Raw genomic sequence first — 288,358 nt, forward strand, 5'->3', positions numbered from 1 at the left:
CAAAAGAAAGAAACAACTTGCCCCAGAAAGGACGTTTCCTGCTTCCAAAGGTTTTGTATGAAAAGACAACCGAGAGGTCCTGTTGTTACACAGAGCAGCAATACCCATACTCTATGTGGGCTGGCTGCAGGAAGATAATACCAAAGTTTCTATTTATACCTAATTTTTAGATTCTTCTACTGTGTTTTTGCTTAATTGTAAAGTACGTGCATTTACTATACACATTATTATCTCCATAATAGAGTGCAGACTCAATTTTATTGATGCGAGTATTTTATCAAAAAAGTTTGGGGACCACTGTTCCAGAGTCCTTCGAAGTCCTTAAAAGAAAAGTGATTTAAATTTAACTGTATTTAAAGCCACAGAACACGTCTAAAACGCGAGCAGTACAGGAATTTTTATACAGAGTGCCTGGAGAAATTGTTTTCTTACGGGCCTTAAGTTGTAGACAACCCGAGGGGTTGCCTTTGTAGTTGTTAATACGAACTGGAAAAAAAAAAAAAAAAAAAAAAAAAAAACTAAAAAATTCTCAAACGACGTCTGCTGGTTCGGGCCGCCGCTGGCACAGCTCTGCTTCTTGCGTCTAGATGTTCAGATAACAAGCACAGTCCAGCTGGTTGGATTGCTCGGCGCCTAATCCACAGGGGCCGCGAGGTCCAGGGTCTGAGACGCGCAGTCACAGCTCTCGCACTCACCAAACTCCGCCCGGAGACAGAAAGACCGTTCTGGCTGGTCAGAGCTGGGCACGGGGGCGCCCACCCAAGAGCCTAGAATTCCTCCAGGCAGACGTAACCGGCGTGGGGCTAGCGTCACGTGCCCAACGTGTGCCGATTTCGCGCCTGCGCGCTGCTATCCTTTTGCGCTCTGCGACAGGGCAAACTTGCCTCCTCGCTAGATCGTCACTTCCGACGGACGCTTGGCGTCATTGGGATCGTCATTTCCTGCCAGTACCGGTGTGGACGGTGCGGGTCGTGGCCGCCGGTTCTCGGTTCTCCCCCTCCCCTACTTTCCTCCCTCCTTCCCTCTCCCTCCCTTGGCGGCTGTCGGTCGCCCGTCGCAGACTCCCTGACCCATCCCCAACCCTTTCCTGACCTCGGTCCTACCCGATTGGCCTCTTTTTCCTGTTTTTCGGCCCAGCCCCAGCCGCCAGTGTCAGGGCGGGGGCCTTGAGCTAGAGGCTGCGACTTAGGAAAGAAAAGACAAGACGACCCTCGGCTCCGCAGCGGGATCGCTCGGTTTGCCGCCGCCATGGCAATGAGGCAGACGCCGCTCACCTGCTCTGGCCACACGCGGCCTGTGGTTGATTTGGCCTTCAGTGGCATCACGCCCTATGGCTATTTCTTAATCAGCGCTTGCAAAGGTGAGCTGGGCCCCTGGATCCGGGTCCCTGAAGGCGAGGACTGGGCCGGAAGGTAGAGTGGCGGGTACTCCCCGTGCGGAAGTCTTTGAGATCGGGGCCAACAGGGGTCTGATGGGGAAAACGGTGTATTAGGGAATTCTGCAGCTGAGCCAAGGGAGGCTTTTCTGATTGTCTGACGAGGCTAAGTATTGCCCCCAACTTAAGCCTCTCATTTTACTTTTGTTGCTGTGTCTGGAGAAGCGGGACTGTACCCTTGCCTAGACGCCCCAGCCATCATATACTGTAAATAATCTTTCAAGGATATGGGGAATGGAGAAAATAGGCCAGGCGAAGTAATATCTTATTTTACAGACGTCATTGCCTTTATTTTACTGGACATTCTTTTGTGGTATTAACCCCATTTTTTCAGTTGGAAACCGAGGTTCAGGTTAAGAAGTTTGTCCAAAATAAGACTCAAATCTCGGTTATTTTGATGCAGATCAGTATTCTTCCCACCGAATTACGAATGCTTCAATGAGAATGTCTGGCTCAGCTCTTCAGTTAATTTATTTCTGGACGTTTTTTAGTGACCCCAGTGGATGAGAACAGTTAAACAACAAAAGCAGTTTAACACTTTGTTATTTAACACGATCACCTTATGTTTGAGTCTTAGATTTTAAGTGATTTGAACTTCTAAATCACACGTCTTTTTAAATGTGTTTTAGACGGGAAACCTATGCTCCGCCAGGGAGATACAGGAGACTGGATTGGAACATTTTTGGGTCATAAGGGTGCTGTTTGGGGCGCAACATTGAATAAGGATGCCACTAAAGCAGCTACAGCAGCTGCAGATTTCACTGCGTAAGTATAGCCAAATCGGCCAGTTTGGAAGATCTCCAGGGATTGTGTTGTGAAGTCCTCAGAACTTCAACCTCAGCCTCATAAAATTCTGCCCCAATGCCTACCATATAGAGTACATGATGTTTGACCTCGCTAAAATTCTACTCTGGTCCTTCTTGCTTTTGTTCCTCTTCCGTGGTTCTCATCAATTTTCAGAGACTTTAAATGACTTAATCTGTATGTCTGGATTGGGACCGAGGAATCTGCATTATTGACAAGCAGTCTACATAATGAATCTTGGAGGTCATGCTTAAAAATGCTCAACATGTGCTTCCTGAGTGGTATCACACTCTTCTGTGATGCCCTAGCGCTGATGGCCTAGATTTTAGCCCTCTCTCACTCCAGTTTTGTTAACTGGCTTTACCCATATTTAAAACTCCTAAACTCAATTACTCTTCATTTTCTAAGTTTTTTAAGGTTGAAATTTAAATATTCTTGATTTTTTTCCCTTATGTCTACATTGATTCTACCAGCAGAGTGTCTCCTATGATGTTTTTTATGTCTCTACCACTAGTACCTTTCTTGTCTTTTCATCTTCAATAGTCTTCCTAAAAACAAATTTCATGTCACTTCTCTAATGATCTTCCTGGCCTCCCTCTGCAGTTTCAGTGGTTCATGACCTCGAGTGAACCCAAAAATAACCTGAGAAGCTTTAAAATACTCAGATGCATGTGTCTGACAAATCTGATTTAATTGGCCTGGGGATGGAATCCCCAACATCATTTTTTCTTTCCTAAAGTTCTTTTAGTTGGTTCTGATGTTAAGCCTTAGAATCACTGGCCTAGGGGGTGCCTGGGTGGCTCAGTTGGTTAAGCAGCTTCCTTTGGCTTGGATCATGATCCCATTGTCCTGGGATCAAGCCCCAGGTCAGGCTTCCTGCTCAGTGGGGAGCCTGCTTCTCCCTCTCCCTCCGCCTGCCACTTGCCTGCTTGTGTGCACATGCTTGCACGCTCTCTCTCTGTCAAATAAATAAAACCTTAAAAAAAAAATCACTAGCCTAAAGGTTAAATTTCAGTTGTTGGCCAGTTTAAAATTTGGCCTCATCCTAGTTTATCAGTGTCATCTGAATCTGCACACCAAATGCTCTACAGTCTAGTTATACTAAACTTACTGTTGCCAGAATACACCTTAACTATTTCAGTTTTTGGCTTTTGCATGTTAGAGTGACTTGCAGTGACCCAGTTTCCCCTTCAGGGCACTTTCATATTTTACATAATCTTGGTATTCTAGTTCCTAATTCTGTTTATGACTTAGTAGACCCTTAAATGTTGAAACTGATGAAGGCAATGTCAAGAGCTGTTGTAAATGATAGTAAACCTTGTTAGACTCAAGTCTGGAAAGTAAACGTAGTCTTGTTTTTCTTTCTTCTTTTTCTTTCTTTTCTTTCTTTCACAGAATTCCAGATTAGGAGCAATTGTAAATGTGTTGCTTCTTTGTTTTAAGCAAATCAAGTATACGAAGTTTATTAAAAAAAATGAAGGCAGATTGATTGTGATGATGGATATGTGGCTCTATGCATTTGTTGAAACATGTAGATTTCTGTAGCACAAAATGAATTTTACTATATATAAAATTAAAAAATAAGTCACAATTTTTTAAATAAGGAGAGGGAGATGTAGTGCTTACCTGGGATTAAATTTGAGATGATAAGAGATCTGTAAGAAAAGTTTTAAGTGTGAGCAGCCTGAACTTTTTTCTGTGCCTTCAGTGAATAGATTTCTTAGTATGTCTTTATGCATAGTCATTGTAAGGCTTTGTCCTGTGCCCTGTTGTGATTGTATGTAATACTGATGAAATAAGGAGCTGCTTGAATTTATATAAATCCTTTAATGTCAGTAGCTTCGGGTCAAATATTGCTTTAGATGTCAGCATGTTACTTGTAATGTGGCATTCTCCTTTGTTAATTTGGCAAAAGTGATTCTCAGATGGAAGGCATATGGTGAAAGGGTTCATTCCTTGTGCTCACACTTTACTTGTGTTCAAACTTCTAGCACTTTTATAATAATTTATGTGTTCTTTCTTTTTGAGGTCAGGTTCTATTTTTTATATTCTCTGGCTTATTTTATACCTTATGTTTGTTGAGCAAATAACTAGAGGAAGTTTTCTAAACTACAGGGCAAAGAACGGGTGAATGATAGATCTTAATTTTGCTTCTGGAACACTTGCATCTGATACCCATGAGTTTAGCTTTTTTTCCCCCCTTCATCGCCTCCAAAGTTTATTTTTTGCTCAGTCTAGTAGGAACATTATCATTGGGAATGAATGTCATTGATTCTATAACAAAGGTAGAAATCGGGATTTTTCAACTCTAGATTTCAGAGGTTTTGGTAGGTTGATTTTATTTATTTACTTATTTATTTATTTGGTAGGTAGGTTTTAAAAATGAATTGATCATTATTGAAACTAGGTCCCAATCTGCTGTGATAAGTTAGTAGTTAATAAAGTGGTATTTAAAATTAAATATAATTAAGTTTTAAATGTAGCAAGATGTTAGACACTATAAACAGCATTAAAAAAAGACAAGCTTTTCAATTGCAATTCTGAAAGGATACATTTTTGTTAACCTTAATTCTGGGCCCTGTCAGTGTTAATTACTTGAGCAGAATGCTCTGTCACCTCCTGCCTCATGGTCTTGCCCTGATTTTTAAGAGACTTGTGCAAAAGCTTGTTGGGAAAGATGCCTGTGTCTGTAAAATCTGTGAAGACTTTTGGTTTGTATGTTTGATCAAGTGATAATACCAGTCCTTGGGAAGATAAAGAAGTAGACAGAAATTACTGCATGTGATAACGGCCTCTGAAATGGAGAGTGAAAAAGGCGTGGAAAAATACGGCACTTTAAATACTTAATATATCGAGTCTTGGAAAGAGTAGTTAGCATTGTATCTTACTGCCAGAGGAACAGTTATCTTTATTTAGGTCACTTACAGAACATTAATAACCCAAGTCCCACATTCCAGGACATGACTCTGGGTAGGTATTCAGTGTTGTTTTTATACTTAACATTTCAAGTCTCAGTGTCAACATTTATAAGTAGCCCTGTGTGAGCGTGAGCCCTGTATCCTGATTCTGTACTCGAATCCTATGACCTTGGGAATTCATTTAACCTCTTTCTCAGTGTCATCATCTGTAAAAATAAGAATATAAGTAGTACTTATCAAAAAAAAAAAAGAAATAGTACTTTTATGTCAGTTGTGAATATTAAATGAATTAAAATATTTCTAATATTTAGAACATTGCCTAAAATCTAATGAGTAAGTGTTATGTGTGTAAGGTAAGGATGATAGCTATCATTCCCACTAGACCAAATTCGTATTTGTTGTTTTGGAACTTCTGTGGCTAAGGCCATGAAACGTTCTGGTTTTGTGCAAGGAAGGTTGAGTAGATTTAAATATTAAGAGGAAATGCTTTTGGTCCCCCCCCCCACCCCCCCACCCCCATTTCCTGCTTTATCATGGTGAAAAGATGTAAGCATTCACTTTGGTTAGACCTGAGTTGATGTGCTAGCTATGCTTTGTGTTTCTAGTTTGGTCATGGGTTGCTTCTTAAAACTTTGGCTTTGGTATCTTAAAATGGGTGTAAGACCACATGGTTATTGAGAGGATTTGAAAGATATTTCTCCACTTACATCCTTGGAGTCTAGCATAGCATCTTTGCATAGTAACTGCTCAGTAAATAGTAGCTGAGTCTTAACTTCTCACTTGTTCAGTGTCTCTCTTTTAGGAGTGGAAGTGTTACATATATTCTCTTATAATGATTTGTATAGAGCTTGCTGTTACGGACCTTGAACCAGCTAAGGAATAGCTTCCTCGACTTACCTGATTAATTGTAGTTGGTATAAATAATTTTTAGGAAGTTCTTTCCCCTCCCCCATTCTTATGTTTCCCAGAAAATTCATGAATGTTATGTTTATGTAGAAGTGAATTTTGCTCTTATGGAACAAATATATTCAGAGCTGGTCTGTGGGTCAGTTGGGAATGCTATCTTGAGGTAAATTCAGGCAGTTGAGGCAGGTGATGAGTAGTACACTATTGTATGAAACTCCCTGCTCTCATTATCTTTAAATTCTTGAAGCTAATATAAGCTTTATTTCCCATGGTCCTCTTCTTAGCATCTCCACTTTCCTCTCATTAAAATCATCTAGAGGGAGTGCCAAAAGTAGAGATTATTGTGCTCTGTTCCAGAGGATAATTAAATAGATCTGGAGTTGGGCCCTGAAGTCTGTAGGTAACCAAACTGTATGATCACTTTTCTTTCTTTTAAAAGACAATAGAAAGATCCATTTTTCTCTGAATAAGGCTGTCGATAAATTGAAGGTGGTGTTTTTGATGACTTAGTCAACATGTTACAATAGCTAGGCAATGTTTTTCACCCAGAAAAGCTTAATTTTTTGTTAATCTTTTAAAAAAGTTAAGCAGCCCCTCTTTTGAGACTTGAGATAAGTCTGTTCTCAGGATATGAAAAGTATTGAACAGATAGCATTAATCATTACATGCATGAAGCCGGATATAAGATGGGTCAGTAGTTTAGGAAGGTGACAAGTACTTCATGGGTTGTGCAGAAGATAAATGCTGTGGGGTTACCTGAGGAAAGGATACTGTTAATGATGCCTCACTGTCCTGATTTGAGCCCTGCAGCCAGTTAGGCAATATCAGTTTCATGCCCGGAGATTGAAAACATTTAGGTTATTCCAGAATATCTTTTGGGCTGTAAGCCCTTTTTAGGATTCTTAAGTGTTTAAGTGTGAATAATGTATGTCAAAGTTAGTATAAGTGATTGGAGCATGCTGTGTCAGAGAGTGTTATCTTCAGCTGTAGTGCTTCTAAATAGGAGGGAAAAGGCTATAGATCTTTTGGGCCCTCCTGGATGATACTACTTTGATCGTGTGCTCCCCCACCCCTGTTTATTATTCCCTTTATCTTAAAAAATAAATGCCAGTTATATTAAAATTAAAATCTTCATGGAGTATAGCTTGTTCACTCTTAACAGTTCTATTCCCAGTAAGTGAAGTTTTCTTGTTTATTTTTCAGTGACCTCTTCTGTTATAAAATGAACATTTTTTTTCTTCTTTAGTCTTTTTTATTGGGAGAACCCCTTACAGTATTTTTCTAATGTATTATTTAATCATTATCCCGTGATGTAATGCATACATATGTATGTGTATAGACACACATAGATTTTGGGTTGAGGGGGTCAGAAAAATAGTTGAAAGGTTAAAAATCCTGTGTTAGCATTATATAATCAAAAGCTGATATTTTGGGGTTAAGTTAATTGGATTAGAATTTGAGAATTTTAAGAGTCAACTTTGAGGAAGAGATGGGGAGAGTATTTTTTTCTTTACTGCCTTGACTTAAAATTTTATGTAACCTGTATCAGGGCCTTTCATTCTCCTATAAATTCTTTTTAGGATTTTTTTGTTTTTCATTTTTTTTCTTTTCTTTTGCATGTACGTGAGAATAGAGAATAGGGAAACAAATTGGAAAGATGAAATTTAAAATTGGTTAAAATGTTTTACAGTCTTGGGGTGCCTGGGTGGCTCAGTCGGTTAAGCCTCTGCCCTCGGCTCAGGTCATGATCCCAGGGTCTTGGGATCGAACCCCACATCGGGCTCTCTGCTCAGCAGGGAGCTGCTTCCCCCTCTCGCTCTGCCTGCCCCTGTGTCTACTTGTGATCTCTCTCTCTGCCAAATAAATAAATAAAAATCTTTAAAAAAAATGTTTTACAGTTTTGCTAAAAGGATATTATGGCTGTAGGCTAAAAGTAAGGATGGGCTGGTTCATGGTTCCATTGTCAAAATAAGATTTGTTATATGGCTTCTACAGGTAAATTTCCTTTAGAATCATTGAAATATTTAATCAAATGTATCTTAACACTGAGGGATGTTAGAGATAATGGGAGACTTAGTCATTTGTATAACATTTCGCATACCTAACTTTAGTTGATTATCAAAATTGCCATTATATTTATCTTTTAATTTTACATTTTACTTTCAGCAAAGTGTGGGATGCTGTCTCAGGAGATGAATTGATGACCCTGGCTCATAAACACATTGTCAAGACTGTGGATTTTACACAGGTATCAGAAAATAGAATTTATTTTAGAGAGTTAAATTGCTGTTATTATAGGACGTAATAATGGTTGTGTATTTGATTGGTTTGTATATTTGGTGGGGGATAGAAGGTGTATGGTGGTTTCTATATGATTTAATTGCAGATTAAGCTGTACAAATTAATTTATTTGGTTACTCCTAAGATACCATGGAACTCTTGGATCACTTCTCCATAAGTAGCAACAAGCATCTAAAATTTGTAGATAATGTTTCCTTACTACTTTCAGAAGAGAGAGGATATATTTGAGATCATCAAAGATGTGTTACTTAGAAGGAAGGGGATCAGGGCAGGAGCAGGGCAGATGGAGAAAATTCTTGTGGTAGGTGGGTAATACATTCGAACTGTAGAGCTTAAAAGGTTTGGCAGTTGTAAGAAAGATAAATGTTCTCTAGTATTCTCTCAGAAGTAATTGGCATTTATTGCATCTCTTTGTGATGTCTGCAAACTTTATTTGGATTTTAGTTGGTGTTGAAGTTTCAAAGAGATAATAGCTATTAAAATGGCTTACTCTGTTAACAGTTGGCTTGTGTGTGTTTTCAGGATAGTAATTACTTGTTAACCGGGGGACAGGATAAACTGTTACGCATATATGATTTGAACAAGCCTGAAGCAGGTAAATGTAATTTATATGTGTTATATTATATTTTCTTTTAATTTCATTAAGTTTTCTTGATTAAAGGAATCCTGTTCAGTACTCAAATTTGAAATTAAAGATAGTCACAAAGAAAAATGAAAATTTATTATCCATTATTAATCACTGTTAATATCTTTTAATTTTTGGTTCATAGTCTTCCAGTCTTTTTTTCTGTGCAGTTATCTTTTTCTAATGTTACTACATTGTGCTTGTATCATTTTCTTAAAAATGCAAAATTTATCTTCCTAAGTTTTTATCATTTAAGTTTAAAAAGGTGCATGACAGTGTTACTACTTTTTGGCAAGAAGGAATGGTTGTAGAAGGTGAGAAGGGTGAGAATTTTAGTGTGTGCGTATTTTGTTCAGATTTTTGAACCATATGAATATATTAGCTAATCAGAAGAATTTTTAAAATTTAAAAAAATTACGGTTTTTTCATGTCTTTAAATATTCTGTCAAGTGGATTAACCAGTCTCTTACTGTGGCCCGCTTGGGCTGTTTACAAATTTTAAATATAACAGCCTTATAGTTGCAGATATTTCCACGATTATTTCTGTAGAATAACTACATAGAAATAGAATTGTTGGGACAAAAAGGAGGTGTACTTGGAAAACATTGGTAGGTATTACCAAAGTGTAATACCAAAGTATAAAAATAAATATCTGTACCTAACCTGTTCTGGCAAACACTGGTTACTAACTTTGTCTTTTCCAATTTAATAGGAGAAAAATGATTCTGTGATGTTAATGTGAACTTGAAAAAAATTATTCATGAGATTAAAATACTGTTCACTACTGTTTTAGTGTGTTCTTTGTGAGTAATAGTCTGTTTATGCCCTTTGCCAATTTATCTGTTGTGATGTTCATCATCTTCTGATTTTAAGATTCTTTATTATATTCTAATTTGTTGTTTGCTTTTAAATTTTGTTAGTAAGTTTTTGGTGGTGAAATTTATTTCCTTTATCAATTCTGTTATTGCACAGAAGTTGGAAAAGTTGCCTTTTCTTTCCTGGTCCAGATATTCATCTCTTCTGTGGTATCTTAATGCTTTTCTAGCCACATAACATATAATACATATTTCAAAAGCTACCAGATTATGATGAGCAGGATTTTGTCTTTTTTATTTTGTGTTCTTACATTTTGTATCATGGGTATTATTTATTCATGAATCTGAACTTCAGAAGTGTGTAGGAAAGTCAAAGCTATATTAGATATTAAGCAGTTATTCTCAAGATAGGCTCTTTCCTAAAAGCATTTCTGAGATGAGCAAACGGACTACATTTATAGATGATTCTTCATTGGCACCTGGAGCTATTTCTCTTCATTCTCTTTGATAACTTTATGCCAAAACATAACAAAGTCCTCGGACATCAATCAGTGTGTCTTTCTGACTCAGAAAGGCAGTTCAGGCCTTGGGCGGACATTTTTCATTTTTTGCCTTTTTCAGCTACTTTCTGAAAGTGGCTCATCCACTGTGCTGGCGATGGAAATAATGGCAATTAACTGCTTTTACTGTATGTCAGACTCCAGGTTAGAACCCTTCGATGTGTATTCTCATTTGATCCTCATACTCAAACTATGAGGTGTAGTAACTATTGTCATCCCATTTTACAGATGAAGAAATGAAAGGGTTAAGTAACCTTTGCTTCAGCAGATTAAGTAACTTGCCCAAAATCAAAGTAGTTGTTGAATGGCTTTGCCTCCAGCATCTGCTTTTGCCCAAAGATAACACTGAATGGTGGTTCTTTTTTTTTTTTTTTTTTTTCCTATCCTTTGAAGGGAAAGTCTCCAGCAGAGACAAGTTCCTGTTTTGTTTGTTTTAATTCTTTGCTTTCAATGTAGAAATATTCTTGGGAATTACTGCATTGCATTTTATTCTTGTTTTCTCCTCTCAGCCTCTACTTCCCTCTTTTTTCCTGTTTCTACCAACAGTGGCTTAGACAAGGGTCCCAGTGTTAGTGATAATGTCGGATTAGCTTCTTTTATTTCATTGTGCTACCATAATGCTTTTGAAAGCAGAAATAGAGCCTGGAGGGAGTGATGTATTTACTCCCAGATACATATAGCAGCATTGTTCTTGGGTTCTTTGTCATGCAGATAAATTTTTGTTCCAGTGTAGAAAAACTTACTGTATTCTTTGGAAACAGGTTTTTATTGTGTTAAGCTTTGAAAAGTTACAGTTTAAAGTGTGCTTTTCTTTTTACATGTTTAGTTGTTCCAGTATTGGTCAGTTTAAAAAAAAACAAATATTAACACATGTATTTTAAATTTTTCATTTTAAGAACCTAAGGAAATCAGCGGTCACACCTCTGGTATTAAAAAAGCTTTGTGGTGCAGTGAGGATAAACAGATTCTTTCAGCTGATGATAAAACTGTCCGGTAAGTAATTTTTCTTTAGTAATTTAAAGTTGAAAAATATTTGATCTTAGTGCTTATATTTTAAATATTTCTCATAACTGTATGTAGGAAGAATTATCTCTAAACATTGAAACTTAAGCTGCACATAGGTTGCATTTTTCAGACGCTGAACATTTACTGTTGAAAACCTGGAGCAGAATCCACAAGACAATTAAAATTACATCTTTATAAGCCTGTGCTCTTAACCTGATTCAGTGAACAAGCTGGCTACAGAGAGGTCCATTAAATTCTCGAAATTGTATACACAATTCTTTATGCTGACACCTGATAATTTTTCCTGTGGGCATATATATAGCCATCATCAGATTCACAGAGTGTAAGAACTGTTACTTAGAGTGATGCTAAAATTGGTAAGATTAGGACTTACATGTCTTATAGTATAGTTTTTTAAGGAAGGTGTATTTAAGTATTAAAGTTGACTTCACCACTAGGATACCAAGTAATTTAATATTGTATAGGAACTGCAAATTTCTCTGTATCATCTATAACGTATAGTTGGAATAGAGGAGATTTTATTACAACTGTGATTATTCTTCATTGCTTAATCTATAGATGTAATTAGGAATTAAGCTTTTTTCTTGAGTGAGTAAATACCACCATATTTTCCTCTTCCTTTTTTGCAGCCTTTGGGATCATGCTACCATGACAGAAGTGAAATCTCTAAATTTTAATATGTCTGTTAGCAGTATGGAATATATTCCTGAGGGAGAGATCTTGGTAATAACTTACGGACGATCTATTGCTTTTCATAGTGCAGTAAGGTATGTCCAAGAAATACCTTTTTTGTTTTTTTGGTTTTTTTGTAACTTAAAAATAGGAAAGTACATGTGAAAGGTATTTAACTCTTTAACAAGGCAAATCTTGGCCTATACTATATAATATGGGGAAAATGTTTCCATACCATTAATAATGTGTATTTTAAGAATTTGATATGCTGAGAAATTAATCCAGTTAATTTCCAATATTTAGGGGATGTTACTGGTAAATTTAGAAACTTTAAAATTTTCTCATTTTAAATTATATTTTTCTTAAAAGGATCCCTAGACTGGTGTTATAATTAATGTTCATCACTGTATAAAGCCACAGTGATCTTGATTCTCTTCTTAATTTTCCCTTTATAATTTCAGAGAAATAGTGACTTTTTTCTTCTATTCCGAAGTTTGTGTAGACCTAATGATGTTTTTTAAAAGCAGGTTTAATTTGGTTTGTGACTATAAATGTAGTTAAATGCCTTTGTTGAAAATTTGGAAAAGATAATTCAAAAAAATTTACCCACTATTCTTCAACCATAGATGCCAGAATGTTAATGGTAGTTGTATTTTCCTTTAGTCTTTTTTTCTTTGTTGCACATGTGTAACATTATATGTGTGTATTTGTATGGGTATTTTTTTTTCCATTTATTAGGGACTTTGAGTGTAATTTTGATTTTTTTTTTTAAACTATCCTTAGCTATTAAAAGTTGTTTGAAAATATTTTTGCTTGGCATATTGCATTATCGGTTTTACTAAATTATGTATCAAATTCTCTGAAAAGAGCTGATGTCCAAACTCATTGATGTTCATGTGAAGCTGTTTGTATGCATTGATTTTTATTATATAGCTATAGTTTCAGATTTGGTTATTCTTTCAAAAGTTCAATTGTAAAAACAGAATCATCTTTAGCAGTTTTATATTTTTGTGGTATTGATGGTTTTGTTATAGAAGCTTATAAATTCTTAGCAATCGAGAATAATGTATAAATAATCCATTATGTTACTTACTATAAAACATTTTCTGTTCTTAAAGGTAACATGTGGTTGTCATGGAAAAATCAAACAATACAGAATTAAATTTCTTAAAATGCAAAAATCTGAATATATTAGCCAAATTGTTGTTAATTAGCCAGCACAGTCATTTCCAGGAAAGCACTCACTGCACAAAGTATCTTTGTATTCCTGAAATGAACTCCACTTGGGCATAGTATCCTTCTGGACTTTATTTGCTAATATTATTTAGAGGTTTTTTTTTGTTTGTTTTGTTTTTGTTTCTGTTTTTGTTTTTTAAACATCACTATTTATGTTTGACTAGATGAAGATACAATTATTCTTGGGTTTCAGAAATTAGGAAGAGTTTAAAAGTAACTGACTATTTCCTGGTATTATTTATGTAGTATTCAAAATTTATAAGTATTATTTAAATTATTTTCCAGTTTGGACCCAATTAAGTCCTTTGAAGCTCCTGCAACCATCAATTCTGCATCTCTTCACCCTGAGAAAGAATTTCTTGTTGCAGGTGGTGAAGACTTTAAACTTTATAAGTATGATTATAATAGTGGAGAAGAATTAGGTGAGTTCTCTTTTTCCTTCTTTAAAATGATACGGGTTACATTTATCAAATGCTGGGTTTCAGTAATTAACACCTAGCAAATTTTTCAGCTAACTAAAGCTTGCTATTTCTAGGTGAAAAAAGGAGAGGATTTTTTTCCACTTTCAGTAGACTGACTTATAGAGCTGTAAACAAAGTATAAAGTATGCCAGACCCTCAATGCCAGACCCTTGTCCTTTTAATGTAAGTTCATTGTATTCTGATAGTCTGTACAATGGTACAGTATATTTATTGGCGGTAGGAGGAGGCATTCTTACATCAAAATCTCGTTGAACAGCTATAAGGGTATTTGTTCCTTCTGAAATGTAGTGCTGGTATGTAGCCCATCTACCTGGCTCCCCCTTTTGCCAATATAAGAATCTCTAAGCTCTGTAGAGAATAGTGTGGACATGTATGTAATAGTGGTATATATGTAACAGCTATGGTATATTACAGGGACACCTTAGGCATCTGAATTGGAGGGGATTTTTGTTTGGATTTTTTTGGAATCTGACTTTTGTTTCCACTTTCATAATAGTCCTTCATAAAGGGAGGGGAAGTGCATGTAAGATGAATTTGAAGTGAATGTACATCCTAATTTTACATTTATCTGACTAGGTATGTCATAATCATGGTTCTTGGTATCTACTTTTACCCTTCACAAAATTTTCTTTTTGAACTATTATATTTAGTTTTTATAATTTCTTTTTCTGTAAGCTGCTGCTTTGTCTAGCTGTCCTGGTTTGCCACCCAATGAAATTTAGCTTGTTAGAATTATATACAAAAAACCAAAAGGCAACCTTATGTTTTGTTTCTTTGGGAAACTAATGGATTTGGGTTGGAGAAGTGGAAGTTTGGTGAATGGACCATATAGAATCTATTATAATGGCTTATGGTTCATCCTTTGTTGTTTGAATATGTGACTTTTAAATGAGAGATCTGTTTTATTATCTTTATTTAATGTCAGTTTTCAAAGTTTCAGAATGTTTTGGCCATGTTTTTTTATCCTTTTTGAAAAAGAAGTAAATTATTTGCCTGAGCTCTATGGTCACAGTGAACACTATACCAAACCTCTCATTCTTTGTATTCTCATGAAAATTTGTACTCTTGTGATAATACTCTCTTGATATGCACTGGTTGGACAGAGGTGCAGAAAGATGAGGGTCCTTGAGTTGAATGGACCTGAAAACAGAATAGAAGCAAGCATTGGTCTTATAAATAGTAAAGACTTGGAAAACTACAAAGGTGTTGAGGCATTAGAAAATAGAAGAGGAAAATTTATAAATAAAGATATGACTTAAACAGAACAACACTATGACTAATCTGTACATTTTCTCATTTGATTCCCCAGACTAAAATATTTAAGGCATTGATCTTGTATCTTCATGTTCTATGTGACAGAATGACTAGTAGACTCTAGATAGTCTGGTAGGAAATTAAGAGGCAGAGTGTGTAAAAGAGCTCCATCTGGTGGCTCTCTGTGGTCATAATAAAAATTGGTTCCCTGGTAAATAGGCCTTGATTTTAGGATGTGGAAATTGGGATTGAACTGACAGACTTTAGATCTGCTTCCTGTAGAATTTACTCCCTTCCTTCACCCTTTTTGGGACATGAAACCTCTTCTTTTTTTTTTTTTTTAAGAGGGACAGTATGACATCGTAATATGTGCTGGAATTGGAAGAGGGTAATTTTACAGAGAAATGTTATGTACCACTTTGTGATAAGAATCACTTTATTTTTAATGAAGTTTAGTTCTTTGAGTTTGCACTTAAGAATTTCACATTTTCCAGATAATACAGACAGTATTTTCCTTAGTGTATCAATCAATACTTAACCAACATTTAAGTATTAAATTATATAATTGCCCTTCTCTTTTTCAGAATCCTACAAAGGACACTTTGGTCCTATTCACTGTGTGAGATTTAGTCCTGACGGAGAACTCTATGCCAGTGGTTCTGAAGATGGAACATTGAGACTATGGCAAACTGTGGTAGGAAAAACATACGGCCTTTGGAAATGTGTACTTCCTGGTAAGAATTTGTATTCAAAGTTATCAAGTTAAGAGGGTACCTGGCTGGTTCAGTTGATGGAGCATGTGACTTTTGATCTCATGGTCGTGAGTTCAAGCCTAATGTTGGCAGAGTTTACTTTAAAAAAAAAAAAAAAGATGACAAAGTATCAAGTTAAGCTTCATAATTTTATGTCATTTTTCATCATTAATTTTATTTCTATGTTTCTGTCCTGTATAGATTTTAATTTAGATTACATAATAACGGTTTAAACAGAGAAGCCCGTAATTATAAATTGGCTACTGTGTTACTTTGTTTGGTTAAATTTTTTTGTTGTGTTTTCTGTTCTTTGTGTGTATGTGTATTTTCTATTTCTGAATTTTTTATACTAGATCATTTGATGAATGATGACCTATTTCAAAATTTGCTGGAGGACAATATAAAGAATTTCTGATTAAATGTATTTAATCTGTGGTATTACTCACTGATCTTACTAATAAGGTGTACATGTTTTTAATAAAAATACTTATTGATCCCAAAGTAGTTTGGTATGAACTTAAAAGTGAACTTTGAGGAAAGACATACTCTTTTAGAATTGCAGTTATTAAAAAAGAGGAGGTTCCTATTAGGTTTGGTAGCTCATTGCTTAGAATAGTGTTGGTGTACTCTTCTTACTAATTAAATACTGGAAGTTACTGATAATATTGTAATTGACGTAATCATGGTTGCTTTTCATTTCATAGAAGAAGATAGTGGTGAGCTGGCAAAGCCAAAGATCAGTTTTCCAGAGACAACAGAAGAGGAGCTAGGTAAATACCAATGAATTACCTTTTGTAGAGTCCTGGGGGGTTTAAAATTGAAGTGTTAGGTGAGTTTTACTTGTTGACAAAGGAAATTTATTAAACATGAACATACTTAAACAATGGGAAGTTAATATATGTATATTTTTATATACATGTTTATAAAATAAATAAGTATCCACTGCATAGTAGCGGTCGAGATGTAGTGTGGATCTGTGGTTACCGTTATAGTACTTGGAGTCTAACTTAAGGAGGCAGTTGCTAAAATAAAAAAGCAAATTGTTACAGTTATATTTGTTATTTAACATTTATTAAGCACTTACTGTGTACCAAGTATTGTTTCCCAGATCTAGAATTACAGATTGTAAGATACATCGATCATATAATATTGTTTGAAACTTGAATAAATAAAGGAGGGGGCCAAATCTTTCAAGATATGACTTCAATTCAGTGTTTATTAGATAGTTGGAATCACTGAAAGCTTAGCCCAGAAGAGGGGGCCCTGGAAAGTTATGGTGTAAAAGAGTTTGGTGGGTGAAATAGATGAACTATTTTTTCATTGCACTTTCAGTGGCATGAGTCTAGTCCTGAATGGTACGTGCCCTCGTTCTCTCTTTCCCCTCACCAGCACACTGAAAAAATCTTTTTATTCCTTCATTACACAGAAATGTGGTTAACACAGAAATTTGCACAGAAATTTTCTTTATTAAGTTGACTAATGCAGTCGTTGTTGTTGTTATTTTTTCATTACAGAAGAAATTGCTTCAGAGAATTCAGATTCCATCTATAGTTCAACTCCTGAAGTAAAGGCCTGAGCATTGGGCATGTGCCACATGTACAAGTTATGGACTAAAACAAACAAGCAGAGAAAAGCATCAGCCTCCCAGAGTTACTCTCTGCTTACGGCAAACATGAGCAGTAAATAATGGGGAATATGAATTAGCTCCAGTGCTGGAACTAACTTGGTGTTACCTGTACGTGAAAAGGCAAGAGTATCAGATGAAGGCAGGTGGAATTAGGCTCTTGTGGTATGATGATGGCCTATTGTCTTTTTAATGAATATGTGCGAGCCAACATCCAATTTCTCTTATTACAGTTAGAGTTCTTGTAGCTGTTTATGTTATTATGGAGAAGAAAAATATATTGGCCTATTTTTCTGACTTTTCCCTTAAAGCAGAAAGCCTTTTTTTTTTTTTTTTTTTTGCTTTAGTTGTAAAGAAGAGGGAACACATGATAAAGTAATTGGTTTGATTTCTCTTTCATTGTACACTGCTTCTGAACATCTAATTGTTTTAGTTGTCTAAATAAAATGCCTCTAAAACAAAACAATGTTTGTTTCCTGGGAAAAATACAGATTTGAGTTTATAAATGGAAATTGTCAGAAAAGGTTTTTTTTCATCATAACTATATCAAAAGACAATATGGTTAAACGATCTTTAGTAAACATATTGTTTCCTAATTTCGAAATTCAGTTACTTGTACTGGATTTTTAAAATTTCCATCTTTTTCGCTGGGTTTGCACTTAACCTTCCTCCAACATTGGACAGAAATGCTTGACCTTCTTAAAAAATTTTTCAGAGTAATGACTTATTTAAGTGACACATGCCTAGTTATAAGAAAAAAAATAAGGTGAGTCAGAATTGGCCGAAAGCAGGAAAATCACTTAAAATCACACCATCCCCCAAATCTGTTAAAATTCAGTGAGCATTAATAGCACTTTTGTGTATCTGTATGTCTGTATGCAGTTAGAAAATATTTTATAAAACTGGGATAATTGTAGATCTGCAATGTTTATTTTACTTTATCTTTCAAGTGCAGATGGTGTTCAAAAAACCTTTTTACCAACCTTCTAATAAAGTGGGTCAACTGGGTTTAGACTTGTACTTGTTTTTTAACACATGAGGAGTATATTAAACTAGTAATGGAAATACTTTAGACCAATGAATAACATCTCTGTCAAATTGCTTTTTGTCTCCTTACTCATCTGTGAATGACCCTTGATAACTTTTCTTAAAAGAAGTAACCAAGCAAACAATAAGTTTCCTCTGTCTTCAAAGCCAGCAGCTTAGTATCTTCAAATCTTGGACTCTCATGACACCCTCCTTCACTTAAAAGGACATGTGTGACTACATTGGACTTACCTGGACAATTTCCCCAGTTCAAGATTCTTAATGACATCTGCAAACTTTTTTTGCCATATAAGATCATATTTGTAGGAATTAGGACATGGACAATCTTTTCGTGTGTGCGTGTGGGACATGGACATCTTTTGGAAGCCATTAGTCTGCCTATCACTACTATGTAATAGCAGAATTTTCTAGTAGAATTAACTTTAGCAAAAAGGTCAAGCACATATCTACTTAAGTTGCACTTGTCAAGTCTCCACCGTTCTTTATGTTTCTAACCTAATCAGTTTTCTGTTCTTGTTTTACTAAACCTTCAGCAGCATTTAATAGTCTGCTGACTTGTTTTTAAAGATTTTATTTATTTGAGAGAGAGAGCGAGAGCGAGAGCGCAGGCGTTACTTCTCAGTTGTAGTATCATCCAGAGGTTTCACCCAAGAAACACTGGGATTGAGTGTGGTCAGTAAATTGTCTTGAGAATTTTTCCAATCAGTAAATAAAATTCAATGCATTCTTTTTAATGGCTATAAAATAGTATGGTAAATATGTGCCATGATTTATAATTTAATGTTACATTTTTAGTAGTTCAACTTCGTGGAATTATTAATTGAGCAGCCTTTTCTTCTTCGAGACTAAGGGCAGAGGGGTGGGGCACATAGATGTAATTTTCCAAGAGGAGCAACAACAAAATGGGAATTGAAAATCCAGACTAAGGGAGAATATTTCTTTAGTAGCTACCTATGTTTTACATCAGGATTAATATTTTGAAACAAAAAGTGATTCCTGTTGGGTTGCCATATAAGTTAGTGTTGACTCTTATACTCGGGGGATTCTTAAGGAAAAAAAATTACTGGAGCAAGACCATTCTCAGGTGGTTTAGCTCTTCTTTCTTTACAAGAATACATGCACAATTGCCAGTGGGTAGAGTGCCACCTAGACCAGTTGAGAATCAACAGAGTTCCTGAAGGCACAAAGGAGGCATTTAACAAATTCACCTGTGGAAACAAGGCCAGAGCCTCTAAATGATAGCTAATGAGTAGTAATAATACTTTACAGGTTGAGTCACTTTATAGAATAAGAGAATAGAACATCAAAATATCTCCAATAACCCAATGAAGGTAAGATATTACCCATTTTATATACAGAGAACCTGACTTTCAGAGGTTAAATGGCTGGTCTAATGAGTTTGGCTTCAACAAGATAGTGTTAACAGCACTTGTATGGTCTGTAGGGTTATATTGCCTGGGTTTTATAGCATTTTTTTTAAGATTTTATTTATTTATTTGACAGAGAGATCACAAGTAGGCAGAGAGGCAGGCAGAGAGAGAGAGGAGGAAGCAGGCTCCCAGCCGAGCAGCGAGCCCGATGCGGGGCTCGATCCCAGGACCCTGAGACCATGACCCAAGCCGAAAGCAGAGGCTTTAACCCACTGAGCCACCCAGGCGCTCCTTGCCTGGGTTTTAAACCACCCTCTAGAACTTAAACTAATTTCTCTTTGAAACACTGATAATTAGTGTAAGAACTTAAGAACTTAACTCGTAGGAAGCACTTAGTATTATATATTTATTCTATCAATGATTCTCTAACTTTGGGATTTTGGGACCAATCAAAGAAAAAAAGCAATAGATCAGGGTAAGATAGAATGGTTTGCTTCTGATCTTGGCAAGTGAGGTTGTTAACATTTCTTTTTTTCCTACAACCACAGTCTTCATAAGAGAAGATTTTTAAAAAATCCAAGTTGGTAGTGAAAGAGCTAGTCTCAGAATAAAGAACTGTTACTTAAATTGAATAAATTTAGCTTCTATAAAAGACTCAATATAATTCTTTTTCTCTTATTTCACTGTGAGGTAGGAGTTAGATACTCTCTAAGTGTCCTTCCAGTTCTGAAATACGTCAATTCTGACATTCATACTTTTGCCTAGTTCTACACCTTCCCTCTTTTGACTTAGAAAAACTGGTTATAATCCATAGTCCAAGTCAGTATTTACCTAAGGAATCTGTACATGCTTTTAGAAGTCATAGGCCAATGGAATTGGTCTAGATAAAACTGTTACCACTGTAAGAAAAATAGCCCAGCTAGAAATATGCAATTGTTCATCTAACAAATATACACCTGTGACTACTATGGGGCAATGACTCCACCAGACCCTAGGCCTATCAAGAGCCAAACACAAAGGTTCCATGCCCTTTGGAAGTTAACAGTTGAATTACTCCTCTAACTCCCAGGTCTTGCAGTTTCTTGAGGCTTCAAGATAAATGTGATATATTCTTAGAGCTTGAATTTTAACTGAAGGAATGGGGATGGGAAGGCAAGTAATCTATCTGGCAATTTAAAAGTTATATTAAAATAACAACATTTGCATGGATTAGAAAAATAATACTTAGTACTTGAAAGGATTTTACTCTTGTAAGAACAAGTTTGGGCCATAACTCCAGACTGGCATGCATAGTTTACTCTTCTCTGCCCTTAGGTTGATGATTCCTTACATTTAGGTTACATTAACATCATGCGAAGGAACTCGTTAAAAATACGGATTCCAGGATCCTAGAGATTCCAATTCAGTAGGGCCCTGGTAAGCCTAGAATCTGCATTAGAAAAAACTCTAGGGAGGTTCCAGTGTAGCAGTGGTAGTCTACAGATCTTTCTTTGAGAAGCCTTGCCTTAGGGATACTTCAAAAGTTTCAGAACGCAGTAAGTTTAAAAGGGAATTTCACAAAATGAAACTTGCCTTCTCCATTAAATTTTTTTCCATGGGGTTCGTGGCTGGCTCAGTTGGTAGAGCATGTGACTCTTCATCTCAGGGTTGTGAGTTCAAGCCCCATGTTGGGCAGAGCTTACTTCAAATAAGTCAAACAACAACAACGACAACAAACCCCTCACCTTTTGCATTCTATCCCTACTATCCTGAATCCTGACAATTGAACTTATTTTCAAACTACAGAGATTAATTCCAGATTAGTAATAGCAACAGGTCAATTTTAGAAAAAGTCCTTGAGAGATTTTTGTCAGATACATTGTTAAAATGCCTGTTGTAGGAGGCTGCCCCGATTCTGGTGTTTGAACTAAGTTAGGATTTCACCGCTTTTATTTGTTTTAGTAAGTTTACATTACATGTGAATATATAAGAAATGGCTTATAATTTGGCTTAGAGTTGTATCTGCCCCTAAAAGCAAAACTTACTGTCTTTGTATCTTTTAGGGACGTCAGTGCTTTCTAGCTGAAGACCACAGGAACCATCCTATAGTTGGATACATTGGGTTTATTTGATTTACTGAATTTATTGGGATGTGGAAGGACACTCACCATGTGGAAATGTGAGGTCTCTCAGTAAGACAGTGTTTGAAATGACAGGATTTGAGCTCGTGTTACATGATCTGGAGAAGGTTCAAGGAAGCAGAACATTACTCTGGGTTGGATGCCGGCAGGAAGTGATAATTCCATGACAGGGCATCTTAATTCTTATTTAAAATGCAAGAATTATAGGGTTATGTTAAAGCTGATGGATAAAGACGTGACAGTTACATTAGCCAGGATAGGAACTGTTTTTGTCATTTTTGTGGTTTGGACAGGTTCATGTTTTTTTGGAGTACGCATGGTCTTATTTTTGCTGATTGATCATGGTTACGGTGACCTTGGATGATGTTGATATTCTGTGAAGTTGTTGATGTTCTACTTGGGAGCACCGTTCTAGCTGCAAGGGCTCCAGTCTGCCAAGGTCTGTTTTTCACTTTTTCCAGGTTAAAATAAAAATAAAGGAAAAATGCTATTATAAGAATGAGTAGAATCTGGACACATTCAGAATACTGAGCAATAGCTGTGCCTTGAGAAAGCAGAGAGGCAACTCAGTGTAAGGGAGTAAGACTGGGATTACTTTTCCTATTTAGCCCCATAGTTGTTGTGTGAACCTGATAATAACAGTAACAACTTCCATTTGTTGAGCATCTACTACATGTAATAATGTTTCTTAGGGGCTTTACACACATTCAACAGCTTTGCAAGGCATATGGATTTTGATCTCCCCATTTTACAGACAAGTAGTAACATTCCTAGAACCACCTATTTATTAAGTGGAATTGCTGGTACGTGAAGGGATTTGAACCTTTTGGAACCTACTCAGTTTCCACTATACCAGGATGCCTCTTTATTCAGAACCTTGGTGTCTGCCGGTGTAGCAATAGAGACATAATGCATACTTGGCAGGATTGTTCTGAGACTCAAATGCTACCATGTATCTAAAAACACCTAGCACAGTGACTGGCTCCTGGTGAACTAGCCACAACCAAGTTTTCCTTCTCCCAACAAAGTGGAGGTGCCTCTGATTGTGAGTAGAGATGAGTCGACTAGTAGTCTATGTTGAGTGACTCTAGACAATTTTAACCTCCTGGTTACAGAAAAGTTAGGCTGAAAAAAAATGTTAGTATCACAGATTCAGAAGTTGTGAAGGTCTTCTGAAATTGTGAAGGTCAAGAAATTGTGAGGGTCATTTCTTAGAGATTAGGAAAATGAAGCTTAGAAAGGGAATTGTGCCCAGTGTCCCACTTAATTACTATCAGTGCTATGCCGTGAAACCTGACTTCTCGCGCCTAGGTGTCCCCATCCCGCTCCCGCTGCCAGGCAACGGAACTGCTGCTCCTGTCTAGGGTGGAAGTCAGAGTGAGCTCTGGGCCCTTGTTTGCTCGCTGGCCGCCCTTACACTGCTGTCCTTCAGGTACGGGGCTGCAGAGCTCTGCACTTGGACAGTAACTGGGAGGGATCCTCTCCTCTCTCGTTATTTAATCTCACACTATAAAGTTTCTACACGTATTTATTCAGTGCATTTAGCACCTCAAACATTTTAAAACGGGTTTTGGTAGCATTATTTCGGGAGCCAGTGCTCGAGTCCCACAGCTGGGGGCGGAGGGTAGGAGAGGGGCGGCAGGACCTCTCCGCAGAGCCGCGAACCGAGGCCGCACCCGGAGACCGAGGTCGGACGTGGGGACTGAGGTCCACGGCCCTGCCCCCAGAGGGAGCGGGGCGGGGCGAGCGCAGCGACGCCGAGAGGCGGGCGGGAAGCAGGAAGGGCTGGACGCGGGTTGCTGGGCGGAGAGGAGCCGGCGACTGCTGCAGCGGCCCGCACCATGTCCGCGCGCAACCGGGGCACGGAGCTGGGTAAGGGCCCCGCGGGTCGTCCCCGCCCGTCTCCCTCGCCTCCCGCCGCCGCCGTCCGCCGCTCGCGGGGCTCGCCGCCGCCCGGTGCCCTGGGGTTGGCTGCCGGGGGTGCTCGCCCTGGCGGGAAGCGGCGGCGTCAGGTCGGTCCGCCCCCACCCCGAGCAAAGGCCAGTCGGCCGACTTGGGAACTCTTGTGCACATTGGCACCCAGGCCTTGTGTGGTGAGCGGAAGACATAGGAAAGGATTCGACTTCTCATTTTCCAGCTTAAGTCATTCACCTTCTAGCTCCCTGGTTGCACAGAACAAACTCCAAAAACAAAACCCCCAAACCCTCGAACCCCCAAACAAACAAAAAACCCCAATCCAAATAAAACAAGATAAAAACCTTCTTTACCCGCTCAATGGAACCCCTGTGCGATTTAATGCTGGATTTCCGTAGATAATCTTACCACAGCCGTACCCCTAAAACGTCGGTGCTGGTGGAAAAGTTGTCAGATCGCTGTGCTGTATAACTCACTGTAAATTGTGTATGATTTTAGAAGTACAGAGATTTGTGAAAGCGCCTGGATTATTTCATCATTTTTCATTTTACTGGTATTATCAAATATGACTGGCAAGAAAAATTTAGTTCTGATTTCCTAAAATGTAAAAACTCTGTAATTCAAACATGAGACCCATAATCAGAGCCAGAGGTTAAGGCTCTCTGTTTAAGTATTACAGCTGGAATATCTGTATCCTGGATCTTCATTTTAGCTGTGTGACTTTGGGTAAATTACTTGATCACTCTGTGCTTAAATTTCTTAATCTGTAAAATGGTTGTACTTCTAAGGTCGATTTGGAGATCAAATGAAAGGATTTAAAGTGTTTGGTACTTTGTGGGTAACTAGGAAGAGTTAATAATAGTATGGGTATAGAATTCTGGTTTTAGGCCTGATTTTCAGAAAATCAGTTATGATTCTATGTAATACATACAAGGCACTTTTTTTCCTTTGAAAGTGACTATCCTGATGAAATCGTCTACACTTAAGAGGTAGTCCAGAACTTTTGTTAAATGGTAACCATGTGTCTTTATAAATACACTTGATTTCTTCACCAAATTGATTCTCCTTTAGTCATTGCCCTTTAGCAGATTATGTTTTAAATTCTAGTTGTATCCCTGAAATGTGGACTTTGGTAATAAATGAGTATTCCCTAGATTAGGAGGTCCAGAAAGTGAATGGGGTACAGGAATTGAGTATAGGTCTTACCTTGGTATTTTCAGGGATGTGGCTCTCTAACTTTGTACAGATTGAGGACACTCCACTCTTTTTTCCAAAACTTAAACATTTGTTTATTGTTTTTCAAGAAATACAATTGAAGCGATTTTTACTTTCTTTTTAAATTTTTTATTATTTATTTATTTATTAAAAAGATTTTATTTATTTATTTGACAGAGATCACAAGTAGGCAGAGAGGCAGGCAGAGAGAGAGGGAGAAGCAGGCTCCCTGCCGAGCAGAGAGCCCAATGCAGGGTTGGATCCCAGGACCCTGAGATCATGACCTGAGCTGAAGGCAGAGACTTCAACCCACTGAGCCACCCAGGCGCCCCCATTTTTACTTTATTTTTTTAATTAGCATAATCGACACATGACATTTTGCTTTCTTTATTAGAATTAGCATCACATCCCTACATTTGTTAAAGTAACAGTAAAGATAAAAAACAATTGCTATATAGAATAATAGTAAATTTGATTTTTATGCAGCTATTTAAAGGATCATAGTTTTGTTTTATTCTCTTTGTTTAAATAAAATCAGATAAATTTCAAGGATTTTTTCCTTCTCTGATATTAATCATTAATCCAGACAGAGGTTTAGCCTAAAATGTAAAATAAGTTATTTGAATTATTTATGTACTGGGGAAAAATCATTCAGTATTAATTTATGCAGTATATTAACTGATGCCTTTTATAATTTTCTAATTAAAAGTCTTTTTGAGTAAACATGGTCACTGCTTTTTTAAAGAAATTAACTTGTATTCCCTTGTTACAAAAGGAATTCACGTTTATTGTAAAAATGTTAGAAAATACAATTAGCACAAAAAGACTAAAATTATTACTAATCCAGTCAGTTATTTATATTTTAGTGTATATAGTTCTAGTTATTAGACTTTTTAAAAATAAATAGGCTCATTTGAGACTGAACCTCACCCTCATGATAAGACCCTTTAGGGAAAACATTCTTTTATCATGGCATTTTGATATGGGAAAGAAAGAACAAATCCTCTAACTTTAATGTTAATTTTTATGTCCGTGTTTAGTGATCAGTGCTGTCTGCTTAAGGTGTTTTATACTTAAAACATTCTTTTCTGATTTTCTCCACCTCAAGCATAAAGCTAAAAAACCTTTTTCATTGGGCAGTGTTTGCCTTAAGTGGATAAGTGACAGCTGTATCCTCATAAAAGCTTAATCAGTTTGGAGTCTAAAGGGGGGAAAGCCCCCTAAATCTGGGCCTGGTATTGAGTAGCCTATGGCTCTCGCCAAGCTACTTGATTTGTTTCCAAGTAGGTCAGTGGTTGTCAAAGTTTGCTTCCTGGACTAGCAGCGTTGACAGTGTATGAGAGCATATTAGAAATGTAAATTCTCAGGCCTTGTTGAGATCTTAATGAATCGGAAGCTCTGGGGTGGGGTTGGGCCTTCTGAGTATTGATCAGTCCTCTGGGGGGTTCTGAAGCACACCCAAGTTTGAGAACCACTAGCTTAATGATCTCATGGTGCTATGGAACGCTTCCTGCCCTATGTATTCTATTAAAATGGACCTATGTTCTTTATCTTCCTAGGCACCTCCAGAGTTTTGCCTAAAATGTAGCTACAGCACAGGCAGTGATCTTTCTTTTTGCTCACTGACGTGTCTCAGGCACCTAGAATAGTGTCTACCACACCAGAGGCCCTCAAACATGTCTGTTGAATGAACAAATGAATTTAGAACTACTCCTTGGTTAGGAGAACTGGGGCATCCACCTAGACCTTCTGTGTAGACAGGTGCTGGTGGATGAACACCTTCCTCTTTTCTGAATATTATTAAAATTTAAATTTGTTACTTTTGTGTCAAGAGGCTTATGAAGGATGTTGACTATGTGGCTTCCTTTCAAATGTGATTTTCTTTGGAGGCATCTGGAGAATGGGGCTATTGTATTAGGTGACTTCTAAGGATCTCCCTACTCAGTATCTGTATCTGTAAGCTCTTGTGTACAGAAAGAAAAATTTCAAAGTTCTCTGAAAAACAATAACAAAAAAAGTAATTGCAAGCTGAATTTTAGTTTGGAGGGATAGAGACAATTCTCTGGCTTTCCTGTATAGCATTAAGAAGAGGTGGGTTTAGGCATATGTCCTCAATTGGAATGATCAGGGACCATGATTCCTGAGGAATATGAAGATTATTTTACTCTGGGGAGGTACTCTCTGTAGTGCAGGTCAGAACAAACAGAAAGAGTAGCTTATTTGTTTAAAACACAAATAAAGGAGATTAGCCTTGGCTAGTTGCCAAACCATGATGGATTTTGTATTTTATGAAGCACATTTATTCATTCAAAAAGTAGCTATTGAGTACCCGTTGTGCCCCGGGTAGTATTACCTTGGACACAAAATGGACAAGGATAGTTCCTGCTTTCACAGACCTGGGTCTGATTCAGGAGCTGGGCATCACGCCAGAGCTACAATTAAAATGATTGCAAATGTGATAAGCAGTTATTTTTCATTTATTTTTGTCTGTCTAAGAAATCAGATAGATATGCCTAAACTGTACCTTAAATGGGTTGTGATAACCAAATGTTCTGTCTTCTTACATTATAACTTTTATTTTCCCTTGAGGAACTTAGATAAGAACCAAGAATATAGGGAGCTCATTTTTGCCCCTCCTGCTAAAGCATAACTTTGATGTAGAATGTAGATTTTGGTAATAGTGATTTTTTCCACTGCAAAGTTATCTTTAAACAATTCTTAAAAAAATATTTGGAATGAAATTTTAAATCTTAAAGTTAGGCCAAGCACAGGGTGCTTGAGAATAATTCTTTAATACCGGCCATGTGCCAGACACTGTGCCTAGATGCTAGGTACAAAGATAGTAGTTAACATAGAGTTCCAGCTATGTGCCCGGGCCTTGTGTTGAATACATTTTTTTGTTATCTCAATTACTCTTCACAACGGCCCTGTGAAGATTCTATTATGATGCCCTTTTTACAGATGGGCAAACTGAGGCACAGAGGGTTTTTTTTTTTTTTTTTTTTTTTTTTTTTTTTGAGGCACAGAGGGGTTTAAGTAACTTGCCAAAAACCAGTTAGGCAGAGCTTAGGCAGTGCTGATGCAGCAGAGCCAGAATTCAAACCTAGGTGGTTTGGTGCTGACACTGCCTGCTTCACCACCACAGGTGGTCTCTGGGTGCTAGTTGGGGGCACTCAATCTGTAATACAAGAGAAGGCAAGTCAACAGCTGGTGACTCTCTTAGGTTTTGCCTGTGTCTTTTCTTACAATAAGCCACATTTTTTTTTTTAACCTTTTTCTTTCTTTCTTCTTTTTTTCCTTTTTTTTTTAAAAAGTAAACTCTGTGCCCATTGTGGGGCTTGAACTCATGATGCCAAGATGAAGACTCAAGTGCTGTACAACTGAGCCCACCAGGTGCCCGCCCCCCCCCCCCCCCCCCGCCAGTAATCCACATCTTAACCACTGTGATTTGTGTCAGAGAAGATGAAGTTTATCTTCAGAGAGAATGGAAATATCCAGTCTTTGGCATGTTAGGAGAGTAGTTTTACATGTTACTGAGTAAGAAATTTTCTGGAATGACATGTTAAAACCATCCTTTCTCTGGGAACTTTTTTTTTTTTTTTTAAGATTTATTTATTCATTTGAGAGAGAGAGCAAGAGAGAGAGAGCAAGGGAGGGGGCAGAGGGAGAGAATCTCAGATTCCCCACTGACCAGGGAGCCCAGGGTAGGGCTTGATCCCACGACCCATGATATAATGACATGAGCTGAAACCAAGATTTGGATGCTCAACCAACCTTGCCACCCAGGTGCTCCTGGGAATTCTTTATGTAGATATGCTGATGTGCCTCAGGGCATCATGGGGTGAGGACCTGGGAGTAATTGCCAAGTGATCAGAGTAAAGGGGTTTTAGGTTTTTTTATTTCTTTTTCTTGTCTCTGTATTTTTTATAAAAACTCCAGCTCTCTTTAGGCTTACCTTGGCTTGCTGGGTTTAAGAACCAATCCTGTCTCTTGATGTTATCTTAAGATTAAAAAAAATAAGAAGGAAAGAAGATAAATACTAAGAATTTGGAGCACCTGGGTGGCTCAGTCGGTTAAGCATCTGACTTCAGCTCCAGTCATGATCCCAGGGTCCTGGGACCCAGTCCCACTTCTGGCTTCCTGCTCAGCGAGGAGTCTGCTTCTCCCTTTCCCTCTGCTGCTCCCCTTGCTTATGCTTGCTTGCTCTCTCTCTCTCTGTGAAATTAATACAATCTTTAAAAAAAAAAATACTGAAAATTTGTAACTATTTTATTTTGTTGATTTGAGATGAATTTTATTCATTTTGTTTTTTGGATTTCTAAGACCTCTGTAGTTTCCTGAGAACTGAAATCTCTTTAATTGTAAACAAGGCAAACAGTTTAAGGCATCTATAGATTTTAGGGGAGAAATGACATAAATCACCCTTGAAGAATTCCATTTAGCTAGTTAGTGAGACAGAAGGATGTTAAAATCTGTCTTTGAGTTGCAAAAGTCAATCCCTGCTTAAAAACAGTAGGGTAGCATATTCTTTATTAGATGGCATGTGAAAATTTGGCTGTAGCTCAGGTTAAGTAAGAACGGAATTTAAAAATTTATAGATTTCTGCAGAGAGTTGCCCAAGTGGAGTTAACTTGTGATTTTTTTAACATTAAAATTGAATTGTACAATATTTTAAGTTAGTGTGAATTTTATATCTGAATCCAGTTACTTTTTCTCCTTAATACTTAACGTATGTATATATTTTTTAGGTTTAATGGGGTAATTTTCCAAAGATTTTCCCTTTTAATTCTGGTAATCCTTTGTGGAAAAGTATTAATTATCTCATTGATGAGAAAACTAAAGCATTGAGAGCATAAGTAAGTTGTTTAATGTTTCATAGTAAGAGTTGAGGTCAGGATTCAAATCCAGAACTTCTGGTTGAAAGTTCTCTGTACCATAGCTACATGTGTGTGTGGGGGGGGGTCACCTGTACGCATGCATGTGCATGTATGCATGTGTGCTTATGCACATGTTCACAATATTCTAGGTGCTAGGAAAGAAAGGTAACATGAAAGTAATTATTTTTATGTAATTACGATATTGGTAATGATGAATTTATTATCCCATTAAATATGGAATATAAACCAGAATAACAAAAAATATATATATATTTTTTTGCTATACTTTTTTCTTTTAACTTTAAAACAGCCTCAAACTTTTAGGAAAGTTGTAAGGATAGTAGAAAGATCTTTTTCCTCTGAACCATTTGAGAAAAATGGCCAACTGACATGATGTGTCACTACTTCTGGATGTTTGAATATTTCATCAAGGATCTGTTTCTCAATGGCTACAACGGCATCGCAGCCATTAAAATGAGAACTTTGGGGCGCCTGGGTGGCTCAGTGGGTTAAAGCCTCTGCTTTCGGCTCTGGTCATGATCCCAGGGTCCTGGGATCGAGCCCTGCCCACATCAGGCTCTCTGCTCAGCAGGGAGCCTGCTTCCTCCTTTCTCTCTGCCTGCCTCTCTGCCTGCTTGTGATCTCTGTCTGTCAGATAAATAAATAAAATCTTTAAAAATAAATAAATAAATAAATATAATGAGAACATTAACATTGATGTATTATTACCATCCAGTCCGTGAATTTCATTCAAGTGTAGCCAGTTGTTCAAATAATGTACTTTAATAAAAAAAAAAAATCCAGCTCAGAATCACATGTTGCCTTCGTCCTATGTCTTTAGTCTTCTTCAGTAAGGAATCATTAGTCTTTGATTGACTTGCGGGGTCTTCACACTTTTGCAATCTATAGGCCAGTTGCTTTGTAGAATGTTCCTCGGTTTCTGTCTGCATTGTTTTTTCGTGGTTAGATGTAGGTTATGCATTTTTGGTAGGAATATCACAGAACAGATCTGTGTTCTTCTTGTTGCATCCTCTTAGGTAAGCACACGATTTTGATTTGTCTCATGGATGACGCTCATTTTGATCACTCAGTTAAGGTGGTATCTGCGAGCCTTCCCACAGTAAAGTTAGTTTTTAATCTTTGTGATTAGTATGTATTTTGTGGGGGTGTACTTTTTTTTGTTGTTGTTCTTTTTTAACAAATGGAGGGCTTCAATTTATAACCCCGAGATCAAGACCTTAGCTTAAATCAAGAGTTAACTTGCTGAGCCACCCAGGCTCCCCTGTGGGGTGATGCTTTGCAACTATTTAAATATCCTGTCTCTGCAAACTTCCAATTTGTTTATGTTTGCTTGTTTATATTAGTATGTATTTGAGGTTTCGTATCTTCCCAATGGGTCATAATTATTACTATTATTACTTAATATTCAGATCATTTCCGATTTTGGTAATGGGAGCCCCTTTAGCCTGGCTTCTCTCTCTTTTTGACATGACCGTTACTTTTTTTTTTTTTTTTAAGATTTTATTTATTTATTTGACAGAGAGAGAGATCACAGTAGGCAGAGAGGCAGGCAGAGAGAGAGGGGGAAGCAGGCTCCCTGCTGAGCAGAGAGCCCTATGTGGGACTTGATCCCAGGATCCTGAGATCATGACCTGAGCCAAAGGCAGAGGTTTAACCCACTGAGCCACCCAGTCGCCCTATGACCATTACTTTTAAGTACTTTCTCATTTTCCAGCTTCGCATCCAGGCTTATTTTATACTTTCCCTGCCCTAGCCCCAGAGCCAGCCATTTCTCCAAGGAGTGTTTCTTCTGATGGATAATGGTATTTAGAAGCCAAGATCTGGGCAGTTGGTCTGCTCATGGTAAATGGAGTGTCTCTGTTCCCAAGCCTCCCACTTGGCAGAGCTAGATAATGTATGTACTACACACACACACACACACACACATTTACTCTATATTTATTGAATTATCATCTATCTATATCTCTCTCTATAATAAAAACCTTGCTTATCCTCCCCCTACCCTGCCCTCTCCAGACAATGGTCAGAAAGGGAAGGGGGGACCAGAATACATTTTTAAAATTTATTTATTTATTTAAAAATTAATCTTATATATTATACATTTCTACAGTTTTTTAAAAAAACAAAATATGTGAAGTGCCTGCTGTTCATGGCACTTGTTTCGGGATGCTTATAGTAATGGCTGGGATTTCAAAGTAAGAATTACCTGTTCTCTGCTCTCCCTGGAGCTCCCAATCAACTAAGGGAGATAGTCCTGTAAATCATTACGGAGAAGTAGTCAGTTTGCAGAGATACAGAGAAATTCACAGACAGTTTAGGGGAGGGGATATTTTTGACAGGGCGTCGTTTCTGCAGAGGTATTGAGTAAAACCAGTATGGTGTGTTTCGTTAACTGTAGGAGCCCAATTTTTAGATTTCTAGTGTAATCTTCTCATTCTCTTATAAGGGCTAAGAGTAATATTTTAGTGAAGAAAGAAGACAATCCTTCCTCTTCTGTGTATGAAATACATACACAGTCAATATAACGATTATGTATATTTTTAGATTTTAAATTGGGCATCCTTTTATGAACGCTTTTTTACCTTATGAGTCTTCTACTGTTTGTGAGTGTTGATGAGGCTGTCTTTTATTATTCTGATGCTGTTCTGATAAATGGGAAAAAAAACTATAAAGTAATAATCAGGGTTGGTCGTGTAATTAAATAATCGAAAGTCCTCCATGGTGCCTCTTAAGTTAAAATAATTTTTTTTAAGCATCTAAGCCCTGCGGATTTTAATTGTTAGGAAGGAAGATGAACTTCAGGCGCTCACTTAAAATGGGATGCCTCTGCCAGGAAAGAAAGACTAGTAAATAGGACAGCAGATAGAGCCCTTGAGGATGTGATTTAAACATGTCACTCGAAATTGTTTAAGTGGAGAGCTCTGCCCTTTTAAAACACTGTCTGTCACTTGAGGATTGGGTCACCTTGAAATGTGTTAGTCTTTGAGTTAAAGACATAAAAAGGCACTTTGAAATTTTTCAGTTAACTTTGGTGCGTGTTGTGTGTGTGTCTAACGGCTGTGCCTCTCGTCAGCTTGCCTCAGCTGTAAGTCAGTCCCCTGGAAACCAAAGTGGTTGCAAGAGAAGGATAAATGTTTCATCTCAGCTCCAGCAAACTCTACAGAATTTTTAAAATGTTGAGACACTGGCTGCAACTTCTGACTTTCTTTGTATAGTCAGGTCTTCCTCCCCTAAAGCAAAGTCTGAGATAAGAGTAGCTTCTGGTAATTACTTCCTGAAAGACTGCCACTTAACTGGTGCTTTGGTTCTTTTGGAATGTGGTTAATGATGTCAAGATTGCGGTCTTTGGAGTCTGGTAAGAATATCGGAATTAACTACTCTTGTAATCCAGATTTGGATAAGCTTTTCAACTGAACACCTATTGGACACACTCCTGTCCCCATGGCCACAGGGTAGGAGTGTGTGTGTGTGTGTGTGTGTGTGTGTGTGTGTGTGTGTGTGTGTGAAGTTTCGTTCAGATTTAATATTTGACACTAAACTAGGTGTCCAGAGTACTCAAGGTATGCAGACCCCTCATCTCAGATGTTGAGATCCTTGAATGAACATTTCTGAGCCCCTCAGTAGCTTTAAGAATCCATAGCAGCGGGAGAAGCCCAGGAATCTGCATTTTCCCAAGCTCCCCAGAGGGTTCCTGTGAACACTTCAGAACCCTTAAGGAAATTGTAGAGTAACCCAGATTAATTACAGAGTCAGAGAATCTTCAATTACTCTAAATTATTTTTAACAAATCCTCTGTCACTTTTTTACATTTAATTACTTTATCATATTTTTGATATTTGGCTAGCAACATTTCTGTAAGCAAGTTTGAGCAGAAATTAGCCTATTATTTTTTGATTGCAGGAAGTAAAGAAATGAGCATGAAGGCATCTTGGAACAATCAAGGGGGTTAGGCAGGTACATGGTTGCACCTAACTGAAAGTGCATTGTGTCTGAAAAGGAGCATATTTTATTCAAATAATGCCAATGACTAATGGGAAATATAAGTGCTTTTCATGGTGATTTTGGAAATTGACCTGAGTGTATCTTCTCTGTGTTCTCAGGCACTGGAGCAGACAGACCTAAACATTTCTCATTACCTGGAGATGCAAGGTGATCTACCAGGAAGAGTGATTTAGTTAATTTTTTGGTGGAAAAAAAAGAAAATATTGATGTTTCCTTGGAGATTATTAATTAAGTTTGTGTTGTGAATTCGGTGGGAGGGTAGGTTGTGACAATTCTCGTTATATTTATATTTGGCCAAGTAGCTCAAGCTCTGTACGTTTTGATGTGTTGAGGGAGATTTTTTTCTCTTTACTGTATGGGGAGAAATTTCAGTGCTTCTGATAGTTTTCCGAAGAAGAAACAAGAAACATATCTTAGTCTTCTATCCTAATAAGCAGAGTTTTTTCCTTTTTTTTTTTTTTTTAAAGTAAGCTCCACACCCAGCATGCACCCCATGCTATGCTTGAACTCAGGACCCTGAGATCAAGACCTGAGCTGAGATCAAGAGTTGGATGCTTAACCGACTGTGCCACCCAGGCGCCCCATATTGCTTTTTCTTTATTTCCCAACTTTTGACTCTTCAGGATACAATTATTATTATAATTCAAATTCTTTTATTCAGCAGGTGTATACACATACACACATATATATGTACATATATATGTATATATATAGAGAGAGAGAGAGTACCTACTGTATACTCTGTACTTTCCATGTCTTTGTGAAAGGCACAAGAGCAGTAGAAATTAGGAATCCCTGCCCTTGAGAAACTTCCCTTAATCAAACTACAGTCACTGGGGAAGCTCACTGCTATACCCATAGCAACTTTGCTCGTCATCACCGTATGCAGCTGCCCTGTTTCAAATGATGAACCAGTCAAGATTGGCTTATTAACCTTTAGACTATCATTTTAAAATACTGTGGGAAATCTATTCACATAGGCAAAGATCTGATCCAGATTTCTGTGAGTGAATACACCTCCATAGATCTGGCTTCAGGAAGAAAAAAAATCTGTTTCAATCTATAGATGGATACTGTGTTTGATTGGTTGTGGTATTCCCTTGGTAATTACATAATATAGAGAAACGGTGGAGGGGGGGGCATAGTGATTAGCATGAAGTGTCTAGGCAACAGGCATCGATGCCAACAGTGCTCCTGAAACAAAGTTGTTTTTGTACATGACTGTGGTTACTTTTACAGACCAAATTGAAATTTGGTATCCTGTGGGATGAATGGTGGGAATCTACTTGGCCATGTATGCCTCACTGAATGCATTTTGGTTTATTTGGGAAGAATGTAGGATCAGGACTTCAGCATTTTTCCTACCTCTGCATCTGGTCCTGGGATCTCGGGCAGGGGATGTCAGTGTACTGGCTTACATGATGGAGGCTCCTCGGTTGTACCTCTGTCCAGCTCTGGTGGGGGATGTTGATAATGGGGGTAGGCTGTGCATGTATGAGGCAGAGGGAGATGGGCAGTCTGTGTACCTTCTGCTCAATTTTGCTGTGAACCTAAACTTCCCTAACAAATGGAGCACTGGGTGTGGTGCACAAACGATGTATCTTGGAACACTGAAAAAATAAAGTTTAAATTTAAAAAAAAATGAAGTCTGTTTAAAAAATTAAACAAAAAATCAGAAACATCTCTGAGAATCCTTCCAGTTCTGAACTTTTGAATCTTCTGGTCATTACTTAGAATGACTATTCTGTGGAATCATAGGTCTATGATGTTCTCTGTGCTTGGAATTCATACGTTTTTATTCTTCCCTTGGCCATCACAGTCCTCTCTGGCTTTTGAGGCTCTAAGTTCTAGTGATTGTTTTACATTCCCCTTTCCCCCCTTCTCTGATGATTGAACATGATTGAATACATATTTTCTTTCTCTCTAGATGTTTCATGAGTGTACGTCTTGACTTCATAAATCTTTATGTAGGCAGAGCCTTTTATTTTGTATTTATTCCTCTGCATGGCAGAATATTGATTATAGTCTCACTGTATCTTCCATAAAAAATATCTTGTGGATTCACCCCTTTTTCCTCTCTTTTATTCCTATGCTCGGCTTGTTCTGTGACATATCTAAATCACAGTGGTGGCCTCGTAGCTGATTTCTCCACGTTTGGTCTGTCTTATCGGCCCCAGGAAAAATCTATATTCGGCTCAACTTTTTTTTGTTTGTTCACACAGAACAAATTACATTTATCTTCTTAGATTTTCTATTTTGATTATTTGGTTTCTTTGAGATGTACTTCCATTTCATGAGAAGTATATACCCCTACTCAATCAAATTAACATAACCTCTATCTTTAGTCAAAGGAAATACTTGAGTTAGTGGGGACAGCAAAATAGTGCTCTCAGGAAGTAGTGAATGGGTTTAGCTAGAGAGGACATCTCACAAGACTGAAAATAGAAATGTCTGTTAAATTTCGTTAAGATTATATGTCGAATAGTTGAAATTAAGTAAATGTGTTCCTGACTCTACTGATTGTATGTAAAGCATTCTAGAAGTAAGTTGGGTATAAAATCATAGAGACCTGTGTTTGAATCTTAGCCTTAACGTGTCCTGAGTGACCTTGGACAAGTGATTTCATCTCTGAATGTCAGTTTCCCCATCTGTCAAATGGAACTAATGCCTGCGTGGCAGAGTTAGTATCATATTCAATGAGAAATACTATTGGATAACCCTTAACTTGATAAGTGACTGATAGATGGTAGCCATTATTCCAGTAATCTTCCTAAAATACTGTTTGTTTGTTTTTTAAGATTTTATTAATTTATTTGACAGAGAGAGAGAGAGAGAGAGAGAGAGAGAGACAGTGAGAGAGGGAACACAAGCAGTGAGAGAGGGAGAGGGAGAAATAGGCTTACCACAGAGCAGGGAGCCCAGTGCAGGATTCTGTCCCAGGACCCTGGGATCATGACCTGAGCCAAAGGCAGATACTCAATGACTGAGCCACCCAGGCAGCCCTAAAATACTGTGTTCATTATTTTATCTTCCCTCCGAAGAGTCTTTGTTTCCTCTATTGGACTGTTCTTCACCATCTGCTGAGGTCCTCTGCCTTCTCTTCCGGTACCTACTGATTTCCATCTTGTGTTTATATGTTGTCATGATACTTTATTAATAAGCCATTTGAGGGTAGGATCTGTGTTTGTTAGGTCTCTGTATCCTTCCTTGCACTTAGAACAGTACTTTTCATGATGTAAGTAATTTGTTTTTAATCAGCATTTATTAAATGGAATGAATGAAGAAGCATTGTCGCATTCTAGGAACTTACTGTGGTTTTTTATCGTCTGGTGTGCAAATTCCAATGCTTCTGTTCTTTCTTTGAGGATCCTGGGTCATTTGGCCTGTTCCTCTTACCTCTACCCGCCTCTGCCCAGGTCAAGCCCGATCCTCTGCCCCCTTCTATGGAAACTTACTCCTCTTGTTTGATAGCTATTAACCCTTAATTATTTTGATTTTTTTTCTCTATAAGTTCTCTTCTCACCATTTTTACACATTTTCATTAACACCAAGGACAATGACTACTATATAAGATGCATACCTATCCGTGAACTTTGGAGAATGGATCACTGTGGAGTATTTAACATGTTTAAAACTTATGTCACCTGGGACGAGATTTATGTAAAATTAAGTATCTTTAAAAGATGTTTTGGTCTACTTACAAAGGCAATACACAGTCACTATACAAGTTTTTGAAAATTCTTAAATATAAAGAAGGAAATAAAAATTCCCCAGACTTATCCCATGGAGCACTAGAACTCTGAAGGTTTAGTTCCTGTCTGATGGAGAGTACACTGAGTAGAATTTAAGAGTTTTGGGGGGCTTGGAGGATCATCGTTGCAAGCATGTAACTCCTTGTGAGTTCTCAGATTGTAAGTACTCAGTAAATACTAACTTCTAGTATAAAAGGCATAAATGGACTCATGAGGCTTTTAGAGCTACTTTCCTCTCATTAGGTGGTGAGGCTGCTTTGCTTTTTTGGTTCACTGAGTGCATTTTTAATAAACTTTTAAATTTCTCTTCTGTGATCACTCTTCTGTAGAGGTTCCTACCTTCTGATTTGTTTGCTATTTCTAATGTGCTTGAGACAAGAGCCTCAGGGTTACTAGAAATGTGAATAAATAAACTAAGAGCAGGAGGGTTCTGGAGGAGGTTCTAGTAGCCTTCTGCAGTTGGGGTTCTACATGAGAATTGAGCCTTACTGCCCTAAGGCATCCATTATATCATCACGAATTAAGTTCTCTCTGGTGCATCCAGAAGGGTATTCTCCATGGGGCAGAATGAGAAAATAGTCATTCAGATCATTTTTTTAATTCTCTGATCCAGATGAGGAGCCTTGTCTGGGAAATGCTGCTGGGCTCTCCTAACGAGTCGTGTGCACGAACACCATCTGCGGATGCTGTGAAATCCCTATTCATGGATCAGAGCCCTTTCCTTTCCTTGCTCTTTGATTCCTGGCAACATGCCGGAAAGGTAAATTTGAAGCCTGCCTGCTTTTCTTTCTAAGCAGTGGTTTACTGTTATCTCATGTCACCAGTTCTATATTGGGCTCCTGGAGGATTCTTAATAAATATATATTGATGGACCAATTGATTCTTTTTAACCTTTTAATTATGAAGGTTTTCAAACATTCACAGAAGTGGAGAGATTAGGGTAATGAACTCATATACCTGTCCCCCAGTTACAACAGAAATCAATGTTGCCACATGTGCTCTACTAGCCCTCCTTTTTTGCTGTAGTAACTTAAACTCAAAATGACATCATGCCATTTTGCCCCTACAACTTTGATGTATATCTCTAGAAAAACACTCTGTTGTTGTAGAACTACATTTTGGACTATATGCTGGACATGCCATGGGCAAGCAATGAGAACGGGAAAAGGCCAGGGGCGTAGATCCACCTGTTTGGATCATTAATCCCTGAGTAACTGAGAGTCAGCTGGTGTCGGGGATACTCCTTATGAAGCAGGGGACATTTTGCCTCTGGGTGCACAAGCCTCTTGTTGCACACCTTACACACCTCTGAGGGGTCTACTTTCAGGGTACCCTTCTCCTTGTTCAAACACTGGGAGAACAGAAAATACACTTCCCACTCATGTTTGAGAGACTGATGGCGTCAAGAGCTACATGTTCCTGGGAAAGCTAGCTTTAATAAGTACCAAGGAGTGATACTTTAATTGTGTAATTTGACATATTTACCCTTAGGGAATATTGGGTAATGGGGGGGGGCCTTCTGGCTATACCTGAAATCCCACCGTTTTCTCTTCTGGCCACTCTGTGTTTTGTCCAGTCGACCTCAAGTCAAGTCTCTCAGCCTTCTCCAGCTCTTAAATTCTGCCTGCAGACAGGAGTAGCCTTCTCTGTGAAAACAGGACAAGACCCAGCTTCCCTAGAGAGCTGACACAGTTGCATGACTTCCATGGCTGCTTCGGGTCCCCCCGGCCCCGAGGAGCTGGCTGCGGGAAGTCCAGGGTACCTGGGGTGCACCTCCAGGGGGAAATGCTTCCAGATGAACGTGGCCGCCATGTTTTTATCCTGGAGCTCACTCAGACCAACTTCGGAGTTGGCACATCTAATGACTTTGTGTAAGGAGGGGCGGTGGGGCTTAAAGTTTCTGATGACTTGTCACAGAGCATCTGAAAGCACCGGGAAAATCAGCCACCTTGTCAAAACCTGTGCCATGAAAGAACTTGCTGAGGAAACACTGCAGAAGGAGATGAGGTGCTGGGGGAAGCCGTGTTTTGAATCAGCACCCAGCAGGTGGTGAATACCACTCAGATTCAGTTTGAAACAAATATTCCCAGGCAGTGTTGGCAATCACTGTGCTCCATAATGTAGCGGGGGTTTGTTTGTTTGTTTTGGAAGACAATATCAACTCGAGCCCTGTCTGCTTACAGGCAGGGTATTTAGCACATGTTAGATGCCTGCTGCTTAAGGGGTACACCTACATGCCAAGCTCCTTCTGCGTGTGTTTAAATATATTTTTGAACACAGATAAAGGCATTACCAGAGAGCATGAGACGGTGGTAAGTAGGGATCTGGAAAGCATTTGATATTTTCTGCAAATCAAAGGGTACGGAGGAGGTGATTTAAGGCTTGTGTAATACATATGGTAGCTCTACCAGAAACGTTTCTCTTTTTTAAATTTTTCTTTTTCTTTCCAAACTTATTTCACTTTGGCTGTTCGCTCAATTCACATAGTTTAAAGAATGAACTCTTTGTTCAAGTTTGAGAATTTGGTTCTGTAGTTCTAGATGACCCGGATTAAAATTTTCTGCAAACAGATCTGTGCTTGAGATGGTTACCCATTTAATTACATAGAGCTTTTTGGGGCGAAAGGAAGTTGGACTTTGAAGTCAGACTGCCTGGGATTCAGATCCTGATTCGTCCATCTGTGATTTTTGAATTTGTACACTTAAAATAAGGTGGTGGATAAAGGCTAGGTCCTAGAATGATTGTGAAGATTAAATGAGGTATTACAAGTAGAGCAGCTGGCATGGTGCCTGGAACGTAGTAAGCCACAATGAGAATTATTTACCCTTCCCTTGACACAGATTCAGTAGGGATGGTGGAAAGTTCTGACCTTAAAGCCAATGAATAACTGATTGTGAACAAGGAAATTTGTTGACTAGACTGTAACATGTGGTTATGAGGAAGAGATTCAAAGGGCCTAGGGCAGTTGGAGCCCCAGTGTTTGCTGGAATGTAATGGGGTTGAAACTAGAGATGTACCCAATACCTTTACAGTGATTCGCTTTCCTTCATATCGAAATATGATAGAAGGTAGGTATCACTGGGGTGTTTGTTTTTTGTTTGTTTGTTTGTTTTTGGCCAGATGGTAATTTATTCATTCCATATTCTTTTATTTTTCTAATTTTTTTTTTTCTGCCATCAGCATCTGTGGAAACTGATCAATACCCAGACTATGGAGTAGGTGTTCATTCAGGTCAGTCTCCTTGGTGCCACTCTATGACCATGTTAGATAAATAATCATAGACAAGTACTTCTATGCCATTCAACTAGAATAGCAATTTTTTTTGGTAAAAGTAGGCATGGGTTTTAAAATTCAGATATACAAATTTTATTTTTATTTTTATTTTTTTAGATTTTATTTATTTGAGAGAGAGTGTGAGAGAGAGACATGAGATGGGGGAGGGTCAGAGGGAGAAGCAGACTCCTGCTAGGCAGGGAGCCCGATGCAGGACCATTTAAGGCCTTTATTTCCTTGTTGGTCTTTTGCTTAGATGATCTGTCCATTTCAGTGAGGGGAGTGTTAAAGTCCCCTGCTATTATTGTATTACTGTCGATGTATTTCTTTGATTTTCTTATTAATTGGTTTATATAGTTGGCTGCTCCCATGTTAGGGGCATAGATATTTAAGATTGTTAGGTCTTCTTGTTGGACAGACCCTTTGAGTATGATATAGTGTCCTTCCTCATCTCTTATTATAGTGTTTGGCTTAAAATCTAATTGATCTGATATAAGGATTGCCACCCCAGCTTTCTTCTGATGTCCATTAGCATGGTACATTGTTTTCCACCCCCTCACTTTAAATCTGGAGGTGTCTTTGGGTCTAAAATGAGTTTCTTGTAGGCAGCATATTGATGGGTTTTGTTTTTTTATCCATTCTGATACCCTGTGTCTTTTGATTGGGGCATTTAGCCCATTAACATTCAGGGTAACTATTGAGAGATATGAATTTATTACCATTGTATTGCCTGTAAGGTGACTGTTTCTGTATATTGTCTCTGTTTCTTTCTGATCTACTACTTTTAGGGTCTCTCTTTGCTTAGAGGACCCCTTTCAATATTTCCTGTAGAGCTGGTTTGGTGTTTGCAAATTCTTTCAGCTTTTGTTTGTCCTGGAAGCTCTTTATCTCTCCTTCTATTTTCAATGATAGCCTAGCCGAATATAGTATTCTTGGCTGCATGTTTTTCTCGTTTAGTGCTCTGAATATATCATGCCAGTTCTTTCTGGCCTGCCAGGTCTCTGTGGATAGGTCCGCTGCCAATCTAATGTTTTTACCCTTGTATGTTACAGACTTCTTTTCCCGGGCTGCTTTCAGGATTTTCTCTTTGTCACTAAGACTTGTAAATTTTACTATCAGGTGACGAGGTGTGGACCTATTTTTATTGATTTTGAGGGGCATTCTTAGCATCTCCTGGATTTTGATGTTTGTTCCCTTTGCCATATTAGGGAAATTCTCTCCAATAATTGTCTCCAATATACCTTCTGCTCCCCTCTCTCTCTCTTCTTCTTCTGGAATCCCAATTATTCTAATGTTGTGTCATCTTATGGCGTCGCTTATCTCTCAAATTCTCTCCTCGTGGTCCAGTATTTGTTTGTCTCTCTTTTGCTCAGCTTCTTTATTCTCTGTCATTTGGTCTTCTATGTCACTAATTCTTTCTTCTGCCTCATTTATCCTAGCGGTGAGAGCTTCCATTTTTGATTGCTCCTCATAAATAGCTTTTTTGATTTCGACTTGGTTCGATTTTAGTTCTTTTATTTCTCCAGAAAGGGCTTTTATCTCTAGGGAGAGGGTTTCTCTAATATCTTCTATGCCTTTTTCGAACCTGGCTAGAACCTTGAGAATTGTCATTCTGAACTCTAGATCTGTCATGTTACCAATGTCCGTATTGATTAGGTCTCCAGCCTTCCGTACGGCCTCTTGTTCTTTTTTTTAAGGTGAGTTTTTCCGCCTTGTCATTTTGTCCAGATAAGATTTGCTTTCTCCTGCTGTGGAATTCCGCTGTTCTTGGTGACTGAAGTTGGTCTTGGCTGGGTTTCTTGTTGATCTTCTGGGGGAGGGGCCTGTTGTAGTGATTCTCAAGTGTCTTTGCTGCAGGCGGAATTGCACCGCCCTTGCCAGGGGCCGGGCTAAGTAATCCGCTGGGGTTTGCTTTCCGGAGCTTTTGTTCCCTGAGCCTTTTCGTAGAGTTCCGGAGGACGGGAATGAAGATGGCGGCCTCCCAATCTCTCGGCCCGGAGGAGCCGAGAGCTTGGGGTTCCGCTCCTCAGTGCACCCTCAGAGAAAAGCACCCAACAGTCCCGCCTCCCTGGCCTGTGGTTGCGCCTTGAGGAAAGCAGTCAGTTGCTGGAACCTGGATAAAAGCGCCCGCTTGCTTCCTTCTCTGTGGCCTCCGGCCGCGCTCCGAGCCCACCCAGCCTGCGACCAGCACAAGGTAACCCCCCGCTGAGAGCTCATTCCTCGATTTTGTCGCTGTAGCCGGCTTCCCCGATCTAATACCTGCGAGCTCTGCAGCACTCAGACACCCCCGGTCCTTCTGTGACCCCGCGGGACCTGGGGTTATGCTGACCCCGCCTGGGTTTCCCCCCGGTTTAGCCTCTGGAGCGATGTCTCCCAGTGGAGCCGACTTTTAAAAGTCCCGATTTTGTGCTCTGTTGCTCCGCCGCTTGCCAGGAGCCGGCCCCTCCCCCGGGGGTCTATCTTCCCGTCGCTTTGGATTCACTTCTCCGCAGGTCCTACCTTTCAGAAAGTGATCGATTTTCTGTTTCTAGAATTGTTGCTCTTCTTCTCTTCGATTTCCTGTTGGATTTGTATGTGTTCACAATGGTTAGATAAGCTATCTAGCTGATCTCCTGCTACCCGATGTCGTCTCAGCCTGCTACTTCTCTGCCATCTTGACTCCTCCTCTCCCGATGCAGGACCAATCCTGGGACTCCAGAATCATGACCTGAACAAAAGGCAGTTGCTCAAATGACTAAGCCACCCCACCCAAGTGGCCCAAATATACAAGTTTTAGTAACAGAATTGTAGTGATTCTCAGTAGGTCATTTAAAAAATATTTGCGTAAAAGGTTAAATATCAGAAATTATATAAATTCAGAAACTTTTGAAAATAATTTAACATCCTTTATACAACTTGTCATTCATAGTTTACTGTATCTTACCATAGAGGTAAAACTTAAAAGTAAATGTTCCTGGGAAAGGTCATCTGTTACCTTAAAATCATGAATAAAGTGCAAATGACAAATAATATGAGATTTAGGTAGGATAGTGTATGGTGAGAAGGACATTGAGGTACTGGGTAGTGGAAATGGGGCAATAGGTTTCAGGAAAAAAAAGACTAGGTTTTTTTGTTTGTTTGTTTTGCTTTGTTTTGTTTTTGTTTTATTTATTTTATTTTTTCAGTGTTCCAAGATTCATCATTTACGCACCACACCCAATGCTCCATGCCATACATGCCCTCCACAATACCCACCACTAGGCTCACCCAATCCCCCACTCTCCTCCCCTCCAAAACCCTCGGTTTGTTTCTCAGAGTCCACAGTGTGTCATGCTTCATTGCCCCCTCTGATTTTCCCCAATTCATTTTTCCTTTCCTTCTCCTAATGTCCTCCGTGTTATTCCTTATGCTCCATAAGTAAGTGAAACCATATGATAATTGACCTTCTCTGCCTGACTTATTTCACTCAGCATAATCTCCTCCAGTCCTGTCCATGTTGATATGAAAGTTGGGTATTCATCCTTTTTGATGGCTGTGTAATATTCCATTATATATATGGACCATATCGTCTTTATCTGTTCATCTGTTGAAGGGCATCTTGGCTCTTTCCACAGTTTGGCGATTGTGGCTATTGCTGCTGTGAATATTGGGGTACATATGGCCATTCTTTTCACTACATCTGTATCTTTGGGGTAAATACCCAGTAGTGCAATTGCAGGGTCATAGGGGAGCTCTATTTTTATTTTTATTTTTTTTTTTTTTTTTTTAAAGATTTTATTTATTTATTTGACAGAGAGAGAGATCACAAGTAGGCAGGGAGGCAGGCAGAGAGAGAGGAGGAAGCAGGCTCTCCACAGAGCAGAGAGCCCGATGCGGGGCTCGATCCCAGGACCCTGGGATCATGACCTGAGCCGAAGGCAGAGGCTTTAACCCACTGAGCCACCCAGGCGCCCCGGGAGCTCTATTTTTAATTTCTTAAGGAATCTCCACACTGTTTTCCAAAGTGGCTGCACCAACTTGCATTCCCACTGACAGTGTTAAGAGGGTTCCCCTTTCTCCACATCCTCTCCAACACTTGTTGTTTCCTGTCTTGCTAAGTTTGGCCATTCTAACTGGTGTAAGGTGGTATCTCAGTATGGTTTTGATTTGAATCTCCCTGATGGCTAATGATGATGAACATTTTTTCATGTGTCTGATAGCTATTTGTATGTCTTCTTTGGAGAAGTGTCTGTTCATGTCTTCTGCCCATTTTTTGATGTGAGTATCTGTTTTGTGTGTGTTGAGTTTGAGGAGTTCTTTATAGATCTTGGATATCAGCCCTTTGTCCGTAGTGTCATTTGTGAATATCTTCTTCCATTCCCTGGGTTGCCTCTTTGTTTTGTTGACTGTTTCCTTTGCTCTGCAGAAGCTTTTGATCTTGATGAAGTCCCAAAAGTTCATTTTTGCTTTTGTTTCCATCGCCTTTGGAGACATGTCTTGAAAGAAGTTGCTGTGGCCGATGTTGAAGAGGTTACTGTCTATATCTCCTCTAGGATTTTGATAGATTCTTGCCTCATGTTGAGGTCTTTTATTCACTTCGAGTTTATCTTGTGTATGGTATAAGAGAATGGTCGAATTTCATTCTTCTATACATATAGCTGTCCAGCTTTCCCAGCACCATTTATTGAAGAGACTGTCTTTTTTCCACTGGATATTTTTTCCTGCCCTTTCAAAGATTATTTGACCATAGTGTTGTGGGTCCATATCTGGGCTCTCTACTCTGTTCCATTGATCTATGTATCTGTTTTTGTGCCAGTACCATGCTGTAAAAATAAGAATAGGTTTTATATAAATTCTAGGTTTCATTAACATATTTATTCTTTATTTTCTTGAGCTTAATGTACTTAGTTAAATTTAAATGAAATAGATTTTATTATTGTTAGTTCTATTCTGTAGCATTTAAATTATGTTTCTGATATTTCAGTGGGTCAACTGTGTGCAGGTTCATTGTAGCATGTCAGTATCCTTGCAGACTCTAACTTGTATGACTTGCACAGCATCTGGCACAGGTAGTAGCTTTATGAATAATCTTTTCAATTGTCTTGTGGTATGAACGTATTTAGTATCCACATTTTTGAACATTTTCAAATTTTAATTTAAGACAGTCTGTCATCAACTCTCTCATTGAGAAGAAAGAGTTAAATAGATTTTCTTGGCAGCTCTTAGCTCCTGGAATAATTGATCAAATCTTCTCAAAGGACTGAGAGTTAGATCTTTACCCAACAGGGGGCCACAGTTGTCTAGCTTCTTGGTGAATTTCTCTGAGGTCTAATGATTCTTTCTGAACACTAGGCACATTTAGGGGCTTGGGGGAATTCTCATCAGAAGTTTTCCTGGAGTACGTTAAATTGAAAGACTGTGTATTTGGAAATCCAGACATGGTGTATCTTCCTGAAAGTGTAAAGGAGTAAAACCAGGATCTGGGCAATGAAATGCCTTGTGATGTGGGAAATTTTGTCTATTAGCAATTTTATTTAAGATGTTAATTTGACCAAAAGCACGGAAGAAGTGATTTTTAGGTGACAGTTTCCAAGGGTATTGTCAGTTTAAGGATTAATTCCCAGCAGTGTTTGGTATGTAAATGTGTGTGTATGAGTATGTGTGTTTCAAATTTGACAAGCATGTATGAAATCCATGTAGATCCCAGCTTGCTTTGCCTGGCAGAGTCACAGGCATAGATAGAAGCTGAATAACCACTACTTGACTTAGGTGGACAGAGTGAGTTCATTTCTTAAAGGTAAAGGATAGGCCAGTTAGATAGTAAAAGAAACTGTTGAGAGGCACGTAGGTGGCTCAGTCAGTTAGGCGTCTGCCTTTGGCTCAGGTCATGATGATCCCGGGGCCCTGGGATAGAGCCCTGAATCATGTCCCCTGCTCAGCAGGGAGTCTGCTTCTCCCTCTGCCTCTGCCCCTCCCACCATGGTCTCTCTCCCTCTCTCTCAAATAAATAAAATCTTAAAAAAAAAAAAGAAACTGTAAAGAACTTTTTGTCTTCTTGCTTCTGAGATACTTTCTCTTACCCTTATAAAGCAAATAATCTGAGATGTAATGATATTTCAGTCATGGTGTAAGTCCATACGTTAAGTCTTAATTGTAAGTCCTCATGGTCGGTAAAAAAGGAAAAGCTGCCTCATTTAGGCATATAATGGTTTCTAATGACATTGCTGAAATAGAGGGAAAATTAAGTAGCAGAACAGAACGAAGAGAATTATTGGGAGACAATCAGTGACCCTTAATGTTGGATGTGTCCCTGGCAGCAAATCTCTTGGGGGAATTATTAGAGTCATAAAGGAATTTGTAAATATCCAGTAGTTTATAAACTCTGAGGAGAGATTGGCTCTTTGGTTTTTTTTTTTTTTGGTTTATTATTATTATTTTTAAAGATTTTATTTATTTATTTGACAGACAGAGATCACAAGTAGACAGAGAGGCAGGCTGAGAGAGAGGAGGAAGCAGGCTTCCCGCTGAGCAGAGAGCCCGATGCGGGGCTCGATCCCAGGACCCCGGGATCATGACCTGAGCCAAAGGCAGAGGCTTTAACCCACTGAGCCACCCAGGCGCCCCGGCTCTTTGGTTTTAATCTTGGGCTCAAACTCTCAAGATCTCAAGAAGATCCTTTTCAGAGAACAAGAGAAATGTAAACAGTATTCTCCATACCCTTCTGTTGTACAACATAAAGTCTGTTGGAATTGTCTTGATTAATTATAAAATGCTTCCCCTCTCCTCCCTTCTAAAATATTATTTTATTTTTATTGATCATATATATGTGTGAGTATGTGTATATGTATGTATATATAAATATATATATATGTATTTATTGACCATAGATTATACTAACTCCATCCATGTTGTTGAAAATGGAAAGGTTTCATTCTTTTTTTATGGTTGAATAATATTCCATTTTATATATATATATATATATACCGCATCATCTTTATCCATTAATCTGTTGATGGACACTTGGGCTGCTTCCATAATTTGGCTGTTGTAAATAATGCTGCAGTACATGTAGGGGTGTATACAGTTTCTGCGTTCTTTGGGTAAGTACCCAGGAGAGGAATTACTGCATCATGTAGTAATTCTATTTTTACTTTTTTGAGGAACCTCCATACTATTTTCCAAGTGGCCACACCAGTTTGCATTCCCACCACAGTGTACAAGGTTCCTGTTTCTCTACATCCTGGCCAGCACATGTTGTTTCTTCTGTTTTTTATTTTAGTCATTCTGACAGGTGTGAGGTGGTAGGTATGTCATTCTGGTTTTGATTTACATTTTCCCCTATGATGAGTGATGTCTTGAATATCTTTTCATGTGTTTGTTGGCCATCTGTGTATGTTCTTTGGAGAAATGTTTCTTTCTTTTTTTTTTTTTTTAAAGATTTTATTGACTTATGGGGGAATGGAGAGAGCAAAATCAGGGGAGAGGAGCAGAGGGAGAGGGAGGCGCAGACTCCTGCTGAGCAGAGAGACTGATCCCAGGAGTCTGGGATCATGACCTGAGCCGAAGGCAGACGCTTAACTGACTAAGCCACCCAGGCACTGGAAATGTTTCTTTTTCTTAATAACTCCCTTTTCTTGTTTTGTGGATGAGGATGTTACTTATAGTCATTTTCAAGTTTTCTTCTGCTTCCTACAATGTTTTATTTCCTTTAAGTACCCTCCACTCCCTCATCTCTACTCCCCTCCACTTGCTTTAATTCTGCATCTTTCTCATTAGAAGCTTTCCTCCTGTAACAGGTAATCCTTTTTGTCCATTTATATTTAATAATGAGGCATTTGTGTGGTAAAGAATTTAATCTTGTCCAAAGAGGTGTCTCCTTTGCCCTTGGCCCATGGGTGGTAATCTTAAGCTTCTGAAATGTCCTGCCATGTAGAAGTGTCTTTGTTTACTTGGGGGCTTTGGACCATGACAGATAGTCTTAACAGTGTGGTTCATGCTGAATGCTTTGGGTCAAGTGGTATCTGTTCTTACCCCTAAGGGCTGGAGACAGCATTTTTGTGACCAATTCCCAACAAAAACTTGGGACACCAAGGATCAGGTGGGCTTCCTTGGTTGGCAATGCTCTTCATATTCTCACACGTTGCTACCAGGAGGCGTTAATACTGTCCGTTGCTCCACCAAGAGAAGACAGCTGGAAGTTCTGCATTTGGAGCTCTCCTGGACTCTGCCTCATATGTCTCTTCCCTTAGCTGAATCTAATCCATATCCTTTTGTTGAGATAAACTATCACCATGAAGATAACAGTTTTCTAGCTTTTGGTGCGTTCTGTAAGCCTTCTTGTAAATGATCAAATCTGAGGTGGTTTTGGGGATCTGTCCCCCACAAGCTTGCAACTGGTATCAGGAGTGAGCCTTGTCTTGTACATTTCCTCCGAGCTCTGTAGCAGTAAGAAGCTCATTTGAACCTTTCTGTACATTGCTGGGACTTATAAACCATAGAGTGATCTTGCTGGGCCGTTTCATTGAAAGACTACAAGTTCAGTGTCTGTGAATCTTTTTTCTCAGCCTGAGCAGTTTTTGCAGAACTGAATCCTCTGGTCTTTTGCTTAGGCGAGCGTAAACCTAACTGCTGGTGTGTTCAGAGTTGAGTAGGGGGAGGGTAGTAGCACTGAATACCGACTTTCATTTATTCCTTTTATTTTTCTCTGTAATAGTCTTGATGGCAGAAGCAATACAGGGTGTTGAGTGAGTACATTAATAGGGACATCTAATGTGTATGGGGCATCAAGGAAGGATTCATGGAGAATGTTTAAATGGATACCCATAGGTGGGCAGAGGAAGCTAGCTAGGTGAGAATGGACAGAATGGTATTCTAGGCAGAGGGCTTGTAAATTAATTTGAACAGATGTGTCAGTTTTACTTGGAAAGGGGGAGCAAGGAAGGAATCAGTTTGTTAAAAAGGTCCATATAATCAGAAAAGTAGTACCAGGGATATAATACCATAGACAGTTTGTAGATTGAAGGAAATACCTCTGTTGGTGGTTAATTATGTTAACTAGCCAATACCATATCTTTTTCAGATATGTATTAAAGGCATTGAGGACCTAGAGTAAATTTTTGTTTAGAAATCAGGATTTAAACTTACCACACTGGGTATGTGAAGTTTGACTTCTCATGAAAAGTTGAATATTTAGATAAGTCATATATTTTCTTGTTAATCTGTATTGAGTTCTTTGTTGACTTTGCCTTCCAGATACCATGAGTTTTTGGTTTCATAATGGTAATCTGGCCAACTAGAGTAGTGTTAAGTAGACAGTGAAACTTAGATTAGCTATTGCTTCGACCTAAGTATTTAGATGGCTTGAAGAACTTTTGAATTTGCCTTTAGAATACTAAGGCACTAGTATTATACTTTCCAGGTTTAAAACGTTCAATGTCTTCCATTTGTCTATTGTGTTAAATTCAATCTAGTGTTAATCTTCCAGTATTCACCTTTTATGATATGTTCCTAGCCTGTCTTTCAGCCTTTGTTCTGTCTCTATGTTAAAAAAATTTTTTTTTTATTATTCCTGAACTAAATTTGAGTTATTTCCTCTCAGTGTTTTGCTTAGAATGCTGCTCTTGCCTTCTCAGCCACCATCCCTACCTTAGAGAATGCATGTAAGGTTTCTAAGTTACACTTGTTCAGAATATCCCTTCAGGATATCCCCATTTTATTTACATCTTCATTTGACATTATAATTTGATATCAAAGGCAAAAGAGCCTACCCATTTGGTTTACCTTTTTACCCTGTTTACCTTTTTCTCTTAACCATTTAATTAATTTATTTATTTTAAAGTTTTATTTATTTAAGTAATCTCTACAGCTAGCGTGGGGCTCGAACTCAAAACCTGGAGATCAAGAGTTGCATGCTTTTCTGACCGAGACAGCTGGGTGCTCTTCTTTTAACCATTTTATTTTATTTTATTATTTTTTAAAAAAAGATTTTATTTATTTGACAGAGAGATCACAAGTAAGCAGAGAGGCAGGCAGAGAGAGAGGGGGAAGCAGGCTCCCCACTGAGTGGAGGGCCCAATGCGGGGCTCGATCCCAGGACCCCGAGATCGTGACCTGAGCCGAAGGCAGAGGCTTAATCCACTGAGCCACCCAGGCATCCCTCTTTTAACCATTTTAAATTAAACTTTAGTTTTTCCCTTCCAGGTTTTTAAAGAAGTAAGTGTTCATTATACAGAACTGGGAGAAATTTGAGTACAGTTTTTCCCTTTTTCCATTCTATCATATATACCAACTGCTCAAAAAATTAATACTGGTCTGGCATTTCAAGTCTGGAGTGTCTTGTGTCTGAATTTCAGTATTCTTCGTGACCTGATACCGCCTTACCTGGGCGACCATATATTTACTCTGACACTTTTTTGCCATTATTAGTGTTCTGGGAACGGGCTATAACCGTTCCTGTACTGGTCTTCCTTCAGACTATACCAGTAGTTGAAATGTCTTCCTTCTCCTTGACCTGTGGTTAATTTCTACTAATCTCTCAGGGCAAATTGGCTTGTTGAAACCTCTGGCCAGCCTAGAGTTCTCGTAATGACAGCGTTGGAGCTAGCACCCAGTCTCTTGCCTTGTTCGGCACTGTCATGCCCTCTGTACTGTCATGCCTGCTGTTCAGTTGATTGAATGATGCCTGTGTTTAAAGCAATCAGAGAAGACCTACATTGTTAAATTAGCTAAACTGGAAGAAGACATTGTAGGACACCTATTGAGTGCCTGACATGGGATTGGTGCATCATTAACAGTTGTCCATGGTTTTCCAATTCCAAATTCAATGATGATGCATATCCCAGAGCCAGAATGTGGAATTCCTTTTTTCCAGGGTAGTGTTGTGTACCCAGAGCTGACACCCCCAGGAGCCTGTGAATCTCCATCGTTGCCAGTCCAGCATTGGGCCCCAGCAGATAGCAGATGGGTTTGGGTTATTACCACTGTACTGTTGAAGTTTTACTGTAAACTCACTTGGAACTATAGTAAATTAAAAAAGAAACAGGTGGGAAACTATTGGACAGTTTAACTGTCTCTTTCTTTCACTTCTTGATTCAAGCCAAGAGTACATTTCTGAAACAGCTTTGATATGTGAATTGCTGAGGAAAACTATATAGTGTTCCAACCTGGCAGGTTAAGAGTTCTTTGAAATAGTTAATGAAATGCTTCATACTGGGAACCTAGTAGAAATACTTAGTTTCTGAAAAATCTTTTGATAATGCTTCCCTTAAGAGTTTAAGAAAAATGCCAACAGAGTTAAAAAGTATTGCTTTTTTTCATAGATTTGAACATATTTAAACAATAGTTAAAAAAAAAAAATGCCTGTGAAAAGCTGCCGTTCATTCCCCGGAGAGGTCAGTCGTTGGTTGACGCCAGTTTTATTACAGTGCATGATATTTTCAGTGCTAATAGAACTCTTTCTAAGACAGTTCAGAAAAACAATGGATGGATATCAAGTTTTTAAAAGCTAAAAAAATACACAAGGCTTGTAAATAAATTAGGCTGAATTTAAAAACATGTGTGTCCACCACATCTAGAATTTCATTAGTGTTTGAAAGGAAATTTAATTGAAGTATGTCTCAGCCTGTCTAGGCTGCTGTAACAGAAATACCCCATAGACTGAGTGGCTTATAAGCAACAGAAATTTATTTCTCACAGTTCTGGAGGCTGGCGAGTCCAAGATCAAGGTGCCAGCAGATCTGGCTTCTGATGAGGACTGACTTCCTTGTCGATGGCTGTCTTTTCTCTATAATCCCACATGGCAAAGAGCCAAGGCCTCTCTCTGGGGCCTCTTTAATAGGAGCACTAATCCCATTCTAAGGGCTTCATTCTCATGACTAATCAATTCCTAAGGGTCCTACCTTCAAATACTGTCACACTGGTGATTAGGTTTCAACATATGAATTTTTTTGTAGGGGTGTGTGTGTGTGTGTGTGTGAGGGGAAATGCATAAACATATATACATATATATATATGTATGGTGAGATGTACTAATCCAAATGTATAGATTCCTGTACAAACTAGTTTCAGTGTAATTTGATGTATACAGTTCTGTTAATGGAGGGTTAAATATTTACATTTTAAAGTTTGGGCAAAAGGGGTGCCTGGGTGGCTCTGTCGATTAAGTGTCTCCCTTCGGCTCAGGTTGTAATCCTGGAGTCCTGGGATGGAGCCTTGTGTCAGGCTCCCGGCTCAGCGGGGAGCCTGCTTCTCCCTCTGCCTCTCACCTGCTCATGGTCTCTCTCTCTCTCTCGTTCTTGCTCTCTCTCAAATAAATAAATAAAATCCTTAAAAAAAAAAGTTTGGGGGAAAAATAACTTTTAGTCTGCCATTTTATACTTGTGACACTGTTTGCTACTGGCAACTTTTCATATTGGTTTTTGTATGTTACGTATTACCATGAAATAAGTGGCCCCCAAACTTTGCAACCTAAAACAATAACCGTGTATTACCTAAAACATAACCATGTAACCTAAAACAATAACCATGTATTACCTCACAGTTTGGGGGGATCGAGCTTGGGAGTGGTTTAGCTCTGTGGTTCTGGTTTGGGGTCTCTCACAAGGGTATAGTCAAGTTAACAGCCAAGGCCGTAGTTACCTGAAGGTTTGCCTGGTGCTGGAGCTCTGCTTTCAAAGTGGTTCCCTCCTGTGGTTGGCAGGTTAGTGCTGGCGACTGGTCAGAGCCCTCTAATCTTCATTAGGTGGACCTCATGCTAGAGCTACCTGAGTATCCCTGCGATGTGGCACCTGGCTTCTCCCAAAGAGAGTGATACAGAACAGAAGGCAAGAGCCACACCATGTCTTTTATTACCAAATGTTGGAAGTCACACATTGATATTTCCCGAGTATTTTAACGGTCACCTAGGTCAGTCCTCTTCATTGTGGAAGGAGCATGAGTACCAGGAGAGGAGGATCACGGTGGGCAGTTTTGGAGACTATCACAGTTTCCCTTATTCATTATGTTATTTATTTTAGCTTGCCTTTGTTTACCATTTCCTTTAGTTACTAAAAATTTCAAGCATTCTGAAACGTAGAAGGACTCATGGAAAATCACCAATAGATACCAGTCACCTAGACGTAATAGCTGTTAGTGGTTTTCAGTTTGCTTTGGCAATTCTTTTCTGAGATGTTTTAAATTAAAATTATATACGTTGTGACATTTCATTTATAAATACTTGTTTGGGAGTAAAGATATTTTCTTACACTATCCTATCATTGTCACAATAACCAAATCTGAAATAATTCCCTGGGTCCCCACAAACTTTTCTCTCAGGGTCTTTTGCATCTGGGTCTCTGGTATTAATTTCCCCTGCGGCATTGATTCGGGCTGCCCTTGGCTCATTTTAACCAATAGAATGCAGCAGAAATGAGGCTTCAATAGCTGTTTGTATGATTTCAGGAGCCCTGAGCATCCTTGTAAGAGGTTCAGCTACCCTGTTGGGAAAGGCAGTTGGAAAAGGAGAGGTTCTGGTCCTACATAGAGATTTACTGTCCCAGCAGATATTGCCTGTATCAATATTTCATTAAGTGTGGCAAAACAATGTAGTTTGTTTTAATTTGAATCTTTGTGTTAAGTCCCACATTTTTCTTCTCCCTTCCCCTCAGATGTCAGTACTCTTCCACAGTCTTTGCTGTTTTTGAATCCTTCTTCCCTGTCCCCAGAGGTCTCTTCCTTCTGAGGTTTTCTCAACAGATAGTAGCTGTGTGATGAATCTTGGTTAAGTGAATGGTTGTAATTCTTTTGTTCTATTGTATCAAGGCTTGCTCAAACTGTCAGTCCCCTTTCTCTATAATCTATGTGTGTTTTTAAAAAAGATTTATTTATTTGAGAGAGAAAGATAGAATACAGCGGGGAGGGCCGGAGGAAGAGGGAGAGAGAATCATATACAGACTCTGCCCTGAGTGCAGAGCCCAGCACAGGGCTTGATCTCACAACCCTGAGACCACGACCTGAGCTGAAACCCAGAGTTGGCCGCTCATCTGACTTGCCACCCAGGTGCCCCTGTAATCTATATGTTTTTATCATTGGTTCCTCAAATGTTTATAGATGATTTTTTGCATGTCACTTATGTGCAGTGATGGAGAGCCAGGCTGGGGGAGGTAGAAATTTGTATACTAATGGAATGGTCTGAGTCTCTTAGCTTTGCGGAAGCTCCTCATGTAGGCAACATCAGAATAGTTCAACAAACAGTGCAAGCTAACCACTAGATTATGGGCTGGTGCATGATACATAGTAAACACCTAAATATTTGGCGACTGGTTTGGGTAAGAATTGAAACTGTATTATCTGTTAAGCTTCCAGCGGAGCCCAGAGGAAGGTTTTATGTTTGAAAGGCTTGGGTAAGTTGCTAAGGGTGACATAGAGTAGGAGTTTTGATAGGGGTGACCTAGCGGGCAAACTAGAATAATTTGGACAGTGAAAAGAAGAGTTAAAATACTTAAAATGATATAATCAAAAATATTTATTTATTGACTGACAAATTGTTTTTATATTTGTAGTGACCTATTCAAGAGAAAATAGTTCTATTCAAAAACTTTAAAAAAACCCACTTCATTCTAAAAATACCGTCATGTATATCAAAGCCAAAATAATGTATTTGTCTTAATTTATCTCAGCACATAAAACAACATAAGTTGAGTCATTGCTCTGCTTTAACCAGTTTCTGAGCTGTTATCAATCTGTTATGTCATTGGTATCTTTTTGAAGAACATTGAAAAAATTCTTTAAATAATTAAAATGTTTGTCAATTTTTTAAAGTTGCATTTTATGTTTCTTAAATTTGAAATTCCTTTTTTTAAAAAAGATATTATTTATTTATTAGAGATCACAAGTAGGCAGAGATGCAGGCAGAGAGAGAGAGGAGGAAGCAGGCTCCCTGCTGAGCAGAGAGCCCGATGCAGGGCTCCTATCCCAGGACCCCGGGATCATGACCTGAGCCGAAGGCAGAGGCTTTAACCCACCGAGCCACCCAGGCACCCCTGAATTTGAAATTCTTGACACTTTCAATCGATTCTTCTCTATGGAACATACTATTTCTAATTGAGAAAATATTTTCTCTACAGATGCTGTGGTATCTGGTAAGCTTAGACCGAATTCTTTAAGTAGAGGTTGTTCTTAGTTCTCATTTTTTAAAAAATTGAAATGTATAAATATTTTGGCACAACTTGTTTCACAGCTAATGTATTTCTCCTCTATGCCAAGGCAAAATAATATGTATTTTTATAAGATGAAACTTGTCAAATAAAATGTCTCCATTTAAGGTTCTTTGAATGTTAGCGAAATCCAAATACTGTAAAATCTCAAGCCTTCTGAATTTCATTTCTTCCCAGTACGGAATATAAATGTATCCCATTTAAAATAGAAGTTGGTGGTAACTAGCCTCCAGAGATGGACCGGGTCTCTAGGACTATCATCCCTGACAGCATCGGGCTGCCCTTGACTTACTTTGACCAATAGAGTACAACAGAGGTCTAACAGCTGTCTGTATGATTTTGGGAGCCCTGAGCTGCCTTGTAAGAGGTTCAGCTACCTTGTTGAAGAAGGCACCTGGAGCTCAAGAGGTTCTGGTCCTCCATGGAGAAGGAGAAGGACACCAAGCATCCCAGCAGAGCCCAGTCATTTAGCTGCTTTCTCCAAGGTACTGGGTATGCATGTTCCAGACTCCCGCAACCCACAGAATTAGGACAAACGATAAAGGGGTTGCTGATTTTAGCCAGGACATTCTGTGGTGATTTTTTGTACAGCAGTGGATCATCAAAACAGATAAGTTGTGGTGTTCCAAAGTGCAATTTTAGAATTTTGAAACTAAGCCTTGTTTACTGGTTGAAATGCCCTCATTTAATTTGTTGAAGTCTTGTCTTTACTTCTGTGGGGATACATTTTAGTGTCTTCCTGTTTGCAGTGTTTATAAACAGTTGTCATCAGTAATTGTGGTTCATGAAGTTTCAAAAGCTGGAGGCTTTTGGTGTTTTATTTACATAACAGGTTTTTTTTAAAAAAAAAAAGATTTTCAACTGATTTTCAAAAACAATAAAGCTAACTTTAAAGGTCTGATTTACCAAGTAGTTCAGGACTAGTTGTATATCAGCTTAGATTGACTGACAAAATGGTTCTTCCAAGAGTCGAGTTTTTCTAATACTCAACTGATGATGATCAGTAAAGAGATAGTACCTACTGCCAGGAAGAAGTATTTATTTTTAATTAGACATCAGCTTTCTCACAAAGATCAGGTAGTTCACTTATTCTGTGTATATATAAAATATTTAAAATTTGACAGCTATGGCTTGCACTTCATTACAATATGGAAGTTTATTTGGATGAGATGATAAATTATGTGTCTGTCACAACCATATCCAAGTATATTTCTGCTCCATAAGTTTCTTAATAAGAAAATTGTTTTTATCATGATACTGTCTTCCAACAAAATTTATATCCATGTTATCATTGCAAAATCAAATAATTATATGTTCAACACCAACCTCTTTAACTGAATTTACAGGGGCAGTCAAAATGATGTCAGATGTTCACCTCCAACAAAATAGACTTCTAAAATTTTTCTTTGATTTGATAAATTAGAGTTTTAAAATGAGCCAGTATTTGAGTTAATTTAACAGATTTTCTCTTTGAAGCACCTGTGCCTCTGATAGAAAAGTGGTAATCTTTAGTATACATATACTAGGAAATTTGGATGTAAAAATGAGCTGTATTTAGAAGACAGATCTTCCCCGACTTAATGGTGGGGTCACGTCCTAATAAACCCATCATAAGTTGAACATATTGTAAGTCAAAATGTAATTAGTACAGTAACCCACCAAACATCATATCTTCGCTGAGTCTACCTTAAACATGCTCAGAACACTTACCTTAGCAAGTGGGCAGGATTATCTAGCACAAAGCCTAGTTTATAGTAAAGTGTTGAGTAGCTTATATATTAAATAAATAAATAAATAAATAAATAAAATATATTAAATACTGTACTAATGGTGAGAAACAGAATGGTGGTTGTAGGTACAGGAGGGTTGTCACTGGATTGGTGGTTCCCCACAATGACCCCATGGCCGGCTGGGAGCTGTGACTGCTGCTGCCCAACATTATGAAGGAGGATCCCACTGCATGTTGCTAGCCCGGGAAAAGGTCAAAATTCCAAACTGGAACTCTGGTTTCTACTGAATGCATATTGCTTTTATACCATTGTAAAATTGAAAAGTTGTCAGTTGAATCATCACAAGTTGGGGACCATCCACGCTCATTTTATCTAACTGGGAAGTCATGCTTCAGAGCCTTCTGTAACCACATCTTCTGAGGCTCTGTTAAATTGCCATCTTTAAGCGCAGGCTTCTTAACTGCTAATTTTTGCAGTGTATAAAGATGCTTGTTAGCAGCTTTGGGTCTTGGAGTCAGTGATATCTCTGTAGAGCTATTTTGGCACGTGATAAATGTTGAAAAGCATTTTGTGCAAATTACAGATCATCAACTTTTCTGAGAAATGGAAATTCAGAATTTAATATTTCATTAAGTTCCCTTTTTTGGAGCTCATTGTTGCTAATGGATTTTTTTCCCCCTTAAAATGAAAGGGTAACCCTAAATAGGTTTAGATTTATAAGATACAAAAATGACAAAAGCATTGCTTGCAGTTAGTTCCCCTTTAGGAATCTAGATATTCCCCACACGTACTGCTTAGTCACCTTACCTACAGGTTCTCCCACTTCACATGCCCTACCTGGTGGCATGGTGCATCTGTGTCTCTTGGGGGCTTGGGCCCAGGCCAGGGCACAACTGGCTGGGATATTCAAATGACTTCAGACACACATTGCGTACTGCTACCACCACCCAAGACTGGGAGGAGTCAGCTGTCGCTAGGCACAAATATTGCAAGTACCCTCAGGTGTCAGTCAGTGAGTGGCCCTCCATGCGAAGCGTTAGCTTTGCCATGTCTGGGAGATGTGGAAGAGTTGTGTTTTCTCCTTACTCAGTGAACCACATGTTCAAATGAAGTCTCTGTTCACTGCACTTTCCTCTTACACTATGACTGGAGAATGTGGTAGAAATGTCTATGAAACGCAGCCTGATTTATGTTGTTTATTAAAAAATGAAATACAGAAGCAAATGCTAAACTGGATGGGACAGGGGAGGGCAAGTGGGGCACGACCTGGGCAAACCAGGGTGATGGGGGTCATCGTAGTGAGGACCAGAAGCTCAGCAGTTGGGACCAGATTGGGAAGAGTTGATTTTACTGCAATGGTCAGGCCCTGGAGGCAGAGGATTGGCCATGATGGTTTGTCCCAGTCTGTGGACTCTTCCACACAGAGACTTACCTGAGCATATTTGTGGGTCCTGAGCAGAAGGGGCTCTTGCTTGAATTTTGTGCTCTGTGAACCTTAAAGCTGCTTCTGGAATATCAGCTTTTCTGGGACTGCTTACTCTCCAGACCAGAGAATGAGCAGCTCATATTTGTTTGAAGGCAGAGTACAAATGCTGCCGTCAGTGTCCTGATGAGGTTCTGACCGTCCTCCCCTCCCCACTACTATTGTTCTGGTTCAAGCTACCGCTTGCTGTTGCTTGAGCCTCCTAATTGGCTTCCCCTTAGCAGCCAGAGGGACTTTTTAAAATGTAAATCTAAATCAGATCATTTCATTCCTCTGCACAGGGTTCTCTGAAGACTTCCTGTCTCACATCTGAAGTCCTTTCCACGCTAAAAAAGTCCTTCTTGAGGGGCTTTCAAACCTTAAGGGCCATGCCTCACAACAGGCCATGTATTTTATATTGCAACACCATACAAACCTACGTATGTATAATTGAAACAAAATTTTTATAAGTGACCCTTACTTGTATTATATATAAGCTGTCCTGATATATTCCATTTTATTGTTTCTTCTTCTTTTTGAAAAGTAGTAGTGGCAGCTGACAAACTTGATTCCATGACATGTCCATGGGTTATGACTCAGAGTTTGAAGAGTATCTTCCTATCTGATTGGTCCTTGCCCTGCCTCTCTGACTTGATCTCTACCACGCCCAGTCCTCCTTGCTTACTGTCCTCCAGTTACACCTGTGTCCCTGCTTGGCCGTGAATATGACATGTTCACTCTTAGTTTAGGGCTTTTGTATTTGCCCTTCTCTGCCTAGAACACAGGTTGATGGTCTCATTGCTCACTTCCTTATTTTTTAGAAGATTTTCTCTTACTTATTTGACAGAGAGATAGAGCCAGAGAGCACAAGCGGAGTAAATGGCAGAGCGAGAGGGAGAAGCAGGCTTGCTGCTGAACAGGGAGCCCGATGTAGGACTTGATCCCAGGACTCCACAATCATGAACTGAGCTGAAGGCAGACACTCGACCATCTGAGCTACCCAGGCACCCCTCCTTATTTTTTGTTTTAAAGATTTTATTTATTTATTTGAGAGAGAGAGAGAGAGCACATGAGGGGGGAGAAAGGGCAGAGGGAGAGGGACAAGCAGACTCCCCACTGAACAGGGAGCCTGACCTGGGGCTCCATCCCAGGACCCCCCAATCATGACCTGAGCTGAAGGCAGATGCTTAACTGACTGAGCCAGCCAGCTGCCCCTCACTTCTTTATTTTATATGGGACTCTGTTCTGTTGTTTTCTTATCGGAGACTCCCTGACCGTGCCCATCTCTACATTCTCCATTCTCTTATCCTATGTGACTTTTCCTTGTAGCCCACATGTATTGCATAATAGATTCAACACATATTTACATGTTTATTTGTCCCATTTCATGAGAAAAAGCTTGTGAAAGTAAGGATTTTGGTTTTTCATTCATTGCTGAACCCACTGAGCCTAGAGCATTGCTGTCATCATTGTAGGTATCCCTTTTTTTATTAGTTGAATGAACGAATAAATGTAATTCATAGACAGATGTGTATTGACCAAACTTTCTAGAAGCAAAATCCCTAACCTTTCTTATATCTTAAGTGTAAGGTACTGACTTTGGGTTGAAGACCCCCATAGACTCTGTGAGCAGACCTAATGCCATTTGGTCTGGGAATTCTGGGGTCCTGTGCACCTTGCACTTGGACTAGAAGGAGAGTGTGATCTCAGGGAAAGTCTGGACCTTTGGCTCCATAGACTCCCTAACAATGTGGAAGGGCATTGCTGTGGGTAGGCCAGTGTGGGCCTATCTCTCCCAGGTGTGATCTTTGTTTCATCTAGGAATTATATAATAGTTTCTGTCTGGTGGCCTGGGGTGCTAATGTTTTAGTGATCTTTTCTATGGGAGCAATGATGGTGGCGTTCTGAGGTTGTCATTTCTGTCTGGCATCATGCAGTTAAGTCAGGCTGGACTCATGGAAGGACTCAGTGGCAGAGTTTGGTCATGACAGGTTTAGGGTGTGAAATGCCCCAGGGAAGTGTTGTACGATGCTGATGCCTGGACCACAGCGACAGCCTGGTCTACCTACTGTAGTCTCTTTCTACCTGTACTGCACATTGCTGCTTGGCAATGCCTCTCAATTCAAAAGAGTTAAGTATGTTTTGTTTTTACTGCTCAATAAGGTGATGCATGCTCTTGGTAAAAATTTTCAGTGTTATGGAACTATATAAAGAAAGAAAGAAAGTAGAAATCTTATGTAATTCTAGCTCTGAAGAGAAACTCTTCTATCAATTTGGTATATATTCTATTATATTTTGCACCGGTACCAACAGATATATGTTTTATACTTGTATTTTTGTTTTTATAAACAGTTTTATTTTAGAAATTCACTGCTGTGCAGGCTACTTGTTTGCACTGAGTAAAGTATCATAATCGGTTTTCCATGACAGTACTTACTGATGTACCTCATTCTTTTAAATAGCTGGGTCATATTCTGTATTATGGATCTGCTGTATTTGAAGCAGTCATGGATCTTGGTGTCACTTACAACAATGCTACCGTAAATACCTTTTCATATTTGCACTTGCATGTTTGTGTAAGCATTTCTGTGGGACATATTCTGTATGCTGATTATTTTTAGAAAATACTTCTTTAATTCTGTTACAGCCCAGTTTGGAAATCTTCAGTGGCTCTGATCCCTTACAGGATAAAGTCTAGACCAGTGCTGTCTAATAGAAATATAATGTGCAACACAAAGTAATTTAAGATCTCCTAGAGTGCACATTATAAAAGATAAAAAGAAACAGGTGAAAATAATTTTATTAGCTTTTAATTTAACCCAATATGTCCCAGATTTTATATTTTCAGTGTATAATCAGTATCAAAACAAATTAGAGAGGGGCGCCTGGGAGACCCAGTCAGTTGAACGTCTGACTCTTGATCTCAGCTCAGGTCTTGATCTCAGGGTTGTGAATTCAAGCCTTGCATTGGGTACCATGCTGGGCTTTAAGAAACCCCAGAGTGGAAAAACATAATTACAGAGATATTTTGTTCTTTTTTTGTACTAAATCTTTGAAATCTGTGGAGTACTTTACACTTAAAGCACGTCTCAAATTGGACTGTTCCACTTTCGGATGCTCAGATGGCCGCGTGTGTCCAGAGGCTACTGATGGATAGCACAGATCTAGACTCTTTTGCCTCGTACTTAAGAATTTTAACAAATAAGCCACAGTGAATCAAATAGAGCCAACTTGCCTCTGCCTCTGACACTCCTGTTCCCCATAAACCTTCAGAGCTTCCTCTTTATTTTTCCTGAATCCTGCCCATCCTCTGGGTAGGGTTTCTCAGCTGTGGCACTGTTGACATTGGGGGCCAGGTGAAGGCAGCGCCCTTGATTAGGAATGCCTGTGGTACTCACTTGGGCACGTCGTTTGTGGCAAATTCAATAGACAGTTCCCCTACCGAGGCTCCTACTTATGGGTAGGCCATTTCCTGAGGTTCTTAATGTGACTCTAGGACACACAGTTTGGCAAAAACCATCAAGGAACTCTGAGGATCGGGATGTCCTCACAAGTCCTGGAGAGTGCTTGACATGCCCGAGAGCTGTGCTGTGAGGTTTCGGGTAGAAAGAGCCCGTGGGCACACACATGCAAAGACCTGAGTATTTCTTAGGATCTGAGAGTGGGATGTCTAGGGTTTTGGGGGTTAACTCTTTATTGGCTAATTAAAGCAAAAGAGCAGGGATTGGGGCATGTGAAGGGGAAGCAGGGTCGCTCAAGCAAGCAGTTCTTTCAGTTACCCAGGGCTTTCTGAAAGAGGAACCTTCGTGCGTGGGGGCTGTCTAGTTCCTTGTTGGTTGGTTTGTTAGTAGCTGTGTCATACCGCTGGCCATGGGTTTATTCAGGATGGATGTCCTTTGAAATGGATGCGTCAGCAATCCAAAGCTTAATGTCAGGCACTTACACTGTTGAGAGACTGATCTGTACATTGCAGGGTGTTTAGCTGCATCCGTGGCCTCTGCTCACCAGGTGCGAGTGGCCCTCTCCCACCGCCAGCTGCATCAGCCAAAGACTGAGAACCTCCGCGGTAGCGTCAATCTCTCATCTCCACTTCATCTACTAAGAGTTTTTTTTAGCCAACTGGATGAGCCTCCTCTGACCTTCCCGTTCTCTGAACTTGACTTACTGTCCAGGCAGTGTGGTAAGCATATGTTCCATTTGTGGTCAAGTGTTTGAGAAATGCTGAATTAAAGACTATTCAAGAGATTTCTTTCCTGTGGGAATTTGTGATAGTCTCATGTGCTCAATGCTTTATGCATCTCCGAGAGAAGCTAACCCATCTAGCATGCCCCAAGCTCACTGTTCATTGTAGTGGAAACCTTTTGTTTTTCTGGCTGGCCAGCAATGAACACGTGTCCTCGTAGTGTTGGGTCATTCTATCTGTCCTACGTAGAACAGGTTGGAGGTGCTACAGAGGAAGGAGTGGGCCTTCCCTCTTCCCTGCCCCGCTCAGGCATGCATGGGTCAGGCGTCCGATGCTTTCCTCTGGACCATGAGGTTTCGAGTGAGCTGGGGTGGGCGGCAGTGGTGGTGTCTGCAGCTGGGCTGTGAAATCTTGGCCAGGCTGTTGCTATTCCTTGCTGCCCTTATTCTTCTAGCTCTGTCCCTGTCCTGTGGTCTTCAGTTCCTGTCTGTTGCCTGAGCTTGTTCTTCCAATCTCTTCTCAGTTCTCTGAGCTTTTACAAACATCCTTCCCGTTTTGGTCCAATCACCGGAGTCAGTTTTCCTCATTTTTAACTGAACGATTCCTGACTGATGTGACCAGTGGAACTGGTTGGAAATGTTGATTAGATGCATTGCTTTGTGTCCCCATGTGTTGGCTTATATTTTCTATTTTTCAGCTCTCCCCAGTCTGGGGCATTATTCCCAAGCTTTGTCAGGACAGCAGCAACCTATGTCAGGCCACTATGTCTCCCATTGTGCTGCACAGAGCCTGCCCACCAGAAAGGCTAAATGCAGAGGTGGTAGGACTGCACATGCGCCCCTCCTCCACCAGATGGCTTGTGGCTCTCTAGCTGCATAACCGCAGCCGCCACCTGCTGCTGAACCTTGGAGGCTGGGGACAGAAACAGGCAACCTGGGCACCACAACAGACAGTATGTGGAAGCCAGAATAAGTGATGAGGTTCTCCTTCTAGGGCCTCGATCAATCCACAGACATTAGCAGATGATCGAGAAGGAGAATAAAATCGACAGAAATTGAATGGTAAAGAGCAGCGAGCAGTGATAGCTGGGAAAGGGCTCATGGCTCAAGGAGGGATGAAGGGTAAGAGAAAGGAGGGAGGCCTTAAAATCTCCACGCGATGTTGCTGGGGGAAGCCAGGTCCAAGAGCACACGTGTCTTGTAACGTGAACCCAGACTCTCTTCCGCTGTGGCGATGTGTTCTGAGAGAATGTTGTACCCCTCGTGGCTGTGGGTACAAGACGTGCTGGAAATGCCACCAGAGGGAAGAGGAGTGTAAGCAGAGAGTATTCAAGGTTGGCACCGAAGGAACAAGTGAGCAGATCCCACTGGCCTTCAGCTCGGTGCCAGATTATCTGCGTTGAAGTATTTTAGAGGGCGTAGTAAACTCATCGCTCACCTGAACTTGGATTGGTATTCTTTTTTTTTTTTAATTTTTTATTTTTTTATTAACATATAATGTATTATTAGCTCCAGGGGTACAGATCTGTGACTCGCCAGGTTTACACACTTCATAGCACATACCTTCCCCAATGTCCATAACCCCACTACCTTCTCCCTACCCCCTCCCTCCGGCAACCCTCAGTTTGTTTTGTGAGATTAAGAGTCTCTTATATGTGCTCGCTTCGGCAGCACATATAGTAAAATAAGAGTCTCTCATGGTTTGTCTCCCTCCCGATCCCTTCTTGTTTCATTTATTCTTTTCCTGCCCCCCCAACCCCCCCCACATTGCCTCTCAACTTTCTCATATCAGGGAGATCATATGATAACTGTCTTTCTCTGATTGACTTATTTCGCTAAGCATAATACCCTCTAGTTCCATCAAATTGGTATTCTAAATAATGGTTAGGGATGGCGAATGTATGTGGGATGGGAGCTGGAGATCAGGGTCAGAGTAGCTGTAGAGAGATGTCGTAGTAGTAAGGCTCTTTGAGCAGTGGCAATTTATGCTGTCTAGTTGTTGGTATCTTGGTTTCTAGACCATCTGTCTGGCTTGTAAGGATTGGGCTTACACGGTAGCATGTCGGAAGAGTTGGCTTGTATCCACTGGGGGCATGGATGCCCTTGAGAGCTCACCCGGGGCTTACTGGATGGTAGACTAGACTTGGCGAAGAAAACGAAGTCTTGTTTCTACCAATTAGTAAAGACGAAGCTCCAGGCATGGTCTCTGTCTGGTTGTATCTTTGGTTGGAACCGGACAAGGCTGAGTCTGCTCATTTATAGAAGTTGAGTATCTTTTGAGCCTGGAGGGATCAGGCATGCAGTAGCATCCAGTGCTCTTTTCTCTCACCAAGCTAACCTTTTCCCAGGCTAAGACTGAAAGGCCAGACATGATTGGGTTGATATTTCACTAGTTTCAGTGTCTGAGGTAAAAAATAAATGTACTCTGATGCAGGGGGCTTGTTGAGCAACTGTTTCTATGCTGGGCACTTGCACATATGGGAAGTTGTGGCTGGACATTGCAAATGAGAATTGAAAATAAGCAGAAAGAATGAAAAGAGAAAACATGGGAAATTTAACCTTTCTTTCCCCAAATTTGGGAGAAAAAAATCTCTGATAACGTATCACAGTTTCTCTTTCTCTGTTAAGAACAAAGGTAAAATCAAAGTACAAAATAAACCTTTCATGGAGTTATCGTTTGGTGTTACATGTTTTAGGAATATTGTGAGGAAGCACGAGAACATCCATGGAAGCATCAGTGGTTGTGACGGAAAGACCATGTGGTGGATTTGTAGGGAAAGTGATTTGTCTCTACTGAGACATAGGAACAATAATAATAATAAAAAATTGTGAGAAGTGTATTTGAGAACAAATTTATAACTGACAGAAGAGCCCAAAAGCCATCTAAACGACATACTAAGAGACACAATAGGATATTTTTTCATGGGACAGTTTTGAGAAAAGAGTATTATCGCCTTCCGATTATGGCTTCATGTCTCTTTTCCCCAAAGGCACATGTACTTGAAACCCTTCCTAGCCCCTGTAAGAGAAGATTCTATGGTACAGACAAGATTGTGTGTATTAGAATCACTTCTCCTGGAAAGGAGACACTAAAGGGTACTTGAATAAAATATTAAAAATTATGAAGGACATAACAAAGGCCAATCAGTCCTTCCTTTTCCCCAGATCCCATAATATGAGAACAAGGGTTATTTGATGAAATTAAAGAGTAGCAAATTAAGTGCTAATAAAATGAGATAGTCACTTATATAATTCATTACCACGGGAGGTCACAGAGGCAAATTCTGTGGCTGGATTAAATATGGGGCCGGATAATTTTATGACTGCTAATGATATTTTTAACAGTGGAGGCTGATATTGCAAGAGAAGTAATCCTATTCCATCCTCCAGGAGGTGGTTCACGGGGACCTCTGGCAACTGGTGTCTGAGAAGTGTGAGAGCCAGCCTGGTGGGTTCTAACCTTTGGTGGGGAATTGTACTAAAAATTAGTTTTTAAGGTGGATGCCCTCAGGTTTTCCACTCGTGCTTGAGTTCCAGCTTCCCCTGTGGAGATCCAGAAGTTCTTTAATCAGAAGCAGTTGGGGTGCGAAGTTCCATCATTCAAGGTGAATAAGTTCCAGAGATATAATGTACAGCACCTTGACTATTGTTTTATGTTTTTTTAAAGATCTTATTAGAGAGTGAGTGAAAGTGACCCCGGGGAGGAGCAGAGGGAGAGGGACAAGCAGACTCCATGCTGAGTGTGGAACCTAACTCATGACCTCGAGATTGTGACCTGAGCTGAAATCGAGAGTTGGACACTCAACCGACTGAGTCATCCAGGCACCCCCAGTGTGACTGTTGTTAACAATACTGTATTGTATGGTTGAAATCTGCTGAGAGAGTAGACTTTAAATGTTCTTAACCCACTCAAAAAAGGGAAAAAAAAAAAAGTGGATAATGGGTGAAGTGGTAGATATGTTAATTAGCTTGATTGTGGTGATTATTTCACCCACCATACAGATGTATACCTTTTTTCTTTTTCTTTTTTTTCTTTTTTTTTTTTTTTTGAGAGAGAGAGAGAGCACACGCAGGGGGAACAGCAGAGGGAGAGGGAGAAGCAGACTTCCCGCTGAGCAGGAAGCCTTATGCAGGGCTTTGTCCCAGGCCCTGGGATCCTGACCTGAGCAGGTCAGGGCAGGCAGATGCTTAACCAACTGAGCCATCCAGACCTCCCCTCAAGACGTATGTCGTGAACATATACAGTTTGTCATTTATACCTCAATAATGCTAGCGTGATGGAAGTAAACACAACAAAATTTTTTTTTAGAAAAAGCAGTTGGGGAAGATATTACCCAGAATTTGATTATTTCTGGTCTTGAGGACCCATTTATTTTATTTATTGAATGCCACCTACAAGTCGGGCACTTTGCTTGGAGTTTTAAAAATCTGTTGGGACTCAACATTTTGACCAATCAGTGCATTCAGAATAAGGGGACTACACTAACGGTAGACTATAAACTTGAATTAAGTACAACAAAGCAAAGGAATAGCTCAACCTGTATGATTCAGAAAAAGTTTACAGAGAAGGTGGCATTTGAATTATGTCTTAAAGGGTGGTGGGAGGTCACTCTATTGGCAGAATAACGAAGGGCAGAAGGAACGACCAGCATGCGTAGATCCAGAGACAGAATATGACATAATTGCCCGTGAACTCCTGGTAGATTAGAAAGGCTGCAGCACAGGCTTGGAGAGGCAGAGAGGGAGAAGAGGGGTCCTGTCAGGTCAAAGGGAGCCAGGTGGTGAGGTCTTGTGATTGCCAGAGGTGTTTCTCCAGTAGCCGCGCTTCCTGTGGTGGTCATGTGGGTGGAGAGTAGAGAGGAGGTGGGGAGGGGCTTCCAGAAAGGGTCATGTGATGGATCAAGGACGGCCCCTCAGAGCCCTGGGGCGCCCCCCCCCCCCCCCCCCCCCGCATAGGCATCCTTCTCTTGGCCCCTGTCAACAGTTGCTTGGTGGTGAGTCTTGTATTTCACACGACTCTGCCTCACTGATTTTTACTGTCTGTCTGAAATGATCTTTACCATAAACCTAATCACTCTTATTAGTAGTTTTTTATAAAAGAAAAACAACAAAATCTCCCCTTTCTTTGAGAGAGGGGTTCTTATTTGTCTTATAAATTAGGCTGAGTCTGGTCTTATTTCTTTGGGCTTTACCTAGAACCCATCTTTCGATGGGGAAGAAGAGGCAGATATCGTTTGCTTGACCTTAGACTGTGATGTTGACTCAGCAGATGAGCAGGAAACCATACAGTGTCTTGGAGGAGCAGATGGATTGAAATGTTAAAAATCTGTTTTGTTGGGGCACCTGGGTGGCTCAGTGGGTTAAAGCCTCTGCTTTCGGCTCAGGTCATGATCCCGGGGTCCTGGGATCGAGCCCTGCATCGGGCTTTCTGCTCCGCGGGGAGCCTGCTTCCCCCTCTCTCTCTCTGCCTGCCTCTCTGCCTAATTGTGATCTCTGTCAAATTTAAAAATATTTTAATTTTAATTTAATATTTATTTAAAAATAAATATTTATTTAAAATAAATAAATAAAATAATATATAAATAAAATAAATAAAATAAATAAATAAAAATAAATATTTAAAATAAAATAAAAATATTTATTTAAAATAAAATAAAAAATTTATTTAAAAATAAAATCTTTAAAAAAAAACCTGTTTTGTTAAATGATTTTGGCTAACAAAATAATTTAATTAGGAAAAAAAAAGCTCCCAGACTCTGCTCCTTATTCAGTGATACTTAAATAAATGTATCATAATTAATCACTCAGACTCTGACTTGGAATTTCTATAATATTAATGTTGATAAGAAGAATCATTTGGAAATAAGAGAGAATGTCTTTGTAGAAACATGGTCTTATTTTTGTGGTGGATGCAAATACTGTATTATTATTATTGTTATTATTTGTGTTGTTACATAGTGCAGTAGGCAATCAGCAGTTTCCCCCCCATATTAGAGAGAAATGTGTACGGTGGTCCCCTGTTATCTGTGGGGAATGTGTTCCAAGATCACCCCCAGGGGTTGTCTGAGACTTTGGACAGTGCTGGACCCTACATACATACTATGTTTTTTCCTATTCATACACACTGATGATAAATTTTAATTCATAAATGGGGCACAGGAAGAGATTAACAACAGTAACTAATAATAAACTAGAACAGCTATAACAATATGGTATAATAAAAGTTACATGAATGTGATCTCTCTCGGAATACTTGATCATATTGCAGTCATCTTTCTTGTGATGAGGCGTGGTGATAAAATGCCTGTCTGATGAGAGGAAATCAGGTGAATGACGTAGGCATTGTGATGCAGCGTTAGGCTGCTATTGACCTTCTGATACCCCAGAAGGAGGAGCATCCCTTGTTGGACTGCACCTGACCCCAGGTAACCGAAACCGTGGAAAGCAACGTCGTGGATAACTGGGGCCTATTCCTCTTCCACAGTAGTTCTTTAAGGCTCTTCTAAAAAGAAGGTGCTAGAGGGATATAAAAATGAAGTTAGTTATAGGAGGTAAATGGCTAGGTGCTCAGTTTACTGTGAAGTCACCTATGTGGTAGAGCGTTGGGGGATAAAACTGAATTACGATGGAGATACGCACTGTGTTTGGTGTTAGTTACTCACAGATAAGATCATGACTCACAATATAGTAAGGACAGGAGACCATTCTACCACGACTCCTTGATGAACTAAATCCAAGTTGTATAGTACAGCTGTATCCAGATGTTAGCTCTATCTGGGGAGCTGGCAGTGTTTTTCCCAAAAGCTAAGGGCTGGGTTTAAAATAGAAATTACAGTTAACTCAGAGAGATGGAGGGTAGGATCAGGGTAGGGAAGAGCATTTCAAAACAGAAGCAATAGAGATGTCTCCCAGAATTTTGAACACCTTGGTTTTTTTTTTTTTTCTTTCCCTTTTTCCTAACTTCTGTCCATGTTGTAACTTCTTCTTCTTCTTCTTCTTTTTTTTTTTTTTTTGCTTTTTCCCAAAAACTTTATTGGGGGAAAACTACAAAACATTTACAGTACAATGTTTACAGTCACAATTTGTAGTGAACTGATTCCCCAAAATATATTACAACTCAAGTTGAAATGTTGTAACTTCTAATACATTCTGAAAATGTCCCCTTTGAGGAAAGAATGGGCTACATCATACTCACTTCTAGTAGATGTAAATCTTGTCAATAAGGGGGGTAGTGATCATGGATTCCTTTAAGCCCCAACATTAATTCACTTAAGTATTTATTAATCATTTGTTCTTTTGGACTGGACACTTACAAATAAGTCTTTGCTGTCAGAAGTGAGACACGCAGCACAGGTAACATAACATTTTCCTCCCGTTAGACATAGCTATGTATGCTTCTGGTTCCCAGTGTACTACTCAGTTTTACATGAAGAGTGCCTTTCTATGACTGGGTTTCTTTCAACAAGGTTCTTTATTTGTAATTGTGCAAAAAAGAAGCATAAGCTTTAAAAAGAGCTTTGATGCAAAATGATGTATCTTTTCAAGGACCATGTATAGGTGAATATATTTAATAAGAAGTGTTTTTCTTTCCCCTTTAGACCTTAGCTGGATCTCCAAAGTACAGGTGAATCAACCCGCAGTTCTGAGGCGTGCAGAACAAATCCAGGCTTGCAGAACCGTGAAAAAGGAGTGGCAAGTAAGGTTGCTTCTTGAGCATTCTGTCCCTGTAGTGTACAATGCCTGGTCTCTTCCCTCAAGGCCACAATATTGAATTTCGCTCAAGATGCATCTAAACTTAAAAGATTGCAGCTGTCCATGACTTATTTTAATAATTCATATATGATGATGATGGGTTGGAGAAAGATAACACGTTTATCCAAACAAGTTAAAAATCTTATCACTCTTGAGTGGCAAAGCCACAAATGAATTTGAGGCATCTTTATTCATGAGTGAATTAAATGGCACATTTCCTCAACACATTTATTCAGCTCCTTAGACATACCTTCTTTGGTTGTCTTCTCTTTTAATTTTTAAGCCGTAACATTGAAACCTGATGTGTCTGCTGTTGAGGCCCTTAGGCATAAGCGTTGACCTTCTTTGACCATTGTGTTTACCTTACTATTAATTTTCATAAAGCATTTTCCCAAACTCGAAAAGTGATGTTTCATAGGGACTAGTGGTCAGCATACCCTTCAGTGTATACTGACCAATGGTGAGCTGTGCGTCACAGGACTAAGAGGAATTCAGAGTTCATGTCACAAGTGAAGCAAAATAGTGTGATTGAATCCTTTACGATGACATTTTACTTTTTGCTCATCCTTGGGAATATTCCAATGGAAAGATAAAAGGAAATTCATTAGAATGAGTTAGGAAGTATGAGTATTATTTTAGAAATGGAATTGAATTAGAGTGAAAAACAGTAACATCAAAGAAATTAGAGACTCTTTTTAAATGTCTTATCCCAGATCCCAAGGCTGGAGGTAAAATATGAGACAGAAACCCTCTTCTTCCCAAGTTCTGTCAGATGGTAGCTTTCAGGGGCTCCTAGTGGAGGAGATGGAGAGGTCTGGTGTGGGGAGGCTTAATCTATTAGGATTTCACTTTGGGATACCAATGGAAGGAAAAAAAAATTTTTAAAGATTTTATTTATTTGAGAGAGAGAGAGAGTGTGTGTGCGCACGTGCATGGGGGAGGGGCAGAGGGCAAGAGAGAATCTCAAGCAGTATCCGTCCTGAGCCAGAGCCCAGCTCAGGGCTCAGTCTCACAACCCTGAGTTCATGACCTGAGCTAAAATCAAGAGTGGGATGCTTAACTGACTGAGCCACCCGGGCACCCAGGAAAAATAATTTTTAAGGCTACTCTGTAATCCTCTTTTATTTTGTTCTATGCAGTGTTCCTCTTGTTGGTCACTCTTGAGCAATGTTTATATCACATTTGAGGACATGCCTTAGAACAGTATAGATGTCAGATTTTAGCACCCATGTTTGTCTAATGATTTCCTACTAACTAACTGGGTTGGAGATGATTTTTTTTAATCTTGTTTTTACTTTTCTTAAACCAGGCTGCTTGGCTCCTGAAAGCTGTTACCTTTATAGATCTTACTACACTTGCAGGCGATGACACATCTTCCAACGTTCAAAGGCTCTGTTATAAAGCCAAGTATCCAATCCGGGAAGATCTCTTAAAAACTTTAAACATGCATGATAAAGGTAACATTGTGTATAATCTGTCTCTGTTTACCTCTTTTCAGTACTAATTACTAAATCTAAGAGGATTTAAGACAAGATTCAGCTGCTAAAATGATAACAGCAATAAAATCCACGGGAGAATTGTAGACATAGGCAAATAATTGAGATTCTTCTCTGAAAAACAGTGGGGAGAGAATCTGAGTCTCATTTTTAGGTCAGTTCTTTCCATCCTGGATTAAAGTTGCTGGTAGAGAGTTTCTTTATTTTTCTTTCCAGTTCTTCAGTGTGGGAAATTTTCTGTCTAGTGACTCTAAAATACTGATTCTCATTCCCTAGCCACACGTGCAAAAGCCAGTCTCATTACTTAATAATCACATCTCATACATAAAGTATTTTCTGTGAGTAAATGAAATACTTTTGAGAATAAAATGCAAATGGGGAATATTGCATGCTCGTATATTAGGTTAGATCTTTTGAAAAAAAGTTATATTCACTCTCTTAGTATACATGAAAGAAAGGACTTTCTAAAGTTGCCATAAGTTTAGAATCTTAACATCTTAGGAATGGAGGAGACCTTTGAGAGTTGATCCCCTTTTTCTAAATGAGGAAACCAAGGTCTGGAAGGCTGAAGGGTATTTCCAAGACCATGTGCCATAGTACTCACTGGGCTGATTTTAGGAGCCACGTCTTTTGGCGGAGGGATGCTTCATGATTCCAAAGTGCCTACCGGTAATGAATATGCAACTGGAAATGTGACATTGGCCCAATGCCGGTATTTTACCCAAATAATTTGAAGATAATTTATAGACCTAAACAACTCCACAGCTTTTGCAAAATATGTGTCTTTGGGGTTGACAATGAAAATACCACCTACGTATAGGCATTGTTATACAAAATTGTTTCAAGTAACAACTTTGGAGGAGAGGCTGGGGAAAAATGGGGCAACTGTGTAGGTAGTCTATGTTCTTGCTTTGTTTTATAGTGGCTGATTGATTTTTATTTGATTTCTTTAAATTTAAGAGCTTATTCCTCTGAATGAGGGCTCCAGATCCAGATTGTATTATTTCTTGCAAGAGAGGGAAGGGAATTAGTTAAATATCATTTTGCTATACTACCCTGTCAGGTTTTCATCCACTTTCTTCATCCACTGTCTGTTAGCTGTACAAATCTGGATTATGTGACCTACATGAAATAAAATATTCTCATTGAGTCAAGCCTGTTATGTTCACCGCTTAGGAATCTTTAAAAAGTGGCATTATGTTGACCTCAGAGGTCGGTGCATCACAATTATTTTATTCCGTGACTTGAACAAGGAGCAAATGATCCCTGTTGTTAAGGTCTGGAAGGGAATGTGGGGAGTCAAAACTTTTTCATTCGGTGCAGTGTCTTAGGAGAGTTATTTCTCCTCTCATTTTGAGTTCTGCCAGGGTGTGGTGTAAATAATGAAAAGCCTATTGTGCAAGTTGAACTTACCATGAAGCAGGCTGTTCTGATGTCTTTTTTCCCAGGCCTCACGACCGCGGCCGTTTGTGTTTATCCCGCGAGGGTGTGTGATGCGGTTAAAGCGCTGAAGGCCGCGGGCTGTACCATCCCCGTGGCTTCAGGTAGGATTATTGTGGCTTTCGCTCTTGTCTCGAAGACTGTTTCTAGTTTTCAACTCAGACACCTGAGGGTTTTGTATACAGTTTTATACTATGATTTTAATTAGCTTTATATATTTAATGATTTCTATTTACTCATTCTGTCCATATCTACTTGCCTCCTAAGTAGCAGACCATTCATTTCCCAGAATACAGAACCGTGTCCCTGCCCTTACGGAAACTTGGTTGTTTAGGAGGAATAAGCAAGTTTAAAATGTCATAATGCAGGATATGTAGTAGTATATATATGTAAAAGATGATAATAAAGACACACAGAAGGTACAGTTGTAGCTCGGAGTGGAGAGTGATTTATTTTGCAGAAGCTGGTGATGGGGGAACGTACTGCAAGGTTTTCAGCAGAGACATGTCATGATCAGCTGCATGATATTGTGAGTTGGGGGTGGTTGTGGGTCCAGTGGGGTGGGGTGATAGGGAGTTAGGGGGACTTACCACAGTCCACCTGAGAGGTAAGGAGTGCCACCCCAAAACCTGGGAGTTTAGTAAAGACGAGAGGGTATGTTCAGGAGTCATTCACTTGAGATAGACTCAGGAGGACTGGACTGGGCATGAAAGAAAGAAGAGTATTTAAAGCTTCTGTATAAGTGAGGATGTAGAGTGTGTGTGAGTGTGAGTGAGTGTGTGTGGAGGGATAGATATAAAACTAGATTGTACTTTTAGAAGATGTTAAGAGGAATATCTTGGTGCTTTAGAAGAGGAGTCTAAAAAGATGATTAATTTATTTTATTAGGGAGACATCAAAGAGACACATAGTTTTGATATACAAGCTATTTGTGAAGATTCCGAAAGTGTTCGGCAGCTACCTTAAATTCTTCATCAGCCTCATTCAGTTCAGCTTTTCTTTTGCACAACAGAGAAACATCTTTCCTTTAAGATAGCAGACCCAAGGAATTTAATAACATCAAGGAAATACAAAGGTTATTTTTAGTAATGGAAATGGAATTAATGATGCACATGGAAAAAATGTTAATGATTTTTGAGAAGTATAGCTGTATTTTCTTTTCTTTTCTTCTTTTTTTTTTTTTTTTAAATTTACACTTGTCCATGCTCTTCCCAACTTGCCCCTGCCCCAGTTTTGTGGACAATATTAGGTCCTTTACCCTCCTCCAGTCTCCTCCCTTTATTCTCATCTGCTTGGCTCTTCATTTTAAGATAGGCAATGGGAAGAACCTATACTGCAATTTGGTTGCAACGGCCATAAATGTGAGTGAGTAAATCAAGGCTCCAGTGGTAACCAATTTGATTAAGAGCAGAATCCGTAATTAACCAGTCCATCAAGACAGAGCTCTAGCTACTGTTTTATGACTGTCACTATGATGATACATATTTTCTTAGTTTCTGTTTACTTAAAGCCCTCTTATGAGCATCTCTGCAGAAACTTAATTTCAGGTTTTCAAACGATAAAATACTAATATTCGTCCTAACACCAATACCTTATGAGGTGACATTCTGTTTCTTCCCGCTTCACTTTGTAAGACAGGCGTGAAGCTCTTTAGTGTCATTAATGCTTTGGTCAAAATGCTGTTTTGTTTTTGTTTTTTGTTTTTGTTTTTTTGTATGAGGTTCCTTGTTGAGATACTCACCAACTGAAATTTGTCTTCCTCCTTTCCTCCCTCCCTCCTTTTCTTCTTTCCTTCCCTCCTTTCTTTCCTCTCTACTAGTGGCCACTGGCTTTCCAGCTGGACAGACGCGTTTAAAAACACGATTAGAAGAGATCAGATTGGCTGTGGAAGATGGAGCTACGGAAATCGATGTGGTGATTAACAGGACGTTGGTGCTGACAGGCCAGTGGGAAGGTATGTGCAAGTCCTTACCTAAAAGGGGGACATAGTGCTACCTGTGTGAATCAATGGTGAGGACTGGAAAAGAGGCAGCATGTTTTGGAAGTCATTGTTCTAGGTTACACGTCACCAGATCAGAGGGTAAATTTCAGAGAAAACGTGGCTGGTATTGATCATGGCTTGTTCCCCTTATCAATCCTTGGCGGTTGCCCACATGCGTGAACTTTTTAGATCCCTTTGAGTGCTTAGGTGAGTGGCTATTTCTGTGCACTAGATTATTAATTTTGCTGTTCTCTACTATTTTATGACTCAATGCATAAATCACTCTAGGCAAGTCATTTATGCAAAGTTTATTTTAATAGGTGGAGGAAACTTCCCCTTTTTAATGTTAATCTTTGTGGATTTTGAGAATGTGGGATTAGTAATAAGTCTGCTAAGTCTATTTTCACTCCTGCTGTTCTTACACATAATTCCTATGGATACTATTTTATATTTTCCTTTGAGATTCATGATTTACTATCACACCGATTATGATAAAACATTACCCATTTTGATAACTAGCTATTGTTTTTATAATTAGATATTAAAAAATAGATTTGACTGGTGCCTTAAATATATTTTGTATATTAGAGATTGTTGATAGCTAAAATAAGTACAATTTTCTACTTTAAAAAATCAGTATAAAAGTGGTTCAACTAAAAATTTTTTAATCAAATATAAGATAAAGCCAGAATAATATGTTATCTCTTTAGATATGTGAATATCAAATACATGGTATATTTTATTATTTTTTTAAAATATATTTTATTTATTTATTTGTTAGAGAGAGAGAGAGGGAGAGAGAGCGAGCGAGCACAGGCAGACAGAGTGGCAGGCAGAGGCAGAGGGAGAAGCAGGCTCCCCGCCGAGCAAGGAGCCTGATGTGGGACTCGATCCCAGGACGCTGGGATCATGACCTGAACCGAAGGCAGCCGCTTAACCAACTGAGCCACCCAGGCGTCCCTGGTATATTTTATTCTAATTACAGATGTTATACCTGCTTGCTGTTAAAAACAAAAATTCTAATCAGTAATAAAGGACGTAGATGTCCCACATAAACTCATCCACTAGAAATAACCTCAATAACAGTATAATGCACAACTTTTCAGACTTTTTTCTCTTCATATACACGCATGCAACTGATGCCCTTTTTTAAAAGTTTAAATAAAAAGTAAGATTATGCTTAATGTATTTTTTTCTTAATCTATTTATTGCACTTGCCAATATTTCATGGGTATCTTTCTGTGACTCTCATTCATCAATCCATCTAGATTGTCAAATGTGAATCTTAATTCCATTGTTTATCCATTAAGAATTGCTTTTGGTTACAGAATAGCAATGATTTAATCAGTAGTTTATTTATTTATTTAGTCAGTAGTTTAAACCTCAAGGATTTATGTTCTTCTACAAAGTCTGGAGGTAGATATTTCAGGGGTACTTTGGCAGCCCCACAAAGTCCTTGGTCACTTACACTACTTGGATCTTCCACTCCCAAAGTGTGTGGCTTCTATCCCTGTACTTAAGGGCACTCCATTGTCTGAGGTCACTTCTGATGCTCCAGTGTTTCCAGCCATCTCCCAAATAACAGGAAAGAAGGGCTGTCCTATCCTAAAAACCTCCCACAGTATTTTTGCTTCCACCTCTTTGGCTCAGACTAAGTTGTGTGGCCACCGTGGCTGCAAGTCACGCCAGAAAATGTAGTTTTTTAGCTTAGAATATTGACTGCATTCCTGTACATTCTCAGGAAGTTAGATGGTGGACATATCTGTGCCCAGATGGAAAGGACTGAGGGGAGTTCTAGCACAGAAGGACAGTGTGCCATAAAGAGCCAAGTGGGGTCTGACAGTAAAAAGCTTAATAGCAAAGGGCCTTGTGAAACCACAATAACAGAAATATTTAAGTGAGAAGAGCTAGGAAGTCAGAAGGCACGGCTGTTAGCTGTGGGGCAGGTCACCCCAGAGATGTAAGCAGCTCCGAGAGCATCACGATCACCGATACCACAGTTCTGAATGATCTAGAAGGAAATGTTGAAGCCGTTCCTGTTTCCCCACTCCCAGCTGTACTCAGCAGCATTTTTAATCCTTACCCAGTTTAAATTCTTGACAGTCCACAAATATCTTTTTGTGCTTTTGATTTTTGTTCCCTTTTTTATGGTTCATGTGAGCTTTGGCTGATTGCAATCATTCTTAAAAGGCATATTTTAAATGGGTACCCTTTATCCCTATATATTGATTCTTGTTTCCTTCCAGTCATAGATTTCAGTTAGGATTTCAGGCCAGAATTAGAGGGAAAAAATGAATATGCATAATATTGAAAACAAATTTGGAAATAGACTATGTGATTTAGTTAAATAAAAAAAAAAACTATATGCCCTGTATGTCTTTTATTAAACAGTTGTAGACATAGAAGTATAGTTTCTATTATAACTTGTGCTCTTGTCTCTAGAATACTAATTGGGAAAAAAAATATAATAGGAGATGGGTTTTGATGTAATTGTCCCTTAATGAACTAGGAATGGTTGTTTTTAGGAACTGATAATTTCCTAATAACAGGCATTCATGCAAAATATAATAACACATCTTTGTCCTAGACCATACTTTTCTATTAACTTTTTTATGGTGTTAATAACCTCTTGACCCAAAACAAATTGAAAAGGAACATTTAATACTAGAAATTTAATTCTAAATAGAAACTTGCAATGACTGAAGCCTTTTTTTTTCACTGCAGTATTTTTCTTAATTTGCCTCAATTTGATTATGGATTACATTTTTCAGTGTCACGCTTTCATATTAGCTGTTTACTAAAATATGAGCCTAAAATTGATTTCTTGGAATGTGCAGACAAAAATGTCTTTCAGGCTAATACACGTTCAAATGCAGGTCCCTCTCATCTGTGCACTGAGGAGTGTAGGACAGTGGCTGAAGCATGAAAGAAAGGATCCTAGTTTTAAAGCTGACCATTCAGAGTGTATCCTAACCATGTCTCTTGGTCACAGGATCCACAGTTTCAGGGATGAACTCAAAGAGAAGACTGGAAGAGGGGCTTGTACTCCTCTTCTTGAATTCTCCCTGGTGACAATTTGAAATCTCTACTCCTTGAGCTTCTAATTCTTCTGCCCACCCACCTTGAGGCTCCTTCCCTCTTAGTGGAAGACGGAGCTGCTGCTTCTCAGAGAAAACAGATACCACTAGACAGGAACTCCCTCAGGGTCCTTACAGCAGGCTCTGTTTTCCTTTATTTCTTCTTTTCGCCTTCCTCCTAAGTCTGGTCCCTTTGTGGCAGCTCCCATCTTCTCCCACATTTCCTGAGACCTTACTCCATTTGTCGGCCATTTTTTTCTGCTGTGTCTTTAGTTTCTGTCTCTGCTGGCTCATTCCCGTCAGCATCTAAAACATATGTAAGCTCTTCTTATCCATTAAACACACACACACACACACAAACACACACACACACACACTCACATGCCAACATTCCCCCTCATCCCCAGCTAAGTCTCCCTTTCTGTTCTTTCCTTCATGACTAAAGTTCTCAAAAAGTCATATTTACTTGTTTCTCCTGAATCTGCACTAACCAGGATGCTAATGACCTCTTATTTTTCTGTGCCCAGGGAATATTCTTTATTTGTCTGTTTAGCTTTACCATTCAGCATTTGATACAGTGCACTGTCTTCCTTCTAGAGATACTCTCCTGTCGTGGTGACCCTAAATTTTCAGGTTTTCCTCCATGTTTCTCATTACTCCTGTGTCCCTGTATCTTGTTTGCAAGCTACTCTGCCTCCCCCAACATCCCTGAAGTGTTGGTTGTCCTTAGGTCCTGTCCCAGCAAACTCAAACTTCTCCTCAGACTCTGCACATTCTACTTTGGAAATGTTCTGTCTTCACTGATTTCAGCCACACCGTGTGCTAACGACTACAAAACCTCCTAAGCACCGGACCAACATCCGCCAGACTCTGGAATGCGTGCTCTGTTTCCCCGCTAAACCATGTTGCTTTTTTATGCATCATTTTTTAATTTTTTAAAAAGATTTTATTTATTTATTTGAGAGAGCGAGCACAAGCAGTGGGGAGGAGGAGAGGGAGAGGGAGAAGCAGGCTCCCCGCTGAGCCTGGAACCCGAGCCAATGCAGGGCTCAGTCCCAGGACCCCAAGCTCATGACCTGAGCTGGAAAGCAGTTGCTTAACCGACTGAGCCACCCATGTGCCCGTCATACATCATTTTTACATACATAGTCCAGTGACTCTTGATCAAATCAGAGAATCTAGCCATTTTAGAAGGAAATATATTAAAAAAATATTTGACTGGGTGCCTGGGTGGCTCAGTGGGTTAAAGCCTTTGCCTTCGGCTCAGGTCATGATATCAGGGTTCTGGGATCTAGCCCCACATCGGACTCTCTGCTCAGTGGGGAGCCTGCTTCCTCCTCTCTCTCTCTCCTGCCTGCCTCTCTACCTACTTGTGATCTCTCTCTCTGTCAAATAAATAAATAAAAATTTAAAAAAATTAAAAAAAATATTTGACTTGAACACTTTCTCTTAAATACAGTTTGATTTCAGAACTGTGGTATCAGCAACGGCATTATCCTGGAGCACAGTAACGCTACCCGGGCTGTGGAAATCTCTGAGATGACCCGCCCCCGGCTAACAGTTCAGGCTGCTGTGCCTTTTGACTTCATATGCCTTTTTATTTAAACATTTTTGTTAGTGTTGTTTTGCCTGGCCCTTTGCTGTTAAGCTTTTTACCACCAGATCCTGATTTGCTCATTATGGCACACTGTCCTTCCCTGCCTGTACTTCCCTCCGTCTTTTCTATTCAGGCACAGAAATGTACACCATTACCAGAAGGGAGCATAACTCTGGGAGACTAGAGGGCTGAAAGCACATCTTTGCATCAGACAGGCCTTGGTTGGAATCCAGGTGCTACCATTAGTAGCTGTTTTCTCTTAGGCAAGTTACTTCTCTGTGTCTTCTGTTCCTTCTCTGCAAAATAAGAGTAATGGCATCCACTTCCCAGGGTTATAATGGGGATTCAATTAGATAATGTATGTAAATCGATCATCTTGTTGCTTGGCCCAGATGAATCCCTCCATGCCAGCTGTGGTTTCTTCTCCTTCCCTTTCCTCCTTCTGGTGCGATAGTATGTTGTCAAGGGAAGTAACCATAATAGTACATGTATTGAGTAAATGAAGTAGAACTCTAAAAGACTTGGATTTTAGTCTTTGTAATTTTGATAATTTATACCTAGTCCTTGGGCAAACACTTCACTTCTCTCTGCCTCCGTTTAAATAAGCTACCAGTGAGGGGATAAAACTTAATGATTTCTATAGTCCTTTAGAGCTATAATGGCCTGTGATTTTATATTTGGTGTTTTCATTGTGTGGGAGTATTATTCCCTTGATAAGGACCTGTAATACAGTATTTTTTCATGATGATATTAAAGTCGACATCTAAGTTGCATTTCTTAAACAGTTCTTTGAAGAAAGCATTCACCAGAAGGGGTTCATCATCTCATAAATCTTATTGAACAGGTTTTGAAAATTAAATACATCCCATGCTCTGTAAATACAGAGGTGTTCATTTCTTACTTTTTTATGACCTCTCTCTGCTGCATACATTTACCTTAATATATTACCAGTGACATGGGAATGGTATCAGATTCTGCCTCATTCAAGATTCTCCCAGTTCTTTGAGCTCAGGACCTAGAGCTGACTTTACTAGTCTTTGGAAACCCATTCCATACCAGAGCGCCATCAGACATGACCCCAAAGGTGGCTTCTTCCGTGACATTTTTCAGCATGGTGTGTTCGGTGTCACACTTGGGAATGTTGTTTGTGTCCTGTATCCAGAGCCCTAGTTTATCCTCTTCAGTTCCTCAGCCTGACTTGCTCTCCTAAACTTCGTTTGTGGAGTACGTGCCTCACACTATTAAGAGTTTCAGGGTAAGAGAATGAAATATTTGGGCCAATGCAACCGTGTCTGTTATTGTATCTTAGGAAGTGGATCCTGAAAATCTTGTGTCTGGGCAAAAATTTATTTTTCTTCTTTGTTTATTTTTGCATAGGAAGGATGGTAGAAGGAACATCTCTTAAAAGAAATTAGAATTTTTCTTTGTTTTGTAGAGCTGTTATTCATAATATGAGAAAAGCAATCTCTAAATCTATAGACACTGTTTGGGGTGGAATCACATAATCTATAATCTATGCTTTCTGTGTTTGGGGAGTTGTTTATAACAGAAAAATTCTGGAGATACTTATGGCAGCTATAGGCTTTTATAGTTTTTGTTTTTAGGCTATGATTCTTTAAAACTTCAAATACTATTGACCAAAATGTGTGTGTTTTATCTCTTGTAGGTTATTTTACTACCTGGTGTTTTAGCTCTTCTCTGTTTTAGTCTTACAAGATTAATTAGTTACCTTGGTGGATGAAAACTGTTCTTGAACATTTTGTGACTTTTTAAGTTTCAAAGGTTGCTGCACAATTTATATTAAGTGTTTTACTGTACATATAATTATCTTTTCAGGCCATTCTTGTGCAGTGTTGAACATCTTTCTGGTACTCAAAAAATAATTGCTTAGATATATTCATTAACAGTTATTTTTTAAGTGTCTTTGAATAGCATGAAATATAAAAAGGAAATCTACTTTATGACTTTTAGATAGGAAACATGGTCTTTAAACACTGTAATTTTTACTAAAATCATAATTTGTATTCATGAAAGCTTTACTAATCACATAGTTTTCTTTGTCTACGGCAGTGCTTTTCCAGAAAAACCTAACTGATTGCCAGGAGCCTTCCGGTTAAGAATTTACTTTCTTTAGAGGTGGAAGCTGGAAAGCAATAAGATCATTTTGAATAGAGAAAAGTGAGACGCTATAGAAGCAAGTGTCTGGTGACACAGGGAGGCAGAAGGTAGGGCCATTGTCAGTCGTTTGGGATGCTGTCCAGAATAGGGGCAGTGTGACCCCCTCTGCTCCTTGGATCTACATACTCATCACACAGGTCTTTCCCAGTGTAACTAGGTTCTCTGATTCATGTTAGTGAACACGCTCCATAAATACAGCCTCCCCTGTTTTTTAGCTGGGAATGACGAGCAGAAGGTCAGGCTATGACCTCTGTTTCTCCTGCTCAGTGTGGCACTAGTAGGAGGGATGTTGGGGAGACAGACAGGAGATAGCTCCTCTGCTGGCTGCTACCCTATTGATTATGCATCTACAATGTCATGTATCCTGGGTTTCTAGTACACCCACTTTTGCTACTCCTGAAAACCTCATTATAAGTCAAAACATTTATTATCAGGTTTTTAATATGACATCACGATGCCAGCCACTTCTCTGGTGTATGTGTTTTGTTATATTTTGCATTATTCTGACTAATTTGCAGTCATGGTGCTTGAATTCCATTTTCGTTTGTCAGTCATTTTTATAATGGCCTTCCAGATTATTATTTTTCTGTTATGTGCAAGAATTAGTCTTTCTTTTTTTAAATGGGGGAATTTTTAGTTTCTGTAATGTTTGAATTTTTAACAGTGAACATGGATAACATGTGAGTATGGGAGCAGAAAAATTAATAAAGGCTCTAGGGAATAAGGTCATGATGTATGAAAAGCTGTAACGGTAGGATGTTTACTGAAGTATTGTTTGTAATAGCAAAAAATCTGAAACCTTAAGTATTATTGGATACACATGATTGAATAAATTATTTATAACCATGTAGTGGGAGGTTGTGCAGCCATTAAAAATTGTGTTACAAACCTATATTTATTAATATGGAAAGATATCTGTGATATTTCGAAGGGAAAAAAGCAGGTTACCAAATAGTATGTACCATATACAATCACTTTTTTTTTTGTTTAAAAAACAGAATGATTGATAATCTCAAAAGCCCTTTTGTAAAAAAAAATCTAAATGCTAAATAAATTACAGCAGCATATATGAAATGTGTCTTTTTAACATTTTGAATAATTTTAAACTTATAGAAAAGTTGCAAAAATCATATATACAACAGTTTACTCTTCACTGAGATTCCATAGTTATTAAATTCTGCCCCATTTACCGTATGCCTTTTCATTGTCTCTTTGTGTGTATGTATATATGTGTGTGTGTGCATGTGCACATATATAAAATTATGTACGTGTAATTGTTTTAATTATTTGAGATTAAGTTGCTGGCCTGTCAATCCATTACTCATAAACATTTCAGTGTGTATTTTCTAAAAACAAGAACAGTTGTACCAAGCCACAGTACACCGTCAAAATCAGGAAATTAACATCGATACCATACTACCATTAAATCCATAGACTTTATTCATTTTCCAGATTGTCTCAGTAATGTTCTTTATTAGTTTCGGGATCAGTTGTTACATGTCTCTGTAGTCTTATTCAATCTGAAACAGTCCTCAATCTTTCCTTTAGTTTGAAGAGTAGATGTCTATTATTTTGTAAAATATGCTCCATTTGGGTTTGTTTGGTGTTTTTCTCATGATTAGATTTAAGTTATATATCTTGGGGAGAAATACCACAGAAATATTTCTCAGTTTTCCCCAGTGCATTATTTTAGGAGTTATAAGATGTTGACTTTTCCCATTATGGGTGATGTTGATTTTTAAATGGCTAAAATGCTGTCTGGCAAGTTTCTTCATTGTAAAATTAGTAAGCATTTTGTGTTTTAAGAAGTAATTAATACAGTATATGAATGAAGGTATCTCGAGACTATGTTAATATCCTGTTCCTCATCTAGCTTTTATTCAGTAGTTTTAGCATTCATTCGTAATTCTTCTGTTATTACTCTGGTAGTTGTCAAATAGTGATTTTTCTAATTCTGTCATTTCTTCTGTACTTATTAGTTAGCATTACCTTCTCCTCCCCCACTTTCTTCCTCTCTGTAAGAATTCCTGGAGTTCTTTTTTACTCAGCTGGTTATAATCTATTGCTATCATTATTATTTTGGTACTCAGTTTATTCCAGATTTGGCTAGTGGGAGCTGCTTCAGATGGCTGTTCTGCCCTTCTGACATGTTTGTAGTATTCATTGAGAACTTCTTGAATTTTTATCAAAGATATTTCAGGCTTACCTTTAACTTTTTCTGCCCGAGCTCTGGAATCAGCCATTTTTCCATGGAGCTCTGCTTCCTTTTATTGAAGACCGGTATTTAGAAACCAAGATCTGGGCACTCAGTGTGCTCATTGCTGCAAGGTTGTGGTCTCTCAACCTTCTCAGTGGGTAGATCTAGGAAACAGATGAATGTTCACATATACACGATGAACACATATAAACACACATGCATTTATATCTGTTTGCCTGTCTTTCTGTCATCTATCTATATCAGAAACTATGAGTTTACACTGATGACTTCCTTACAAGCTGATATCACATGGTTATTCTTGCCCTTTCTCTTTCTATATGCCCCTCTTTCTTGTCACAAGAAATCTTTTTTTTTTCATGATTTCACTTGTATGTGGAATTTTTTTTCCCCACAAGAAATCTTTTTCCCATTATCCTCAATATACTTATTTATTTGATCAGTTGTCTTGTATGTAACAGTCTCTTGATCAGACAGACAGCCTGTCTTCCTGGTCTAGTACTGTGCACTCAGGCTGGTTGAGCTCACAAGTCCTCCAGAGCTCCCAGCCCTCACTGATGAGGGTATCACCCCCCAAAACTAATCTGGCAGCACATGAGGCCACAGTTTCCCAAGGTCCCTGTGACATACCATTTCCAAGTTTACCTCCCCCTTCATGGCAGTGTGCACCTGGAAGTATTTCAGCTCCCCCACCTCTCTCTGGCTGAGAGCTGCCACGAAGTAGAGTTCCAAATTGTCTTTCTAAACCAATAACAAGAAGCTGTTTGGTCTTAATTGTACCAATGTAATGTTTTATAACCAATCAAAGTTTACCTTCATTTTTATAACTGCTTCTTATTAAGGTGGATCCAAGAGAAAAAGTTAATTGGTTACTGTAAAGTTGCTCCTGCCGGCGATGGTAAGAAGAGAGGCTATGAGGCAAATGGATCTGAGAGATGAACTTTATTGCAAGCACCCTTGGGCAAGGTTCCGCGACTCACAGAAAGGAGGGGGGGGATAGTGAGTCGGGGAAGTCACACTGGGAGGGAGTTGGCGGGGGTCTTTTATCGGGTTGGGGTAGAGCATAGCCTTGCGCCCATTGGGTATGTAGTGATCGGAGGGTATGGGGCGAGGGTGGTCTGTGATGGGCAGTTCTCAATTTGGAAGCTCCTGGGTGGAGAGTGTCAGTCTCCTGATGGTGATGTGGAGGCCGCAGTGAGGGTGGCAGGAAAGTCTGTCATCTTGGAGAGGGTTGGCGGGAAGATCCGCCATTTTGGAGCCCCTGTTTCCCAGCCGGCCCATCATTCTGATCTCTTTATATTTATATTGGTGTCAGGGGGCGTTGACTTTGCTCTGGCTGCTTCCTGCTGGCAGTGGGACATCGTCGTAGAGGCCATCGGATGTGGGCAGGCGGGAATAGGGCTGTAGGAGGAGTTGGTTGACTGATACCCTGGTCATTTCCTGCAGGTGCTCCTGTAGGCAACATATAAGGCAGGGAGCAATAGAGATTAACAGGAGGAGTACACAGAGGGGCCCTGCCAAAGGGAGGAGCCAGGTTACCCAGGCTTGGGGTTTAAGCCCCAATTAGCGTCATCTTGACGCCTTGCTCGGATCCGGTCCCTGAGTTCCTTGGCTTTGGAGGTGACTATGCCTGACTGGTTGACGAAGTAGCAGCACTCCTCGTTCAAGTAGAGGCATGTTCCCCCTTTCTTGGTGGTGAGGAGATCCAGGGCGCATTGGTTTTGCAGGGTGACAGTGGCTAAGCTGGTGATTTGAGTCTGTAGGGCGGTGAGGGAGTCTGCTATTCGTTCCATGTCCTCGTTGAGTGCCTGGGAGAGCTTATAATAGAAGTTAATGGAGGTTCCCAGCCCTGCTGCCCCAGTTGTTAGTCCTGCCCCTATTAAGAAGGGGAGGAAGGCAGCCCTCCTCTTCAGAGAGGTAGGGAACAGCTGAGATAAGAGTTGTTCAGATGAATAGATGCTGGTGGTTGGAGACAGAAGGATGAGTACAATCCAAGGAATCATTGGTGGTTAGGCAGCGATAGATCCCTTTTGGGCAGGAGAGAAAGATTCCTGAGGGGGTGCAGTAGGGGAGAGTGGAGATGTTGTGGGTGGTGTGAGGTGTGGAGGAGGTGAGGTTCAGGATCGGTATGGGAGCGCCGATGGGTCCGATGTGGACCTTCTTAGTGGAGGAACTGGGTATAGGCCAGGAGTTAGGAATCGGTATCCCGATGATGTTAATGAGGGAGGAAAAAGGAAAACAGATCCAGAAGTCTTGCCCCCCGGAGACATTTTTCCAGAGGTTGTAGCTGGAATTTAGGAGGGTTAGGGTGAGTGGTTCAGTGGAGGGTGCCCCCCGTAAGGAGTCAAGGTTGATCCCTTTATATTCGGGTTATGCTTGTACCCGATTTAGAAGTTGTTGTACTTCCTGAGGGAGTTGTTGCGGGTGGCCTGATCCTGGAACCCCCCCCCCCCATCAGAGAGTCCTATTTGGGCCAAGTAGGTCCAGCAGACTTTTCCAGATTTGGGGTAGTTAGTACAGGGGGGGCGGGAGGTCCGAGAGAGTTCAGGGGTCCAAAAGGTCTTTCCCGGGGCATGGGTCGACGTGCAGAGGGTTGGTGTTTTTCCCTGGTAGCAGGACTTGGGCATAGAGGTATAGGCCGAGAAATAGCGTGAGGTAGCTGAGCCCCTCATGCAGTCACATGACTCCGCCTGGATCTGGGGACTCGGGAGGAGTACGAGGAGCCCTAACCAAGCACAGTTTGGTGGGGCCCACCATCTGGGAGGCCCACTTACTGTCAGTGAGGACCCGTTTAAGGTTGTTGATATGCACCCTTGGCTGGTAGCCCAGTAACTTTGCCGCAGTTGGGGTGATGAGGATGACAGTGTGGGGTCCTGTCCACCGCGTCTGTAAGGGACCGGGGTTGCGACTCCTGAGGAGAACCTGGTCACCCGGGAGTAGTTTCCGGGGAGGAGTCTCATCATCCTTGGGGTGGTGAGTATGACGGTGTGGGGTCCCGTCCACCGCGTCTGTAAGGGTCTGGGGTTGCGACTCCTGAGGAGAACCTGATCACTCGGGAGTAGTTTCTGGGGAGGAGTCTCATTATCCTCGGGGTCATTCGGGGCCGGGGTGACTGAGTCAGCATGAGCTCTCAGGAGGGCCTGAAGTAGAGTGAGGTAAGGCAAATACGAGAGAAGGGGTGGAGGAACAGCCGGGAGACTGTGATCTATGAGGAAGGGACGACCGTAGAGGAGTTCGAATGGGCTTAGTCCCGAGGGTCCACGGGGGGCCGCCCTAAGCCTGGTGAGGGCTAGAGGCAAGAGGTTAGGCCAAGAAAGACAGGTTTCCAGGGTAAGTTTGGTGAGTTGGGCTTTAAGTAGGCCGTTGGCCTTTTCTACTTTACCCGATGACTGAGGATGGTAAGGGATGTGTAGTCTCCAGGAGATGTTGAGACTTTCAGCCACTTGCTGGGTTATGCTGGATATGAAGGCGGGCCCGTTGTCCTACTGGAGGGTTCGGGGTAGTCCAAAACAGGGAATGATGTATTCAATAAGGACTGCAGCCACAACGTCCGCCATCTCGCAGGCCGTGGGATAGGCCTCTATCCAACCTGTGAACGTGTCAACCAGGGTTAGTAGGTAGTGGAGGGTTCTATGATGGGGCATGTGGGTGAAGTCCAGTTGCCAGTCTTCTCCCGGCTGGTGGCCCCTCAATTGGTGGTTAGGTCCTGGCCTGCGGATCCCACCTTGTGCATTGACAGCTGAACAGACAGTACATGCCCTGTGAACGGTTTCAATGACCTTGGACAGGGAAGAGTGATAGAAGAGAGGTTGTAAGAACTGAAACAACGCCTTGGGGCTGATATGGAGTGACTGGTGAATTTCTGTGACCAAGGTGTGAGCCAGGTTTTCAGGTACGGCAATGCGGTTCTGGATGTGGATCCACTCTTTGTCCCCCAGTTTGCCCCCCAACTTTTGGAGTGCTAGCGTCTCCTCCTCGGTATAACAAGGTTGGTGTGCAGTGTTGAGGAAGAGTACAGGGGCAGGAGTGGCGCTAAGGGCCATCTGCCTGGCCACTGTATCAGCCTTATTGTTGCCTAGGGAGATCGAGTCAGGGGTAGTTTGGTGTCCCCAGCAGTGGACAATGGCGACCTCGGTGGGTAGGCTTAGGGCCTCGAGAAGCCTGGCGATGAGCGGCCCATTTATGATAGGGGTACCTTTGGTAGTCAGGAATCCCCTTTCTTGCCAAATAACCGAATGAGTGTGGGATATGAGGTAAGCATATTTGGAATGAGTGTAAATAGTGACTTGCTGTCCCTTGGACAGGTGGAGCGCCCGGGTTAGAGCTATCTGCCTTCTGGGATGTAGTCCCAAGAGGAAGGGGGGCTGCTTTGACAACCGTTTCAGAGGTAACTACAGCATAGGCGGCGCAGCGCAGGCCATCTGGGGTCAGAAGGGAGCTGCCATCCGCAAACAGGATGCGGTCAGGGTTAGTCAGGGGTTGGTCGGAGAGTCCAGGGTAAGAGGGGGTAAAGTCCTCCATAAGTTGAGAGCAAGAGTGAGAAGGGTCAGGGGTAGGCGAGGGTGCAGGCAGTAAAGTTGCAGGGTTTAAGCGGGGGGAGACAGACAGAGATATCTGAGGGTTTTCGACAAATAGCAAATGGAACAACTGCACCCGGGAGGGAGTCAACTGGGCAGGAGACCGATGGCCAAGGAGGTCCGTGAGTCGGTGGGGGGAGTAGACTATAAGAGGCTGTCCTAGGGTCAGTTTTAGGGCCTCCTTAGTGAGGGAGGCCGTGGCAGCCAGTGCCCTGAGACAGGGTTGCCAACCCCAGGTGGTGGGGTCTAACTGTTTGGACAGGTAGGCCACTGCCCTATATGTAGGCCCGGTGAGCTGGGCCAGAAGGCCGGCAGCCGACCCAGAACATTCATCTGTGAAGAGATGGAACGGTTTAGTAGGCTCCGGGAGGGCCAGAACTGGCCCCTTGATGAGGCAGTCTCGGAGCTTCAAAAATCCGTGCTGGATTGAGGTAGGATCAGTTAAGGGACCCTGGGGGGTTTCCTTGGCCGCTTGGTATAAAGGCTGGGCCAGGATAGAGAAGTTCGGAATCCAGTATCTAAAAAACCCCACGAGTCCCAGGAAGGAGAGTATCTCATCTGCACTCTGGGGGAGGTTGCAGTTCTCGGAAGAGGCGAATACGGTTCCTAGTAAGGGATTTAGAGGTAGGAGTCAGAGAGATCCCTAGATATATGACTGATGGGGTACATAGCTGGGCCTTAGATGGGTTGACTCTATACCCCCTAGCTCCCAGGAAGTTTAGTAGGGTAGAGGTATCTTCCTGGGAGGTGAGGAGGGAAGGGCTATAGAGAAGCAGGTCATCTACATACTGCAGCAGGGTACTGGTCTCCAGGGGGCATTCCTGGAAGTCGGCCGCCAGGGCCTGGCTGAAAATGTGGGGGCTATCTCGAAACCCTTGTGGTAGGACTGTCCAGGTAAGTTGCCAAGAAACATGGGTGTCAGGGTCTTCCCGGGTAAAAGCGAACAGGAAATAGGAGTCAGGATGCAGGGGAATAGTAAAGAATGCATCCTTCAGGTTGAGTACAGTAAAATGAGAGGTGCCGGGAGGGATGTGAGACAGCAGGGTATAGGAGTTGGGGACAATGGGGTGGAGTGGGACGACAGCTTCATTAATGAGCCGTAGGTCCTGTACCAGCCGATAAGTCCCTGATGGCTTTGTACAGGCAGGATGGGGGTGTTGCAGGGGGAGTTGATAGGAATGAGAAGGCCTGCTGCTTTAGATGGTCTGTTATAGGTTTGAGACCCCGACGATGGATCAGGGAGATGGGGAACTGAGCCCTAGAAGAGTATGTGGAGCTATTCTTTAACCAGATATGAACAGGACTGTGGTGGGAGGCGACAGTGGGTCAGGGATTAACGGCAGGTAGATTTGTAGGGATGGGAGTTGGAGGAGAGGGGAGGAGTGGCAGTAGAAGACACTCCGGGGCTGAAGGAGAAGGAAAGAGGCAGATGGTGGCCCGCAGTTTTTGGAGGATATCTCTTCCCAAGAGAGGCACTGGGCAGGTGGGGATTACGAGGAATGAATGAGAGAAAGGGAAACCATCCAGGCTGCAAGTAAGAGGTTGGGTCATCGTAGGGGAAGAGGAGGTACCGTGGATCCCCATCACCGCAACTGGTGAGGCATGTGTGGGTCCCGAGTAGGATGGCAGGACTGAGTAGGTAGCTCCCGTGTCCAGCAGAAAGGAGATGGACTTACCTGCTACCTGGAGCGTTACCCTGGGCTTGGCTTGGGTGACGGGGGTATCCGAGTCCGGGCTCTGTCAGTTGTCCTCCAGCCCGGGTAGCTGGAAAGCGGGACTTGCTGGTTCAGGGTTTCCGCTGCGTAGAGGCGCCAAGGATCCCCCGAGGCTAGGACAGTCTGACTTCCAGTGTCCCATCAGGTGACACTGAGGGCACAGCTTCGTGGGTGCCTTTGGGTTAGGACATTGACGGGCCCAGTGCCCTTCAGCACCACATTTAAAGCATGCCCCCGGAGGGGTACGTCCCGTTGCCCCTCGTTGCTGATTCCTGGAACCAGCTGGCTGCAGGGCCGCCACCAGGGCCTGGGTTTGTAATTGGACCTTCTGCTGGAGTCTGGCTTGCTGTTTGAGTTCGGCTGCGTCCTCTCGGGAGTTAAAAACCTTAAAGGCCATTTTCACCAAGTCAGAGATGGGGGTCTGGAGGCCCTCCTCTACCTTTTTAAATTTCTTTCTGATGTCCCGTGCCGATTGGGAAATAAAGTGGGTCGCCAGGACTGTGGCTCCCGCGGGGAGGCCGGGTCTAATCTGGTGTACTGTGTTAGAGCCTCAGTCAACCGGTTAAGGAACAGGGGGGGGGGTTTCGTCTGGGGCTTGGGTAACCTCCCTGATCTTATCGTAGTTAACCTCTTTATTGGAGGCTGCCCTCTTGCCGGCAATAAGGCATTGAACCATGCGGTCTCGCCGCCGGCAGCCACCTTGGCCATTCTGATTGTCCCATCCGGGCTCTCCAGCGGGGACCGCCTGAGCGCCTACCGGCATGGGGGCGTCCGTGAGATGGACTTGATCGGCGTGTTCTCGGGCGGCGGCCTGGGTGCGTTCCCTCTCCTCGGTGGTGAGGGTCGTGGTCTGAACCACGTGTAAGTCATGCCAGGTAAGATCATAGGCTTGGGCCAGGTATTGGAACTCTTTTATGAAATTGTCCGGGTTGGCCGAGAAGGAACCCAGGCGTTTCTCAATTTGGGGGAGGTCCTGCAGGGAGAAGGACGCATGCACTCGAACGACCCCTTCGGCTCCAGCCACCTCCCTTAAGGGGCAGATTAAGCTGGACGGAGGATCTTGGGAGCCTGTCCGGGCCGAAATGGGAGGGGAGGATGGGAAGTCCGACAGAGACCTGGCCGGTGCCGGGGGTAGGGGCTCGACCTCGGAAAAGGTTGTTGGGGCCTGCGGGGGTGCTGGGGTCGCCGATTCCCCGGAGGGCTCAGGGGGCGCCGGAGGTTGAGGAGGGGGATGATGATGAGGAGGAGGGGGTAAGGTGGGAGCTCGAGTGGGGGGTACAGAAAGGTCTTCGGGCGGTTCAGAAAGAGAGGACTGAAGGGGAGGGTCTGGTTCCGTGGGTGAGGTAGGGCATGTGCGCAGAGTTGTGGGGTGGGGGGCGAGCAAGGAGGACTTGAGAGGTCGAACACCAGGAGCACAAGGACGGCCGAGACCGTAGGGTCCAGAAAGCTTGGACATAGGGAATTTCGGACCATTTGCCCTGACGCCTGCATAGATTGTCGAGATCTGTGAGCACCTGATAGTCAAATGTGCCCTCGGGAGGCCATTGCAATTGGTTGTCTAATTTGTATTGCATCCAGGCAACGGTACAATAATGTGTAAGGTGTCACCTGAGGAAGTCCTGGTCTGACTCCAGTGTACGGAGGTTGGCCAGAAGGCATCCCAGGGGCGTTTTGGAGTCGAATTTGGATCGGGAGGCTCCCATGGTCCCCTTCACCGACCGACTCAGATTACGGAGGAGAGCGTCCCCTCGTCCGTGCACTGGGTCACCGGAGGGACAGCAGTTCCCGCGGAATGAGGACGTCTCCCGATTCCTTGGGACTGGCGGGGCCACCAGGTGGCCGGAGGTCTGCCCAGGCACGGCCGCGGCTAGGACAGGGTGACCTGGAAGTGGATCAGGGGCCAGGGAACACTCACCACAACAGGTTCCGAAGTAAGCCTTCTCGAGGTGGGCAGTGGGAGGTTGCGGTCCATAAGTGAGGAGGAGGGAGCCTCTGTGCCGGGCAAGGGCTCAACCTCTCTCCCGGGTTTCGGCACCAAATGTAAAGTTGCTCCCACCCGTGATGGTAAGAAAAGAGGCTACGAAGCAAATGGATCCGAGAGATGAACTTTATTGCAAGCACCCTCGGCCGACTTCCCCGACTCACAATCCCCCTCTCTCTCTCTTTCTGTGAGTTGCGGAACCTCGCCCGAGGATGCTTGCAATAAAGTTCATCTCTCGGATCCATTTGCCTCGTAGCCTCCCTGGCGGCGGGAGCAACTTTACAATTACCTTCATTATCATTTAAATAATCACTTTTACGTTTATCCCCTGGATTTGAGATGTCTTTGAGCTCCAAAAGTAAAGATCTCCTATCCAATCTTGAGTAGAAAAATGATGCTTGGTGAAGTTCAGTAACTTTCCCAAGTGACACACAACTAATTATTGGGCAAACAAGTGCAGAAAGTCCTGATTCAGACAAGTGAATTTCACTACAACAAATGTGCTCTTCTCATCCCATCCAGAAGGCTCATAGAACAATTCATAGATTTTTTTTTTTAGTTTATTGAATCATACAAAATTAAGTTATTTTATGTTTCTGAATTATTCTGGAACATTTCAATTTCCTCTGCTTTGTTTTCTCTGGAAGAATGAAAATCAGGTAGGGTTGTGATGCTCCTCTGTGATGTTAGTAATTTGAACTCAATGGGAGTTGACATTCCTTTAGGTTCTAGGTTTCGATTATACTATTATACTAAGTTCTTCAGTTTATTTTCTTGAGAATGTATTTTAACGACAGCATGTGTGTGCCTGCCTGCATGTATGTTTGTGGTGGGATAGAGAGAGAGAAGTGTGAGGAAACTTTAGGCAAGTCATTCATCTCTCTACATTTCACTTTTTGCATATGAAATATGGAGGTAAGTGCCAGCCACCCCACGGGGATATTTAACTGAGGCATAGAAAACACTGAGCATTTTTGAAGGAAGATGCTTTGAAGACTTAGGGGGTTTCTCATTCTTTTCAGTAGCTGCTCCTTATGAAGAGTTTTTTGGAAAGAGGATCTGTTGAACCTGTTAATTCCACTATAATTTCCTTCACATGTGTATTCCAGTAGCAATTATATAAATCCACATCCCGCTGCTGTCCTTTCCTGCAGATGTGGAGGAAAATCCATCCATTTGTTTTTCTATTGTTTTGCTCATCTATATCGGAAGGAAAGTGACAGTTGAGTATGTTAGAAGACATTATGATCTGAGATTGTCTAGGTTACATTTCAGCCACCAGGTCACTTGGATTTGCATATGTCATCTATCACTGTGATGTCAAGGTGCTTAAAACTACCTGGACACTGATAATGCTTATTTGTGGCTTTCATGGTTTGTGCTGGAGTGAAGTGGTCGATTTTCCTTACATGTTAAATTTGTAAATTCTAATTATGCTTTCATGAGTATTAAGACAGTGTTTGTTCCGTTTTGTTTTTCAAAGTTACTTTTGCATTTCTGGAAGTATATAAGGAAAAGTTTGGAAATCTAGTATCGAAGGATTAATACCTACTAACTGCCTTGTTCTGTTCTAGCCATATATATTATTGTATTTAAGTTTCACAAAAATATGTGAGCAAACTGAGGCTCTCTAAGTGATCAGGCTTAGGAAAATTGAATGATTCCTATAAATTTGCATAACTAGCAAATAGCAAAGCTCTTATCCCAGAAATCTGGGAGCATGGGCTCCAAGTTAAAAATGTTTTTGATGTAGTAAACATTTTCCCCCCAGCCTGCTTTCAAGGCCCCAAAGAGGTTGTGTTTATGTTCTTCAAGAAACGTAAGTCACGGTATCCCTTGCTTTTATAAGTCCCTCTCTGTTGGAACCTAATAAGCACTCAGCAGTAATGACCACCAAGGCCACCAGCAGGAAAACTAGTAGGTGACATTCCTTGAGCATTAACCTACATACCAGAAACTGTCCTTAGCACTTTATACATATGAGCCTATTTAATGCTTCAAATAACTCCTTGAGGTGTGCATACTTCTATCATCCTCCTTTTATTGAAGAGGAGACAGAGACAAAGTTTAAGAGTCAGTTGTCCAGATCAAACAACAAATGAGTTTTGGCACTGTGGTATGAACCCAGGTAGTGGGGCACCCATACTGTTGTCCCCCATTGTAGCAGACTTCTCAGTAAATGTTTTTTATATTAAAATTATGAGTTGGAAACTAATGAAACAAATTCAGATTAAGTTAAATGGAAAAGGCATCTGTTGGGAGGACATAGAGTAGCTCACTGAGTTGGTAAGAAGCCTGGACATATATACAGTGGAATATTACACAGCCATCAGAAAGGATGAATACCCAACTTTTGCATGGGACTGGAGGGGATTATGCTGAGTGAAATAAGTCAAGCAGAGAAAGTCAATTATCATACATTTTCACTTACTTGTGGAGCATAAGGAATAAGACGGAGGACATTAGGAGAAGAAAATGAAAAGCGAAGGGAGGGAAGTCGGAGGGGGAGACAAACCATGAGAGACCATGGACTCCAGGAATCAAACTGAGGGTTTTAGAGGGGAGGCGTTGGGGGGATGGGTGAGCCTGGTGGTGGGTATTAAGAAGGGTATGTATTGCATGGAGTGCTGGGTGTGGTGCATAAACAATGAATCTTGGAACACTGAAAAAAAAAAAAAAAAAGAAGCCTGGAGAACCAGGCTTGGCAAACCAGCAGGACCATGAAAGACTGGGAAGCAGAGAATACAGCCAGATGTGCCATGGGAAGAGGGCTTCTGGGGGCACTTCTGGTGCTGCCGCTGCTGGCGGGTGGCCCTGGGTCATGGGGCTCTTGGATGTGCTGCCATTGGTGATGCTTAACTAGTAACACTAAGGAACATCCTGCCTACATTGTCACCTTTGCATTGCTTGGGAAGATCCAGAGGCCCAGGTAGAAGTATTTGCTTGATGGAGCCCAGGTCACATTATACAAAGGACAGGTTTGGTATGCTCTTTGATTGAATTGCTCTGGCATATTCTAGGCAGAATAGTAACAGAAAAAAAAAGACCAGCTTTCCAGTGTGGAACCCTAAAGATTAAAGTACTTGCTCAGAAAAACTGGAGCCTGTTATGTGGTGAAATAGGTCAGTAAAATGATTTAAGGAGTTGGCAGTTAGGGAATGAGGAGGCACTGGGTTACGTATTCATTTAAATCCAATTATGCTCTGAGTGGCCAGTTTGGATCATGGATTACAGAGCATCACTTCCAGGAGGCTGATGATTGAGTCATAAAATACATCTTTCTTTTCTTTTCTCTCTTTCTTTCTTTCTTTCTTTCTTTGGGGGGGGGGGTGGTATTTTCACAGTAGGGGAAAAAATTGGCCGGATATCAAAGGTAATACTCTTTAGAAAAAGGCTGGTAATTTCATTCATAAATATGGTCAGGATCACTGTTTTAAGAATTTTATACAGATCAGGCTTCACCTCAACAAATGTTGTAATAAAACATTGTTGAGCCTTATATGATGACACACTTGTTGTAAGCACTAATCCATAGAACAAGGTTTTGGTACAGTACAAGAAGTTGGGTCAGGGAAGGAGGGTAGGGAGAGGGTGGTGGGGTTATGGACATTGGGGAAGGTATGTGCTATGGTGAGTGCTGTGAAGTGTGTAAACCTGGCGATTCACAGACCTGTACCCCTGGGGCTAATAATACATTATATGTTAATAAACAAACAATTATAAAAAAAAATAAAAGTCTACCTGAAATTTCAAAAAAAAAAAAAAAAGAAGAAGAAGAAGTTGGGTCAGGCCATGAATAAGATTTGGCTTTTATTACACTTACTTGAAACTCACTTTACTAGAATTCTGAGCTTAAGTATCATGGTTAACTTTCTGAATGCTTACAATCAGCCAGACAATGTGTAGAGTATTTTGTATGTATCTTCCCCTTTAATTACCGTAATAACCCTACAAAGTAAGTATTATTATTGACACTTCAAGGAGGGGACTGAGGCTGAGAGACTAACTTGCCCAAGGTCCTGCGGGAAGGGGTGGAGCTGGGTTTTAAATCCGCATTTGTCTGACGCTGGAGCCTGCTTTTGATGGCAACGCTGTTCTGTGGAAGAAAAATAATTAATTAAGTCGCGAGTTAACTCTGGGTTAGCATTCTTGAATTTTCAGATCAAGAGATTTCCTTGTCACTTGTTCTTAGCAAACAACTTTCTGTTTTTAGATTCAGTAACTTGAGAAATGTCATTCCATCCAAGATTCATTCCCTGAGTTAAAAGAATATAAATTGCTATTGCCACTTAGTCTTTGCTGCCTATACCATTCTCATACATGTTGTCGTATTGGATATATGGATGAGATGACTTCTCACGATTTTTGGAGGATGGGCAGAGTGAGGTAGGCAGTGTGGGATCTCAGATCATCTCTAATGTTCCAAACCACTGATAATTAGGGATTTGTGAAAATACTTGGTCCTTTCTTGAAAAACTTTCTGTGGGTGCCATCTCATGACAGTGACAAACACTAAAATTTACCAAGCATTCTGTAAGAGAATATTTGCTTTTATTTGTGTTTTCACTTTGAGCTGCAAGTTACGTTCAGGTTTTCCAGGATTGGGAAGCCGGGTTTTCTTCACCTTGTTACAGTTTTCATGGTTTTGACAGCATTTGCTGACTTGTAACTAATTTTTAGTCTTTTACATGTATTTTAGGAAGCCTATGAATTCAGGAAGTCTCATGTCTGCATTGAAAACTCCATACCCTAACCCTAACCCTTATTATGAATGTTTCTTTCCTGCTTGGTTTTGTCCATATGCTTATATCCTACAAAATATACACGTATGCGGAGGAGCAAAAAAGCCCCATAGTCCTGTTAATGTGGTAATAGCCCAAGTTCAAGGAGTAAGAGCAGCTGGCCTGATGCAGGGTCAAAGCCAAAATCACTGGTATCATGACAGAAGACGGTTATGTAATTTTTCAAAAATTTCATACTCATTATAGGGATTTTGTTTACTAAAAGTCTGTCAACTTTATTTGAATATGAAATGTTTCCCCCTTGATTCTTTTGTTGTTGTTGAGTGTAGGTTTGTTGTTTTTCGTTTTTTTTTTTTTGTATATGTGTATTTTTTTTAAATGACCAGAGTTTTTTTTTTTTTTTTTTTAAAGATTGTATTTATTTATTTGACAGAGAAATCACAAGTAGGCAGAGCGGCAGGCAGAGAGAGAGGGGGAAGCAGGCTCCCTGCTGAGCAGAGAGCCCGATGTGGGGCTCCATCCCAGACTGGAGCCGAAGGCAGAGGCTTGACCCACTGAGCCACCCAGGTGTCCCTGTATATGTGTATTTTTAACCAAGCTGCTTTCAGGGTGCTGTGTGGAGCCCTCAAAAACCAGATTTGCCACTGGGTTCAGGGGTTAAGAGAGTCAAGACTGCACCTGTGAGTCTCTTTCCAACTGGCTTTGTGCATGTACATCCAGCATACCAGGCTGGGCTCAATGCTTTCTTGTCAGATATTTAGAGACATGCCCTGACAGATCGTGGGGAAGGTGGTTATGTCTTTATTGTCATTAGCAGAGCTCTCAGGAAGGGCCTGCTTTATAGTCTCACAAGAGAACTTAACTATGTGTGAATGGAAGAACTAATAAGGACCTGAGGATTTTTTTTTTCTTTAGTTTGCAAAATGGTACTCCCCCGTATATCGTAGATAAATGTCTTTTTTCTTGTGAGTAACCAACATATGGGAGAGGTAGAAATTATTTGTCATTTGCATGTCATTATAATGATATTTAAAAAGCTGCGTGGCTCTGGACCTTGGACAGGGGCGTGGAAAGTTCCACGGTAGCTAACCAAGCACTTCTTGTAACAGGATGCGAACGGCAGCAGAACGCTTTAGGCGATATTAAATTGGGGTGATTTTTAGAAAGTGACAAATGTTTTATGTTTCCTAAATCCGAGATGGGTTCTACCGGCTGCCAAGTTATGTTATCACTTGCCTGCTTTTTAACTGCTTCAATTATTTCCTCCCCCAGCCCTGTATGATGAGATCCGTCAGTTTCGCAAGGCCTGTGGGGAGGCTCATCTGAAAACCATCCTAGCAACAGGAGAACTTGGATCTCTTACTAATGTCTATAAAGCCAGTATGATAGCAATGATGGCAGGTAAGTGTTGTATATTCACATGATAGCTATGGAATTGATGTTTTTCGGAGAAATAAGTAAGCTGAAAGATTTGGCTATTAGCAAAAACAGGCTAACCACTTGGAAATTTGGGTGGGAGGACTCAGCTATTTTGTGAATACATTACAGTGTGCAGTGGTCACAAACTTGGCTTCCTTGCACGTTTTTTGGTGGCATTTCCTCGCTGCACTATCCTTGTAAGGCAGTAGATGGCTCTCTTGTTAGCGAATTTCCTTCTTCTTCTTTGATTATTCATTCATCAACATATGTTAGACAGGAATTTCTTTAACTCTGACTTATTCCTCTCTGTGAATTTAAGTGTTTGATTTTTCTCAGAGATGTGCATCTGTACCAGCTCAGGCAGCCTGTGCTTTTGTTTGTGTTAATTTTTCTTTTTAAAGGTAGCGCCGTATCATTGCTTTTTATACTTTCAAAAGCAGGTTGACTTCCTCTTCATCTCCTTGAACAGCAGACCTGTCCGTTCAGACATCCAAGCCTGAAACCTGGGAGTCAGGCTGGATTCCTTCTTTTCCTCACCTTCCTGTAAACCAGTGAACGAGTCCGGAGAACTCTACCTCCTCTTTACTGTATCTAATGCATCTCTCCGTCCTGTGTGCAGCTGTCTCCGGCCATTGCCATACCCTACACGAATCACTTCAGTCTCCTCGCTACTCTCCCTGTCTCCGCTTTGGTCCCCTTCCAGTCTGTTTCCCACACTGTTGCCAGAATGGTCCCTTAGAAATGCTAGTTGGGGGGCGCCTGGGTGGCTCAGTGGGTTAAAGCCTCTGCCTTCAGCTCAGGTCATGATCCCAGGGTCCTGGGATCTAGCCACGCGCATCGGGCTCTCTGCTTGGCAGGGAGCCTGCTTCTCCCTCTCTCTCTGCCTACTTGTGATCTCTGTCTGTGAAATAAATAAATAAAATCTTTAAAAAAAATGCTAATTGGGTTTTGGTCCTGCTTGTTTAAAATCCTTTGGTGACTTACATTGCCTCCAGACCCGGTTGGAAACAAGGGAACATACCTGTGCATCTGTCCACTCGAGCTGATATTTGCCAGCAGGGCACCTCAGAAGCAGGTGGGCTTTATGTAATCTTGCCACCAAATGATTCTTTTAAAACATAAGAAAATGTGAAGGTGTAGGGCCTATGAGGAGAGAGGTGACGGAGGGAGCGGCCTTCTCTTCAGCAAGTTGTGAGGGAAATATAATTCATTTCCATGAACAAGAAACAACACACACACACAAGGTCTTCACCAGAAGCTGCACTCTCCACCCCCTATACCCCCCATACTCCCGTCACTGTCAGAGAGTCAGGGTCACCCTAAGAGGCACCTGGCCTGCCCACTCAAAAAAAATATATATATCCCTCAGTGGCTTCTCTTCATCGTCAAGGTAAAATGTAAATTCCTTCAGCCTGATTTTAAGAAAAGGTCCTTCTTAACACCCTGCCTGTGTCTCCCCATTTTCCCTTCACACCATATCCTCCAGCTCTATGGAATTCCCCATAGTTCTCTGCAGATGGCACCATCCGGACCTTTCAAGGCTTGCTATATGCTGCGCCCCCTGCCTGGAATACCTTTTGCCCAAGTAATTCCTTCACCTCTTTGGCTTCAGCACAGGTGTCCCTTCTTTCTAGAGTATTTCCCCAGTACTGCTTCCTCCCTCACCACTTGGTTCTGTATCTCTTCTGTGTGCCCCCACAGCATTCTGTTGCAACCTCTGTCAGGTGACGTAGCACACCATCATGTGATCATGTATTGAATTTTGAGGTGCCCTACCAGTGGCTCCATACGTGGGTGAAGATAGATGACTTCTCGGATCTTCAGTCTGGGCCTCTAGTGTAGTCCCCCCTCTAGATTTTTAGTATATGTGCTGCTGAAGCAAGCACTCCTCCCTCTAGATTTTTAGACTCGTGTACTTTTTGAGTATTGTCAGACCGAGCATCAGTCCCTGGAGCTCTACTGAAAATCAGCTGGCTAGGCATTCATGGAGCTATTGCTCTGCTCATTGCTCCTGTATCCAGATGATCTTTGCTCTGGTTGTCTCATTTCAAGCATAATCTCTGAAAACCTAAGGATAAGGAGGAATGGAACACGTTAAACAGCGGGTCATATGTTATGTTGGCATTTCAAAGTCCCGCAATAAAGAAGCCTCACTGTAGCTCTTATGAGCCTGGGCAAAGGCCCTTGGAGTCCTGAGTACCTGGGTAATTCCCTTTTCATGCTCGTCTCCGGGACAAGGGATTGTTAGCCTAGAGTGCTGAGATCCAGGTCACAGTGAAAGTATATTCATTCTGGGAGATCAGCCAACCTTGTCGTCCTCTCTGCACCTACTGCTCATCATAGGAACATGGTATTAAGTCATCATGCCAAGAAGCCCCTGTTCTATCCTCCACCCCATCCATCCGCAGAAGAAAAATGTGAGTAGGAACATGCTCTCCCCATCTCTCCTATCTGCTTGTATCCCTGTCCATGCTTATCTCTTGCATTTCTTCACTTAAGCAGTGTCTGTTGAGTACTTGCTCTGGGTAATAAAGCTTGTATTTGTGGTGTGCTTTCCCAGATTCTTTAAAATAATATTCCTTAATCTTCACATCAATCCTGTGGTTGACGAAGAAACTTAAAAGATGACTTTTGTAAGGTCACAAAGCTAATGGATCACATAGAGTCATTATTTGAACCCAGGCCTTCTGGCTCCAGAGTTATTTATTGCTTTCTCAGCTGTAACACCGCTGTCTCCCAGGGCACTGTGCTTGACCTTATAATGAGTTAAAGGCATATACAGTCTGTGCAAGGTATAATAAGTGAAAGCATCCAGCATACTTCCTGACCCATAGTTTCTGGTTTCTATTCTCTTAAGAAGGTATATAATAGAAATAAGGTATGTTTTGAAGAACTGTTTTAAAATTTTGATCTAAATTTACACTTATAAGTTATAGCTCTACTTTGGCATTTTTATTGATTTTATTCCTTAAAAATCAACTTCACTGAGGTAAATTTAGACACATTGAGATGTTAAGTGTCCAATGTGATGACTTTTTACAATGTGTATTTTCCATCATCCCATGAAACATCCTTTGTGCCCCTTTGCTTTCTGTTCTACTCTTTTTACTTCTGCCCCAGCTGCAATCAGTGCTCTGATTTTATCACCATAGATTGGCTTTGCCAGTTTTTAAGTTATACAGTAGGTACTCTTTTGTGTTTGTTTTCCCTCTACCCCCAAGATAATAGCTGTGAGATCTATCCATGTTGTTCTATGTATAAGGAGTTTGCTTAGGGGTATTCTATTGTACAAATATACTGAGTTGCCAAACTTACTTATAATGTTTATAATATTCTGATGTCTATAGGGTCTGTAGTTATACCTCCTTTTTTTACTTCTGGTGTTGTCATTTTTGTTTTCTTTCCTGTTGTTATTTATTCTCTTTCTTTCTTTCTTTCTTTCTTTCTTTTTTTCTGTGGAAAAGAGTTTTGTTAGAAGTCTGCCAATTTTATTAATCTTTTAAAGAGCCAATTTTTTGCTTGGTTGGTTTTTCATTGTCATTGAGTTAAAAAATATTTTCAATTTCCCTTTTAATATCTCTTGATGTTTAGAATGTTATTAGAGTATTATTTAGAATAAACCTTTACACTGGAGCACCTAAATACATAAAGCAGATATTAATGGACATAAAGAGAAATCAACAGAATGTTTAATTTCCAAGTATTCTGTGCTTCTTGGATATCTTATTGCTATTGACTTATAATTTAAAATTCTGTTAAGCTCAGGGAATATTCACTGTAAGAATTTTTTGTCTTTTGAAATTAAAGAGATTTATAGCCCATTTTTATGCTATCTTTAAGTATACACTTCAGGGGCAGTTGAAAAGAATGTCATGTTAGTTGGTTGAGTGACTGCCTTCGGCTCAGGTCATGATCCTGGAGTCCCGGGATTGAGTCCCACATCAGGCCCCCTGCTTGGCAGGGAGTCTGCTTCTCCCTCTGACCCTCCCCCTTCTCATACTCTCTCTCTCTCAAATAAATAAATAAAATCTTTAAAAAAAAAAAAAAGGATGTCATGTTAGTATTTGACATCTTAGACTGTCATATAAGATATTAGTGGTAGTATTCTGCAAATATCAAGTAGGTCAAGTTGGTTGATCATATTTTTTAGATCCGGTTTTGTTTTATTTTGTTTTGGTCTACTTGTTCTATTTATTACCAAGAGACAAGAATGTTAAAGTCTCCAAATATGATTGTAGATTTGTCTCCTTATCCCTTTAGTTTTGTCAGTTTTTTCTAAATGTATTTTGGAGCTTTGATATTTAAGTATGTACACTTGGCATATCTTTTTTCCATCCCTTTTTATGAATATATATATATGTACATATATATATGCAGTCTATAACCCATCTTTGTTTATATATTTAAAGCTCTCTCTCTTAGGCTTTTTTTAAATCAAATTTGAGAATCTGTACTTTTTAATTAGAATGTTTTGTTCATTTTCATTTCACACAATTTTTGATATGATAGAAGTTAAGTCTGTCGTCTTGCAATTAGTTCCCTATTTGTTCTGATCCATTTTTTGTTTTGTTTTTTTTCCTGATACCCTTTGGGTTCATTAAATATTTGAGAGCACTTCATTTTACTTTTTTTGTCCGTTGACTTTTTATCTACAGCCTCTTTGTACTTTTCAAGAAGTTTCTCAATTATAATATGCATCTTTAGCTTACCACGATTTACATAGATTTCATATTATTCATGCATCATGAAAGTAAAAACCTTAACAACAGTTGCGTTTACGCCTTTCTTAGTCCTTTGAATTATTTTACTGTTTTTCTTCCACCTATGTATAAACTCCTTAATATGAGGTGATTTTTGTTTTAACAATCATTTGTCTTTTAAAGAAATTGAAAAACAACTAAGCAAAACTAGTCTTCTGTATTTTCTCACATGTACATCATTTCCTTCTTTTTTTTTTTTTTAAGATTTATTTATTTGACAGAGAAAGATCACAAGTAGGCAGAGAGGCAGGCAGAGAGAGAGGAGGAAGCAGGCTCCCCGCTGAGCAGAGAGCCCGACGCAGGGCTCGATCCCAGGACCCTGGGATCTTGACCCGAGCTGAAGGCAGCGGCTTAACCCACTGAGCCACCCAGGCGCCCCCATCATTTCCTTCTTTATTCCTTCTTGTAAGTCTGCTGGTGACTAATTCTCTTAGATTTTGTTCATCTGAAAATGTCTTCATTTTACACTCATGTTTCAAGTATTGTTTGCTGAATATGGTGTTCTAGGTTATAGTTTTATTCTTATGTCAGCACTTTAAACATGTTATTCCATTTCTTGGAATTCTGCCTGTTTTAGTTTTCCTATAAGTAATGTTTCATCTTACTCTGGCTGTGGTCAATCAATATTTCTCTTTATCTTTGTTTTTCACTAATTTGACCATGATATGCCGAACCATGGTTTTCTTTGTATTTATTCTGCTTTTAGTTTGCTAAGCTTCTTGGATTTGTAGGTTGATGTTTTCCAGTTTGGGACACTTTATAACTATTTTTTCAAATATATTTTCTACCCCATTTTATCTGTCCTTTCTAGGATTCCAAGTACATGAGTGTTAGATATTGTCCCACAGGTTACTGAGGTCCTGTTTATTTTTTGTTTTTTATTTTTTAAGATTTATTTGTTGATTTGAGAGAGGGAGAGAGAGAGCACGTGAGTGCAAGGAGCAGAGGGAGAGGGAGAGAGAATTTCAAGCAGACTCCTCCCTGAGTTTGGACCCTGACACCAGGCTTGATCTCACGACCTGAGTTGAAACCAAGGGTCTGATGCTCAACCGACTGTGCTACCCAGGTATCCCCTGTTCATTTTAATTTTAATCACTTTTCCTCTCTCTGTTCTTCTGATTGGTTAATTCACATGGATTTTCAAGTTCATTGACCCTTATTTTCCATCTCAAATTTGCTCTTAAGTCCATTTAGTGAAATTTATGCTATTATACATTTTTAGTTTTAGAATTTCCATTTGATTCTTTTTTACAGTTTTTTTATTTCTCTGCTGATGTTCAACATTTTTCACTCATTGAGCTCATATTTTCTTATAAGTCTTTCAACATGTTTATTGTAGTTGATTAAAAGTCTTTATCTGCTCAATCTGGATTACCTCAGGATCTGTCTCTTGAGCTGCCAGTTATCAAGTGCCTGAAAACAGTTGCCTTTTATATTTTGTTCAGCTGTGTGGTTGTTTGTAGCAGGAGGGTAAATCTGGTGCATTTATTCTGTTGTATCTTTGTGGCTTTTGTTTTCTTATTAATTTAGCATGAAAATCTGAAAAGGAAAGTTGTTTTATAATTTACATTCATAATAGCTGTCTTGTAATATTGATAGGCATTTGGGTTATTGCAAGACAATTCTCTGGAGAGTAGCTAGTATTAGTCTGATATCACATATCATTGTAAGTAAAAAGTTAACCTAGGCATTTGCATTTTTTGGTCAACTAAATGTTTACTAGCTAGCTTACTTTTGGTTTAATTTTCTTTAGGAATCTTTCAGAATGTTTTAGGGGAAGGAGTCATAGGTCATGGGCATTAGAAGACCAGGATTCCTATTCATTCTTGCACAGTTTATGACTTTAAGTGGATCAGTTAATCTGGTTATTAATTCAAAGAAGTAATGTGTATGGCTGATTTATAAAGTATAAAATAAGTACTCTACAAGTTATTAAAAAATATCAGCATACCTTCCTACGCCATCCTACCTCAGTCAGGAAAGAATCATAATTGAATCTTTTTTTTTCTAGACTATTACAAGGCATTATTCAGACTGTCACTTTTTAGAACCATCTGGTGTAGCTGCAGGAGATAGACTATATTGAGCTGGATTCCTTTCTGTACTGATCTCAAAGCTTATTAATATGTTAGTAGGATTGTTTCATGAATCTTAGGAACTGTTTTTGCCAACTTTTGGCTCCGTCTTAAAAAATAAAAGTTTCAAAAGAATCTGATTAGTTGAGAATCACGTTAGATGTGGCCCAGTTAATTTTTTTATGCCACACTTCTCAGCTATGGGGTTATTTGTCATATCTCCTAGTTCTTTTACTCTGGAAAGTATTGCAGCCACCTTAGCTCTTTAGATGGGTATCAGAATAAAATATCTAACTGGAGATCACTTACTCAACAACCATAATGATCCAGAACCAAGCCAGGAACCAGGAGGAAAAAAAGTAAGAAAACATTTCAAAGAGATGAAGTATACGTAATATAATCTATAGTACAACAGTAGTGGTAGACAGTAACATTTCTTGAGCATTTACTATGTGACAGATGCTATTTTTAGGGCTTCATGTATATTTACATTTAGCCTTCATAGTGACTCTCTGAGGTAGGTACTTTCCTACCACAAAGTGGGAACATCAGTTAAAAAGGGTATTTTGCTGCAATTCTCCATGGTCATTATTGATATCTGGAAACATTCTAGATACTTTTGTCTTTGTTACATCATTTCCTCTGTCTGTTATAGCTTTCTTTTCTCCTCTTAGCTGTTCTTAAAGATTTAAATATAATTTTCATCCTTTGTCAAATCTCCCCATGATCTTCTAGAGGCAGACTTAGTTAATTGTTCATACTGTTGTGCTCCTAGGACAGTTGTAAATACCAGTAGCATTTGTCATACAGTATCATCATTCACTGTTTTACCTGTTGAGTCTTTTGCAAAACTGTGAACCTCTCTGAGCCAAGGACTGTATATAACTTATTTATATTTTTCTGTAATTACTACTACGCTTGCTATCTAAGAGAGCCTAAGAAAATATCTTGAAATACACGAGTGAATGAATGAGTGGATGGAAGGATGGATGGATAAATGAGAAAGAAGGAGATAAGGAAAAGTAAAAATAGGCAAAGTAAACGCTGAGGACCTAGACTCATCTTTCCACATGAGCCATGACCTTGTAGAGTTTGGACATGTTATGTTGAGAGCAAAATTTTATTTCAGTTGAACAAAAAGATAGTTTATACTGTTGCCAAGGAGATTATGTACTGAGGCATTGTTTGGATGACCTAAGCAGTGGTATGACATATAAAAGGTTTGTGAGAATTCTGAAGGGGCTCTAGGGCTAAGAAAGAACTAAAGACAACTTTCTGCCTTGGCTTTTTGGTCAAAGAAAATGGATCTCACTTTCATGTTCCTGTCAGTGTGGTGAGAGCAATGCAAATAAAGGAGAAACGGAGGTAGGAGTAAGCAATTTGAAGGGAATATAATCAGGAGAGAGAAACAAGAGCCATATTTTTTCATCACACAATCCAAGAACAAGGTGATAGGAAGTAAGATAGAAAGGAAAACATGCTTAGAGAAAAGAGAAGTCTAAGGCAGGTCCATCTCCCGCTAAGGGATTTTAGCCCCGCAAACGCACACATTAAGAATAATGCCAGAATGTAGAAAAGTGGCTTTATCTTTCAGTAGCGGTGGACTGTTCACACACACGCAACAGCTAACAAGCTCCGCTCTGAAGTTATTCTAGACCTTATCTTTAGAAATAATGCAGGCATGATAAATAAGGTTGGAGTAGAAAAGCACTAAAGATGCAATCATAATGTCATCAGGTTTGAATTGCTGATGAAGATCTGTGGGTAGAGTACGAACACAAAAATATGGGGCTTGAGAAAAGCAGACCTTGAAGGAATGCAAAATGAGTTTTGAACTTGGCTGGAATTTTGTAATGTATAGGAAATCAAAAATGAAAAAAGTAGGAACCAGGGGAGGGGATATTTGAAATTCAACCCAATAAGATCCGAGTAATTCAGAAACAATAAGATGAAGCAGAGAAATAAAAGAAAATAGAAGGGAAGCCATTAAAAACAATAAAACGAAGGGCAGAAAATAAACAGTGGGAAACTTGTTACGACTGAAGGAAACCAAAGGTCTAAAAGAAATGCTGTGATTAGTAGCAAATTAACATCTAAGACTTTTAAAAAGCCATTTTTAAAAATTTAAATAGGAGTCAAATGGTAGAGTAAATGACAGTGTAGATTTATTTTTCAAAAGATTGTCACCAGTCACACTGAATCCTTCATCTTGGGCTCAAATCTTTGTATATTGAAGAAGTAGTGATCCAGATGGCACATCTAGGCCCCTGTGGTGATCCAGCCTGATTTTTCTCATGGGGGGGGGGTTTAAAAATAAGATCTTGCCTTTCATAGGAAGAACATTTAATTTATGAAAAGGTATGCTATAGTTGGAAGTTCACCACTGGGGAAAGCATTAAGAATATAGATGTGTATTGGGGTAAGAGTTAATGGATCTAAAGCATAAATTGATTTACAGTTCTTTAAACTAGCCCTGAGAATTAAACCACTTCTAGGGTAAAAACTAATTAACTTGCCATTTCATTCAGGGAGCAAATTTTAAATTTAGCCCCCGCCCAACCACCATGGGAGCAAAACTTTCAGAAGATTTACCCCGTCACACCGACCCAACCTGCAGTCCTCATCTACCCTCTTGCCCATCCTTTGTTTTTGCAAAATAGAGCTTAGTAGGAGAGAGAAGCTGCCATGTTTTCTGGCCTCCCAGCCCTACAGGAACCTCTGATGGTCCATTTTGGTATATGGTATATTGTTCTTAAGAAAATCATTATACATTTAAACACAGAGTGTTTTCTTTGCCTCTTCATGGCTGGACTTCCAGGGAAAAAAAAAAGTAGCTTGTAAACATAGTTTTGTATGTGGTGTGTACTAGTATGCATAAAATTTTACTGTGTGAGATTTTTGAAAATATAACCCACCTTATTCTAAAATCTTGCAACACCTTCTCCAGACCTAGATTGCTCGGAGGAATTTATGGGCACAGAGGCTAACACATGTAAGGGCCTAGGAAGTGCTTGTAGAAGTGTTCAGTTGTCAGGTATGGGGCATCAACAGATATATTCATAAACAACATATGTAAAATTCAGTTTTTTAAATGAATCTTTATTTTGCTTTAAAAGAAACATTAAGGGACTTTTTATTTTCGTGTCTCGGTGAAATTCTAATACATGACATAGAGGCCAGACCTGTTAGCTATTGGGTCATATTTCTGAGATTCTGTGACTCATTTGTCTTTGATTTCTAACATGTTCCTTATTTATTCTTTAATGTCTGTGGTGGTTAGTTACGGATCTATTAGCAAACTCTTAAATGCTAGGAAAGCGGAATCCTTAAATGGGTCTCTCAGCATATCGCACAGGGTGGATACTTGATACACATTTTGTTGAATGAGCAAGTGAATAAGATTAATAAATCATGTGAGATTACTAGTTCACAGATTCTTTTTGCTACTGTCTTATGAGGGAACTAGGGGAGGTACCTTATCACCTTCAAAGGGACGAAAACCTGACGCTCGGAAGTTAAGTGACCAAGTGAGACCAAGGCCATGCACTGAGGAAGTGGCAACATTTTGAAGCACTTCTTGACCCTAAACTCTTTTTTTTTTTTTTAAGATTTTATTTATTTATTCGACAGAGAGAACGAGAGAGCACAACCAGAGGGAACAGTGCGGAGAGAGAGGGAGAAGCAGGCTCCCCGCTGAGCACGGAGCCCGATGCGGGGTTTGATCCCAGGACCCTGGGATCGTGACCTGAGCTGAAGGCGGATGCCTAACCATCTGAGCCACCCAGGCGCCCCTGGACTCTAGATTCTATACACAGTCCTGTTCTCCACCCTATAATTGCTCTGCATTTAAAATATTATATATAAGCTATGTGTAATCTTTGGGGGCACACATGTATTTCTAGAGTCCCTGAATGAGATTTATATGTTGACCTATACTTTTTTATTGACAAGCAAAGTGAGGATAATATAGAGGAAGTAAGGACAATAGACAGACACGGTATTTGGAGAAAAACTATAGGGAGTGGCAGGCATGAAATAAACATGAAAGAGAACAGTGAAAGCAAGGCCAGGGGCCCATGCATGATAGGCCTGCAGTAAATCCTTGTTGGAATGAAAAGGAAGGGTGCCAGGAGCACCCTCGCCTCAGGCACTGTTTGTGTGTGTGTGTGTGTGTGTGTGTGTGTGTTTACCTGCTCTGCTGACGATCCCATGACGACACTCTGGGAACTTCTGTGGGGTCATGACTTCGCGGTCGCTGCTTGATTTCTGTACTGAAGTTCTTGGTTATTTCCAGATTCCCTTCCTGAGTGCTGAGAGGATAGCTAGGAAGTGATCCGGAAAGTGGACTTTTCTCTTATCCACCTGATGGGGGCAGTCTGAGAATGAAGGAGCACAGGGGTGACATAAAAGGGTTTGGGACCATGGTAATGGCGTTGGAGCCTATGTGGAGGAATGTCCCAGCATAGGATGAGGGACATGGAAAACTTCCTGTGAAGAGCGATCGGGAAGAAAGTAGACACCTTAGTTGGGAAGATGGCAGTCGCTGGCGTTGTGGTGTTGTATTCAAATACTTGTATACACGCATCCAAAAAGGATGAAAAAGCATGATTGTTCCTGATGAACCCATGGTAGGAGGACTGGGACCCAGCTCTTAGAAGTTACGGGAGGATGGATTTTGGCCTTGCTATAAGGCAGAGTTCAGTGAGGGTCCAGATTTTCCAGAAATTGGATGGACCGCCACAGGAGGTGGGAGGTGTTGGAAGCACAGGCTGGATGGTAGCCTGATGGAGCTGCTGTTCTACATGACTCTCAGCGTGTGCTAGAGAGGCTCGCCCTCTCACAGCGCGGTGGGATCCTCTACAGGAGAGAAAAACCGTCTCTCTCTTTCTCTCCCTCTCTCTCTCTCACACACATACACACACCTGTTACATGTACGTGAGATATTTCAGTGTAGATTATAATCCAGTATAGGCAGGGCCCCAAATATGGAAATAATAAGAAAAGAGGGGTGTATTGACTTCCTCAGTTTCCACCTCAAGTTGGGTGACTTGAAACAACAGAAATGTATTATGGTTCTGGAGGGTAGAGGCCTGAAATCCAGGTACCTGCAGGGCCACTGTCCCACTGTAATCTGCAGGGTAGATAAAATCCTTATTTGCCTTTTCTAGCTTCTGGTGTTTGCTGGCAATCCTTGGCATTGCTTGGCTTGTAGATGTAACACTCCATTCTCTGTTTCCATCAACACGTGGTCCTGTGCATTTCTGTCTGTGTCTCTTCCTTCTTTACAAGGACACCAGTCATTTAATGGCCCCACTTTACTCAGCAAGACCTTGTCTTTATTCAACGAATTATGTCTGCAGTGACCCTATTTCCATACAGGTCACTTTCCAAGGCACCGGGGATTGGAATTTCAACATACCTTTTCAGGGGGCAAGATTCAACCCATAACAAAGAGGAATAGGGTTCTTGTGCTGTGTTTCTGTTGTTTCCTGTAAAGACCTGAAGATGTTAGAAAAAATACTTTGAGTCAAACCAGCAAACTTAAATTCAGGTACAAAAGATTGATTTTTCCCTCTAAGCAATGTTGGATGGTTTTGTGGATAGGGGAAATCTAGTAGATATTAAATATTTTTATCTGCAAAAAGCATTTGGTAAGGTTCTCAATGGGAGATTAATGGCTAAAATAAAGAATGAGGCATTAGGAGATAAATTTGCTTATGAGCAAGAGACAGAGACTAACAGTAGAAGGAAATACTTTTTAGATTGGAAAGGAGTGACATACAGCACAAGCCAGGAATCAGTTTTGGGACCTATGGGTTTTTCACTTTATTTTTATTGGACTTTGTAATAAAAATACAGATCTTCAAACAGTCCAAGACAGAGTGAGTAATACTACAAGCATCAGTAATCAAAAGTTATTCTCTATCATAAACTAAATGACTGATAATAAATACTGACACAAGACTACACAATGTACCATAATATTATAAAATGGAGCAAGCGATTCTCCTGTGTTCTGTTTTCTTCTGCATGGGTGAATATTTCTTTATTTGCTTTTTAAAAAGTATTTGCAGATTTCTAGGTTTACTTTATAAGCCAAATAAATGAAAAAAATATATATTTTTTAAACTTGGAAAGATGTGCTAGCTGAGAGAAAAATTGGTTGAAGCAAGACAAAGGTTATATTGCCATCACTAGTATAAAGAAATTAGGGACCCTGTGTGTTAAATTGCTCAGCAAACTATTCAGTAAAAAGACTTAAGGAGTGAGGGGGCGTTTTGGAAATCATCAGCTTATTCTGCAGTCATGACTTTAATGGAAGCATATACAAAAAAGTCATTGTTAGGATGATGAGAAGCTATGTATCTGAGGCAGTGAAATATTCTAGTATGGAACTTTTCTCTCTTCATTTCCATTTTTAAAATTTTAACATAATGGCTCGAAACAATCCATAAAATTCAGTGATTGTGTAGGTAACTTGTGTCCTCCCAGGAACTAGTTAAGTAGGTGGAAAACACACTTTTAAAATTGGAATTTTGCTTGCAGCTCCTTTTGTCTCAGTCATGAAAAGGTCTTTACAAATTCATCTCTGTTTTTTCTTGATTTGTACATTGTCAGAGGAGCCGAGAGAAACAGAGCCACTAAACATTTAAAAGTTAACTTGTAAAAGTTGCAAATGCTTTGAAAACCAGAAAGGATTATAAGGTATAAAGAAGCTTCATTAACTTCAAAGCTTTCATTTTACAGGTGAGAAAACCAAGATCCAGAAGGGTCAAATTCACAAGGAATTTACCCAGGGACAAATATTCTAAAGTCAAAACAGTCTAGAAGGAGGTTCTCAGCCCAGGCTGCATGTTAGGATTTCCAGAAGAGCTTTTTATTTTTATTTTTATTTTTTTAAAGATTTTATTTATTTATTTGAGAGAGAATGAGTGAGAGAGAGCATGAGAGAGGAGAAGGTCAGAGGAAGAAGCAGACTCCCCAAGGAGCTGGGAGCCCGATGCAGGACTCGATCCTAGAAGTCCAGGATCATGACCTCAGCCGAAGGCAGTTGCTCAACCAACTGAGCCACCCAGGCACCCCTGAAGAGCTTTTTAAATAAGCTGTTTAAAAGATCCTACCACCAGAGATCCTGATTTTAATTGGTACTAACTGGAGCCAAGAGAGTTGGTACTTTTAAAAACTGTCTTGAGTGTTCCTACTGTCTAGGCAGGAGGTTTGGAATCCAGGTTTCCTAAGGTTAAGACAAGAGTTCTTCCCACTCACCCTGGTAGTTTCGAAATTATTTAGAGAGAGAATTTCAAATTCTAGGGTTTCCAAAGGTTCGTGAGCCTAGACAGCTCACAGTTAACAAATCTGATTGTCCTGGTGGTTGGTTCCTTTCCAGATTGCTTGTTTGAAACACTAGCCTGCACGCCTATAGAAACAAGATCATAAATGGTCAGCTGTACATCGGTAGTTCTGTAGGTCCTAACCAACACGTGAAATAGTGGTTTTGGAAGGACATGAATTTATATTTTTAATTAAGTCTCCAATAACTTAAGGATTAAAGATGTTTAACCCTTTCATCTCCTTGATAGAAGTATCTTGGTTTCTCCTCCTTCCGCCTTTAACATATTAGGTGTAGGGTTTGAGTGGGGACTCCCCCAGTTCCAGGCTGTGCCAGGAAGGAAAAAGGAGGCCGAGGGGGAGTGGTAGTGAGGCTGCAGTGAGGACCGAGGAGCCAGAGGAGAGGGAAGGAGGGCCAAGGGCCAAGATGTTCTGCCATCTTGATGCGGGGGGACATTCCTTTCTTTTGAATATGCTTATGCTATAGGCAAGTATTTAGTGAGCATCTAATGTTTATCAGATGCTGTTCTGCACATGGGAGAGGTATAAGAGGAGAGAAAGGGGAGAGAAAAATCAGACAGAACCCCTCCCTTTAAAACACTGACTGTACCTCTTGGTCCAATGAGAGAGTGAAAGGTCAGATTTATGATTGCCTCATTGGCAACATGTTAGGAGCCACAGGGACACTTTGGCCAAGTGCTGCACAAGCAGGGCTACCGTCTGGAGAGGCACAGAAGGGTTCGCAAAGCAAGTGACATTTGTGGAGGTGTCCTTGGGTGCACATAGATGTAGAGGAAGCTATGGTTGGGATGGAGGGTTAATGGAGAAATGGCAGGAGAGGCGGAGGGCAAGTTGCTAAGTTGCTGGTGGCTTAACGCCCCACCAAAGAATTTGGGTTTCTTGTTTGCAGGTAGGGAAAGTTTTTCAACCCTTGAAAGTTTCTAGCCTGAGAAACTCATGCATCCAGCTCTTCATCACTGGGGTTTATTGAAGTCTTTCTGGGTTAGCCTCCCTCCCCCTACCCCCAGGGTAAAGATCAGTGAGATACCGTTACTCCAGATACTTTGTAGTAGTGGAGCAGCACCCCGGTTTTCATTTTAGGAACATGGCCTTTGGGCCGTGTGTTTAGACTGGAGAACAGGGAACCTGTTGGGAAACTGTTACTACAGGCTAGTTGACGTCATATGGGGCTGAGTTAAGGGAGTGGGGTGAGGATGAAGAGGAGTGGACAGCTGGGGGAGACGTTGAGGGAACAGCACGAATAGGGTTTGGTGAATGATTCTGGGCTGAGCAGGGGAGGGACAGGACAAACCAACTCATAATGGTTCCATTTGTCCGCACCCTCACTGTGGTTGCTCATAATGGTGTGCCGTTTCCCTAGGGCAGGGAGTTCAGGACAAATGAGGCTTCTTCCCAGCCCTGGAACCCGAGTCTTTGCTGCCCTTTGAGAAGACCTCCACCAGTTCATTGCTTTGCTGGCTTACTGCAGAATGCACAAGAGTCTTACTCCTTTTCCTCTACTTTTCTGTTCTTGTAACAAGGAGAAAAATATTTAGTGTTTTTAAGGAAATCTGATTAAGGCTGTGGTGGTGAAAAAGAGAGAGGCTATTTTTCTATTGAGAACACACGAACAAGACAGGGCATATAAAGCGAAATGGAGAGGAGAAAAAAGGAAATTCATGCTTTTACTTGAATTATTGGGGTGATACTTTGTTTTGCTAGTGGCACAAGAATGAGTGTTATAGTATGCTTTTTGTAAAAAATTTATCATCAACTGGGGCATCGAAAGGAAGTTTCCTGTGCTACAAAACTGCTAAATTGGGCAGGGACAACAGAAGAGGCACTGAATAGTCAATGAAATTGGAAAGAATTTAGATCATCCATGTCACACAAAGCCTGCAAAAGGCTGTTTGTAGAATGTTAGCTGCTATCACACTGGTTTGATATTAACATTCTAGTGAATAATTAAAATATTCCTGTTTATTTTTTAATAAAAAGCAAAAGCATATAAATTACCTCAGAGTTTATAGTGTTACCTCTAGTTGCATTCGCAGACTTTGCGGTTTCTGCCCAGGATTGTAGATTAGGTAATTTAGGCAATTAAAAAGCAGATTTTCCTCTGCCTTTCTTGGTGTTCTCATTTTAGAGCATTCAATACTATAAGGCCTTTCAAAAACATAAACCAAAAAATCCTTAAAACAGCTGAGACATTTTCATTATAGATGGTATTCTCTAAATTGAGTGGTTATTAAGTATATTCTCCTACTGAAAGTATTTTTGAAGTACGTTTCTCATTTTCATCTCCTGTCCGTAAGCACACGCCCAGCCATGGCTGATGCTGGATTTCTTCCTGCTGGCTTTTTAACCAGACTCCTATGAAGTGCTTAGGTACTCCTTATAACACAGTACAATTTTCAGTTAAACCCATCCCTTTCCACTAACTGTTTTCTTTGTTTGTTCTTTCAGGGCTAGACTGGAAAAGTTGAGGGTTTTAATTCCAGATAATTGGCTCAGAGAAAAGAGTGACTCCCATAGGGATGGGAACGAGAGTCATGCTCAGAAACAAAGAGAGTGACAGGCGCTTGTGAAACCATAGGCTCACGGTCTTGTGCGATGTTGTATTTGCTGCTCCTAAGGGATGCCGTGTTCAAGTAATCCAGACAGGGATGTGATCACTGGAGGCTCTGCCTGAGTTTCTGTCTGTTGGGTGGGGAATGCAAAGAGGCAAATGCAGCGAGGAATGCAGTGGTATTAGAGGAAGAATTTCCTAAGAGGGCAGGGTCATGAGAGAGCAAAAGACTGAAGGCTCTGCCTCTAGGCCCCAGAGAAGGTCATGGCAGGCCGTTGGAGGGGGAGGCATTTGGCTACATAGTTGTTGAGAGTGTAGGTGTTCTGGGAGCTTAGAAAGGAGATCTCAATGTGGACTTTTCAGCCCAAACATCCCTTTCCTTAGTGCCCCAAATAGGTCCAATTAAATAAAATTAGGATGGTTTACTAGGCACTTTAAACAGCAAGATTATAAACTCCATAAACTGTTTGCTAGAGGAATTGCGGGTGTAGAAAGAAATACCAGGTAGGAACCAATGTTAATAACCTTGACTTAAATGTGGCTCTTCTTCATGACCAGGGACTAGGAAGAACATTGGCAGAGAACTTGGGAATGCCCCTGCTCCTCAGAGCTGCCCTCACTACCCACTCCCCCACAGACCTGGATACCCAGCCCTTCTCTGCCTTGTCATCTTGAGATTCCTTGTGAAAATGCAAACCCTGTTGGTAATTTAAAGCTTTGAGTGATCGCTTCTCGGCCTTTGGGCTAAGATCAAGTGTAAAGCTTTGAGTGACTCATCCCCAGCTGGCCGATGATATATGGGTTGGGTTATAGAGATGGACAGTCAGAGGTACCCAAGCCTTTCCTTCTTAGAGGAATTGCTCTGCAGAATGCTTAGGAGGGGTTAGTAGAACTCAGGTTCATGCTTTTGGGGGCTGACCTGGTACTTACTATCAGGGGAAACATTGTTTATATGGAGAAGCATGGATTGATTTCCAGGCAGCCATGAATTTACAAACTTTTGGAATGTAATCCATATCTAGATTGGAGAATTGTGTATGAAACCTTTCAAAGGTAGAAATATATAACTGGTTTATCAATGTATTCAACTAACAGTTTAATATATGCAGATCATTTCAATCTGAAACCAGCCATTTAAATCTAAAACCAACCATTCACAATACAAATACAGAGAAAAAAAATTAAAAACACACATACTTCCTCCAGAGACCTTACATGAGGCAAAACTAAACTAAAAAAGTTTCACCCGCTCCCTGACAGCCGTCCCCCAACCAAATCTTGTTTCTTTTCTTTAATGTATCAATCTAGAATAATAAAAGATAACTTTTAAGTGCAACAATTCTCAATTTTTTTTAACGAAATGAAAAAAAAATGAAGCTAATGAGGAAGAGGGGGAACATTATTTTCTGACATGAGAACTAGCCACCTTCTTAAATTTTTATTAGCAATTACTGTAACTCATGAAATTGTATGCTGTCTTCTTTAAAAAAAGATGTTTGCAAATGTAGTCTTTATACAATGGCAACAAATCACTTAGTGGGACTTTCGTTCTTTGTTGCATTCTTTCCTTCCCCCCCCCAAATTAATATGGATTATATTTGTGAAAAATGTTTTTTAGGAATTAAAGAAAATCCTACTATAAATTAAGATGGAGATACCTTGGGAATTTTCATTTTTTTTAAAGATTTTATTTATTTATTTGCAGAGAAAGATCACAAGTAGACAGAGGGGCAGGCAGAGAGAGAGGAGGAAGCAGGCTTCCCTCTGAGCAGAGAGCCCGATGCGGGGCTCAATCCCACCTGGGATCATGACCCTAGCTGAAGGCAGAGGCTTTAACCCACCTAGCCACCCGGGAGCCCCCCTTAGGAGTTTTCAAATCAAAGTTAGGAACTACTGATTTATAAAGATCATCTGCGTATGTGTGTGACTTAGTGCAACGGGTTAGAAACCTTTTGGTAATTTAAGGGGATTTAGGAACCTGTTTTAAGAATTAGTCTGTGAATAACTAGATAAAGAAGAAACAGCAATGATGATTTGGTTTCATGTCCTATAGAGCTCAAATAAAATTTTGCTAAAAAAAAAAAAAAAGGAGTTCTAGAATTTTGAAAGATTATTTTCTTTCCTTTCGTGTGGTCTACTTCAAAACACATTTTCATTAGCTAAGTAGATAATGAACTTGACAACACATGGCCTTGGATGATTTGGAATACTGGAAAAGTAGAGTCAGAGCTGAAAGGTTATTCTAAAGACCGGCTTGCCTCCCACCAAATGAATAAAGGAAGGTTGTGTATTGGGGGACATTTTTTCAGCTACAACCGTGATTTCAAAATTATGTTCTGTGAAACAGTGTTTCAGTGAAAACTTCTCTGACAAAAGGGTCTCCTGGTCATACAGCTTTGGGGATACTGTGTCATATATACTCCAGTAAGACACTCCTAGTGCACATGTATTTAGAAAAGACCCCGAAGGCTTACGAAAAGGAAAATTGTGTATTTTTGTTTAAGCCCATCATAGCAAACATTTCAAAGTAAGGCCAAGTTTTTCTTATGTACCATTATTAATATTGAACCAAAGAATAGAGTAAAAGAATACTCATTAGCTTCTGTCAGGTCCTGTAGACATAGAGGATTGCGGTCTGTGGAAATGTAACTTTTACAGTCAACACGCAGCTACAGAGGCATAAGCATGCCATTCATTTTAAGGGGCCATTTGCAGAAAACCTCCCTTGTGATCTCTGTTAACACTGCCCCCGTGTTCCCGTTCCTGTGGCTCATATCTGAAATTCCAGGGGCACCTGGGTGGCTCAATGTGTTGGGGCCTCTGCCTTCGGCTCAGTCATGATCTCGGGGTCCTGGGATCAAGCCCTGCATTGGGCTCTCTGCTCAGCGGGGAGCCTGCTTCCCCCTCACCCCCACCTGCCTCTCTGCCTACTTGTGATCTCTGTCTGTCAAATGAATAAATAAAATCTTAAAAAAAAAATGCTATATGAAATTCCACTGTTAGATCCTCATTCTTTAGTTTAAGCCTTTTAAAATTTAAATCTCTGTGAAAATAGTACCTTCAGTAACTTTGTGACATTACTTGTGCAAAACGAGCTGATAGGTAATAAGAACTAGGTGTGGACTTCTTGAAAATATTTGATTAAAGAAAATCCATTGAGCTGAAACCATAGGTTACAAATCCTTCCTCACTCTGTCCTCCCTCCCCACCACTGAAGTCAGGACATTTGCCCAACCCCAATCAGAAACTCTTCCAAAAGAAGAGAAAAATTTCTCTCTAGGATGAAACCAGCCTTGCCAATCAAGATATTTTATGTTCATGTTATAATTGAGTAACTTAGAAAAGGAGAGCAGAGGGCGCCTGGGTGGCTCAGTGGGTTAAAGCCTCTGCCTTCGGCTCAGGTCATGATCTCAGGGTCCTGGGATCGAGCCCCGCATCGGGCTCTCTGCTCAGGGAGCCTACTTCCTCCTCTCTCTCTGCCTGCCCCTCTGCCTACTTGTGATCTCTGTCTGTGAAATAAGTAAATAAAATCTTAAAAAAAAAAAAAAAAGAAAAGGAGAGCAGAAGAAATTTAGTATAAATTTGCTGTATTAAACTGACAAAAACAAGGAATAAAATCAGATAATTGAAACCCAAACTGTACCAATTAGTGAGGAACCCTAATTTAGGATGTCCTGGAACTAAATTGTTCTTTCTCCATCCACAGTTCCTCCGGTTCCTCTGGCTGAGGAGCAACCTCAGCCACTCACACCCTCACATCACATCTTGTGGACTCCAATCTGTCGTTGCAGCCATTTGTACTTGCCAACTGTCTCTCCCCCTCCAGCACTCTATGCAGGCACTTAGCTCTCAAAATGGAGCCACTTCCAGTCAGGGAAGCTTCCTAGTCATCGCAGAGCACACAGCAGTCATCCACAAATACTTGTGTTAGGACAGAAAAAGTCGAGGAAAGATCCCCCACAGCCAGGAAGCATCATCCTGCGTTGCCATCAAGGATTTCTCAAGATCTCCTCTTGAGCACGTTAGCCTTAAGGATATGTCTTCCCCCTCTGTCACTCCCAGCCGGAAGTGTCCAACAACTGCTTTATTTGTAGTGATTGTCAGGTTATTTTTAAAGCTCTTAGGGCAGTGTCCAGCACATGCTAAGTGCAGTGTTAAGTGTTGATTAAAGAGAATTAATGAAATAAAAATCATTTGTTTATACAAGTAGGCAGCTGTGGAATCATTGAAGAGTTCGTTTGTGTTCAGTATGGTCATGAAGTTTCACTAAAGCTTGACTGATAGGGAAATTCATGTGGATTGTGTCATTATTGAGTTTATATTCTGGCCACTGTGCTAGTTGTATATGACCAATATCATGATGATGAATGAGGAAGTTATGGCCCTCAAAGAGTGTGTCTTCACTGGCTGAGGAGTGAGGGCAGATATACATAGAAATTTCTCAACTTATTCAGGCCCCGTATCTTCTCCAACTTGCTTTTTTTTTTTTTTTAAAGACTTGTACCTCAGTTTCTTCCTGCATTTTCTACTATTGCTAGAGCTCTCCATATTCTCTGTTCATTGATAAGAGAGTTCCTTTCTCTCAGTTTCTTCCATAACTTGTTCATACAACTGGTATGTAAATGCTTCATTGACTGTCGCTCAGATGGTTTCTTCTCTGGCAGAAATCTCTGTTATTCTGTGGCTTTCACTTTTAGCTTTTCCTAATAATTCCTGACAGCTTTCTTGAATCCTCTTTCATTTGCCACTTTTCCATCCACATTTTATTCAGCTGGACTCAGACTCCTGTCTGATTAACGAACGTGGGTGGAGTGGGGAGTTTAGAGGCCTGGATAAGCGTAGTTGGTAGTATTGTAGGGGTCTCAGCTGGGTAGAGCAGAGCATGTGTGTGGGAGGGTGTGGGGGGGATGATACTTTGTGTCATGGTTGTAGAGAGGGATGCCCTGGGAAATTAACAGATGTCGTGTACCATTGGATTTCTAGATCAGCAGAAAGTGAATAATCAGAGACTGCATCAATTAGGTTTACATATAGCTGCAAATTACATGGAACTTGACAACAGTGACTTAAATAAATATGGAATTATTTTTCTTAAATAACAAGAAGTCTGGAGGTATAACCAGTCACTGCTATTAGCTCATCATCAGACCAGGATTGATACCTGTTATTCTCTTGGCATTTCCCTCATGGTTGAAAAATGGCTGCCAAGTTCCAGTCATCACATTACATTCAAAACAGGAAGAAAGCAATGATGGTGCCACTTCCTATTGAAGGGAACATTTCAACTCGGCCAGATAAGATTTTGACTGAGAGAGAAAGAATATAGAGTACAAAGTTAATAAGGCAGAGGGTGTTTTGCCAAACAGTAACTAGTCTAGGTTAGGAGGCAGAGGTGTGTAGTGGTTAAGAGGCTGGACTTAGAAAAAGCTGTGTTACATTCCATTCATGACATTTAAAAACTGTGGTCTTAGGTGAATATCTGTAACCCCTGTTTTTTTCATTAGTCAGTGGAGATCCTAAGAGCACCTCTCTTTGAAGGTATCCTAAAGATTAAATGAGGGTAGATGTATGAAGGGTTTAGCTAGAGCCAAGCACCTGGTGAGTTCTCAGAAAGGGGGACCTACTCCTTCACTCCTACCACTGTTACTGCTGTGGCATCATCAGCATCAGAGTTGCCTGGAGTCCGAGACGCTTGTGAATGAGTAGCAGGAGAACAGTGGAATACTAGATTAGATTCAGATCCTAGCAAGTGGAAATCCTAAAATGTTATTCGTTAAGCAGTTGAAGGTTGGAGATGAAAAAATGCCATGATCAAACCTGTCTTATCTGTCCTTTCCATATTACAACACTTTTTAGCTCCTCATACTTAAAAAATGTTGTGCTCTTTAGTTTCCATGTGTAAGATAAAAAAAAAAAAAAAAAAAAAGTGGGCCAGGTCAACTCAGAAAATCTTCTTTCTCAAGAGTAAATTTATGGTATTTCTGACAGAAACACAAGTAAATGGATCTCCAACTTAAGTTGACACTGTGAACTGTCTCTAACCCAGTTTTTTAAATGCCATTTTACCTTATAGGTTATCGTTGTGAATCCCATTTCCTATTTTTGGTAATAAACTTAACAGCTGAAATTTTTTCTTCACTGAGGTTTTACATTTTTGAGTTACCTCTGTGTTCACTTTGGATTTTGACATTTAATGGCTCCCTGAAATACCTGGGAGAAATTATATCTGTGATATAACATGTACTTCCGAGGAAGGAAGTAAATGCCACACTCAAAGCAATTATATAGGTAATATTAAAAACATTAAATATGTATCCAGAATTTTAAATGTAGGTTTAAAAGGGAGGTAGGTAAAGACCTAACTTATACATGTTAAGAAACTATTTATATTCTGTTTTCTGGTGGGGGTGAAATCTCCTAAAAATGAATAGCCTTTTAATCAAACCTATTAGTTTTGTAATAGGAAGTTCTGTAAGAGACAGATAAAACCTCCATATTAAGTGTGTAGTGTAAGCTATTTGTCTGAAATATACATCATTACCGTATGGTTATATGTTATTTCTATTTCTATTTAGTTCCGGGAAAAGAACCCATAGCCTTTCTGCTATGAGGGAAATTCAGGCATATGTATTCATTGGCAAGGCAGTGCTTTAAAAAAAAAAAATGTGTGACATCCAGGGAGATCCTAGATGAGTTTGAGTGAATATGCAAAATGGATCCAGCTTGCAAGCCTGTTGTATTAGTCCATGACTTTTGCAGAGTCTCCGTCAGGACCGTTCTCCCTGCCTAGTTCACGGACTTCCCTTTCCCTCCTTTCTCCTTGCCTCCTGTGTTTTCAGGAATTCGTGAGGGATTCTGATATCCCAGTGAGGCACACAACTTGGCAGAAATGGTGGTGACACTTTCTGATTAGAGACGCTCCCCTCTCCCCCCGTAGAGGAGCTGTGTGGGGTTCTAGCACTTTCTCCTTTGCCAGCACATACATACCTCTTTTGGTGGAGGACTCAAGGCCTCTGGTGTTGGCGGAGTAAAAGGAGGAAGAAAGCTAAAAATGAAGGCATGACTCCTTGAGAAATAGAGACAGAATTCTAACGTGAAAACTGTGAACAGTATGAGAGAGGCAGCATTGTCTTTGGAAGGGGTTGGCGAGTGCTAACTGTGGTGACCCCAGGGGCCAACTCCAAGGCTCCACATGGCAAATACTTTATGTTCTGAGCCTTTTCAAGGTGTACCCATCTATAGATCTGCTAATGAGAAGCATACGATAGGAGTCTCCAGGTACAGTGAAACAATCACCTAGAGATAAAACTCCCCACAGAAAAACTAACACAACTTCTTTTATGAAAGACAGGTCACTGTTGAAAGTAACTCTACACACTTAGCATCCATTGTTGGGGAAAAAAAAGATTTATGATGACATTGAGGTATGATAATCTCAAATATGCTCTGCATTGTTTTTAAAAGCTTTGTGTTTAAAATTCATAGCACTTTCTAATCCTGATAAAGTAGCCTAATTTTCTAGCTTGCTTTGTTCAGTAAAATGTATTTCTAAATCCATTTTAAGCAGCTATTTCTTCAATTTGAGTAATTTTCTCTCAAGTTAATAGATTCCACACAAGCATACCTGACTTTTAATGTTAATATATACTATACATTCCAAACTTGCTAGTGACAATAGAAAGCACAATCAAAATGAAATTCAGTTGTTTGAAGCATATCTAGCTTGTTATTTTGTTAAAATGCTTCTTCATTTTACTCTTCTTTGCCAAAGTATAGTGATACCAAATCACATTTTACCTTGTACTGAGGTTCCATCTCCCTTTTTCCTCCCATCAAATGCAGAGGAAAAAAAGAATATGTTAGATATGCTTGTGTCATTTTAAGATAAGATGACTTTAAAACTACCATATCAATAGAGGACATTTGCTTAACATAGTAAATCCCTACATCACTAAGTTCGGCTGCTGGGGCTGGCTAAAAAGGAAAGCATTTTGATTTTGAGGCATTTGGCATCAGTAACTTGATTTACAGATTGATGTTTTCACTTTATATTGCGTCTGAAACACTTTACTACTTTATCCAAACCATTACACCTATACAATAACAATGCCTGTGGGTATTTCTGGCATTTTTGTTTGATCATAGGGTACTAGCCTAATCTCAAGAATCTCATTTTTTTCTTCTCAGCACTGCCATAGTGCTCTCTGAAAAACTGAGGGTAATGTGATGGAGACAGATAAAGATTTTTTCTTTTTTTAATTTAAGTAGCCAGACTAAGAGAAAGTGAATATAACATCTATAACTAAGTCATTGTTGCCGCTAATGGTACAGAGTCCTGCAAAGGAAAGCCTTGGCTTGTACATGCTGCTGTGTCTACATGTGGACAATGGTACTGGTACTTAGTAGATGGTCAGTAAGTATTAGTTGAATGGATATGGAAGGGTTGAGAAGGAGAGTGGTTGGGTTGAGCACAGAGCTGTAAACACAAGGCATATATGGTCAATGCAGTTTTAGGCTTAGTCCTGTCTGTTTGAAAACTGAAAGCAAGGCCAATTCTAGACAGGATTAAGGGATGGTTAGCTGGCCAATTTCCTAGGGTACTAAGCCATAAAACATATTGAAACCATTGAAAATGGTGATTTTTCTCTGCAGATACTAGAATTTTACAGTTACTAGAATTCCTCTACAAAATATGAATGGGATTGGGTATGAGACATTCCGGGGACATGCTCTTAGTTCTCCAGATGGATAGTCTACACTTTTCAAGAAAGGCAGGTCTGGTTAATTACAGAGCTTTTGTTTGGCTGAGTGAAGGATTCAGATTTGGGGGCAGAGCTGAATTGCTTGGATAAGAGAATAGTTAAGTGCTATCACCAGGGATCTTCTTACCCTCCCTCTAAGGCAGAATTAAACCTTTTTTTCCTAAATAAATTTAAACCAAAATGTAAAGGATGTTAATTTAAAAGGACATCAAATTGTAGCCTACACAGAGTGATTACAGACTCTGGTGTCTCAGTGAAGCTCTAGACTAGTGCTGTCTAATAGAGATATATAATTTAAAAAATTGTAATAACTACATTAGTAAAGTAAAAAGAAACAGGTGGAAGTAATTATAGTAATGTATGTTATTTTACCCAATATATATTATTTCAATGTGTAATCAATTTAAACTTATTTATGAAACATTTTTTAAGATTTTATTTATTTATTCGACAGAGATCACAAGCAAGCAGAGAGAGAGGAGGGAGGAGGCTCCCTGCTGAGCAGAGAGCCCCACATGGGGCTCGATCCCCCGGACCCTGGGATCATGACCCGAGCCGAAGGCAGAGGCTTTAACCCACTGAGCCACCCAGGCGCCCCTGAAACATTTGACATTACATTTTTTATACTAAATATTTAAATCCCTTTGTGCCTTTTGCTCTTCTGGCACATCCCAGTTGGGATTGACAACACTCAGTAGCTGTATCAGTGAATGACTACCATCTTGGACAGTGTGGCCCCAGACTGTGCACAGGGCACTCTCTGAATCCCAGAAGGCATCATTGAGCTGGTCCTCAAAGGTCCTTTCATTAAAATTCTCTCTCTTTGACCAGCATGAAATTATCAGTGTTGGTGCCACTCTTCTAGCATCTTTTCAAGGAACTATAATGTTAAGTGTGTTGAAGTATTTTTTCTTCAAAAGTAGTGCTTCAAGTTGGTTAGTGCTTTGAATATGAGTGCTGTTCATTTGTTAACTTCCATCTACTGAGCAAAACATTGGCAACAGGTAGCATATCTATTTCAAGCAATGATAGCTAAATGTTATGTTGTAATGGTTGATGACAACTAGAGAGGAAGCCTGGATTGTGGATGCTGGACTTGGGAGCTGGTGGGAACCACTTACAGAGAGGACTAGACATTGCCTTTAAACATGAGTTCAAGAAAGGGGTGAGGGTACAGTTGATTATACATACTTGATTTGTCAACTTATTGATAATTTTACTTAGAGTTAGTTTTATTATTTCATTTTCTTTTTTACAGATTTTATTTATTTATTCAACAGAGACAGCGAGAAAGGGAACACAAGCCGGGACAGAGAGAGAGGAGGAAGCAGTCTTCCTGCCGAGCAGGGAGCCCAATGTGGGGCTCTATCCCAGGATCCCCGGGATCGTGGTGCTAGCTGAAGGCAGACTCTTAATGACTTAGCCACCCAGGTGCCTCTAGAGTTAATTTTATTAGATAGTTTTTTTTCCTCCCTCTTTCTCATGAATACATTCTCTTTTGCTTTTTTATTTTTTTTTAAGATTTTATTTATTTATTTGACAGACAGAGTTCACAAGTAGGCAGAGAGGCAGGCAGAGAGAGAGGAGGAAGCAGGCTCCCCGCCGAGCAGAGAGCCCGATGTGGGGCTCGATCCCAGGACCCTGAGATCATGACCTGAGCTGAAGGCAGAGGCTTTAACCCACTGAGCCACCCAGGCGTCCCTGCTTTTTTATTTTAAGTTGAGATGTAATTCCCATAAGATAAAATTCACCTTGAAAGTGTGCAGATCAGGGGGTTTTAGTATATTCACAAAGTTTTGCAACCATTCCCATTATCTTAATTCCAGAACCTTTGTTTTAATTGTAAATATTCTAGGGCTCATTTATTTCAACTTCCCTTCCTGAAAGCCTTACTCAAAAGAGGGAGTAAGAAGAAGAGAGGTAAAAACTCAGAAGTTCAGGGTACCTGGGTGACGCAGTTAAGTGTCTGCATTTCTACTCAGGTCGTGATTCTGGAGTCCGAGGATCGAGTCCCACATCTGGCTCCCTGCTCAGTAGGGAGCCTGCTTCTCCCTCTGACCCTTACCCTTCTCATGCTCTCTCTCTCACATAAATAAAGTCTTTTTAAAAAACCCCAAAACTCAGAAGTGCAGCCTAATTTTGGGAGCTCATTTCTTAACTGATATTCACAAACATCCTCAGGAGCACTAATACAATATTAAAAATTAGGGGCACCTGGGTGACTTGGTTGGGCTTCCAACTCTTGCTTTATTATTATTATTATTATTATTATTACTATTATTATTTTTTTATAACATATATTATTTGCCCCAGGGGTACAGGTTTTGAATCGTCAGGCTTACATACTTCACAGCACTCACCATAGCACATACTCTCCCCAGTGTCCATAACCCCACCCCCCTCTCCCTACCCCGCTCTGTCCCCAGCAACCCTCAGTTTGCCCTGACCCCATCTTGGGGCGCCTGGGTGGCTCAGTCCTTAAGTGTCTCCCTTTGGCTTAGGTCATGATCCTAGGGTCCTGGGGTCAAGCCCCGCATCCGGCTCCCAGCTCAGTGGGGAGCCTGCTTCTCCCTTCCCTACTTCCCCTACTTGTGTTCGGACTCTTACTTTTGTCTCAGGTTATTATCCCAGGGTCATGGGATGGAGCCCTTGGTGGGGTTCCGTGCTGAGCACGGAGTCTGCTTGTCCTTCTCCCTCCCCTTTAGCCCCTCCTCCTGCTCTCACACGTGCTCTCACTCTCTTTTCCTCTCTCTCTCTAAAATAAAGAAAAATTAGAGGAAGAGACGAGCGAGGTTTAGGAAACATTCTGTTGTTTCTCAGTTTGCTGACAGTATGGCCTTGTAAACAGTTGAGTTCAATAATCCTTTTCTTTTTCCAAATTTGTTATAAAAAAAAAAAGCAAATGAAAAAATATTTAGAGTTGTTTGAAAGAGTAAACAATTTACATCTCCTCCAGAAGAGATGTTGTTTGCATTTGCTGGAAACTCCACCTCTAGCATCATTACAGTTCTGAAACTCATTTCAAATCACCTAAGTTTTAGAAGCGAAGGGAAACTTGTCACATTAGACATAACTTAGGGACTCTTGTTTGCGTCAGGCAATTCTAACACACATCTTTGTATGGTTAGCGTAATGGTTTAGAATATTCTCCCAGGGACATTACTGTCAATTACCAAGGATTATATAGTCAGAGTCCCCACCTTGTTTTCCATTTGAATCATACTGTTCTGCATTATTTTAAATGGCCACGTTTTTATTTTTATTGAGGGGAAGGCAACTGCAAGGAATGTTGTTATCATGAACTAATCTTACCCTTGGGGTATTTGAGATATTTTCTAACTCCGAGATTGTGATTGCTTTCTGATTGCCATTCTGCTTGAACATGCCTTGCTGCTTAATTACGATGCTCTGTTGCCTTGCTCACACGACGGACTAGACCAACTGAGGAGTATTTTCAGAGTTCACTCTCTAGATTGAAGGAAAGAATGGAGAGAGCAGGTGTTTTCGGTTTTTTCTTTCCTTCTCAAGTTTTTCCTCTCTCTTTCAAAAAACTTCCCTTTCACAAGGGTAGTTGTTATCCCTGGACCATGTAAGGATGTCGTGGTTTAATTGTCTCCAGATTGAGCATTAGCACCATACCAGTACCTCCCCCGGGGCCCTCTGCTTCGTCTTTAGTCTGGCCAGTTCTTCAGCTGTAACACTGGATCTTTCTATCTCACCCCAAATTATTGTCAAGTCTATGTTGAATGAAAGAACATAGTCCCAAAGAAAATGTTTTCATCTAGGGCTTCATATTTGCGCATTATATTTGTTTAAAATAAAACAAATATTATATTTGTTTAAAAAAAAAGTGGCCCATTGCAGATTGCAAGTATAAATTAGTATCAGAATCACCATGCAAAACTCTCTTGCTAACTTTAATCGGTAATTTCTTAGAGAGCGATAGAAAACATGGTGCTAATGAATAATGTGCCCAGAAGCTCTTATTATAGGGTTGGCATGAATTCCGCTTAATGACAAGCTTTCTCAAGCAGCAGTTGATTTTAAATCCTATTTTTCATTAGCAAAGTATAAAATGTTAATAATACCTTCCATTGTGCTGTTCTTTTGTACCAGAGGCACATGGATCTTCCATGTTCGCCACAACTGTCTTTAAGATCCTGCTAGTAACTTCCTATCTCATAAATAAGATTTGTTCGGGAAATAAAAACGTATGTTTTCCCATTGTTAGCTATATGTTTTTCTAATAATCACATCTGAAGCTTATTATGCAGTAATAGCCTTAAGATATTATTTTTTTTAATGTACTACTGTGGTCTTAATACTAGTTTTTAATCTCTTCTTGTTTCTATGAAGTCTGAATGAGATTTTCAAAATTGAATAATAATTTGATCCGTTAATCTTTTGAAGCTAGTAATTTTATTTTCCTCTCTTTGCAGTCTCTGAGGTTCGCAAATGAATAGAGCTTCATTACTGCAGTCTGCATTTAATAACCATTATCCATTATCTTGTAATTAAGACTCCCTGTAACGAATCATGAGGACAATGCAAAAATACATAGTACATTTCTTTAATGAACTGGAAAATGTTCATCTTGTTCTATTTAGTAATGAGTTGCTGAATAGTCATTAAATCCACTGGAGAATAGAGCTAGATGGATTTTGAAGACTGTCTTGAGTTTGTGGTTAATCTATTAGAATTAAAATTTCATCTTCTATTTTTATCAACAGCTGATTAGAAGTCATTCTGTTTGACCAAATTGATTAGAAGACCATATACAAGGGCAGCTGTTGTTTAATGAAAGTTTTTAATGAAACTGTACCATGGAGACTTGTAATTATAGGCCTTAGAAAAGCTTTGAGTTGCTTTAGACCACAAAAAAAGTATTGTGCTAGAGATTTCAGATTAAGAAAATTAAAAACATACAATTGAATATAATACTATAAATTTATTATTAATGTTAATTTCAACTAACCACATTTGAATTCTGGTCCATTTAATGTGTTACTTTGGACTTTTCAGGTCTTTTGTCTCCTAGTTTAGTCATTTCCTTGAAATTGTGGGCACTGATGGAGGAACATTTATATGGATAGCTGTTTTAATTGTGAGATATTTCCTCAGAAGGTTTTTTTCCTGAAGCTGAGCAGAGGTGAGCTTGGTCAGTGTTGGATTTACATGACCCCTGAGGAGAGTTTATGGTGCTCTGTGATATCGGTAATTTGAAATCTAGCATTTATTTCTCTAAGGTAATTTTGTTTTAGCAGAGGGGCAAGCGAAGCAATATTAAAATAAGAAGTAAAACAAAAGTGTGTGCCCACTTAGTCCCACTGGAAAATCCATTGTTCTTTTGACAGTAGTAAACTACTACTGTACTTTCTAAAGTATTTTGTGTAATTAAAGCTAAGTTTTATTCCTGGACATAAAGAAATAGCTGTATATCTGAACTGCTGTTTTAATCCCTCGTGTGGTCTCTGGCTCTCAGTTATCTTCAGCCAATCCAAAACACACCAAATTTACTGTCTTTAAACACTAATATCAAGTAGTCAGACCTTATGTTTCCTCAAGAACTTAGGTCTCAGGGCAAGCTGCCACTTTTAAGTCTGGAGAGTTGGTGACTCCTGAGAGTCAACCAAGATCTGCTAGAGCCGTAAACTGGTAAAAACACGTAAGTGATAATTGTAGCAACTTGTTGGAAGCTGAGTGTGATGCCAGCACTTTTTACCTCCAGGAACCCCAGGTTCTCACAGTGAAGAGCCGAGAAAGATCTTCTCTTGGCTCTGGTGGGGGGTGAGGGGGGGATAATCTTTGCAAAATATGTACAAAGCATTCTCCTTAACAAAGGCCTGCTCTCCAAGGCAAAAGAACTTGCTAGAATCATATCTCGCCTGGGAGAGCATTTCCCTTTCACTCTTCCTGCGTCATCAAAGTGGAATAGAAAAGCTAAGACACATTTGTGAAGGTTATAACCTAAAGATATGGGTCCACTGAAAGACTGAAGTTTAATCATAGAATTATGAAATTCTTGTTCCCCCCTATATGTTAATACCACACCAACAGGACTCCAGTAATCTAATGCATTACAGCTAACAGAGCTTAAAGACAGGGACTCTCTCTGAGGAGGAAGACATAGGAAGCCTAGAGTAAACAGGGCAGACAAAAAATAAGGTTACTATAGCATTGAAGACTTTGGCACTGGTGACTACAGCAAATATAAACACAGTCAAGCTCCTGGCCAGATTAGCATAAAATGTCACACGAAAAGCCTGTTTATCTCTGTTCCTAATATGTCATGTCTGGCTTCCAACAACAAGTTACAAGAGATGTTAAAAGGCAAGAAAAAACACAGTCTGTGGAGACAAAACAAGCATCACAACCAGATTCAGACATGACATAGATGTTGGTATTATCAGAAAGAGAAAATTAAAATAATTGTGACTAATATGTTAATAGTTCTAATGGAAAAAATAGACAACATGAAAAGATGATAGGCCAGGTAAGTAGAGAGATAGAAATTCTAAGAAATACACAAAAGGAAAAGCTAGAAATCAAAAACACTGCAGCAGAAATAAAGAATGCCTTGACAGGCTCATTAGAAGACTGGATAGAATCAGTGACCATGAAGATAAATCCAAAGAAACCCCTGAAACTGAAACATAAATAAAGAGATAAAAGGATGAGAAAAACAGAACAAAAACCAAGGGACAATTTCAAAAGGTATAACACATGGATAATTGAAATAGCAGAAGAAGAAACAGAAAATGGAACAGACAACATGTTTGAATTAATGGCTGAGAATTTTCCAAAATTAATGACAGAAAACCAAACCATGGATCCAGGAAGCTCAGAGAACACCACAGGATAAATATGGAAAAAACCAAGCCAAGCAAAAAAAAAAAAAAACTACACCTAAATGTATAAAATCAACCCGAAGGAAACCAAAGACAAATAGAAAATCTTGAAAAAAGCCAGAGAAAGAAAACACCGTACCTATAGAAAACAAAGGAGGTAATTACAATAGACTTCTCACTGGAAACCATGTCAGCAAGGAGTGAGTAGAACGAAGTACTTAATGTTCAAAGAAAAAAAAATCCCAAGCAAAAAATCTATATCCAGTGAAATTATCCTTCAAAAGTGAAAGCACTCAGACTTATGTAACTCAGGAAATATGTTGCCAGCAGACCTGCCATCTAAGAAATGTTAAAAAAAATTTCTGTAAGGAGCAGGAAAATGACATATATCAGAAACTCTCATCTCCATTAAAAAAGAAAGAATATCAGAGAAGGAATACATGAAGAATAAAAATAAATTACTTTTCTTTTTCAATTGACCTAAAAGATAACTGTTTAAAATAATAGCAATAGTGTACTGGGTAATTAATACCACATAGGAGGGAAGAATTGGGAATACTTTGTTCAAGGTACCTGCAGTACCTGTGTTGTGGTAGAGTATTATTTGAAGGTAGACTTAAATTTGTTAAAAATGTATTTTGAAGACTCTAGGGCAACCAGTAAAGAAAATGTAAAGAAGAAAGTAATTGATATGCTGAGAAGAGATAAAATGAAACCATATAAAATGTTCAGTTAAACCCAGGGAAAGCAGAAAAAGAGGTATAAATACTAAGAAAGAAAAATAAGACAAAAAGCCTTATCTTGGTGAATGTCCTCTGTGAACTTGAGAACACGTAGTTTGCTGTTGTTTTTGTTTTTAAAACTTTCTATAAATACCAGTTTGATCTTGATAACTGATAATTCTGTTAAAGTTAAATATATCTTTGCTCATGTTCTACCTGTTTATCAATTACTGAGAGAGGGGGTTTTGAAGTCTAGCTATAGGATAGATTTGTCTGTTTCTTTTTTCAGTTCTATCAAATTTTGCCTCACATATTTTGATGTTCTATTATTAGTTGCCTACATGTTTAGGATTGTTGTGTCTCCTTGGAGAAATGACCCCCTTATGATTATGTAAAGACCCTTTTTTATCCCTGATAATATTCCTTTTTCTGAAATCTGCTTTGTCCGAAATTAATATGGGTACTCTGCTTTACTTTGATTAATGTTGTATCTTTTCCCATCCCTTTATTTTTAATAAAATAAAAATAAATCTAAATCTAAATCTATTTTATTTTTAATAAAATAAAAATAAATCTAAATCTTTATTTTTAAAGTGGATTTCTCATAAACAACATGTAGAAGGGCCCTGTTTTTTGTTAATCTATGATTTTACCTAGTGTATTTAGACCACTAACATTTAAACTGATTATTGATTTTCAAGTTGGATTAATATCTGCAAGGAGAAATGGTCCACATGAGCCCATATCTATTAAAGAAATTATTTTAATTTTAATTTAGTTTGTAAGTATTATATATAATAATAAATATACAAGCATGTATTTATTTACATAAACTATGTTATAACCTGTTATAAAACTATATTTTAATTCCAGAATATTATCAAATAATTTTCATTATTTATTTAATAATTTATTAAATTATTGAAAAATTAAAAGGAAATTAAGGAAAGCACTGGCCAAAGATGGTGTCACTAATGAATTCTACCAAACATTTAAGGATGAAATATTACCAATTCTCTATCTTGTCCAGAAAATTGAAGAAGAGAGAGTACTCACTTTGTGAGGCCATCATTACCCCAATACCAAAGCCACATAAAGACATTGCAAGAAAGGAAAACTATAGATCAGTATTACTTAAGAACATAGATGCAAAAAAATCCTCAACATATTAGCAAAATGAGCTCAACAATGGATAAAAAGAATTGTATCCGATGATCAAGGGGGATATACTCCAGGGATGCAAGACTGGTTCGGTGTAATGTAATCCACCATATCAGTACATTACAGGGGAAAAATCATATGGTCATATCAAATTACACAGATGAGTCATTTGACAGATTTTAACATGCATTTATAATAAAAGCTCTCAGCATACTAGGAATACTAGAAAGAACATCTACAAACAACCTTTAACTAACACGCTCGGAGAAACTAGACACCATTCCCCGAAAGTTGCCCTAAGAATACACCAAGAATGTTCCTATTCGACACTGTACTGGAGAGTCCTAGCTAGTGCAAGAAGACAGAAGAAGGAAATTAGATAAATACGGATTGGGTAGTGGAGCAGGCCAATAACGGCTCCCAGAGATATGGGCACGTCCTAACCCCCCTTCCCCCGCAAACCTGTGACTATTACCTCATTTGGGAAAAAGGGTCTTTGAGATGAAGTGATTATTCCGGGTTATCCAAGTGGGACCTAAATGCCATCCCAAATGTTATTATCAGAGAGAGGCAGAGGAAGAGACAGTTTCTGCCCAGAAGAGAAGGCGATGTGAAGATGGAGGCAGAGGTCTGAGTGATGCAGCTAAGGAACGCTGGCAGCTCTCAGAGGCTGGGAGACTTAGGGAACAGATTTCTTCCTCAAGCCTCCACAAGATGTGCATCCCTGCTGACAACTCAATTTTGGACTTCTGCCCTACAGAACTGTGAGAAAATAAAATGCTGTTGCTCTAAGATACCAGGTTTATTACAATTTGTTACAACCACACCAAGAAATTAATACAGGAGGAACCATATAAAACGGTCTTTGTTCACAGAGCAAAAAATCCACCCCCAGACCAACAGGCTCTTGAAAACTACTGAGTGAGTTTACCAAGGTTGCATGATACAATATTAATATAGAAAGTCTCTTGCCTTTCCATCTACTAGCAGTGTAAACCATGGGAATTTGAAATTCAAAACTGCTATCATTTATAACAGCAATCCATAAATTGATTACTTGGGTATGAGCCAACAAAAATATGTGCGTAATCTATATGTCCACCAATTAGATTGGATAAAATCCAAAAACTGATAACACCAATTGCTAGTGAGGATATAGAGCATCAGGAACTCTCATTCCTGCTGTTGGGAATGCAGAATGGTACAGCTACTTTGGAAGATAATTTGGCAGTTTCTTTCAAAGCAAAATATGGTCTTACCATATATTCTAGCATTTGCCCCTCTCAGTATGTGCCCAACTTATTTGAAAATTTATGTCCACACAAAGTCCTGCCTATGAATGTTTGTACCAACTTTATTCGTAATTGCCCCAAACTGAAGCAACCAAGATATCCTTTAATAGGTGAATAGTTAAACAAATTGGGGTACATCCATACAATGGAATATTATTTATCAATAAAAAGAAATGAACTATCAAGGCATGAAAAGACATGAGTAAACCTTATATGCATATTGCTAAGTGAAAAGGCAGCCTAAAAGGCTGTATGATTCCTACACGTGACATTCTGGAAAAGGCAAAATGGTTGCGATAGTAAAGTGATCAGTGGTTGTTGGCATGGTGGGGGAAGATACAAATGTGGTGCATGGGGGATTTTTAGTGTGGGGAGAGTGTTCTGTGCAAGCCTGTAATGATGCATATGCAACACTATACGTTTGTCAAACTACTAGAACCTCCATGAAGACTGAACTTTAATGTATGCAAATAGAAAATAGTTTACATGATCAGGGGATTCCAAGATAGAATGTGGACTGTGAGCAAAGAATCTTTAACGGTATTACAAATATATGAAACAGCCTCCTTGAAGGAGGTAGGAAGAAAGGTGCTGACCTACATAACATTATAAATGAGGGTCGGCTGGGTGCCTGGGTGGCTCAGTCGGTTAAGTGTCTGCCTTTGGCTGAGGTCATGATCCCAGGGTCTTGGGATTGATCCCCGAGTCAGCCTCCCTGCTCAGCGGGGAGTCTGCTTCTCCCTCTCATCTGCTCCTCATCTTGCTCTTGCTCCCTCTCTCTCTCTCTCAAAAAAAAAAAAAAAATCTGTAAGCGAGTGTGGGCTGTAAAGCTAAAGATACAGGAAAATGCACATGAGCACTATATAGGCGTTGATAAAGTTGTTTCCCATGGTGTAGGTAATAGTTCTGAGGGCGCTGTGTGTGGAGTCTGAATGTGAACAATGAAATGGGTGACAGATGTCGGTGCTTGGTTTCTCACTGTTGAAGTGGAAGTTTACAGGTAAAGAAGGGGAGGGGGCTGGAATGATCCATGCAGTAATGGGTTAGAGTTGGAGTCATCAGTATTATGCATGTTTAGTCTAATACAAATATAGATTGCTAAATGTGGAATTATTAAAAGATGTGTGTGTATAAATGGGTTAGTGTACGTACATAGATTTCCTTGCTAGGCAGCAGAGAGCGCTGGAAACAAGACCCCACAGTAGCAGTGAGTACACCTAGCACCAAGATTTTGGGTTCTAATACCATTCTCTAATAAGAGGAACTAGGGCTCCTTAGAGAAATGGCTTATTCTAGGACTAGAGCAGAAAGCATATAAGATAAACCTGGAGCATTTGGCAATACCAAAGGAAGTGCTTTAAAAAACAAAAATTCTCCGTGATGGAGGTATGTCAAAGGGATATAGGGAGGAACTGAAAGAGCCCCGAGTGGTCAAAGCTAGAACCATTTGAGCAATGAAATAAAGTAATATTGGATTATAAAGCCAAGTATAAAATAAATATCTTTGAGTCTGTACTGATATAAATGATTGTAAATAAGCAAATGAGAGGAGACAAATCTCCCATGCAAAAAAAGCCCACATAATTTATGATGTTATTCCCCCTAAAGGTGATAAATTATAATTCCTCATTCCTTAAGTGTGGGATACACATAAGGGCTTCTTCCCAAGGTGGACAGTGTAGAAAGTAGGGAAAAGAGAGTGACTTTGCAATAGAGAAACCCAGCAAACACGACCTCCCAGGTGCTTACGGTCAACATCACTGGTGGTAGATCATGTTGATGGAAGGTACACTTGATATGATATGGTGAGAATGGCACTTTCCCTCTATGGTCTTCCTCCCCAGAAACCCAAAACCCCAGTTAAATCATGAGAGAAATGTCAAACAAGTCCCAACTGAGGGAGCTTTTACAAATTACTCGACTGGTACTCCTCAAACTGTTAAGGTCATAAAAATAAGGCCAGTCCAAGAAACTGACACAGCCAAGAGGAAGCCATGGCAGTATTATAAATGTACATATCAGAGTATCCTGGATACGATTGGCTTTTAAGTAAAACTAAGGAACTCTAAATAAAGTATGGATTTGGGTTAATAGTAATATATCTATCTTGGCTTATTAATCATAACAAATGCACAAATGTTGTTAATAATAGGGGAAACTGGGTGTAGGGCATGTGGAAACTGTACTAGCTTGATGTTTCTGTAGCTTTACATCTGTTCTAAAATTTACAGTTTATTTAAAAATAAGTAAAATGACATATTCCTCTGAGCCACCTGTCCAGTTTTGTTACCTGAACTGGAATGAAACTCAAAACTGCTTTCCCTTTTTCATTAGTCAGTTAAAGATGGGAAATATTGTAGTTTGCTTTTTCTTGGTAGCTGTGGCCATCCATCTATCAACCAGCTTGATCCATCCACCCCATCCATCCATCCATCCACCCATCCATCCATCCATCCACCCACCCATCCATCCATCCATCCACCCACCCATCCATCCATCCATCCACCCACCCATCCATCCATCCATCCACCCATCCATCCAGAATTCATGTATTGAGCCTTGAATGTATGTCATGCTTTGGGGATACAGAGTTCCTAGAAAGATACCTGGTTCCTAGAAAGAACCTGCCCTGAAATGTTCTTAAAATACATAAAGAAAGGAGGACAAGCACATGATGTGCAGGCTGTTGTTACTACACCAGGGCTCTAATTGCTCTCATGATGGGGTTCTGCTCTGCTCCTCCCAAATATCTTAGGAGAGTCTCCTCCCTTACCCTAACTCTAGACTCTTTCAAAGGAGTTTGGCTCTTTTGGTTAACTTTAAATTGTGTGGTTTTTTAAGTGACTGTACCTTTTTCTTAGGCCTCCAAATGTAGCCTTGGTCTTGTAATAATCTCTTCTAAGATGCGTGGAAGAATTTAGATGAAAGCTGGTGTTGTACCCAAAAGTTTTCTAATGATTCAGAAGACAGTGTCACACCTTAGGAAATTACATCTTGGTCTCATTGTGAATTCTTTGGGGATGTTCCCCTCCCTCTTAACATCTGTTTGGAGGCTTTGCTCTCATCCCCTTGATTGTCTTATTTCTGGTGCTGTGGGGATCAGGCCTTGCTTCTGTGGTCTCATTCATTCACTCATTCATCAATCAGTTTAGCACATGCCTACTTCAGGGCCTTTGTACTTGGCATTTCCCTGCTTGTGGTTCTTTTCATAGATGCCTTTCATTCAGTCTCTATTTGAATTTCAGTCTTGAGAGATGCCTTTTTGGTAACTGTTTAACTATAGCTGCCTTTCCCCAACTCCATCACTCTCTAACTCGTTGCATTGCTTTTTTTCATAACACTTCTCTCCACCTGACATTTATTATATATTTGCTCATTGTCTTTCTCTTCTAGAAAATCAGCTTACAAGGGTAGGAGCTTTATTATTTTGTTTAGTGGTCTCTTCTCGGTATCGACAACAGTCGAGGACATAGTAAGCACTCAGTGGATATTTGGTAGATGAATGTATGCGAGACAGTTAACGTCTCCAATTCTTCAGTGGGCCTGCAGACGCCCCTCTTCCCAAGGCTTCTGATGACTTGCTTTCATAAATCCGAATTTCTGTCATGTATTTACAGATTGAAACCCTACCTAGGTCCTCAATCCATTTATATTTATGAATGCTTGAGAGTTTTCAAAGTGCTTTCACATAGATTGTAGCTTTTAATTCCCTGTAGGAATTAAAGCTATGAAGCAACTAAGAATTTTCAGATGAATTTTATAGACATGAAAGTTTGGGAGATGAAACCAGATCTTCTGACTTGTAGCTCATCAAGTGATTACTCAGAATTTGTGTTCCACCTAGAATGTATGCTTTTGAGGTCAAGGGTTGGCTTATTTGTTGTTTTATTTTCCACTGTGCCTTACACACAGTGTATTTACTTAAAGGTAGGTTGATTTGAATCTTTCCATCCACAGAATAGCTGTAGAAGTATTTTTTCCATTTGAAACTAATGGGGAAAGTTTTAACCACGTCTTTCCCCCACTTCTATTGACCACTTCTTTGATGGACCTGGGGAGAGTCTCAGAGGTCAGCCTTAGCTATGGTCCCACAGTCAGTGGGCTAGGGCTGTGAATTGCACAGGACTCGCTTGGGAACCTTGTTTATATTCAGATTCTGATTCAGTGGACTAGTATAGGACCCGACAGTCTGCATTTTTAGCAGGTAGCCTGGTGGTGCCCATACTGTGCTCTGTGGTCTGCATTTTGAATGTTTCAGGGGTTGGTAACCACATGGTAGATGGAATCTCTGTTTGGCTACCTGACTTTGTCACCCTAGGTAAGTTTCTTGGAGACACTATAGCCTGTTGGTTCAGCTGTATTATTTTGGTTAGAATTCTACCTCCCTCACTTAACTGTTACCCCAAGCAGGTTATTTAACCTCTCCGTATCTCCATTTCATCTTTTAAAATGGGGATATTAGTACTTACCTTATACAGTTGTTGTGAAGAGTGGCTGAGTTGCTTTTTAAGTACCTAGAACAGAGTATAGCACATGGTTATCATTTCTTTGTCTCCTTGTGCTATTCTGTTAAACTACATCAACAGGTTTAGGACACATGTGAGAAACAAGAGACAGAAAGTTGTTTAAGGTGTTTGTAGGTTATGAAATAGCATGACATCTTTCGTGAAACTCCTAATCTCATTGGAAGACAATGCTTTACTTAAGGAACAGCGCAGTACAAATCATTCTTCTGGTGTTGTCACAGCTGGACTCTTACTTCCCATCAAACACAAGAAAATGAGGGGAAAATGCGTGGGCACTGCAGTTTTATAGTAAAGTGTTGTGATGTATGATATTAAGCACAAAGCATAACATTGTTCTATTCATCTCAGTTATGCATTAAATAAACCACCTTGATTTTCATTGATGATGTGGAAATATGGAGGCAGGGGCCCCAAGAATCTGTGAGAACCCAATTGGTACTTAATTTCATTCATTTTCTAGTAATTGGGGGGGTGAGGGGTGGGAAGTATGGGCAGAATTATTTCAAAGAGAGATTTTGTTTTTCCTTTTTCAAATAACTAACAAAAAATAAAGTTGTAAAAAAAAAAAAAAAAAAGGGGCGCCTGGGTGGCTCAGTGGGTTAAAGCCTCTGCCTTCAGCTCAGGTCATGATCCCAGGGTCCTGGGATCGAGCCCCGCATCGGGCTCTCTGCTCAGCGGGGAGCCTGCTTCCTCCTCTCTCTCTGCCTGCCTCTCTGCCTACTTGTGATCTCTGTCTGTCAAATAAATAAATAAAATCTTTAAAAAAAAAAATAAAATAAAGTTGTGCTCCTCAGGAAAAAAAAAAAAAATTTACATAGCTCATTTCTTTCACTGACTAAAAAGTGTAAAAATAAGTTTTAATTAACATGGAGGGTTTTTTTTTTCCTTTTCCCTTTTGTTTTAGGATCAGATTTTATTAAGACCTCTACTGGAAAAGAAACAGTAAATGCCACTTTCCCGGTAGCTATAGTAATGCTACGGGCCATTAGAGATTTCTTCTGGAAAACTGGAAACAAGGTATATTATTGCCAGCAAATCTTTCTTTAGAGTAAAGAGAATGTTATTTATAATACTAGTTACAGCCACAAAAACTGTCTTTATATGCAGAAGGTGTGAATGAGTTACCTTTATGAAGATAAATGTTTAATTTACCTTTCATTACAAAAGAACACATTCATGGAGAAAAATGTGCGATTAACAGAAAGTGAGTGTGAGTGTGGGAGTAAGTATGTGTGATCAAGATGTAAACTCACTTTATGTGCTTTTATTAACTGAAGACAATTTTATCACTGACAAGAGATTCCTAAATGGGTTCTTTAACGAACTAATTCTGCTACAACACAGAGGCTTTCTGGTAAGGCGTTGGCCAGCGAAAACAGGTTAATGCAGAAATTAAACTTCCTTGAGGAATGGAAAGAATTGCAGAGTAACATTTATTGAATGATAAGCTGTGGTGGTGATATGAAAAGTATGCAATATAATGGGAAATAATCTTTTCCTGTCATTATTGAAGGACACACATAAATTGGTTTTTCTGTTGGGAAACCCCCGGTCCAGAAAAACTTATTACTTTTAATAATATGAGGTGAAGAGAAAATTCTCGAGGAGATGAACTTATTAAACAAAATAATGAAATGCTGTGAAACAGCAGGGAAAAGGTAGCTAGACGTTATATAGCTCTTGAATTAAATATCCATTTTTGCGTTTTATGGCAGTTGGATGTGCTCTTTGGAAGACTGTTAAGCTGAGGAGGGTATGTGCTAGCTTTTGTCAGCTTTTCGAAAAATAATACATATTTTTTGAAACATATGAAGTTAAAAAAAAAATGCGTATGAGGTTTTTTTAAAATGAGTTTGGGTTTTCCTTTTCACTTCAAGTTGCTTGTTTAGCTGCAAATTATCTCAAAGGATTTTTTTTTTTTTTTTTAAACATCACTGGTGAGAAAGGTAGTTTGGTTTTCTTTTCTTTTTGTTTTTGTTTTGTTTTGTTTTGTTTAATGAGACTATCCTTCCTCAGAAAGCATCTTTTAAAACCAATCTCTGGATTTCTGCCAGATGGAAACCCGAAAAAGACCTTTAACCCTTTGCCAGTTAGATGTGATGACTTCATATGTGACTGTGTCTTCGGTTCTTTTTGGAACTGGAGACCGTTTTTAGAATGTACTAGGTTTGAGAGGAAGTGAACTCCTTCCAGAATTTTCTCCTTCAGAAAAACTTCCTGTCTTAAAAAAGCACAAATAGGAAGCTACTGTGACCTTACATATGACAGTTGACTCCATTTGAGCAACCTCTTCTTTTGGTTAGCCTTTCTGCACTGACCCAAGTAAAAAAATGTTTAGCCGTTAAAAAAGAGGCTCTATCTTTGGTCCCCTCAGCTGAGACCGCTACCCTTCGTTTAGACCGGTAGTTCTTATTTTCTGCGAAAGTACAATGAAATAAATGCGAAGCCTTTTGTGCTTGTAGATGCCTGGGCCCCTCATCCCTCGCACTTCCAGAGGAGAAGTAATCCTCAGGCATCTATATGTTTCGGAAGCTCTGTAGTCAGGGTTAAAACTCACCATTGGAGACACAGTCCTGCTGTGTTCTCAACAAACATGTTCTGAGTAGTTAACTGTGTGCCATGTTACCCTCTGTTAACAAGGATGCAAATGAACGAGGCGCTTCCCAAGAGAGCTCATGACAACAAGCAAAGAATTTCAATAAAAGTTTGAAGTGCTCCCTGTTCTAGGCCAGAGTGTAGTAAGAAGGGACTCTTTGCTGCCTCTCAGTGCTTGTTTTTAATTGTATGGGCCTTTTCCTCAGGTAATAAACAAAGTTCATCCCAGTTTTATTAGGAAACAGACAGATGCAAGTCCAATCCCATTCATTTGAGTTAATGTTTGATTTCGCACAGTGAGGACCTGTCTATGTATCTGCAAATCAGGAGCATCCTCTCAGGTTGTTGACAAGTTGCCTGGGCAGCCCTTACACTGTAAACTTTCTACATCATTGATTTAAGGGGTGTGTTAAAATGTGATGGGCCGTCTTCCAGACCATGATTAGTGTCACTCTGAGCAGCAGAGGTTTAATATTTCATAACTGATTTCATTGCAGATTTATGTTTTCCATATTCTCTCCCTTAAAAAAAAAAAAGGATAAACTTATGCTAGAACCTCTCTTTAGAAATGTTGCCAAACAGACTTGCTGACACAACTGAACTGTATGGAAAAATCTATATGCAGCACAGCCTAATTGACAGGAATGCGCTTATGATTAACATGTATGCTAATACCAGCTAATTGATTTTGGGGGCCTCTTCGCACTAGTCTCATCCTATGTATCTCGCCTACTCACCCCATGTCCCTGAAGTCTTTCAGAGCCTCCTGGGCTCCTGGGTAATAGGCAGATGGGGTTAGGATCAGTGGATGGCTGCTGCTTAGCTGTGTGGCAATGAGTGACTGAGGCAGGGAGACCAAACGAGAGACTGACTGATGGTAGTGAGAACTAATGAGGGTCTAAACTAAACCAGTAGAAGTGAGAGGATGAAGGAAGTGTGTGGGGGGTGGGGTGACATACAGAAGTTAAGGAGGGAAGATGGGGAGGACTTGACCGTTGATTGATTGGGTGTGGTGTGGTGGGGAAAATGGGGGCGTTCAGGTTAACCCTGAGTTTTCAAGCTTGGGTTTCTTATGGGACCATTCATTTATTGTCTCTCTTGTTTAGCATTCTTTTAGCCATTAACCCCATGTTGTGGCTACCTATTCAATCAATGGCTCTCAGGGTTCAAACGCCTGAGCTTTAGTTCTTGGGCTATGCTGTGTTTTCCCGATTGTTCCTGTCTGTAGATTCTCTCCTCTACTGGATTCAAGTTCTTGAGACAAGTAAATCCAGATAAGCAGGTTTTACTGTTTATAGAACACATTTATCCATTTCTAATGGACTCAGGGACATCATTTGTAAACATCAGATATTGGCTGAGTCGTGCTGTTTTATGTTCACCTTCAAAGACTACTGAACTGTGAAGAGCTCCTACACTGTCTTTTTCTACCGTGCTTATTTGACTGCTCTGGCTGCTTCATAGAACTCTTTCCACTTACGACTTAGAAAAAAGTCCCTACACTGAAGTTGGTGAAAATAACTGTCAGCTCTCCTTCCTGATTGCTGCCAGTTTGGTTCGTGTGGTCTCCCTGATTCTCTTCTCTTATTTTCAGTACATGAGTGTGTCTTTTGCATCTCGGGTTGAAGGGCTGAGAGGTGACTAGACAGGCTTACTTGTAGAAATCTAGGATGAATGGGCTTTTGTGATTTCTGTTTTCCTTATTTATTGACACCTCTCTTGTTTATCCCCAGTTCACAGCTATAGTCTAGGTGGTTGAAGTTTATGACTTTCCAATAAGTGCAATGTTAATGAGGGTTATTAACGCTCATTAGTGTCTCCTTAGAAGCAGTGACATTCTTTCCATTAATCTTGGAAAAGTCATTTTGTAGTGTGAATGGGCGTGAGTCAGTGATCTAAGCTCTTGTGCTGGGTGAAGCGAAATAGACTTTAAAAAAAGGGAGAGTTGGGGTGCCTGGGTGACTCACTTATTAAGCGTCTGCCTTCGGCTCAGGTCATGATCTCAGGATCCTGGGATTGAGCCCCGCACCGGGCTCCCTGCTCCGCACGAAACCTGCTTCTCCCTCTCCCACTCCCCCTGCTTGTGTTCCCTCTCTTGCTGTGTCTCTCTCTCTGTCAAATAAATAAATAAAATCTTTAAAAAGAGAAAGAGAGAATTGAGATCCTGTATTAACGCAGTACCATTTTTTTGTTGTTAAGGATTTTATTTAGTTTTGATAGGGAGTGAAAGCAAGAGTGTGCATGAGCAGGGGGAGGAGCAGAGGGAGAGAATCTCCTGCAGACTCTATGCTGAGTGTGGAGCCTGACAAGGGTATGGATCCCGGAACCCTGAGATCATGACCTGAGCCGAAACCAAGAGTTGGAAGCTCAACCAACTAAGCCACCCAGGTGCAGCCATGCAGTACCATTTTTTAAAGCATTCCAGTGATAATAAACCTTGTTCTCTTTCCCACCTTCCCTTGTAGGTAGGCTTTAAACCAGCAGGAGGCATCCGCAATGCCAAGGATTCCCTTGCTTGGCTCTCTCTCGTGAAGGAAGAGCTGGGCGATGAATGGCTGACGCCAGAACTCTTTCGAATAGGCGCCAGTACTCTGCTTTCAGACATTGAGAGACAGGTGTGTAGTAATCCATTGTCCTTGTGACAAATTGACAAGTGTGTTTTTGAGAAAGAAATGAAAAATTCCCTGTTGGGCTATGAGAACTAGAGGAAAAAACTCATCTGCTTTACCTCATTGCACCCAAACTTCTGCTTTCGTCCAAGCAAACTTTCACCTGAAGTGCGTTGAATGGAGAATCTGCTGAAATGCAAAATAATACGGGGCTTTATAATGAAACATGAATTACAATTATTATTATTTAATAGTATAATTATTAATTGATATATATGATACATGGTAATTATTAATTAGCCAAACTCTGATTTTCCTCACAGATTTACCATCACGTGACTGGAAGATATGCGGCCTATCATGATCTTCCGATGTCTTAAATCAGTGACCAGTTCCAGGAAAGTTCTTTATAGCAATGTTTAAAATGTGTTTTTCTATGTAATTGCGAAAATTGTTTGATTAAAATGTGAGAGAATGGATAGGTAACTGACTTTTTTCCCCTTAAAACTTTCACTGAATTTAATTCAAAGAGTGAAAGAAAAAAAAAACCAACTAATCCGTACATGGTATTCTTTAATTACTTGAAGATCTGTATTGTTAATTTTGTGAAGATTTTCTCTTAAAAATTTGGAGTGAAATATTAATGATAGCTTTGACAACATTAAATTCTAAGGAGAAAAAAAATGTTAAACTGCCCAAGAAACGTGCCTTAGTGAAAGAAAACGTGGCATCCTGAGCTGCTGGCCGTACTCTAATGACTTCAGGAGTCACTGACTTGGCACTAATTTCCTGCCAAGAAAATCTGTCTTTTGATTTTTGCAACAGATACACTCTTTTATTAATTGTTTTGCTGATGAAAACTCTGTCGTTGTTTCATGGTATTATGGCTATTGCATTTTTAAAATAAAAAATCCCTGTAGTTTATTTTTTTGAAAAAAAAAATACTTTGAATTATAATAATACCTACTAAAAAATGAATCCATTAAACATAGAGATTTTAGCAATGTCTTTCTGAATCTGTCTAATAGAGTCTGCGTATTTATATCAAAAGGCACCTCAGTAACACTATTAATGAATACAGCTTACATACTATATCCTGAAACTTTTAAGATTTTCTGGCATAGTGAATAGGGGCAAAAATAGCCAACAGTAATATAGCACTTAATACGTGCTAAGCTCTTTACATAGATCAATGTATTTAATCCTTATTTAATCCTTGTGACAGTCAGTGCTGATGTTATCGCCCTTTTATCCAGACGAGGGACTGAGGCACAGAGAGTTGAAGCAATTGGTCAAAGATCACAGAGCTCACGATCGGCAGAGTCAAGAATCAAGCCCAGGCTGACAGTCTGGCTCCCGAGTGTGTACAGGCACCCGGTGGGGGGAACCACTGTCCCTCAGCACACACAGGCTCATGATCAGAGCTCACTGTCTGCTCTGAGGAAGGGTCAGCTGCTTTGTGGGCTACTCGTTCCTTGGCTCCCTGTCCCTCCCACTTTTCCCCGTCTGCCATTTTTGCTTGCTAGCCCCTCTCCTGCGTGATAGAACCCACGTTTTCTTAAGTGGGGATTTTCGTGGAGCGTGTCTCCAGCTACTTCTAAGCAGGAAACCCCAGCCTGGGCGTCCATTTTGGTTTCACCTTCTGATTGTGGGGTGGTAGCCAGCCTCTCCCTCATTCTAGCCCTATGACCTTGGTCCAGTCAGTTCACATCTCTGGACCTCAGCTGCTTCATCTGTAGAAGAGAGGGGTTGGGCAGGTGCTATCAAGGTCCTTTCAGACCTAAAATTATATTACCCTAAGGATAATTACAACAAATTCTAGAAAATGTTTTAAGGCTATAAAGAGAAAACACTTTTGTAGCAATCTAAATTAGAATTTGCCTCTCGGGAATCAATTAGGCAAGTCCCTAAAGCTCCTCTCCAACTGTAAAGGAAATGACTAAAATAAGAAAAAAGAAGAAATCCTGCTTTCTCCCATTCCCTTGGCAGAAAGCTGACTCCTGACTTACACCTTTGGATATGGTCAGTAACTCCGAATGCCACATCCACCCTCATAACATGGCAGCCCAGGTGCCCACAGCACAATGGCCAGTCACCTTTAGAGAAGAAACTTTGCAGAAAAATAATTACATTCTATCACCTTTGAAGCTATTCCAATTTCACAGGGGTTTCTGTTTTCCTCCCATTAAACCCAGCTGGTCATTTTAGTTGATCAAGTGAACAGGCATCATTATCTTCAATTCTGATTTATATGAGGCATCCACTGAAATTGACCCCTGCGGACAATTATAGATTCACATAGGAAATTAAGACTGTGAGTCCCTCCAACCTATTAGAGGCTGATGAGCATGGCCTGATCTGAAGGTATGTAATCTTATATTTTGGGGGACAATTTATCCAAGGACTATCAGGCTCTTCATCAGGAATGTCTGCCCCTTACTTGACTCTTGAAATCAAATGTAACACAGATGACTCTAATAGGAAGACCCTAGTAAATGTTGATTGCTATGAAAACATAAGAGGAAGAGGTCATTTTCGAGGTGACTGTGATTTACTACAAGCGGATCTGTGTACTTCAGAACATAAGCAGCAAATGCTTAGGCCATCAGAAAATGAGGGCCGTGTCCTGTGTTTAAAGCTGAGTCAATAAAGCAACCCCTGTACCAGTTGTCCCAATTGCTCATTAAAGCATATTAGGCCTTAAAGTTATTTTTTAAACAACAAATCATATAATTTGGAGGCTTAAAAAGACTTTAGAGAATATGTATTTCTAACTATCACTATCATTCTTTATGAAAGGAAAGAGTCCAAACGGGGAGATCACGTACATAAGACCATGTGGAAAGTCAGAGCTGAGACCAGAACTTGGGTCCATATTTTGGCTGTAAAACAGTTTACAAAACGTAGCCAGGGCTTTGGAATTGGAAGTTTCTTTCTTGTTCATACACTCTATCGCATCTAACATTAAAATTGTCAGTGTGTGAAATTCAGACTTTGAAAAGACCCACTTTTGCCTCACGAGTCTTCAGGGAGCGCCTGGGTGGCTTAGTCAAGTGTCTGACTCTTGATTTTGGCTCAAGTCTTGGTCTCAGGGTCGTGAAATCAAACCCTATGTTGGGCTCTACACTCAGCACAGAGTCTGTCCCTCTCCCTCTGCCCACCCCTGCCCCCAGCTCATGCTCTCTCTCTCTCTCTCTCTCAAAATAAATAAATAAATAAATAAAATCTTAAAAAAAAAAAAAAAAGAAAGAAAGAAAGTCTTCTAAGTGGTGTTTTAGAGACCAAACATCTAAATCTAGCCCAGATGATGGTGTGGTTAATTCCATCCATTAGACTTTGCAAATTTGGGGTGACCTCAAAAACTGAAATTTTTTAAAAAAGAGAAAGTTGAATGTTGCTTTATTGTGTTTGTTATTTTTTTTAAGGACAAAAATGAGAAGGGGCTTGTTTGGATTCTGGTTTGTCTACAAATGTAGAAAAAATGACTAGTGCAATCACAAAACAATTTCATAATTACAGTATCTTTGCCTCATTTTAGTTTATTTCAGTGCTAACAGGAAATTTAGGCAAATTAGTTTGCATGAAAAATGCTTCTAAGGAGACCTGTATAAAAGCAGGAACTGTTAGAAATCCTATCTGGAAGTCTTATCCTCTGTGCCCAGAGTCTCTGTCTTGACAGAGCAGAACAGTTTGCTAGGCCATACATAGATATCTTACATAAACCACATCTAGAGAAATCAAGTTAGTTTTTTGGGGGGAGAAAACCACTTATAGTTCTAGTATAGAGAGAAACCAATATTAATTTTCCTTCTACTGCCCTGATAATTTTTTGATGCAACATAAATAGGGCCAGAGTGGAGACAGAAGAAAGAATTTGAATAGACCATACTTTCAAAGGAAATGAAGCATTATGGCCATTTTGGCACTGAGAAAAAGGTATGAGGTGAAATCAATTTCTACATTTGTTTTCCTGATTGTGCTCAAGAGTCTGGCTTCCCAAAGGAAAATATGTATTTTATAACCACCACCAAATGATCCTTTCCAGAAATGACCACAGGTAACATCTGGCCAATATATAATACATGTAGTAAAAATAATCATTTTTAATTAACTAAAACCTGCTCAGGAGAGAGAGTCAGAGGAATATCCATCTGGTCAATTCTTACTTAATAGGGCAAATGAGGATCAGAATGTTTAATGCAATATATGTGAAACACTTAGTGACCTTACAATGAACTAAAACTTTTTTTTTTTTTTTTTTTAGGAAGAGCAGGGATGAAAGGGAAGAATCAGAATATCTTGAAAGACAGACCTAAAATTTGATTTTTTTTTTTTTAGAAGTACATGTTGTACTTTAAAACAGATGGAATATAAGAGACCCAGGTTTTGGGGCATTATTTTCTATGGCCCAATGACAGAAAGCGTGTTTTAATCTATTTGAATGGTAAAATGAGGTCGTACTTTATTCTGGAGATTGACAAGGATTACGAAGACTTTTAAGTGATTATTAATAAAGGTAAGAAGAACTAGGATTATTTAGCCCAAGGAGAAGATTGAAGAGTACTTGATGTCTAATGGCTCAAGAAAAGTTTTCTATTGGCTCGTAGTAACCAAGAATCCTATATCCCCTCTGTAGCAGAAGAAATGAGTGTATGTTATATAAGAAGTTTTTTCCAAACTTTTCTACTTCCTCCCCCATCTTCCTCCCCAGTGCACCTGATTCTTGATGATCATATAATTTTTCATATCATATTCTTTGCACTTGAAATGTACTTATAGCTTTATTACATGATTTATCAGCTTCGATAATCTTTCTATCCTCTGCTCTAGCAGATGAGAAAATCAGCATATTGACATTACTACCTACCATCTGTCCTCTTCCCCTCCAAACCTTTGCTAGATTATTTCTACATCATTAGAGTTTATCACATTTAAATTCTGCTCTGTGACCATAACCTCCACAATTATTTTAGTTTTAGTCCTACAGTTAAATGAAGTCAATACTTAGGATCAGTACACCACTTATCTCTTTACTTTTCAGAATTTGGCCTGTATTAGTTTCTTCAGGAAGGACTAGGGGTATATTGCCTGAGTTTTTGCAAGCTCAAAACATGTGCATTTTCATTATACTTTAATGACTCTTTGCCTGTGTATAATTCTTGGATCATGTACTTTATTTCCTGCAGACTTTGCCATTATACTATTGCTCCAGTGTCTTCCAGCACTCAACATTTTTGTGGAAAGTAACAATAGGACTTAAACTTTTTGCCTTAATGTACAACAGCTTTTTTCTTGGAATTCCAGCAACTTTATTAAAACATGATTCAGGATTGAATATTTTGTATACATTTTCCCCAGGGTTCAGTTAGTCCTCTCAGTCTATAGAGTCATGAATTATATTTCTGAGAGGCTACTTTGAAGCATATCTTTAAATTTTTTCCTATTTTATTATTTTTCAATCTCTTCAGGATATTAGTCACTGCATATGTTAAGGCTTTTTTTTTTTAATCTGTCCTGTCTAGCTATTATTCTGTCATAATTCTTTTGAATTTTTTTTTCTACTTCATTGAATTACATTCTTTTTCTATTCCTCACATACTTGTTTCTTTCCATGTTTTTAACAGAATCTCGTTGCTGCCAATGAAATGTTTGATTCCTGGGACCTGTCAAATTGTATTTCATTTCCAATTGACTTGCAGTATCTTCCCTGAGCTCTTGTATATCCGATATGAGCTCTTGCTTTATAGGTACGGGAGCTCTATTTAGGTCTTTTACCTTTCAAATTTTTGGCAATATTTTTGGCCCAAATGATCATTTGTTCTATGGGAAGAAAACATTTCTGTTGTATATTTTTTGCCTTCCATTTTATCTCTATTTCTTTTATTTTCCTATAGTAACTTTGCATGGCTGCATATTTTTGAATGAGGTCAGTTTTTTTTCTGGACCAGCTACTGGGGGGAGCTTTGTGAGGGAGAGATGCCATGTCCATGTTTTCCACTAGCAGGTGTTCTTGCTGTTTCCAGATGCCTAAGTTCCTTATGACACAAAACTGTGTGTTTGAATTCTTTTTCCCTCACAACCAGAGATCACTGGCTTTAGGGCTACTCACAGAGCAGTCTTGTCATCTGGCCCTGTCTGAACAACAGGCTACTGCTTGCAAGTTTTGGGTTGCTACATGATTTTTCTTTTAACCTTATCTTCCCTGCTTTTCTTTGATGCCAAACTGGGCCCAGGGAAACCGCTGCTGCCAGTCCATGCACCACCTATCCCAGTCAATCCACAGAAATTCTGGGTCTCTCCTCGTAAGGTGGGCCACCTGCTTTGATCTGCTGCCTTTGTCTGAGGCTGCTAGTTGGAATTTGTAACGATTTTCTATTTAAATAGGAAAAGTTGTTAATTGTGTTTGGGGTGAATATAAATTCTGACTCACTTTGAAATCAGGAGCAGAAGCAACAGCAATTCCAAAATAGCAAGTGCCAAGAAATGGGGGGCTGAGGTTGTAGTGCCCAAGGCAGCTGGCATTACTCAGTATCTCACTCTCAGATAAAACATCTTGCTGGGGCACCTGGGTGGCTCAGTGGGTTAAGCCTCTGCCTTCGGCTCAGATCATGATCCCAGGGTCCTGGGATCGAGCCCCGCATCGGACTGTCTGCTCGGCAGGGAGCCTGCTTCCCCCCTTTCTCTGCCTGCCTCTCTGCCTACTTGTGATCTCTGTCAAATAAACAAATAAAATCTTAAAAAAAAAAAACAAAACAAAAAACCAAACCCCCCATCTTCCCAATTTGAATGTGGAGAGGAATAATAAATAAAACTGGACTTGGAAAGTGCCTGGCATGTAGAAACTTTTTAAAAAGTTCTAGTTCTTTCCACCGTCATCATGACATTATTTTTAAGAAGGTAGAAAATCACACACGTAAAACTGTACTATTTAGGTAATAAAAATCTAATCATTGTATGAGTGTAAACAGTTTGTCTAGTTTGTCTGCTCTAGTTTGTCCTACTGGGATCCTTGAAGCCCATCCTTAAGCAGCATAAAAAAGAAGATTCAAAATCGGAAGCCATTTCTCACTCTTCCAACTTAATGTAACGAATGGTTTCTATCATTCTGTATGTCATTATTATACAAAAATTATTGTCTAGTATTTTTTTCTGATTTCCCCTCTGTGGCAGTCAGGTTGTGAGGAGAAGTGGAAGCAAGTGATGGAGGGGGTCTCAACTAAGTAGGGCCAGTCTTACACTGCAGGACCAGCAGGCAGATCTCTTACCTGGGACTGTGCAAGTATAGGGCTCAAGAGTGAAGACTCCAAGTCAGCAATGAGGCTCCAAATGTGTCTGTTAGCAAATGCATCAACCTGGGGTGGGCATAGGGGGACATTTAAAACTAAGAGATCACAGAATAAGAAGTTGGAAGCAAATGGCAAACAAGTCAAGCAGAAGTGGTCTAGGACAGAGTTCTCGATCTTCATCATGATGACACAGTAGCCCTAGAACTTGTAAAGGACAGGGACAGAGCAGATAATCTTATATTTCATTTATTCCTTTGCATTACCTTTCTGCCTTCCCTAATTGGGAACCCTGAGGGATAAGCCTGTTGTCACCAGCTGGATCCCGCCTTTATAATATCCAGCTAAATACCACATAAAGAATAGGTGACCCAGAGTTATTTACTAATTTAAAAGATAATTATCACTTTGGATAAATATGGGGGAAGATGTGATTATAAAATAATGCCAATCTATAAGATAAACATAAAATATCAGTGCCATCCAAGGAGACAAAAGTGCAATTTCGCTAGTGAATGCAATTCTAAAGTAAATGTTTTTAGAGTAGTTTTTCATAGAATAACCACACCTTGAGTTTAATGCATTTTAATCTGGGGGAACAATGATACATTTCACCAACGGTTTCTGTAATTTCAGACCTGGGATTTGCTGGATCAGTTGCAAATGTATGAAAAATGGTTTGGGAAAACAATTTTTATTCATTAAGTTGTTTGTTTTGATAGATAAAAAAGCACATATCTTTCTAAAGCAATGTTTATTTCGTGTTTTGAGTGGCAGAAAAAATAATTGCATGTTTGAAATCTTTGAAATATATTTTAATGCTTTTAAAATGACTTAAGAGCAAATGTACCAAATTTACCCACTTCTTGAGCTGTCCTGTGGTTGAAAGTTAGCTTTGCTTTCTAAGTTTTATGGAACTATTTAATATGTTCCTTGATAGTGTCTTTTATTTTTATTTTTTTTATAAAGATTTTATTTATTTGTCAGAGAGAGTGAGCACAGGCAGACAGAGAGGCAGGCAGAGGCAGAGGGAGAAGCAGGCTCCCCACTGAGCAAGGAGCCTGATGTGGGACTCAATACCAGGATGCTGGGATCATGACCTGAGCCAAAGGCAGCCGCTTAGCCAACTGAGCCACCCAGGCGTCCCGGTTGATAGTGTCTTTTAAACTGCAGTTAGTGTCTGTACCTGTGGTATGATTAGACCATCTGACACACCTATAGCAAGATTTTGCAAAGAAGAGATACTACAGATATTGTGTAAAGGCTTGATTGAAGCTCTAAAAATGGATAGGAATATTTTTAAATATAATAGAACTATACAAACATGGTCTTATAATAGGATTTCGTTGGTAGATTCAGCATGTATATTCCTGGTATATATACAGGGAATTAGTTCTCAGTAAAGACTAACTGCCTTTCTAATTGGAAATGCTTTTTTTTTGATGAGACAAGGTATTTTAAAGGATTTGGATAAGCCTATAAAATCAGAGCTAAGATCAGTCTATAGAACTTCCTGAGTGCCTATTCAATGTGTATTTTAAGTTACTGAGAATTCATGCTTTTGTAGCAGTCTCTGAACACATACTTGCCAGTAGTAACTAGTAATTGATACTTTATCATACACTAAGTATGTGGCAGCTACTGTTCTAAGTACATTATATATATTAACTGTTCAACCTTCACAACATGCCTATGAGACAGGTATGATTCTTATCATTTTATAGATGAGTTGGTGGAGGCATAGAGAAAGGAAGTGATTTGAGACATCTGGGTGGCTCAGTCGGTTGGGCATCTGCCTTTGGCTCAGGTATGATCCCAGGATCCTGGGATCCAGTCCCGGATTGGGCTCTCTGCTTGAGGGGAAGCCTGCTTCTCCCTCTGCCTGATGCTCCCCACTGCTTGTGCTCTGTCTCCCTCTCTATGGCAAATAAATAAAATCTTTAAAAAACATATAAAAATAAAATAAAAGAAAGGAAGTAATTTGTTTTAAAGCCACACAGATAGCCAGGGCTTGAGGCCAGTTACTCTTGGTTTCAGCATCTGTACTTCTAACCACTGTGACAGACTACGTGCCAGGAGCTTGGTAAAATGGAGCCTTTGTGCCATATTTCCAAGAAGGGGAAACTCACCAGAATTATAGAATTTCAGGGGTAAAAGCAGACCCCCCCCCCAAAAGGTCATTTAATCTAAACGTTCTGCCGATGATTGTGCTCTCAAGGAGTTTACAGGCTGCCGTGGAGATGGGGAGAAATAACAATACAGTGGAATCTCTATAATGAGCTGTTCAGGGACAGAAACATTGCCCTCCTTATAGGTTAAACATGTTATATCAAGCTTTTATTATATTTACTGCTGGGTCTTAGGATCTGGGATTTGGCCCATGTTATTTCCAAATCCTTATATAATGAGCTGTGCTACTGCAGGTTTCTACCATTATAGCTATAAATACAAAACACACAAACACACAAAGGCATGCACCCAAGTATAAAATTACTAGGGAAATGGGAAGGATAAAAAAAAAATGAATTGTTAGGTTGGAGGGATTATTACTGGTGGCACTGGTCTGGGTAGATCTTGATAGGAAATGAGAGTCATTTGGAAAGATTTCAGGGGCATCACACAAGTTGAGTACAGATTTGTGAGGGTCAAATAGTGTAGACAGATTTCAGATGGTGCAATGACACGCGTAAATTATTTCATAGAAAAAGGGAGCCTGTGTACTTAGTGCTTCCAAATATGTTGACAGAATAAACGTAGGGGCTAAGAATCTGAGAGCTATATCAGAGATGCTGTCATAAATATCATTTCCCCAAGTTTTGGAAGGCAGAAATAGTTCATTATTTGTATTTGTGTTCTTCATGTCTTCGTGTAATAGTCTGCGTATCACTTGTTGAATTTAAGTGTACAAACGTTATGTAAGCAGAGGGGAGAATACATCAGGCAGTTAAAGTGTCATCCAATAGGTAACATTTGAGTATGATAAGGGGGTTTGTAGATAAGGGATCTTGTTTGTGGGGGGTTTGTGTGTTACATTACCATTCCTGTTTTCTGTCATGGGAATGAAAGCCACTAGTATACCACTCCCCTCAGTTTCTTCCGGCTTTTCCCCGCAGTCATCTGCCTTCCAGAAAGATGGCGCGATGTACCTACTTCTTGACTCTGGGATAAGGAACTCAGGATTGCATGTAGCTCAAGTCTTTCCTCCTTTCTCCTCTTGGGAGCAAGCCCTTTTTCTCTTTCTCAAAATTTAATAATGGAGGGGCGCTTGGGTGGCTCAGTTGGTTGAGTGTCTGTCTGCAGCTCAGGTCATGATCCCAGGGTCCTGGGATCTAGTGCCACATTGGGCTCCATGCTCGGCAGGAGTCTGCTTCTCCCTCTGCCCCTACCCCCCTGCTTGTGCTTTTGCTCTCTCCCATTCTCTCTCTCTCTCAAATAAATAAATAAAATCTTTGAAAAAAATTTAATAATGGAGCAGGGAGGCCCGCAGTTGCCCAGACTGTCTACATCTGGGTGGGTGTATCTGTGCAGTTCCAGGGTGAGCGTATCAAGAAGCCCATTGCTGCCAAATATAAGCTAGCTCTGTCCTTCACAATCAGCCATGTTGGTAATGAAAGTGATACTTGGTTCTCTCTCTGCTTGTTTTTTTGTTTTCTTAGTTTATTCAGAGCTTGGAGAGGGTTATAATTTATTGAGTTCCCTCAAATCTCAATATAGTCACCAGGGACAGGCATTCCTGGAAGTGAGAATAGTATTTATAAAAGCATATAGGACTGAAAATGCATAATATATTTGGGACTTCTGTATGGCTGTAAGAATGAGTGTGATAGAATAATTGATGAAAGTTGAGGGTTGAATCAAGAAAGGACTCATGGCATGCTAGAGTTGGACTTGATCCTTTGGAATTTATGGTTCTCTAAGCACTGTCTGCAGACCTCTGAGGTCTCTAAGAAACTTTCAGGGAGTCCAAGAGGCCAAAACTACATTCATAATAATACTAAGACATTGTTTACTTTTTTCATTCTCTTTCTCTCCTGAGTGTACAGGAAAGTTTTCCAAAGGCTACATGATGTGCAGTATTGCAACAAATTAAATGCCAAAACAGATATGAGACTTCTGCTTCTACTATAATAGAATATCTTTTAAGCCAGTAATTAAAGAGATTTGCAAAAATGTAAAGCAATGCCATATGTCTCACTAGTGGGTTTTTTTTTTTTGAAAATAGTTTATCTCTCATAAACATGTTATTTGTGTTAACACATAATGGGTTTATTTTTTTAATGTATTAAATAAAAAATTCAACTTTTTGTTTATGTTAACTTACAGTGACATATTAATTTATAATGCAGTAAATATTAATAAGTGTAACCCATGTAAATAAAAGCTCTTTGGTACCCTTAATAATTTTTTACAACCATGAAGAGGTCCTGCTACCAAAAAGTTTGAGAATGACTCCTATGGACAATAAAGAAATTTTGGAGGTTTTAAAATAGAGGAGCAACATGATCTGCTTTATATTAGACATTAAATTCTTCAATAGTTACAAAGGATGTCCATGACCAGTGTTGGTAAAGATGTAGGAAATGAATATTCTTATGTTCCATTGGTAAAAATATGAATCGGTACAGCCTTCAAATGGGTGTTTTGGCAATATGTACCGAATGATTGTAAATGAGCATATTCTTTGGCTTGGAAATTCTACTTTCAGGGATTTATCCTAAGGAAATAACTGAACAAATGTTAAAGATAGAAACACCATATATTAATATTTATTGTAGTATCGTTTATAAGGATTAAAAATTTTTTAAAAAACGGGCACTTGGGTGGCTCAGTCAGGTAAGTGTCTGCCTTCAGCTCAGGTCATGATCCCAGGGTCCTGGGATCAAGCCCCACATCAGGCTCCCAGCTCAGCAGAGAGTCTGCTTCTCCCTCTGCCCTTCCCCCTGCTTGTGCACATGCTCTCTCTCTCTCTCTCAAATAAATAAATAAAATCTTTTAAAAAATTAAATAAAACGATTTAAGTGCTCATGTTTTAGGTTCTGCCAATTTTGGAAATCTCCACTGCATGGGCCAGACTGAGCCTTGATTCCTTTCTTTAATTATAATGAGATGGAGACTTCTACATTTCAAGAGGCAGAGGCTCATGAAAAGTTTGCACGTGCCCTTTATCCTCAGTCACACTCGGTGCTCAAATAATGTTCCACATGCAACTGCACTGCCTTCAGCCATCTCCCCCCGAGGTGAGAGAGAGACTTAGAAGTCCAAAGGGTCCAGACAGTCAGGGCTGGCATCATTCCCCCAGGGCCTGCAAGGCAGCAGGAATAGAAATAGTTCACAGTTCTACATGCACAGATTTTACTGGGCTACCTTTTCTAGGGCAAAATATTGTGTAAGCCCACAACAAAATTATTTTACATCTTCCTGTTGCCCTGTGTAGGATGTAGAAATACGAGTTTTGGGGTTTTTTTTTTAAGATTTTATTTATTCATTTGAGAGAGAGAGAGAGACGGAGAGAGCATAAGCAAGGGGAGTAGCAGAGGGAGAGGGAGTAGCAGACTCCCCGCTGAGCTGGGAGCCTGACATGGGGCTCAATCCCAGGACCTGGAGAACGTGACCTGAGCTGAAGACAGATGCTTAACCATCTGAGCCACCTAGGTGCCCCAAAATATGAGTTTTTCACAAAGTACTTTTTTTTTTTTAATAAAGGAACACAGCTCATAAACTATGCAAGTTCTAATCAAAGGATTCACTGATGTGATTCCATTTACAACAGTGCAAATACACAGATTTCTTAGTGTGGGAGTACAATGACCCTTGACAATACTAGATTTGCTCTCAGGAAAGGAAGAAAAGGAAACGTACATGGTTGACACCAGAATTTTCAAGCCCATTTAGAATTTCCTTAAGAAATCCCAGCAGAATCCAACAATACGGAATTTGTAAAATTCTGGTATGGCAAGACTACTAGTAACCTCAAGAATGAAGAAAGATGTACTTCTGGTTTTTTTTAAAAAGATTTATTTCTTTTAGAGATAGAGCATGAGAGCGCACAGACACAGGAGTCGGGGGAGGAGCAGAGGGAGAGAATCTTAAGCAGTCTCCTTTCTGAGCATGAAGCCTGTTGTGGTGCTCGATCCCATTAACCATGAGTTCATGCCCTGGGCCAAAAGCAAGAGTTGGTGCCTCAACTGGCTGAGCCACCCAGGTGCCCCAAGAAAGATGTACTTCTTATCTTTGTGCCTCTATGGGTAAGATTTTGGTTTTGGAAACCCTTTGGTTTCTTTCTTTCTTTCTTTCTTTCTTTCTTTCTTTCTTTCTTTCTTTCTTTCTTTCTTTCTTTCTTTCTTTCTTTTTAAGATTTTATTTATTTATTTGACAGACCCAGCAAGAGAGGGAACACCAGCAGGGGGTGCAGGAGAGGGAGAAGAAGGCTTCCACTGAGCTGGGAGCCCAATGCGGGACTTGATCCCAGGACCTTGGAATCATGACCTGAGCTGAAGGCAGCCGCTTAACAACTAGGCAACCCAGGTGCCCCAGAAACCCTTTGGTTTCCTTCGGAATTTTTTCCTTTGATTTTCTCTGGTTTGAAATTGATATGCCTAGGCATTTTGTTTTGGGAATTTATCCTGTTTGGTATTCTCCGAGCTTCCTGGATATGTGATTTGCTGTCTGATAATCAGTTGAGGATATTCTCAGTCATTATTGTTTCAAATATTTCATCTGTTCTTTCCTCTCTCTCTTCTCCTCTGGTATTCTCATTATGTGTATTTTACACCGTGTAGTCTTGGATATTCTGTTGTTTTTCTCAGACTTTATGCTCTTTGCTGTTTGGTTTTCAAGGATACTCTTGGTATATTATCTAAAGACCTGGATGAAAAGAAGGAGGTGGCCTAGAAGGTCCACAGGAAAGGTGTTCCAGAAAGAACAGCAAACAAAGCCCCTGTCTAGAGGCTTTAACTGGAGCAGGAGGATAAGTGAGAAAGGGTTTTGAGAGAGAGAGGAGATCCAAGAGGTGAGTGGAGGGCCTTGTAGGCTATAGTATGGGGGTTGGACTCTTCTACCTATCTCGAGTAGGTAAGGGAATGAGAAGCCCATAAGAACTTAAGCAGAGGAGTGACACAATCTGAATTAGGTTTTAAGATGATTACTCTTCCTGTATTGAGAATGGATTGTAGTGGAGCACGCCGCAGCAAGGGCAGCCGGTTAAGGGACCATTGCAATCAACTGACCATCAAGGAATAATAGTGCTTAGGGCTAGACGGGTGGCAGTGACGGTGAAGGTGGGTGGATAATGTGCAAACACCTATATTCAAACAGTCTTACGAAGTCCAGGTTTTTACTGCCCCATTTTACAGATGGAGGATAGGGTAATCTTTTTTTTTTTCCTTATCCTAATCCTTTTGCAGATGGTTGATAGGTTTTAATATTTTCCCCTAATTCTAACCTGCAATTTTTTCACTCCCATATAGAAAGGAAAGCACAGAGTGTTACCTCCCTATTACAATCAGAAATCCACATTTGTAGATATCCTTTCTGAGAAAGTGCACATTTCAGATTTCTAATTCTAGCCCAATTTTTCTTTTACCATTTTTACATGTTGTGACAGGTGGCTTAGAAATACTTTGATTTTTGTCTCTTCATTACAACGCATTGAATGTTGAAATCCAGTTGTTGGGTTTTTATTAGTTTAATACATCTTTCAGCATTTTAATCCTCAAAATGTCATCAATATTAGAGGCTATTTCAATATATATCAATAGTACTCAGGTGCTCAGAAGTTCTATCTTCAGTGGTGTCCAGAACAAGACCCTCAAAGTCATACCACATTTCTGTTGCAGTGGTTTTTTTTTTTTTTTTTTTTTTTTATCTCTAGCATTTTATTTAGTGTCCCCCCCCACCCTTGGAATTTCTCTCTGCTTATATTGCCTATCTATTCTTTCATGTTGTCTACTTTCTCTATTAGCACCCTTAGCATACCAACCATATTGTGTTATTTATTTTTTTAAAGATTTATTTATTTGAGAGACAGAACATGCACAAGCAGGGAGAGGGGCAGAAGGAGAAGCAAACGCCCCACTGAGCAGGGAGCCTAGTACGGAGCTCGATCCCAGGACCCCAGGATTATGACCTGAGCTGAAGGCAGAGGCTTCACCGACTGAGCCACCAAGGCACGCCTCATGGTTGTTTTAAATTCCCCATCTATAATAATTCAATTCTAACATCTCTGCCTTGTCTGCTTCTGATGCTTAATCTGCCTCTTCAAATAGTGATTTTTGCCTTTTCTGATGCCCTCTAATTGTTTCTTGATAACTAAACATGATCTACTGGGTAAAAGGAACTGTTATGAATAGACCTTTAGTAATGTGGTGATGAGGTGTGGGGGTGGGGAAGCGTTCTATGGTCCTATGATTAGGTCTCAGTCTTTTAGTGAGACTGTGACTGTGGACTGTGAACTTCACAAGTGTTTCTAAGTTTTTCTCTCCCTCCTTAAGTAGGACAGGATGGCTAGAGCGAGCTGGAGTTGGGTATTTCCCTTCCTCAGGTTAGTTACACTTTGATAATACCTGACTAGGTTAGAATCTGGTTAACTCTTTCCCCTGACGGTAGGTCTTATTAAAAGGAGAATCCTCTGAGGTATTTCAAAGTAATTCCTTTCCTCTCCTGCTCTGGAAGCCCAGGGGGATTTTTCTCTTATATTTACTGTGGGAATGTGGTTGCGCTCCTAAGGGGTGAATCTCACAATATTGTTAGGGCTCCCCTATGACTGGGTCCCTTTGGAATTTTTAACTTAGTCAGACTTGTCTGCACTGAGCCTCTGGCAATTCATCAGTTAAGTTCGGATTTTCCTACCCTGGCACTGCTTCCCGTAGTGGTTTCTGCTTGTGAGTCTCTGCTCTCCTAAACTACAGCTCTTTGTATTTGCCTGTCTGTCTCTCCAATCTTGGAGGTGGTGGTTTGCCCTGGGTCCTCCTCTCTCTTGCAGATCCAAGAAGAGTTATCGATTTTTCAGTCTCTCCAGCTTCTTCCTTGTTCTTAAGATGGAGTGGTAACATCCAAGCTCTTATATGTGGAACTAGAAACTAGAAGTGTAAATGACTAAAAAAAAAGAAGAAGAAGGAATGCATTAAAATTGATGTTTAAGATCTCCATTAATAGATTTAAAAATAAATGAAGAAATTCATATAGGTCTATAACCCATTTAACCATTTTTTACCAATTGCAGTTTCTTGGTTTTGATAATACATTACAGTTAATGTAAAGATGTTACCAATGCAGGAAACTTGGTACACAGGAACTCTGTAGTGTATTTTGCAACTTCCTGTGAATCCATAAATATTGAAAATAAAGTTCTTAAAGTAAATGAAGTTAGCACAAGAAAAGAAAAAATTCAAAGCCTTGATATATAAAAAGCTTACCAATGAAAAAATACATTCTAGTAGAAAAGTGGACAAAAGTCATAAAGAGGTATTTTGCAAAACACAGGTAGCTAAATTTATAAAAAGTTGTTCAAACTCACTAATAGTCAAGAAACAGCAAATAGAAGACTTACCACTTTCTATTTATCAGCCTAGTAATGTTAACAATGGATGTAATAATACCAAATGTGGCCAACTGATGGGTAGGTGGGCACTCCATCTACTGCTAGTAGAAAGGTAAGTTGGCACAATTTTGTAGGAAGCCAATCTGATAACACACACAGTCACAAAAAGTTGCAAATTAATATACAGGGATTTATTTAAGGAAATAAGGATATATACCGATACATTTGTAAGAATATTTTTTGGGCACCTGGGTGGCTCAGTCGGTTGAGTGTCTGGCTCTTGATTTTGGCTCAGGTCGTGATCCTGGGGTCCTAGTATCAATCCCTGTGTTGGGCTCCATGCTCTGGGAAGTCTGTTTGGGACTCTTCCTTTCCCTCTGCTCCTTCCCCTGCTCTCATGCTCCCTCTCTCTCAAATGAATAAATAAAAAAATTTTTTTAAAAATCTTAAAATGTGTTCCTCAAGCCTTATTTATAGTAAGAAATCTTAAGGAACAGTAACAAGAAAATGATTAAATATAAGGGCTGTCATCATTGTTGAAGAATGTTAAATGGTATGGGAAAATGATGTCTGCTACAAAAAACCAAATTTAAAAACACGAGAGGATATTTTCCAAAGGCTCCTTTCATGCCTCCATTAGGTCACTACCAACACCTCTTCCCCAAATGCAACCTCTATCTTCTAATAGTATATCTTAGTTTTGCTAAACTTTAAATGCATTCAAACAATATACATGTAACTATGTATGGTTTTCATCATTCAAATTTATAGTTTTGCATTTTATCCATGTTGCATGCAAAAATAATATATTAATTTTCATAGCTGTAGAGTATTTAATTGTATGCATATAGTAAAATGTAGTATCCATATATTTGTACTGTTACTAGTTTGGTACTATAAATAGTGTAAGAAAATCAAAGTATATATAAAGTATTATGTCAATTATATTTACAAAGTTTATACATAGAGAGAAAAACATGGAAATAAATAGTAATAATTGAATGTCCCAGGGTAGTAGAAGCATAGATGATTTATTTTCTTCCTTGCAGTTGTATAAGTTGTGTTTTAAAATATCGATCATTTATTCTTTTTAAGATTTTGTTTTTAAGCAATGTCTACAACCAACATGGGACTCGAACTCACAGCCCAGAGACCAAGAATCACATGCTGTACTGACTGAGCCAGCCAAGTACCCCAATCATGTATTACTTTTATAAAATCAAACAGACTTAAATAAAATTTGTCAACCAAATTTATTAAACTCTGATTATTCTAAGTATACAGGAACAATACTGTTTTATATTTTTAAAGCTTATAATCTCAAAGATAAGCTAAGATAAGATGGTAGGAACACCTAAACAAGCATAAGTCAAGTAATGCTCTTTGGAGAGCTAAGAGGAAATCTGTAAAGAAAAGAACGTGAACTTGGCACTTAGGTCCAGCCTTAAGTCCTACCTTTATGACTTGAAAGAAAAAACTAAATAGCTCAGTTTTCTCATCTAAGAATGAGGATAATAATATTACATCATCTGAGCTATAATGAGAAGTAATCGATACATAGATGCTTAATATACAGAATATGTTTAATTATTAGGAGTTTCTCTTCCCAAAGAGAGCTGTGGTAATAAAAGAACTAGGTCTTTGGGAAAGTTTGGGAAAGAGAAAAGTAAAAACACAGCGAAGAGCCGAGAGGTCCTAGATTATTCCGGTGGAGTCAGATAGGGTGGGACGGGGCTGTGGGGGAGAAAGAAGGCACCCACAAAGACTGAAAGAGAAGAGAGCTACCCCGTAAGTGAAGTGCCGCTTTTGATTGGGGGTGGAGAGGGATCGTAGTAGAAGGGGAAATGGGAAACCCGCTAAAATATTTCTTACTGTCCCCCTGGATTTATGCTTCTTGAGGACAGCCACATGTCCGTCCAGTTCCTCTTCTATCTTAGCTCCTAGAACAGTGCATGGCCCCTGGTAGGTGCTCACTGAATATTTATGGAACCAACAAATGTTAAATTACAGTATTTGTTCATGTGGAGTGCTTGTTCATACCACTTCTTCTTTTTATTGCCCAGGTCAGAAGTATGTTATTCATTCATTGTTTTCACTCATTGACTATAATAGAGTTACTGGATGCCTACATGTGCCTGAAAGTTGGCCTACAGTCATGAATAACAGGGTGAGCCCTGCCCTCCAGCAGCGGTGGGCTGGAGCCAGCCACCTTTACTTGTGAGGGTCAACTGTTAAGTTTTTAGGAATCTCGTTAAGCAGAGCCATTGCAAAAAATTAAATTATATGACTTTATGAATAAAATAAATTATATGACAAATAAAGGTAATAAACACTCAAATATATTACTTCCCGATTCCCTTGCATTTTACCATCATGGATGCTTTGGAGGTTCTTTATCCCTTGTTGTCTGCACAGCAGAAACACTCATACCCAGCACTGCTGCCCATCTCTTCCAGCTTCCGATAAGTGACTGTCGTGTTGGTAGCCTGAGTTTGGTCCTGATGGAAGTGTCTTTACCACAGAAGTCGATAAACACCATTTTAAATCAGGGTTGTTGTCCCCCCCCCCCCCACACCTCCGGTTGATTTGTGTGTGTGTGTGCTTTTAAAATATTTTATTATTTTTTAAGATTTTATTTTTAGATAATCTCTACACCCAATGTGGGGCTCCAACCCACAACTCCGAGATCAAGAGTCACATGCTCTGCTGACTGAGCCACCCAGTCCCCCCAGGAGAATCCATTTTTAAAGATTATAAGAACATCATTGAGTATCCTCAAAGAGAGTATCCTACCATGCATAGAGATCCCTAGGAAAGAATCTGGTTTGTGGGGTTTATGGTCAGGTAACAGAAGGTGTGGCTAACTAGGGGTATCTCTGTGGTAGAGCAGGGCTTGGCCCCTTTATGAGGCTAAGAGCCAAGGTGTTAGTTCCCCCAAGAGGGGGGACCAGGAAGAGCAGAATGGGGCAGGGGTGATCGAAGTGGCAACCTATTCCTGAGAGCTGATATATCCCAGACGGTAGCACAGGAGATGCCAGTGATTGCCTTTTGGCCACCAGACCCCGGGACTTGGTGTCAGGGAAGGGACTCAGGAAGCCCCTTGGACAGCATCAGAGTACATGGGAGAATGACTGATATTAAGTCCTCCTCAACATACGTGTATGCACATGTACACACGTGTACATGAATAGGCATGTGTATGTGTTGTGGGAGGAGTGGAGTTGAGACTATTTAAATACTCACATCTTGCCTTCATTCCCTGAAGAAGTGAGATCTGAGTCCTTGTGTGTGATGTGGGAGCAAAGATGATGTGACTTGGCAGTATGGTGTGAGGAATAAGAGGAATGGATTTAACTCTGAGATTCCGGGGCAGGCAGAAGTGAGGAACAGAAGTAGGTGCATGAATCCTGGAAACTGGAAGCCCACGACCTGAATCCAGTCCATATGTGTGACTACAGCAGGAAATTCTCCTGTGCCCACCTCTATGCAGTGGACCCTTCCTTGCAAGCGACCCGTGTTCTTGTTTCCAGGTTGGATAAGGTTTTCTCTTCCTTCTTGACAACAAGGTCCTGATAAATGTAGAAATATAGTAAATAATCCATGCTCCATGATTCATTTCTTCTTTATTACAGTGTGATAAATCACCCTCGGTTAGTAAGCGCTGATGAATTAGGTTTCATATTTTGTCAAAGCAAAGCCTAGCACTTAACAGCTGAGGTCACTGGTTTCTCCTACAGGATTTGGACTCAGATGGATGGGAGTGCAAGTCCCAACTCTTCATTTCTAGCCATGTGATAGCAGTTGCCCTTACCAGGCCTCAGTTTTCTTGTCCATAAAATGGGGATAATACTAGAACCATACCCATTAAATGATACAATGAATATAAAACACCTACCACATGTAGAAAGCATTCAAAAATTTAAAATTATTTTTTGAATTAATTTATTTATTTTAGAGAGAGAAAGAGCACAGCGGGGTTGGCTGGGGGTGGGCAGAAGGAGAGGGAGAGAATCTCAAGGAGACGCCATGAGCATGGAACCCAAAACGGGGCTTGATCTCACGACCCTGAGATCCCCACCTGAACCTAAACCAAAAGTCGGTCTCTTAACCAATTGTGCTACCCAGGTGCCCCTAAATTTAAAATTGTTTTTATGGACTTAATATAATGATTTTACATTCTTGCGAGCCAGAAATTGTGTGTATCTGTGCGCGCATGTGTGCGTGTGTGTGCATGCGTGCGTTTGTGTGACAATAAGCGTGCTATGGAAATGAAAACCAGTCTTTGTGGCTCTAATAGCAGAATAGTCATTACCAAGCTGTTGATATGCTCTGCTATCTGGTTTCTTTCATGCAAGATAATGTCTGTGAGATATATCCCTATTGATGCTGTATCAGGAGTTTTCTCCTTTTTACTGAGGAGTGGTATCCAATTTTATGACTATACCACAATATTTTCACCTATGGATGGACATCTGGGTTATTTCCAGTTTAAACTTCTATGAATAAATTTGCTGTGAACTTTCTTATACATTGTTGTGCACATCTGTTTTCACTTTTATTGGGTAGAAACCTAGAAGAGGAATTGTGGGGTTATTGTACAGGTTATGTTTAACTTTTTAAGAAACTCCCATACCCATTTCCAAAGGAGTTTCACCACTGAATATCCCCCCCAGCAATTTATTTGTGTTCTGATTGCTTTAAATCTTCACCAATCTTTGGTAACACCGGTCTTTTTACTTTTATTCATCCGACTGGTTGTGCGCGTATCTCTTTGTGGTTTCATTTGCGTTTCTCTGGTGAATGACAATGTTGAGCATTTTGCCAGATTTTTGTCCTCTGTGCTAATTTTGTGTTCTCAGTCAAATGGAAATGACAATAATCAAAAATCAGTCACATCCACAGTATAAAATATCTTACAGTTTGCTTATTGATTAACCTTTATTCATATCCCAGCTGAATGAAGTGTTACCGTGTATCCACCTCTAGGACATGTGTTAGTTTCTGCCTTTTCTGTGCATTTTTATTATTACTATTGTTATCTAACCGGTTTTAGCACAAAGTAACCATTCTTTTGGTAAAAGCCTCTTGATTGTTTATATGATAATCATGAAGTGGAGCCTTTCAGATTACTTAATACCTTGTATTTGGAGGCGTGCCTTTCTTCAGGAGAGCTCAAAGCCCTTCGAAGTTAATATTCACAGCATCTTTGTGAAGTGGGTGGGAAGCACTGGGAGAAGAAACTGCAGTTTCAGAAGGCAAAGAGACTTAGCCCAAATCTTGAAGCGAACTGGTGAAATTTAGGCTGTAATTTGAATCACAGTCATCAGCTCTATCGCCAGATCTACTGACACCCCATAAACCAAGGTATGTCTCCTTATGGGGTCAGGCTGATAACGGTTTCAAATAGGGGCACCTGGGTGACTCAGTGGGTTAAGCCTCTGCCTTTGGCTCAGGTCATGATCCCAGGGTCCTAGGATTGAGCCCCGCATTGGGCTTTCTGCTCAGCAGCGAGCCTGCTTCCCCCCACTCTCTCTGCCTGCCTCTCTGCCTACTTGAGGTCTCTCTCTCTGTCAAATAAATAAATAAAAATCTTAAAAAAAAAAAAAAGGTTTCAAATAAAGTCAAGTTGCTTCATCTGCTGATATAAAGTTAATATAGTTTTCCCCCCAAATCTTTGAGAACTGGAAAGTTATCAGAAGCCGTGCCATGGAGAGTCCCTGTGGATTTGTGAGCTGATGGTTATGAAGAAAACCAGAGTCATTCTGCCCCATGGAAAAAGATGTGTGAGAATGCAGTAATGTAGAAAAAAAAAGTTTCAAAGAACAATGTACAAAAATCTCCTATCCTCTCGTACACACATAAATATTTTCAAATAAGAAGACTGTGTTTTGAAAAAAACAACAAAGAAAAGGATCGGACCTCTAGCAATAAAGAAATAAAACACACCAGTGTTCCGGGTTGGTTTTTCCCACATCTGAACATATTGCATATTTAAAGAGTCACTCTAAAGTAATATGTGTGATGTTTAACAAATATGCCAGAATCCACACACCCAAATAGGTGCTTTTTTCTCCAAAGTAGGCATCTAGGGATGTTTATACACTTTCTTCAATGTCACTTTGTCACTGATGAAAACATTTTTGGAATTGCTATTTTGGAATTGTCTTCAGAGCCTTAGGAACATTCTTTTGAATGTCTCTGGGATTCTGTGGCTCTGTAAAAAAAATTACCCCTCAAATATTCTCTCACACTTTATTGTCTTAAGTCTTAGGCTCCTTATCTTGGGTCTCTTGTTACTCATCTTGTCATTCAGACATGACAATTAGCTCCACAATTTTTTTTTTTTTTTTTTTTTTTTTAGCTCCACAATTTTAACTGCAACCCTCACTGCTCTTCTTGACCACCATCTGGATTCTTTTTTTTTTTTTTTTTTCTGCCTGAGTTGCTACAGGTGGCTCCATGTGAAAACTCTCTTGGTCCAGCCTCACACCAGGAACAATTTTCTCGCCTAACCCCAAGATATACAGAACCGCACATCCAATGCCTCCGTCATCCCCAGGAGCAGTAGACAGAGATCTAGTGGCAGCAATTCTCATCCTCTAAGAGCAAAACTAACCTGGTAAAATGGCCCACAGTCATTTGGTACCAATGATGGACGTAGAGTGGATGCCATGTAGGTTCAAGATGCACAAGGAAAATAAAGGTTGCAAAATGGCTATGTGGTGGGATGAGATTTATGCTATAAATCTGAATGCTGCATTGACTCTCCCACTAGATGAAGGAATGCTGCTTTCAGGGGCAGCTCAAGTTCATGTCTGGCTCCCACTATATTGGGTTGAGCTGTGGCTCTGCTCCATGCCTTCTCTCTGGGACCCGCACTGATGAGACCTGTCTCTTGATAGAGGAAAATGAGACATAGTGAAACATACCCTCACATTCAGGGTGCTGACAGCAGGATTACAATAAATATACTGCTTGCCATTGTTGGTTGAAGGGAAAACTAATTCAGATCTATTTTTTAAAGGTAGAATTTTTTTATTATTATTTTTTAATTATTTTATTATATTGTATTTTTTATTATTGTTTGTTTTAAATATCTTTATTGTGGGGAGGGCGTTTATGTTCCTATATATCTCCAGCAACTTGAAACTATTTACACTGTATAAACAAAAGCAACAGATAGGTAAATGGAAACACCAACAATAAAAGTACATTAGTATTTTCTTTTGGATAGTACAGTTTATAGTGGCATTTACCAGTTTATTTTCCTAATTGCATTTTACCTGAATTAATATAAACACGGTAAGTATTTTCAAATTGCAGGAAAGCAGATTATCTCAAATACAGAAACAGGGAGGCTCTATTTGTTGGCAACTCCCGGAGTTCCCGAAGAGAAATATGAAACTGGCCCCAGACCCAGAGGGCAAGGAGAGACCAAAGAAAGAGGGAAACCATTCCCAATTGGTAGGGAATAGTTTCTGTTTATTTTTTGTGGGGGTGGTGGGAGGAAGGGGCTGAAGGAGAAGGAGAGAGAGACCAGCACAGAGACCAAAGAGGGGCTCGATGGATCTCACCACCCAGAGATCACCACTTGAGCTGAAATCAAGAGTTGACCACTTAACTGAGGGAGCCCCCCCCCCCGCCCCCCGCCCCCCGCCCCACAGGCCTCCCAGCTGGTAGCGGCTTTGATAAGCAAGGGAACTTAAACAAGAGGCTTGCAAGGGACGCAAGGAGCTCAGTGGGTTAAAGCCTCTGCCTTCCCTCAGGTCATGATCCCAGGGTCCTGGGATCGAGCTCCGAATCCGGCTCTCTGCTCAGCAGGGAGCCTGCTTCTTCCTCTCTCTGCCTGCCTCTCTGCCTACTTGTGATCTCTCTGTCAAATAAATAAATAAATAAATAAATAAATAAATAAATAAATAAAAAGGCTTGCAAAACTTTACATAGAGGTCTTCATGAGGCTCGGTCACGTAGATGGCCCGCGTGGACTCGGCAACACTTTACAGCCAAGGTTGTATCCTTGAAATCTCCAGGGCTCTGAGAATGGTGGGCGGAGCGTACATTCCAAAGATAGAGAAGGGGCTGGGGAGCCTCTGGTTGCCCGATTGCCCGGGGCCAGTGCTCAGGGCAGCCGGACATCCTGTACCCTTCAAGGGCGTCCTCCAACACTGCGGTCATAGCTCCTGCTCCAAGATGACCAGTTTGTGGAATCCGTGGATACTGCTCATAGGATGGGGTAAGTCAAAAACCAGTGCATACTTGGCGGTATTTCCCATGCCAGATTTACCTGGCGAATCTGACCTTAAAACCAAAAAGAAACCCACCTACTTATTGAAGGCACTACGGATTCGTGTCAGGATATAGATTGTGCCTGAGAAAATCAGTCCCTAAGCACGCGTGGGAAGGAGGCAGTCAAGAGTTTATGCGGAGAGGAGGGCAGGGGAACCAAGGCAGGGGTCTGGGCGGGGAGGGGAGGCCGGCGCCTCTCTGTTCTTGTCTCTATCAGCGAGGCTGCCACGTCTCCTCGTGGAAGAGGAGCAGAGTAGTTAAGGCAGGAATTTATATTGCATTTTGTCTTCTGTCCACGCACTTAGTTCGGTTCCCGACATGCAGGGGAGAGGATGGAAAAGGCACTCTGTCAAAGCTCCATCATCGAAATCCTACGAAGGAAACAGATTTTAAAAGCCGCAAGAAGGATTTATGACTTCAGGGACCTTTGTGAGTCCTTTTATTAGCCTAGTACATCACTTCTCCCCCATCTTTATGCTGACAACACTCTTCAGCCCTTCTCTGGATTTCTTGTCAAACTGGGCAACTATATAAAATGAACAGACAAGAGCTGCTACTGATTAATTCCTGGGTTCGCCTGTATATTAGGAGCAATTTTATTCTGCTAAGAGATTCTCTTATGCAGTCTTCCAGTGAGGGGCTCTTGGATTGTTTCTGACAACTATGTGTTTTTAAAGAGTTTTATTTTTTTCTTATATGGTCTTCCTAGGAGCATAAATCAACATGTAAAGAGAATATCATGCTAGCCTAAATAGCTCTACAGAAGTTCTTTGAGAGTTTGGAGATGGCTCTGAGTAATGTGGCTTGGCCACCAAAGTTGGTAAATGGTGTAGACCCTTCCAAGCTGTCTACATGGCTGGCCTTTTTTTCTACTCACTTTACTTAGAAATGTGCAGTTCATAAGGGAAATCTCAAATATCTTCTCCGTAAAGCTTTCCTGAATTTTGCCAATGATGAGTTAATTTCTCCCTTCTTTGTATCCCAACAACAACAAGATAGTTGCAAAAGTTTCATGAACATTTATCTGTTCTCTTGGCATTATTCGTTGACCTACTGATTCTCTACAACAACGCTGTGATGTCTGCACTGCCATGTTCTGAGACCCAGACCACTTAAATGACTTGACCAGGATCACACAGCTACAAAGTTGAAGAACATGAATTTTAACCAATACAGAAGCAGTGTGCCTCCAGACTTTATTTTTTTATTGTTGATATATTTTTTTAAAGATTTTATTTATTTATTTGACAGACAGAGATCACAAGTAGGCAGAGGGGCAGGCAGAGATAGAGAGAGAGAGAGAGAGAGGAGGAAGCAGGCTCCCTGCTGAGCAGAGAGCCAGACTCAGGGCTTGATCCCAGGACCCCGAGACCACGACCTGAGCCGAAGGCAGAGGCGTTAACCCACTGAGCCACCCTGTTAATATTTTTTTTTATTGAAGTATATTTAACATACAGTATCTTGTTAGTTTCAGGTGTACATCATAGAGATTTTAGTATTTTTATATGTTAAGAAATGATCCTCACAAGAAGTCTAGTTACCATGTGTCACCAAGTTAGTATTTAGGGCGTTAATCTGGGTCCTCCACAACGTCCTCTTTACACTATTAACAGCCTAAAACTTCAGGAAAGATCACAAGTTTAGTAGCCAGTCTTTACTGGGTGTTGAATATGGCTGAGATACTCTGCCAAATGATTTTACAAACAAAGATTGGCTACACAGTTTGTGGCACTGAGTGCAAAACGAAATCCCCCGATTTTGTTCAAAAAGGTACTAAAATATAAAGCTTTTTCCCTTTCTTCCGTGGTTTCTCTTTTGACTCGGTCACAGTGTTTTTCCCTTTGCTCCTTATTTGTGGTTCAAATTTTTTTACTGATTACTAGTGCGAAATTTACCTTTTATCTTCATATTTATGTGTGCCGATTTTAAACACAAACATAATATTTAACTTACCTGCCAAACCATTAAAATTACATGACTAGGGTTGCTTGTGTATTTTGTTGCTTTTTATTTTGTTGTTTTTGTTCCTGTCGGCGTAGTGGAATGCTGTGAGAAACCAACTCAAGGGTTCTATTTCACTTCTTGAGAAGTGCACATTCTACCAACACTCTCTATATTTGGTTGATTGCTGAGTAAGGAACGGCTGCAAGAACAACTGGGGGCTACCCTATCTTTTTTCCCTCTCCTTTATCCTCATAATTTTCAGCATAAGTGGTTGTCTCATGCAGGGAAGTGATATGCAAGTAAGAAAGGGTGTGATGGGGTTCCTTGGTGGTTTCTGCTTCTTTGCAAACCCTGCCTTCTTTTCTTTGATGGAGATAGAGCCGACCTATAACATTCCAGTAGTTTCAGATGGACAACACAATGATTCAGTGTTTGAATATATTGTGAAATGATCACCACAATAAGTCAAAACCCATCACCATACATAATTACATTTTTTTTTTCTTGCAACTAGAACATCTATATTCTTTCTTTCCGACAGGTTCTGGTTGCGAAGGGAAGGAATACCTCTCAGTCTGTCCGTCTGTGCCCCCATTTACTCAGTTAGAGACCTATTGCATGTACCTGATTCTTGCTTTGAATGTGACTGCACCCCTGTACATGATGGGTCCCCTGGAATCCTGTGCTCATGGGCATCCTGAATGTTATCTGCTTGTGGAGTGAACAAGGAACTCACCGAGGCACATACCGTGCACATCGCCTCCCCCCGCGCAGGCTCCATTGTCACCTTGCACTTCACTGACAACACACGAACTCCGTGATAAAATTATGAAGAATTTCAAGTTGGTGACAGCAGAGCTTTACGCCAAGTGTGCGGCCCTTCTGTGTTAGTTCTCAGGTTGCATGTTCATGAAGTTGGCTCTGGCTGTGAGGTAGTACCTAACTTTTTAAAATAATTTTCAGATGAGATAGTGATGGTGGGAGAAGTAATATTCATTCTTAAGGGGCACCTGGATGGCTCCGTCGTTTAAGCCTCTGACTTTGATTTCATCGGTTGAGCCTCTGGGTCAGGTCATGATCTCAGGGTCGTGAGATCGGGTTCCACACTCAGCAGACAGTCTGCTTGAGATTCTCTCTTCTTCTGTCCCTCCCTCTGCCTTGTGCCCTCTCTTTCTTTATCAGATAAATAAATAAATCTTAAAAAAAAAAAAAGGTAATATACTTCAGTTCAAACAAACAGAAATGCGAAGAGCCTCGATTGGAACTCTGGTTTATCTGTCTAATCCTAGAGCTCATATTTCCAGCTACTCAGTACTGTAATAACTCAGCTATGCAACTTCCTATGACCATTTGTGGATTTTAGAAATCTAAAAATAATGATCACTGTGTGGGCTATGAAGAGTCCAAAAATGGTGCACCCTCTGTACTCATTTTCCCATGTAGCACTTAGCCAAAGTACCTTACCTCCTATTATACTTTGTATTTTCTAAATACATTCTTTCCCAATACATTACCTTATTTTATCATCACCACAATCCCAAGAATGACTTGGAGTTGTTACTCACTTTGTAGGTGAGGAAATCGGGGCTCAAATATATGACATGAGTTTTCTAGGCTACTCTTTCTATCAAGGTCAGATCCAAGGCTGGAGTTCTTCCCTTTCCAAGTCACCTCTTGAGTTAAAACTCAGATGTAACAGGATTGTGGACAGATGGTAAAGGAAGGGAAAATATTGGCTCAAAAAGCAAAATGAGGTTTTCAGATTTCCTTTACATAACGGGGAGCATGATTTAGTGGGCAAAACCTATGAACTGAGGTCAGAAAGGTTGGACTTCATGGCTGCCACTTATTAATTGAAGAAACTTGGAAATTTCCACTTCTAAGCCCCCAGATTCTCATTTGCAAAAAAAGGTATTTATAGGACCTCAGAAGACTATTGTACCAAATAAGAAAACTTCTGGAGTTCAGTAACAGTTAGTTTTTCTATCCCTACCACTCATAATCTACTGCTCTACAGATACAGAGAACTCAGTCCAATATCCTTTTATTTCGAGGAGGCTATTCTGGCCAGAGATGAGTTCAGAATGAAAAACACCTAGAGTCTTATGTTCCGTTCTTCATCTTCCCATGATCTCTGACTCTGAATCTATCATGTCATCACTATTTAGGTATGAGGAAGACACACCACCATGTCCTGTGGTTAATGCATTAAAGATATGCTTAATGTGCAAGACTATGGACATCCCAGTCTTTGTATGATACCAGTTCAGAAATTTCATTGCAAGTAATTTAAAAATATGAACTAATGTGTACTCACTAATGTCTAGTTTGACCACACTTACTAGGTTTGAAATCATTATTAATTTCTTTAATATTGTAATAACATTGATTTAGATGAACCTTTACAACATAGAAAGTATATAGTTTTTAGCAGTAATTAACATCTTTTAATGAGGAAGAATTGCCAAGTAGTTTTCTCTCTTGGCTTTGTTGTAGCAATGGGCAGCTGGATGAAAATTCCACTAATCACAAAGGGAATATCTCATGTCTTGTGTTAAATTTTCCTTCAGTGGACTAAAAAACATGATTTGGTATTATATTTTATCATAAAAAGGCACATTTGAATCACCAGTGTCATAGAATGTGAAATGTACAAATGCCATAAACTTTATAGATAGAGCCATTCACCTAGAGATCACATAGATGATATAGAACGAGTGCAGAAATTTGATCTGTCTGTCTGTTTGCTCACTGACTTGTGTGGGTCTTTAGTACTGGCTTTGCTATTATTATTCCTCTAGAATCACAATATAAAATTTCATATTTTTATGTACATTTATAGTAAATGTTACCCTTTGCTAACCAGAGAGGCATTTAGGCAATTGCCGGGTATGAAAATTGCTGACATTTTCTGAATTTCAAATGACAAATGAGATGCTCCTGTCAGTTTACTGTATAACTCCAGAGCATATGGTGCTTCTGCTGGTGGGTGTGATTTCAAAGTTTGCAAATCACACCATGAGAAAGTCCCTCTGGTGGGCTCCTGGAACACTTAGCAACTGTGAATGTGAAGTGACAGTACAGAGGGAAATGACTAAAAAAAATAGCTTCTTTTTTTTTTTTTTTGGACAGTGAGAAAGCAGTACAAAGTGAATGCTAAGTTAATTCAGGGAGGTGGTGGGATAAAGACCCATCTAGCAAAGGGGGGAAAAAAAAGAAGCAGTTTTCCCTTTTATAGAACAAACCAGGAAGTTATCTGAATTCTTAAAACAGAGTGTATAATGTCAGATTTCAGAGCAAGAATAAGAATTAAGAAACTGACTGGAATTAGAGTAGTCAGCCGTCAACTCGGCCACATAGAAGCTTAGAAATGGAGGGGAGATCATTTCAAGGGATAGAGAATGGTGCCGTAATTATAGCTACACCGGAAAGTACAAAATAACTCCAAATGATAAAGATTTGAAAGGAAAGCCTCTGCCATTCCAAATGGGGCACCTTACTTAAGACCAACTCGTGGCAGAATCCCAGGTCTTCACTGTAACCTGAATTAATGGGTCCCTTAGTTTTGCTGTGTTCCATAATGTCCACATCCCAGAGCGTTTCTACACAATGCTGAAGCCACCAGTCAGTGACATGAAAAGCCAGTGAGATTTGTTACTGGAACTGATCGACTGGCCGGTTCCATCACAGTAGTTCAGCCAACTGCCCTAAGGACCACTGCCCCAGACTCTTCCTTGGAATTCAAAAACATTTCCTGTTATCAACCACAAAAGTTTTAATTTAATTGCATGCCTCAAGAGTGCAGAAGAAGTGTGAGTGACTTAAAATGATGCCTCCAAACTAGGATTGAACTTGACCACCAGCTTTTTTAGGTCTCCAGCTTGTAGACAGCTGGCGTGCAACTTCTGAGTCTCATTAACCATGTGAGCTAATTCCTAGAATAAATCTCTACCTTCCTACCTACCTATTTATCAGTCATCGTGTTGGTTCTGTTTCTCTGGGGAACTCTGATTAAATACACTACCTAAGGGCTTAGAACAGTGCCTGGCTCACCAAAAGAGTTCCCGGAATGTTCACATTAACTGTCATTTTTATTATCATCATTATACCTCTGACCCCTTTCCTTTACCTATGGCATCATTCCTACAGTCTTTGGATTAGTACTAACCAAGCTTATTTTCAAAATTCTGTAGAAAGACATCATTGGTGAGTAAATTTGACTTAGAGGAGCTGTCTGTTTCTTTTCTTAAAAAGTAATGGTTATTAGGCCCACTCCATCTTATTTGCTTGCAAATCTTAGTTTTTCCGTACTTCTCCAAGAAATATGGCAAAACATTCAAAGCCTCTATAGATTTTTGTTTTGTGTGACACTTTTCGAGCAGATAAAGAATTGCTTACCGAAGACATTTTAATAGAACTAGATTTAAATTTACTTCCCAACTGTTTACCTTTTCCAAGTTTCTTTAGTAAATGAGGGTATACATCTTGAGATAAAGGAAATGGCTGTTGATATTAATGCTCAACAAAATCCAGACAGTCATACGGTGCAGCTCTCCAGTGTTCTGCTTTCATTTAATATCAAAGTATCATAGAAAAAAGGAGAAATAATGTAAAAAAAAAAAGTGTGGTATACAGAATCCAACAGAAAATCATGACAGGAAATATTAGATTGTATGTTACTTTAGGGCAAGGTTATAATATCTTCTTCATTCTTTGTAGCTTCACCAGACTTAATAAATGTTGACTGAACTAACAGTCATGGATTCTGCCCTTCATACATTAGAAACAGAACTTTTCCTTCAACATATAATTAGTGTATTTCTTCAGAGCAGCAGGATAAACGGAGACTGCTAGGTGTTTATAGCAATGCTATCATTTCATTTTATAGAGAAATAATACAAAGAGAAGGAGAAGATAAGTCGTAGTTTCATGCTGGGTAACTCTAGGCAATTATCTATTACTATTATATCCTTATTAGTAGAGATGCTATTGTGATTCGATGTCACAAAACATTACCCTTCTCTGACAGATATTATAAGCCAAGCTGCTTACAAGAGCCTGTTAGCCTCAAAATGACAGAAGTCCAGGGTCCCCATCAGATCCAGTGTTAAGAAAAGTTTCATCTTTCATCTGTCACACTTAATTGATGGACGTAACATCAATTGGAGGGCCCACATTTGTAATAACAAGGTGTGTAGGTGTTCGACTGACATAATGCTCTGAGAGTATGGGCTGCTGCGTCGTGGGGAAGGAAGCCACTGGGATAGGGCATTGATGGCCTTGCAGGGGAACGTAGTCAGGTGTGAAACATAAAGGAGTGCCAGGAAGCTACCAAGTTAGCTTGAAGGCATGGCCAGTGCAAATCACTCCAAGATTACAGTAGTACAAATTGTCTCTGAGAAGCAGCCATGGGTTGCCAAAGCAAACCAGACTAATAATGACCCTTGAACACTAAATAAGTATTTCAAACCAGGTTTTCATGACCCTAACAAACAACCAGGTCCACAGAATGCCTTTGTGAGAGTGAACAAAGCGTTCCTATAGGCAGACACATGAGAAGAAGGCTGCTTTCTAGTTGGTTGGGCCCATTAATCATCTCTGGCCCCTCAACCACAAATCCCCTCTTCATTGCCCTGCTAGTGATCCTGGAACTCCATCTGAGATGAAGATGAATTGCTGTGTTGTCTCAGCTCTCAAGATGTCCTCAGGATAGGGGAAGAGACAAACAAGTAAACAGACAATGGGGAGTAGGCTTTGTTGGGCAGGAACACAGGGTACTTTGGAGAAGTGTAGGATAGAGACCCTGTTTCTCTTGCTGCGTAACAAATTAGTCCAAAACACAAAACAACAATAAATATTTATTGTCTTACATAGCGTCTATGCATCAGGAATCTGGGAGTAGCTTAGTGGAATGATTCTGGCTTGGGATCTCCAAGGTTATTGTCAAGGTGTCAGCCGGGGTCAGACATTGGAAGGTGCACCTAGGGCTGTAGGACAGGCTTTGAAGATAGCTCACTCACATGATGAGCAGCTGACGCAGCTGTTGGCACAAGGCTTCACCACACTGACCTTTCTGAGGGCTGGTTGAATGATTTCAAGATGTGAAAATGGGCTTCCACCAGAGTAAGTGATAAAAGAGAGCCAAGTGGGATTTATTCTTTTTATAATGACTTAGCCTCAAAAGTCACACATTTGGCCATGCCCTCCATGTTACACAGGACAACTTCATTCAGTCAGAAGGAGCACACAGGAGCATGAGGGTCAGGAAGTAAGATCACTGTGGGCCATCATACCCTCTGGCTACTGCAGATGCCCCAGAACAAGCTGGGGGGCAGAAAGCTTCCTGCAGGATAGAACACTGGAGCTGAGTTTGAAGGGCTTTGCTAGCAAGGGATGTAGAGTAGAAGGGTTTTCCGAGCAGAGCTACGAGTGTGTGCAAGGGTATGACAAGATGAAAAGGTAATGGCAGGTGTTCTAGTACCCTCTGTGGTAGGATTCAGTGTTTTGAGGTTAGGAGGGTGGTACTGGGCAAATGCAGTGAGAACTGAGTCTGGATAAATTATCAGGTAAAATCACAAAGGACCTGGTTTGACATTCTGCTCAGAGGATATGGGTAGTTATGAACCGGTTTTAATCAGGATTATGTTTCCAAATATGTGCATCTCAGAAGGAAGGCACCCAGATTCTAATACAATGTTAATTTCCAACTCTTCTTAGAAGCAGAGTCAGATGCCTTCAGTGTGGACGTCCTGCTTTCTTCTTTGTTCCTTCTCCAGTGTTCTTCTCTTTAAACACATCTGAAGCATAAGAGGTATGGCCAGAATAAATTGAGAAGTTGTGTTCCAGATTTCTCCATCAATCCTGGGAAGTTTCCTTTAAAGATCTGCTGCTGAGCTGTGGGTGTTGCAATGGACTCTGGTTGAAAATAGATCAAGAGAGATCAGCCTTAGTCAATGACAGTGCTTGAGCCAAGGGACATCATTGCTTTGAAGGACATTTTATACGTGTCAATGTGGCAGATTTTTCAGCTATAATCATATGCAAGAAAAATAATGCTGTCAACATTGGCATTTTCTTTGTTTTAATTTTTAAAATTTTATTTTGTTTTTTTGAGAGAGAGAGAGAGAGTGAGTGAGAAGGAGGGGCAGAGGAGAGGGAGAGAATCTTAAGCAGACTCCATGCTAAGCAGGGCTTGATCCCATGACCCTGAGATCATGACCTGAACTGAAATCAAGAGTTGGATGATTTACTGACTAAGCCACCCAAGAACCCCAACATTAGCATTTTCAAAGGTGAAAGACAACTATGCACACACACATGCACACCACACACACACACACACACACACACACACAACAGTCCTGGGTCCCTGGATTAGGAAGCATTATCTGTCTTTTCCAGGAACAAAAGCAATCTGTTAAATCCAATTTCCAGCTTTCCATAGAAGAAGGAATAGGAATAAGACATAAAATTAAAATCCTTACATGATACTCCAAACTTACTTTTTATTACTACTGTAATATTCTTCTCTTGACAAACTTCAGAGGTGTAAGCAAGTCAGTTTACATGTAAGAAATGGCCTAATTTTAGTTTCTTCCATGAACTCATTCCCATGCCTTGGTGCTATGCCTTCCTTTCTTAAGACCATTGACTAACCCACTAAGCTAAGGAATAGGCATGTAGCCTTAACGTCTCTGGCAGATTGAAAAGATCCCATTTTATAAATTTCACTTTTCAAAGCTGTACTCTTATTGGAGATGCTAATGGATGTGGGGAGTGTGAGATATGAAAAGAGATAAAGTAAATCACAAGATACATAATTGGTTTCTGAATAATTTAAAATTTAGTGTACTACTAGACCCTGTGTTTTGCTTGCTACTGAAATAATTAGATAACAAAGGGAAGAGTCATTAAAAAACTCTTAATGAAGAGGAAGTCCATATTGCTGATTCCTGGCCTAATTTTTTTCCAGAAGTTCCATAACTGAACAAGTATAGCTCTTAGGAAATGCTCATACACTCTTAAAATTCATTGTCCATTTAAAAGAAATATAATCTTTTTTTAGAGTTTACCTTGGGACCTTCTACCTCCTTATTCAGTCTACTCTGAGATATTTCTTGGTTCTTTATGTGTTTTCTCAGTGCTTTGCTACTGACTTTTACCACTCGTGAGCTGTAGAGGTCCAAGCACTGAGGAACCTTCCCAGCAGCTGACAGAGATACAGGAAACCCTGGCTGACAGGGGCAGAACTCCCAAACAGGAGAGAGGCAGCAGAGTTCACAAGGCAAGGGCAGGGTGGTGGGTGCTAACTGACCCCAAAGCTCTCTTCCTCAGTTCCAGCTATTTGAGTTGACTGTGGACAAAATCTCAGTTGGTCACTTAGTTTGTTAGCAAATCCAATAGTTAATTTGGTGGGTAGACTTAACTGGCACAGATATGTGGTCAAACATTATTCTGAATATTTCTATGAGGGTGTTTTTGGATGAGATTAACATTTAAGTTGGTAGAATGAGTAAAGCAGATTTTCCTCCCTAATATGTGCGGGACTCATCTAGTCAACTGAAGGCCTGACTAGACCAAAAAGGCTGACTGTCTCCCAAGTAAAAGAAAATTCCTTCTGCTTGTGCGCAGAACTGGCTGCCTTGGTAGAGTATAATTATTTCCGGGGGCGGGATGGGACAGGGAAAACGTCTCTCTTTCTAATGTCACAAAAGTCTTCTCTATTTATGGAAGGTGCTCAAAATTCTTCCTCATTCTTTTTTTCTTGATATATTTCCAGCACTTTCAGGGGTCTCTGGGGGGGCCCAGGGGTTAAGCATCAACCTTTGGCTCAGGTCATGATCTCAGGGTCCTGGGACTGAGCCCTGTTTGGGGCTCTCTGCTCATTAGAGTCTGCTTCTCCCTCTCCCTCTGCCTCTCCTCCCTGCTCCTGCGCGCTCTCTCTCAAATAAATAAATAAATAAAATCTTAAAAAGAAAAGAATATAACATTTCAAACAGTTATTTTTTTTAACGTTTTTGAATCAGCTGGGATCCTGAGAGGAAATCAGAAACCACATTAGGTATTTCCACAGAAGGAATTTAAAATAAAGCATTACTTAAACAAATGCTGGAAAAATGAAAAAGCCAAATGTGAACATTAGGTAACACAGAGACAGCAATTACAGTAAGTAGCCACCACTCTGGGCCCTGGAACAAAGGAAAGAGATTGGAGTTATTTAAACCCAGAAGCTTAAGGAAGAGGCTTTCGCAAGGTCAGAATTCAGGCTTCTCAGAAAGGGGAGCTATTCAGCAGCTTCTAGCACTTCGGGAAATCAAAGGAGTGGCCCCCTGGATTTAGGACTCAGAGCTTGGAGGAAAGATGATTCCCAGCTGGTGCTTCTAGGCATCTGGGAGTGAGGAAGAAAGCTGGAAAGGGGACCACTGCTACCACTAGGCTATTGTTGCCAAGATGGGAACAACTGGCATATAAAAAGCCAGTCTCCATGCTCTTTCTCTCTACTGCCCTCTCTTGGTCATCTCTAACAGAACTAGGAGAACTGTAGTACTAGTCCTCCATGGTCTGGGGTTTCGGTTTTGTTTTCTGTGGTCAACCTTGGTTTGGAAGTAGATAATCCTTCTTCTGACTTATCATCAGAAGGTCAGTGGTAGCCTACAGCTACGTCACAATGCCTATGTCATTCGCCTCACTTCACCTCATAATGTAGGCATTTTATTACCTGACATCATCACAAAAAAGAAGGATGAGTACAGTTCAGTAGGATATTTTGAGACAGTGAGAGACCACATAATATAATGTTTATTACAGTATGTTTTTATAATTGCTTTGTTTTATTATCATTGTTGTTAGTCTCTTACTGTGCCTAGTTTATAAATGAAACTTTATCGTAGGTACTTATGTCTAACAACATAGTCATATAGGGTTCAGTACTATCTGTGCTTTTGGGCATTCACTGGGGATCTTGTAACATATCCCTGTAGACAGTTTTCGCCACATCTGAGCCCTAGCATTACAGAGTAGAGAGGGATGGGTTTTGGTCTAAAAGACAGTAGCTTAATAACCAGCAAGTTTATTGTGAACAGGAAGATTTGAAAACTGGTTTTGACAGAGAAATAAACCTAGGGAGATAGATTCTAATGGAATTAGAAGGGAATATGAATGAAATTTCTAGCAGGGTAAACAGAGAACAGGGAGTTTTCCTTTTGCGGTGTCAGCTTTGAGATATTTGATGTCTCTAGGTAATAATGTTAACATGGAAAGGTTAAAGCTAGTTGTAAATACTAGCAGGTATTTAAATAACAAGGTAATAATATACATCTGTCCTCATAATCTGTATTGCCTATCCAACTATGCGGAGCATGGTATGGAAATACTTTATGTCCACATGGGTATTTTGTAATCTTCAATAGCCTTGTAAAAGTGATTAAACTTATTATAGATACAAGAAATAACTGTAGTAACATAATTGAACATTAAAACATAATCACTTTGCGGGGCGCCTGGGTGGCTCAGTCAGTTAAGCATTGGGCTCTTTTTTTTTTTTTTAATTTTATTTATTTATTTGACAGAGAGAGAGAGAGAGAGAGATCGCAAATAGGCAGAGAAGCAGGCACAGAGAGAGGAGGAAGCAGTCTCCCTACTGGGCAGTGAGCCTGTTGGGGAGCTCGACGTGGGGCTTGATCCCAGGACTCTGAGATCATGACCCGAGCTGAGGGCAGAGGCTTAACCCACTGAGCCACCCAGGAACTCCAAGTATTAAGCTCTTGATTTCAGCTCAAGTCGTGATCTCCAGGTGATGGGATAGAGCTCTGCAACAGGCTCGGGGCTCAGCATGGAGGTGGCTTAAGATTCTGTCTCTCTCTCCTTCTGCTTCTCCCCCAGCTCCTGCTCTCTCTCTTAAATAAATAAATAAAATCTTTTTAAAAACATGATCACTTTGGGAAATTATATACAACATTCCAAATATTTAAAGAGTTAACGCTGGATAATTAACATGTGACTGGCAGTAGTTTAAGTGCTTTGCCTGTGTTAACTCACTTAGTTCTTACTGTAACTATTTTATTTTCCCATTTTATAGAGTAAAAAACAAAAACAAAAAACTGTGATAGAGAGAAGTTATTTGCCAATAATCCCATAGCCTTAAGGGGCAGAACCAGGATTTTACTCCAGTATTCTGAATTGTTAGTAAAAAAAAAAAAAAAAAAAAAAAAAAATAAGGATTTAAAAAATCCCTTCAAGTTGTATTATAAGCCTTAGTTTCCTTCTCTGTAAATATGGTTACTCATTCCTGCAGGATGGGATTTGTGTAAAGATTAGATAGTATAATATTTGTGAAAACTACTAGTACAGGGTCTGTCATGTATTAAGTCCCATAATACATGGTAGCTATCGTTTGTACTTCTGAATATCATGACTGAGAGAGGTGAACTGTAAGTCGTCTGTGGGTGCATGTGATATTTTGGAAACAAATAAAAATATCGCCTGAAACCAAGATTAATGAGGGAAGGGAATAGTCACACTGGCCACTAATACAGCCTGATAAACAGCAAGGTGTTCTATAAAGGAGAGCATGGATTTGATTATGTACTTTCTAAATGGCTACTTATTTTAAGATCATTATCAGAAAAATCATCCTAACTTTTAAAATCTCAATTTCCTAAACAAATGAGGAAGCAACAAAACAGAGCAATTACTAGCAGAGTCCTATTGTGGAGCTCTACCTTTTGGCCTGCCCTACTAGCCCTACTCAATCCGCACTCAAGAGGGAAAACACCACTTTGGGACTGGAATACTGATGGGCTGTAAGGTGATTTATTTTTCTGTTTGCTTTAGAAAAAAAAGAGAGGAGAGTATAATGTAGAGTAATGGCTGCCTTGTGTGATTGTGGATAGAGCAAATATAATAATATGCTTCTCTAACACAAAATAATAACTGATTCCTTCTCATTATTCTTTAAGTGCATGAACACACAATACAAATGTTCTAAATGAAAGCCCTGTGTTTCAAGGTTATTTATTGAAGAGACCTCATAAAAATATCTGTATAAGACTGTGACTCCATATTGGCTAAAACTAATTTACAGGGACCACAAAGAAGAAAAGAAGGAACCCTTTGCTCTTGGGGTGTTTTAGGAAATTTTGAAACACAGTTCGAACTCTTAATACCCAAAGCATCTCAGGTTTGTAACCAAGGCAACTCCTCCCGCTCCGTGTTCAGGCTTTCCTGTTGATTATCTATTGTAATGCCAATAATTGCAGCTGAGAGGAGTATCTGTTTGTTGTGAGAGACAATTAGCACTTGAAATAAAATACCAGATTTAAATAAATTGGGAGACTCAACAGTGTGACCTGATCTCTTCCGAACAAGCAACAGCTTTGGAATATGACTGACTTGTTGTGTTTGCAGTAGCCTCCAGAGTGAGACAACCATCTCCCGAGTTACTTGAGGTCTTACTGGAGATTACTCTAGTTGTTATGGCTGAAAACCATTTGTTTCTTCTTAGATTATAGTGGAAAATAGTTTAATAAGCCCAAACCTGCAAGAAGGTGATACTGAATTTTCAATGATAAGCTTATTCAAGCAACTTGTCTCTACATGTAATGCTTCTTTAAAAATATTTCTTCCAATTACTGTCATAATCACTCTTCACTGTTACATGGACTGTATTTTAAATTGCTGTTTACTTTAATTCAGATGTGAGTGGAAAGCTTGCAATTCCTGATCTCACCTGCAATTTTTGCTTTCAAAATGAAAGTCATCATTAGCACTATGACTTTTTACCGAAACCATTACATGGTACAAATTCTCAAAATCGGTGTTAATTATTCCATGGATCCATGACTCTTGGGGAGTTTTCCTAAGTCCCCATAAATATTCAGTGCTCTGAGGAAGAATAAGTTTTCCCTGACTCAACTAGTTTTCAGAATCTCAATTGTTATTTGTATAAAAAGTCACTCTGGTTCCATGTTTCCATGTGATGGGATTTCTGCCAGAATGAGACTCTCGGCCTCTCCCTTCAGCTCTCTGATTTGTGAATTCAAGAGAAGAAACCAAACATGCTGGACCCAGCACCTTCTGGACTTCTCTTTTTCAGAGTGAGCATGTCCACCGAATTTATGCAATCCTATGGCCCCTCTTCCATGTCGTAAGGGCTCTGTTTCTAGGAGGGAAATGGCCTATGGCTGTCAAACTATACCAGTGAATAAGGAAACAAGTCTTTTCAATTCGTGATAATGGCAGATCTAAACCCACCTTCTCCAATCAGCTTTAACAGTAATAAAGCTGGTGGTTTGATCTCCATCTGTCTATCTCTTCTATCTTCAAATTGGTTCTGAATTCAATTGGGGAAGAGAGATGTTATTTACTGGCTGGCCAAAACACCTAATATATGTTTTTCATATCAAATGTAGTTGATAAATATTAAATAATGACAAAGTCATAAAATGTAAATTCCATGAGAACAGTGTCCTTCTGTGTCTCATTCACTGCTATTTCTCTCGTACATAGAGGTTCTTAAAAACATCTGTGGAATGACTGAAGTTATAGCTTCTCTAGTTCGGATCACTTGTATTCTCACTCACATCTTAGCATAAAGCATTTGGGTCACTTCCTATTTTTCTAACACCCAAAAGATTAATGGAAGATGATCTCAATGTAAATGAAAGGACTGGAACCATAGAATCATAGAATTATTCACCGTGGAGATTGGCAGGGTGTTGTGCCTGGGATTGGAACGCAGGCTTATCTAAGGCTTGTTCCTGAGCCTAGGACCACAGTACCGGAAATCTCAAAGGATGGAGAAGGAACAAAGGACTCTGTTGTGGGCCAGTAGCAAAAACTAGTCCTAAGGAACACAAAGAAAGGATTTGAGTATGTGAAAGGTGGGTCACATAGGAGATAAGGAGCTCACATGATACTGGGTATGAAATAATCAAAGAGTAATGTCTCTGAGCCACTGTTTCTAACAGGATGTGTAGACTGACAGAAAGTATTGTGGCATGGGATGCTGGGAAATACGTCTTCAAAACAGGAAACCCTTCTTGTTGCCAACAGGAGCGTACCTTCAAATCTACACTTTGATCCAGTCTGTCAAACAGACAGTGACTGGCAGAGTGACCTCCAGCAGGACAGATATTAGCCAAACACAAATGAGGATTGTACGCTCCTGGGGGTGCTTTAGGAGTACCTAAAGAGAACTACAAGCATTTGTAAAGGAAAAGACAAAGATTTTATCCCAGATACCTCAAAACAAAGAGAAGACAGTCCTAGAGCCCAAGAGTGTAGAAGAATGGGGGCAACGCACAGAGAAAAAGAATTGGGACCAGAACAAAACAGAGATGATCTATTCTTTTGCTCAAATGAGGTTAAGGTTCCTACGAGGAATTGGTATGTCCTCTTCAGTGTATGGTGCTGTCGTCTATAACCAGACCTAAGAATAGCAAAATGTACGTGGGTCTCATTCCCGTGTATGGCTTCAGGCATTCCCCAGAAATCCCTTAATGAAGTCCCCAGGCTGCATTATTCTTTGGGGTATTGTTATATATAGCCCTTGACTATTACTGTTAGGATCGTGGTGCCTAGCGTGGACAAGAACATGCAAACAGAATCGCATAATCCTGTCTTAATAAGGCATATTACTTAAGTAAGAGAGTCCCCGGAGTTCTAACGGAGCAGTGCCTGAATGCAGGCACTGGAGTTGGAGCACCTGGTTTTGAACTCTGCCAGGCCGTTTACAAGCTAGTTGTAAAATCTCAGGTTAGTTACTCATCCTTTTGAGCTTCAGTGCCCTCATCTGTAGACACATACAAATACAGATAGACTGTAATAGTCCTTACGTCATAGAGCTGTAGCAAGAATTCAATAAGGGGAATCGTACACACTCAGTATATCAAACGAATTATGACCCATTTACATAAATCCGATGAATTTTCTGAAATAGGTGATTCACATAAAGCCCTTGCATTGTGATTGGCATATGACTGAGTTTATACAAATGATGAGATAGTACTGTTAATGGGTCCTGCAAACATGTGCCGAGTCCCTGCTGTGTACTAAGTGCCTGTCAAAAGTGCACGGAATAGCGTGCTGCCTGCTGTCTTACCATGCTTTATATTTCAGGTTAATTTCAGTCTCTTTAAGAGCTGATAATTTTCCCTTTCTCTACCATAGTAGCCATTTTTTCATTCCAAAAAGCATAAACAGTATATGATTGGGCTACCTCTCCCCTTCCCTAAAGAAATTTTAGTGACAAGTGAGTTGGTGGGTTGATCAATAAGCCTTGGGTCTCCTGCTTTTCCCATTCTGAGAGTGTTATTTAAGGACTCTCATGTTTGTGGCCCACTTCCTCTCCCTTTCCCTCTCTTCTTTCCTTCTTAACTTATTTCTAAGCCTCTATCATGTATATTGTGTAGTGCTAGAACCTGTAGAAAGTCCCAAGAAACAAATACACACACACACACACACACACACACACACACACACACACACAGAGAGAGAGAGAGAGAGAAAGAGAGAGGAGAGAGTCCTTGCTCTCAAGGGAGGTGAATGGCAATACAAGACACTATCGTGAGATACATATTAAAGCTGTTGATGATATGTGATCAGTGATATATATCCCTTACACATTTAGCACACCACATTATCAATCTCTGTTGTGATTTAGTTTTTTATTCCTTCTTTCACCTAGAGATAGCTTTAGTCTATAGATCATGATGTTGAAATCATGTTATTTCAATGATACTGGATGAACTTAGTACCTTAAGCAGGAGTAAGTTAGAGATCCAGATGACTACATGAAAGAAATTCAGTTTATCGGTAACATTTTTGAAATTTGATGCATTTTTTTTAGAGGGCCTGTCAAAATCATCACCAAATTCCTATGGGTGTGTGTATGAACATAAAATGTTAAAAGAAAATTTGCTGACTAATGATACTCAGAGAATTGTTCCAAACATATCAAATGTTTTGATGAATGGAGCCAAAGTATTTGGGAAATGTGCAATGAAACACAGACACTCACAGGAGGAAAAACTCGAAAAGTAGTAATGCTAAATGGACTGGGTGATAACCAGCAGCAAATTTATATGAGCATGTAATGCAAGGGGGTGCAGGAAAAAAAAAAAGCAAATTTGACTTTAGGTAGACTAGACAAAGAAATCACATTATAGATCAAGAAAAATGTAGACAAGTCTGTTTATATCTTTTTGGTGAAACACTTTTGGAATAATACACAAGATCTCCAGATTTCAACATAAGGAAAACGTTGAAAAACAAAAGAGATTCAGATGTGAAAAGCACAAGTGATTATAAGGACCTGCCAGATTGATTTATGAGGTATGAATGGCACAACGACCACCTAAATATGTGCGTATATGTGAGTATCTCTTCCAGAAACCCAACGATTATCAAAATAATTATAGTCTCCTTTCGTCGTTCTATTGTCAGGGATAAGCATTTGTTGGCTTAAGTAAAATCCGTTACCTTGAAAAGGAGATTATTTTAAAATTTCTCATCAGGCCAGCCCTCTCCAGGAAATAAAAATGTGTGCAATTCACATACAATTGTCATTTTCAGGCTCATTTGTAATAAACTAAGGAGACTATGTTCTAAAAACAAATGGTTCTCGTGGCAATAGAAATGAAAAATAACCCTAGGTGATAGATAACTAGTAGTTGATGCTGAACTTATTCCTGGCCAACAGCCCATGTGCAGGGTTTGAAATTTTATAAATATATTATCTTAAAGGCAGAGGTGACTAATAACCTTGGGAGGGGAGAGCAAATAGAATGAAAGAAAGAAATGGGGGGAAATAAAAAAGGCCAAAGGCTGAGATGTGTCCATTCAGTGACATAGTTTCTTAGAAAAGGTGAGAGAGTCTGAACTAATTGAATTATCATCAGGAAGTGCATAAATTTATCTTGTTCACTTGAAAAAAAAAAGAGAGAACAATATTATAAGGCACAATATTATACAGAACAATTATACAGAACAATACCATACATAATATTATACAATTATACAGAGCAATATTATAAGGCACAAATTAATGAATGTATTATTATATGAATATATTAAAACACATGCATGTTTTAACTATAGGATAGAAACAGTCCTTGTTGCAAATCCTATTTATTCAAAAGGCTGACTACACATATAGAAACATTACAAAAGCAATAACTTTACATTCTTTATATAATCAACTGACGTTTTGGCATTTTCAAGTGAACTGGAAAAAAAAAACTAATAGCAAACATGGAGAATTTTAGAATACATATATCTCAGAAATGAATACCTTTTATTTATAAATAGACTCTAGAATATATTCACTATGAATTACTTTCCATTTGGAAATAATTGCCTGTAATTGATATAAAGAAAAGGAAAATTATAGGCAAACACACAATTTGTAAAACTAAAGTATTTTAATGATTGTGGTTCCACATATATTTATGCTGGAGTTTATGGGAAGTGTTTTGAAATTCATATAGAGCACTGAAAAAAAAAGTTATAAGACTAATGATTCAAGCTGAGGTCAACCAAGTTACAAATCAAAATATAAATGTACTTCACAGTACATTTATTTCCAACATAGTTCATAAAATAACCTGTTTATTTCCTGAAATAAAGCATATACATTTTACATTTTATTTTATTTTAGTCAGAATTACCATCTTTTGAAAAAGCCAGAAGTAGCTACAATCCTATCACTGCTCTATGTAAAAATTCTGATTGCTCACCATTGTTTATTGAATTAAATGAATAATTTTCAGCTTATGGGCAACAGTGATCTTTTCCAGTCTTCTCTGCATGTGGATGACTCAATCTACTCTTCTGTTCTCATAATTCATGACTTATAACTTAATAGTTGGTCACTTCTTTTTGAAGTGAACAGAATAATTTTAAGCTCTTTCTTAATCATATTGACATTGTTTCAAGTTCTTAGAAGAGATTTCATGTGTTTCTTCTGGATTTGTTGTTGCAAATTCAAATGTCTACCAAGGTAACATAAATAAGGTCAGTGGATCTGGAGAAGACAGACCAATGGATGTAAAATACACCCTAAGGGTCAGCCTTTACAAAATTTTGATTGTTGACATGCAATAATGGTGTCCTTGGTTGCCAGCTCTTCCAATTCTTTAAGAGGAGCCAGAAATTACTCTTATGTGAAAATTCCCACTTGGGAATTGATTGGAATTTAAAAAAAAATGCTGTAGACCCCAAAAGAAAATAAAAAAGTTTCCAGGCCAAATATGGTCTATGGACTGCTAGTTGTAACCTCTGTGACAAACTCTAAACCAACTGAATCCCCAAGCCCTAATTCAATTTTCCGCCCCAGTCTCCTTGTTCATGACAGCTCGTGCGTGAGCCAAGAACTGCCTTCCCTCTTTTCCCATCACTTCACTCGGAAACTCCCCTCGATCTTCTTCTTTGAGATCTCTCTTCTCTATCTTCAGATCTCCTTTTTTTCTCTGAATCTGTGTCATAATAAACGCTTTCTACCCCAAATTCTGCCTTGTATCTCAATGTCTTTTACTATTTCTGCTAACAGTATAAACTCCCTGAAGGCACAGGTTATTTTCCTATGCTTGGCACTCAGGAGACATTCAGTAAATGCTTACAGAATTAAATTGAATTGGAGATGGAGGGCTATCATTTAGAGATGCCCCATCAATGGTATTTTTTGTTATCAATAGTATTTTTCATGGAGACTTTCACTTGAGCTGAACAATGTAGAGTTAATATTTCTAATGCTAGAGTCTAGTGAAAAAAAAAATCAGTTAAATCACGTTTCCTTAACAGATGGTGCATCTGTGTTTCCTAATGCAGTACCCTGATTGTGTATAGTTGTCATAATTAAGTAATAGCTGCCTGCAAAATCTTTGATAACAAGAACCTTTCCTAGATGTGAACTTCCATTATGTTCCAATCTTGATCGATAACTGCTCCTGCATTTGATTCAGTATGGACTGTGTCTGAATGGATATCCCTCTTTGACCAAGTTCAATATCCTTTGAGATATTGAGATATCCTTCTTTGATGAAGTTCTTTTTGGTTTCAGTTTGGGAAAACAGGCAGTTTAGAGTGAACTGGGCCTGTACGGTTAATTCCTGAAATGACCTGGGTCACAGAATTTTCTGGCTTTGTGGTTATTCACAGCTTGGCATAATGCTCGAGTGAGTATCATGGGGGACTCAACAGAACTTGAGGAGTGTTGATGAATTTTTCTTTCAGGCTCTCGAGCACTAACTACACTTACCCACAGAGCATTATTTAGAAATTGTTACAATTCAAAATTCTTCCTGTTTGATCTATTTGGAGTGCATTGTTTATGAGACAGTTGGGTATGTGGTAGAAAGATCCTTGAAACTGAAAACAAGAGATCAGCTGTTTGATCTTGAAAAGCAGGCAAGTTACCTGAGCACCCTCGGTCTACTTTTCTCATGTGTAAGATAAAAAGATGATGTGCCTGCCTCTTAGTGTAATCCTTATTTCAGGATTAAATGAAAATATTGTATGTGAAAACCCTTTGTGAACATGCTTTCCAAGTGTTCCGTTTTTGTTTATTTAAAGGACTTCTGCGCTTGTCCCTTCGGTGGTAGATATTTAATTTCTTGGGAACCCTTCTGAGTCAGCAAACAATGGCTGGATCAAATCGGGCCAAGCCCATTGGTTACCTCTTGTCTTATGGGTGCTTCGCTCAACTGTAGCAATGCTGAGTACTCACCACAGAAACCTTCGGTCCTACAAAGTAAAAAACACTTAATATTTAGTTCTTTACAAAAAAGTTTGCCTACTTCTGCAGTTTTTCATTTGCAGGAGATATTCAAACATTTGGCTTCAGATCTGAACTTAAAGAGCACCCCAACTAGACCTTCTCAGATTTACTGTTTATTTTTCCTGTGGTCACAGGGCAGGAATGAAAACACCTGTGGGATTTGGGACCAGAACAATAATTACTTCTCAGTCTTATCTCCTGCAGCCAGAAGAAAACATCTGCTTTTTTAATTCTGCAGAGAAGGGCAGAATTAAAACTCTCTAGGGACTTGGGCTATATCTCTGGCACAGAGAAGGAAGAGTAGAGGCAGGCAAGAACATTTCTGGTTTAACTGAATGCAAAATTAACACAAATCGAATTAGCTGAGGGTGAAGCCTTGGCTTTAAAGTTTAAACCTAAATAGGTCTCACTGCTGTTCTTGAGCCAGTGGATAGTTGTTGGCAAAAGTCCCACTAATTCTTTGATTTGTTTAATAAAAGTCATTTAAAAAAAAAATCAAATGGATCACTGGGCAGGAATTTGACCAGAAACACCTTCCAAGTGATAATTAGCTAGCCAATTTTTTCCCGAGTTTTATGTTACCATAAATATTCATGACACATTCCCCATCAAATTGTAAGTTCTTCAGGAAACACTGTTATCAGTTTAAGAACATGAATCAGACTGATAAAGCTAATTGGTTAGGGTTCTTTTTTCTCCTTCATTTTAAATAAAGCTGTCGAAGGTTCCCAGGGTAATGAAGAGCTTTGTTGTTATGACAACTGCTTATTCCTTTCCCTTTGAAGAAGCCTGTGATGTGATAGGCAACACATCAGGAATAATTAAAACAAATGATAAGCGAGACACATCCGCTTAGAGGAATAAACCAGCACAAATTTAAACCATTTTACTGGTTTTTAGGTACTCTTTGCCTGGCAGGAAGTTTGCATCATCTGTGCTGGTCATTTGTGCCAATTTCCACCATTTCTTGGTCCAAGAAATGTGTCACTCTGAGAGGTCGTAGGTACAGACTGAGATCTTTCTTTTGTCCCATGCTTCTCACTGTCTGACCTACTCTTCTGCAGATGGTCTGAAACATAGAACTGATGGTTTATCAGGGCAATGGGGACACTCTAAGATGATTCCAAAAGCTCACGTGATTTACTTAACTGATATCTTCAAGCGAAAGGGAAATCGTGCTGTGGCCTTTGTGCTCACTCCCTGGAACCATAACACGGTGTTCACTTGTTGCTTTGTTCCGGGCCTTTCACATTCCATCTCTCCCTCAACCTCTACAATGACTCTGGGGACTTGTTGAAATTACCTTCGTTTCACAGAGGATGAATATAAACCCAGAAAAGTCTAAGGGACCTACTCAAGGTAATATGGCTGAAAATAGTTAAGCAAGAATTCAAACTCAAGTGCTTTTTTTTTTTTTTTTTTTTAAAGAAAAGGGTGGAATTTAATCTTTATTTACAGGACACTGCAAGAGAGGAGATTCCACATAGAAATAAGAAACCCACTGGGAGGAGGAGCTTCATACAGTTTGTACAGTTTGGAACTGGTCAAGTAGAGTTTTGTTGTAAAAAGTGCTACAATAACAAAACACATTTAAAAAGAGTTCTAAGTAGAGAAACAGTAAGACAAACTTCTACCAAACAGAGCACACCACAAACAACTTTTTGCGTCGGCTGTACAAGCTAAAAGTTAAAGGTCCCAGCAGTGCCATCCTGAACCTGGAACGTATAGCCTTCAGAGGTAGTTTCTGGCACAATATTCTGATCTTCCTCTTCCTCTACAGAGAAATACTTCTCAATCAAGTTTAATGAAGCTTTTTTTTTTAATTTATTTATTTGTTAGAGAGAGAGCAAGCGAGCACAGGCAGACAGAGTGGCAGGCAGAGGCAGAGGGAGAAGCAGGCTCCCCGCGGAGCAAGGAGCCCGATGTGGGACTCGATCCCAGGACGCTGGGATCATGACCTGAGCCGAAGGCAGCTGCTTAACCAACTGAGCCACCCAGGCGTCCCAAGTTTAATGAAGCTTTGTACACAGACTCATTTTCATGGTTTTGTAGAGCCTCAATTTTGTCCAAACCTCCACATTCTTCAATCATTATACTAAGTTTCTTGGTTTCACCTAGTTTCTCAGCAGCCTGAAAGATGTTGGAAATGGCATCCAGAATGACCAGAATAATTTTGGTATCCTTCGCAGTTAAGAGGTTCATCAATGGTTCTATTATGCCACAATGGATGAGGTATACAATCTGTTCAACTGTCCCACCACTTGTATAGTTGGTCACAGCCCAGACAGCTTCCTTTTGTGTCTTAAAGTCTGCCTTAGAGAGAACACAAACAAGGAATGGGACTAATCCATGATTCACAACTTGCTGTATCTGGTCCTGGCGGCCAGCTGTGATGTTTGACATTGTCCATGTGGCTTCCTTCTGAATATTAGTTTTGGGGTTCGTTAGCAGGCTGGGAAAGACAGCAAGCGCTTCTGCATCTATTACAACCTGAGTCTGTTCATCTGTCCCAGTGACAATATTTCCTATGGCTCTGAGCGCAGGAGTCACAATGGGCAATTCAGTAGCTCCTAGAAGCTTCGCAAGCTGGGGCACAACTCCTGTTTTCATGACCATTTCAATCCGTTCATTTGGACCATCCGTCAGGTAGGAGATGGCCCAGCAGGTATCTGCCAAGACCTCTGGATCATCGTGATGCAGGAGACGAACTAAGGTAGGAAGAATCTGCTCGACGGCATCTAGCGGGGGTGCGGAGTTCTTGTTGCGACAAAGGTTTGAAAGTGTCCAAGTAAGGTTACGTAAGTAGCCACATGCTAACGATGACATATCAGGAACCGCGAGGAGAGCCAGAAGCGGATCAACTGCACCATACTTGATAACCAAGTCTCGAAAAACGGAACCGTCACCTGCAATGTTTCCTGGAGTCCACACAGCCTGTTCGCTGATGTGGGCGTGGGAAGATGCCAACAGGGAAATGAATGCTGGGATAGCGCCTCCATCTACCACAGCCTTGGTCTGTTCTGATGTCCCGGAAGCAATGTTAGTGAGAGCCCAAGCAGATTCAAACTGAATGGAACTACAATCAGTTCTGCCCAAGAAGGACACAAATTTTGGAATCAAACCAGCCCGGATTATGTTGTCTATTGGGGGCTGCTTCTCCCGAGAAAGCAGTTTCCTAGCAGCTTGAGTAGCCTGGAGCTGGCTTTCCAAATTGTTGCTATTTATGCCCTTGACAATGTCATCAACAGACCAATTTACAGTGCCCTGGTTGTTGCGGTTTTCCTGCAGTGGAGAGGTAGCATCATCGCGAAACGAGCTTACGTTTCTCCTTTTCAGCATCTGGTCATCCTTCTTAGCTTTCCTCAGCTCCACATTGGCTTCTATTCGACGCCGCCTCATTTCTGTACTGTCTTTCCCCTTGTTCTTGAATCTGTTAAGGCGGGCAGCTGGTGAATTAGCATTGGTGGATATGGTTATGAGGCAAAGGGAGAAAGCTACACAGCCGGCTCAGGCTTCCACGGGAGGCGGTCCGGAATGAGCAGGCTGCAGGTCAGCTGCCCTCAAAACGTCCACCACGGATCCAAACTCAAGTGCTTTTTGACTCCAATTGATCTTTATATAATTCTATCACTGAAGGAGACAATTGGTTTGAACAATTAAATTTTAAAAGAAAATTCTCTACTTCGGTAGGCTGTTACCATTAATCCAATTCCTCCTCACTTTTAAAAAGAATTATTTTATTTTATTTTTTTACTATTTAAAATTTTTTTTGTATTAGCATGTACTGTATTATTATTTGCCCCAGGGGTACAGGTCTGTGAATCATCAGGCTTACACATTTCACAGCACTCACCATAGCACATACTCTCCCCAATGTCCATTACCCAGTCACCCTATCCCTATCCCCCCACCCCAACAACCCTCAGTTTCTTTCAGGCGATTAAGAGTCTCTTAAGGTTTGTCTCTCTCAAATCCCATCTTGTTTCATTTTTTTCCCCTCCCACTCTCCAAAACCCCTTTCCCTGCCTCTCAAATTCCTCATATCAGAGAGGTCATATGATTATTGTCTTTCTGTGATTGACTTATTTTGTTCAGCATAATACCCTCTAGTTCCATCCATGTTGTTGCAAGCTTTCAGGTTTTTTGATGGCTGCACAGTATTCCATTGTATATGTACACACACACACACACACACACCACAAATGTATATATGTATGTATATATATATATATATATATATATATATATATATATATCTCACAGCTTCTTTACCCATTCATCTGTTGATGGACATCTAAGTTCTTTCCATAGTTTGGCTATTGTGGACATTGCTGCTGTAAACAGTCAGGTGCACGTGCCCCTTCAAATCACTACATTTGTATATTTAGGGTAAATACCCAGTAATGCGATTGCTGGGTCATAGGGTGGCTCCATTTTCAACTTGTTGAGGAACCTCCATACTCTTTCCCAGGGTGGCTACACCAGCTTACATTCCCACCAACAGTGTAGGAGGGTTCCCCTTTCTCCACATCCTCACCAACATCTGTCATTTTGTGACTTGTTAATTTTAGCCATTCTGACTGATGTGAGAGGTGGTATCTCACTGTGGTTTTGATTTGGATTTCCCTGATGCCGAGTGATGTTGAGCACTTTTTCATGTGTCTGTTGGCTATCTGGATGTCTTCTTTGCAGAAATGTCTGTTCATATCTTCTGCCCATTTCTTGATTAGATTATTTGTTCTTTGGGTGTTGAGTTTGAGAAGTTCTTTATAGACTTTGGATATGCCATTTGCAAATATCTTCTCCCATTCTGTCAGTTGTATTTTGTTTTGTTAACTGTTTCCTTTGCTGTGCAAAAGCTTTTGATCTTGAAGTCCCAAGGTTCATTTCTCCCCTTCCTTCCCTTGCTTTCGGCAATATTTTTGGGAAGAAGTTGCTGCAGCTGAGGTCGAAGAGGTTGCTACCTGTGTTCTCCTCAAGGATTTTGATGGATTCCTGTCTCACATTGAGGTCTTTCATCCATTTTGAGTCTATTTTTGTGTGTGATATAAAGAAATGGTCCAGTTTCATTCTTCTGCATGTGGCTGTCCAGTTTTCCCAATGCCATTTGTGAAAGAGACTGTCTTTTTTCCATTGGACATTCTTTCCTGCATTGTCAAAGATTACTTAGCCATAGAGTTGAAGGTCCATTTCTGGGCTCTCTATTCTGTTCCATTGATCTATGTGCTTGTTTTTGTGGCAGTACCATGCTGTCTTTATGTATTTATGTATTTTATGTCTTTATGTAAAAAAGATTTTATGTCTTTATGTATTACAGCTTTGTAATAGAACTTGAAGTCTAGAATTGTGATGTCACCAACTTTGGTTTTCTTTTTCAACATTCCTCTGGCTATTCGTGGTCTTTTCTGGTTCCATATAAATTTTAGGATTATTTGTCCCATTTCTTCAAAAAAAATTGACGGTATTTTGATAGGGATTGCATTAAATGTGTAGATTGCTTTAGTAGCATAGACATTTTCACAATATTTTTTCTTCCAATCCATGAGCATGGAACATTTTTCCATTTCTTTCTGTCTTCCTCAATTTCTTTCATGAGTACTTTATAGTTTTCTGAGTACAGATTCTTTGCCTCTTTGGTTAGGTTTATTCTAGGTATCTTATGGTTTTGGGTGCAATTATAAATGGGATTGACTCTTTAATTTCTTGTTCTTCTGTCTTGCTGTTGGTGTATAGAAACGCAACTGATTTCTGAGTATTGATTTTATATCCTGATACTTTACTGAATTCCTGTATGAGTTCTAGCAGTTTTGGAGTGAAGTCTTTTGGGTTTTCCACATAAAGTATCATGTCATTTGTAAAGAGTGAGAGTTTGACTTCTTTGATTCAGATGACTTTTATTTCTTTTTGTTTTCTGATTGCTGAGGCTAGGACTTCTAGTACTATGTTGAATAGCAGTGGTGATAGTGGACATCCCTGTCGTGTTCCTGACCTTAGGGGAAATGCTTTCAGTTTTCTCCTATTTAGAATGATATTTGTGGTGGGTTTTTCATAGATGGCTTTGATGATATTGAGGTATGTACCCTTTATCCCTACATTTTGAAGAGTTTTGATCAAGAAAGGATGCTGTACTTTCTCAAATGCTTTTTCAGCATCTATTGAGAGCATTATATGGTTCTTGTTCTTTCTTTAATTAATGTGCTGTATCACATTGATTGATTTGTGGATGTTGAACCAATCTTGTAGCCCAGGAATAAATCCCACTTGGTTGTGGTGAATAATTTTTTAATGTACTGTTGGATCCTATTGGCAGTATTTTGGTGAGAATTTTTACATCCATGTTCATCAAGGATATTGGTCTGTAATTCTCCTTTTTGATGGGGTCTTTGGTTTTGGGATCCAGGTAATTCTGGCCTCATAAAATGAGTTTGGAAATTTTCCTTCCATTTCTATTTTATGGAACAGTTTCAGGAGAATAGGTATTAATTCTTCTTTAAATGTTTGGTAGAATTCCCCTGGGGAGCCATCTGGCCTTGGGCTCTTATTTGTTGGGAGATTTTTGATGACTGCCTCAATCTCCTTACAGGTTATAGGTCTGTTCAGGTTTTCTATTTCTTCCTGGTTCAGTTTTGATAGTTGATATGTCTCTAGGAATGCATCCATTTCTTCCAGATTGTCAAATTTGCTGGTGTATAATTGATCATAATATATTCTTATAATGGTTTGTATTTCTTTGGTGTTGGTTGTGATCTCTCCTCTTTCATTAATGATTTTATTAATTTGGGCCCTTTCTCTTTTCTTTTTGATATGTCTGTCCAGGGGTTTATCAATCTTATTAATTCTTTCAAAGAACCAGCTCCTAGTTTCATTGATTTGTTCTACTGTTCTTTTGGTTTCTATTTCATTGATTTCTGCTTTGATCCTCATTATTTCTCTTCTTCTGTTGAGTTTAGGTTTTCTTTGCTGTTCTTTCTCCAGCTCCATTAGGTGTAGGGTTAGGTTGTGTACTTGAGACCTTTCTTGTTTCTTGAGAAAGGCTTGTATTGCTATTAACTTTCCTCTCAGGAATGTCTTTGCTGTGTCCCAAAGATTTTGAATAGTTGTGTTTTCCTTTTCATTTGCTTCCATGAATTTTTCATTTTCATTTGTTTTCCATGAATTTCTATGAATTTGCATCTATGAATTCCATGAATTTTTTAATTTCCTGGTTGACCCATTCATTCTTTAGTAGAATGCTCTTTAGCCTCCATGTATTTGAGTTCTTTCCAACTTTCCTCTTGTGATTGTGTTCTAGCTTCAGAGTATTGTGGTTGGAAAATATGCAAGGGATGATCCCAATCATTTGGTACCAGCTGAGACCTGATTTGTGACCCAGGATGTGATCTATTCTGCAGAATGTTCCATGTGCACTAGAGAAGAATGTGTATTCTATTGTTTTGGGATGGAATGTTCTAAATATATTTGTGATGTCCATCTGGTCCAGTGTGTCATTTAAGACCTTTATTTCCTTGTTGATCTTTTGCTTAGATGATCTGTCCATTTCAGTGAGGGGGTGTTAAAATCCCCTTCTATTGCCGTGTTATTGTTGATGTGTTTCTTTGATTTTTGTTATTAATTGGTTTATATAATTGGCTACTCTTATGTTAGGGGCATAGATATTTAAAATTGTTAGCTCTTCTTGTTGGACAGACCCTTTAAGTATAATATAGTGTCCTTCCTCATCTCTTATTATGGTCTTTGGCTTAAAATCTAATTTATCTGATATAAGGATTGCCACCCCAGCTTTCATGTCTATTAACATGGTAAATTGTTTTCCAGCCCCTCACTTTAAATCTGGAGGTGTCTTGGGTCTAAAATGAGTTTCAGCATATCAATGGGTCTTGGGTGTTTTTTGTTTTTGTTTTTTTTAATCCATTCTGATATCCCGTGTCTTTTGACTGAAACATTGAGCCCATTTACATTCAGGGCAACTATTGAAAGATATGAATTTAGTGTCATTGTATTGCCTGTAAGGTGACTATTACTGTATATTGTCTCTGTTCCTTTCTGCTCTGTTACTTTTAGGCTCTCTCTTTGCTTAGAGGGCCCTTTTAATATTTCCTGTAAGGTTGGTTTGGTGTTTGCAAATTATTCTAGTTTATTTTTATTTATTTATTTATTTTTTGTCCTGGAAGCTTTTTATCTCTCCTATTTCAGTGACAGCCTCATTGGATATAGTGTTCTTGGTTGTATATTTTTCTTGTTTCTTTCTTTTTTTAAAAGATTTTATTTATTTATTTGACAGACAGAGATCACAAGCAGGCAGAGAGGCAGGCAGAGAGAAGGGGGGGAAGCAGGCTCCCTGCTGAGCAGAGCCCGATGCGGGGCTCTATCCCAGAAACCTGGGATCATGACCTGAGCTGAAGGCAGAGGCTTTAATCCATGAGCCACCCAGGCACCCCTATTTTTCTCGTTTAATGCTCTGAATATATCATTCCAGTTCTTTCTGGCCTGCCAGATCTCTGTGGATAGGTGTGCTGCCAGTTTAATATTTCTACTATTATATGTTACAGACCTCTTGTCCTGAGCTGCTTTCAGGATTTTCTCTTTGTCATTGAGACTTGTAAGTTTTACTATTAGATGATGGGGTGTGTACCCATTTTTATTGATTTTTTGGGGGATTCTCTGTGCTTCCTGGATTTTGATGCTTTTTCCCTTCACCAAATTAGGGAAATTCTCTGTTATAATTTGCTCCAATATACCATCTGCCCCCCTCTCTCTTTCTTCTTCTTCTGGGATCCCAATTATTCTAATATTTTTTCGTCTTGTGGTATTACTTATTTCTCGAATTCTCCCCACATGGTCCAGTAGTTGTTTGTCTCTCTTTTGCTCAGCTTCTTTATTCTGCATCATTTGGTCTTCTATATCACTAATTCTCTATTCTGCCTCATTTATCCTTGCAGTAAGAGCCTCCATTTTTTAAAAAAATTTTTATTTTAATAAACATATAATGTATTTTTATCCCCAGGGGTACAGGTCTGTGAATCATCAGGTTTACACATTTCACAGCACTCATCATAGCCCATACCCTCCCCAATGTCCATTTCCCCACCACCCTCTCCCGTCCCCCCTCCCCCCCCGCAACCCTCAGTCTGTTTCTTGAGATTGAGTCTTTTATGGTTTGTCTCCCTCCCAATCCCATCTTTTCATTTTTTCTTTTCCTACTTCCCCCCAACCCCCCCCCCCGCATTGCATCTCCACTTCCTCATATCAAACAGATCATATGATAGTTGTCTTTCTCCGATTGACTTATTTCGCTAAGCATGATGCCCTCTAGTTCCATCCACGTCGTCGCAAATGGCAATATTTCATGTCTTTTGATAAGAGCCTCCATTTTTTATTGTACCTCTTTGTAGTTTATTTTTTTTTTATTTCAACTTGGTTAGATTTTAGTTCTTTTATTTCTCTAGAAAGGGATTTTATTTCTCCAGAAGGGGATTCTCTAATATCTTCCATGCTTTTTTCAAGCTCAGCTAGCACCCCGATAATCATCATTCTGAACTCTAGTTCTGACATATTACCAATATCCATATTGGTTAGGTTCCTAGCCATTTGTCCTGCCTATTTTTTTTTTTGTGGTGATTTTCCACCTTGTCCTTTTATCCAGATAAGAATAGATGAATAAGAGCACAAAATACTAAAGGGAAGTAATGACCCCAGAAAAATATACACTAACTAAATCAGAAGAGACCTGAGACTAGGGGGAGAAGAAAGGGGGGAAAAAAAGAAAAAATATATATATTAGACTGGTGAATAGAATAGAGCCACACACTTGATTTTGGGTGTATTTTGGTCTGTTCAAAGAAACCACCTCCCAAAATTTTAAAGAAAGAAAAACTTATATATATACAGAAATAAGGGTAAACACAATGAAGGGATGGAATATGACTGTAAAGCTGAAAATTTAGAAAGATTCTAAAAAAGGAATTGATAGGATAAGAAGTTGTTGAAAAAGAAAAGGAAAAAAAAAGAGGAAAGAATATGATCAGGCAGGAGACTAGGAGAAAGCCATGCACTAGACTTAGGGTATATTTTAATCTATTAGAAGAAGTGTACCCCAAAATTTTAAAGAAAAAAACCCTATATGTATACAAAAAATAAGGTCAAGTGCAATGCAGGGATCAAATATGTCTATAATGGTAAAAATTTAAAAATATTTTAAAAAAGGTATTGATAAGATAAAATAGTTAAAAAACATTAAAATTAGAAAGAGGAAAAATGAAAAAAAGAGAATGAGAAAAAAATAAAATTAAAAAAAGATTAACTATGAAAGACTAAAAGATCATGGGAAAAAAGCCATGAATTCTATATGCTGCTTTCCCCTAGCTCTGGAGTTCTGCAGTTCTCATTGATCAGTGAACTTGGTCTTGGTTGGATGTTCTTGCTGATCTTCTGGGAGAGGGCCTGTTCCAGTCACTCTCAAATGTCTTTGCCCTAGGTGGAATTGCTCCGCCCTTGGCGGGACCAGGCTAAGTAATCTGCTCAGGTTCGCTCTTGGGAGCTTTTGTTCCTTGAATGCTTTCCGTAGAGCTCTGGAGCATGGGAATGAAAATGGCGGCCTCCCAGTCTCTGCCCAGAGGACCTGAGAGCTTGGGGCCCTGTTCCTCAGTGAGCCTTCAGAGAAAAGCAGTCAGTCACTCCCCTCTCCCTGGTCTCTGGCTGTGCTCCAAGCTCACCTGGCCTGTGACTAAGCATTTCTATCTCTGGCACACGGCCCTGTTTGGAGTCTCCAAACCCAGCAGATTCCTCCAGTGTGCTCCTGTGTGGCTTGCTTTGGAGGAGGAAGGTGAGTTTCCCTGGGTCTGCTACTTGTGGGGTTCCTTCTCAAAGAGCAGTGCCCCCGACTGTGCAATGGATCATGGTTTAAGGTAAGCCTAAGCTGAGAGTCTACTGCTCCACTCCGTCTCTGCAGCTGGCTTCCCCTCTCTGATGCCTGGGAGCTCTGCCTCACTCAGACATCCCAGGTCTTTTTGTGACCCCACAGGTCCTGAGACCACACTGTCCCTTTGAGGGCTCCACCCCCTGCTTAGCCTCTGGAGTGATGTTCCTCAGTCTAGCAGATTTCTAAAAGTTCCAATTTTGTGCTCTGTGGCTCTACCACTTGCCAGGAGCCAACCCCTCCTGCTGTGTTCTAACTTCCCATATGTTGCCTTGGATTCACTTCTCCACAGATCCTACCTTCTGGAAGGTGGTCGATTTTCTATTCCTAGAATTGCTGCTCTTCTTCTCTTCTCTCTCCTATTGAGTTTGTAGCTGTTCAGAATGGTTTGATAACTCTCTAGCTGAACTCCTGGGACCTGATGGTATTGAGGTCTCCTATACCTCTGTCATCTTGCTCCTCTTCCCCTCATTTCTTGTTTAAGCACTTAACCTAATGCATTTTCTGTCAACCCCAGTACTCGAACAATTGGGGGTTAAAAAAATTTTTATAGATAAGACAAAAATCCTTGTATTTAAAAAAAAAAGTAAGACTAAGATAGAAAATATTGGGGTTCCTTCACACGTGGGGAGGGTAAGCATTGTTTTATGATTTTTTTTTTTTTACTTTATATGTATATGTGGTGTTAAGTCATTGTCTAAAATGTTTTAAAGCCAACTCTCTAATACTATCATCGTCCCCCTGCTGAGTCTCTAATTCCATTTTACTTCTCTTTCTCTGCCTTTTTTGATGCTGATAGACAAAAAGTGCACTAGGAAATATTTGTCTTTAATAAATGATATCTGCAAAAACAGACTTGGCTATTCCTCTCTGAGATAATACCAAGAAAAAGTATGCCATCCCTTTCCCATGAAAATTTAAGATATTATTTTGTCATCATGAGGGTCAGGAAGCTGAACCTCAATGAAAATGATGCTGCAGTCATCTAAGTCAAACTGCCATGCACATTGACATGCTTTTCTTCCATATTTTCTGCTAACTTCTGTAGTTTTACTGAATGGTTCCTGGGGCTTACCTGCTGCTCTTCTTGGAAATAGCCACAGAGAATTGGGAGGGAAATTATATGCAAGGAAGGAATATGAGAGTGTATTGGATAGATGGGTATACTTCTATGAAGTCTTCTTGCCCAAAATATTTAACCTGAATTCAGTGAGGCTGTAGATCTAATCTGTAAGGTTGGGAGAAATATGGGGATAGAGACATAAGTTAAATGATGCCATAGAGAAACAGATGAATCCCGAGTGTGGGATACTCTAAAGGACAAATTAGTGTGGATTTTCCAAAAAAGGAATGCCATGGAGATTATGAGAGACTAAAGAAATAGTTAACAACCAAATGTACTAAGTAAGGCCTGACTGAATACTACTTAGAAAAAGAGATTACAAAATTCATTTTTGACAAAATTGAGGAAAATTAATTATGAACTAGATGTTAGATATTACAAAACTATTGTTAATTTTCTTAAGTGTGATCATATTATGGTTATATAGCAGAATGACTTTGTTCTTAGGACATCCGTGGTGAAGTATTTAAAAATGAATGGTCTTGTCCATAATCTGTAATTTAGTTTCTAATCATCTCTCTCTCTATCTATCTATCATCTATTAATCAGTGACCTATCTATTTAAAGAGAGAAAGATATACTGAGAAGGGTGGCCAAATATTTGCAACTTGTAAATCTAGGTTAATGGTATATGGGTATTTTTTAATACATTCTTATAACTTTTCTGGAGGCTTAAAAGTTTTCAAATAAAAAGTTGGGAGAACAAACAAAACATAGGGTATGATTTTCCATTTATATGAAGTTCAAGAATAGATAAAACTAATTTATGGTGTTAGATGTCAGGATATCCATTACCTCAGGGAATGGCTGCATAGGGATTATTATTGGGAGGGGACACATGTGGACTGAGGTCTAGGACTGTACCAATTCTTAACTTGGGAAGTAGTTACATGACTGTGTTCCCATTGAGAACTTCCTCTTTGTGAATGTTTTCCATATACCTTGTGCTTAAACAATTAATAGAGAGTAGAGAAATGATATTTTAGAGTAGCTTGTTTCTGCTAGGACCAGTGACTGATTTTTCAATGTGAGGAAAGGGAAGATAAAATGTTGGACCTATCAAAGACCATGTCTGAGCTTTGGCAATGCTTTCAGAAATCTCTTGAATTTGGGAAAATGGGGGGCTTAAGCTAATTTGTATAGTTCTATATGGCTAGTTAAAAATGTTTTGCTGTTAAAATTGCTTATTTAGATGTAAAATAAATCATAGTAATTAAAAATAATTATTGCTTCAGATGTTGAACTTGAAAGACCTCCCATACAATGTATGATTGTCATACTACTTTAGGTTTATTATTATTATTACAGTTGTGTTATAACTATTTCTGTAAGATTTTTACAGTAGGATCCAAAATAATTCTTTTTTTTTTATCATGAGAATTTGTGCTTATCTTCCAAAGGTAATGTTACTGTCAGGTGGAATGGAATCTGGTTTATGAACAAAATTGGATTTCTCTCAATTGGTATCTTTCTAAGCATTTTACTCTGCATTAGGAAGAGAATGACTAATTCTCCTCAACTTCTATGACTCAGCTCCCACTATGGATGGTTGCAGGTCTACTGGATGATTGTTTGGAACATTTTCATTTACCAAAACATTTGCTGCTCATGGGGGCTGCTAGATGTGTGTTTAATTTTTTGAGAAATTGTTGAACTGTTTTTTATAGTGGTTGTTCCATTTTCCATTCCTTCCAGCAGTACATGAGAGTTCTAGCTGCTTCATACCATCATTATTTTTAATTTTAGAGATTTTAATACATGTGTAATGGTATTTCATTGGGGTTTTAATTTACATTTCCCTAAGTACAAATGATGTTTAAAATCTATTCAATACATGTGTATTATATTTGCTTTACATACTAATTGTCCTTTAGGGGGAGTTAAATAAAAAGAAAAAAGATTCTTTTATTATTCATAGTTTCTAATGCATTATTTCTGCTTGTGCCTTTAAAAAATATTTTGACCTCATTTTTGAAAGGGTTTTTACTGGACATAAAATTTGAGGTTGATGCTTTTATTCTTCCAGTACAAGAAGCAGCTCCACTGTCTTCTCAGTTGTCTTGTTTCCAATGAGAAGTCCATTGTCCTCCCTATCTTTGTTCTTCTGTACATAACGTGACTTTTTTCTTCTTGCTCCCTAAACAATTTTTCTATTTACTACTGGTTTTAAGCCTTTTAATTATGATGTTTCTTGGTGTAGTTTTCTTTGTGTGTTGTATTGTTCTTGGGACTTGTTTGGCTTCCAGTATTTATGGGTTTATACTTTCATCAGATTTGGAAAAGAATTGATATTATACCTTTAAATATTTTATCTGTCCCTTCTCTTTTATGGGTACCATTTGAAGACGTTCTACAACTCATGGAAGATCTGTTCATTTTCTTTTCCAGTGTTTTTCTTTCTATATTTCTTTTTGGATGGTTTCTAATTCTATGTCTGAAAATTCAGTAATATTTTAATCTGCAGTATCTGATCCATTGCTGTTCCCATAAGGGGCATTTTTCATTTCAGACACTGTAGTTTCATTCCTAGAAGTTTGAATTTGCATCTTTTACATATTTTCATGTCTCTGATTAACATATTCAATCTTTCCTCTAACTTAGTAAGCATATCAAATGGTTACAATAACTGTTGCAGTATCCTTGTCCACTAATCCCATCACCTGTGTGATTTCTGGGGCAAATTCTATTGTGGGGTCTAATTCTTTTATACTCCAGGAAGACCCACTGTAGATCTCCACAGTGCTGCTCACAGGTCCCTCTTTCCTGTGAATTTGAGCTGCCATGGCTTACCCAGACTTCCAGCTCTGTTTCCTCAACTCAGGGACATCTCTGGGCTCTACTTGGGTTCTCCTTGTTTGTGCTACAGCCTGGAAACTCTCCCAGTTAGGGAGCTGGGGCATTCCTAAGGCTCACCTCTTTTCTTTCTTGTCTCTCAGTGATCCTTGTCCTTAATTTTCTGATGTTTGATTCCTTGAAAACCACTCCTTTAATATATTTTGTCTGGCTTTTTTTTTTTTTTTTGTTTTAAGCAGAAGAGTAAGTCTGGTCACTGTTCTTCATCTTGGCTGGAAGTGGCTATCTCTATGTCATTCTTGACCACCCCTTAGAATTTCACTAAGACCACCCCTACTATCACCACCAAAAGAAAAAAAAAAAGGCCCTGTCAGAGCACTGAATAATGGTGAAGGACATAAATGTCTTACACATAATTGATACTTAACAAATGTTACACAGGTAAATAAATGAAGTACTGTGTTTGGAAAAGATACTTCTGAGGAGAAATAAAAAAGGAGGAAAAGAAGCAGAATCATGTTTGCTTTCTTCATACCACGTGTTGGTGGGGATAACAGAAATAAGCCTTCAGTTGTGCCATTAGTCAGGTATTACTGGTTTAGAAAGCAACGGTGGCAGCTGTAGATGCCAGTGAAATGAAGCATTACTATTTAGCAGAAAGGGAACACTTCAATTTTTCATGGTAATATGTTCATAGGAATAAAAGAAAATATTATTTTAGCAGATACTAAAAGAAGTGGGCTGAGATTTATAGTGTCTGCAGTGTAAAATATCTTTGGATTGAGATGTGCGGTTTGTGAAATAATGTCATAGCTCTTCAAAGACCAGTCTGTTGCTGCCCTGATCCCACCCTGAAATTGCTTCCTTCCGCACCAATGAAACCATGGATTGTGTGAATGTGGGCATGTTTGGGAGAGCCCAGTGTGTCAATGTAAAACATCACTTTAGCTGTGTGTAATGAGGAATCCTGCAGCCTGAAAAAATGGGAGACCGCTGTGCCTACTAGCATTACTGTGAGCACGTTGTTCTCCACATATAGCTGGGGGCCGCTGCTAGTTTGAAAAGAAAAAAAAAAAAAAAAAGAGGTGCAAACTAAGCCAACTCAGTATTATACAAATCTTGGGATACAAACTGCCCTGAACTTTTCTTTTAAATCCACTTAAATACTGAAAAAGCTTTAAGAAGGGATTTTAATGACTTAATATAAGAACTGTGCATAGAATTAGCATGTCTAGAATTTTTTTTCCTTTAAACTTTTGAATAAAGTATGATAGTTTTTGAGATTGAGGTATGTGGCTTATTGACATAAAAACCATGTATCACAGGGACCATTTTAGACAGTGGGAATATGGCTTTATTTTTATCCCTCAAGGAGGAGGCTGCCTCTCCACCGACTTCCACAACACAGCCCAGGTCACCAATATCCCTCAAGGAGGAGGCTGCCTCTCCACTGACTTCTACAACACAGCCCAGGTCACCAATATCCCTCAAGGAGGAGGCTGCCTCTCCACCGACTTCCACAACACAGCCCAGGTCACCAAGATGGCAACTGAGAAGATGAGCTAAGACTGTGGTTTCTATATGGTGCATAAAAAATCCTGGAATCTACCCTGACATATTTTTCAAATCAAATTCTATACCACATGAAAATTCTGTCTCTGTTATACCCAAGCAACATGACATAGTTGCAAACATCCTCCGATGAATCCCAAATTTTCATCCACTTCTCATTTGTTTGCTTTCATTAAGCTGTGCTATCCCATTGACCTCTCAACTTGCAAATATTCCTGGGAGAGATATCATGCATCTCACAGTGAAAGTTTTTATCAGATCATTTTTTCCCCCTCTTTCACAGAAAAGATTGGTCAAGATGAAAGGTCTGAAAACCTTGGGAAAGGAAGGAATAATAGAAGAGTTGCAGGAAAGGGAGATAGGATCCAAAGATATACCTCCTGCCTTAGCATTTTGGTAAGGGACAGCAATGCCTTTATTCATTTGTTTACTTATCCAATTATCAAGCATTTACTGAGTGTAAACAATTTATTATTTTTTGCCCTCCTTCTTGCCGAAAAGGAACTTTTGTGTTATGGACTAATAGCACAAAGCCAGTTCTCCATGGAGACATGACATAGACCCCAAAGCTACAGAATAACAAGTTATAGAAAAAACAAAAAGACTGACCATAGTTCAAAGTGCAAAGTGCTATATAAATGAATGTATCAGGTTATAGCAGGCACAGTTCAGAAGAAAGGAGAACTCTAGGAAAAACTGTAGGATTTAGTGAGGATGGCTCTAAGATTTCTAGTCTGGGCAAGTAAGAATCATCATAACTGAGATACAGAATACAGACAAAGGAGCACATCTGGGGAAAGAGAATTAGTTCAATCTTGGAACCATCAAGTTTGAAGGCAACATCCTGTTGGTAGTTGGGTCTACTAGGCCTGGAGCTAAGGAGAGACATTTCTAAACTAGAGGTAGAGATTTTGGAGTTATTGGTCTCTAAATGGTGGTTGGATATGGTTTGATGGGATTGACCAGGGAGATCAAATACACTGAAAAGAAGTTCAAAGACAGTATGATAACTTTAATGGGCAACATAAGCAATGCAGAGAAAACTGAACTGGGAGGTAGGGGCACAGAAAAGCAAGAAAGAAACCAAGGGACGTGATGTGACAGAAACCAAGAGAGGAGAAAATTTATTGGAGGTGGGAGGGAATTGACCGTGGTGTCAAATGCTTTGGGTTAGTGCAGTCAATCTAGAAATTGGAAGTGGGAGGATGAATCAAATAGATTCAGGAAGTCAGACTTCAGTGGGTTGAAGGGTGAATGTCAGGGAGAGAAGTGTAAATGCTAAATGCAGTCTCTGAAGGCAAGTTGTCTGTGAGTCTATTGAGCCCCTCCAAAATGTGGTCTCTGGCCCCAAAAATCACACTTTGTTACTAAAGAAACTAACAGAGATATACACAAAAATGTATACGTATGAATACTAATCACAGCATTATTTATAATGGTAAAAAATTCGAAATACCCTTGATGTTCAGTTATAAGACACTAGTTAGGTAATTCGTGATTCAGTCATAGGATGAAAAAAACTCCTCCCCTAAAGTTATATTGAAGGAAATACATACACATAAAAAAAAGCTTATATAGTATGTTTTCTAAGACTTAAGCATTCATTTTTTTAATTTTGGGAAAAGTCATTAAAAATTCTGCCTACATCCAGGGACGCCTGTGTGGCTCAGTTGGTTAAGCCGCTGCCTTCGGCTCAGGTCATGATCCCAGGGTCCTGGGATCAAGTCCCGCATCGGGCTCCTTGCTTGACAGGGAGCCTGCTTCTCTCACAGCCTCTGCCTGCCTCTCTGCCTGCTTGTGTGTACTCTTGCTCTCTCTGGCAAATAAATAAAAAATCTTAAAAAAAAAAAAAATTCTGCCTACATCCAAACTAAGCCTGGCTATGAAGGCAGGGCAGAGATAAGGTAGTTAGTGGAAGGGTCAGTCAAAGAATGTTTTGTTTTCTTCATCTTCCTTTCTCTATCCTCCTTCTGACTCTTTAATTGGAGACACTAGAACATGCTTATTAGCTTAAGGACAGTAGAGAAAGGCTTACTATACTGAGGATTAGGCATGGATGGGTTAGGGATGAATAAGTGGGAAAGCAAGATTCACCTAAAGTTGGGAGAAAATTAGATCCAGTGAAGAGATGAAGAGTGTAATGTTAAGCAAGAATGAAGATGGGCGGGGAAGGAGATGATTGGTAGGGATATGTAAAAGCATGTAGGTGGGGGACAGGAGAGAGAAAGTTTGAGAAATGTTCATTCAAGGAGCTTTACCTTTGAAAGAAAAGAAAAAGCTAGGTCATCCATCTGCGGAGTATAAATGGGGCATTGCAGGACTGAAGACTTTTGAGAAAGGCTGAAGTTTAGGAATAGAACCATTTGTAAGGGATGGGAAATGACACAGCAGTATTATGAATGAAAACTTACAGTGCATGCCTTGTTTCCTTTCATGTCAATTCCATGATAAGACAAAAAAAGGGAAGTAGAGCGTTAACGTGTTCACGATAGGAATTTACCTGCACAAGTGTGTGAGTGGATAAGGGCCCATCTCTCTAGCTCATCACCATCATTAATGTGTGTTTATTAAATTCTTGTGACCAAGGCACTGAAGAGATGGCAAAAATGATGAGATATGGTGCCCATCCTTACGGAACTTACATCTGGTTGGGGAGATGAATCATAGCCACTTGAAAAGTTAACTACATTACAAGGTAATTTTGTCGTAAGTGATGAAAGTGGCATAAGGAATCAGAGAAATGATTGATCACTTACAGCTGGAGTAGTCAAGGAAGATTTCATATTATTCTTACATTGCCTCTGTGTATTTATTTATTTCTCCTTTCCAATAGAGTACGTACTGCCATATTCATATTCAACTTCATCACATTTTTTAGTACATGACAAGCACTCAATAACCATTGCTGAATGAATGGACTAATGAATAAACGAATAAACAAGTCAAGTAAGATTTGAATGGGTGGAGGGGTAGAAATTCATTTCAGTGGGGGTATGCTAACGTACAAAAACATACAAGGAGAAAAGAAGAAGGGAAACAAGAAAATAGCATTTACTGTGTTATTATATGCCAGGCCTTGTTATATATGCCTTTACCTATGATTTAGGCTCATTTCATCGTTATGATAATGTTGTAAAACATACAAAAATAGCCTCACTTTGAAGGATGAAAAAGTTTCAGAGAGATTAGGGGACTTGCTTGTGTAGTGAATAAATGTCAGCTTTGGGACTGGAACCTCTGAACACAGGCTGGGGCTTGGGCAGTGGAGAGGTGGGTTTTTATAGACTCCCTTGTGAGGATGTGGCTCTCTCCAGTTTGATTATTTTTAAATTTCTGTAACTACTAATTCCGTTTCAGCTCAGGCTGTCATAGATGGCCTGAGTTCCCACTGTTTGAGTTGTCAAGGCAAAGGGAAGACTTCAGTATGGCAAAGAAACCCTTGGTGGCTTGGCCCTGGCTTGTCTCCCCTGGTAACTCATTCGCAGTAACTGTCCCTATTCACCAATATGAGTATGAGTGCTCCTGGTGTCCTGAACTCTGCTCGTTCACTCACCCTTCTCCACCTTCCCTCATGCTGTTTTCTTGGTCCCAAGTGCTCTTCCTCATCTCCGTACCTGTTCATCTCTCAGAATTTAACTCCATGGCCACTTCCTCTTTTTCTGACTTGCAAATAGTATTGGTCGGCATGAGCTGATATTTTTGGCTTTATTAGTTTTCCTCACGTTCTCTTTGCTTTTTCCTACAAATAGCGATGTTAAGCGATTCTTATCTTCTGTCTCCTCCCCGAGAGAGACCCCTGGCCAGCTGAATATGTCTATAGCTACAGGGGACCTCTGTACTGCAATAGTGTGAAACACAAAGGAAACTTGTGCACTTATCCCTAAGGCTAAGACTTTGAGATTTTGTACCCTCTGTAACTATGGAATGTCCTCCCCTAGTTCCATAGGATAAAGAAAAAAGAATCAAAGTTAGGCATACATCATTGATTTATTCAGAGCCTGTAAAATTGTTCACTTTTCTCAAGTTCTAGAATTCTCAAACTGTTCTATCTACCTTCTGTTCTGCCCCTATTACATTTCTATCCATTTTGGGGGTATCTGCTGAGCTACTTAAGAGAAGTAGAGAGGATGCTTCCTCAGGCTCTGCCCAGAGGGGGAAGTCAGCACGCAACCATGCAGGCCTCCTCCAGAAAGCCTTTGAATTTCAGAGGCTGGAAGGAAGTTCCCTGAGTTAGCCTGTCTCTCAGGAATAGCATGAACTAATACCCTTGTCTAGCTCTAGAGATTAATTAGCACTGTTCTAAAATAAATTCCTTAGAAGAATTTTGTTTCTCTGCAATGGGAAGCCATTTTGAAATTTGGACTAATTTGCTCTTAAGTGAGACTAAGGATGACCTCCTCACAGAGTCATCTCCTGGAAGTAGCTGATGACACGAAAAGCAAGCACCACTCCTACTAGGGCTATGAATATGCCCCTAAGGCATGCAGAGGGGGTGGCAAATGTGGTCTTCACCGTAAGCTCTACCTAGGATTAAGGGTTCCCTGTGGTAGTGGTAATGGAGATTGGGGTTGATACACAGTTAAACCTGACTCAAGTTCAAAATATTTAGATAGCCCTGTTGGCATCTGCGGGTAGAAAGCCAGGAAGAGAAAGAGGACTCTTCCAGGAAATCTTAGGAGAGTCTTTGCTGATCCACTTCTCTATAGTTAGATGACAGCTAGAAGAATAAAGCAGCCACTAGGCACCCACAGAGCACCAAGAAGTCCACGAAGATTCCCAGTTTGTCCAATCCTTCTTCCGATCTTCCATCTCTCCCTCATTAGTGCTGAGAAACTCCCCAAGGGGCCCTACTCTGCAGCTCTCCTGTCATCTTGGTCTAGTAAAGTGGTATCACAGAACAATTTTAGACTACCTCCTGTACCTCATTAAGTTTGACAAAATGTGATAAAATTTTTCTTCTTATCAAAGAACAAATTTTGTCTTCCAACAGGTATACAGGCCAAATAAGGATGTGCACCTAAGGATGTTATGACTAGAGGTGGGAAGGACAGGATGCGGGAAGGTATATTAGGTACACCAGGAGACCAGTGCCATAAAGGATCAAAATTACATCTTAAAGTGTTCATTAATATGGTGGCTAAGATTCCTAAAATCTCTGTGTATTAATAACAACTAAAACACATAAGTAACTTAAATAAATATCTAACCTTTTTGCTGAAAGTTCAAGTTTTTTGTTTTGTTTTTGTTTTATTTTGTTTCTTTTTGAGTTTAGACAAGGAAATTTGAGGCATCCTAGAAACCCTTTTCTATATAAAATATATTCTCTAAATTACAGGAAGTGCAGTGACTAAAGAGAACAGGGATTATCCAAGTTTCTAAGAGCACTAAAGATAGAAACAAAAGCAAAAACTCAAACATCATTTTGGCTACACATTTGTATACAATTAAGGCTATTTAAGATAAATTCTTAGATGTGACTTTGTTGTGTTAAAGTATATAAAAACCTTATAGCTGTTACCATTATAATGCAGTTCCAGATCCTCAAGCTTAATTCATTTTCACACACTTATTTAACACACTAAAATTTAACACACTTATTGAGTCCCTTCCATTAATTGCAGTTCAAAGGACCACTTTAAGGCTGGAGGCAAAAAAGTAAATAGAATGTAGTTAGGCCCTACTCTGAAGGAGCACCTAAAAGAATGGAGGAGGCCGATATGTAAGTCAATCGTGACAAAAGAGCCAGAGAATGTATCAAGTATGCGAGCAGTTAAGAAGGCAGTGAAGGCTTATGCCTGAAGGTCTTGAGAAAATCTACTCAGATAAAGTGACATTTTAGTGAGGACCTTGAAGGATAAGTAGAAGTTCACCCAGTGGGGAATAACTTGGCAGAGTCACCATGAAAGAACAATGGTCCTGAGAACCTGATACGGCTGCATGTGGGGGTTCGGATGGAGTGGAGTGAGAAGACATGAGTTGGAAAAGCAAGTTTGAGTCAGAATGCATCTTTTGTTCTTTTGACTGGGGGGGAATCTTTAGAAGACATTCAAGCAGAGGAGGGACACTCTCATATGTTTGTTTAGAGTAACACCTCTGTTGGCAGCATTGTGACTAGAGAGAGACAGGAGGTAAGAAGGTATACTAGGAGGTTATGGTCATAAAAAATCAGAAATAAGGCAGAAGGGTGGGGAAGAAGGGATGAACCTATTTGATACCTTTGAGTGAAGTAGTGAGATTTGGTAACCACTCAGTGTAGGGTAATGGTAAAGAAAAGAAGGGTTGAAGTCACTTGGAGATTTGGGTTAGGTGACTGGATGGATGATTATGATGATGATTATGAGAATAGTGTGCATTCCCTTGAATGTATTGAGTCTGAAGTAGGTAAAAATGTCCAGGTAGAAATACCTCCCAGAAACAACTGGAAGAATGTAAGTGGATCAGGAGGATAAATACTTGCAAAGGTGAAGGTGTTTGCTTTGAAGCAAACACATGGCAATTAAAATTGAATGTGGGGGTAAAACTCCCCAGGGGTACCTAGTAGGGATGAATGAAAAAAAAATTGCTTTAAAATATCGAATTTAGTGAACATTTGAGAGGAGGAGAGCCGATGAATTAGAGTCAGAAAGGTAAGAGAACTAGCAGAAAGGTGTGTGGAAATGTTAAGGGAGGAAAGAGTTTGAAGAGAAGAGTTTGGTGAAAACCACCTATGCTATAAATAGGGGAAATACAAATAAGTTGCACCTAATGATTGTCTTAGTCGGTGTTCTCCAGAAACACAGAACTACTAGGATATATATAAAGATATTTGTAAATTAATAAAAATAAATAAATATAAAACATTTATATATAAATAAGTATGAAGAAATATGTTACGTTGAATTGGTTGATGCAGCTATAGAGGCTGAGAAGTCCTAAGATCAGTAGTTAGCAAGCTGGAGACCCAGGCCAGCTGATGATATAGATCCAGTCTGAGTCTGAAAGCAGGAGCAGATGGCTGTCCCAGTTCAAAGACAGTGAGGCAGAGAAAGAGAGAGAGTTCTTTCTTACTGGGTCCTTTTGTTCTATTCAGGCCTTCAGTGGTTTGGATGAGGCCCAGCCACTTGGGGAGGGCAATCTGCTTTACTCTCAGCCTACCAATTCAGATGTTAATCTCATCCAGAAACGACCTCACAGATGTACCCAGGATAATGTTGAACCAAATATCCAGACACCTCATGGCCCAGGCAAGCCGATAGATAGAATTAACTATCACAGCAGTGAAAAATAACTAGTGACCAGCGGACTTACAAGAGGAATTCTAGTTTAGTGGCTCTAGTGATATCTAGATATTAAAAGATTGAGAAATAAACAGGGGAGTGTGTACTTCTCATCCAGGAAAGTTAGCTGATGGACAAGGAAGAAAAGAGAGAAAGCAATAAATTCAAGAGGAACATAAGTTGAGGAGGAGATTTTTTTTTTTCCTTAAGGTGAAGGAAATTTGAGTGTGTTTAATATTTATTGGCTGAGACAGGCACTTGTGAAGAGCAAATGATTGAAGTGACACATGAAAAGAAGAAATAATTGATAGGGCAGAATATTGAGGAAGGCCAGAAAGAATAAGGTTTAAATGCAAATAATTAGAAAATAAAGCAACCCAATGATGATGAAAATAATAATAATAATATAAAGTGAGAAACACGTTTCATTGCTCAAGTACTAGGTTTAGGCTTTAAACATTCAGAGATGTGAAAGATCCATAGAGAGTTATATCCCAATACATGTTCCATGCATTTATGCAAGAAAATGAATACTATCAAGTGATTACAAACACAGGTGGTAGGATTTTTGTTTTCAACTGCCCCAGGGTGTGAAACCTGATCATTATAAAGGTGTCAGGAACACTATCTTGAATTGCTATCTAAAGCCCCTGCCTAATTCGTCTGGCTACAATCTCAAACAGATATCAAGTCAAAGAAGCTACTAAGCTCAGAGAAGAAATGTCACAGAAAAATCTTGAAGTGTTAGAGATTTTTCAAGAATGACATAATTATCTTCCGTAGCATTCAACCCCAGAATGGAAGTGAAATGAGAGATTACTCTGAACAGATGCAGAATGTCATCGTTATGCAGGACTGAACAACACTGACTGACTGACTGACTGACAGTAAGCTTTAGCCAATAGGGCACTCTGTTCTGTTCATCACTGTCTTCTAGGGCTTGGCACCTAGAAGGCATTTAATAAATATTGGTTGAATGAGTGAATGAGAATGTTGTGATCTTAGAAACGTGTTCAAAGTCTTCACTTAAATTGGATTTCAACATACAAAGAAAATTCTTCAACGGCCAAATTCCTAGGCATCTTTGGAACTCTGAAGCAAAACTCTTCTTCAACACCTAAGACCAAAAGGTCCTGAAGGCGCAAGGTGAGATGCAAGCCTGTGGAAACAAAGTTTGCCTGATACATGGCTCGACGGGAGAGAAGTGAGGTGTAGTGGTGGTTCTGGTGCCCTGTCCAGTTCCCCTGAAGACTGAGGCACGCCTGTCCTAACATGTGGGAACCTTGGTGGCTGACAGCTCTTAGCTGAGGGACCCTCAGGGAATAGAGAGCTATTTAGCCAAAGGCCCCACTGCTTCTCCAGGAGCAGCCCACATTCACTGACTGGGCCAGTGGTGGTGGTGATCAAGCACCCCTGCCCCTAGCCTCAAGGTGAGACAACTCTGAATGGCTATCCCAGCTCCAGAGCTTTCCCTAGGATTGCCTGAGGCCCGTGTTTTGCCACAGTTCCATTCTTTGCTCTACCCAGTTGGTTCACTCCTCCTCAGCCATTGGTCCCCATGAACACAACCTATCAACCTGGTGCATGCAGTTCTCGGTCAGAGTTGGCCTGCTGTGGAGCGCCACTGGATACATTCTGTGCCACTTTATGTTTCTGGATAGATAAGAGGGCTCTCTCTGACGAGCTAAAAGTTTCCAGGGAGAACTGGGCTAAAGGCCCCGGTTCTGGTTCCGTGCTAGACTTCCAGGTGTTTGGAAAAATTAAATGGTGGCCAGAGAATCCGGGAGGGCTGGTTTGGCTCACATGGGTCTGAATGAGTGTCCTTACCCTCTTATGTGGAGAAGGTCAATTCCTCACTTTTGTAGCGCACAACGGCTTGAAGCTATACATCGGTGCCATTCAGCACCAGAACATGCTTCGCTAGGGTTCTCATTTCCTTATCCCAGTTCTTCCAAAGGTTATTCCCCTTTTGTTTTGGTTGTTCTTAGCAGTTAGAATTAATTTATTTATTCTTACGAGAGCTCTAATTCTGAGCGAATAAGCAACTTCTCTTTCTGACCCAGGAAAAAACTAAAGCTCTTTAATTTCTTATCTTCACTAGAGTCTCTTCCCAAGACTAGAGCCAAATCTAGGTATTTCCTGAGTCTCTTAGAACACCTTAATTTTGAATCTCTTTTTTCTATCACTTGGTTGCTTATTATAATGTTAAGACATTTAAAGATGGTTTCCATTTAATTTTAAGTATTGGTAATATTTATTTAGCACTTATTTATTTGTGTGGTATTTCTATTTAAAATAAAACACATACAAGTGTGCCTGGGTGGCTCAGTGGGTTAAAGCCTCTGCTTTCGGCTCAGGTCATGATCCCAGTGTCCTGGGATCGAGCCCCACATTGGGCTCTCTGCTCCGCGGAGAGCCTGCTTCCGCCTCTCTCTCCCTGCATGCCTCTCTTGCCTACTTGTAACCTCTGTCTGTCAAATAAATAAATAAAATCTTAAAATAAAATAAAATAAAACGCATACAGAAAATTACACAAAAATATGTAGATTAGTGAGCTATGGAATAGGACTTTTCCAGCTTGCCAGAAACCCCTCCATGTACCCCAACCCAATCTCAGCATTCCTTCTCCCCAAACTAGTTGCCATCTTGAGTCTATAATAATGGCTTCTTTGCATTACTTTATAGTTTTCTCAAAAAGTAATGCATCTCTAAATTGTAATTTTGTCTTGCTTATTTTTCAAATGTAGGTCTTTTAAATCTTTTAATCTGCAGTTCCCATCCCATCCCTTTCTTTTTCTCACAAATTCTCTGTTGGAAAACCTGAGGCATCAGATCTGCAGTTTCTCATGGTCCAGATTTTTCCCTTTAACATTTCCTTCTCTTCTCTGTAGTCCCTAAAAATTGGCAGCTGGATCCAGACACTTGGCCAGATTTGTGTTTGATCCTTTTTGCAAAAGAAAGGAATTTTAGTCCCATTCCATCATTCAAATGTCTTACTGAAGCTCAGATTGCCCTGTATTTGGCTAGTAGGAGCCTCTACATGTGGCTTCTGAGTCCTTTTAACTGGCTCCTTGATAACGTCCTTGTTATTTGGTATAACAAGGTTTCCAGGCTCATCTTGTAGATGTACAGCCCCAGACATGGAAATAGTTATTTCTCTAGGAAGCATTGGGTGGCGTGGGGTGATGTGGCGGTGGTGGTGGTAGGACTTCAAAACCACAGTGTGTTTGCTGAGATTGGTGCTTGTTTGCAGGTCTGCTCAGTGGACAGAGTTACTTTATGAGATCCTATCCACAGGCTTGATTTAGATTCAGGATTTTTATTTTATTTTATTTTATTTTATTTTTTTACTAAACTTCTGTATTACATTTCTATTTTTTTCTTCCATACCAAAAATCTTAGTTCTTGAGGACACAAGGGATGACAGAATCAGAATACCGCACTGTTGTTCATTTATGCAGTTCCGATATTATATACACAAATACTGACAATGTGATCCCTGAAAGTAACTAAAATGTATTTTGCATATACTTTTCTCATCTCACATTGATTTTTATAGCTGTATTATATCTGCATTGCCTAAGAATGTAGCCATTAATCCTATACTTTCCCCTTTTAGTGCTCATTTGATCTTAGTTCTGTAAGAACTATATATTTTATATATTTAGTCCTTACCATCAGCCCTTGTGTCTATGTCTTTCTATGTGTCTATGTCTTTCTAGTGATTTTCATTCTCATTTATAGTATATTCTGAAGACCATTTACAGTATATTCCTCAGGAAGGGCTCATGGGAATAACAATCCTTGAATTCTTACATGTTGATAACAGTTTGTTTGTGCTCTTCATAGCTGAAAGTCAGTTTTGCTAGATAAAAAAATCTTTTTCTTTGTGTTTCCTTTAGACATTCCTTGAGTATGTTAATTAGGTTGCTGTATATTTTTTTCTATCATAAAACATTGCTGTTGTAAAGTATGATGGTAGCTTAATTTTTTTCCCTTACAAATCACTTACCTTTCCCCTAGATGCTCAAATAATTTTTTTTTCTCTTTAAAACCATATGCATTTTTTAGAATATGCTTTGGCATTGGTCATTCTGAGTTGATACACGCAGGTGGGTAGTATACTCTTCCAATATATTTTCTCAGTTCTTTTTTAATTTTAGGGGAGTTTTCTTGAACTATTATTTTAGTGTCTGTTCTCTTCCTTGCTTTGGTTTTCTTACTTGGGAATTTCTGTATTACGGAATTTGAATCTTCTTTGCCTATCTTTTCCTTGTTACCTTCTTTTTAGTCCTTTTTATCTCTTTATTTCTTTTTGATTTTTAAAATCTTTGTACTTTTCACCTTCTATTTTCTGGAGGCGTATTTTGTGCTTATTTACTTTTGTGTTTCTTCTAATGTAGTCTTCATTTCTGAAATGTCTTTTCATTTATTTATAATTCTTTCCTATGCTCTGTCACCTCATTTCTGAGTTTTTCTAATTCTGATTTATATTGTTCTTATACATCTTGCATCATTTCTTAATGTTTTAGCTCATTTTGAAATAGGTTACAGTTTTGATCTGTCCCTGTCTTTCTGATATGCTTTTATTATCTGTAGTGATGTTATTCTGCTCTTTATTCTCTTTTATCTTATAATAACTTTGCATAGGACTTGACTTCGATACTTTTCTGCTGCTCATTTTTATGTGAAATCAGATTTCTGAAGTTTTAGAGGCCTGGTTCAGAATAGCTTTTCTAACTTCACAGAGTTTCCTCTTCTGTTGTTTTCCAGAACTTCTGTTTCTGAAATTTTAAAGGCCTGGTTCAGGGTAGCTTTTCTAACTCAAGAGAGTTCCCTTTTCTGTTGTTTTCTAAGACTTCCAAGTGTTTTCCAAAGCTGCTGTTTTCCTTCTGCACTTTGATTTGTATCTTTGCTTTCTTGTCTCCATTGGGCCTATTCTGTTCAATTTTTATTGCATTCCAGCAATTTCTCTGTAGTGCAGAGGCCTTTCCCAAAAGGAAGTCTTGTCCTGGAAGAAAGTTTGAGAACCCTCTTTGCACTCACCCCTTACTGGATTAGCTAAAACCTTGGATTCAGTGGCTATTGCCAAATGGGTACATGGTGCTTTGTCTTTGTTTCTCTCTACTTTCTTCTGCACAGACCCTGATAGTAGGCTTACTGGTGTTGTGGCTGTGGTAGTTTATCCTTACTGACCAGTATTCTGAGGTTTATAAAGAAATCTAGTCATCTAGTTCATTGTAAATGTTGACCATGCATTTTGGTTTGCTATTTAATTGATTTATGTGTTTTAATATAGAAAAAATATAAATGTAATATAATGTAAAGAAAAATATATCATGTCCACTAATGTGGGAAACAAAGGCAGAAGAAAAATTGTTAAAATTTATAAAAATTATTAGATTTCCTCACTACCTACAGCCCACACTTTGCTAAGGGTAAAAGACAATCCTAGACTAAGGCCCCCCAAGATCCTGTAAATCTACTTTAACATATAAAAAATGGCTTTGGAAATTTCCTTTATCTCTAACCCCCTCCAAGATATGTGTTGGCAATCATCCCCTAAGCATATGGTTCGCCAATAAACATCCGAAGGGTCTAATGACTAAGGTTTTACTAGATGGTAATAAGTGACCTTTTCCCAACAATAGATAGCCCTCTCAAGTTCCTGAAACCTTGCTTCCAAAATTCCTTAGAGACTTAAGCTATCCCTGACCCCCTCCCAACTTGAAAGCATATAATGGACCACTCCTCATGATCCGGTGCAACGCTTTCTGCACAAGGGTCCTGTCCCCACACTTTACTAAAATCACTTTTTGCACAAAAGACTCTCAAGAATTCTTTCTTGGCCTTCAACTTTGAGCCCTAACATCATCTTTCCTACATCATCCACCATCATCTACTCCCTAGCACTAAGCATTTACCAAACACTCTATATATATTGACTTATTCAATTTTCAGGATGTCCCAGTGGGATAGGAATAATTATTTTTCTTATTTCACACATAAGAAAACTCAGACAGGGGGCGCCTGGGTGGCTCAGTGGGTTAAGCCTCTGCCTTCAGCTAAGGTCATGATGTTGGGGTCCTGGGATCAAGTCCCGTGTCGGGCTTTCTGCTTGGCTGGGAGCCTGCTTCCCCCCTCCCTCTGCCTGCCTCTCTGCCTACTGTGATCTCTGTCTAATAAATAAATAAAATCTTAAAAAAAAAAAAAAAAGAAAACTCAGGCTGAAGGAGTCAAATGTTTTATTAAGATCACCTGGCCAGTAAGTGATAGTGCTAGAATTTGGACCTATGTCTGTTTGATCCCTGTGTCTGCTAACATTTTTTGTAAAAAAATATTTTTAAATTGGTTCTTTAAAATTTAAAACATACATTTCCATAGACTGTTTTCCTAATGAAGTGGTTGTAATTAATGGTTAAGAAAATATTTGCGTCTTTTTTTTTTGAGAAACAATAATTTATAAAATTTAATTCTACAGTCATGTAATTGTATCTACATAGGCAGGAAGAACTAACATTTGTTGGTCGATTCAAATAGCATTAAAACCTCCTTATGGTTGGTCTATGAAATTCATATCATTCTCATTATACTAAAGAGGAAGCAGGCTCAGAGAGGACAACAGGACCTTAGGTAAAGCAAAATTACTTCCCTTGAACCTTAATCTTCAGCCTCCAAATCCCAGGGTTATTCCCCATATACCATAGAAGTTCAGCATAGAAGTATATAAAGCTTCCTCTTCACTATATTTTTCCCTCTCCATTTCTTCAGTCCCCAATATCTCCATATATTTCCCTAAGTTCCATCACAGCTCCTCATTTTCACATTTCTGCCTAAAGAGGAACTGGGTAGTTCACCTTGGTTATTTTTGATCTCATAGTCTTGGTGTTTATTTATGCCCATTAACTATTCTTAGTACATTCAAAATCCAAGTCAAGTTTAATTCCAGAATTATTCTTTAAATCTAAACTACATGGAGTCCTGTTAAACTTAAGAACATGATCTGTGGGGTGCCTGGGTGGCTCAGTGGATTAAGCCTCTGTCTTTGGCCCAGGTCATGATCTCAGGGTCCTGGGATGGAGCCCAGCATCGGACTCTGTGCTCAACAGGGAGTCTGCTTCCCCCTCTCTCTGCCTGCTGCTCTGCCTACTTCTGATCTCTTTCCCTCTGTCAAATAAATAAATAAAATCTTAAAAAAAAAGAAAAGAAGGACATGATTTGTATTAGGTGCTGAGGTGGCAGTCAGTTATTTTGGAAGGGAAATAACTTCAGAGGCAGAGAAACCTGGGTTTATGACTTATAAATGGTATGATATTTTAAAGATACTATATTTCAGCTTTCTTAAATATAGTATCCATAGACCGTTAATGGAGGTAATAGCTACCACATAGTTTTATGAAGATTAAATAAAAAATCATGTCTAAAATATTAAACAGTAATTGGCACATGGAAAGTCATTAAAAACATTATTTTCCTTCTAATTTGTTGTTGTTGTTGTACATCCATGAAGTCTTAACATCTATAATCAACACAATCAATACATTCAGATCACCTGCTGTCTTAATCTAGCATTTTAACAATTGATGTTCACCAAATGATACAGCAGCACCACTAATTCCTAGAGGATATTTCAAATGAAAGGAAAATTTACATGTGTGTTTTACAACAATCTTCCTTTTAAAACTTCATGTGGCAGTGTTAGCCTTCTGTTCAAATCAGAACAACGTGTGTTATTTTGTTGGGCCTGACAGTGGAAAATGTGCATCTTTAAGCATAAGAATGGGATGATCTTTTTCTTTTGTGCACATCCCCAAATTTCTCTAATGAGTATATATTATGTTCAAATTGAAGACCCTGACACACTTTATTTTAAAAATCGAAATGAGCGTAGTTGAAAATTCCTTGGCTAGTCTCAAAAGTTTACTTAACCCATGATGTACCTGAAATACAATGCAAATATGTGTATACATGTATATGTAAATATATAAATATGTATACATATACACATTTGATTAAAGCAACGAATCATGCATCTGCAATATTAAGTTTTAGCATAACTATTTAGATGCATAAGGGTCAAAGACATAAGGTTTGTGTTCAGAGAAATATCAGTTTGAATTCTAGATCTTTATCTTATTTCAGTTACTTTGGTCAAATTTTTCAGCCCATTCAAAATTCAGTTTCTTTTTTTTTTTTTTAAAGATTTATTTATTTATTTGACACACAGAGAGAGAAACAGCAAGAGAGGGAACACAAGGAAGCGGAGTGGGAGAGGGAGAAGAAGTCTTCCTGCCAAGCAGGGAGCCTGATGCAGGGCTCCATCCCAGGACCCAAGCCCAACGCAGATGTTTAACAACTGAGCCACACAGGTGCCCCAAAATTCAGTTTCCTTACATGTAAAACGGGGATCATTTCCTATAGTTGTTCTGAATATAAAATGATGTAATGTACAGGAAGCAAGGCAATCATGACAGTGCCCAGAAAGAAAGAGCACTCACTAAATATGAATAGTTGTTAACCAAAAAAAAAAAAAAAAATAAACAAATTAGGCTTGGTTAAGGGAAGTAGAGGGAGGATAATAGCCATCCTGAAAATAAATTTTGTATCATATCAAGCTTTTAGAAATAGATGCATTTCTTGTTTGTTTTAGAGGGGAGGATTTTTAGTTACCAAAGATCAATGAATGCCTTTAAAAGATTTTCTCACAACTGGGAGAAACAAGAGTTTAAGCAAGTAGCCTTAGAGTAGGTGGTCCAGCGTAGACTTACACGTTCATACATGACATAAAAAGCATGTACAGTAGAGATTTTTGATGTGTAGGGGCCAAGGGCAGCCTGCCCCAAGATGGACCACTTTGGCATGAACATTATATTGAGTGGAAAGTACAGAAACAAAAAGTACAAAAGTACAAAATCCAGAAGTTGCAGGGAACTGCTTAAATTTACATTGAAATTTAAATTACAAAATTTAAATTTGTAAATTAAAATTTAAATTTGAATTACATTAAAACTCAACTGCTTAAATTTACATTGAAAAGAGAGTTTGTACCAGGAAGAGAGCTATTAACAGAGAGTCTTTACCTAAGAAACTTATCTGCACAATGGGGTAACCTTTGCTTTTATAAACATCTCCTTTCACCTTCTTGCTAATGAGCTTTCTCCCCTTTGTAACCTTAGACCTTACCCCTCTCCTTAGCTCATATAGGCATCATATTGCCTCCTTGTCTTTAGAATTTCCATGCCTGTGTGGATTCCTTCTTTGTATACCTATTAAATGTGACTTTTTCCTCTTATTTTGTCTCATGTCAATTTGATTCTAAATTCAGCTAGAAGGACCTTAAAGGGAAGAAAGATTTCTTCCTTCCCAACAGGTGTCACTTGGAAATTGACTTCCTGTAATGTTGTGGGGCCAAATTGGAAATTGACCCACTGGACCAGTATATACTTGACAGAAAACTTTTTCAGGCCTCTCCAGGACATGATTTGGAAAGCCATTTGTAGCACTGATAATTTAAACAAATTGTACTAAAGTGGTAACTTGAAATATGCATTGGTGAGAATTGTTGGAATATTCACCTGCAATGAGTTTAACTGGATATAAAAGTGTGGTTCTTTTTGGATAAGGTAATACACCCTACCTTTCCCCAGTAGGTTTGTTATTTTGTGACATTTGCTGTAGAGATAATAGAAGTATTTAATTTTACTGACCAGAATATAAGATTTGAAATGTATACATGTGAGGGCTCCTTCTCTAATTTATGACAGTAACATCATTTGCTCAAGGATAAGATGCCTGTTAACACACAGATGCCAACACAGAGGTCATTTTCTGTGTACAGACCTGGAAAGGATAGAGAAAGTTTGGGTATAGTGCATGTACTGCAAAAAAAATCACATAGTACCTCAGGCAGTGTTGCCAGTTGAGGTGCATTCCTGCTGATTAGTGATTGCATCTGTGTACCTGCCTTCCTGGCTCAGCTCTTCCCCCCACTTCTTTCCTCAAAACTACCTGGGAAGTCCAGTAGTGTTGACAATAAACATGGGTGAGAGCCAATGGGCAGTTGCCTCCAGTGACTTCTGTGAAAGAAAATCATAATGTGAAAAGAATATGTTAGCTGATGTTAACTGTAAAAAGCCTGCTACAAATGTTAGTTGTGATAAATACATAACAGATGACATTCAAATCCAAGAATCTAGACAATTCTTTTCATGTTTCCAGTTCTTAGCAAAAGTGCATTTCTTAGCAACTAGTTGTTTTATTTTCTGATAGATATTTTGTGAACTTTGAAACAGATGTCAGGAAGGAAGACTCCTCTGCCCTTCAAGGTCCTTCTAGCTGGATTTAAAATCAAATTGGCATGAGGCAGATGAAAGGAGAAAGTCAAATTTAATAAGTGTACATATCAGAAATCCACACAAACCCAGAAATCCTAAAGACAATGAGGCCACAGGAAACTTATATGAGCTAAGTAGAGGGGGCAGGGGCTGAGGATACAAAGGGGAAGAAGACCATTAGCAAGAAGGTGGAAGGAGATGTTTAGAAAAACAAGGTTGCCCCATTATGCCTGTAAGTTCCTTAGGTAAAGGTGGGGGTGGGGGAGATATATCTGTTAATAATTTTCTTCCCGGTATAGGCTCTCCTTTCCAATGTAAATTTAGGCAGTTGAGGACCAGGAAGAGAGTTTTTCCTGCAACTTCTGGGTTTTGATTAATTTCAACTCAAAATAATATTCATGCCAAAGTGGACCATCTTGGGGCAGCCTACCCGTGGCCCCTACACAAATAATGATTCACTCTTTATTTTGGTCACTAGGAAGTCACATTTGTAGTCCCTCTCACAAATCCTACAATGCCTAAGCTCTAAAAACATGAACTTTTAGGTAGTCAGTTATCTGGGGAACAGGGATCTATCTCTAGATATTTCTGTCTTCATTTTCCCCTTATCGTGATTTCCTCATTTATCATTTATTCCCTAGTATATATGCATTTCTGTCAGTCATTTCAAATCCTGTTTGAATCTAGTTAAATTAGATCCATACCTAACATTTTCCAAGCCAGAACAAGAGTTCATAAGGAGGCCTACATTCTTTCACATTGTTTGATCCAGTAATGAAATCCTCGCTTCTTAAAGAAGATAAAGTTGCAAGGATTTCATATGGTCTGTTCCATTTATTGTCTTTTGAAGAAAAAAAAAAAAACTTTCTTGCTCATTTACTTGTTATGATCAGTAATTACATCTTTATCAAATAAAGAATTTGTAAGCTCCTGTTTCTGAATTCTACACGTGGTGTAATATAGTTTTTAAAAATTCTGTCTTGACTTAGGTTTGAAGCCCTGGCTAGAGGCTGGTTGCTCCCCCTCTTGAGGAGCCAAGTTCACACTCACAACCACCTGCTTTATATGGGTCGGGCATACCTGAGGACAGTATATACCTGCTTTAATTACCCCAGGGCCAAATGCTTGACAACCAGAGACAGCCAGCCCACTTGCCCACAGACTAAAGAATTTATTCAAATTAGTGAATCCCAAACCTGCTTACTCTGCCTCATGCTTTCCTTCCTACAGAAACCACAATAAAGGTGCTTGTTCCCCACATCCTTCTTCTGTCTCATGATTGACCTGGTTGTTTCCCTTTTGTGGTCCTTTGTGGCCTGCTGTGTTCTCCTCAGGGAAATGCACAACCAAACTGTAAGCTCTTTTCAGTTTCTCTCTCTTGATCTGCATCTGGTCTTACTGTATCTCCCTCAAGGTGATATGGTTAAACCAGTGAGTGATACTTAACAGATGTCTATTCACTTTCATTGTTCCCCGTTTTTAAAAATTTTAAAAGTCCACTCTTTAAAGATTTTCTATTTATGTTTTTAGGCTTTTTGTTTTGTTTTGTGAGATTTGCGTTGGTATTTTCTATCATTCTTTCAATTAATTTAAAAGATTAAAAAATATAATCCCCATAAAGTACACTGTAATATATTTTTGTCAAAAAATATAAATTCAAATGCATGTATAAAACAAAAGATTAATACTTTTTCATATGTGCTTGCAAAAAAAGTTACATTCTCCTAAAATATTAAAAATCTATTAAAATTAAAAGGCAAAATACAAATTATAATGAATGGATATCAAAATTTAAAATATTATTTAGTAGTGCTGACATTTTAAATTTAATTTTTAAGATACTTAATTAAATCTTATTAAATATTTTTAGGCAGAACTATTCACAATCTGAGAGTTCAGTATCCATCAGGTTGCAAATGTAATGAAGCAGTGTCATGTTCCATGCGTGTAATGTCTAGCCTAGGGGTTCTCAACTGGGGAGATTTGACAATGTCTGCAGACATTTTTGATTGTCACGAGCAGAGCTGGGGAGAAACTCTTGGCTCCTAGTGGATGGAAACCTGCAATGCTGCCAAATCTATGTATCTTGCAGTGTCCAGGGGGGCACCCCCTCTCCACCAAAAAACAAAACAGAAGACCAAAAACAACGTGAAGAACTATCCTACCCCAAATGTAAATAGCTCAGGGGTTGAGAAATCTTGCTGTACGTCTATGTATGTGTATGTGTGTATGGGTGTGTATGTGCCTATGAGTGTTAATTGCACACACACAAATGTAAGGGTAGTATGAATCATTTAAGATCGTAAAATGTTTCTCAGCGATCGAGCATAATGGCGGCACCCATTGTATTAATTTGTGAGTACCATGAATTGGAACACAAAGAAAGTCAAGGAAACATTTACATGGCTGGGAAATAATACTTTGTTATGCAATACTCTTTGGTGTTCATGCTCCCTCTGAGGAAACATTTGGCAGGTTAATTAATTTGTCTTGTCCCTTGAGCACCTCTGCCACTGAGATCTTCTTCATACGCCAGAGCAAGGCCCATTCATCAGCAGTGACACCACCCACAAACTTTTCCAGCAAGCAAATGAAGTCACTGTATGTGTGCTGGATATGGGGCATGCGGAGAAGGGTGTTTCTCTGGGGTCTTAACAGTCTTGGTCATAAGGCTGGATATTTAGACTATAAAATGCTCTGTGCCAGGGCCAGATCCCAAGGGACAGAGGCACCTGTGTGGTCCTTAAGACATTTATTTGTGTGTGAGCTCAGTGTACTATGGGGACCCTCTAAAGCACCTGTGCAGCACAGAGACCCTTAGGCTCACATCTAAGGGGAGTACTAACATTAATACTTAAAAAAAAAAAATGTGTGAAATTTGAGGCCTTGGATTTTCAGCTTGAAGCCACAAGGTATTTAGGTGGGAACCTAGTCAGAAATGAATGGAGCCTACGGTGATATTAAATTTTGTTTTACATTTTTACTTGAATACTATAATAAAGGACAAGCATTTCTGTACATCTGATAGACCCCTGAGTAAAGGGGAGAGCATGTGTAGACTAATCCCAGGCAAAGTTGTTTGTGCCTAGAGCAAGATTACAAGTGGAAAAGCCTGATGTGGGCGAGGCCTGGGGGCACAGGGACCCTTGATCCTGAAGCTGCCTTTGCTTGATTCTACCTAGGGGATCACAGTGAAAGAAAACTTAGGTTTAAATACTTTCACTTTGCTGGATCTTATTTCCCTTCCCCACTCCAATTTCCCTGGTTCATTTTCTCTTAATTGGTCCTGATTGGAAGTCATCATAAATCAGAATAATTTCTCTTTCATGCTCTTCAAATTTTAACTTACCAAAAAAAGTCTTTAGCTGGAAATGTCCGTAAAAGATGAATGTCAGTGGTTTCATCTCTAACAGGGAGAAAATGAAACTCAGACATTTTGGAGTCACAGTCAAACTACCTCAGTATGATTGTGAATTGATTTATACAGGGCCTTTAAGAAACTTCATGTCCTTTTTGGAATATACTAAGCAGGAATCACTCTCTCACAAATCCAGAAATTATAGCCACCCGTGAAGTTAAATGCTGTATCTGTCTTAGCCTGGGTCTGTACTAGGCTGATAATTTACTTCAAGACTCAAAAAAGTGATTTGACTTTGCTATCTAGTACTTAAAATGGCTTATTTAATACTGAGTATTTAGATAAAGGCTGAAGATTTCTTTCTTTCCTTTCCTTCCTTCCCTCCGTATCTCCCTCCCAATCTCCCTCTTTCTTTCCTTCTCTTATTCTCTCCCTCCCTCTCTCCTTTCCTTCTTCCCTTCCAGATTTCCTTCTAGATTGTTGAGATCAAGAAGAGGTAGAGTATGTGTGAGTAATGTCATTTTATTTGAATAGTCACTGAATTTATCCTATCTATTCATTAACTTCCTCAGTTAGAATCTGGGCATGAACCTCAGAGAAAGCTTAAGAAGATATTTTAACAAAACAAATCCAAGTTCCCAACTTAAACGGTGGACTAGTCTATTTTTTGGAACAGTTTAAAAATTTTTTCAAAATTCAGTACATTAGTGCTGTGCAGATAAGTCATGAAGGTCAACCAGAAAGTTCCAGAAAAGATTAATATTCAAAGAGTAGAACTTTCATTTTGGAGCCATGTCTCACTCTTTCTCTCTGTTCAGTAAAGACCCTTCCAAATAGAGCTCCTCTCATGCTGTTGTCTTGGTGAAGGTCAATAGGAAGGCTGCTTTACATTTTTACTTTCTGGCCATATGACCTTGAAACCCTGAGTTTCAGAAAGTTTATTCATAAAATGAGACAACCACTTTATTTCCTTTGCAGAGTTGTGAAGCCTAAGGGTGGTAAATATTAGTTACAATCCCGGTCAAACCCCAAAGTTTTATGCTGATGCAAGACTGTAGTACTGTGGCAAACATCAGAGGGTGTGTGTGTGTGTGTTTGTGTTTTAAGATTTTATTTATTTATTTATTCTGGGAGGTGGGGTGGGGAGAGAGATCATGTGCACAAATGTTAGTGAGTGCGCATGCAGCAGGGGGAGGGGCAGAGCAGGAAAGATCGAAAGGGGAGGAGAAGGGAGGGGGGAAAGAACCCCAAGCGGACCCCACGCGGAACACAGGGCCCAACTTGGGTGATCCAACTTAACCTACTGAGCCACCCAGGCATTCCCAAACATCAGTGATTTTAAAGAATGAAGATAGGACAGTTGTTATTTTATGGAGAACAAAGGGTGCAGAATAGAATCCTGGGATAAGGTGAGTGGAATGGGTAAGGTGATTCTAAGAAGAAGGGTAAAAAGGCAAAATATAAGTTTTTCTCACTTTCGGTTTTGCTCAAGCTTTGTCTAGTATTTAATCCTTACTCTCATTTGATAGGGCCATTTACATTCAGTCTACTGAAGGAAAAACAGATCTCAGGGTTTTCAGATTTAGGAGTGGCATCTACATGAGATACAGAAATATTTTCTCCCATAGGATGTATAAAGGACTACCTGGCCAGCAAACCATGTCCCTTCCCTTAGCTTTCCAACATTTGGGGGGAAAAACACCCGAAAATGAAGACTTCTAAATATTCATGTCTTGAATAGGATTTCCTATTTTACTAAAGTAATTGGGTTAATATGATACACATCTGCCTATTTTTATGCCTGTACATGTACAGTACATGTACAATAAGGTGGTAAAAAAAACAGATGGGAAGGGGAGGAAAAAGAAAGGGCAGCAAAGGAAGGGGAGAGAAAGAACAGGAACAATGTGTATTGGGCATTTGCTCTTTGTCACACACTGCATCAGACATTTAACATTTTAGAAAATTAAACCATATAGTCTAGTATTTTCTTTGCCAACTCCAGTGACTATTGGACACTGAGACTATGTTATTGTTTTCAGATTAAGTGGTAAGAATTTGGTGAAAAATTACTTTTTATTCCCCTGAGCCAGGTGGTATCTTTAGGTGGTGTTATAGTCAGTTTGGGCTGCTCTAACGAAAATACCATAGAATGGATAGCTTTAACAGCAAACACATTTCTCACAGTTCTGCAGCCTGAGAAGTCTAAGATCAAGGAGTTGGCAGATTTGGTATCTGCTGAGAGCCTGCTTCCTGGCTCATGGGCAGCCATCTTCTTGCTGTGTCCTCACAGGTGGAAGTAGATGATAGCTCCCTGGGGTCTCTTCTCTCACAGCAGTAAACCCATTCTAGAGGGTTCCTTACACCATTAGGTTGGGGGGGCTAGGATTTCCACATATAAATTGGGGGCGGGTCACAAACTTTCAGTCAGGAACAGATGGGGAAAAAGAAATGCCTTCCGCCTCACTAAATAGACAAGGCATAATCCTATACTTTTAAGCCAGACATTGGTACTCTATGGTGCAGCCCGGCAGCTGAGTGTCATAGACTTGGACAGAAAGCTGAAAGTCCTGATGAAGCTACTCACCAGCTCTTGAGAATTTTTCTGTGTTGCCTCCTTAGGAACAGCAAGTTTAGTGATAAGAGATGGATGAATAAAGCCTAGAGACCAATTAACAGGCTAGATGTGCCTTATCTAATCAGACTGTGACAGTCAAACAAAAGCTTTCCTTGAGTGCTGCCTACAAGGTGTTTCGTGGAGAACATACATGCTTAAAATGTGTGTTTTTTAGGTGAACACACTGGGATTACAGATCTGATTCTTTCCAGGGTTGATGAAATACTTGCTTTTTTTTTTTTCTTGCCTTCTTTTTTCTTTTTAAGAAAAAGATAAGACTCTTTTTAAGAGTCTTATCTTCAGGCTAAGGGGATTTGAAGTCTTCAGTGAAACTTTACATTTTCCACATTTCAGAGAGACTGGACTCATCTGGCCTGCTGGAATTTGCAGACCGATTCGTAGAACTCGTAGAAAAACTCATAGAAAAACAGAGGAAACAAAGACAGGGACCATGCTGAATTTGGCAGTCCACAGGATTTCTTTCAGTAAGCGTGGTGAGGTGCTTTTGCATGGTGGTCCTTGTGATCTGCTGTTGTAAGTGTCTGATACAGCCAACTCTCTGGATAAAAAGTCCCAAATCCCCCCATTTCATATGCGGATGAGCAGCTCTTCTGTTAGAGCAATAGAGTTCTGGGACAGTGGCTATTTTGACTTCCCATCTCTTTACTGTAAAACAGCTCTCCCCTCCAATTAACTAAGATCAGGAATGCCAAAGATGAAACCAGTTTAGGGAGGAGTGGGTTGGGAGAGGCGAATGAAAAATGAATTCTATCTGGACAATTGAAGGTCTCCATGTACAGATACCTAAGAAGTGGGTTAAGAAATAGGTCTGGATACCCAGAAGAGAGGTATGGGCAACAGAGAGAGACGTGGCTCTTATAGGCATAGATGGTAATTGACACTATCATGGCCACTGACACATAAAATGAGAAATGGAACCTAGGGTGGGACTGTGGAGGAATACCAAATTCTTGTGTGGTGGTGTTCAAAAGAAAATCACTACAAGAATATCAGCACCAGAACACATGGTTCCCAACTGGAATTGAAATGGAAACGTTCTGCTGGTCTAAGCCATGATGATAACTTCTCAGCCATCTTCATAGGTTATACTCTGAGATGGATGGTCCAATTAGTGGTGGCTGGTGGCAAAACACGGAATCTTTCAGAGTCCAAGAATGCATAGAAATTTGTGTGTGCGGGAGCCAGCAGACCAGAGTGTGGGAAAATGAGAGAGGTAGAGAAGAAGATGCTGAAAAGGAGGGCAATGCAGAGGTGTGTGTGTGTGTGTTTGTGTGTGTGCACGTGTATGCAGTTTGAGCTGCCGAATATTCAGTGAGTATCCTTGTGTTTAGCAGTCATTTATAAATGAACTAATACTGTGAACAGAAATGTACTCCAAAAATAACTGATTACGTACTTGACTCTTTGGCCACCTGCATCAGCTACCTAGGAAAAGCGTTACTACGAAGTTTAAAATTATGCTTCCAACAGTTAATCTCTGCCAACAATGTGCATCTACAATTTAAGAAATTCAAAATATGAGTGCGCATTGTCTTCCTTGCGTTCATTTATTAATTTTCAAATGTATTCAACAAACATTAATTGACTTCACTTTTTGTCTAACATTTATATAAACATATACAAGATCAGGGAAAATTATTTCCTCCGCTTGTAGGGCAACAGGGTCACACAAGAGAAGTATGAAAAGTGTGGAGCTGCCTCTTTCAGATCCATCCATCAAACCCTCTACCTTCCCGGAAGGTCAGCTATAGAAGCCAAAGTTTAGGCCATCAGACAGCTGTATTGCAACAAGAACAGCCTGGGCAAGTCTTGGTCCCTGACAAGCAACATACCTAAAGCTCGATTTTTCACCTTCCCATTTTCCCTTCAACTTCTCCTCTTCTTGTATTTACTTCCCTATGTTAGCATCATCACCCCTCAGGAAGTGTTTTCCCAAGCACTTTCTAAATTGTGACTCATTCATGGGCTGTAAAATCAATTGGATGGGTTGTGACCAGCATGTAAAAACAAAGCCAGGAAAGAACACACCATAGTGCATTGCATGTCGTGAGGTTAAATGTTGTTCCAGAAAACTCCAGTATCTGTTCTACATACGTGTGTATGTATGTGTGTACCCTGGGTCTCAGTGTAAAATGTTTCTTGGTGGATCACAGTATAACAAACGAAAACAAAAACAAAAAGCTTTCTGAGAGCTGCTCTTCTTTTTCTAGTTGTTATCCCCCTGAGAAACCTGGGAGTCACATTAACTTTCTTCTTCTGATTAGATATATTTCCTTTCCGTCCTTTCCACTACTGCTTTCATTCAGGTCTCCACTGTTTTATTGAGATTTACAGCAGTAAACTACTCACTAGTCTCTGTCTCCAGTGGTGCCTTTCTCCCATCATCCATCATGCGGTTGCCGGCGCCATCCTTCTGGCACATGGTCTGGCCCCAGCCCAGCTCTAGGGTCCCATCTCCTCCTACTGTTCCTCATACAACTCTTCCATCCATCGCACTAAAAGAATGCCAGGCCCTGGATACTCTTTCTTAGCTCTGTGCCTAAGCTCATGTTGTTCTCTGCCTGGAAGCCTCTTGGATTTTTCGTGTCTTTCATTGCTATGTACTTAATTCTTATTCTTCCTGTGGGGCTTACCTCAAGACTGCTTCTGATAAATACTCCCTAGACCATCCCTCTGGTTTCCCTGATCTTTGTGGTCCAAAAATACTTTGTATACCTCATCACATGTATTGCATTATTTGAATTTCTGTTCTCAACCTAGGGAAGGAAGAAGTATAAATAAACTTTTTTGCTACACCTCAATTTATATGTGAAGTCCCCATTCTTCCAAGGGAGATGGGCACTTCATATCTGTTAAGTTGAGGTTTATTCTGTTTTTTTTTTTGTTTTTTTGTTTGTTTGTTTGTTTTTTAATAGAGGCTGAATTTTAGGGGCTTGCATGGTGCTAAGGTTTGGTCATAGGGGAGAATCTGGGGAGGGAGAAGAAAGGATCCTTGATGTTTTCTCTAAAAACCAGCATCTACTAAATCTCTATCATCCCATGTTCTGGGTTGAGTTGTGGCCCTCAAAAAATATGTCAAAATCCTAAACTTCAGTCCCTGTAAGCATGACCTTATTTGGCAATAGGATCTTTGTGGATATAAAGCCAATTAAAATGAGGTCATACTGAATTAGGATAGGTCCTAAAATCCAATGATTGGTACCTTTATAGAAAGAGAGAAATTTGAAGACACAGGGAGGAGAGCTCTATGAAGACAGAGGCAGAGATTGTAGTGACGTGCCTACATGGGATTGCTGGCAACCACCAGAATATAGACGAGAACACAGACCAGACCCTTCCCTAGAGCCTTCAGAGGAAGCATGGACCTGCTGAGACTTTGGTTTTGGGCTTCTGGTCTCCAGAATGATGAGAGAATGCATTTCCGTTGTTTTAAGTCACCTAGTTTGTGGTGTATAGTCCCTGGGAAATGGACATACTCCATCAACCATGTGGGCCCTTCAAGTCCCTGCTGCTACCATGCCTAGCTAGGTAGGAAATCTTTCTTATTTCTACTGGATTTCATTGTCTCTCTTCTCTCCTCCTGTGTTGTGCTTCAGTTTGGCGAAGTTACTTAAAAAAGTACTATCCTGCCACATGATTAACACACTTTCCTACAGTCTATGATTTACTTGACTGTTTCTGGAACAAAGCGATTATAACTTTCTGATTTTATATTTGTAGTGCCCAACCCATAGTGTGTGTGTTTAATAAATGAGTCTGGTTGACAGTATGTCCAGAAGAGAAAATAATGAGCAGAGGCTCTCAGATATTTATGTGTCAACACCCTTTGCAATACTAGAATTTCTGGCAACACACTTAAAGGGATTAAAACACAAAAGTTGGTTAAATAAGCAAATTGGGAAAACTGAGAAAAAAAATGTTCATTGCGATCATGCTATTCCCTTGCTGCCATTCAACAACACAGGACTGACTGTTCACTGCCCAGACCATATTTTCTTGCTTATTTATTTATGAAGCAACATTCTGACAATTTTAGTAGTCACATGATGTGGGATCACAGATATATTCAGATATGCAAAGAAAATGTAAATTCTTAATTTTTTTAAAGATTTTATTTATTTATTTGACAGAAGAGAGAGCACAAGTGGGCAGAGGGGCAGGCAGAGAGAGAGGGAGAAGCAGGCTCCCTGCTGAGCAAGGAACCCAACATAGGGTTCAATCCCAGGACCCTGGGATCATGACCAGAGCCAGAAGGCAGTCGTTTAACCAACTGAGCCATCCAGGCACCCCTAAAATTTTCAATAGTAATCTGTTCCTCACAAGCTTTCTACCCTCATGGGGGAGGGGGACCCACCTATATTTTATTTTTATTTTGTTTTATCTTTTAAAAAATATTTATTTATTTATTTGAGAGACAGGGTGGGGAGGGACAGAGGGAGAGAAAGAGAATCTCAAGCTGACTCCCTGCTGAGCATGGATCCTGACCCAGGGCTCAATCTCATGACCCTGAGATCATGACCTGAGCCAAAACTTAAGAATTGGGAGTTTAGGGGCGCCTGGGTGGCTCAGTTGGTTAAGCGACTGCCTTTGGCTCAGGTCATGATCCTGGAGTCTTGGGATCGAGTCCCACATCAGGGTCCCAGCTCCATGGGGAATCTGCTTCTCCCTCTGACCTCCCCCTCATGCTCTCTCACTCTGTCTATCTCTCTCAAATAAATAAAAAAATCTTAAAAAAAAAAAAAAGAATTGGGCGTTTAACTGACTGAGCCACCCAGGCACGCCTTTTTTTTTTTTTTTTTTAAACCCACCTGCACTTTAGTGCTTTTAAATAGTCTCTTCATGTAATTTGGCCTTTGTGTAGAGACTCAAACAAAGTGCTCAGTCTTGGGGTGCCTGGGTGGCTCAGTGGGTTAAGCCTCTGCCTTCACCTCAGGTCATGGTCTCAGGGTCCTGGGATCAAGTCCCACATTGGGCTCTCTGCTCAGCGGGGAGCCTGCTCCCCCCATTCCCCGCCTGCCTCTGCTTACTTCTGATCTCTCTCTGTCAAATAAATAAATAAAATCTTAAAAAAAAAATGCTCCATCTTGGAATCCCATCTCCATACATGTAATATCAGTTTCCCAGCGGGGTTAGTTTCCATAACAAAGAAACACAAACTGGGTGGTTTAAAACATAGAGATGTATTGGTTTACAGTTCTGAAGTCCAGAAGTCCATACTCAAGGGGATGACATCTGAAGTTTTAGGGGACTTCTTCCTTGCCTACTCCTGACTTCTGGTCATACGTTAGCAACCTTTTGTGTTCCTTAGCTTAGCTGCGTAATTCCAGTCTCTGCTTCACCATCACATGGTGTTCTCCCTGCATGTCTCTGTCATCCCGTGGCTGTCATCTTATAGGATCACCAGTCAAATTGTAACAGGAGCCCACTCTTAGCCAATAGCACTTCATCTTTTTTTTTTTTTTTAAGATTTTATTTATTTATTTTGAGAGACAGAGAGAGAAAGAGACAGAAAAGAGAGCATGCACTTGCAAGCAGGGGAAAGGGCAGAGGGAAAGAGAATCTTAAGCAGACTCTGTGCTCAGCACAGAGCCCCACGCCAGGCTTGATCTCACACCCCTGGCATCATGACCTGAACCGAAATCAAGAGTTGGACACTTAGCTGACTGAGCCAGCCAGACGCCCCCAGTATCATTTCATCTTAGCCAATTATATCTGCAATGACCTTATTTCCAAGTAAGGTCATATTCTGGGGTACTGGAGGGTAGGAATTCAACATTTTGGGGGGGGCACACAACTGAAACCATAATACCCATCTTTTCTTGAAGGTGGAACTGAGGTGCATGAAGGAGGGTAATTGCTTACTTGGCACTGGGTCACTATTTTTTGCATGCTTGCTGGTCTCTACTGAGAGGCGGCTGCCGTGAGTTGCCTGTGGGTCTGTGCGCTAATGTGCAACTTTGCCTATTCTTGTCCTAATGGTGTCCTCTGCTGAAGTGTGGTATTGGTGTGACCCATTCTCTCTCTGGTCAAAACTCCACTAATATCCTGGCCTTCCTTTGGGAGCCTGTGGGAGATTTGCTGTCCAACTTCTCAACCCCGTCTCGTCATCAGAGACTGAGAGCATTCAGGAGAACTGAATTCTGGTTTTCCTTTTGCCGAAATGTGATGAGTCATGGAGATTACATTATTGTAGCCACTCACAGATAAAAGGAAATGCTTAGGTAGTTTCTTTCCAGACTTATAAATAGGAGACGCTTGTGTTCTTACATAGCTAACTATAGGTTTCTCCGTTGTTCCCTGAACATAGCCTGCTACTTCTACAAGGTGTGGAGAAGGCACGGGTAGGGGGAGAATATAATAATGTGTTCTGATACCTGCCTTCTTCTTCTACCAGAGTCTTCCAAATTTTTCCCACAGGTCCTCAGGATGAAAGGGACAGGCCTTGTTTTACTTGTGTGTCAAACGGGCCTTCTACCTTAGGACAATAAGCCTTACTGACAGGTGAGAACGGAGGAAGGCGTATGCCCTTTCCATTTTAGAAGGAACCTCTATGATTTGTGTCTTCCAGACATGGGTTTAACATGGGGGCCTTCATATGTCTTTGAATGGAGTATAACTGAAGATAACCAAGTAGACTGGCTTCATATGACAAAAAAATCTTACGTGCTAATAACTTGAATTAGAATGTGTAAGTTAAAAGAATAGGTTTTGGTGTGAGACTGCCTGGGTTCAATCCTTGGCTCTGCCACTTTCTGTTTTGAATTTGGGAAAGTTGCTTGTTATGAGTCTCTATTTACTTGTCTTGAAAAAAGTAATAACGCAAACAACCCCCCGAGGGTTATTGTGAAGATTCAAGGAAGTAATAAGGGTTTCAAGGGCACCAGGCACACAGCGATTTTTCAGTACACGTTGGCCACCATGACTAGCGGTATTTGTTTGGCATTACCTACTTTGCTATTATGCTGTGCCTTTTGTTTTTTTACTCCCAGTAGTCCCCTCACTACGGCATTTTATCTGTCGAGACATTGCTTGTCACACAACAGTATATAACCTCAGTTTTAACACAGATGCTTCTCACACTGGGATCACAGATTGCTGTTATGCCTATGGAGGGTTGGCAGGCTCTCAGCGTGTGGCGGAAGACTGATTCAGGAACCCTGATCTCGTGGTGAATAACCCCGTAGCCCCAACGTAGGCAAGAACTTTCTAGTTGGTTAGCATCTTCAGTACTAAAATAGACATGAATTATTTACTTTTTGTTTCATTTTTAACTGGTGTTTTTCTTTGTATTCTGAATATATAGGCAAGATGGCAATTTTCATCTGTAAGACGATTCTCATCTTTCTATGGGAACTATGTAGCAATGCAAAATAAACTATGGAAAGCATAAGGAAACAAACCTTATTCTTCCTCATGGAAGTCCTCATGGAAAGAGGAATATCTGATTTTTTACTTCACACTGCTGTATGGAAAACTGCCTAATGATTTATTGATTTTGAGAATAGGATCTCAATGAGAGGGGCAGTTCTATAAGAACAGAAGACTGCCATAGCCAAGTTTATATTTAGCTTATTACTTTTGACAAAGGACTTCGCTTATTAGACTTATTACATGGAACTCTAGCAAATGGTTTTGTGGCAGATTTTGGAGAGTGATGGAACCTGAGTCACGAGAGCGCTCCGTCTACCTTTGTGCTATTAAGTGCTTATTGAAATATAACTAAGTCTACTAGTTTTCTTTCTGGAGATTATAGGGTTGAAAATTGTTGAAGTGAGAATTAGTGAGGTTCTGCTCTATTTAACTCAAGTTTTGTCTACTATAGCTTAAAAGCCATTAGTTCTTGTTCTGTCTTCTTGAGTAATGAGAATAATTGATTCCTGTCTTCTTTTTACATTATCCATTTATGTATTTTTGTCCATTAAGCTTTCCCTTTTAAAGTGATGTTTTCAAGAAATGCCATATAGATGATCTGTGAGTAGAGGTTCCTGGTTATACTAATATGAAAGGGTGAGTAACCTTATTTCTGGGTCATTAAACCAATTGGTGGAATTGGAATTAGACAAACAGATCTTTTCCATCTCTAACTTTAGTCTGTCTATCAGATTGGAATAAAATGCTTTGCTTAATGCTTTTCATTTCCCAACTTACGCACTAATTACTTGAGTCTGTTCTTTATAGAATTTTAGAGCAGGAAGTATCATTTAACACCATGTAGCTCAATTTCATCGTTCTGTAGATGGCTCAGGACAGGTAGGTTCTTTCCAGTCTCAGGTTTTCTCACATGTCTGAAACATTTTCCCCCTCATTCTTTATATGGGTTTTGTCCTGTTACCCATTAGCTGAAAGCTGAAATGTTAAATGTCATCACTTTAAAAAGACATTCTCTGACTCTCGTGTCTGGGAAGGCTCTTTGTCCTTCCCCATGACTATTACCTTCTTGATTTTCTTCCCAGTACCTACTGTGTGAGTCGTAATATGCAGTGATATGCAGAATTATATGTTCATTTTCTGCCTTTTCTGCTGCACTGTAAGACTCACAAGGGCAAGGTTGGGGATGGAACTGGCGATCACCCAGTGCCCCGTGCCCAGCAAGGTGTCTGGTACCGAGTTGGCACTAGCCCTAACGGCTGGAGCCAGAACTTTGTGGTTGTGTGCATGCACACACATACACACATTCCTGCTATAAACCAGCAACAATGTTTGCCTAAAATCCTCGGTGGCTTTGACAGCCGTTAGGTTTTCCATAGTGTTGAATACTCAGTCCACGTAGAAGTTCTCATGTTAGTGTTAGGGGCAAGGGACTACTACAATTATGCCGAAAGCATTAGCTGGAGCATCTGGGAAGTGGAAGAGTCACTGTACTTCCTCTCCCAATAGGAATGTAGATTTCAAAAATGGAAAACTCACAGTAAGCTAAAGACCCGACTTTGCAAACAGTATATAAACATGGCTCAAGTAACAAGCTGACGACAGGTATTTTGGAACTTGGTTGCAACAGGAAACTGTGCTGAGCCCTCGTTGAAGCTGTTGTGCAATTTAAGATCACCTGTCGAGTTTTCGAAAAACACAGATATCCTGGTTCTGACCCTGGAGCCATCGGATCAGAAACTCCCGTGGGGGTTCCTCGAGTCTATATGTTTAAACATAGCCACCTGTCATTCTGTCACGTACCAGAATTTAGAACAAAATAGGGAAAGAACTTCAGTCCTGGATAACCAAATTTGTGTTCAGTGTGTTGAGTGTGTCCTCTGGAAAGCCAATAAGCCTGTGACTGTCCTCGATGTAAGATTATGCCCACTATTTAAGTTTCTTAATTGAAGATATTTTGTAGATAATCTCGGGTAGTGTTACTTTAGGCTCCAGCCTAAATGGACTAAAGAACAGTTCTGAAAGTGGTTCGGACTTATTTTAAGTGCAGTCCATCTACATGGTAACTTTGTGGGGATGATTACTTTTCCTGGAAGTAGGCCAGTTGTGCCTTCATGTAGATTTGCCACCTCTCTCTGCCCACTCACCATATGGATTTCTTCTCCTGTTTTAAGTCAGGGTTCAGGACTTGCCCCGTTCAGAGAGATTTCCATAAATAGCTCCCTGAGCATATGGTCTGTCACACTGATCCTGATCGACCTTCGTAAGTAGCCGTGTCTTGTGCTCAGGCTTCCGTGAGTTGCTTACAAGTCACAACGTCTACCTTCCGAGCAGTTCAGCAACTTCTTAAAATGGAGGACGAGGGCTCAGAAACGTATGGCCCAGCTGATACACCTTCAGGAAATATGTGTTGACTGAATGAAGGGCCAGTCCCGCTGATTTCAGGCAAGCGTTTTTACAAGGGAAATTTTAAAGGAAGAAGTGGGGGCACAGAGTTGTTGGCAGTTTGTTCCCGTGAAATAAAAATGAAATAGAGTTTTCTTTTTTCTTGTGGCTGATTCCCTTTCGCAGGTTTCTTCACCAATTGGCTAGTGTCCAACTTTGTCAGAGCGGAAACATCAGACAGCTAGAAAAGAGGTTCTCAGTTGATAAATATTTGATTTACAAGGTATTGAGAGGTTTAAAGCAATGGAAGGGAGTTTGCCTAATGGGGGATGTGTTTAATATAACGAGGAAGATCACCAATAACCAGGTCTGTTTTTCTTTCCAATGGCCAGTGGGTACCTAACTTGATCAGCTTTGTTGCCATACAGATGGTTCTGGACCGAGCTGACAACTAAGCCAAACGAGGAGGACTGGGACGCTCCTGGTTCCACAACAGAAACACCGCTGAAGGGAATATTCTTAGATTTTCTTTTCTTCTTTTCTATAACCTGTGATAAATATTGTATGTCTCCACAGCATAGGGGAAAACAATGATTGATCCTTTCTCAGTAATATAGATATGTGGCTGTATACGTTATATGCAGAATGAATGATGGAGAGAGGACAGGGAGGGGGCAGAGGGAGAAAGCAAGCCACTATGTATAGAACTGCCAATAGCAGTCTCTCAAAGGCATGTCAGGAGTGCTAGCATAGATGGTGGACTTTATCTCTAATTTAATCATTTGTTATTTTTCGGTTCTCAAAGTTTGGTTTTCTTTTTAAGCGTTACTTGTCACTCCACCTCCTCCAAGTTTCAAAGAAATAGGAACGATTGGGGAGAAAAAAAAACAAACAATGAACTGATTGAATCAAAAGCTTAAGAAAATAACGTGCTGCCTTTTATATACGCTGTAAATCTTCGGTGCAAAGATAACCCTACAGATCCAGCATTGCATTTTAAGAGCATTTCACTTTAAATTGCTTTTGTTTGTTTGTTTGTCTTCCATAGGAATGGTGCACGCTTTTCATTCTCAGTGGGGATGATATTGCCCCGAAGGGAGCCAGAATTGTCTTGGGGGAGGCAAAAAAATATTGGATCTTATTATAGTTTATGATCCTCCTAAGGGCTATCGGACCTACATAGATATCCAGTGTCTATCTTTTATTTTAATTTCCCCTGAACTATTGAAATTTTTCTTTGCTGAATAGATTGTATTTGAGGACATTCAACCAGGTAACTTTACAAAGACCGTGTTTTGTTGAAAACTTGGTTTCAACACTAACAGCTGAACAACAACAAAAAAGACTTTGTGGAAGCTTACAGGTGTTAAGTCTGAATTCTTCATGGATTCCTTGGCTATGTAACTCTCCTCAAACTGCTGGAGCGAAGAGGAATGGGAGTGGAGGACGGTGATCACAGTTTTGGACAAATGTGCTACCCTTTGTATATGTGCTGCCGAAGCGAGCACGAATGTGCTACCCTTTGATTGCGAATACGATACAACTGTTGAAGGGTTAGTAGCTAATATACTTGGGTCTGTTTATCCAAACAGTGGAGATGGGTTTATGAGTTTTCACCAAGACATTTTCTTGCCCCCCTCCCATCTCCCCACAGTACGAACATAATTCAGTACTTTATTATAACTCTCAGAGTTGTCTGTACTGAGCCTCCAGCGATTTATCAATTACAGTTCAAATTTTGCTTCCTGGCACTCATCCCCATGATTTCTGCTTGTGAGCCTGTGTTCGGGGAAGCTGCGACTCCCTCTATTTACCTATCTGTCTTGGCAATCTTGGGAAAGCTGTTTGCCCTGTGTCCTCCCCTCTCTAACAGATTCGAGAAAAGTTGTTGATTTTTCAGTCTGTTCAGCTTTTTACTTTGTGTTCCGAAGGACTGGCAACTTTCAAGCTGTTTACGTGTGGGGATGGAAGCCAGGAGTCAGGACTTACTTCATTGCCGAGTGTTCTTTGGTTCACTGTTCACTCACCGGGTTTATCTTGTCTCCGCATTTAAATTGTATGCTCTGGAACAGAAGAGATCATGTAGAATCATAAAGCGTTAGAGGAAAAGAAAGGGAATTTCTCCAAGTCGAAATTCACTTGTTTATTCATTCATTTATTCATCATTTCACAAATATCTGTCATGCGAGGAGCACACGGAAGGCTCCGTGCTGGAATTGGGGAGGTGCAAATGTAAATTAGTCATCAACTAATCATGTTTATAGAGAGCTCAAGTCCGGCAACAGGAATACCACGTTTTCCCCTGCCTTATAGTTTCCTCAGAAGAATAATTTTTAGTGGTTGTATTTTATATGAGTATACTGCGATTTATTTATTTGTTTGTCATTGGACTTTCTTTCTTATTATAAACCATACCGCAAGAAACATCCTTCCATAAAAGTCTTAATTTGTTAATTGCTATTTCTTGCATAAATTTCTAGGAGTGAGATTACTAGGCTCAAAAGTATGGATTCTTTAAAATATCTTGACTTTAATATTTTTTTTATATTGTTTAGCTGAAAAAAAATTTTTTTTTTAATCAATTTGCACAGCTAGTACCTATGTGTGAATGTGACCATACCACTATACCCTCACTGGAATTGAGTATTTTGGGGAAGATTATGGGGAAAATCTTAGTCAGTTTAATATGAAAGAGAAAAAAAAATGCAACTTAAAGCCAAAACCGATTGCAGCAGGTCTTGCTTTCTAAAAGGGGTGGCATAATTCAAATTGACAAGAAAACGCACGTCTAAACCTTTCCTTCTTTTCAAAGAACCTTGTGGAGTTGACTGTAAGGCAAGGCAGGAAATTTCAAAGTCTCTGGCAGTCGGTTTTTCTGTGCTGAAGGTGGGGGGACACAGAATAGAGATTTATTATTTAGGAAAAAATCAGTGACTGAGGTTGCCTTGAACCAAGTAGGGGATGAACAACTGCAGGAAAAATTGAGGGAAGTTAAGTTTTGATGTATGGGGGTAGGAGATTCAGGGTAGGGGTGGAGGGGTATGGGTTGAGGAGCAGGGGAGGGGTGGGTCGAGTCTGCGGATAGGGATTCTGAAAATCAAGGGAGGAGGTAAGGCTTAGAAAAATAGTGACTCACAACCTCTCTGGTCCTGCAAACCTTTGGTAAATCTGTTCTTTATGTGAAAATTAAGAAAAGAGGATACGATCTATGTCTGGCACATTGTTTGCAAAAAGGACCGCATTATGAAATGGCAAGAAGCTCCATCCATGCGCTAAACTCAGGGAGCCAAAGTGGAATGAGATTTATAAAGAATTGTAAGTGATTCTGAAGAATTTCAAAGGCATTAGGAAGGATTTAGGCTTTCCCCTGTGAAGACTAAATTGGGTTATATATCATTGATGCTTAAAGTTGGATTTTTTTATTAGTTATGAGGCTGAACATTTTTTCATATGGTTTTTAATTTTTTTGGCTGTTCAATTTTTCTTCCATGAGTTATCCGCTCAGATCTTGTTCCACTGACGTTCACATCTTACATGAAAATATTGCAACTGGGCTATACGGGAACAGGACAAAGCAGACTTTTCTCATGTCAACACAGGAACGGGATTTGTAAGTGATAAAGAAGATTCAGTCAATAATACTACTGGTGTTCTTTCCTGTGGATGAGGGCTAATGAATGTGTGTACCATTGTGGGTCTCCCACAATTATGTGTTCAGTGTATGAGAAGACTACTTTGATTCTTCTGGGTGCCTTTTGCTAGGGCAAGGCTAGGAGTATCCCACGTACATTCCAATAGCAGTAAGAAATTCCTTCTCTACCAACTTCCCCCTGAAGCATTATCTCTTATTTTCAAATTAGTCAGGAGGGCTCAGAAGAAAATGAACATTTTCTCAGGGGGCTGAGCTATAACATACGTTTTTCTAAAGAGCAGGAGTGGAGGGAAGGCACTGCTGGTAGATTATGCTTGGGATTGTGTCTAACAGCACACTCAAGTTTGGACAGACCTTATTATGGAGACCATCAAACTCTACCCAGGGCTACCTGATTTTGGCGCTAAACGCTAGACTACCTTGTTGGTCTCTTCTTGAACTGAGGTGTTTAGTTTTCAGTGAAGTACACTCCTCAGAAAGAGAAATCCAAAGGTGACTTTGTTGTGCCTCCGATTTGAACACTATCAGAATATCCATGAGGAAAAAAAAAAAAAAAGCCAATCTCAAAAGGGCTTATCATCATAATAGCAATATTTTAAAAGTGATAATCTTCAAAAGCGGATGGGCTTTTGTTTGTTTTCCTGCTGGGATAGATAGTGTCCCCCAGGGTCTTCCTTTGGGAATCCTTGTCAGAGGATGAAAAGAACAAGGTTTATATAGGCAGTGCCAGCTCCTATTCCCGTCAAAAAAGCAAAAACAAACAAATAAGCCAAAAAAAAAAAGTTACCTCTTCCGGTAGTTTGCCATATGGGTATAGTAAAAGTTCAGTTGACGTGCTCTTAATTGATCTGTATATAAAGATAATAGATTTATTTTAAAAGCCGACTTAATCAATACATTTCCTTAATTTTCTGCCTAAATAAGAGGAGGCTGAAGAAGGATAATATTGAGATCAGAATCCCTTTAGCCCCAGATCATTGATAAATTGATTATGACACTAATCAAACCCCCAAGCTGAGAAGCAGGAAACCTGGGGAAAAGTTTATTAGGTTTGCTTAGATAAACCTAGGTCTTGGAATTGCAATGGCATTGCTCATAGCTACAAATTATTCTAAGGAGCAAAATAGAGCTGGACAACCTGATTCAAATTGTCTTCCCATCTCTAAGGAAATCCTGATCTTGTACTCCCTGGGCCTGTGAGAGCTGAACAAATCTTGCCTCTGCTAGATGAGGGCAGACTGAAGGGCTAATTGCACCTGAAAACAATAAGATGACTTCCTCCATCAGCTTAACCCTGAAGAAACTGAAGGCAGATTCAGAGTTCACGGTAGCCCTGTTACAGATGGGCCTATGGGCATGATGCAGGGGTTTGATCCCCCCACAGACCACCTACAGATTGTGGCCTGGATTTTTCTTCCTGTGAATATCTGCATTCGATCAGCTTTTATGTATCAGACTCCTTCATACATAAATAGCAGAAAACCTAATTCAAGTCAGCTTATACAGAAGAAAAAAAAAAAAGTTTATTGGCTTGGGAACTGCAAAATGTCAGGCTAAAATTAACTCTTGATATGCCTTGACCCAGGGGTGAAAATAGTGCTACCAGGACCAATTCTCCCATCATTTCTTCACTCTACCTTCTTTGTTGGCTTCATTCACAGTTGTTTTTGGAAGCCAGTGGGAAACTTGTAGCTCCAGCTCAGCATCTTCTAAGGCTCACGTCTCATGAAGAAATACAACTCCATTCACTAAATAAACTAGACACAAGTGTTGGGACTGTCACTTACCAGCCCAGATAGGGTCATAATCTCACACCCAAATGAAACACTGTGGCCAGGATAATGGAATTTTCTTCCTGTGTAGTCTGATCCACATGCTAGTCCCTGGGCCTGGTGGGTGAGGTCAACTACATTAGAGTTCCATACTCAGAGAATAGAGAAGGGAGCAAAGCGAAAGAAATGGGGATACACTGATATCACAGAAAGAGAGTAGATGATGCATGGCCAAAAGTCTACAATGTGTAGTACACAGTTATGTAGGCCTATTGAAAAGATCATGAAGCCCAGCTCCCTTGAAAGGCAAAAGACACAGATTTAACTAGAATAGGAATTAGCCAACTAAGTTATTCGCTGGTGCCCATACCTCATGGCAGTAATTGGAAGACCTTTCCTTGCCAGCCTCTTGGAAAACAGAAATCTCTCCTCTGGGAAATGGGCTGAGGACCTCAAAAGAAATGCATGTATGAAACACTATCATCTCCTATAGCCACTTTTCCTTTTCCCTTTTTGTTTTGTAGTTATCATGAAAGTTGAAGGCTTGGCATTACCTTACTGGGTTGTTGTCCTTTGGAGAGAGTTATCCTGGTTTCAGAGTCAGAGTTGGAGCTAAGTTAAGCATGATACCACCATAGAGCCAATTTTGGGCACAAGAAACACCATTAATCTGGCACCAATGTCAATAAACAATTGGTTTCTTAAGTCCTTTCTTGGTCTTCTTTGTGTGACAGGAGATCATCTACTTCTAAGACTTCTTTCTTTAAGACTTCGAATAAAGTCATATGTAGATACTACTCACATCTTTCTCCAGATGAGTTTCATTTTCTAGATTCAAGCTATAATTTAATTTTTACTGGCATCTCAAACCCATTATTTTAATATTGTACTCATTATATTCATTATTACTGTGTTCTCTATCTTGGTTTACTATACTATCATTAACCCAATTACTCAAGCGATAAACTCCCCTCCCCCTATTGATTTCCATGCAACTTTCAAACCATCTTTTACAGGTTTCTTACTTGAATATTCATTTATTTATTTAAGTCACCTTTCATGTGCCTAAATTTCATGCCTGCTATGTGCCAGGTCTGTTTGGGGTGCTGGGGATACTACAGTGAACAAAACAAAGGTCTCTCTCTCTCTCTCTTTTTTGTTTGTTTATTTGTTTTGTTTTTTTTGTTGTTGTTGTTTTTAAAGGTCCTTCTCTTATAAATACTATATTTTAGTGGCAAGAGAGAAACTATATCTATATCTCTATCTATCTATCTCTATACACACACATGCATATATATATGTAAATAAGACAAGTAAAGGGTAGATAAAAGTTGGGAGTGGGGAATTACTTTTTTCTGTAGGGTAGTCATGGAAAGTTTCTTTAATAAAATAGTATTTGACCAAAGAGTTTAAGGAAGTCAAGGAGCCAGTGATGTGGATATTGGGGTAAAATGAGATTAAATTTATGAACTACTGCAAAGTACAGAGCTGAGAGTATGTGCAAAGAATAACAAGGAGTCCCTTGCAGCTAGAGTGGGGGGAGCAAGGGGCATAATGGTAGAAAATGAGATCAGAGGAAATAAGGGGGTAGGGTGGGATCAGATCAGGGGAGAGCACTGTAAAGTTTTGGCTTTTTTGGAGTGAGATGAGAATCCACTGGAGAACTTCCAGCCAAGGGAATGCATTAATCTGACTAATTTCTTAAAAGGAATACTCTGAAAAGTCTGTGGAAAATAGACCATAGTTTTAAAGTTGTTATGGACTCCAAATTCATACACTGAAGTCCTAACCCCCAGTGTGACTGTATTTGGAGATAGGGTTTTTAAGGAGGTAGTTAAAGTTAAATGAGGTCATAAGAGTGGGTGCTGAGGATGGATGTTCTTATCAGAAGAGGAAGAGACACACAAAACCTCTCTGTCTCCGCATGGGCATAGTGGAAAGACTGTATGAGGACACAGCAAGAAGGCGCTTCCACAAGCCAGGGGGAGGGGCCTCACCAAAAATCAACTCCGGTGCCACCTTGAACTTCAACTTCTAACCTCCAGGACTGTGAGAAAACAAATTTCTGTGGTTTAAGTCACCCAGTATGGCAGCTCTAGCAAGCGGATACAAGGGTGATGCCTGCTGCTAAAGCAAAGGGAGGAGTGGCAGACTATGTCAGATGTTGCTGATAGATCAGTGAAGTGGAAACTGATACTGACTGACACTGTGGAGAGCACTGGTGACCTTGACAAAGCTGTTTCATTGCACTGGAGTGAGTTGAAGAGAGAATGAGAGAAGTGGAAGCAAAGACCAAACACGGACAAAGTTTAGGGAGTTGGAATATAAAGGGGGGTAGTGAACTGGAGTAGTAACTGGAGGAAGACTGTGGGAACATGAAAGGGGTCTTGTAATATGAGAGATACTCAAACAGGTTTTATGTTGGTAGGAACAGTTCAGTAGAGAAAGAAAACTATCAGGACGATAAGAGAGAGAATTGTTGGAGTAGCCCTAGAAGGTGAGACCTAGATCTTGGTTTTAGGTAGGAATGAAATTTGGGGTGCCTGGGTGGCTCAGTCAGTTAAGCTTTGGGCTCTTGATTTTGACTAGGGCCATGATCTCAGGGTTGTGAGATCAAGCCTCGTGTTGGGCTGCATGTTGGGGAGGGAGCCTGCTTAAGATTCTCTCTCTCTTCCTCGGCCCCTCCCCCTGCTGCTTGCAGGAGCTCTCTCTCTCTGAAAAAATGAAAAAAAAAAAAATTCATCCACTGTAACACAGAAAGACGCAGGATTGCATCTGAATCTAAATGGATTTAGATGCGAGTAAGCTGACAGACATGACAGTAGAAGTGTGTGGCCATTCTCTTCTGATGGCTTCTCCCTTAGCGGAGAAGGAAGCAGGCTCATCAGCTGAGAGTGAGGACCAGGCGAAAGGCATTGGGGGTTGAGGAGAGAGAGGAAGATGTGAAATAGCCCCCTAGAAGACGAGGGGTGTACATGCAGCTTGCCAGTGTGGAATTGTTGCTTAATATTGGTGAGTATGGATTTAGAGTGAGGTAATAAAAAGAATTCAATGTTTTACTTCAGCTTTGAGGTTCTAGGTCAAAGTAGACAAGAGTTAGTTTAACCAGCACTGGGGTCAACGAGTCAGAAGAGAAACCATATGAGGAACTAGAATGGAGAAAATTCAATATAAATACCGAGGTGAACGATGGCTAACTATTGAAAAGGGGTAAAGGACAACTCTCGAAGGTACACAGAGGTAGCGACTGCAGAGCGTGGCTTCCAGTTCTCTGGAGGAAGGAAACACCAAGAGGGGAAGGGATCTGGAAACTTGGAGGAGGGCCATGCAGGAGGGAGAGTCTGGTCTCTGCGGAGGCCCCTGGCCGTGGCAGTTGTGTGCTGAACAGCGACACCTGCTGGTGAACCGAGGAAGGCTGCCTTGACGCCAACATGCCAATCCACTTGTGTCTGGGGGTAGGCACACCACCAGAAGAAAAGGCACCTTCTTTCTCCTTGGCCTTGCAGTCTCCCTCCAGCACCCTCAACTGGCAGAGCCCATCCTCGAGTAGCCAGCAAAGAGGACATGAGGTCTGCAGAATGAAGCTCCGGCATCACAAAGCAAAGCAAAGAAGGGTGGGTTTGGAGCTGGAAGGCAACCACAATAATTGGCACAACCAAGTGAACCCACGGCAGACGGAGAGGGGGCGAGAAAGTGGGGGGTGTACATCAGAGAATGATTACGATAATGAATCATGGAATCTCATCTGGAAAAGGAGGGAAGAGAGGACAATAAAAAGAAGTGGGATGAAGGCCACCGCACACTGTAGGCGGTGCAGGGGAATGACTATGCAGAGGTGTGCAGGCGTGACCTGCCCTACTGTTTGCTGAGGCCCTGGAATGCACCAGAGGACTGAGCGGGACCACAGAAGAGCCTTGAGAAGGTTCTAGGTGTGACAAATGTGATCCTGCGATGATGCCGCTTTTCTGAATCCTTTAAAGCTCTCCTAGCTGATCCTGTTGCAGAAAGTAAGCCCGTAAACTCATTACGCCAAGGCATTCCCATTTACTCTTAGGCCCACAGGGAAGGAAACTTGCCACCTCAACTGTTACCTTCAACAATGTAAAATTCTGGTGTCTTTCAACGCTTGTCTTCTCTATTTTCTAAGCTCAGAAAGATAAAGCCAAGAGATTGAGTTCTAGTATCTGTGCAAGTGAACAATGACCTATTAGGTATGTTTTCCAAACTACATGAAGATTCTTGTCTCGCCTTTCTCCTTCCTTGCCTCCGTGCCTCCCCACTCCCACCTTCTTGGGAATCGTTGACCTAAACATATAAATGCCTAATGTGAGCACTTCAGGTATCTGCTGAAGGCCACACAGGAAGAGATCTGAGGCATGAAGCATTTAGCCCATGAAAATCCTACTGGTAACTGACAGCCAACTCTGCCTGCCAGTAATTACAGCCTGTCAGAGTTCACAGGCACTTGCGTTTCACAACGATGTGTGAAGTGCACAAGCCTTCCATTTCTCAGGAGGGGCCGGCCCTACGGCAATATTTTTACAAAATGACAGTTTTCAGCAAGATATAGGATCTTATTTAGGCAAATAAATAAATAATAATAATAAGCATCATTCTTCACCTATAGGACTGTAAATGAGGTTGTAATTAATGAGCTTGCAGTCAGGAACACTGCCAAAGGCACTTGCTCAAGTTTGCTTTGGAGCTATTTATTTAGTCATCATTAGGAGACCCCAGACCTATTTGGGGCGACAGGCAGTGTGGTCTTAATTCCTTTATCTGCTTTTTTTTTTTTTTTAACCGATTCATCCAGATCTCTCAAGGGTAAGCTGCCTCTTTTTAATCTACCTATGCGATATAAAATTAAGAGCCAATTATACCACCGTCAAGCAGAGGAGGGCTTTTAAAGGATAACTGGAGAGTGATATATAGGGTTTTCTAATCACTACACCTAATTGCGAAGAGGAGTAGAGAAATTTTCATGAGTATCTGAACTAAAATTAAGCACAAATAATCAACTATGAACTTTCCATTATTCTAGCAGTGTGTTCTCCGAGGCAACCACACTTTCCCCAGGAGGACATAGATTACTATTTGTGGTAAATCAACTGTGTATGGGAAAAAAAAAAAAAAAAAAAAAAAAAGGGCATACAACAGAGTGGGAAAGAAGAGAGATAGGACTCCAAGAAAGTAGCTGTAAGAATTCCTGAGCCCAGAAGAGGTGGGGGAGCTTTTGGAAGCCAAATGGAGAAGAATTAAAGAAAAGAAAGACCCAAATAAATATGAAATGGGAGGAAAGGGTAGGTGGAAAAGCAGAGCTAAAAAAGGAGGGATAGGGATCCCATCTCTAACATGCTAGGGGAATCTAATCCCAAGATACCAGTTTCCAAGCTGGACTTCATTAAAAAAAGAAAAAAATAATCCCTCATTCAATGGGGACAAATTCAGCTGCTAATTTGTTTACACACTGTGGTTGATTACTGGGCCGAGATCACTCAGAGTCAGTTTCCTCACTGTGGTGGGGCGACAGATTCCGGAAGGAAGGCTGTTCACTGGGAATAAATGGGCAAAATGGAAAAATGTTCTTGCCATTCTAAAGGCAGGGGATTTATTCATTTTTTTCTTCAATTTCACATTTCTTTGGCATGTGCCAGGTTCTAGGCTAAAACACTTTCTCGAAACCGTGAGCCAGACCAACAAGTTTGTTTTCATCGTCCTTACTTTTTGGCTAAGGAAAAAGATAACCACACAAGTAACCAAGACAGTATCAGGTAATAAGATCGGCTATGAAGAAATTACAGTGGAATGATGGGACGGAGGATACACTTTCCTATATGGAACGAATTATTAGGCTGTTTTCTCTGTCCTCCCTCCCTCTCTCTTGCTGTCCTTTTCTTCTTTCTGTTCTTCACATGTTTTATTGAGCCCATAATACATGCCAGGCATGTCTGGTTCATTTTTTAAAACTTCCCAACCCCTGCCTAAGATAACAAGTAAGTGTTTTGCACCTGACAGGCACTCAGTGAGTTGTTGGAAAGATTCAGTTGTTCACAAACTTAGATTCTACTCGATGAAGAACATAATATATCAAAAGAGAGGAGAGACAAAAATTCCGCATAATTAACACAGAAACAGGTTAAAATTAGATGACAGTGAGCCTTATTGGCACAAATAATGACTATATCAATATGGCATTTGAAATAGCAGGACCGCATCACAGCTCTCACTTTTGTGTCTCATCTGTCTTATGAATTTGGAGAAAGCAAGGCATTTTGCCAAATTTAGAAGCAATTCAAATTTTACGTATTGAGAGTTTCGACTGAAACTCGTGTATGTCTGTATTTGAGCTCTGATTGCTGGCAAGATAAAATTTCCTAGTTAAAGGAAAATCGGTCCTCAAGACTGAGAGGAGGAGGGGGGAGACGGGGGGGGGAGGGGAAGAGCACGCCAACTCACAGAGTTAACTGTAAAGAATCAGAAACAGATGGACTGATGTCTTCAGAGGTGGAAGGGAAAACAAAGGGAAAACAGTGATTGGCAGAATGCAATTTGGAGGTTGTTGCCTTTGATCACGGAGCCTTCGTATGTTGGGTGCCTAACAAGCTTAGGCCGATTTCCCCTGGTAAAGAAGCTTTGGATGACATAAGCCAAACATTTTCCCTCTTAATTCTCCTGGTAATAGCCATTTATCTTTTTCAAGCCGTGGTGGAAACGGAGGAGTGGACATGAATGCAGATGCCGGACCTCTCTGCCCACCTCAAATGTAAATGTTATAATAGGATTTCTCTGACTTAGCAGCACAGAACCAGAATTCATTTGGATTCCCACCCCGGCTCATGAAGACTACCGCATAGGTCTGTAGAAAAGATCGGCATGAAGCGGAAAAAGTCACCGCCGCACTAACACCTCTGGGTTTACCCTAAAATACAAACCGATCTGACGTCCTCTTAAGAAAGTCATGGATGTCTTAGAGTGGGGGGAGCTGATCCACGATTGAGTTCGGCAGATGTGGCAACTGGCATTATCTTGCATTTCAACATTCATGAATAAATTCCCTCAACCTAAGGCATATAAACACACTTTCATGAAAGAACCCACACGACTCTTTATTTGGAGGAGATTACATAAAATATTTATGTCCCTCTGTCCTCCTAACCAATTACTTTCCCCTCGAAAAAAAAAAAAAGTACATATAAAATGTGATTAAAAATTTACCTTGTAACAAATAACTGGCAATTAACTAATTCATTTCCACATTTCTCCATTCTCCCTTACAGTCGGGATGTATTGTAAAATAACTATCACTTTGGAACCTTTCAAACTGGAAATACACCATATCAATGGTGGCAGGCAAGTCAAAACACAGTGTAGATTTCGTATCAATCAGAATGTCAAATGATCTCATTAGAGTTTCAGGTCTATATGTGGGTGCATTTCAACTGCTCAGCTTTTGCAGCATAAAAGTTTAGCAAAGATTAAGTCATTTACCAGCGACATTTGGCTAAGGCAGCTGAGCGGAAGCTTTGATGAAATGTGTCAGTCATTTCCCAGCAGCCCTGCCTTCGACAGGAGGCTATCGGGAGTCACCGCTGTCACTGAGCTATCGCCAATGTGGCTGGAATTCTTTTGACAGAATATTCCAACTCTAAATTTTGTCCTTAACTTGCACGTGAACATTTTACGTCTATGATGGTCTTTACCATTAAGATGAACTTCCTCCACATCATAGCCCGGAACGACTATTCCTTTTCTGAAAATAATTTTGGGAAGTAATGTATTGAAGCGATAAGCTTTAGAATTTCTATAAAGAAAGAGTACATAGGTAGTGCACAATGAAACTTATGTAAAATGTTGTTCCAAGTTTTCCTTAAAATTAACGATCCACTCTGATTTAGCTCGGTTCTGGGAGTCAAATATTGTTTCTGGTCTTGTCCCTCTCATCGGCCTGACGCAAATCCAAATGTCTGGGGGTGCTAGTACACAGCATAAACTCTAAACTTCTGCTTGTGGCATATTTATGTGAAGCAGAAAAATCTTGGCCTTCCGAGCGTCTCGGTAACAGATCACTCTAGGATCTCTTCCAACTATTTCAGATACCGAGCTTCCGAAACATTGCCACTTCTCTTCTTCTGAGGAATCGATAGCAATCAGATCCTAGCAAAATTTGGAGTCTCTGAGTATGTGTACACAAATATTACATAAAATGAGAAGCAAATGTAACACATAAGAAAATGGATTTGAAGTAATGACCATCTGTTATTAAAACAGTGATTTTACCCATCTTTCAACATTTTTCTTAAGCTAAAGGAAGCTGCTTTAAATTGATCTTACTGCAAAAATCTGCACAAGGTTCATGACTTCTGTTTGAGAAGTGCCTTGTGGAATTCTTAGCCACACGATACTGATTTTAACTAGCAACTCAGTAATAACTGAGTAGACCGTCCTTTAACAACGAAACCTATCAACCTGACCAACATGACCTTCAGTTGGAAACAGAGGACCTTCTAGTTCAAAACTACCCTCTCAAACTAGCTTGTGTGTATTTCAAAAATTAAATATTCATTTTAGGATATTGCATATTAATTTAAGGCTTTAGTGAAAGGCGCATATTAAGGAAACTGAATCACACGGTGGGGCACTCTGAAATATTTTCTAAATATAAAGGAACTCTCTTCGGGGTTAATTTCTTAAGGAGAAAATTTCTCTCAAAAAATTCTGAGTCGTGTTTTGAGATCTTGAAAACTTTCAGTAGGTGAATAATCAAGTGGCATTGATTTGAGGGTGAAAAAGACATGTCAACAGATAATTACAATAAAATGTGATAAGTGCTATTATAAGGATTTGTGCCAAGTCCTCTGAGAGGGCTCCTCCCCTTCCATATGGGAATTTTGGCAATGACAGAATCAGGGTGTGGGTGAATTTGCTGAAGTGATTGCAATCAGGTCAGAGAATGAAAGAACTCTTGAAGTAGGGACTTAAAACAGTCTTCCTACTGATGGTATGTTGAGTATGAAGGAAATAATGTTAAATAGGATAAAAAGAGACATTATTAAGATTATCTAAGAACTCACTGTGGCATTCTAATTGAAATTAAAATTCCACCTAAAATTGACTACAGTTATAATGCTTAAAATTTATGTAACACTTTGTGCTTTACAGAGTAATTTCTCATTGTATTAGCATTTGCTTTAAAAGGTAATTTAATTTTTAATATATTCATTCATATACCATTCATTCACTCAATAAATATGCTCTGTGCCAGATACTCTGTCAGGAATTGATAATTCCAAGATGAATAAAGAACTGCCTCTGTGTTCATAGAACTGTATTCTTGCTAGACTGTGAACACCTTTTTAATTTTATTTATTTATTTTTATTACGTTAGTCACCATACAGTACACCATTAGTTTTTGATGCAGTGTTCCATGATTCATCATTTGCACATTAACACCCAGTGCTCCATGCAATACACGCCCTCCTTAATATCCACCAGGCTCACCCATCCCCCCCCCATCCCCCTCCCTCTAAAACCCTCAGTTTGTTTCTTGGAGTCCACAGTCTCTCAAGGTTTGTCTTCTACTCTGTTTCTACCCCCCTTCCTTTTCCCCTTCCTGCTCCTAATGTCCTCCATGTTATTCCTTATGCTCCACAAGTAAGTGAAACCATATGATAATTGACTCTCTCTGCTTGACTTATTTCACTCAGCATAATCTCCTCCAGTCCCATCCATGTTGATACAAAAGTTGGGTATTCATCCTTTCTGATGGAGGCACAATACTCCATTGTATATATTATCCATTCTTCTGTTGCAGAGTCTCTTGGCTCTTTCCACATTTTAGCTATTGTGGATCTTGTTGCTATGAACATTGGGGGGCATGTGGCCCTTCTTTGACTGGAAACACTTTTGAAGGAAAAGGTATTATAGCATATATATATATATATATATATACACACACACACACACACACACACACACACACACACATATATATGCATATAGTGTATAGTTTGCTATGTTTACTGATGAATAAATGTGGCCCTTCTTTGACTGGAAACACTTTTGAAGGAAAAGGTATTATAGCATATATATATATATATATACACACACACACACACATACACACACACACACACATATATATATGCATATAGTGTATAGTTTGCTATGTTTGCTGATGAATAAATGAATGTGTGTATTGGTCAAGTTGGCAAATAAACAGTTCTTTTACCAAATAGAAGTTTGGGCATGATAAATTCATAGGGGCTGGAGTCCGAAGCCCTGGTTTTAAGTTTTAGCTTAGATATATAGTAGGATACTGGGAAATTCATTTAACCTTTCCAGTCTCAATTTTTCTTGCTGTGGGCATAAATAATGTATCTCTTATAAGCTTGCTATGGGGATGGATGTGAAAGTGGTTTCTAATCTTAAATGCTATTTAAATGTTAGTCATTATTACAAATATGATCCCAATATTCTACATTATAGAACAACATTTAACAATAAGTGGCTCCATCAGGAGTAAAGCAATATAGACTTTCCAGAATGGGTAAATCAAGAGTGCTAGTCATGGCAAAGTGCCAGGTACCCTGAGGCAAATTACACCAGTGATTAAAATCATAGGTTGAGACAGAAGTCTCTGTATAAATAGGTAAACCAAAGGGGACTGGAAGTACTGTGACTTGGAGGTAGGGCAGATCCCAAGTAGTTGTAATTGAAGGTATAGGGTTCTAAATCTGACCAGCAACAAGCACACCTGTTCCAAGGTCAATGAATGGTCCTAGCAGTCACATTTCAGGCATCTGAATTTTGGTTCTGGTATTCCGATGACGCTTGGAGTTTCATCGGATGGAAGCTAAGGAGCTGGGTGAGTGTATAGATAAAGGGGTATCATGGATGTTGCTAAAAATATATGAAGACAGAAGTAATTGAATTGAGGTTGGGCTCATAGACAGTGGGCTCGATGACAGGGATGATGATTATGACACTCTGACTACAAGGACTGCCACCACTAGCACCAATGACTGTATGTTGATAGTTTGCAGAGTATTCCCCATTATCTCTGTGAATACTCATTAGAAAGTTGTAAAGCACTTATTCTCATTCCATTTTAAAGACAAAAGCATACATTCAGATGAATCAAGTCGCTAGTCTAACACCATATTTCAAGGAAATTGACTCAGCTCCTGGGAATCCACATCAGATGGCACTTCATATAAGATGATTAACCCTTTATGTCATGGTCCGAGGATATCAGGGTGCTGTGCAGAGTGGACTGGGGGAGCAGAAATTATTTCTGGATAGTCAATAGCATTTACTACAGGATGCCTTGAAGTTTTTTTTACACATATGTGTTTTCTTCTTTAGGAAGTGAAAAACTCCTTGAGAGCAATAAACTTATTCTCCCTTTTCATTGCTATAGCTCCAAGGACAGTATTCATATCTGCTAGATGAGATAAGTACATTTAGTCATTATTAGTATTTCAGTAAAAATATCTACTAAAATCTATTAAAATTTGCTTTCCATTCAAATAGCTAATTCATGAATTGCTGCCATTTCTCCCCTCTCTAATAGACATATGCAGATTTCACTACTAAATCCGTATCTTTTTCATGCTGCTAGATCTCACTGCTGTATCCTACGACCAGCGAATCACGGCAAAACTCTTCAGGCAGGGAAGTTCCTGAGTATGGCTCCTTGCTGACTTGTTGCCCATGACCATGATTCTCTTTTCTCTCTATGTAGCCTGTGGTTCATCTAATCTGCCATACACTATCCCATTTCTTTTTCTTGTTAGTTTCTCCATTCTTCATAGTCTTCAAACTTCATATTTCAAAACTAAATATTTAGCTTATTAAAGAAGGATAGACAGAAATGGAAAGTGGAAGGTTAAAATGGAATGAGTAAAGTGAAACAAATTAAATAATTGCTAGATTTTAAAACATAACTTGTATTTAAAATTAAATTGTATGTCTCATCGTTAATGACTATAAACTTGTTCATAGAATGGAAGCTTAGGTGAGACCAAAATGTAGGTGCAACGCCTATTTTTGTTGTATATGAATCTGCTTCTGGTAGTGTAGGATCTGTCTGGCTTTCCAGTCATACCAGACTCTTTCTCTCCTGGCCTAATATTTTTAGAAACCAAGTGGGATGGACTTCAAAAGGGGCCAACTGAAACTGGCGATGCCAAGATTGAAGACTTAGTAGTTCTTGACCAACAGGCTATAACAGAAACATCTTGGGAGCTTTGCAACCCATCCGGCCCACTTTTCATCTCTCTAATGAGTTACCAGAATGCCTAGTGGGGCAATGACCTGAGCTGAAGGCAGGCACTTATCCAACGGAGCCACACAGGCACCCGACTAGATCTGTGGCTTTGATTGAACTATATAACCTCTCTCTCTGATCATCTTATTCTCTCGTTTGAAAAATGTAGTTAATAATTCCTGAAATACTTAGACAAATTTTGCTGAAATATGTGCTAGACCTGTCTGGTAAAAACTAAAGTACACTGATAAAAGAAATTAAAACCTGAATAAGAGGAAAGACATATCACATCCATAGAGTGGAAGGCTTTATGCAGTTAAGAGTAATTCTTCTCAATGGGGTGCCTGGGTGGCTCAGTGGTTTGAGCCTCTGCCTTCGGCTCGGGTCATGATCTCAGAGTCCTGGGATTGAGCCCCGCATCGGGCTCTCTGCTCAGCGGAGAGCCTGCTTTACCCACTCTCTCTCTCTGCCTGCCTCTGCCTACCTGTGGTCTCTGTCTGTCAAATAAAAAAAAAAAAAAAAACCTTTAAAAAAAAGAGTAATTCTTCTCAAATTAATATAGTCACTCTAGTGTTAATAAAAAATCTTATTTTGAGTATGATTTTTATAGAAAATGACAAATTGATTCTAGAACTTGTAAGGAGATGCAAAGGATCTGGAATAGGCAAAAACAGTTTTGAAAAAGAGAAAGAAAGTTGGAGAATTTACGCTACCTGATTTTAAGGCTTACTATAAAACTGTAGTAACTAATACAGTGTGATCTTGGCATAAGGCCATATAGATCAGTGGAGCAGCATAGAGTCCAGACATATATTATCAATTGATTTTTGACAAAGGTGCCAAGATAATTCAATGGGGAGAAAGGCAGTCTTTTTAACAAATGGTGCTGGAAAGGGTGGTTGTCTTTATGGGGGAAAACATGAATCTCTGCCCTTATTTCACAATGTATACTAAAATAAACTGGAGATGGAGCATAGATCTAAAGACAAGTGCTAAAACTGTAAAACACCTAGAAGAAAACATAGAAAAAAATCTTTTAAACATTGGGTAGACAAAGATTTCTTAGGACACTAAAAATATAAGAAAATATTTAATAAATTGGACTGCATCAAAATTAAAAGTTTCTGCTTTTCAAAAGACATTAATGAGTGAATGAAGAGGAAAACAATGAAAAGAGGGAAAATATTTGTAATATTTAACAAAGAACTTGAATCCAGAATTGATCAATTACTTTCACAACTCACTAAGAGAAAAACAACCCGCCAAAATGAGCAAAGGATTTGAACAAAAGCTTTTTTTTTTTTTAAGATCTTATTTATTTATTTGACAGAGACAGCGTGAGAGGGAATACAAGCAGGGAGAGTGGGAGAGGGAGAAGCTGGTTGAGCAGGGCTCCATCCCAGGACCCTGGGATCATGACCTGAGCTGAAGGCAGATGCTTAACAACTGAGCCACCCAGGGGCCCCTGAACAAAAGCTTTTAAAAGGAAGATGTAGAATGGCCAATAAACACATGAAGAGATGCTGAACATTGTTATGTATTAGGGAAATTCAAATTAAAACTGAAATGAATATGATTTCACACCCACACCAGTGGTAAAAATGGGTGGTAAAGACTGATAAAAAGACTGGTAATTCCTAGTGTTCGTGAGGATGTGCAGCAACAGAAAAAATAAAACCAGGAAACAAAAACAAAAACGAAACAAAAAACCCTAACCTCTTATTTTGCTGTGGGAATGTAAAATGATACATCCACCTTGGAAAACAGTTTGATGTTTTTTTACAAGGTTAAATGTACACTGACCATATACTCTAAAAGCTCACTCCTGGGTATATGTCCAAGAAAAATAAAAACAGATGTCCACAAAATGCTCATCATAAATGCTCATATTAGCTTTTTCGGTAACAGACCCAAACTGGAAACTACTCAAATATCTCTCCACAGGTGAATGGAAAAATAATTGTGCTCCAGCCATACAATGGGCTAGTACTCAACAACCAAAAGGAATAAACTACTTATACAGCTACACTGATGAATCTTAAAAGATAATACCGAGAAAAAGAAAACAGACACAAAAGAGTTTGTACTATATGTTTCCATTTAAGTGAAATTCTAGAAGAGGCAAAAAGTAATCCATGAGACAGAAATCAGATCGGCGATTGCTTTGGATGGGGAAGGGGGGAAAGAATTGACTTAAAAAGGGTCCAAGGAAATATTTTGAGATGTTCTATATTTTGATTTAGATGGTAGTTACATAATGTATTAATTTATTGAAACATATCAAACTCTACACTTCAAATGAATGCATATTATTGTTTAAAATTATATCTCAGAATAGTTGACTTCAAAAAAACCCTGCCTCATATTGCTGTGAGAAAAAAAATTATACACATGTAGTATAATATAAATATATTATATAACAAGTGTCTTGCATATAAAAATGAATAAATGAAAGTATATATCATCTACTCTTAAACAGTTGTCATCAGGACACTCTGAATTGAATGTAAGAATATAAGCTATGATCATTATAAAGTGCCAGCAATTTATAGACAGACTTTGGTAAAACAAACAAACAAATAAACAAAACCCCACACAAATGAAGAAGCAGATACTTCTTTCGGATAACAACATTTATTTAAGTTCTTCACTGAAAATTGGTCAACATTAGCAAGAAAAAAAGTTTATTTGTCCTTTTAAAATTTTATATTATTCCAGTAAAGTTAATATACAAATCATTATTAATTTCAGATGTACAGTTTAGTGACTTGACAATTCCACACATCACCCAGTGCTCACCACAACAGGTGCACTCCTTAATCTCCTTAATTCCCATCATGTGTGTATATATGTACATGTATACATACACACACACACACACACACACACACACACACATAGACACACTACAACTTCTTTTTCCATTCATCTATAGCTGGACATTTGCATTGCTTCCATAGTTTGGCTATTTGTAAATAATGCTGCTATAAATATAGGGGTATCTCTAGCCCTTTGAATTAGTGTTTCTTGTAAATATCCAATAGTGTGATTACTGGATTGTGGGGTAGTTTGGTTTTTAACTTTTTGAGGGACCATGATACTGTTTTCCACAGTGGTTGCCCCAGTTTGCATTCTCACCAAGAGTGCAAGAGGGTTCCTTTTTCTCTACATCCTTATCAACATTTGTTGTTTCTTATGTTTTTGATTTTAGCCATTCTGACAAGTGTGAGGTGATATCTCATTGTAGTTTTGATTTGCATTGTTCTGATGAATGATGTTGAGTATCTTTTCATTTGTCCATCGGATGTCTGCTTTGGGGAAATATTTGTTCATGTTTTCTGTGAATTTTTAAAAAAGATTTATTTATTTGAGAGAGAGAGAGCATGCATGCATGAATAGCAGGGAGGGACAGAGGACGAGAGTCTCGACCAGAATTCCTGCTGAGCAGGGAGCCTGTTTTGGGGCTTGATCTCATGACCCTGAGATCATGACTTGAGCTGAAACCAAGAGTCAGACACTGAACCATCTGTGCCACCCATAACTGGATTATTTAAGGATGTTAAGTTATATAAGTTCTTTATATATTTTGGATACTAAGCCTTTTTGGATAGGTCATTCACAAATATCTTCTCCCATTTGGTAGGTCGCCTGTTAGTTTTATTGATTGTTTCCTTCACTGTGAAGAAGCTTTTTATTTTGAAGTAGTCCCAATAGTTTTTTCTGCTTTTCGTTCCCTTGCCTCAGGAAACATATCTAAAAAATGATGCTACAGCTGATGTCAGAGACATTTCTGCTGGTGCTCTCTTCTAGGATATTTATGGTTTCAGGTCTCACATTTAGATCTTTAATCCATTTTGAATTTATTTTTGTGTGTGGTATAAAAAGGTGTTGAGTTTCATTGTTTTGCATGTTGCTGATCAGTTTTCCCAACACCATTTTTTGAAGACACTGTCTTTTCCCCATTGGATGTACTTTTCTTCTTTGTTGAAGATTCATTGATCATATTATTTTTCTTTTAGATGTTTCATTTTGAAGAATCTGGAAGACATCCTTTACTATGCATTGGTGCCATAACCATATTAAGTGAATGAGTATTATTACCTCAGGGAGAGATGGACCACCAAAATGAAGGTGGAAACCTGGAAGTGGGCCAGCAGTAGGAAGTGATGCTGGACACATTTCTGAGATAGCCTCTGAGTGAATTAGAAGGGTCTGTCCAGAAGAATAGAGTAACGGATCTGTACCACCTTCTGGGTTCTGTATGTTTATGATAGGCTAACAATAAAATTGTTCTGAACCTGGTAATGGACTTGACTCATGTACCTTTCCAAGTACTAACTGAGACCCTAGATTTAGGCAAAAATCCCAAATATACAAAATGTTTATAGGATGGCTTGAAAAATATTTGTAGTTTTAATAGTTCAATGTTTGATATACTTGGAGTAAGTTTTTCGAGTTAAAATCATTTAATCAATCAACCACACACCAGCCAACCGCAACATAAAATCTAGATACTATCTTAGACTGCAAAGATAATAGTTTCTGCACTAAAATGACTGGGGAGGCTGTAGAAATTCCATTCAAAGGCTGATCAGGTTAGTGAAGAACATGAAAAGTATTTTGGAAGAAGAATGCTTGAAAAGAGAAAGGAGAAATATTTTAAAGTCTGTCATGTAGAAAAGAATACAGAATTTTTCTTCGTAGCACTCGAGGCTGGAAGCAAAGCCAATGGGTAGAAATTACAGTGTGGGAGGTTTGGATTTAAACCATTACATTATATAGTTTTCAGATGTTTTGCTTCTGCTGGGGTATTTCTAGGGAAGGGAGAGAACTCACCTCACCACAGGGTAGCTCAATCTTCAATGAATGGCTCTAGTTGTTAACATGAAGTACCAGTTCATAGTTAAGAGAGTAGGCTCTTGAGTTTGAATTCTGTCTCTGCCATGTACTAGCCATATGACTTTGGACATGTTGCTTCATCTTCTGGAGCTCATTTTCCCCAACTTTCGTATGTCTCTTACCTTCTAATACTTTTGTGAAGAACTAATGCACAAATGGTACTTAGAACAGGATCTAGCATTTGGTAAATGTAAATTAAATGTTAACTACTAATTATAATTATTACCTTTCTGGAGGACTGAGGTAGAGATTTCTGTGTGAAGTAGGAGGCTGGGCAAGATGATCTCAAAAATTTCTTCCAATTCTGTGTTTCTGTAGATTCAGCACATTGTTTTAGAGGTTTACATATCATTGGAAAATGACATCCAGCCTTGAATGTGGAATTCTCTTCCATGAAGATTTTGAAACAGTAAGCCCATCTGGTACAATTTGGCATGACTTTTTAGGCTAGTTAAAATATTGCACATGAGACTGGCTTTTCTCTCCAACTCCTTGGAGTGACTGCTTCCTGGGTCACTTTTCATGTGTGATATTCATGTGTGAGAAAAAGAGTGGGACACAATACCTCTTTCTGTTGTTTCTCAAGCATTGTACAAAAGGGCATAGTTCCATGCTATGACAGTTTATTAGAACATATTGACTAACAATCTAAAATAGAGAAATCTGGGGCACCTGGGTGGCTCAGTTCGTTAATTGTCTGCCTTCAGCTCAGGGCATGATCCCAAGATCCTGGGATCGAGTCTTTGGGTCTCCTGGCTCAGCAGAGAGCCTGCTTCTCCCTCTCCCTCTTCTCCTCCTTCTTGCTTGTGCTCTCTCTCTCTCTCTCAAATAAATAAAATCTTAAAAAAAAAAATAGAGGGGCACCTGGGTGGCTCAGTGGGTTAAAGCCTCTGCCTTTGGCTCAGGTCATGATCTCAGGGTCCTGGAATCGAGTCCTGCATTGGGCTCTCTGCTCATTGGGGACCCTGCTTCCCCCTCTCTCTCTGCCTGCCTCTCTGCCTACTTGAGCTCTCTCTCTGTCAAATAAATAAATACAATCTTTTTAAAAAATTTAAAAAATAAAGAAATCTCCACTCAACTATGAATGCTATGACATAAACATTGTGTGAAGCTTTGAAAACATACTCATCATTTAAAGTCCAAGTTAAATACTATGTAAAAAAAATCTGACCCAGATGTGTATCCATTACCCATGGCTGTGTTACCAAGCACCTCCAAATTAATGATTTTTTTTTTTTTTTGTCTTGGACTCAGCCAAGCAATTCTTCTTGTAACTGGGGTGAGCTTTGTCTTGGCTAGGAATATCTCTGCTTCTGGTTGTTGTTGGGTGTTGGCAGGAGCTGCGGGTGACTGGGCCAGGGATCTCTCATTTTTTCTTCAGACAAACCTGGGCTTGTTTTCCCTGCAGAACCAGAGATTCAAGAGAAAGACTCCAGAGTCGGCTTAGAACATCATCCTTTTTACCAAATTCTACTGACCAAAGCAAATCCCAAGGTCAGTCCAGATTCAAGACTTGAGGAAACAGGTCCCATCTCTTCATGGGGAGATCTAGAAATTCGCATTGCAAAGAGCATAGGTACAAGGGAGGCCAGTGATTCAGGCCATCTGTGCAATCAACCCACGACAAGATGCAACCATCAAATAGATGAGAAATGTTACTATAACCCTGATATAGAGTCAGACACTCTGCAAGACAGTGTAAGAGATTAGCCGTATTCATTGTACAAAGCTTCTCACAACTAATGGAAAGGTAAGTCACACTGGGGCTCTGCCTGCCTGACATTTTTTTTACTCAGACAGCATTCCCAACAGATGTCCAAGAAGCTGACAAATATATAAAAATTTTAAAACATCAAACGATATCAATTATAAAATTAGAGTGTCCAGAGTAATTTAACTGGAGGTGCCAGAGTAAATAGCCAGCAATGCAAATGTTCTAGAGGTATGCCAATTAATTACACAGTGTGAGAACCAGGGACTTCTGTTTACAGACAAGGAGTTAAACTCTCACAGCAGCGCCAGAGAAGACTTTTGAATTAATGGCTAATTTCAAACAAAGCATTTAATGTCACCACTTGAAATGTTTCAGTAATAATTCAAATGGTTTAATTCTAAGCCACTTATGATTAAATTTCAAATATGCTAAGGTATTATTAGACATTTATAGGAAAAATCATTTTTTTCCCTGCAAATTAAATGTTCTTCTGTGACAACGGTTCAAGTTATGATGGGGGGGGGTCCTGTTTCCTTTTAATTATAGCCCAAACACTTACACGGATAAAGCGGCAATGCGATCGCTATTTCATTTTGGAGCCATTATTACCGAAATGCAAACTATCTCAATATCTACCCCTCTCCCCCTCCCCCTAGGTTTTCTTTTTAATCCCATAAAAGCATCTGTCTTTGATTTCAAGTGGAGTACCTGCTGTGCTAGATGCAAGGCAAATCCAATTTGTGTGTAACAAAACCAAATGGGCTGAAATGAACTCTGCATTTTAAAGATGTTTTTGTTTAATCATTGCCATCACTCGTCCTTAATGAATGCATAATTCAGTTAAACTTCAGGCAAGAAACGGAATGGCTCTTCTTAAGACGGAGAAAGCGAATTCCTGTGATATCCCTTACCGCCGATGTGCCTCCTATTCCTGTGTTGGCAGGAAAAAAAAAATAAGAAAGATCTTCAAATGCGTCTTATGGCCAACTGTTGAGAACCACGGTGTGAGCGGCAACACTGCTCATTTTTTCTGCTTTCTTCAGAAATCGTTATAATGATTGTTTGGAGCAGAAAGCGAGATATAAGGGTCCTGGGTTCTCATTTCATCCTCCCGTTTGCTACATGGCAGAAATAGGAGGTGCAATAAAGTACTCTGGGAGTTTGCAGGAGGGTCTGGGGGCATTTCTGTGCCACACATCACCCAGTCTCAATGTTGGTATGTAATTAACCAAGGCCAGAGTTTCTTTGTGCTAGTGAGACTTTGGTGGTTTCTTTCTTTTGGAAGGAGGGAATCTACTACAAAGACCTCAATGTGTCCGATGATTTTTGTAACTTCGTGACTCTGGACAAATGGATCAGTGACATACAAGGAAATGGTAGGAGAGGATGTTTCCTTCATTTCACAGATAGGAAAGCCAAGCTCAAAATGTGCACTGACTAGTGTGGAGTCACAGGGTTAAAAATGGGAGAGTCTGAGCAGAAACACTACTCTCTTGGTCCTCAATCTTTCCAAGGCAATTCTAAAATACAAAACCGTGTTACTCTGAAGCAGAGATGACAGACTTCAAAAGGGAGTATCTGGAAGACCCATTAGGTCTGCGTACATGAGCTTTGTATTTAAGGTGAATGTGGGTGATGTAGGGTTAAGTACAGTGTGTACCTGTATTTTTTTTGTTGTTGTTGTCAAGCAAAAATCTAGAGCTTTATGAGGGTGCCTTCTGGCATTTCTTCTGATTACTTTTAATGGATAAGAATTAGGATTGGTTTATTTATAGCTGAATCTACATGGCAGGATAACTAAAACTCTGAGATGCAGAGTTTGAACACCTGCCATTATGTTTGAAATTCCAACACTGCAAGTTATTTTTATGGAATAAAACATTGTCTTCTATTAGGGAAAAAATCTTTTGGAGCACTAACACTGTGAGCCAGCATCTGTCTTTTACCCTTAAATTTTCAAAGATTCATTAATTTCCTTTCTGATTAGGAACATCTCACTGGGAGCAGAGTCCTGTGATTGTACACCACGGTTGTGTTGATGATCGTTGAGAAGGTTAAGGAAGGCTAGAGAACAGCTTACAGGCCAAGCCTGTTAAAACCTGTAGAGACTATTATGGAAAGCCAGGGGATGGACCAACACTGAGGAAACCCCAAAGCTACATGCACCTATTTGCAGCTTTTTTGAGGGTGACTGCCCCTGAGTTAAGCCATTCGGAGGGCAGATACAATGATGCGTGTTCCAAAGATTCTATCTTAGGAGTTCCCTTGTCCTTGTCTTTGATCTTTTTACCTTGTCCTCCAACTTTACCTGTTCTATTCAGATAAGGATAGGAATGTTGAATTTTGAATGGTTTTAAAATTTTGCATGTGACAGCAGGAAAAATTATAAGCATAATAACTAAACTACATTCCAGGAGAACAATATAACATGATATTTTTTATTGGCCAAACTCTTTCATCTCCTGGCAGAGTAACACCAAACACCTTTCAATAATATCATTCTGGAGAACCTAAAAGATACGTGCGTTCTTTCCTCACTGAAAAAATTTCAATTCCCAAATTGCACTAGCTGGTCAATGAGACCTCTTGTCCCCTCCAACTTTTTTGTTCCTTTTCCTACTGCCAAAAGGAAGACTTCATCAATATTGGTATAACGTGCACACCCTGAGGCCAAAAGGTGATCCATGTAAATGGACTGAGTCCAACAGCTTATGATGTTCAGAATCTTTTTTTTTTTTTTTTGGCAGTTAATGTCATCATGTACTTTGGTTTAATGTGGTAGGTCATTTTGAGCAGTGGACTATGATCCCGGTATCCAAAAATGAATTTATTTGTCGGAGATAAACTTGCCCATTGAACTCTAAACACAAGCAGCTGGGTACCGAAGGATCCCACTTACGATAGTTTAAAAATTGTTAAAACCAAAAATCTTTTAGCATTCTCCGCTGCACAAGGGTTTATGTCAAATCATAACGTATCATTGTGGTGATAATTCAGTTGTTATCAACCTAGGTGGCCACTGGATGTCCCCACTCTTCCTCAAATGCGGCCAAGGCATCACTTAACTGGCAGTTATAAAAACAATGCATTTTGCGGGGAACCTTTAGAAAGATCGCTCAAGACTGCTGGTGTGCTTAGCAGCAGCACTGTGTGCCCCTGGCAACAGCAGGGTGGCCTAGAAATGGTGACTTAGAGACTGAGTTGAGTGGAAGGAATTCTCTGGGTCATGTCACTCTGTGTCATGCATATTTACTTCCATATCCTCTCCAATGACTAGCTTTTCTAAAAATCTTTTAAAAAGAAGTATGTCTGTGGATACTTCTATTATAATTCATGCAGGTGAAACAGGTATGACCAGGGAAGGGCGAGAACATGGGAGTGTGTCAACCTTGTGAAATACATGAAAAACTGCCTCCTGGGAGAGCAGGATCGAAAACATTAAGAGATTTTTTTAGCGCAGCGGAAACTCTGAATTTTGATCACTCACTTATCCTGAGCAGTTGTACCTACCCAGGTAATGGCTATCGGACAACGGACTGAACTTTAAATTTGGAGCTAGGAGACCAGGCTTTGAATCTGGCTTTGTGCCATTGGACAGATTTGCTTTGTTTCTCCGAACCTCAGGCCCTTGTTTGTAAAATGGAGACAGGAGTCCTGTCTTCAGAGTTGTTAAGAAGCTTAAATGATATTTTATATATATGAAGGAGCCCAGGACATAGAGGTTACAGAATAAATGTCAAATATATTAGAAATCTGAGATGCAATGAAAAGTTAAAAAAGGACTTTACATCTTCAAGACATCTAGGTCTAGTGAAAATGGAAAAGAGAAGGATTTAGTTTTACTTTCAATATACTTTATGATCTACTTGGAATTAATGAAAATTTGTTTAACCACATCAGCTCTCCCTTTAAAGTGTCAGAGTGGGAGACTAATGCAAGCTACTTAATGCTTCACCTAAAAAAAAAAGGCTTTGGAAAGTAGAACCCTCTTAAAAAAAAAAAGTGCCACAAACACTTCATTATTTCTTAGAATTTTATAGAGAGGGAAGGGCCGTGCAAGTGAAATGAGGTGTTTTGTTTTGTTTCGTTTTGTTTTGTTTTTACTGAGGAGAAGCTGAAGCACAGAAAGCTGTGCAAAGTCAAGGAAGGAGTTTGCACCGTTAATCACGTGCCTGTGTCAAAGTCAAACTGAGGGGATGAAATGCGGTAGAATTTGCGACATTTGTCTTGGAACCGTGGTCTGAAACATTCAGAGAATTATGGAAAGCTGGGAATTTCCCCTCTCTGAACAGTGTTGGTAAGGCTCCCAAATGAAGTCCCGTTTCTCTAATTCCATTCTACCACCAGACTATTTTATTTTCGTTTAGGGAAAACAATAAAACTTGCTTGTAACTAAGGAGCAGTCCTGGCACACAGTTCCTGGTGGGAAAACAGTATTGGAGCTCCTCTACTGGGAGACACTTCCTTGTGCTCCCTTCCAAGCACTGACTACCAGGCTACTAATTAGTATTTCTCAAAGGAAGAAGCTGACTCCTTTTTTTGGTTGTGTATTCTCTACAATAATACCAATGTTGCTATATAGTTTGGCCAAAAAAAAAAAAAAAAATCAGATAGTATTTCTGTCATTGGCAGGGTAAGTAAAAGTTATTTCAGAGATACTGTTTGATTTGAATGACTGAAAGTAAGATTCAAAGGCTTTTATTAGCTTTGGTTTGGTTGAGAGTGATTGTAAACTGCTGAGAGGTTTGGGAGTTCGGGAGTTAGGTGGGTGAAGAAATACTACTACTCGGGGTTTATGGTCATGGCACAATTTTGTAAATTGGCTTTGGTTATACCATTGAGAGCTCTTTTTTTTTTTTTTAAAAGATTTTATTTATTTGAGAGCGAGAGAATGGGCAAAAGAGAGAACACAGGCAGTGAGAGAAGCAGCTCCCCCCCAAGCAGGGAACCTGATGCAGGGCTTGATCCTAGGACCCTGAGATCATGACCTGATCAGAACCAACAGAGCCAGCCATCCGGGTGCCCCTCCACTGAGAACTTTTATGGACCATATTTTATAGAAAGACTTCACCTACAATGTAACCTTGCAGAATGCTCCACAGAATGAATTACAGGCTCTGCTGCCCTTAAGATCTTCGGACCCAAGACCCAGACATGCGTTAACCAAGACCTAGAGGAAGTCTCACGGATGTTTTCCTTTTTTGGAAACTAGTACTATGTCCTGATTATTAGTTAGGCATTCAAGAAATGCCAATGAAAAAAAAATATTGCCCCTTGTGAATACAAATGATGCCCTTGTAATTAGTTTTCCAGTTTGGGTAATAAACTTGACTTTAACTATCCAGACTGTTTCCCCCAATTCCCCATACTGTTTAGCTGTTTTTAGTTGGGAAGAATGCTGAATAAATAAGGCAAGGGTAGAAGTAGAACTGCCAAGCAAAGTTGGCTCTTCTGTCTGAGAATTGAACTGCAGTCTAATTAGCTCTAACTAGCTGAGCTAACCAATCATAAAGTCTAAACTGAGCTCAAACTTTTGTATGTATCAGAATCATCTAAACAGCTTGTTTAAAGCACAGCCTTGGGCATCATCCTCCAAAATTTTAATTCAGTGGATCTATGGTAGGACCCAAGAATTTGCATTTTTAGTAAGGACTACTGTGATTCATCCTCAGATGGTTCTTGGGCCAGACTTTGAGGAACAATGGTAGATGATACCCAAATCATGTGAATTCACTGGAAACTAGTCAGGATGCAATGAAGAAACAAAGATTTACCTCCCTCCTAAGGGCGGGAAAACTGAGGGGGAAAGGGGACAGAGAGGAAATGTAGTTGGTTAGATGTCCGTAGTATCGACCGTGAAAGTCATACATCCTGGAAATGCATGGCTTTCCTTTTTCATTAGATAACTACCTCCCACTGTCCACTTAGGACTGTGGACCACACATAGTTTGGAGGGTAGTACCCATCCCATAAGAGGACGTGGAAAAGTATCAGGAAAAGTGCTCAGAACAGTGCTCAGAATTAAAGCCTGCCCCTTAGTAAGTGCTAGATAAAAGTTAGCTATTACTACTCTTGCTTTTAATTCAGTGCTTTTCTGGGAAGGAAAGGAGATGCAGGTGGAGATGGGAAAATAAACTCACCCAGAATAGAAGAAAAAAAAAATCTAGAGCTTATGAGCTCTTAAATTGTGCCAAACCATTTTGTGACTAGATTTCAGTTATTTTAAGATAAGACATCTCTATCTTGTAAACTTGTCTGTATTTGAACTACATTTGCAGTATTTGTTTTTTATTTTGGTTTTGCTTTGCTTTTTGGGAAAGTCCTGTATGAAAAGATTCTAATGTTGATGTAAAGAGAGTAATACCCGAGAGCATTAATTCTTGGGCTTGAGGGAGTCTCTGATACAAAATTTTACCTATACATACTTAAGTAATTTTGTGGACACTGGCTAAGAATTTTTTCTCTACTTGGGGTGCCTGGATGGCTCAGTCATTAGGCATCTGCCTTTGGCTCAGGTCATGATCCTAGGGTCCTAGGATTGAGTCCCACATCGGGCTCCCTGCTCGGCGGGAAGCCTGCTTCCCTTCTCTTACTCCCCCTGCTTGTGTTCCCACTCTTGCTGTGTGTGTGTCTGTCTCTGTGTCAAATAAATAAATAAAATCTTAAAAAAAAAAAAGAAATTTTCCCCACAAAATCTGGGAGAGTACTGGAATACCAGAAAGGTTAACAATTCATCCTCTGAGAACCAGCTTACCTGTGACCTCTTCCTGACCCCATAGGGTCTCTATGACCCTAGGTGAGTGGTTGTCAACCAAGGGCAGCTTTGCTCCTTGCTCTGGAGGCACATGGCAAAGCCTTGAGATATTTTTGATTTTACAAGTAGTAGGGTGCTACTAGCATCCAGTGGATAGAAGTCAGGAATGTTGCAAAATATGCTACAATGCATAGGCAGCCACTCACAACAAAGAATTACCTGATCTGAAGTATCAATTGTGTCAAGATGGAGAAATCTTGTCCTAGAAGTAAGATCCGTAGAAGTGCAGCTGGGGACTGGAGGCAGACCTTGTAAAACTGGGTACTAAGTGAGAAGCAGCAGAGTTGGGGACAAGGGAGATTGCCACTCCTTTCCTATTGAGCTGTTCCTTCAACAGTAGGATGGGCTTCCTATCAGCACAGTGCCAGATGCCAATGGCAGTAATCTTTGTTTATCTACAGAATACTCCTACCAACACTCTGTTTGGGTCTTCATGGCTTGGAACTGTTGGGGTACACTCTTGCCAAGTTGCCACTTAGCCTGCTCGCAGGTCAGGTATTGGGGTCACTTCTGATTCAGAAGCAGGCAAATTTAAATTTCTTTTCTTTTTTCTTTTTCTTTTTTTTTATAGCATTGCTTTTATCAGGGGAGGCATTTCCTTACTTGGGTAATGGAGTCCCAATAATAATTAGCACTAATTGAGATCCAGGTAAGAGCTTTAGTAGAAAGGCTGACAACTCAATCACTCATGGTGATGACCTGGGGAATAGTCTCATAGGTCCTTGTTTAGTCACATGATTGAAGAAGAGAAAGGCAGAATTGAATGAGTTTATTGTTAGTTTTCAGGAAGCATTGCATTTATTGTAAGCAATTAGAAAACTGTTTATTTGGACTAAATGCCATGAGCCAAACATGTCACCAGACACACACACACACACACACACACACACTTAAGGAGAATCTGAGCTCTACCTAATTATACACAGAGATCAGAGGGTCAGCAGGATTTTTCTTTGAATAATAAATAGGTTCTGTCTAGTAGCCTGGGGACAAGATCACATGTGTCCCAGTCATGTCCCTAGAGTGTCTTTGTGTGACTCTTACTTAACTTTCCTTCAGTTTCTCTATTATTAAAATGACCTAAACCTTCATTGTTTTCTGTTCTGTGAAAACTCTCCCGTACCTCTGGAGGTATTTGGAGGGGAGGCTAACATCAGAGAGAGCTGTGAAGTTTACAGAGACATGAAATCATTAGCATTCTAGAGTCCTATCTCGGTTTTCTGGGGGATATAGAGTAAGTGTGGGAGATAAAATCATTCAGACGATGAGGACATCCTTTTAGTTGGATCACAGATGAGAAAAAATTCAGTGGGAAAAAAAAAACAAACCTGAAAGAGCCAGGGTACCTGCCATGAAAAATAAGATGTAAGACTTTGGCTTTGTCATATAAACGTGGGAATAGATGCCAATCAAAGTTCGCAGAATTTTGACAGTTTCTTTCTAACATTTCTCATGAGAGTAGAGAATAAGAAGTCCTCTGGATTGTATTAGGGCAAGTTTTCCATAATCCAGGACAAATGTGGTCGATACCAAAGCTGTAAGAGTGTCAGTAATCTTTGCCCTGTTGTTCTTGTGATTTTTCCATGAGAAGAGAAAAGAAAGAATTGTCTGGATTCTAGTTCCAGCTTTGCCACTCACTAGCAGGGGAAAAAAAAAAACAAACGTTCTTCATATGCCAAGAAAAATTCCAGATGACTTTCTATGACAGAAGTTTCTGTCAGAGGTATCCTGCGTGGCTGAGTCGGTTAAGCCTCTGCCTTCAGCTCAGGTCATGATCCCAGGGTCCTGGGATCAAGACCCATCTCGGGCTCCTTGCTTAGCTAGGAGCGTGCTTCTTCTTCTGCCTGCCATTCCCCCTGCTTGTGTTCTCTCTCCCTCTCTCTCAGACAAATAAATAAATAAAATCTTTAAAAAGAGAGAGAGAGAGAAGTTTCTAAGATAAACAGAATAACACTTCTGTAATCCACACCCCTGGGACTCCCCAGTTTTGAACAAAATCTCCAGCTTGGCCTTTCTCCTGGCTGAAGTCGTCATCAGAATTATTTACTGCTACTGAGTCCAAAGCTTGAGTCTAAGCTGCTGTCACTCCAGGCAGTAGGACACATCCATTCCTTTTGGCAAAACCAAGCCAGTGAGGTCACTGACTCACTAGAAGCCTATTTGCCTAGAGGCCTGTCAACATTATGTATTCTCTGTCCATGGTAGAAATTCTTGGAGAACAGAGTTGTAGGCACCCAAGCTTGCTCTCCTGGCCTTGGTAGTTGAAAAGGTTTTGAATACAGAGTGGTGTCCATTATTTTCATCTTCCTGTTCCCACTAACAATTCCATGAGGCATAAGGGTGCCTGGCTGCTCTGCTTTGGTATTTGTGTGACAGGGTGGAACACAAAATGGGCAAACACTTTGGTGGGGAATAGAACTGGGGCTTCTGAGAATGAGGTCATCAGAATACAGAATCTGAAAGGTTGTAGCAGAGTTACACAGTCAGGAGCTGTCAAGGTACCCAGGGGCTCTGACGAGGGGATTAGTAGTGGTGCTACCTGGAGTGGTCTTGGGGACTCTGGGAAGGACGATCCTTCTGGTTGGTGGCCTCCCTGTGGGTACAAGCTGCACCTGTGCCAGTGAGATCCCCTTGAGTGGCTTTTTAGGGAGTATGTGTGTATGGAGAAGATGTCACACACCAATGAGTAGTCCACATGAGGTGGACAAGGTTCTTTCATGAGAATCTGTGAGATCTCCTTCGGGAAGACTTTGAATAGGGGCAGGAGCTCCACCAATCACAGGCCCAGGGGACAATTGGACAAACGTGGTGCATAAGTGTAAATGTGACCCCCTGTTTTCCCTCACCCTCTTCCTCCTCTGACAGCACCCATCCACACCAGCCTCCTCCCTCTAACCACCCCCGTTCCCTGTGCTGAAAACCACTCACTCGGAAGTGAAATCTCATGGGAAGTCTGAATAGAACTGAGTTAAGTAGTCGCAGTTCTAGTTCCGGCATGTTTGAAAGCAGTTCTTATATAATAGTTAGAAATACAAATGCTTTCAGGGGGGTCAAGATCATTTGATTGTAAGTTTCAGATGATAATGGTAAAATGCAGGGGAAATGCTAAAAAAAGCATCCAAATGGAATATCCTGGACCTGGAATAGAACTTGTACACATACCATAACTTCTTGGAAAGTTATGCTTGGAAAGCCATAGCATATGGTGAGCTACACAACCTTACCTGGTGATCCTAGCTTGGAACAGAAAAATCATCAGCCTAGTTTTTGTGACTTTGCCAGGTTCAAAATCATACACAATTTCTTAATTGCACTGATCTCTCTACCCTGACATCCTAGATCAGCATGACTAAAATGATCTCTGACTTTAATTTTATTTTTGCTTTTTTGCACACATTTACCCTATTTTGGGTGACTATACCCTAATTTTCCTCTTGCAAACTACTCTTTTCCTGACTTTCTGGTCCTGTCCTTCACTTCAGAGTACTTGCAATCTCCAGCTTCAGAGATGGGCTCTGGGATGGTGGAAACACTGCAGAAACTAACTCGACTCTTTCCGTTTCATTTCTTGAGACACATAAATTCTACCAACACTCCATCCTACAATTATTGATGAGCATGGAACGACTGAAAGGAAAAGCAACTAAAAGTTGCTCTTTCTTTCCCTTTCCTGCCAGTGATATTTTCAGACTAATGGTTAACTAATACAGGGAAGTAATACACAAGCAAGAAAAGTCCTGACAGGGTTGCCTGTTTTTTTGTGGGTTTGTTTGTTTGTTTGTTTTTCAGAATGCCCTTGCTTGCTTTCTGGATTCCAAGTCAGTTCTGATTCAGAGGGAAGGCACGCCTCCCTGGACCGTCGGTACCCCTGCCTACTCGGTCGCAGACACAGCAGGCTTTCCGTGTGCTCTCTTGGAATCTTCCAGAGCCTCTACACGTTGTGGAGTTTCCTGGAATTCTGTGTTTCTGGTTCATCATGAATGCTATATGCAGCTTGGGTGGCAAGGGCAGCAGACATATTTACATGTATTCCTGTGTTCACACACATGTTCCATTGTTCCACATTCCATTTTCCCCACTATTCTTGTAAGATTGATACAGATACGCATGTGTGGGCTATGAAATATGAGTCGTGCCATTGTGGTGATCCTGCATGTGAGTTCAATGCTCTTATGTTTGTATCTAAAACGGGCACTGAACAATATAGAGATGAATGGTAAAATTCAACTAATAATTTAGCATTTTAATTTTTCTTCTCTTAGAATGACTTAAATAGCAAAAAGTAAAAACAAAAATGTCCCCAAAACCTAAACAATAAAACCACCATGATAAGTTGGAAAGAGACTAAGAGAGGGAAAAAAGCCTAATGTTTTAGCAGCATTTGTGGTATTTTGTTCTTAATGCTGTTGTTACTTTTTGAACCATTGGCACCATAGTTTCATTTTTCACTAGGCTTTGGAAATTATATCCAGCCTTGTGAGGGACTGGTATGAGTTGGCTAGGGCTCCTATAACAAAACTCCAGACTCAGTGGCTAAAACAATAGAGGTTATTTTCTCCTGGTTCTGAAGGCTAAATGTCCAAGGTCAAGGTGCTGTCACAGTTGACTTCTTCTGAGGCCTTCTCCTTGGCTTGCAGTTGGCCACCATCTTGCTGCCTCTACACACGGTTGGCTCTCTGTTCATGTGTACCCCGGTATGTCTCTTTGTCCGAGTTTCCTCTCCTCATAAGGACACCAGTTAAACTATATTAAGGCCCACTAACTTAATGACCTCATTTAACCTTAACTACATCTTTAAAGTACCTCTCCAAATATAGTCGCATTTTGAGATACCGAGGGTGAGAGTTTCAACATATGAATTTTGAGGGGCTATGATTTAGTCCATAACTAGGCTTTTTAATGGCATGAGGCATAAATTTCCTTTTTTAAATGTCAAGTGTGTTGGGGGTCTTTTAGCTGGTGTATTAAATGAAAAATGTGTAGAGCACACGACCTGCCAAATGAGGGGGCATCAGCTATCCAGGTGGGGTGGCGGCTCGTTTCCTCAGCATTTCAGCTTTCATGTTGGGGGAAGTAACCCCAGAGTCATTTTGATTGAAGGTGCAGTTTCACTACACTCATTCAAAAGAAATAAAGTCACAAGATTTATTCCACAGAAATCCCAGAAGTGGGGCAGAGTGTAATGAGCCCAGAGGAGGGCAGACCTCCATCCCAGGTCATGAGCGAGCAGGAGACAGAGAGCAGAGAAGCAAGAACTATTACTTATAAGGTGGTCACTAACTTCTTGTGGCCTCAACCACAGTGGTTATTTCAGCAGATGCCCTGGAAAAACCAAAGCAGAAACTTGTGGTGGGAATCCTAAGCTCAGGTCCTTATCTGAATGTCCAGACTCTTGGCGTGAGCAGGTCATACAGTAAATGCCCAGGCAGTAAAATAGCTGTTTTCTCATCTCACCAATGGAGGTTTCTGTGAGGAGGTTTTTGGTCACTTAGAACTTGAAAGAGTCTAATTGAGACCGCTTCCCAGTGCAACCTCTCGGCTTCTACACCTCAGGATTCTGTTCACTGCAGACAAAATATTGTTAATGCTCTTAAGAGACTTGGGAATGAGGGAAGAAAGACAGACAATGTTGCCATAAGATGCAACCAGCTGTTTTTGAAAATATACCTTCACATTTTGTGCATGAAGCTCAGAAAATATTAGTGGTAGAAGAGATCGGGTATCAGCTCCTTCATTCTGTAGATAGTAGAATGCGAGCATGAGAATGAGAATGTAGATGGTAGAATGAGAGCTTGGGGAAGTCAAATGAAATCTAGATAGCTGGGTAAGCAAATACTATAACCCACATCTCCTGATATCTAGGTCAGGATTCTTTCTATTCTATTCAGTAATACTTACCCCCAATGCCCATACCTGGTTACCGAGATGAAGTGCACAATTCCGATCCTGAATTGGCTCACTTGTTTGATAAAAACCTCATCTCTCAGGTGCTCTTTGCGACTTTTTTTTTTTTTTAACAAATGATCATTTGAATGAAAAATGTACCCAGTGTACAAAAATGTACCAAGATCCCTGGCTAAATTCAAACTAGCAAAATATGTGCAACAGAAGAGTGTTTTCTCATTTTCAAACAACTTCTTTTATAGAAGTAATGCAAATGCATGCATTTCTCATTCAGGAAAAATCACAAATGCTACAATCTAAACTGAGATCTTTGTAGATGTGACTTCAATTACAGTATGTGCAAGGTAATCAATAATTATAGAAGGCAACTTCTCTAAGGCAATATTGGGCTGCGGAACCAGGATTGAGATTTGAAATTTAGAACATCCTCTACTCATCCCCTGGAGTTAATTCTACATGCAGGGCATAGGCTTTGGTCTCAAGAACGAACAGGGAGCAGAAAAACGCTATTTTACTTGCACAATTTTCTAAAGAGGAATCACGTATGGGGTGGATGGATATTTTTTATTTATTGAATGTTCTCAGCATTTCTCATTGGTGTCTCTAAGCAGCAGCACTTAGATCAATAGGAAGGCATAAAGTTGCAAGATGGGAATGAAAAATGAGATTAAGAGTAATGTTTGTAAAAATGCTAGGATACTTGTTTGAGAGACAGTGGAGGCTGGGTGACGGACTCTCTCAGGCTCCCCTCTCTTCTTGCATGACAGAGCTGATGCTGTGGCTTCCTCTAAAAAGGTATTTCTAAAGTGTGGGGAAAATATAAGGCATTGTAGAAATTGAGACAGTAAAAGAATGTGATTTCAAGGGAAATGACCATTTGGTCAAAGTTGAGATATTTGTCACTGTCCTAAATACCTCTGACTTTTATTTGGCTGGCTGGGGTTTTTTGTTTGTTTGTTTTTGTTTTTTGTTTTGTTTTGTTTGTCTGTTTTGGCTTTATTCTGGTTTCCACAAATATGCTAATACATCCAAATAAATGTTTTCATTCAAAACAGTCACCTTGATAATGCATGTATTACAATACAGTAGGCATTGCTTAAAACATCTTGGGATTGCCTTTATTTTCAGAGCTAGTAAACATGTGTCTGCTGATTTCTGGAAACTGCCAGAGGGTTGGAAGTGCCAAGTTTGGTGAATAAAGCCATGATTTAAGCAAGTCATCTTTTTTCTTTTTTTTTTCTTTATTGTACAGTTGCTAATCAAACATGGAGAGTCAATATGAACTAATGGAATTGATTTTCTTGTATTGTTTATAAAGTGATGCTGAAGGGTTAAGAAAGAGTTGAACAATGACAACACCTTAAATAGAACTTCTGAAGGTGGTTATTATGAAGGGTCTCATATTCAAGTACATCTCGTTCTTTTTGCAAACACATATGTATACATACAAATATGCACAGAGCTTGCATACAGGTTGTACTATTTTCAGTTGTCTTGGTTGTGTAAAAAAATATAACTTTATATGATTCAACTAAATATACATTCCAAGAGACCATTACTCCCTGGTTATAAACATTACAGACTAAGTCACTTCTGAGTTTTCTCAATTTCTGGTTTAAGCACCATCAAGTCAAAATTTCTGCTTCTTTCTGGGTCTAATCTAAGCTGTGGTGTTTTCATAGTCTCATAGCAAGAGCGAAGAGATAGTATCTACTCCTTGGTCTTTGCCTGTCCTGTACTGGTCTTTCCTGGGTTAAGTACTTGTCTCATTTAGTCCTCTATGTTGCTTCATACTTCTGTGCCCCCCTCATCATGATTGTAGGGTCCATTTGGGGCACTTATTCTCTCTATTTCTCTCTTTCAGAGCTAACATCTGCATCCTGAAAAGGTGAGGAAAGAGAAAGAGTCAGTGTATCTCCCATTCCTTTTGGAGTGCTGCAGACTGGGAGAAATCTTGGACCCTGTACCCAAGGCATCCCACAAAGCCATTCAGCTCCTTTGCTGCCTTGCTTAGGTGGTGTGGAAAAAAAAACTATATAAAGATGTGTTTGGTGCATAAAAAGGATCCCTATGAATATTTGTTGATCTACAGACTGAATGAATGCAGATACTGTTCCCCAGAGTTCCAGAAAGGAAGTAGGGAATAGTTTTCTCTTTTGGATTCCCCAAACTAAAAAAAGATTCTTTCTTTTCTGCACTCTCTTTGAAACTATTCCTGAAGTGGGAATGGAGGGAAAAGGTTGAGGGGCCTTCTAAGAAACCTGGCGAGAATACTTCTAGATCTCCAAGGACTCGTGTATCAATGTAGTCACTTGAGGAGGCTGCCGAGTGTCCCACCTTCTTTGGTTAAATTATATTTATCTTTTAGGGTCTAGATGAGACCTACCCTTAACTCTCCTCTGGACTGTGTGTTCCATGAGGAGTCTTCTCTGTTTCTATCACCTTTGTATTACCAGGTAATGTACTTGGCATATACGCAGCCAATATGTGTCTTTGAAATAATTAATGTGAGTGTAAATAACTGAGCTATCTGAACCAGTGTATTTGGAAATTTCAGAGGGTTACTGGTATTTTCTAGATTTTGGTGGTTCAGTTATCTCAGACGACTGGAATTATTGTCTTAGTCCTGGCTGCATCTTTACAAATCTGGAGATAGTGGGTTAAGAGGGAAATGTCACTATTCCCAAGTTAATGCTCCTTATTGAGCCCAAAACTCAAGGATACAATCTGGTTTTAAGATACCACCTATTTAACTTTTTACATAGTTAGTTAAAAAATTTATTTTTGCACACATTTAAGGTCCTATTAGAATACCTTGGGAAAACTTGAGATTTGACAAAGTCAGTAATCATATGTAAATTTTTGGTTATATAACCAACAATCCATTTCTTATACTCTAGATTCCTCAGTGACCATAAATGACTTTGAAAGGAAGAGTAATCCTCAACAACTAGTACAGGGAAATCTCCAATGGACACTTTGCACAGTGAAGATTAGGAATGGCTGGTAAATCTTTAATGGACAATTGGCTCCACTCTTCATGGGTTTATGAGAACAGCTGCACCAAGCTTACTAAATTGAAATGTTCTGCATTCTGCTAAGAAGGGTCAACTTTTGTCTTCCTTCCTTCCTCTTTTTCTTCTTTCCTTTCTTCCTGCTGCCCTCCCTCTCTCCATTTCTTCTTTTGTTTGTTCCCTTGTTCTTTATTTTTATTTCCCTTTTTACATTTCTAGCCATCCTGTCTTTAACCTAGTTAACTATATTTGCACAGAAGTAATTCTACTATGATCAGCACATGTGGGGGAGAGAATAGTGCTTATTTCCATTTATAAACTGTGTCTATATCTAATTCAGCTGTGCATACATAGGAGCTAAAATTCTTTAAGTTTAAAGAATTCATTTCAAGAAAAATACCAGTTGTCTGGGATTTCCTCTGGACATATGCCTTCCTTTTATCAGTTACCAAAGACAGAGAGTTATTATGCATCCTCAGAGTCAAGACAAATATTTATCATTGTGCATGCAATATTCCATCTTTGTTACCTTGGATTAATCACAATGAGACAGCACAGCCAACATGAAGGGTGGGAGTTAGAAGACATCAGTCCTTTATCTTAAATTTGCGAAAGATTATTGAACTATGGTTTTGAAATCTGGAGCTTCTTTCACTGGGGTAAACATGCATTCAATTTTTCTTTCTTATTTCCTTTCCCTTAGTTTTGCCAGTGGATCATCCAATATACATCTTATGTACCCAATCCCAGCTCCAACATTTATTAACTCACAGCCAAATTTGACTGATCTCAATTTTTACCATTCTCCCTCACTTTAAATTATGTTGAAGAGAATATTAGACATCATAGCATTTCATCCATTGGTATTTCTATATAGATATTCAAAATGATACAAATTACCTTAAAAAATTAATAATAATTACTAAGTTATTAAATATTACCAGTGTTCAATATACTTCACCCTCCCCTATCTGTATATTGAATCAGGATCCAAATAAGTTCAAACATTGGAATTGATATGATTTTTAACTTTCTTTTTAAAACTTTTACTTCATTATAGTAAGAACATTTACATGAGACCGACCCTCTTGACAAATTTTTAAGTGTATAGTACATGATCGTTGACTATAGGTACAGGGTCTTAGAGCAGATCTCCAGAGCATATACATGTGTTTAACTGAAACCTTATGCTGATTAGTAACTAACTATTTCCCCTTCTCTCAGCTCTCATAATCACCACTCCATTCTTTGATTCTATGAGTTTGACTACTTTTGATATTTTCTCCCATTCTGTAGGTTGTCTTTTCATTCTGTTGATAGTTTCTTTTGCCGTGTAGAAAACTTTTTATTTTAATGTGGTCCTACTTATTTATTTTTGTTTTTGTTGCCTGTGGTTCATGTCCTATCCATAAAATCATTGCCAAAACAGACATTTGAACTGTTCTCCTGTTTTTCTCTCAGGAATTTCACAGATCCAGGTCTTACATTTAAGTGTTTATGCATTTTGAGCTGATTTTTGTGTGTAGTGTTAGATAAGGGTCTAACTTCATTCTTTTGGATGAATGCCCAGTTTTCCTAACACCATTTGTTGAAGACACTATCCTTTTACCATCATGTGTTATTGGTGCCCTTGTCAAAGATCAGTTGACCCTAGATCTGTGGATTTATTTCAGGCCTCTCTATTCAATTTTGTTGGTAGGACTACTGTAGTTTTGTGATATATTTTGAAATCAGGAAGTGTGATGTCTCTGGCTTTGTTCTTTTTCAAGTTTGATTTGACTATTCACAGTCTTTTGTGTTAGTATATTGTATAATATTTTTTCTATTTCTGTAAAAGATTGCCATTGGAATTTTGATCGCTATTACAGTTGATAATATTGTCTTCAATCCATGAATATGGCATTTCTGTCCATTTGTTTTGTTTTATTTAATTTCTTTTATCAATGTTTTGTTTCCCGTATACAAGTCTTTCACTCCTTAATTAAGTTTATTACTAAGTATCTTACTCTTTTTGTTATTGTAAATGAGATTGTTTTTTTAATTTCCTTTTCAGATAGTTTGTTGTTAGTATATGAAAACAGAACCAATTTTCACTTGTTGATTTTGTATCCTACAAATTTACTGAATTAGTTTATCAGTTCTAAAGGTTTTTTATGGAGTTTTCATACACTTTTCAAGCTGGCAAAGACTCATCAGAATTTCGTTTCAATGTCCCCAGTTTCATCAAAGTCTTCCCACACGTCCCTGTTTCAGCCTACAGGATCCCATTCTTTCCCAATCAATGCCCTCACTTTAATAGTAGATACCCTGCGAGGCTCTGATTTCAACTGGGTTATAACTCAATCACCAAAATCACAGGATGGTCCTGTATTTGATTTTCAGCAATTTCATCTTTGCAGGTACAGAAGATAGGGGTCTCCTTTGGGGAACATAAAGAAACTCTTAGGTCCTTTATGGGGTGCTTGGAATGGGAATTCAAACCTCTTGGCTCATCTTTTTCTTGCACTACTTTGTCCAGCAATGTTAGGAGTAACCAGCCAATGTCACTATATTCATTAGTTTTTAAAAAACACTCAAAAATATCATTACAGAGTTACCTAGTTTCTTGATTCTTGTAAGTGGTTGATTAGGAATATCCCATGCAGATGTTTTGGCTAGGTCATGCTGTGGACTATCAGTATTCTCTTTATTATTGGAAACAGAGTCATTAGCATCTTTGCATCTAGTCAGGTTAGAGAGCCAATTCCAGAAACTCTGGAACCAATTCAGAAAACTCATTCTTAACATCCTTTTCCTCTAGAACCACTTTTAGTACCAAAATCTGTATTAGTCAAGGTTCTCTAGAGAAACAGAACCAATAGGATATACATATGGAGATTTATTGTGAAGAAGTGGCTCACACAATTAGGGAAGATGAGAAATCTCACAACCTGTAGTCTGTAAATTGGAGACCAAGGAAAGCCAGTGGAATGATTCTAGTCCAAGTCCAAAGTCCTGGGAACCCGAGGAGCAATGGTATAAATCTCAGTCTGAGGGCAGAAGACCAATGTCCCAGCTCAGCAGGCAGGTAGGAAGGGAAGGAATGTTCCCTTCCTTCGCTTTTTGTTTTATGCAAGCCCTCCATGGACTGAATGATGTCTGCTCACTCAGGGAAGACAATCTACTTTACAGAGCCCACTGATTTAAATGCTAATCTCATCTGGAGACATCCTCATAGACACACCTAGCAGTAATGTTTAATCTGGGCACTTTGTGGCCCAGTCAAGATGACATAAAATTAACCATCACAGTTTCTTTCCATCTTATATACTGATTATATGTATGAATTTCTAACTCCATTTATAATTCAATTATGAGTACCAAGGAAGTGAAGACTTGCTAATTGTGTATCTGGAGAAATTCCAAATTCCATGAAGTGAAGTCTTGTTATGATGAATCAACAGGGACTTTGTGTTCTGATAAATGAGATTTCTACTTCTCCGTCTCTTCTAGCCTCAAATTGGAAGAATTCAGGGTCTGGTATCAAGGTGATTAGTATTAATAGGTAACAATTTTATCTGGAGTAAAATAAATAGGAAGTACAGAATCTTTTTGGTTTTCCTGAAATAATGGTGAGGAAAATCATATTAATTAATATATATCTGTGAATGGTTTGGGGGAATATAGAAGATGTCCAGTGAATAATTGCTGATTAAAGAGAAGGAAAAAATAGTAGCTGACTCATTTTTACCCATCATCTCTATGTCTGAGGGTCTTTGCCACATGCATTATACATGCTGACGTACAAAGTATTGTGAAGAATATGTTCTTACCCTATTTTGCAGATGTAGAAACTAAGGCTCAGAGAATTAAATGAATTGTCAAAGACTACGCAGCTACTAGCATGGGGAGACTTAATTCAGTTCCAGTCCTGATTTCAAAGCCTATGTATTTTTTACCCTACCAGCATTTCCAGTGCGTAGCAAAGAAGATCAATGCCAAGAAGTATTCTCTGAGTAAAAGACTGTGTGACTACATGAATTTAGAAAACTCTGGATAGGGAATTTGTTTCTTAGCAATTCCCAATGTACGTAATAAAGCTTCTGAGAAGTCCTGAGGAAATTAAACTAAATTGTTTGCTAAATCTAGCATTTGACTATAGACACTTTTGTTCTTTCATAATAAGTATTTGGAGAATCCATAGTTTACTGAGCTAGGTTAAGAGTCAAAAGTCATGGAAGCTTCACTAGTTAACCAGGTGTTTTTCTATGGATAAGTTGGATCACCTCTTTGAGCCTGGATTTCCTCATTGATGAAATAAAAAATTGTCCAGGTACTTCATAAGGTCTTTTTAAAGTATAAACGATTGTTGACTTTGATTCATTTCTAACTTGAACAAAATCCATTGCGCCTTGTGTAGATCATTAGCAAGGTGTCTGAAATCTCCACTCAATTTTCTACAGGACTCCTAAAATTCATTATGTATAAACATGTTTCTTTCCTATTCTCCCATCCTCCTGTATTTCTTTATTTCCCTATTTTATTAAGGGGCATTAATAGTCACTCAGTTGCTTGTCAGAAACCTGTTGATGATCCTGGATTCCTTTTCCCTTGTCATCACCACATCCAGTCAGTATTAAATGCAGTAATTAAATGTGTGGGCTTCAGTGTTAGACTCTAGAACTCCCAGTTCTGGTTGTAGGAAAATGGGCATGCAACTTTACTTCCCTGTGTCTCAGTTTTCTTGTGTAACAAAAATGAACAATAATAATTCCAGGTTCATAGAGTTTTTGCCAAAAATACAATGAGATAATTAAATGTACAGTAGAAATCCAATAAACGGGTTCTTCTTAGTATACCGCCTTTGAATTTTTTCTGTTCTTGCCCTCTTCCCCATGCCCAGTACTGCCACTATAACCTCAGACCTCATTGCTTTACCAATATTCACTTACAGGTAGTCACCAATTTGGACTAACTCTAGTCTAGTTCCCACCAATTTTCTTCTCTATTTCTGACTGAGCACTGTTTTTTTTTTAAATTTTTATTAATATATAATGCATTATTAGCCTCAAGGGTACAGGTCTATGAATCGCCAGGTTTACACACTTCACAGCACTCACCATAGCACCTACCCTCCCCAAATGTCCATAACCCCACCACCACCCTCTCCCTACCCCCCCCCCCAAGCAACCCTCAGTTTGTTTTTTGAGATTAAGAGTCTCTTATGGTTTGTCTCCCTCCTGATCCCATCTTGTTTCATTTTTTCCTTCCCCACCCCACAAACCCCCCACGTTACCTCTCAAATTCTTCATATCAGGGAGATCATATGATAATTGTCTTTCTCTGATTGACTTATTTCGCTAGGCATAATACCCTCTAGTTCCATCCACATCGTTGCAAATGGAAAGATTTCGTTTCTTTAGATGGCTACATAGTGTTCCATTGTATATATGTACCACCTCTTCTTTATCCGTTAATCTGTTGACGGACATCTAGATTCTTTCCATAGTTTGGCTATTGTGGACATTGCTGCTATGAACATTCGGTGCACATGCCCCTTTGGATCACTACATTTGTATCTTTAGGGTAAATACCCAGTAGTGAGATTGCTGGGTCGTAGGGTAGCTCTATTTTCAATTTTTTCAAGAACCTCCATACTGTTTTCCAGAGTGGTTCTGAGTACTCTTTTTGAACCACAAATCTGTCATCTGATTCTGCCCTTGAGTCTTGCACTCCAGTCAAACAACTGTTCCAGCCAGAAGTCCAAATGACTTGTAGTTTTCAGAATAGGCTGCGCTGTTTCACAGTTTGGTAATTTGCTTGTGCCACTTTCTAATGTTACCTGAAATGCTCCAACCACTGCCCTTTGTGTGTCCAACACATATCTGTTCATCTTTAAACTTAAAATGTCCACAGTGACATTTCTGGTCCCAGAATGAATTTCTAGGATCTTGCTACCTCTCACCAAGAGATGGAGCCTAGTACTTCTCTTGTTAAGTCTAGACATCACTTGCTGACATCTTCAACAAACCGAACCAGCGCAGTCGATGCTGTGTAGACCCTGGGGTCCTAAAAGGCAATAGGGTTTACACTTGGCTTTCTTTTTGTTTGTGTATCTGCTGGGGGTGGGGGCTACTTGCTCTAGGATATCAATCACCAGGCTCCAAAGAAGCCCAAAGAACCCATGATAACAAGAAGAAGGCCACATGGAGAGGAAGAGAGGCTCTTAGCCAATAGCTAGCATCCACTGAGGGCTGGATCTCAACCTCTCTCTCCCTCTCTGTGTGTGTATACATATATACACACAGACATATATATGTCTGTGTGTGTGTGTGTATATATATATATATATATAGTCTCTCTCTATATTCTCTTTCTATATACAGATATATAGAGATCAAGATACACTATATAAAGAGATGATGTGTATATATGTTTATCAATCATATATATGAATGTACGTATATATGTGGAGATAATATATCTCCACAAAATATATCTGCACGAAAATCTCTGCCTTCATGAACCATATATTCCCTATAGCCTGTGGCCATGTGTAGGAAAAAAGGATACTGTCGTAAAAGAGATGTCTTCAATGCAGCCACAAAAGAGGAAAGCATCCTTTTAGATAGATTTACTCATTAATGTGAAAAATCATTTACAATTTAGCATGAATTAGAAGAGAAAGCTGGAAGGAGAGAAGCCCTTGGATTTTTTCCACCTGCTCATCTAGCCAGTGAACTTCATGGACAGTTATGCATTCAAGCTTCTTTGTAATTTAAGCCTTCTCTTGTGTGCTGCATATGGCGATCTGGGCTAGCCGTCTGGGATG

General features: G+C 39.7%; 3 protein-coding genes across 3 annotated transcripts; 2 read left to right on the forward strand and 1 right to left on the reverse strand.

Annotated features, from left to right (window-relative positions):
• Positions 1–927: 927 nt before the first annotated feature.
• Positions 928–18,418, forward strand: STRAP (serine/threonine kinase receptor associated protein). The gene is made up of 10 exons (XM_080811430.1): positions 928–1,360; positions 2,065–2,200; positions 8,230–8,311; positions 8,887–8,959; positions 11,261–11,357; positions 12,020–12,157; positions 13,584–13,720; positions 15,619–15,768; positions 16,491–16,556; positions 17,301–18,418. Exons 1-10 carry the CDS (start codon positions 1,249–1,251, stop codon positions 17,360–17,362), a joined length of 1,053 nt encoding a protein of 350 aa, XP_080667556.1. The 5' UTR covers positions 928–1,248; the 3' UTR covers positions 17,363–18,418.
• Positions 18,419–23,709: 5,291 nt separating this feature from the next.
• DERA (deoxyribose-phosphate aldolase) lies at positions 23,710–145,580 on the forward strand. Its single transcript, XM_080810599.1, has 9 exons — positions 23,710–23,819; positions 71,123–71,220; positions 72,586–72,733; positions 74,221–74,316; positions 76,032–76,166; positions 99,548–99,676; positions 140,643–140,755; positions 144,799–144,948; positions 145,266–145,580. The coding sequence occupies exons 1-9, from the start codon at positions 23,789–23,791 to the stop codon at positions 145,320–145,322; spliced, it is 957 nt and encodes a 318-aa protein (XP_080666725.1). The 5' UTR covers positions 23,710–23,788; the 3' UTR covers positions 145,323–145,580.
• A 47,866-nt stretch (positions 145,581–193,446) lies between these two features.
• LOC308347996 (importin subunit alpha-1-like) lies at positions 193,447–234,178 on the reverse strand (the record flags this gene model as incomplete). Its single annotated transcript, XM_080811831.1, has 3 exons — positions 193,447–193,577; positions 193,762–195,261; positions 234,106–234,178. 3 exons carry the CDS (start codon positions 234,176–234,178, stop codon positions 193,447–193,449), a joined length of 1,704 nt encoding a protein of 567 aa, XP_080667957.1.
• Positions 234,179–288,358: the final 54,180 nt, after the last annotated feature.

This window comes from Martes martes, assembly GCF_963455335.1.
Source record: "Martes martes genome assembly, chromosome: 8".
Lineage (NCBI taxonomy): Eukaryota > Metazoa > Chordata > Mammalia > Carnivora > Mustelidae > Martes > Martes martes.

Coding starts and splice junctions, on each gene's coding strand:
- STRAP (XM_080811430.1), top strand. CDS start 1,249: ATGGCAATGAGGCAGACGCCGCTCACCTGCTCTGGCCACACGCGGCCT. Junction 1,361..2,064: donor CTTAATCAGCGCTTGCAAAG/GTGAGCTGGGCC, acceptor AATGTGTTTTAG/ACGGGAAACCTATGCTCCGC. Junction 12,158..13,583: donor GCTTTTCATAGTGCAGTAAG/GTATGTCCAAGA, acceptor ATTATTTTCCAG/TTTGGACCCAATTAAGTCCT.
- DERA (XM_080810599.1), top strand. CDS start 23,789: ATGTCCGCGCGCAACCGGGGCACGGAGCTGG. Junction 71,221..72,585: donor CCGTGAAAAAGGAGTGGCAA/GTAAGGTTGCTT, acceptor TTCTTAAACCAG/GCTGCTTGGCTCCTGAAAGC. Junction 99,677..140,642: donor TATGATAGCAATGATGGCAG/GTAAGTGTTGTA, acceptor CTTTTGTTTTAG/GATCAGATTTTATTAAGACC.